At 41.5% G+C, this 288,358-nt stretch overlaps 1 protein-coding gene, 1 long non-coding RNA gene and 2 pseudogenes across 2 annotated transcripts; 1 reads left to right on the top strand and 3 right to left on the bottom strand.

Moving 5' to 3' along the window:
• Positions 1-15,290: 15,290 nt before the first annotated feature.
• On the bottom strand, positions 15,291-15,881 carry LOC131511570 (small ribosomal subunit protein eS8-like; annotated as a pseudogene).
• A 32,684-nt stretch (positions 15,882-48,565) lies between these two features.
• LOC131513030 (uncharacterized) lies at positions 48,566-189,940 on the top strand. Its single transcript, XM_058732362.1, has 4 exons — positions 48,566-48,577; positions 49,110-49,665; positions 83,683-83,832; positions 189,525-189,940. The coding sequence occupies exons 1-3, from the start codon at positions 48,566-48,568 to the stop codon at positions 83,787-83,789; spliced, it is 675 nt and encodes a 224-aa protein (XP_058588345.1). The 3' UTR covers positions 83,790-83,832; positions 189,525-189,940.
• Positions 189,941-198,132: 8,192 nt separating this feature from the next.
• Positions 198,133-215,414, bottom strand: LOC131511572 (uncharacterized). The gene is made up of 3 exons (XR_009261597.1): positions 214,766-215,414; positions 212,923-213,036; positions 198,133-198,216 (listed from the first exon to the last, which is right to left on the bottom strand). It is a non-coding gene; the product is annotated as an uncharacterized LOC131511572 (long non-coding RNA).
• Positions 215,415-235,623: 20,209 nt separating this feature from the next.
• On the bottom strand, positions 235,624-235,745 carry LOC131513368 (U4 spliceosomal RNA; annotated as a pseudogene).
• Between the last annotated feature and the right edge of the window lie 52,613 nt (positions 235,746-288,358).

The raw sequence follows: 288,358 nt of genomic DNA, 5'->3' as shown, positions 1-288,358 counted from the left end.
CTCTTTCCACAATTTGGCTATTGTTGAGAGTGCTGCTATAAACATTGGGGTACAGGTGCCCCTATGCATCAGCACTCCTGTATCTCTTGGGTCAATTCCTAGCAGTGCTATTTCTGGGTCATAGGGTAGGTCTATTTTTAATTTTTTGAGGAACCTCCACACTGTTTTCCGTAACCAATGGAATGGGAAAAGATATTTGCAAATGACATATCAGACAAAGGGCTAGTATCCAAAATCTATAAAGAGCTCACCAAACTCCACACCTGAAAAACAAATAACCCAGTGCAGAAATGGGCAGAAAACATGAATAGACACTTCTCTAAAGAAGACATCCGGATGGCCAACAGGCACATGAAAAGATGCTCAACGTCGCTCCTCATCAGGGAAATACAAATCAAAACCACACTCAGATATCTCACCTCACGCCCGTACTCGATCAGATTTAAGCCACCGGAGCAAAACCCATTCAGTCGCCCTCAGGATCCGCAGACTCTGCTGTCCCTCCTCTGTCCTCTTTAAGCTCCCTACGGACCTGCCACAGCCCCCCTACGAATCAGGTTAGTGCTGCGCTGGAGGTCAAATAGCATCACGGGTTGACCAAGGGCGGGGCTGAATTTCTGTAAGCATTCTCCTCAGCCAGGGCTGTTCCCCTGGCCTTCCTCTTGGCCTAGCCTTGCAAAAGGTCCATCTTTCCCTCTGTGCTGGCTTTTAAACCACTACTGCGCCTTCAGGCGTTAACTCCAAAGAGTATAATTTCCAAGAACAATCTTGGACTTCCTTCCCTTACAGGCCCCCTTATTCTTCCCCCCCCCCCCCCCCACCCATGTCCACACCTGGCCCCGTAGTCGATCGCGTGTGCACCGCCTGCTGAGTGAGGTGCTCCGATGGGGGGTCCGATGCCAGGCCGGTCCTGGCCTGCCTCACCCTCCCGGGCATGGGTCAGTCCAATGCTGTGCAGCCTCCGGCACCCCTGTTCCAGTTATCTCGGCTGGGGCTGCTCCTGCAGTGAGGAGGGGAGCACATCCGTGACCGCAAGGTTTCGGGGGAGGGCGGTTCTCCTGAGCAGGGACCCCTGTGCCCCTTAGCAACAGCGGTCACTCGCAGAAGTCTGGGGGTGGGTACAGCAGCCTGCCGCGGGGGGACCCGGGGGAGGGCGCCGCACTGGACATTTTCTGACCCTGCAGGAAGGCAGCCGTTGAATCATGCGAGTAGGTAGGCATAAAAGCACTTGAGCTCGCGGCCAGGCAAAGCCCGCGTGCTTTGTGTTTTCAGCACGGGGCGGCTGGGGGGCAGAGACAGTGTCCACCTCATGCGACTGGTCGGTCTGAGCCCTGGGAAGCCAGTTCTCCAGCCGCGCACACCTTCTGCCTTTCCCCCAACTGTAGGGATGCTCACTGATGTTCTCCACGGTTCTTCCTCTGAGGGTGCCGGCTGCAGGTCTGGCTTGAAGCACGTTTCCAGAGAGGAGCGCGGGCAGCTAGGTCACTGTTTACAAGAAGGGAGGGCTAAATCGAATGATCGGTCTGAAATGTGTCATTCTGCAGCCCGCTAGACCCAAAAGTGCTGTGGATAGGCTGCGGGAAGCGGGCGGGTGGGGGGGGGGGTGCTGGTCTGCTCCTCATTTTCCCACTGTGCTGTGGTCTGGACTGCAAACTGAATTGCAGGGTCCACTCCTCAGGTGTCCCCTGCCGCCCTCGCTGGGACCCCGAGAGAGCAATCTGACGTTTTTCGGAAGACTGCTTTGTGGTAGACGCTGGGCTCAATTCGTGAGTCTGACTTTATGGACGAGGAGATGCAGAATGGGGGTGTTCAAGCGGCATATTCGAGAACAGACCATGCTAAGAAACCCCGAGCCAAGGTTCACACCCCGGCCCAAAGCTGCGAGATTTCTGCTAACCCCTACTGCCCTCCATTGTGAGTTAAGGTAAAAAGCTAACTCAGCGTACTCCCCCAGATCTGTCCCCAGTGTGTGTTCAGTGGAATAACTGTACTTTCTCAGCCGGAACACGTTGGATGAAAAGCCTGAGCATAAGGCAGAGGTTGGCAAACTTTTTTGTAAAGGGCCAAATAGTAGATGTCTCAGGCTTTGCCAACCTTCCGCTCTCTGTCCCAGCTACTCAACTCCGCTGTTACACTGTGAAGGCAGCCATACGGCAGACAGTGAGGAAGCAAACAGGTGTGGCTTCACTCCGGTGAAACATTAGGACGCTGGTATTTGAATTTCGTATCATTTTCGCTTGTCACAACACACTTCTCCTTTCCCCTCGCAACCAGCAAAAAATGTAAAAACTACCCTCAACTCCCAGGCTGTACAAAAATAGGAGGATGGCACGATTTGAATTGGCCTGTGGACCACAGTTCACGCACACACACACGCACACACACACAGGATGTTTCATGGCACTTTGAGCACTGAAACTCCTTGAGTCTAGAGAGATTTTCCTCATGCCGATTTCTCAATCTTCAGGTATCACACAGTAGTGACATATCAGTATTTCAGACGATGTATAGGACATTTAAACATGACAGCCACAATAGGGAAAAAGCCAAGAAATGATGGACACGAATAAAACGTGCGATGGGCTGAGCTGCAGAACACAAGTTGTTATACGCAGGTAACGTGTATGTGATTTGTTGGAACAATACTAGGTTTATGTATAGGCCGACTTTAAAACCTAGTCTCAACTAGCACCTGTGTGTTTTATACAATTGATTTTTAGGGCGATTATTTGAAATAATCAAGCTTGAATAGGGGGATTCGTGTCAAATGAGTGTGAGAGAAACAGGCCTTTGAACGGATTCAATTATTTGCTCCTTGGATGTTTCGGAGTGGACTAGGTGGTTAAAAAAATAAAAGAAAAAGAAAGAAAAGGGTCTTATAAAAAAAAGTGTTATGAATGACTGAGTGACAAAGTATTGGCTGTGGCTGGGAAACCGTTGGGGCGTCTGGGAGGCTCAGTCGGTTGAGTGTCTGACTCTTGATTTCAGCTCAGGTCATGATCATGGTTCGTGAGTTTGAGCCCCGCATTGGGCACTGACAATGTGGAGCCTGCTTGGGATTCTCTCCCTCCCTCTCGCTTCCTCCCCCCCCCCCCCCTCAAAATAAATAAATAAACTTAAAAAAAAGAATTAATGATACTATCACTTAGTATTTGTGTAGTATTGTATTATTTACAAAAAAGCTTCTCCCTGTTGCGTTTTGCTTAATGTGCCTCCAGTCTTGCCATGGTAGGTGTCTCACTAATTTAATAATGAAATCCCAGAAATTCACAAGTAATACATTTAGTTGCGTATGTTTAGGACAAGAACTCAAATATTTTCTGATTCTTAGTCCGGTGTTCTTTTCCCTATACTTTGGGATGTTGCTGGAGAGTACATGAAAAGGCAAGTTCCAGAATTCAACTAGCTGAGAAATGTTGAGATAAACCGGTGTCTTTGCTTCAGGACGCCCCAGAACTTTTCATAGGCTGATGTGAAATGTAAATTGCCAAAAGGGGACCATAGGATGGGGTGTTTCCCAAATTTATTTGGTTCTAGAATCCTTTTTAGGAGCATAGGGGTCAAGAGCGTATGTTTCGCGTCGCCCTAGGTGAGGGTTAAGATTGGACAAAGTACCTAAACCTCTCTCAGCCCCTGAGCCCGCGTGCATAAAAAAGCATTATAATGTTGGCGTTTTCATGGAGTGGCTGGGAAGGGTCGGTGTGTGTGACACAGAATTGCTTAATTATATGTAATTGTTAAATTACATTGGTACCCGTTTCTGCTACCCAAAAGAAATCCAAAGAGGATCTTCCTTTTCGTGACAGATTTTATGTAGGTCTTTTGTGAAACTGAAGTGAACCTTCAGAAAGTAAGGGACACTCTGCTTTATGCTCTTTCAGTTTATGATTTAAGATTTCGTAAGAGTGCTCTACTTTCGGACAGCGGGGAAAACGTGTCGCTGTTTTACAGTCGCTCGCGTATCTAGCGCACACACCGTCAAATCCAACCTCTTTTTCAAAGATGAAGCAGTTCAGGGAAGTGAAATGATTTTCTCAAACTCATGCGACCAGCGAGAGACACAGCTGGAATGCAGCAGGCTTCAAGGGCAGAGCTTTGTTTGTCATTACGAGAAAACTGAAACCAGATAGCACTTTGATGTGGAAACTGGAAGCTGGTGGTCTTTGCCTCGATTTTTAAAAAAGATAAAACGAACAACTGAGTATTTGGCAGGAACGGGACGCCTGGCTGGTATTTTGCCCACCTTCTGTCCGAGGGATGTGTTGTCCTCTTTGGTGAGATTGATTTGCAACTCCCTGCATTGCTACACCACTGATCTCGATGTAACTATACAATTTGGGGAGAGTTGGAACCAGGCCATTTTGCCAGAAAATGATTAAGACCAACTCCAAGAATATTGTGAACTTTATGCGGAAAATCAATTCTTCTAACAAGGAAGTGAATTGCTATTGATTTTTTTCTTCTTCTCTAATTGGACTCGGAGCCCTGATAGCTTTTCATACGTGGTGACGGTTTGCTTTCAGCAAATGCATTTTTCACTTCGCAGTGGAGTGGAACAGGCTCTCAAAAGCCTGTGGCACTCTCTCTTTCTCTTTGTTGTCCTGCTCTCGAAGGTTAACATGGAAGCTTTTAGACCTCCGCTGTTTACAATGACATGATGTTCATTAGGCTTTTTGCTGTCCTTAATGGGCAATCTCTGCATTTCTGCAAGTAGATACATGGGGGTGAAGAAGGGTAGACTCCGGGCAGGTGATGCATCATGAGAAAACAGCCGAGAGGTAACTAACATGATGAGAAAACAGCCACGATGTAACTAACATGATTAGTGAAGCAGCAAAGCCACAGCTTGCAATACAGATGCTTACATCAACGCTCTGCATCGTTTACAAGCACAACAGAGTGGTAACAGTCCTGGTGGAAGGTGGGCATAGGACAGGTGGTTGCTGGCTGAGCTGCTGGAGAGGGGGGTGTCTCCGACCAGGGCGGTGCGCCTTGATGGATGCTAGAAGAACTTAGGACATTCCTGGGCGTGTGCCGTTGGAGAGAGGCGGAAGGAAGGAAGGGCGTGCCCCCGAATCTCCCTTGGCTTGCCTCCAACTGATTTCCCTCACTTCCTTCCCTTCTTTTGTTTCTCTGTATTGTTATTTCAATTCACAATCTTGGCATGATTTGATAGATTTAGTTTCTGAGATGTATGTTGAGTTTTTTGTTTTTTAGATTTATCACTTGATTCTTCTAGCTCTTGGGTTTTCCCATCTTTTTGCTTCTTTCCCATTTTCTTTTCTTCTTTTTTTCTACCCTACTGTGCTGGAAAGGGTTAACTCGGCAGGCCTGGCTTGCTCCAGCCTTGTACATTCCCAAGAAAGACCCAGTGGCTGGTTCCTGGGAGAATGAGCGCTGGGTCCTTGGGATATTCTGCCTGATGAGAGTGTTGTTGGGTGCCCCGGCTTCAGGACTCACAGGGTAGATAAGGTCAGTCACGCGGGGGCCACAGGCGGAGCCCCAGTGAAAATCGTAGACACCAAGGCTCCCGCAAGCTTCTCGGTTGGCAAACCTTTGCACGTGTCCTCAGACGTTGCTGGGAGAATTAAGCCCAACTACTAACTCCACTGGGAGAAGACAGCTGGAAGATTGCTTCTGGGTTTTCCCGGTCGCTACTCCCTGTACATTTCTCTTTGCTGATTTTATTCTGTGCTTTCACCATAATAAACCATAATCACGAGGCCCACAGCTTTTGAGCGCCATGAGTCACTCTAGTGAATCGTGAACCATGAACAAGGTTTTGGGGACCCTTGACGCACTTGGATTTTCATTTTCATTTAAAAAAATGTTAATTGTCCTCTGATTCTTAATCCTTAACTTTTCATTTTCTCTTCCTTAACTAGTATTCTGGCACCAGTTTTTATGCTCTATTGGTTTCGCATTCATATTATATGCTTTTATGCCTGCTCAGCTTTTTATCTTTTCTTCCTAAGGTTTTATATAAAGTACATCATTTTTTTGCTACTGGATTTATATGTTTGCTGTTTTTAAAATTCTCTTCTAATCATTTTAATTTCCTGTTTTGTTTCCAGTTTCCAGTTTTACTTCTTCTTAATCTCTCCACTCTGGTTATTGTTTCATTGTATTTGTTACAGCCTTTCATCTTACCTGTATTTTGTAATGCTTAAGACTCGTGGTTATACGGAACAGCAAGAAAGCCAGGCTGCAGACGTGGCTTGGAGAAAACTAGACAAAATCGCAGAGAGGGCACGGGACGCTCTCTTTCTCTTTGGTTGTCCCTGAAGCCACGCTTCCATCTCCCTATTTGGTATTCAACAACTCTTTTCAAAGCTGGCTTTCAAAATTCCTTCTTATGTCAAACTTGGGAGGTTGCTATTTTAATAAGTCCTTAAGAACATTCCAGATGGAATGTTCAGAGCAAATTGAGAAGGTAGGACCTCCATGAAATAAATCTAATTAGGGTGCTATGTAATCACAAAAGTTAAAAAGCAAATTCAGGGGCACCTGGCTGGCTTAGTCCGTTAAGCGACCGACTCTTGATTTCAGTTAAGGGGCGTGAAATAGAGCCCTGCGTTGGGCTCCAGGCTGGGATGGAGCCTGCTTAGGATTCTCTCTCTCTCTTTGTCTCTTTACCCCTCTCCCTTCTCCTGCTGGCACACTCTTTCTTTCTAAAAGAGACAGACAGAGAGAGAGAGAGGGAGAGAGAGAAATCGTTATTATTCAAGTTTGGGAAATATCTGAGAATAGAGCAAACCCACAAAAAGATGGATCATAGGAGATATTATTAATGTTATTTACATTTAAATATTATAAGGCTTGGAGGACAAATATACAAGATCTAGTATCTACGAAGACACACACAGAGGAGGAGAGAGCGGCAGGTGATGGATGGAAATACAAAGCAAGAAGAGCCAGGAGTCAGAGAAGGAGGAGGAGGAGTGGATATTGCTGTGAAGCTGAAGGAAGGCAGGTTTTTTCAGGTAAAGGAGCCCATCAAGTGCACGTGAGGACACCTGCCAAGGTCATGTTTATGATACTTTATGCATTCTCTAGAAAGTAATAAAAATGCAAGGTTGCTGAAAGGACTTGGTAAAGAAAAAAAGCAAACTAAAAAAATAGAAGAAATGAACAATTAAAAAGCACCAAATCAAGGAAGTAAAAGACACCAAATGGATCAAGAAAGCCAAATAGGTTTTTCTGGAAAGACTTAAAAATAAAATGTTGGCAGTCTAGGAAATTACAAAACAAATAGATAGCAACAATAAAAGGGGGGAAAAAAGAAGGGAAATACAGACCGAAGTAAATTAAAAAATTCGAATAGAATAATATGTACAACATATAGAAAGTTTTCAATTATATACGTGGTTTAGTCTTGTTGCCCATAATAGGATAGTGTCAAAGAAATAGTTGCTGTAGGGGCGCCTGGGTGGCTCAGTCGGTTGAGCGTCCGACTTCGGCTCAGGTCATGATCTCGTTGTTGGTGGGTTCAAGCCCTGCATCAGGCTCTGTGCTGACAGCTCAGAGCCTGGAGCCTACAGATTCTTTCTCCCTCTCTCTGCACCACCCCCCTTGGCTTGCATTCTGTATCTGTCTCTCTCAAAAATAAATAAACATTAAAAAAAATTAAAAAAAAGAAATAGTTGCTGTACCTAGAAACCACAAGGAGGATCAAAGGAAAAACATATATGTGAAAATTCTAGGACATGAAAGTCACATACAAATTATATTTTAATACCTTTATAAGAAATCTTTAGAGCTCTAGTTTAGAAGTTAAAAAACCAAATGTATTAAAATAATGATAGGTAGGGGCGCCTGGGGGGCTCAGTAGGTTAAGCGTCGGACTCTTGATTTCAGCGGAGTTCATGATCTCATGGTTCTAGAGTCTGAGCCCCATGTGGGACTATGTGCTGACAGTACTCACCTCTCTCTCTTTCCCTTTCTTTCTGCCCCTCCCCTGCTCTCTCTTTCTCTCAAAATAAATACATAAATGTTTAAAAATGAAATGAAATGAAATAAAATGAAATGAAATGAAATAAAAATAAAATAAAATAAAATAAAATAAAATAAAATAAAATAAAAAATAGCTATAACTTGTCAGTGGATACACATTGCCCTACTTTGCTTTGTTCTCTTTCTCTACGGCAGGCGAGCACTTTAAATCAATGTCATCCAACGGGGTGCTCCAGCCTTACCCCTAGGTCCTGGGATTTTTATAATGGTATTTTGTCTCTGGATACTTGCTAGTTGGTTTTCTTGGTGGGGGGGGGGAGGGTGGGGTGGCTGAAGATTCATTTTGATTACCTTTCCTGAAAATTTTCATTCTTTTTTCTTTTTCTATTTTATTGAATGACTTTGTCACTTATGAATACAGCCGTATTTTTTTTTTTCTCATTTGACTTATTGAGCCAATGACTTACATTAATAGACTATGTAATGTTTAGCCATCTTTTCATTAATGGGAGGAAAGTGCTATTGGGTTTAAGTGCTGCGGGGTTTTTTTGCTGATATTCTAATGGATATTTTGTACCAATAGTCACGAATTTGGTCGGGTTTCTATGTTGCTGTGTTTTAGTTTACCTTTTATAGGTTGGTATTCAAATAGGGTTGTTTAAAAAGTATTTTGGAAATGTTTCTTTCTTTTTGGATACTCTGGAAAAAATTTTGTTTGCATTGTGTTTTCCTTAAAGGGTCGAGTGGTTTCAAATTCCTAAATTCTCTGTACCTGGTGGATATTGGCCGTTGGTCTTTAACTTTTTTCATAATTTTTATAATGATACATATTTTAGATACTAAGATGAACAGCTATGTACTCATGACCCAGATTAAGAAATAGAATGTTATTGTACTTTAGAAACTTCATGTATGTCTTTAATTTTATTCCACTTCCCCCCCCCCCGCCCCGCCTTAAGTTAACAATTTCTTAAATGTTGTGTTAATCATCTCCTTGGTTTCTTTGTGGTTTCGACACGTTTTTGTCTCCTCAAGCTAAGTATTGCTCAGTTTTTGCCTGCTTGTTGTACTTTATATACAGGGAACGAAACCAAGTACATTCTTCTAGGATGTGCATTTTTCCTGTAAGTTCTTAGGTGCCATCTGTATTGATGCGTGTGGCTGTAGTCCATTCATTTTCATACGTGCCCCAATTTGCTAATCCATTTTGCGCTGGATAGATACTTGGATGATTTCCAGTTTTTTTCCTGCTTCGAACATTCTTGTACGTCTCACTCAATGAATGTTTTTAAGTTTAAAAAAAAATTTTTTTTAATGTTTATTTTTGAGGGAGAGAGAGAGGGAGAGAGGGACAGAGCATGAGTGGGGGAGGGTCAGAGAGAGAGAAGGAGACACAGAATCCCAAGCCGGCCGCAGGGTCTGACCTGTCAGCACAGAGCCCGATGCGGGGCTCGAACTCACGAGCCGTGAGATCATGACCTGAGCCGAAGTCGGACGCCCAACTGACTGAGCCACCCGGGCGCCCCAAGACTTTTAATAGTGTATGTAGCTGGCCATGCAGTTGTGTTTGTGGTTGTATATCAAAAATGTCAAGAGTGTTTTATAAGAGCACTTTAAATTTTTTTCCAGTGACATGGAGTGAAATTGTATCTTATTGTGCTTTTGATAAGAACAAATGAAGTTAAAACTTTTTTTTTTTTACCGTATGTTTGTTCGCCACTTGGATTTCCTCATCTGTTTTTATCTCTCACACATTTTTCCTTCCGAGTTGTCTAATTTTTTTCTTTGTTTTCTAATTATGATACTATTCCCCTATCAGTTTCTGCTTTTGCAAACATATTCTGCCTTTCTTACTATTGTTGGAGGTCAAGAACATGTGACCCCAGCTGACCCAGGAGCTGGACCCTGACATTCAGAGGCTGCTCACCTCATCCACTGTCCTTGGAATGAATGCTGCATCCACCTTTTCCACACCAGGAGCTGTTCCAAGGTCATAGCCTTAAGGGAGTAAGGTGTTTTGGGGACCATCTGGATGGAATATATGACTGGGTCCCACCAAGGCCTGTATGCAAACCTTTAGGATTGTAGCAGTGGGTGCCCTCCTGGCCTTGAAGTTCCCTTCTTGTTAAACTTGCCACCTCCCAACCTGCAGGTGACTGTCTCTTCAGTCTCTCCCTGCCGCATGTGTACGAGGGCCAGTTTGGAAACCAACACTTAGATAGAACACCTTATTTTTAATGCAGTTGATTTTATATGTCTTTTCATTGTGGTTTGCTCCTTTTTTATATCTTAAACCATATTCTACCCAGAGACCTATGTAAGTTTAAAATATTTTACTTTTGTTTTAACATATTTAAGCCACTTAGAGGTGTTTTTAAGTAAGTTACACGATTAGCACACATTTCCTTTCTCCCTCCCTTTCTTCTTTCTTTTTTCTTTCTTTCTTTCTTTCTTTCTCTCTCTCTCTCTCTCTCTCTCTCTCTCTTTCTTTCTTTCCTTCCTTCCTTCCTTCCTTCCTTCCTTCCTTCCTTCCTTCCCTTCTTCCTTCTCTTTTCTTTTCTTTTCTTTTCTTTCTTCTTTCTTTCGGAAAGGATCCATTTTCTAATCTTTTTAAAAAATTTTTCGTTAATGTTTATTTATTTTTGAGAGAGACAGAGACAGAATGTGAGTGGGTTGGGGCAGAGAGAGAGGGAGGCACAGAATCCGAAGCAGGCTCCAGGCTCCGAGCTGCCAGCACAGAGCCTGACGCGGGGCTCCAACTCACCAGCTGTGAGATCATGACCTGAGCCGAAGTCGGACGCCCAACCGACTGAGCCACCCAGGCGCCCCGTCCATTTTCTAATCTTTAAATAGATATCTAATTTTCCCAGGGCCATTAAGACATCAATCATTTTCCCATTGGTCAGAAACGCTTTTTGTGCAACACGGGAAGCTTCCACATATGTGAGAGTCTCTGTATGTCTGAAAATTCTCTCCTGTTGTTTATTTGCTATTCTGTGCTATTTGTCCATCTTGGTGTTTTTAGCATATTGTCTTAATTATTGTAGCTTTAAAATCCATCTTGATTTTTAATAGGGCAAGTCTTCCTCTTTGTTCTTCTGCAAAATGTCTTAGCTGTTCTGGCTCTTTGGTTTTCCTTGTAAATTTTATAGTACCTGGGGGTAGGGGCAGGGCTTTGGGATTTTGGTTAGAATTGTATCAACTCCATTAGACAGTTTGGGGTATTGACATCTTTACAGCATTGGTTTTTCTTATCCAGAAACAAAATACGCATCACTGTTTATTCAGTTCTTCTTTAATGACTTTCATTAAAGTTTTATACAGTTTTCTCTGAAAATTAACATTTTAATGGTATTTTTCTAAGTATATTATACTTTTGATGCTTTTGTAAATGTTTTAAAATTACATTTCAATTACATAAAATTACATGCAATTGTTCACTGCATATAAAATGTGACACTGTTTTCTTGCTAACCAGTCTTGCTAAAATCTCTCATCTCTTTTAATAACGTGTTTGGGTTTTTCAAATGTGCAGCTCTGATCATCTGCAAAAGCGTCAGCAGTGTGTCCTCTTTTCTGATCATTACCCACTTTGTTTCTTTCTTACGACATTGACTAGGACTTTGGATAAAATACAGAGTAAAGGAGTTGATGGAGGTTATCATTGCCTTGTTCCTAATCTGAGAGGGAATGCTTTGGACATTTCAACATAAAAGAATATATTTGTTCTATTTTGTTTTTTAACATACGGTGTGTTAGTTTGCTCGGGCTGCCATAACAAAATACCTACCATCCATTGGGCGGCTTAAACAACAGAAATTTATTTTGTCCCGGATCGGAAATCTGAGATCAAGGTGCCAGCAAGGTTGCTTTCTGCCGAGGGCTCTCGCCTCGGTTTACAGAGGGTTGCCTTCTCCCTGGGCTCACACGGCCCTTCCCTGTGCTCCCGCGTCTCCTTTTGTGTCCAAATTTGTGCCCAAATTTGGTATCTCCTTTTGTGTCCAAATTTCCTCTGTTACAAAGACACCGATCAGATCGGACGTAGCTTACCCTAACAGCCTCATTTGGATTCGATCACCCCTTTAAAGGCCCTTTCTTCAAATATTCACATTCTGCGGTACTGGGATTAGGACTTCAGTGTGAATTTGGGGGCACACCATCCAGCCGATAGCATGTGGTTTCTTTCTTTTATTCTTCTTTATCAAAAAAACAAACAAGTAAATATCATGAATATATGTTTAATTTCAGAAATGCTTTTCCTGCATCTGTTGAAATGGTCTATATTTTCTTTTTTAAAAAATACATTGTTAATTTCACTAGTAATTTCTAATTTTCATATTTTCTTTTTTTAAAGTTAGCTCTATGTCTATTCCACATTTTGATATGTAGTACTTGAATTATATTGTGCATCTAAATATTTTTCTAATTTTTATATTAATTTCGGCAAGTCATTATTTATTTAGAAACGTTTCTTAATTTCAGATAGATATGTATGTGTATATATGTATATATACTTTTTTTCATTACCCTTTTAAAAATTGTTTTCTAGTTTAATTGTTTGGTGATTGGAGAACACATTGTTTCCAATGCTACACATTTTTCACTGAGATTTGCCTTGGGGTATAAAGTATTCTATCATTGTAAATTGTGTGTATGAAAAAAATGTGTGGCACCTAATTTTCTATGTCTATTGATTAATCTTGTCAACATTGCTGTTCAAATTGCCTACTTAAAGTTCTGTTTGTTTTTTGGTTTGCTTAATCTGTTGTTTATTGAGAAACTGATGTTAAAATCTCCCATGACGATGGTGAATTTTTTAGTCTCTCCTAGCGGAGCTGTTAATTTGTACTTTATATATGTTGAGTCTCTGTCATCAGGTAAAGTTTACTTTGACTTGCTAAATAAAATATTATTTATTTTAGATATTATTTATATTTATTTATACAATTTATATTAATAATATAATAATATACTATTATTTATATTTATATTATGTATTTACATTTAAATGTGTAGAGATTTATTTTAGATATATTAATCTATAAAGTAAGGAGGACAAAAAAATGAAGTAAAATTACCTTTAACTATTTTCCATAAAAGTGTATTAAAACTAGGTTTCCCCTTTTAAATCTTAGTCAAATTAGAATCCTATTTTCAAAACTGTAACTTCATATATAGTTTCCAAAGATTCAAATCCATAATGATACTAAAATGGGATTAAGTGTACTATGTAAAATTACAATATATCAACATATCAAACGAAAGTCATCAGCATTAAAATGATAAATTAACAAAACCATTGCTGCCATTTTGACATTAGCACAAATCTCTATGACAGAAACACAAGACAAAACAAAACAAAAAAATCAAACAAAAAAAAAAAACAAAACAAACAAACCCCGATGAGGCTTATATAATTGTTTTAAAGAGGTAAACGCACACATAATAGAAACACAAAATTCTGCTGCCCACTTAAAAAAAAAATCTATAATCTCTTTTTCCAAGTGTTTTAGGACATTTATAAAAAATGCATTACGAACTGAAGAACAAGAAAAATCCCAATTAATTATAAAATCCAGAAATTATACGGTGGTGCCATCATGCAGATCTTACCACCATGTGCAAAGTATAGCAAAATCTAGGGAAATCTGAAGATCTAACATATATTTTCTATGAATTACGATAAAGGGGCTAAAACTAGGACATGTAAGCTATGCACTCACACATAATATTTTGTCCAATATATAATTAAACATTCAATGACACAATATTAAGAAAATGTGGTCATGTCCAAAGGGAAGAGCAAACCTAGAATGAAGTCAACGTTGTATTTCTATGATTCTGCCTATTTACTTATAGCCTCTAATGTTCAGGCACAAATAGTAGGGCTCATCCATCACTGCTTTTAGGCTTTCGGCCACATACTTACATACATTGATCTTGCTTTATCCTCTGTGTCATTTCAGTCTAATTTGTGTTGAACAGTAGCCAGATGTGATATGGGACTGTGGAGGTGAGGTGGCTGTGACCACAGTCGTTCTCCTTGGGATCCCAAGTTGGGATAACCGGGGTAAACCCTGGGAGTAGCTGAGAGTCAGCAAAGGACCCCAACACCTCTTCAGCAAAACCACCACCTAAATCCAAAATAAGTTAGCCAAAATATGTATGGCCACAGTTGAACGTTTGTTTGAAGACAAAATCGTTTCTTTTCGTGTCTTCAATCAGCCGAAGAATTTCATGTACGGCTTTATTATTTCAGATTTTTAGATTTAAATCTCTTGCTCACAACACCCTCTGTGACACTTGGACATCAGCTGTGTTGGCTTTGTCTGTGTTTACAGAGCAGATAAGTCACGTTCTCTTTGATTTAGCACAGCTGTGTGGCAGCAAACTCTTGCAGAGCCAAAGTAAGGAAAGAAAACTACCCATAAAACTAGAGAACAACAAAAATATTAAAGTTACAGAATCTTCTGTGGGTTGCTCATGGAGTGAGAGATCATTTAGTTACAGAGATAATGAGGGAAAAGTTGCTTTTCCAAGAAAGACCCACTTATCTGTACAGCATGAAAGCTAGAAAATCTGTTGCCTTATGCTTAGAAAAATGAAAACAGGCATAATTCAACAGAGAACATCTGAAACTGAAAAAGGCTTTGCGAGTCTACCATTTAAAAAATGTTTTATTGAACATACGTACATATATAGAAACGTATGTATTTATTCTAAGTGTCTGCATCATCAGATTTTCACGAAATGAACACAGGCACGCATCTGGCACCCAGATGGAGATATAGAATATTGCCAGCATGTGCTTCCTTCCAGGAGATACCCTCTACCTCCCAAGTGTAACACTCTCCTGGTTTCTAACAGTACAGATTAGCGTTGGCCGTGTTTCTACGCGCTGAACTGAACCACACGTACGTTATGCAAACGTACCTGGAGTCTGTTTCCCAACATTTGTTGGTAAGAATTATTAGTGTGATGCATATCATTGTAGACCCTCTGTTTTCATTGTTGTGTAATATTTCACTATCGTCGTGTAATATTTCACTATATCAATATATAACAACTAGTAACAGGTGATTGGCGTTTGGGTAGATACTCTCCTGTTCAATTTCCTGGAAGAGTTTGAGGAGAACTGGTACTAACTATTCCTTCATGAAATATTTTGTAGAAATATAAATGAAGCCATGGACCTAGGAGTTTGCTTTGTGGGAAGATTTTTAACTACAAATTCAGTTTCTTCGTTATTAGACTATTCACATGATCTTTTACATCTTTTCTTGTTGTTGAGCAATAAACACCTTTATTACAGGACCAAAGACAGGAGGGAGGGCGATTCACTTGCCTTTTCCGGCTCTGATTTTCCTCACACAGAACTCTAGCTCCTTGCCCTCCAGCTCGTAGCCGCGGCCACACTGGTCTTGACGAGATGCACGCAAGAAGCTTGCCCTGCTGGAACTGCCTCTCCAGAAGGTGCTGATTTTGGCATTCTTTTTCCTTTCATCAAATGTCTTCTGAACTTGCTTTTATCGTTTTTTGCTTGAAATCTCTTCCTCCTTGGGAGTCAGCTTGGCCCCCTTCTTGTGGCCCGGGGGCAGTGCTGGAGGGACCCACATTGCTGTGGGTAGCGTGTGCCGTCCTCCAGCACCTTGCAAGATCTTCACCAGGGGCTCCGTGCTCACCAGTTGGCTGCTGGATGCACTGTAAATAACAGGAACAACCTTTGTTTTGTGCACAACACCGGGAGCCCCAGGAGAAGTCCCCACATCCAGCCTCCAGGCGCGGGACTTCTTTCTGCCCCCCCCTCCCCAAAGCGTGGACTGTGTGTATGCTGGGGGGTCCCAGCGCATACCTCTGCTTCCTGTGGTGGGCTTTCTCTTGCCACCGGTCTTGTGGCATTTCTGCCACTTGTCCCCAGAGATGCCCATTGCTCTCGTGCTGGCTGCCGAAGTGTATCTGTTGCATCTTGGGTGAGTTTTGGTACTATGCGTCCTTAAGGAATTTGTTAATTTCATCTAAATTATTGAATTTATTGGCGTAAAATTGCAGAAAATATTCCATCATTATCCTTTTAATATCTTTAAAATATTCCATCGTTATCCTTTCAAAATCTTTAGTGTCTGTGGCGACAACACTTCTCTCATTCCTGAAATTGGTAACATGCGTCTTCTCATTTTTACTTCTGATCAGTCTGTTTAGATACTCATCAACTTTGCTGATCTCCAAGAGCCGGCTTTTGGTTTTACATTGTTTATCTCAGGTAAGATTCTTCTCTCTGTGTCAGCTTTGATATTAATATAGTCATCCTTTCTTTCGATTAGTGTTAAAATGACATACTTTTCATTGCAACTTTCACCCATTTGTGTCTTTATATTTAGTGTTGCTTGTAAACAGCATATCACTGCATCTTGATTTTATGTATTTATTTTGAGAGAGAGAGCACGCGTGTGTGGGGGTGGGGAGGGGCAGAGAGAGAGGAAGAGAGAATCCCAAGCGGGCTCTGCACTGTCAGCTTGGAGCCAGATGTGGGTCTTGACCCACAATTCATCAGATCACGACCTGAGCTGAAGTCAGACACTTAAACTGAGCCACCCAGGTGCCCGGCCTCTTGATTTTTTAAAATTATTTTTTAAATAACATGACATATAACATTATATGATATTATATGATATTATATGATATTACAACATTATATTAACTTCAGGTGTACAATATGATGTTTGTTACATAGAAAACAAAATGATCACCACAATAATTCTAGTCGACATCCATCACCATACAGAGTTACAGTTTTTTTCTTGTGATGAGAATTTTTAAGATCTACTCTCTTCACAGCTTGTAAATATACAATATAGTATCATTAACTAGATCTTGATTTTTAATCCAATCTGACAATCTCTGGCTTTTAATGGGGTATTGAGCTCATTTGCATATAATGTGACTATTGATATGATTAGGTGCAAAACTATCATCTTGCTTTTTTTGGTCTCATCTGCTCTTTGTTACCCCCTTTTTCCTTTTTCTTTTCTTTTTTTATTTTGCCTTCTTTTGGATCAGTCAAATACATTTTATGATTCCCTTTTATCTGAGTTGATTGGTTACTTATAACTTTTCGCTCTATATTGTTGATTGCTTTAGGGTTCTAATACACCTCTTAATATCACAGTCTATCTTCTTTTTTCAAGTTTTTATTTAAATTCCAGTTAGTTAACATACAGTGTAATATTAGTTTCAGGTGTAGAATTTCATGATTCCACACTTACATACATCACAATAAAATGCTTCTGCGCAGCAAAGGAAACAATCAATAAAACCAAAAGGCAAACTGCATCATGGGAGAAGATATTTGCAAATGACATATCTGATAAAGGGTTAGTATCCAAAATCTATGAAGAACTTATACAACTGTAGCCCCCCAAATCAAATAATCTAGTTAAAAAAATGGGCAGAAGACATAAATAGACGCTTTTCCAAAGAACACATATAGATGGCCAACAGGCACATGGAAGGAGGCTCCACATCACTCATCATCAGGGAAATACACACCAAAACCACAAGGAGATACCAACTCACGCCAGTCAGAATGGCTAATATTAACAACAGTAAAGAAACAATAGGTATTGGCGAGATGCCAATCTCCAAAGGGGAACCCTCTTACACTGTTGGTGGGAATGCAAACTGGTGCAGCCACTCTGGGAAAATCTTATGGAGGGTCCTCAAAAAAGTTAAAAATAGAACTATCCTATAATCCAGCAATTGCACTACTAGGTATTTACCCAAAGGGTACGAAGATACTAATTCAAAGGGATACAGGCACCCCAATGTTGATAGCAGGACTATCAACAATAGCCAAATTATGGAAAGAGCCCAAATGCCCATCAACTGACGAATGGCTAAAGAAGATAAGACACACACACACACACACACACACACACACACACAATGGAATTAGTCAGCCGTAAAAAGAATGAAATCTTGCCATTTGCAATGACGTGGATAGAGCTAGAGTGTATTACGCTAAGCAAAATAAGTCAATCAGAGAAAGACAAATACCATATGCTTTCACTTAATGTGGATTTCCCAGTCTACTTTCAAGTGACATTCTATAACTTCACACAGTGTATAAAAAGCTCACAGGAATTTACTTCCACTTCCCTCTCCTGGCTTTTCTGTTATCATTGCCATACATCTTACTTGAGCATGTTATATATACAATATTAAGCAACAGATAAATAATATGTTGTTGTTTTTGTTTCTGCAATCAATTTAACTTTATAGAGATTTAAATAATGGAAAAACATTCTCATAAAATTACTCAGGTAGTGATCTTCTCTGGTGCTCTTACTTCCTTTGGGCTGGCTCTCGTTTTCAATCAGAAGAACTTACTTTAACCCTTGCAACACAGGCCTGCTTGTGATGAAATCCTTTAGCTTTTGTATATCTGAAGTAGACCTTACCTTATCTCCATTTTTGAAACATTTTGTTGGGCATTGGATTATTCTGTGTTGATAGTGTTTTCTCCCCTTTAATTACTTTATTTTTTTATTTTATGTTTTTTAAAGTAGACTATACCTTTTGTCTTTATTTTATTTTGAGAGAGAGACAGAGTTGCGAGCAGGGGAGGGGCAGAGAGAGAGGGAGACACGGAATCTGAAGCGGGCTCCAGGCTCCGCGCTGTCAGCCCAGAGCCCGACGTGGGGCTCGAACCCACGGACCGTGAGATCGTGACCTGAACTGAAGTCGGACGCTTAACTCCCTGAGCCACCCAAGCGCCCCTCCCTTTAATTGCTTTAAATATAATGCTCCCCTCTCTTCTCCCTTGCATTCTTTCCATATTGGTTGCATACCATCGTTGTAACATACCATACCATAAAGTCCGGACTTGAGGCAACACAAACCCCTTGTTTTCCAGTTCGGTCAGTCATCAGTCCTGGGTGGGTTTCACGGAGCTGAAATCAAGGTGTCGGCGGATAGTGTTACTTTCTGGAGGCCCCAGGACAGAGTTTCCTGCCCTTTTGGCTCGTTTGTAGAATGAACTTCTTTTTGGCAGTGGGTGGCATCAGGCTTACTGTTTTCTTGCTGGCTCTGAACTCAGAGCTGTTCTCTGAGCTTCCAGAAGTCGCTGCCCTCCTTGGTTTGTGAGCAACTTCCTCCACCTTCACAGCTAGCTCGGGTCCCATCCCGAGTTAGAGCCAGGAAGATTTCTCTGGTTGTAACACGTGATTCGATTGGGCCCGCCCGGATAAACCAGGGTTCTCTCTCCATCTCCAGGTCCTAACCTTAATCACATCGGCACAGCCTCTTTTGTCGAGGTAAAGGGATATACTCATAGGTTTAGGAGTTAAGGGTACGGAAATCTTTGGGGCGCTATTATTCTTCAGACCGGTTCCAGTGAGAAATGTTTGTCATTTTTCTCTTTGTTCCTCTGTGTATAATGTGTGTGTGTGTGTGTGTGTGTGTGTGTGTGTGTGTGTGTGTTTTGTTGTTGTTGTTGTTCTTCTGGCTTTTTTTTTTTTGGTGGTTGTTGTTCTGGCTTCTTTTAAGGTTTTTCTCTGTATCACTGGTTCTCAGCAATTTGATTAGGGTTTCTTCATGTTTCTTGTGCTTGGAGTTTATCGAGTTTCTTGGGTCTTTACAGCTTTCATCACATTTGGAAAAATCAGTTCATATCATTTTCTTGTTTCCTCTGTCCTTTCCCTCAATATATATTGTAATGTTTTGGGGCCCCAGAACTCACTGAAGGTGTTTTCATTTTTTGATGGTTTCTGTCTGTATTTCCCTTTGGATAGTTTCTGTTGCTATGTCTTAGACTTCACTGATCTTTTTTCCTTTTTTTTTTTCTGGCAATATCTAATCTTCCATTAAACTCATTCAGGGTTTTTTAATTTTTTTCATCTAGGTCATCAGACTTTTCATCTCGAGACATTTGAACGGGATCTTTTTACCTTTTTGCACACCTGGAATTCAGTTTTAATAACTTTGATCTCCTTGTCTGCTATTTCTAATATCTTTATCAGTTCTATGTCAGTTGTGATTAATTTTGCTCCTCATTGGAGTCATCTTTTCCTGTTTGTTTGTTTGTTTGTTTGTTTGTTTTTGCAATGCTTGGTAATCTTAGAATTGATGTGAGCCATTCTGAATTTTACCTTGTTGGGTACTGGACATTTTTGCATTTCTGTAAATATTCCTAAGCTCTGTCCTGGGACAGTTATCTGACTTACAGTTTGATCCCTTTATGTCTTATTTCTATGATTTGTTAGGTGGGACTAGGACGGGAGCAGCATGTAGTCTGGGGCGAATTGTTCCCTACCACCAAGATGAGAACCTTCTGTGAATTCTGCTTATTGCTCTGTGAAATAGGAGCTTTTCTAGTCTGGCCGGTGGGAGATCGTCTCAGCTTTGGGTGGGAGAGCCTGGTTCCCCTCCAATCCTCTCTGATGGCTCTTCCCCGGCTTCTGGTAGTTTCCTCACATGCCATGGGATGATCTCTGCTGAACAGATAGATGGCGGGATCTTTGCAAGATATGCATGTTCTCTCTGTGCAGCTCTCTGTCCGTGACTCTGTTCTGCAAATTCTAGTTGCCTCGATCTCGCAAGAATATCCGGTCCATCCCCTCAATTTAGGGAGCCTGCTGGGCTCTGCTTGGATTCCCTCCTGTACCACATACTGGAAATGTTCTCTCTTTCTTTTTATTTATTTTGAGAGAGACAGAAAAAAACGCGAGCGGGGGAAGGGCAGAGAGAGAGGGAGGGACAGAACCCCAAGCAGGTTCGCACTGCCAGCGCAGAGCCCGATGCGGGGCTCAAACCCATGAAGCCGTGAGATCACGACTGGAGCTGAAACCAAGGGTTGGATGCTGAACTGACTGAGCCCCCCAGGCGCCCCTGGAAACTTTCTCCAGGTTGTAGACTAGGGCCGTTGTGGGGCTCAACTGATTTGTTTTCCCTCTTTGAAGGATCACTGTTTACGTCACCTGCAAGGTGTCTTGGAAACTGTTGTCTTACTTATTTTATCTGTGTATTTATTTTTAATTTTCAGTTGTTTCACAAAGCAGCGTACATCTGGTACGTTTACCCCGTCGTTCTCAGAGTCAGAAGTAATCCTACGAATTTCTAAAATAACCATCATCCACACCTTTCATTTATAGAGATCTTTGCTCTATTCCCCACCGGCGTATCTGTGCCTTCATCCATCTGTCTTTATGAAATGGGATAAAATTTTATGCTTTAGTTTGTAATTTTTATGCTTTTAAGTTTTATTTATTTAAGTAATCTCTACACCCAACGTGAGACGACCCTGAGATCAAGAGTCACATGCTCTTCTGGCTAAGCCAGCAAGGCACCCCGAAACTTTATGTTTTAAATGGAATGAAAGCACAGGTAAGTGTAAGCATAACGTAAGGATCGAGGTGAGAGTGACTTAAGTAGTCAGACAGACTGTCAGGGGTCGGATTATTTCAACGATGGGCAGAGTGTCACGGATCTTTCAGGAATTCTAATGGCGGAAGTCCACAGGAGGGTTTCCTATCACAGAAATAACATCTCTTTTGAGCATCATGGTTGTGACTCACATTGTTGTCTTTATTGGAATATCTCAGGTCCTAGCTGGCATTGACATCTTCTTCCCAGTAAATACACACGTTTCGGAGGAGTATAGAGTATATGTGGAAATATGCTCTGAGTTGCTCTAAATATCATACGAGGAAAATTATCTAGGTTCTTCTTACATTCTGTGAGCATGAGAATGTTTTTCCTCTCAATTCTTCCATACCACATTAAATTGTCCCCCAGTTTCTACCGATTCTTAAATCTGGAGACTCCTGTCTCTAACAGTCCTGATCCACAAATTGCTATTATCAACTGACACAATTACAGACACGAAGTCTTTTTTTTTTTTTAATTTTTATTTATTTTGAGAGAGAGAGAGAGAGAGAGGAGGGGAAGAGAGAGAGAAGGAGAGAGAGAGAAAGAGAGAGAATCCCAAGCAGGTTCCACACTGTCAGCACAGCACTGGATACGGGGCTCGAACTTCCGATCTGTGAGATCACGACCTGAGCCGAAACCACGAGTCCGATGCTTAACCGACTTGAGCCACCCAGGCGCCCCATCTCATTTTTTAACCTTTGATGAACTTCTGGTTTCAAAAAGATGATGTAAAGTTGGTATTGTCTGTCTATTTTTGTATTCGTAAAAACTAGGACAATAAGAAATAGAAAGACAGCCTCAGTCTTTGATGGAACTAAGATACACCTGAAAACTTGCACCGTAAATAGGCTAAACAACTCTAGTACGACAGAGGTGTGGGACGCTTCAGAGAGAGTGCTCACGAAAAGCCAAATCAGGGTACTTCCCTATGTGTGTGCCAGGACTTTAGTACAAAACTAACAATCCCTCGTTTGCCACAGCAGGTGCTGGGTGCCTGATCGGGCCGCAGGATCGTCCCTAGATTTTCAATGGTACCAAATCTGAAATACTTAGGCATTTATGCAGGAAACTGTGTGTTCATGAGGCAATTTTAAAAAGAGAGGCTCACAGTGGGAGTCACAGATGCCCATCTTGGTGGTCTGGGAAGAAGTTAAGGCCACAGATTTACATTCCCATCCACAAAACGCTGTTTCATGAGAGCTCCTAAAAGTCAGGAACATGATGGCCTTTTCAATCAGCTGCCTGCTTTTAGCCAGTCCAGGAAGAATTGATCTCATTCACTTGTGAGCAATTAATTAAAAGGACCCCAAACAGATCTTTCACAAAATGCTACCAGTGAAACAAAAACTACCACAACAGATGATTGAAGGAATGGGAGAAAATTACAAATAAAAAAGATTTATGTTACATTGGCAGACATGAAAACTGTCATCAAATCTATCTCCCCAAATTAAAAAAAAATCAATGAAGCAATTGTCTCTGTAAGCACAGACACAAAGGGATGAGGAACAGAGGATAACAGAAAAGGATAAAATGTAAGTTAGATAAATGTAGGAAATATAAATAAGAAAAAGACAACCTAATTAAAAATGGGCAAGGGGCACCTGGGTGGCTTAGTCGGTTAAACGTCTGACTTTGGCTCAGGTCATGATCTCAGGGTTCGTGAGTTTGAGCCCCGCCTTGGGCTCTGTGCTGACAGCTCAGAGCCTGGAGCCTGCTTCTGATTCTGTGTCTCCCTCTCTCTCTCTTCCTTTCCCCCCCACCTCAAAAATAAACAAACATTAAAATCTTTTTTTAAAAAAATTGGGCAAGTGATTTGAACAGGCACTTTAAAAAAACAGGGTATCCGAAGGGCTAATACTCATATGTAAAAAGATCCATGAAAAGGAAATTTAAAACAGATTGAATAACCGAAATGAAAAAGAGGGCAACAATACCAGTGTCGTTGAGGACACATAGAGCAAGACAGATTTCTCTCCAGTGCCGATGGGAACGTCCACTGACAAACTTTTTTTTGAAACATGCTGGCCATTACATAAAATTGAAGCTATGTCTAGTCCGATAGCCAATAAAGCTATTTACCAACAGTTTTAGTTTTTCTTTCTTTTGGACACTTGATGGAATTCTTTGTTTCCACCTCTCTTTAAGTTAGGTCTCATCATGTAATTTGCTTTTGCCAATGAAACGTGAGCAAGAGCAAAATGTGTCACTCCTTTTTGTGTGAACGCCTTAAGGTCGAATGCAATAATTTGCCATATTCCATTTTCCTTGCTACAGCAGTCATTTCTTACACGATGGAAACTCTAGCCTTCTACGTTGCTGAGTGAGATCCTTAGCTCCCTAAGATAGACACAGGGAGATGTAGAGTGGGTGAGAAATAAACCTTTGCTGTTTAAACCACTGAGATTTGGGGATCGTTTGTTACTAGAGCCTAGCCTAGTTCATCCCTGACTGATACATAAACTCCATTCTCCTCCCAGTTACATTCCCTGGAATACCAAACTATTTTTGTGACAGGTACCCTTTGGCAGTCTGATAAAGCCTAGGGATCCTTTTTCACAGTAACTCAAAAAAATTTCAAATACATAGTACACATAGAATTTACAAAGGAAAACAATTGTGTCAGAAAACCGCTGTCAAATATTAAAACAACAGATTTGTGCTATAGTAAAAATTGTCCATCCTTGTTAATATATTAACTAACAGCAGCTAGTAGGTTTAATAACTACCATGATTTCATTTTTTTTAATTTTTTTCATTTTTTTTAACGTTTATTTATTTTTGAGACAGAGAGAGACAGAGCATGAACGGGGGAAGGGCAGAGAGAGAGGGAGGCACAGAATCGGAAGCAGGCTCCGGGCTCCGAGCCATCAGCCCGGAGCCCGACGCGGGGCTCGAACCCGCGGACCGCAAGATCGTGACCTGAGCCAAAGTCAGACGCTCAACCAACTGAGCCCCCCGGGCGCCCCTCGACCATGATTTCAAAATAGTGATGAACACAAATGAACACACAGGTCTAGACACTGGCAACTATAACATGGCATAAAATATCTGTTATTTGTATTACGACAAAGTTATCTGTGACCAAGTTACAGGTATAGGCCTTGCTTTTCTTTTGTCTACATCTGTAATGGACGAACATGCCACATTTCAGATTGAAGTTAGTGAAAATAAAGATGCAATGTTTCCCCATTGAAGTTCAGGGATTCTCTGAATTCTATCCATGGACCCCAAGGGTTAAGGACATCTTTGTGGAGACACGCATTAGGGTTGAGGTAGAAGACCACATTTCACAAGATTGTTTGAATTGTAAAAAGTTAGGAAGATTACCCATCTCATTAAAAGATAAATAAATAAGCAAAAAAAAAAAAAAAAGGAAATTCGTACAATGGAATGTTATTTAGCAATAAGATTAACAGTCTTCAATTGCACATAGCTACGTGAAATAATCTAAGCATACACGCTGTGTCATTCCGTCCAAAAGGGGCAAAGCTGAATTATGGTTTTTAGGTTGCCAACATAGTTGCTAAAGTTATTCAGCAAAGCAAAGAATGATGACCGCAAAAGTCAGTGTGTTTAGCTCTAAGGGGGAGGAATAATGTTGAAATTGCAAGGGTCATGTCTGGGGGCTCTGGGTTTCTGGAAATGTTCAACTTCTTTTTTTAAAATTTTTTTTTCAACATTTTTTAATTTATTTTTGGGACAGTGAGAGACAGAGCATGAACGGGGGAGGGGCAGAGAGAGAGGGAGACACAGAATCGGAAACAGGCTCCAGGCTCCGAGCCATCAGCCCAGAGCCTGATGCGGGGCTCGAACTCACGGACCGCGAGATCGTGACCTGGCTGAAGTCAGACGCTTAACCGACTGTGCCACCCAGGCGCCCCGAAATGTTCAACTTCTTAAGTGATGGTTATACAAATTTTAACTGAATAATAATTCGTGAAGTTATACATTATTTCATTACCTTGAACCTTTAGGTATGAGTGTTATATTTTATAATACTGCATAAAAGTATCACATTAAATAGAAACATGGCAAAGCTAATATTTAAGTGCAAGATTTGATTCCTCTGGAAAAATACCAAAATTGACAATCATTAGCTAATTACAATTAAAGAAATGAGAGACAATGCACAAATATCCAAAATTAGCAGTAATAATGGGGAAGTCAACACAGATACATGGGAAATAAATTAAAAGAATGATTGGAGACAATTACACTCATATCTATTCAATAAATTTGAGAGCTCTGAAAGAAGATGATTGTCTAGGAAAATATAAATTACTACCACCAACCCTCATAGAAATAGAAATTTTGAGCAGGTTTGTTATTATTCTTTTAAACGTTTATTTATTTATTTATTTTTTTTGGGGGGGGGGGCAGAGGGAGAGGGAGAGAGAAAATCCCAAGCAGGCTTCATGCTAAGCATGGAGTCCCGTGTGGGGCTTGATCTCACGACCATGAGATCATGACCTGAGCTGAAATCAAGAATCAGACAGTTAACCGACTAAGCCACTCAGGCACCCCTGAACAAGTTTATTATGATAGAAAAATTTTAAAAAGGGGCAAAAGGCTGCCTCCCTATAAGGTATGGGTGGTTTCAGAGAATTTTACTATACTTTTTAAAATTTTTTATTAAAAAATTTTTTTTTAATCTTTATTTATTTTTGAGAGAGAGAGACAGCATGTGAGCAGGGGAGGAACAGAGAGAGAGGGAGACACAGAATCCGAAGCAGGCTCTAGACTCCGAGCTGTCAGCACAGAGCCCGACGTGGGGCTCCAACTCACGAGCTGTGAGATCATGACCTGAGCCGAAGTCAGACACTCAACCAACTGAGTCGCCCAGGCACCCCTACTATACTTTTAAGGAAGAAATCATTCCAATGATATTTCAATTATTTCATGAAACAAAAAAGGAATTTCCAAATTATTTTTGTAAAGTAGATATACATTGTTTAAAAAGCCCGCTAAAGATAGCTAAATAGAAGATAAACTACAGAACAAATTCAGTTACAAATTTAAATGTGAATGTCTTAAAGTAGCAACATTATTCTAGATATGTCTCCTAAGGCAAGGAAACCGAAAGCAAAAATAAACTATTGGGACTACATCAAAATAAAAAGCTTTTCCCCAGCAAAGGAAACCATCACAAAACAAAAAGACAACCTAAGGAAGAGCAGAAGATATTTGCAGATGATATATCCAATAAGGAGTTAATATCCAATATATATAAAGAACTCATACAACTTAACACCAGAAAATGGGCAGAGGACCTGGATAGACACTAAAAAAATTTTTTTAATGTTTATTTTTGAGAGAGAGAGAGAGAGAGAGAGAGAGAGAGAGAGAGAGAGAGAGGCAGAGTGCAAGCAGGGGAGGGGCAGAGAGAGAGGAAGACACAGAATCCAAAGCAGGCTCCAGGCTCTGAGCTGTCACCACAGAGCCCGATGCGGGGCTCGAACTCACAAGCTGTGAGATCATGACCTGAGCCGAAGTCGGCAGCTCAACCGACTGAACCACCCAGGCGATGAAGATATGGTGAACAAGGAAGGCACACATATACTGTCGGTGGGAATGTAAATTGGTAGAGCCACTGTGGAAAATAGTATGGGGGTTCCTCAAAAAATTAAAAATAGAAATATCGTATGACCCAATAATTCCACGACTGGGTATTTACCCAAAGAAAATGAAAAAAAATGAATTCAAAAAGACACATGTACCCCTATGTTTATTGCAGCATTATTTACAATAGCCAAGCTAGAGGCATGGATAAGGAGGATGTGGTGTATATACATATACACAAGTGCACAAACACAGAGGAATATTATGCAGTCATAAGAACGATGGGATTGTGCTATTCGAGACAATGGGATTGTGCTATTCGAGACAATGGGATTGTGCTATTCGAGACAATGGGATTGTGCTATTCGAGACAACATGGATAGACCTAGAGGGTATTATGCTACGTGAGAGAAGTCAGACTAAGGCAAATACCATATGGTTTTACTCATAAGAGGAATCTGAAAAGAAATGAATAAAGAAACGAAAAGCAGAATCAGACCTATAAATACCGAAAGCAGCCTGCTGGTTGCCAGAGGGGAGGAAGGTAGGGGATTTGGCAAAAATGGGTGAAGGGGAGTGGGAGTCCAGGATTCTAGTTATGGAATGAATAAGTCACAGAAATGGAAGGCACAGCATAAGAGTATAGTCAATGATTTATATAATATATAAGGAATACAGTCAATGAGGATATAATACGTATATAATATATAACGATAGTGATATAATGCGAAAGATGGTAACTAGGCTTGTGGCCAGCATAGCATACTGTATACACTTGTCAAATCACGATGCTGTGTACCTGAAATTAATGTAACATTGTGTGTCAACTACACACACACACACACACACACACAGTCTTAAAAGTGTAGCCAGTGCATTTCCGTTGGCTTCCTATGCTTGATGCTTCAGGAGACGCAGTGACTGACAAGCGGTAGCACCTGCCCTCAAGCAGCTTAAATCAAGAATCGGGGGTCAAGGTAGGAACATGACTTTCCTCCTAGCAGGGTAAGATAAGGACTCTGGCAGATAAACCGAGGCTCCGGGGAAGACACGTGGTATGTCTGGTCTGGGTATACGAATAACTCGGACGAGCTGCTCTTTGACTTGAGCGGTAAAGAATTATGGCTAAGAGCCTCGTTTTGGCCTTGCTTTGCCCCAGCCCAAATTCCAGCTCCGGGACTCAATTATCATAAGCTGTTTAATCGGCTCATCTTTGTATCTGGGCTTCGGTCCGGGTGCCGGAAGAACCCAGGCTCACATTAGGTTATTCCCGTTGGAACTGCTTTCCTTGTGTAAGTGGCCACACTCCTTTGTAGCTCCCACCATCGAGCAACAGAGTCACCGTTTCCTTACACCCTGAGTCTGGGCTGGCCTCGCGGCTTGCTCTGGCCAGCACGATGTGGTGGATGCGGCAGCACACGAGTTCCGTGCCTAGCCTCCAAGAGGCTTTTCAGTTTCCACCCCGTGTTCTGGGAGCCACGCACACAAGCCTGGACCGCCGCCATCCTGCTGGCGGATGACGGACCGAGTGGACAGAGGAGCCCCTCAGCCCAACCATCCCAGCCCGACCCCAGCCAGACAGGTCCGTCTAGGGAGCCAAGCCTGGCTCATGCCAGGAACTTCCAGACTTTCCACTCTTTTATGTGTGAGTAGCATCCGCATTTAACATTTATCCTCAGTTCTTCAAAGCATCTAACCGTGTGTCAGGCAAGGAGCCGATGGGCTTACGTGAGCCGTTCTCGTTAAGACTGCGATCCACGTGAAAGCAGTTCAAATGTGAGTCAGAAAACCCAGCTACCGCACTGCAGAACAGGAGGGTTTAGAGCCAGACATTTGGCGGCGAGGGCTTTAGCACCTCCCCATGAAGTGAGGCAGTAAAGCTGGGTCTCCGGGGTCCCATTGGATCTGATGTGCCCTGAGTCCCTGCCATGGTGAGTCACCTTCCAGGTCCGCTGGGCACTAGAGTCAGTAGACCTTCTCCGCCATAACAGAAAACCACTTCTATCTTCAAATTTATGTTATTTTCTTCTGCCGTAGTTATGCTAGTTTGTCACACACCGGCAATTTACCCGTATTCAGAAAACAGAATATTCGGGTAGGCAAAAATCATCATATTCCCGTGACTCAGATGTCAGAATGCCATCACGGTGAACAGTCCGTCCTTATTTTTAATCACACGAGTATCAAAACACAGGGCTGTACATACATTTCGTCCTCCCAATCGATGTTTCTGTTTCGGCGTATGCTCGGATCCGTAAGTTGAAAGGGCTGTCGCGGATCCTATGGATGAACCACCCACGGTCTATGGTTTCACCTCTAGGCTACTGTCAGCTGTCACTCTTGTCCACAGAGTTGTGGCGAACGGGACAGAATTCCCTCAACTTGGGAAATTAACCATCCGAAAAGCAGAGCAGTGCGGGGAGCTTCAGTGACGATGTTGTCCGCGCGCTGAAGAAGAAATCTGAATTTTTAATACGCTTTGTTTTGGAGTTGTGTGCTAACTGCAGTTTCCTAAACGCATGCCTGAAGAGGGACACCAAGAAACTCTACACACAAGTGTGTGCAAGTGTCTAGACCCCCCACTGAATCTAATTAAAGGAAGGGTCTCCGGGGCAATCTCTAGATGCACAGCTAACAAAAGTGTGCAGAGAGAGCGTTTCGTGAGTGTATCTGTTTATTGACCTCATTAGAAAAGGGCAAGAGAACAAGCCACTTTTAAAACCTTGTCCCCGTCAGCTATAGACGATGAGATGCCCCCAGACCCTGCAGCACATACTGAGAGCAATAAAAGGGAGATCTAGAGAAATAACCTCTTACTTCATTCCCAGACATGCGGAAGGAGTTCATTTTAACCACAGGGGAAGATTTAGAAGTCTGTGGGAAACCATGTGAGCACATCCCTGAGGAGAAACCGTCAGACACGAACATGCACAGGCGGACTTGTACATAGCCTCTCAGACCGCGGCAAGCACTGTCCTCCCGTATCCTGCGGACCATGTGCCTTCTATCAGTGTCTTCCTGACTCCAGAAAAATGGGACCCACCTGACACATACCAGGCCAGATACAGTTTTTAATGCCAGGAGTCACTCAGCAACTCTTGCCCGAGTGAGGCCCTTGTGTGTCAGTTTGCGTTGACTGCATCTGGCACACAGGAAAAATAATGGTCGTTACCGCTTGCCACAGATCGGGCACGGTGCCCCACGATTTGCCTATGTGGCAGGCAGGCTGATTAGTTGGGCTGTTTTCCTTCTTAGGGTTTCCTTTCTTTGTTGGTGGTCAAAGGACAGCCAGCTTTTGTGTTTCTCCGCCAAGAGGGGGTGTTCTGCGGCACGGAAGGCAGATGCTGTAGACAGGATTAGCTCCTTGTAACGATCAGGACGGGGGAGCTGGTGCTTGGTATCCTGGATGGGGGGGTGAGAGAGTAATTATGAGGGCAGGACAAGGTGGAGAGAGAGTTCCATCACGCTTCCCTGGTCCACACCACAGAAGAGGAGTCAAAGGTCCGAGATCCCTTAGCTGGACCCCACAAAAGTCCCTGGCAAGTGTGGACGGTTGGTCACCCTAGACGGGATGACCACGCCCTCGGCGAAGGTCGGGGTTTCCGTGGGAGAGCCTGCGATGTCCCAGAGCAGGAGGCGCACTGCAAACTGATGGAACAGAAGTCCTCATAGACCCCAGACACAACCATCGGAAGGAAGTAGATGAATGTCTCCACAGAGCAGAGTTGTGAATCCAAGGCTCCTACATGGATAGAGAGAGGCTGGAAAGTAAGATGAAAAAGACGGAAACCTTCCAACTCTGGCGTGAAAGAGGGATGAATGGACAGCTTTCCTATGGTACAGCAGCAGCTCTCCCTGGAGATGTACTTGGAGAGAAGGGGCAGGTATCTACAGGAAGGGACGGAGGGGGTCAGGCTAACCTGATGATATCCTGTCAACGGCATAATTCGGGCCACCGTGCCCGAGGGTCTTCGATGTTTCTTCCCCCCGAATTCCGGCAGCATCTGAACCCTCACTCACCACCCCTGTTTCCTTCCAAGTTTGCTCCAAAGAGGGTAGTTCTAGGTCTTACTTCCTGGCACCAATCAGAACTACTCTTCCTTGTTACGTTTTATGGATTGTAAGCCGTTTTAGCGACGTTCCAAGGAGGATGTTGGAAATCTGCTAAAACTGAAATCCACCACACTGGACGATGACTGGATAGTCCCTGGGGGCAGAAAGAGTTTCTGGCCACCATCCATACTTAGCCCAGAGCCCGTCCTGGGGAGCTCCAGGACCACCAGCAGAGGGGTGAATCGGACAGGCCTGGGAACCCTGAGCTCTGAGAGAAGCCAGCCAAAGGGAAAGACACAGGTTGGCATCAGCCCCTCTATGGACATCTGTCATGCTTCACAAAATGTTTCGTAAAGTAGAGCGCTGCTGTCCTCGGTCAGACAGCGAGATTCTTCATAAACAAGACTGCCACTTATAAATGCATTTCTTCTTCCTGAATTACCAGCCGAGATGGGCTTCCTGCTGGGCAGCCCTCGGGATCTGAGGGGGACCAACAGTTGTGTCAGGAGAGCTCTTCCTCCAATAATAAGCCACATTAATCACGTTATGTTTGCTTGAGAAAAATATGCCGAGACTCCCTGAACTGAATCACATAAAAACCCCTGCGGATCTCAGAACGGCGGCCCTTTTCTTCCCCCCTTTCCCTGAATTCTCTCTCAAACCCAAACGAATCCTCCATGCGTGTGTATAACAGTTTAGGGATACAAAAGTAAGAATACATAACCCAAACCCACCTGGACCAAACACCCCCCACCCCCCGACATGCCCTCTGAGTTCCTGTCGTTGTGGTCACACCTCCAAGATGTCCTTCTCACGTCGCAGGTGGTTGTTTGCTTGGCTTCGTTGCCCACAACGACCTGTGGGTTCCTCCAGGGCGAAGGCAGGGCGGCAATGTTTAATAACCACCGTGGAGATACGCAGTTTTCTACATTATCTCATTTAACGTAACGCGTTCAAGTGCCCCAAGAGGTCGGCGTTAACCTACAACCGTTCTGTTCTCCAGTTCAAAGTCATGAAGAAGGTGGGGTAAGGCGTGCAGCAGAGCAGACCTTGAGCCCGTGCCTCCCCCCACGGCAAGACCCCACCGCGGTCCACAGGCCCAGAGCCCCAAGTTACGTCCCCTTTACCCTCAGCGCCCAGCTCAGTGCTTGCCTCAGTTCGCAGGTTGACAGGGAGTTGAAGTGCTTTGTATTTGAGTTTCTAGAAGAAGTAGGTAGAGGGTGAGAAGGCAGGTGTTGAGGCAGGAGAGCCAACAGTGGAGGTGGTTCCAGGAGCTGCCACTGGGAAGGCGACGTGGAGTGGAGTGGAGGAAGGAATCGTGGGAAGGAGGGTCTCTATGTCTGGTTTTGGAGAATTGAGTTTGGAAACCATAGTCTGCATGAGCGTGTGGTTTTCTGTGGCATCCCTCTGCTGGGAGTAGACACTGAAATGGAGACAAGGGTTGTTTTGGGATACGTGACCCAAAGGCAGGGGCGAGGGAGTTACCGCCACGCGTAAGATTGTGTCCGAAGCGGTGGTGGCCGAGGTCTAACCTTGATACTGAGGCAAGTGATGGCAGAAAGGGCTTGAGAGAGAGGAGGAGAGCCGGAAAAATGATTCTTAGCGGAGTGTGTTTAAGAAACTCCGGAAGCCTTAGGGACTGAGTAATAGCGCTGAAAGGCTGAGGTGTCATTAGTCCAGGCCTAAAAGAAGAGGTCCAGACTGTGGCCAAGGGGACGTGAGGCTTAGGAGGAAGCGGAGGCGAGATCACTGGAGTGGGCTCATTCGAGGAACTGAGAAGCTGGACGCTGTCATGTGCCGTCCGGGTGGACACGGAAGTCGCCCAGGGTGCCGTCAGGACATGGAAGGTGACCTATTCGTCGACTGATGAAGAGGCTGACCGGAAGTTTATTCAGAACAGGAGGGATGGAGGTAAACTGCCTGAGTGCCTGCAAACAATGCGTCTGTTTCCATGTTTTACATGTAAGTGGCCTTGGAGAGCAAGATGACGCCGGTCAGACCTCTGAATTCAAGGCGAGAGGGGTATGAAATAGACAACGTCCCCTTGAGGGGGCTGAGCAGATACGGGAGCAGGTAAGAGGTGATAAAGGTTTGAACTCCGGGGGTGGGAATAGAAACGTGGAGGCGAGGACAAGCCTAAGAGACCACAAGGAGAGAGGGTCTGTGCCTGATTGAATGTGGGGGGACGTACAGGGCACGATGGGTGTGTAAACAGAAAGGGAATGTCGGTCGGGGCAGGAAAGACAGATGAGCAGGTTGCTATGTCCTTCTGGGTTTGGTCAGGCTCAGAGAGCCACTTCTCAGCATCACAGGAAGAAGGCCCTTCGTAGAGGACATGGAACGTCGCGAATCTGGCGGGTGTCCTCGAAGGTCTGGAAACAGGGGCGGTAAGACGAGAAAGCCATCCCGTCAGGCTGAGGCACCAGCACGTACGGACCAGAGTGTGCTGGGAAGTTTGAGCAGCAAGGACAAACCGGCCTTGCAGATCTCTCTGCGTGTGCTTATCGTCACGCCTGACCACCACGACCCTCTCAGAGTCTGCACCATTAGCCGGGGTGGGTCTGGAGCTTAGGCAAGAGATCCGCTCTAGCAAGACAGATGATAGGAATCTGTAAATTGCTCAAAGACGGGTCACGAGAGGGAGAAGAAGAGGAAGCTGAGAATCGTGTCTACACCGGTGGGAGGAACCGTGTCGCAGGGCGCAGCAGGGCCCCGGAGGGAGGGGGTGTCAGGAAGGAGTAGCATTCGGCACAGCCAGGCTCAGGGAGGTCTACTGAGCTGAGGGTCCCGCAGGTCTGAGAGAAACAATCAGCCAGGCCCCCGTCTGCCTGGGGCTAACGGACTCCTCGGACCGCTCCGCTTTGGGGTCTGGGATTCTCAGCAGATTGCTTCTGGAAACCATTATGCGGCATTACCTTGCTGAGAAAAGGCTGCAGGGTGGGATATTGGGTTCAGACTCCCCGAATTTCACTATAAACCTCTGATTCTGATGAGAAGGCATTTGAAAACGTGGTCTGATCTTTTCCTCTCTACGAAGGCTGCCTGTTGCTGCTTGCTATGCTAAAAGTCCTCATAAAAAGTCTCGGAACCACATTTCTGAGTGTAGCTAAATTAAATACACACACACACACACACACACACACACAAATGTAGAGAATATGATTTCTTCATACGCATAATATTCCTCTGCTTCCCTCTGCCATTAAGAACCTCTAGTTCTAAAATAAGAAAGCACTAAGTATCTATTTGAATGGTTTTCATAGACTTTGAAAATCTCATTTAGGGTATATTTTAAAATGCACTCAATCAGGTAACTGCATCCACAAGTTAACCTCTTTTTCCTGCTTGATTCCGATCTGAACTTTTGCGTTCCTATGTATGTTTGTCCATAATTTTTAGAAATCACATTTAGGGGCGCCTGGGTGGCTCAGTCGGTTAAGGGTCTGACCTCGGCTCAGGTCTGATCTCGAGGTTCGTGAGCTTGAGCCCCGCATTGGGCTCTGTGCGGACAGCTCGGAGCCCGGAGCCTGCTTCGGATCCTGTGTCGTCCTCTCTCTGCCCCTCCCCTGCTCATTCTCTGTCTCTCTGTCTCTCTCTCGAAAGTAAATAAACATTAAAAAAAAATTTTAAAAATCACATTTAGTCTTTGCAATTCAGTTTCGCTAGCTGTTTAAAAATCTTACGAATAGAAAACACCTTAAAATGAAAACCAAGTCAGGCTTCTGGTGTTCTCCAAACTGTTCTTCTGGGCTTTATCTCGAGAAATGGCAGAGATGTGTGCCTAAACCTTGGAGTTTCCCTCTCCAGAATTACACCTTTTGAAACATTATGCTCTCCCCTCCTCTGTCTTCTGCATCAGTACTCTCTGCTTTACTTCTGTGCAGGGAACTTCCTCTAACATGTGCCCAACACCTGGCCTAGTGCCAGGGACCGAGCAAATTCTTAGTGTGTGAGTTCCTCCGGGATAGGATGGCCCAACTCATTTGTCTCATGTATTCACATTGTTGGTCTATAGATCGTCTCACCTTCCTGCTTTAATTTGAATTTAATTTTTTTAAAGTTTATCTTAGAGAGAGAGAGAGAGAGAGAGAGAGAGAGAAAGCAAAAGCAGGGGAGGAACAGAGAGAGGGAGAGAGAGAATCCCAAGCAGGCTCTGCACACGGGGCTCAAACTCATGAACTGCGAGATCATGACCTGAGCCGAAATCAGGAGTTGGTGCTCCATCGACTGAGCCACCCAGGCGCCCCTCACCTTCCTACTTTAATCAAGAGAGATTTGGAGTGAAAATATGCACTTTTTTCTTTATAAACATTTATTAGTTGGAAAAAATTTAGTATAAAAATATACCTATACACTGTTCAGAATTCAAAAATCTGACTTTTTGTTACATTTTCATATTTTCAAATATAAGACATAAAACATGACTAATAAAAGGAAAGTCCTCTTTGCACCCCCTTGGCCCTATGCCTCTATATGATGTGCCAATCATATACCAAACTCCTGTAATGAGTTATTTTGCTTCCTACTTTGAATTTAAAAAATGTATTTCATTAGCTTGTGTGTGTGTGTGTGTGTGTGTGTGTGTGTGTGTGTGTTGATGTGTTGCTTGGAGAAAGATTCTCATCAAACATCAGTTTTTCTCGGGGCACCTGGGTGGCTCAGTCGGTTAAGTGTCCGCCTTCTGCTCAGGTCATGATCTCACTGTTCGTGAGTTCGAGCTCCGTGTCGGGCTCTGTGCTGACAGCTCAGAGCCTGGAGCCTGCTTCGGATTCTGTGTCTCCCTCTCTCTCTGCCCCTCCCCTGCTCAGGCTCAGTCTCTTCGTCTCTGAAAAATAAATAAACATTGAAAAAACAATAAAAAAACCCCACATCAGTTTCTTTCAAAAAAGACAATGGTCTAGTACGATGAGAGAAAGTCTAGCAGTAGAAACAACACGTGCTTCCTAAAAGCATTGCAATCTCTCTCCTAGGGCAAGAAAGGAGAAAGACCAGGATATTTAAAGGCTTGATGCATAATTTATGTGCCGGCTATTTTTACAGGCTGGTGTAATGGCAAAGGAGATGGGCCGGCACGAGCGAAAATCAAACAAAAGTAGAGCTTTGATTAATCTCAAAATAAGTCCCCAAGAAAGAAGCCCCCTGAATTTGCTGGCTTCTCCCTCCACAACCACGGAAGGTAGGGCTACGTAAAAGCCTTGCAGACTTGGTGAGAAAAAGAATCGCCATTCCCCCTTCGGATGAGGTCACTGTAAATGTCTGCACGCTCTCGCTCTCTCACATCAGTGATCTGCACTGTGGAGACGGGGCCCGTTGGAGCATGAATCTGGAGGGTTTTGCTGCAAAAGCTGAAGTGTGACCAGTGCTACAGACATATTAAGTGCACTGCCACGTATAATTTCTTGGCGATGAATAAAAAAGAAAAATCTTCGGCAAGGTTGAAAAAAATAGTCGACAAGTTTTGTTGCTCACGATGTAACGCACGAGTTACCGCCGGGCTCCGGAGCAAGAAATAGCTGGTGGGTGCCTGCTGTGTGCCAGGCAGTGTTTTGGGCCCTGGGCATTTGGCAGCGAATGGGGTTTCTGGGATAAGCAAGTAAACACCTCTGTGAGTAGCATAATCCTGGGAAGCGATAGGGTCTGTGAAGATAGGAAAATCAAGCAGTGGGGTAGAGATTGCCTCGGTGGAGGAAGGGGCCTCAGCCAGGGAAGACAGAGAAGGCTGCGGGGACACCTGGCTGATGCCTGCGTGACGATGAGAAGAGAGGTGGGCAGTGAGTTACCTTGTGCGGGAGAAACCAAGCGCAAAGACCCTCAGACCACCCGAAGCCTGGCATGTTCTGGGCACTGAGAGCAGACGAGTGCTGCTGGAGTGTGTGGGAGGGACGGGCAGGTGGTAGGAAGTAAGGGGAGGGAGGACTTGGAGACATGCATCTGGATTTTAAGGGGGAAGGATGGAGTTTATTTACCAGAGCCAGGAGGGGAGGGGGTGAGCATTTGAAAGACTTTATATAGAATTCCTTCAAAGAGTAGCGTCCCCTACCTAACGGCGGGGGGCGGCGGGGGGGAGCACAATTTGCTGTGTGTCTATTTGATACCAGTTTCTTGCTTGATTTTCCAAATCGCCTTTATTTTCCAGGATATGATATTAAGGCTCAACATGAGGCCAGGGCTGGGACGCACAGTCCCTCGCAGAGTGGCTACGGCACAGGGAGCCCCCTCCCCTGCACCCTGCTCACGGATGGTGAGCATTCCACCCTGCACGACTGCACAGCCCTTTCACGTTGTGTAAACAAAACCATCCTTAGGAAGGCAGGGATCCACGAGCAGTCCCCATGACATTGGCACAAACCTCCTCTTTCCAGTGCAATTTTTTCTTATGACAGGATCATTTCAAAATGATGAAAACCTGAACAACAGTAGTTGTCCAAACAAGTGATGCACCAAACACTGAGCCAAGGACAGAGAAGAAATGTCCTTTAAATACTCACTGAGCCTGGGTGACTCAGTTGGTTAAGCGTCCAACTTCGGCTCAGGTCATGATCTCACGGGTCATGGGTTCCAGCCCTGTGTCAGGCTCTACGCTGACAGCTTAGAGCCTGGAGCCTGCTTCGGATTCTCTCTCTCTCTCTCTCTCTCTCTCTCTCTCTGCCCCTCCCCTGCTCGTGCCCTTTCTCTCTCTCAAAAATAAATAAATAAAAAACATTAAAAAATATTCACTCATAAAAAAAAATAACCATTTGGTTATTTTTGACCCCACAAAGTTTGAGAGCATGAACGGTATTAGCAAGCAGTTGGACAATCCATCTGAGTAGTTCTAAAAATGTTCAGTCCTTTGACTCAGGAATTTTGCTTCTGGAAACCTAAAAACAATTTTGCTTAAACTATAAGAATGTTACTCACACATGAGTATATCATTTATGGTGCTGTTATAAAGCATGACAATAAAATAAAATTGAATATCCCCAAACACGGGCAAATGGGATATTGCCCACGGAACAGGCTCTTAATGAATTACTGTGCTGACATTTTTATCAGTCTTCGTAAAGATGACATAACTTCACGAACAACTGCCTACAGTGTAACATTTTACCGAATAACACAGAATAGAAGGACTACAAACGAACAAGAAAATGTTAAAACCGCTCATCTGTCCCTACGTCGCCATTATAGGAATTTTTTCTCTTTTTCTTTTTTTTTCCAATTAAATAAAACACATTCCAGCACATAATTTGTTTGGAGGCCTGCTTTCGTCTCGGATGTTGGAAACGGCGTCCTACCACTGTCTCCTGGTCATCCTGCTCCGGGCTGTGGGGACAGAGGAGAGGAGACAGCAGGGAAGGGCAGCGGGGGGACCGTGGGCAGGATCCCCTCCTGCTCAGCATCGTGGCTGGTGGCTGGTGGCAGAGAACTCGAACTCCTTCTGAACGTGTCTGGGGAAATATCCCTCCTGAGGCCGTCACGACAAAGGGTTGCAGATGCTTCCACGTGTGGCATTTGGAGAAATAAAACTCGAATGCCGGAAGAATTGTCAGAGCAGATTCACCGAGCCAACAGAAAGGCCATGGGAGAGGTTTGTTGCCTCAGCGCAGAAGCACCAAAAATAATTGCATTTCCTCTCTTTATCTGGCTCATGGTTATTAGCCCCAGAGGGATGGATGGGAAAACAGCAACAAATATTTCCTACAGCCCGGAAAGCCTCACTTGCAATCTTTAGCAGATTTGGCTCTCTAATGCTCTTCCCGTTGAAATATCCGTGAACACACACAGACACTCACACATGAAACGTTGCGATGGCACAGGTAAGAAAGGGCATCGCTCGGCAGTAGGCCACTTATCGTGAAAGCGTCCTAAAGCAAACTCCGGCATGTGGGAAGTCTGCCCCTTCCTAAACGTCTCTAACCGAGCAACGAGCACGTCAGGGCACGGGAGAGTGGGAAGGGCTCCCCCCCAGCTGTGTCCTTACGCTGGAGACTCAGGATCTGTGCTGCTGAGCGGACGTCCTGATGGAATGTCCTCAGACAGCCCTCAGGGATGCCAGGCCACTGCACGGGGTGGGGGAAAGGGGACAGTGACCGCCGCATCCGGAGAAGCAAGTCAGCAGCAGCGAGGAGGTGACTCGAGGCCACCCGCAAGGTTGCGGTGCCTCGTCCCGCTTCTGGCTCTCCCTCCCCTTCGTCCCCTTTGGACTTGATCGCCAGTGGGCACAACAGGCCATCAGCAGCTTCGCTGGCTTTCTGAGAGCCCCAGTCTGTACAAGGAGAAGGTGAGGAGGGCATTTTCGTTTCTTTAGACAGCAGCAAACCCTTTGGCCCGGCTGCTCCTTGCCTTAGACGGCTCCCACCAGCCTGTGACACGGCCTTGTGAGGGGGGACCCTACAGCTTCGTCTGAACTGGTGGACGCCTGGAGCCCAGGGCCCGCTCACTAAGTGGCTGCCGGAATAAGTCCACTGAATGGAACTCCGTGTAACAAGGGGGATAAACTCCACTCGCCGTTTTAATTTGCAGGCGCTGTTTCCCCGCCGCGAGTCTAACAAACACGATTTCTGTGTGTGCTCAGTGGTCTGGGTAGATGAAACCGAACTGTAAACAGTTGGTCAGCTCTAGAAAGTGGATTCGAGAGAAGAGAGAGGGGGAACTGTAACCCTCCCGTCATCTACTCCTGTAGAATCTGAACGGTTAGGATGAATTATTATTCAATTGTTATACAATTATTGTAATTATTACACAATTATTATATTATTATAATTACTATTATACAATTATTATAATACAGTGCCAGCTTACATAACAAAACAAAAAACAGAGACAAAATCCCCAAACAAAAATCAGTGCTTAACCTTCTGATCAATCGACCCAGAATTTCTGAACCGGAGTCTAGTTACCGAGGAAGAACTGATTCTTCATAGTGTATGTCACATCGGCAGGGTTATACAGAGTAGCGGGCTTCTGGTCTCACTCAAATATGTGTTTCAGGGTATTTTTTATTGGTTCTAAGGATATAATGTGGGTGACTTTGCCACTGCAGGGATTTCTCCAACATTCCTCAACGAGGCTTGCTGAGTGGCACTACTACGTCTCATGATTTAAAGTTTTATTACATGACATCATACATCACCCGCCTTAAGATTTCAGTAACTGACACTTATATTTCACTTTCTGGAAATTTACAAAGCCTGTCCCATTACAGCGTGATAGCTGAGATGGGAAAGCTATTTTTATTCCGTGTCTCTGCTTAATTGGTGGGTTTCACTTTTCCACATGGAAACTCCATTCTGTGTCAGGACTTGGGAATCAGAGGTTTTACCACTTCGAAACACAGTACTTCCTTTGGGAGTTGGGGGTCACTGCAGCAAAGCCAAGTAGGACACAGTTCCAGTTAGTTTCCAGAAAAACCAAAGCATATAAGAATGTGCTTTTCGGACTTTCAAAATTTTACTCCCGTGAAATCAATGTACGCGGCCACTTAGACCTTTCAGCATATCAGTTTTCTATAGGGGACAAATTGGACTGATTAAAAAGGCTGGAGAACACTTTTGAGATAATTTATTCTGAATTTTGCCTCGCCTCTACATTTGTTAAGACAAGCACGTCTGTCCCTACCGGTGGAACACGATGGGGAGCCATAATATCCCACGAGTAAAAATTTGGGCCCCAGGAAGGAGCATTCACGTGCACAAGATCATAAAACAACATTTTAAGAACATGTCTCATTTATTTCTTGGTAATTTAATGAGCATGTTAACAACTGTTGACCTAAAGGATATCGAGGCAGAAATGAGAGCTTCTCCCTGAGAAGCTTCGGATCTAATTGAAGTGACAAGACAGGGCTAGAGGAGCAGGACTTCTAAACCCAAAGACTACAGAGACCCCGTTGAGGGAAAACAATGTATTTCAGACCCCTCAGGTTGATTTAAGACGGTTTTATTATGATGCAAAAGGACACGGCCAAAGTATAAACGAGTAGAAACATTTAAAGTTTTAGATACTTCTTAACATTATGGCTTTGCTCCTGTAAAAAAAAAACAAGTTAAATTTGCAAGTAAAAAAATCCTACAGATTAAAATGAAATTAACATCACGGATCGAATGTGCTAGACCGCCTTGCTGTGGTTCTTTTTTTTTTTTATTCCCCCAGCTCAGCATTCTCTCATTCTTTTTTTTTTTTTTTATTAAAAAAATTTTTTTTTTAACGTTTATTTCTTTTTGAGACAGAGAGAGACAGAGCATGAACGGGGGAGGGTCAGAGAGAGAGGGAGACACAGAATCGGAAACAGGCTCCAGGCTCTGAGTGGTCAGCACAGAGCCCGGCGCGGGGCTTGAACTCCCGGACCGCGAGATCGTGACCTGAGCCGAAGTTGGACGCTTAACCGACTGAGCCACCCAGGCGCCCCAGCATTCTCTCATTCTTAATGGGCTGAGTGATGACTCAGTTGACAGAGATGACTGTCTCACACAGTACTGTGCAATGGTCGCCCCTGCCCACCCCCCACCCCCAACGCCCGTTTTCCATCTTACTATCTGCCTTCATGCACGTTGAAAGCATCCTTCACAAAATAAGTCCTGCCTCTACTCCTTTTTTGGGGGGTCATTATAAAGGTAGTATTCAAACAACAACTTAATATGTTTCTAGGACAAACAAATTTGTCCTATTTGTTAGCGTGTCACGTTTCATAATATTCTCCTATAATCCTTTGTATTTCTGTGATGTGGGTTATTATTTACCCTCCTTCATTTCTGATTTTATTTATGCGAGCCCTCTCTGTTTCTTGATGAATCAAACAAATGGAAAGATATGCCATGCTCATTGATTGGGTGAATTAATGTTGTTGAAATATCCACAGTACACAAAGTAAACTATAGATTCAATGCAATCCTTATCAAAACACCAATAGCATTCTTCATAGAACAAATAATCCTAAAATTTGTATGGAACAAAATAGCCTAAACAATCTTGAAAAAGAAGAACAAAGCTGGAGGTTCCACAATCCCAGGTTTCAAGATATACTAGAAAGCTGTAGTAATTAGAACAGTATGGTCCTGGCACAAAAACAGACATAGATCAGCAGAACAGGATAGAGAGCCGAGATGTAAATCCACACCAATATGGTTAATTAATCTGTGACAAAGGAGGCAAGAATATACATACACTGGGGGTAAGATGGTCTCTTCAATAAATGCTATTGGGAAAACTGGAGAGCAACATGAAAAAGAATAAAAGCTAGACCACTTTCTTACATCATACACAAAAATAAACTCAGGCTACGTTAAAGACCTAAATGTGACACCTGAAACCATCAAACTTCTAAAAGAAAACATACACAGCAACCTCGTTGATATTGGCCATAGCAACTCATTTTTGGATATGTCTCCTAACTCATTTTTGGATATGTCTCCTCAGGTGAGGGAAACAAAACCAAACATAAACTACCGGGACTCCATCAAAATAAAAAACTTTTGCGCAACAAAGGAAACAATCAACAAAACAAAAAAAGCAACCTAGGGAATAGAAGATATTTATAACTTATATTTCTGATAAAGGATTAATATCCAATGTATATGAAGAGCTTATACAACTCAACATCAGAAACACAAACAATCCAATTTTTAAAAATGGGCAGAGGACCCAAATAGACATTTTTCCAAAGAAGACATACAAATGGCCAACGGACACATGAAATGACGCTCAACATCACTCATCAGGGAAATGCAAATCAAAACCACAATGAGATATCACCCCGTGCCAGTCAGAATGGCTAGTATTAAAAAGACAAGAAACGACAAGTGTTCGCAAGGATGTGGAGAAGAAGGAACCCTCATGCACTGTTGGTGGGAATGCCAATTGGTGCAACCACTATGGAAAACAGTATGGAAGTTCCTCAAAAAATTAAAAGTAGAACCACCATATGATCCAGTAATCCCACTACTGGGTATTTGCCAAAAGAAAATTAAACTAATAATTTGATAAGATACATGCACCCCTATGTTTATAACAGTATTATTTACAATAGCCAAGATATAGAAACAACCTAAATGTTCATCGATAAATGAATGGATAAAGAAGATGTGATATATATAACCCGGTGATAAAAAAGAATGAGATTTTATCATTTTTGACAACATGGATGTTACCTAGAGGGTTTATGATAAGTGAAATAAGTCAGGCAGAGAAAGGCAAATACTATATGATTTCATGCATATGTGGAATCTAAAATGAAATAAAAATGGCTCAGTAGGTTAAGTGTCTGACTTCGGCTCAGGTCATGATCTTGCAGTTCACGAGTTCAAGCCCCGCATCGGGCTCCGTGCTGACAGCTCAGAGCCTGGAGCCTGCTTCTGATTATGTGTCTCCCTCTCTCTCTGCCCCTCCCCTGCTTGCATTCTCTCTGTCTCTCTCTCTCAAAAACAAATAAACACGGGGCGCCTGGGTGGCTTGGTCGGTTAAGCGTCCGACTTCAGCTCAGGTCATGATCTCATGGTCCGTGAGTTCGAGCCCCGCATCGGGCTCTGTGCTGACAGCTCAGAGCCTGGAGCCTGTTTCAGATTCTGTGTCTCCCTCTCTCTCTGCCCCTCCCCTGTTCATGCTCTGTCTCTCTCTGTCTCAAAAATAAATAAATGTTAAAAAAAAATTAAAAAAAAAACAAACAAATAAACACATTAAGTAAAAGAATTTAAAAATGAAACAAATAAACAAAAACCCAAATGGACTCTTAAATAGAGAACAAACTGGTGGTTGTCAGAGGGGAGGTGGGTGGGAGGAAGGTGATATAGATGAAAGGGATTAAGAGGTACAAACTTCCAGTTATAAAATACGTATGTTATGGACAGGAATAGTACCACATAGGGAATACAGTCAAGCATATTGTAATAATGTTATATTAGGACAGATGGTGACTATGCTTATCCTCGTGAACACTGAGTAATGTGTAGAATTGTTGAATCAATATGTTGTATTCCTGAAATGAACATAACATTGTATGTCAATTATAAAAATACCACTTCAGTAAAAAATACCGCTGAAATAGTCAAGCCCCGAGCATATACCCACCGTCTCCTGGTTAGGAAACTCACACCTATAGAACCTAAATGAAGCAAAATATAATAATATGACTCAATAAAAAAGGAATGAGAATGATATGGAAATGGTCTGTGGGCTTAGGAAACCAAAGACCTTCTGGGGGAACTGTTGGAAATGTTTTAAGAAGCATCTAATCACTAAATAGTTTTAAAACTTTATTGTCAAAGAGGGCTCTCAGGAGGCTTCAAAGAAGAAAAGAAAAATATTACAGTTTTTCCCCTGAATTCTATATGTTCTGAAATACCGTATCGTGAACACCACTCGACTCATAAATGGAAGCTCAGTGTGCTCCTCAGGGTCAAATTCCGGTTTGTAAGACTTTCATTTTTCTAACTCCTCACCAATAGGAGTGTCCATTAGGCCACAGCAGGTCTTTGAGGCCACAGGTCAAAACTCATTAAAGTTCTGGAACACAAGTGCTTCGTTTCTTGTTTTTTAATTGCCAATCTCCACTTCTTTATTGCCAGTTACCTGGAACCCGCATTTATTTCCAGAATGGTCCTTTGAGTCACCTGCTTTCTAAATACGGGGACATCCCTGAGCAAAAGATGCTACCCCAGAAAGAACAAGCAAGTATATTCGGACAAATGACTTGTGCAGCCTGGCATAAAAAATCTGCTGTGCCTAGCTGTGCTTTCTTGAACTAATTATGGCAACTGACAGGAACCTCAGCGCATGACCGAATGTACGTGGAGCTCACTCCGTGTACACAGTCATGTACCGGTGTCTGGATATGTATCTATAGGCATTTGCATGCACATGTTTATGTACACGTATCTATATGGCTATGAAACGCTGCTACCCACGTCAAGTTACCCTGCAAAACCAGTTGGGAAAATGAACTCCCGACATGATGTATGCTGAGTGGTTCACGTACTTCCAACTCATCACTAATTCACCCTTTCCTGCAAAACACAAATGAGAGGCAACCCTGAAGTGCGATGACTGGAGGAGACAGGGCATATGATAAAAATGCTCGGTGAAAAACTGAAACAAAATGGCAAATCATACTACACCACACCTTAAATAGTCAGTTAATGTACATTAATGTTAGCACAGGAAAGAAACAGGCCTCTGTGGATCGTTGATGGAGAGCCATGCATGGGAAATACTATGCCCTCTCGCCTGGTCCCCTGCTTCCTGTCCAATCTCCTGTCTCATCTCTTCCCCTTTTGCTCTTGGGGGCCCCAGGCACAGGGGGTCCCCTGCAGTTATTCAAATGCTGCGCATTCTTTCGCTCAGGGGTCCTTACAAACACCATTTCACTCCTTCCTGTGGGTGTGGCTTCATTTGAGTGATCTTTTACAGTTTAGACTAAGAGGAGCTTGTACATTGGTTTTAATTGTCACCTTATCACGTATGACAGTTCTTTGAAACGTTTACCAGTTTGTTGGGTCAAACCTACTGTAATAATAGCATTATCATTTTCATCTGTCTTGTATAAAATACTAGCTGATGATAACATTAGTGGGCTTAAATTTTTGAATTAGGCTTGCTTCTCGGAATAAATTGTACTTCAAATTGTAATGGGGGTTTTAGACTCTTAAGATATTGTTAGAATCATTTACCTAAATTAATTAGGATGTTTTAATCATGTCACATTTAATTATTTATTCTTGAGAGGGAGAAAGAGAGAGAGAGAGAGAGCTGATGTGGGGCTTGAACTCACTGTGAGATCGTGACCTGAGCCGAAATCAGGAGCCAGACGCCTAACTGACTGAGCCACCCAGGAGCCCCGTCACTTATTTTTTTTATTTAGAAAAGCATTATGTAAAATATGTGTCAGGTATTTATTTTATTTTTTAAAATTCCGCACACAGCGTTCTGTTAGATTCAGGTGTGTAACACAGTGATTCAACAATTGTATACGTGACTCAGTGCTCATCATAAGTGTACTCTTTACCTCCTTAGGAATTTTTTTTGAGTTTATTTATTAATTTTGAGAGAGACAGAGACAGCATGAGTGGGGGAGGGGCAGAGAGTGAAGGAGAGAGAGAGAATCCCAAGCAGGCCCTGCATGGGGCTCCAACTCCCAAAACCACGAGATCGTGACCTGAGCGGAAACCAGGAGCCTCGGGCTTAACTGACTGAGGCATCCCGGTGCCCCTCCCCTTAGGAAATTTCACATCAAAATTTGCAAGTAAATTGCGTGTGCGTTTTTTAACATCTTTGTCAAGTTTTCATATCAGTTTACATACGAGTTCCAAAGCTTTCCATCCCTGTCCACTTCCATTCAAATAGCTTTCATCCTTCCCCTTGCATAGTTTGAAGGATTCACAAATCATTGAGAACTGCTCTTTATGGGAGATAAATCTTTCAGTTCTTCCTACAGTAAATGGCCACTTTTATACTTTGCCACCAATTCTGATCGTGTATAGTGTCCTTGAGATGCACACATTTAACCAAAAATTCTGAATTATTTTACATAGCACATTATATAGTTTAAGCATTATTGCGTGTATGTGTATATATATACATACACAATTTATATTTATATATAAATATTAAAATATATATAAATATATAAAATATAGATATATGTATACATATGTGTGTATATATATATAATATACGTGTGTGTATATATATATGTGTGTGTGTGTGTGTATATATATATATATATATATATTTTTTTTTTTTTTTTCCTGGACAGATTTACCTGATGAAAAACCTGAGGCACAGACAGGTAGGTAAATGTTTGTCCCAGGTCACACACCTGGTAAGCGGCAGATACTGGATTCTGCTGTAGGCCAAGGGGTTGCAGACCACATTTTCACTGTTGTATTATGCTGCCTCTGAATGTGCATTCTCAGTGCCATTATTTTACCGTATGTCTATCTTTATACTTATTTGATATAGCATCAATCTAAGGAGCATGAGCTATCCTGCTGTTTTGGACGGTTTTCTCGGATTTCTAATAATTTTGCTTTATACGTTTCAAAGGCATGGTATTCGGTACATAAAACTTCATGACATTTATGTCTTTCTTAGACATTTGTACCTTTTTCCTTACAAAATAATTCTTTTTCCCCATCTAATAATTGTTGCTTTGAGTTATACTCGATCCCTACAAATGTTGTTACCTGTCGAAACGTATTTATCTTTGTCCGGTATCTATTTCTAACTTCTCTGCTCTTTTAAGTTACAAGTGACGGTTCTTGTTTTCATTATCTGAGATTCTTAGTCTCACAGCATCTTTAGAGTTTTTATTATTTAATTTTATGCCTTTTAGCTCTTTTTCCTCTGCTTTTACTTGTTCAGCGTTTCTAGCTCTATCTCCCCCAATTATCCGGGAATTTTATATGATAATTTTTCTGTTAAAAACATTTAGTATTCAGTCACGTTCCTAACACCAATGATACTAATGAAAAGAACACGGGCATCCTAGCCCCCGTCTCTTCTCTTCCATGGCCAACCTTGTGAGAAGTTATGTGTGTCCATCCAGTCCCTTTCCTGGCACTTTACTGATGTTTATGAACACATGTCTCTATTTTTTTCCTCGTAAACAGTATTAATTATGGCCATTTTTTTTGGGGGGGGCATACTTGGTTTATTTAGCAGTGTGGTTAAACACAGCTCATTCTTTTTAATGGAAATAAATAATTTGTGTGGACATTCATTCCAAAATTAAACATTTTCTTTTTGATGGGCATTCAAGATGTTTCCATTTTTTTTCTATTACACACAAGCCTACAGTGAACATCTCAGACTACGCAATTTTGTGCGTGTGGTAACCAGGATGCTTTCATAGACCTGAGATCTATGCCTTCGAAGAGGGCTTTGTGCTCAGAAGAGGTCCCTTTTTAGTTTAATGCTCTGCTGTCGCTAAATTGAAAAATTTTTTAAAGAATATTTATTTATTTTGAGAGAGAGAGAGAGAGAAGGTGCATGTGGGCCAGTAGGGGAGGGGCAGAGAGAGAGAGGCAGAGAGAGAATCCTAAACAGGCTCTGCACGGTCAGTGTGCAGCCCGAGGCGGGGTTCAATCCCATGAACTGCGAGATCATGACCTGAGCCAAAATCAAGAGTCACATGCCTAATCGACTAAGCCATCCAGGCACCCCGCCATGTTGAAGTTCTTAATCATATTTAAACAAGGTTCCTGAGTTTTCCTTTTGCACGGGGCCCTGAATTTAAGTAGCCAGTGATGTGGTAGTCTTTCTGCAAGACTGAAATAGAATTTCCAGGTCAAGGGGTGCGTTCTTCTACGATATTTTGTAGATCCTGTCCAACGGCCTTCTTCCATACAATGCCCACCAACACAAGGTGTTTCACAGTCCTCTATTCATATTAAATTTTTTTGCCAACCCAACGCACGCAAAACATCTGATAGTTACTACCTCATTCTTCACTACTATTCCATTGTCACTTAGTTTGTTCTCCCTGAAGAGTAGTGCAGGTGACATCTTAATACACTCGGGTGAATTGCCTTGGACCCTCCGTGTCTTTTAAAAGTTTTGATTGAGGTAGAGTTGACATCCAATGCTACCTTAGTCGACGATGTATAACACAGTGATTTGACAAGTCTCTACGTGAATGCTGTGCCCACAAGTGTGGCACCATCCAACGCTATTCCCATACCACTGGCTATATTCCCTGCGCTGTATTTTCATTCTCCTGACTTACTCATTTCCTAACTGGAAGCCTGTACCTCCCATTCCCCATGCACCCATTTTGCTTATGCCCCACCTCCCTTCCCCTCTGTCAGCCACCAGTTTGTTGTCTGTATTTATGTGATCCTCAGTGTCTTCTTTTTAATTTTGTTTTTTCATTATTTTAAGAGAGGGAGAGCAAGCAAGCAGGGGAGGTTCAGGGAGAGGGAGAGAGAGAGAGAACCCCAAGCAGACTCCAAGCGGGTAGCACAGAGCCCCACTTGGGGGCTGGAACCCAGGAATTGTGAGATCATGAACTGCGGGGAAGACAGGATTCGGATGCCTAACCGACAGGCGCCCCCTGACGCTCAGGGTCGTAATTATTTTTCTATGTATGTTGTATCTCTCACCTTTGTGATGCTCGGTGACAGGAAGAAGCTTGGTCCTACTAGGTGCCGAGTGCTCGTGCGCGGGTCTTGCAGGTCAGGGAAGAGAAGGATCTGGAACCAGCTGGGTGGCCGGAGACGGTGGAACACAGTGGCTGGATCTTGGGAGTGTCAGGCATCTGCTTCATTCCAAGCCCAAACTTAACAGGAAGGCGCGTATTCACCCCGAAGGCAGGGCCGGAGGCAAGCCTGGCTGACCAGCTGGGCTCTCCTCCCATAAGGGACACCTGGGAGCCTTGCAGGCCGGAGGAGCGGGGGACCCCGCCAGGCGTGTTGCCACCTTCAGGCTGCCAATCTCAGGACGGTTTACAGCTGTGGGAGCCGCGACCCAGCAGGCTGTGCAGACGTTTGGGGCGTGCCCTGGGCGCCAGAGGCCTGGCCTCTCCCCGCCCCCACCCGCCCCCGAAGGTTCAAGGACGGCCGGGTGGGGGTGCACTGCGCAGGCACGCGCTGCTCAGGTCGCAGAGCCGCGAGCTTGACCAGGGGAGGCGCCAGGAGAGGCCGGGTCACGGAAACCGGTCGGTGGGGTACCGGCTTCTACCTGATTCCAAGTCCAAGTCGGGTAAGTGCTCACGTGCTAAGTGCTCACGTGCTACCCGAAAGCTGGAGCCTCGAGGGGGGCTGTGGTCGGGGAGGGGGGAGCCCGGCGGCCCAGTGCGATAAGCGGTTAAGCATCGGACTTCAGCTCTGGGTCCTGATCTCACGGTCCGTGGGTTCGAGCCCCGCGTCGGGCTCTGCGCTGACCGCTTGGAGCCTGGAACCCGCTTCGGTTCTGTCTCTCTCTCAAAAATAACAAACCTTAAAAAAAAAAAAAAAAAAGAAAAGAAAGAAAGAAAGAAAGAAAGAGCTTTGGTTGCATGGGGTGGTGGGATGCCTCCACCCAGAAGGGTAGAGATGTGTTGGGGGACCCACCGCAGCTGCACAAACCCCCACGACCCCAGCGGCCCCGGGAGAGTCGACAGGGTGCATACTGCGCATGTGCGAGCCTGGGCTGCCCCGGGCGCCCAGAAACCGCCAAGCTTGCGGGTGTAGGGAGAGGCCTGGCCCCGGGTCTCCGAGGGGGTTGGGGGCCGTGGGCAGGGGGGTTCCAGGCGTCTACCCAATTCCCAGCCGTCTCTTGCTCTCATGCGCACATTGAACCTAAAGCAGACCTCGCAGCAGGTACACTTGCAGGTGAACTTCCTTGCCAGGGTGGGGCCTGGCTGACGGGCGCGGGGACCAGGAGACCCCTGGGAGCCTTGATGGCCGGGGAAGCTAGTCCAAATGGGGGCCGACTGGCCGACTTTAAAGCAGCCCCCTCAGAGGGACTTACGGGGCGGGCTCCCTCTGCCCTAGAATTCCTGCAGGGGTTTGTTGTAGTCGTTGTAACCTGGACGGGGTGACTTCATCTTTCATAGCCTCGGTTTACTTATCTGTCCAATGGGAATAATTGCAGTCCGGCACTCAGGGGGGCTGTTGTGAGGAGTAAACGAAATCTATATGGTGCTGACTTTTCCCAGCCACAGAATTTAGCAAGTTTTCTCTCCTCCCAGTTCCTAAAATGGCTTTTTTCCAAACCCTTTTTTTCCTGCTGTTGTAAAATACGGTGGAAAGCAAATATACATCCATCTTAGAAGTAACCAGAATGGGTGGCCCAATTTCGCTTTTACCTGGGAAGGCATGTTTCAATTGTAGAAAGCATATGCCCTCTAGATAAAGATGATAACCCAGAATTTCTAAGAAAAGCGGAAGGGGGTGGGGGTGCAGGGACCTGCATTTTGAAAACCGCTGGAAGAGATTCCAATATAGGTGGTTCACACACCACCCTTGAGAAGTGCTGTCTCGGGAGCCAAGTTTGACCTAATAGTTTCTGGTGATGTTTAAAGGACAATAACAAAACAGGTAACTGCTTTAGAGCTGCTTGAGTTTGCGTTTCCAGGTAAATTGGCAAATCCTCTTCCCTCTTCTTACCACCTGCCTTTCCACCAGTCTCTATATGATGTGTGTACTTTAGATATTCCAGACCTTACAGATTAGTACCGTTTGCTCATGCTGTTTTCTTTCCTGGAATGTCATGTCCTCTGTTTCTCCTTCAGGCAAGCTCCTACCCATGCTTCAAGGCCCTACCCAAAACCTCCATCCCCTCTGGGGGGTGTTTACTGCCATAATCAGGCAGGACCCAGTGTTTTTCTCTTGGTGTTTTTATAGCCCGCAGCACTTGTCCTGTGAATTAAAATCTTTGTTTATATGTATATAAAGCACAGGATTATGCATATATATGTCTCAGGATTAAGCTGTGGCCTGCTTGAGGGCACAGACCACAGCTTGTTCATCTTTTTATTTTTAGCATCTGATGTAGAAAATTGCCACCGATGCGTAGTCTTTACCTGTGCTGACGGACTGTGGTCATCCCTCTATTTTGCACTTCCATGTTAGGACTCATGCTCGAATTTTCTCCCTGTGCTTTAGTTACTTCTTTTCTACTCAGGGCTCTGATGCTAACAAGCTTGTTTCCAACGTAGAGGCCTTGCACCTGCTGTTCCCTCTGCCAGGAAAGTTGTGCTCGTGGGGCTTCTTGTGGCTTATTTCCTTCTCATTCAATTCAGTCTCTGCTCAAATAGCCCGTCCACGGACAGGGCTTTCCTGGCCACCCATTCTGAAGCGGTCACTGCCCTACAGATCACCCTCTAACCTTGGCCTGATTAATTTTCCTTATGGTACTCCTCATCTGAAATTCTCCTGTGTGTGTGTGTGTGTGTGTGTGTGTGTGTGTGTGTGTGTGTGCATACATATACATATCCTTTCTCCATAGAAAGGACAGCGGCTTGTTCATTTTTGTAGCCTTAGCATAAAACAAGGACCCGGTGCAGATAGGGACTTGTTGCATTTTGTTGAATCCGTAACGTTTGCTCTTTTGTAGACAGGAATCCAAGAACGATCCAGTCTCTGTAACAGTTACAGTAGATGCTTGGTGCCCAGGCAAACTTCCCTTAACCACAACCCACTCCCCCAGTTTCCACTGGCTGGTGAAGGCTCACAGCTGTCTCCCCTGAAGACTGGGAGTGCCCGGAACGGGAGATTATACATTTCTTCTCCTGGGGCTGACCATAGCCAATAGCTAACTGGTGTGGATGTGCAAAAGGCCAGCACCCCCACCCCCGACTTTAGGCGCGGGTGTTGCCGCAGTTTATTTATGTCTTACAGCCCCCTGTGGAACAGGTCACAGCTGGGATTTCCAGAGACCCCATCTGGATTCTTCGTTTCTTCCCTGCCCCTCCATTGTCCTCCTCCCTTCTCTTTCTCACAGATTTCTCTTGAGAGCTCTTGCCCAGTGAATCATTTGTATCTGAATCCCTGTCTCCGGTTCTGCTTCTAGAGAGCCTAACCCAAGACAGTGGTGTTCCTTGGCGGCATGTAAGACCAGAGTTGGTGTCTTTATTCGTAAGGGGGTTGCAAAGTAAAAACACAGCCACAGAGCTGTCAGGAAATCTACCATGGATGTTTTTCACGTCCTGGTGGCCAAATTCCCTGTCTCATGTGAGGTAAAGCAATTCCGATTCACACAGTTCTAACTTTGGCCTCCAGTATCAGCGGCCTGACTCGTGGGCTACTTCCTGATTTTCTAAGTGCTAAAGGCCTTGAGGTTATTATTTTCTTCCGTAAACACTACGTGCCTGGCACTGAGTTAGATGAAGGAGTTTCAGTGTGAATGAGATCGGCAGTCTGGAGGCGGAGTCCCGATGATCAAACCATCAGTGGTCGTTTGCTCGATCTCTGCTTGGGACAGTGTGGCTCTGAGTGAAGGCTCTGGGGCCAGAAAGCCTGGTTCTAAATCGAGGTTCAGGCTCTTCCCGGCAGTGCGGCTCTCCACGTGTGTTTGAACTTCACGAACCTCCTTTTTTCTCCCCCCGGGAAACACACCTGCTTTATCGGGCTGATCTGAAGACTCAACCACTCAGCCTGGCAGGTGATAAGAGCTGAGTAGGCGCTGGCAATTAGTGCTGGCACAAGAGTCTTTGTCTCTGAAGAACTGTGCTTCGTCTGGTAGTGTGGCCACCGTTGCGGATTCCCCACAAATCGAGAAATCGCCATTGGACCAGGGGATGGAACATCTGGGAGCTTTTGGAGGTAAAGCCTGGAATATCAGTGGATTAACATAACCGTATCTATAAATGTATTGAAAAGCAGGCACGCTAATTATAGCGTTTGTGGTATAGATGGCATTAAAAGACCATTTGTAACAGGAAAATAATCAAGAGTAAAAAAGGACTCTTCTGCAGATTTGAAAACAATGCTTCATTTTATTTTAGCAGCGGCCTCCAGAAAATAGTTGCAGGGGGAGGGTCATTTGTAAGCCTCTGGTCTAAAGTCTATCTCAGCCGTGAGCCTTGTTTCTGAAGGGGAAACTAAGGATGGAAATGACATCATTGTTCAGATAATCTTACTTTCCATACTAGCGAAAGCCATGCTGCTGTGCATCCGTGCCTTGCTCATCAATTGCTGTGTTAATTGGGTGAGAAAGCTAGTACTGAAAGACAAGAAAAATGTTTCGTTGAAGCCTGTATAAATAAATCAGAGTTCATTTTTGTTTCCAGTGAGAACAAACCATTTGCCACGCTTTTCGTCTTGACTTACAGCTCTTCACTTGTGCGTTATCTAAACGTGTGCCCGGGAGATGATCCAGTCTATCCAGATCCACAAATGGGGGAAAGCACTTTTCCAGAAGGCAGTTTGACCCCTAACCCTGGGCAGGCAAGATGGAGACCCTTCGGGTCTCGGCGTTTGTGCTGCATAAGACCCATGTGCTGCATCGGATGCCTTTGTTTTTTTTTTTTCCCTGCTGCAACACTCCAAAGAAATGTATGGTTTTCCTTAAGAGGAGGGGATTGCATCGGAGAGAATTCTGCTCTCAGAAAACAAAGCGCTCTGTTAAGACTCAACATCGCGTTCCTACTTGTCCTCATTTCCGGAGTCAAGAACTCGGTCCTAATTTGGAAGGCATAAGTTATTATTATCAGAGGCCTGCCCTCCATGCACCCTGCCTCCCTGGGGGCATCCTGTACTACTTAGCTTTGGACACAGTGGCTACTTTGTGGTCGCTAGGGTTATGTCTGCATCTTCAACATCTACGAAGTGGCTGACGGCAGGCTCCGTCCCTTCCCTGGAGAAGGGCAGCATTCTCTAGTCTCTGCTGTTACCTGATCTGTTTCTCTTTGAGGACTCCTGTCTGAGGCACCGGCTGCTCCTCTCGTCCTCCTGGGCTTTGCACACAAATTAAAAGCTGAGTAGCTATGGAACGAAGACTATGGCAATAGCTAGAGCTGGTGAGTTATTGAGCTCAGGAGGCCAACTGTAGTTCTTTGAGTTGGAATAAATACCTAAAACTTTTAATAGGTTCTGCTGCCTTTGGCCCTGCCTATTACAACATACTTGAAATTAAACACAGATTTGCATTTCATTTGGGGAAAGTTAGAGCCCTGAGGACCCCACTTGATGATTTCCTTTTCTCCCCCCCCTCCCTCTCTGGGAAGAAGCCTTTCCTGAGGTTAGGCTTGCGTTCCCGTGAATTAATTGCGAATCTGTGTTTTCACTGTGTCGCTGTGTGCAAAGATCTCTTCCGTATCTGTCTCTCATGCCTGCCCACTGAGGTTGTAACCTGAGGACAAGGGTCGGACCTGCCTTTTTGCTCGTCTCCCTCGATCTCTAAACCCTCGCAGGTGGTTTTGGATGAAACCGTCATTCTTTATTGCTGCATTGATTTACAAAAGAAGGAAGGTCAGTTTCTTAAAATTGAAATACAGGGGATGGATATCAGTTTTTTATTTTTAATTGAAATATAGGTGACAGACAACGTATTAGTTTAAGGTGTGCAACATAGTGATTGAAGAATTCTGTACCTTATGCAGCGTTCACCGTGGGCGTCACCACCACCTGTCACGTACAACATTGTTACAATATTATTGACTATATTCCCTATGCTGTACTTTTCATCCCTATGATTTATTTCTTTTCTAACTGGAAGTTTGTACTTCTTAATCCCCTCCGCCTATTTCACTCGTCCCTCTACCCTCCTCCCTCTGGCAACCACCCATTTGTTCTCTGTATTTATAAGTCTGTTTCTTTTGTTCATTTGTTTTTTCGATTCCACATACGGGGGAAATCCCATGGCCTTTCTCCGACTTAGCTCAGTTAGCCTAATACTCTCTAGATCCATCCACGTCACAAGTGGCAAGATTTTGTTCTCTTTTTATGGTTAAGTAATATTTGTGTGTGTGTATGTGTGTGTGAGAGAGAGAGAGAGAGAGAGAGAGTACCACATCTTCTTACTCCATTATCTATTGATGGATAGATCAATCAATAAACCAAGGTTGCTTCCATATCTTGGTTATTGTAAATAATGCTGCAGTAAACATAGGCATGCATGTGTCTTTTCAAATGGGTGTTTTCATTTTCTTTCAGTAAATACCCAGTAGTGAAATTACTGGGTCACGTGGTATTTCTACATTTATTTATTTATTTTTTGAGGAGCATCCATAGTGCCTTCCACTCTGGCTGCACCAATTTATAATCCCACCGACAGTACACAAGGGCTCCCTTTCTTCCGCATCCTTGCCAATCCTTCCCATCCTTGCCTCACTATTTCTTGTCTTTTTTATCGTAGTCCTTCTGACCGGTGTGAGGTAACATCTCATTGTGGTTTTGATTTGCATTTCCCTGATGATTAGTGATGTTGAACGTCCTTTCATGTGTCTGTTAATCATCTGTATTTCTTCTTTGGAAAAATGTTCGGGTCCTCTGCCCATCTTTAGATTGAATTGTTTGTTTTGTTTGGTGTTGAGTTGTATGAGTTATTTATATATTTTGTATGTGAACCCCTTGTCAGATGTATCATTTCCAAATATGTTCTCCCATTTGGTGGGTTCCTCTTCATTTTATTGATGGTTTTCTTCACTGTGTAAAACCTTTCTAATTTCATGGAGTTCCAGTAGTTTATTTTTGTTTTTGTTTCCCTTGCCTCAGGAGACAGATTCAGAAAAATACCGCCAAGACTGATGTCAAAGAGATAACAGGTCCGTGTTTTCTTTTATGAGTTTTCAGGTCTGACATTTAGGTCTTTAATCCAGTTAGTTTAAGAAAGGGTGTAAGAAAGTGGTCCAGTTTCACTGTTTTGCAGGTAGCTGTCCAGATGTCCCTAAACCATTTGTTGGAGAGACTTTTACCTGTTACGTATCCTTGCCTCCTTTGTCATAGGTTGATTAGCCATATAGGTATGGTTTATTTCTGGGGTCTCTGTTCTCTTCCATTGCTTTATATGTCTGTTTTCGTGCCGGTGCTGTGCTGTTTTAATTACTATAGTTGTTTAGTACAGTTTGAAATCTGGGATTATGATACCTTCATCTATGTTCTTTTTCAAGATTGCTTGAGAAAAAGGGTCTTTGTGGTTCCGTACAAATTTGGGGGGTCATGTGTTCTAGTTCTGTTGAAAATATTACCGGTATTTTGATAGGGATTTACTGAATCTGTATATTGATCTGTGTTGCATGGACATTTTAATGATATTAATCCTTTGAGTTCATGAGCATGATATAACTTCCCATTTATTTGCATTGTCTTCAGTTTTTTCCATCAGCCTTACAGTTGACAGAGTACAGGTCTTTTACCACCTTGGTTAAGTTTATTTCTAAGTATTTCATTCTTTTCAATATTATTATAAGTGGATTTTTTTTTTCTTTTTTGCTAGCTCATTATTTGTGCATAGAAATACGACAGATTTCTGCGTATTGATTTTTGTATCCTGCGACTTTACTGATGTCCCTAATTGGTTCTAATAGTTCTTTGGTGGAGTCTTTAGGCGTTTCTCTATTATCTGCAAATAGTTACAGTTTTACTTCTTTCCTTCCATTTTGGATGCCTTTTATTTCTAGTATAACTGCGGTGTCTAGGATTTTCAGTACTGTGTTGAATAGAAGTGGTGAGAGTAGACATCCTTGTCTTGTTTCTGATCTTAGAGGAAAAACTTTCATTTTTTTACCATTGGGTATGATAGCTGTGGGTTTGTCTTATACGGCTTTTATTGTGTGGAGGTATGTTCCCTCAGTATCCATTTTGTTAAGAGTTTTTTTTTTTTTTAATTTTTTTTTTTAATGTTTTTTATTTATTTTTGGGACAGACAGAGACAGAGCATGAACGGGGGAGGGGCAGAGAGAGAGGGAGACACAGAATCGGAAACAGGCTCCAGGCTCCGAGCCATCAGCCCAGAGCCCGACGCGGGGCTCGAACTCACGGACCGCGAGATCGTGACCTGGCTGAAGTCGGACGCTTAACCGACTGCGCCACCCAGGCGCCCCTTGTTAAGAGTTTTTATCATGAATGGATATTGAATTTTGTCAGATGCTTTTTCTGAATGTATTGAGATTATCATAGGAAATTTGTTTTTTGTTTTGTTAATGTGGTGTTTGTGGTTGATTGGTTTGTGGGTACTGAATGATCCTGGCATCCCTGGAATAAATTCCACCCACCATGGTGATTAATGTGTTTTAAAAGTCGGCTTGCTGGGGCGCCTGGGTGGCGCAGTCGGTTAAGCGTCCGACTTCAGCCAGGTCACGATCTCGCGGTCCGTGAGTTCGAGCCCCGCGTCAGGCTCTGGGCTGATGGCTCGGAGCCTGGAGCCTGTTTCCGATTCTGTGTCTCCCTCTCTCTCTGCCCCTCCCCCGTTCATGCTCTGTCTCTCTCTGTCCCAAAAATAAATAAAAAATGTTGAAAAAAAAATTAAAAAAAAAATAAAAGTCGGCTTGCTAATATCTTGTTGAGAGGTTTTGCATCTATGTTCATCAGGGATATTGGTCTGTAATTTTCTTTTTTTATAGTGTCTTTTTTTGGTTTTGGTATCAGGAGAAAGCTGGCCTCATGGAATTAATTTGGAAGCATTCCTTCCTTGTCTAGTTTTTGGAATAGTTTGAGAAGAATAGGTTTTAATTCTTTAAATGTTTGGTGGAATTCACCTGTGAAGTCCTATGGGCCTAGAATTTTGTTTGTTAGGCGTTTTTGATTTCTGATTCAGTTTTGCTAGTAGTAATCCATCTGTTCATGTTTTCCATTTCCTTCTGATTTTGTGTTGGAAGATTATTTGTTTCTAGGAATTTATCCATTACTTCCTGGTTGTCCAATTTGTTGGCATATAATTTTTGTAGTAGTCTCTTAACTACCTTGTGTTTCTGTGGTGTCAGTCTAACTTTTCTTTCATTTATTTTGAGTTCTCTCTCTTTTTTTCTTGGCTAATCTGGTTAAAGGTTTTATAAATTGTGTCTTTTCAGATAGCCAGCTTAGTTTCATTGATACTTTCTACTGTGTTTTAAGTTGCCATTTCATTTGTTTCTGCTCTACTCTTTATTATTTCCTTCCTACTGCTGGTTTTAGGGTTTTTTAATTTTTCTTTCTCTAGTTCTTTTAGGTATACATTTAGATTGTTTGATATTTTTCTTGTTTCTTGAGGCAGCCCTGTATTGCTATCATCTTCCCTCTCAGAACTGTTTTTTCTGTGTCCTAAGAAATTTTGAACCATTGTGTTTCCATTTTCATTTGTTGTCAGGCATTTTATTTCTTCTTTGATTTCTTCATGGACCCATTGGTTGCCTACTCGTATGTGGCTTTCTTGTTTCTTCTTACGAGATGATTTCTAGGTTCATAGTGTTGTGGTTGGAAAAGTTTCTTGATACGATTTATAATCTTCTTACGTTTATTGAGCCTATTTTTGTGGCCTAATGTGATCCATCCTGGAAAATGTCCTATGTGCTCTTGAAAAGAATGTGTATCCTTCTGTTTTTGGATGCCATGTTCTGTGTATATCTCTTAAGTCCATCTGGTCTAATGTATCATTCAAAGCTGCTGTTGGCTTGTTGATTTTCTGTTAAAGTCCCTTACTACTATTGTATTATTGGCAATTTCTCCTTTCATATTTGTTTCATATATTTACATGTTCTATGTTGGGTGCATAGATACTTACAATTGCTATAGCTTCTTCTTGGATTGAGCCCCTTTTCATTATGTAACGTCTCTTGTCTCTTTTTTTTTTTTTGTCTCTTGTTATAGGATTTGTTTTAAAGTCTATTTTGTCTGATGTAAGTGTTGATACTCCAACTTTTTGTCTGTATCCAATTGCACGGGATATCTTTTTCCATCCCTTTACTTTCGGTGTGTGTGTGTCCTTAGGTCTGAGTTGAGTCTTTCATAGGCAACTACAGTCACCTCTGTCTTCTTATTTTTTTAACCCATTCAGTCACCCTATGTCTTTTGATTAGAGTATTTATACCATTTACACTTAAAGTAATTATTGACAGGTATGGGGTTGTTGCCATTTTGTTAACTGTTTTCTGGTCATTTTTGTAGTTCCCTGTTCCCTTTTCCTTCTCTTGTTCTCTTCCTTTGTGGTTGGATGACTTTCTTTAGTATTGTGCTCAGATTTCTTTGGCTTTATTGTTTTGTGTACATATCACAGGTTTTCATGTCTTTTTCCCATTTCTTCACTGGATTACTTGGGTTTTTTTGGTGTTGAGTTTGGTAAGTTCTTTATAGCTTTTGGGTACTAACCCTTTATCTGATATGCCATTTGCAAATATCTTCTCTCATTCTGTCAGTTGCCTTTTAGTTTTGCTGATCATTTCCTTTGCTGTGTAGAAGCTTGTTTATCTTGATGAAGTCCCAGTAGCTCATTTTTGTTTGAATGTGGCCTCCTTTGTATGTCTTTAGTTATGGAGTCGGCCTTGTCAGCCTCAGGGTGTATTCAGAGTTAGGTGCGTAACATCTAGTTGATCTCTTCTGTGTCTGTGGGATGAGGTGAGCCCAGGATCCTCCTACTATGCCATCTTCTCTCTCCAGATGATCAGTTTTTGAGTAATGGCTACACGCATAGCTACGAAAATCACAAAACGAAGTCAAAATAAAAATAGCTTTATATATCATTATTGAAGACTCACTACATTTGTGGCCCGTGTTCTAAATTATTTACACCTAATGCATCCACTTACCCATGGAACTCTCTTTTGAAGAAGGTTCTATCATTATCCCCATTTTGCAGATGAGGAAACTGAGGTCTAGAGCCAGGATGTAAAAGAGTTGGGGTGAAAACTCTGGCCATTTGGTTCCAGAGCTCATGCTCTTAAATGTTACATAGTTTAGAATTTTAGTCTACATGCCTTTGCCTGATTTTCAAGAATTTTATTTTTGAGACAAGATTTATAAAAGAAGTTAAAGGATCATTCTGAGGTATCCAGTGAATCTCAATCAGGAAAGTGTAAGTAGATTGTTGGTACTGAAAAAGAAGCCATGGAAGCTGGTAGCTTCACAGAGTAGGGACAGGGGGATTTTGTGAGTAGGCAAAGCAGAAGAAAAGGGAAAAAATGATGATGATAATGGAAAAGAAACCATTCTGTCTACTTCCACAGAATGTGTTATTTCTGGGGAGGACTGGAGGGATGGGCACAAAAGGATGAATGAAGGGATGAATGGCAAGGCCAGGAACCAAAGAGTCAAATGGGAAAAGATCACCTCATCCTAAGGGGGCATGGCTGAATCTCCATTGGGCACCTGCTGTTGCCTGATCAAGTGAGACCTTTGCTTGCTGGGGCCTGGCTTCCGGGTACCCAGAGGCATTTTTCTGAGCAGGATGGTGGCAAGAAAGTTGGCTTCAGAGAGGCTGTGGGTTCCAGTTAACATGCTATGACTCTGCCATGTGAGGAATTGGGAGGGGATCACCGGACCACCAACCCAATACAAAACTGAGGCTCTAAAAAACAGGTACTGGGATAACCAGAAAATGGGCAGGCTGAGGATTCTGAGCTTGCCCCAGCTAGGGCACAGGCAGGGCACTAAGGCTGTGGCTTGGCTCTAGGACTGAGGAGTAGGAGACCCTGAACCAAGGCTTGACGAGAAAAAACATATTCTGAAACCCTTATTTGGTCAAGCGGGTAATGAGACCTCTCATCTAGGCTAATGTTTAGATAGTCAAAGGGATCTGAAAATAGAGAATTTGAAGCCAACATGAGTTCATAACCACGAGACAAATGAAATCATGATGTTACAAGTAAAGGTGGGAGAATAGGTGAGAACTGGGACACAGACGTACATTTGGAGACTTGAGTAGGATGTGGGACCTATGGCTAGAAATCATTTTACAGGGAATCTGAGGCACTTCCATGAGTGGTAAGGAAGATGTTAGGGCTGATTTGGGTATCATTGGCCAGAGTTTGGCAATGATACTATTTAAAAGGTCCAGATATATTGTGGGCTTTTTTGTAAATTTGTAAAATTTTATAATAAAATTTTTATTTGTGGAATTTATTATCAGTTTTCACGTGGAAATATTGTTATTTGTAAAATGTATATCTATACATGTCTTAAGATCGGCTCTCAGAAGGAAGATATTGATAAAGGTATTCATCTGCAAGTGATTAGTGGTTTCCAGAAGAAACCAGTAAGGGAGAAAGGGGTAGGGTGGAAGAAAGAACTAAGCAAGGTCTTGGTGAAAGACCAGCTCTGGACGGACTCTTAGGGACACCAAATTGCAACCCCGATCTGGCTTAACCTGAGATAAAGGAGCCTGACTTTTGTACCCCTGTGCCAGTTCGTCATTGGCCTGTGGCCGCCCAAGGCAGAAGGAAATGGGTAGAAGAACATACAACCCCGGAGAAAGCAATCCTGCCTGAGAAAAGGCACCTGGGAGCCACTCGCAGCCCACACTCACATGGCTGGCAGCGTGTGCCTAGGAAGGTGCCTGGACAGGGTGCCGCTCACACCCACTGTAGTACATGGGCAAGTGCATGTGTAGGTGCGGGAAGGGCACTGCCTCTATTTTCTGAAAAGCTCTTGGTGGAGATTGTACCGAGGAAAGGGCTGGAAAATAATGATCTGACTCCATGTGTTGGAGCGTGGCTGACCTTGGAGAAGCGACCTGCCCCTTGTTGCATGCTTTCCAGGGCCTGGTCCTGGCGGGCCTTGCAATATCCCTACTGTTCAGAGCATGCAGACGCCTCCCTTAGATTTGCTCACACCTCTACTATCTCCTACTGTAAGCCCATTTCCCCCCACCCGTTGGCCTCTAGCCACTGCCAGCGGTATTTGCTCATCCTCTCTCAGCTTGTTTGCTCCCTTGGATGAGCTATTAGATTCACCTTCAGCACTTCTGATTCGCGTTCAGTTGTTTTTCCTCACAGGCGACTTTAACACCCTTGCTGGAATCCCGTTTGCTGGAGTGTAGGGAATAGGCAAGTTGCTTCGATACCTGGCGAATCCAATACAGCTCCAGACACAGAGGGAACCGTTAACCGAAGTCTGTAGATGTATTTGTGATAGCCTTCTTGTCCTCAAAGACTGGATACGGATTTTCTGCATGTGCTCCGTAAGTTGAGAAAGCTGTGATGCAGCATTCATTTGGGAATGAAGTAGAGAAGAGAGGCTAAGGTGTGTCCCTATTTCGGACTAGCTCCACCCCGCTTCCCCATACAAAGTGGGTCAAAGATTGCTTGATGCGATAGACTATTCAATCAGACCAACAGAAAACCTTCCTGTTTAGCCAAATCGTACTGCTATGTTAATTCTGAAATAGCACCCGAAACCTTAATCAAAAGGAACAGTTCCTTAAAATAACTTGAAAACACTCTACTTAAACTTCTGCTTTCCACAAATTAAAAGGCAGGGATTGGATCTACCCCTCTTGCCTGAAACAACTGAAAGCTCAAACAGAATATACGAAGCTGTGTTTGTTGCTGAGTGGACGTCAGGCAGAGCAGGGCAGTGATTCCCGAGAGTCCAGGAGAATGGTGAAAAATTAGGGGAGCTCTTTGGCCGGCTTGGGCTTACCAGCTGGACAGTTTCTAGGCCACCAAGAGAGGAAACCCACATGGAGCCTAGGACTCCTTCTGATGGATGAGATGCAAAGATGCCCTCATCTGTCGTCTTCATTTGAAGTCCAGTGGGGCCAAAGTGTTTAGTTTGCAGAACAGAAAGACAAGCGCAAGGAAACAGTCACAGAGATCTACACAGGAACCCCTTTTAGTCTTCAACTGAGTTCTAATCAGTGCATGGATATGACGCAGCTGCCCAAAGTCAGGGAAAGAACCATTTGAAAAAAAGAAGAGATTCTCATGAGCTTACGCAGGTCCAGGCTAGAAGAATTCATAGTCCTACCCAGGAACCTCGTAATTCATGGGGTAGAGTACTCAGAAGGCTGTTGTCTCAGTATTGCTGAAAAAACCAGCCCCAGATCAGAGGCCATTCTGATGCTGGCTAAGAAAGCTTACAAATAAGTCTCGAAGGATCAAACTCTTTTCAGATAACTGCGTCCTTGAACAAAGATCAAGAATATCTACAGGATTTCACAAATGTCTAGTCCTCAACTATGTAAAATTTACATTGTCTGACATCAACAAAGAATTACCAAGCAAGACAAGAGCAGGAAAAAAAATGATTTATCATGAGGAGAAATTTAATCTATAGAAATAGATGCAGAAATGATACTGTTGATTGAAATAGTAGCTAAGTATATGAAAGCAATTATTATATTTAATCTGTTCAGGAAGGTAGAGAATTTATTGAGATTAGGTAGACACAAAGCAAATAGAAAAGAGAACTGTGTCAAATTTCTAGTGATAATAAATGCAATGCCTGTGAGGAAAAATGTACTAAATGGGGAAAACAGCTGATTAGACATTACAGAAGACAATGTTAATGAATGGAAGACAGCAAGACAAGCTCGCCAAAATGAAACAGCAAAAAGGCTGGAAAATGAACAGAGCCTAACGAGTGAGCCGTGGGACCACTTCAGCCTTACATGCATTAAATTAGAGTCCTGAAGGATGAGGGTAGGAGGAATGGAAAAACATTACTCAAAAATATACAATAGGCTATTAGTCATAAAAAAGGAAGTCTTGCCATTTGCAACATCATGGATTGATCTAGAGGATATCATGCTAAGTGAAAAAGTCCATCAGAGAAAGATAAATACCATATGATTTTACTCCTATGTGGGATTTAAGAAACAAAAAATGAATGGAGGAAAACAAAAAGGCAAACAGACTGTATAGAGAGCAAACTTGTGGTTGCCAGAGGGAAGGTGGGTGGAGGGATGGATGAAATAGAAGAAGGGGAATAAGAGTAAAGAATCGAATCATAATACTGTACACCTGAAACTGATGTAATACTGTATGTTGATAATACTTGAATTAGAAAGGAGAAATAAATGCCATTTTGTTTCCAAAATTTGATAGAAACCATAAGCCCACAGAACCTCAAATAACCCAATTATCAACATGAAGAGTCACACTAAGGTATCTCTTAATTTAATTTCTTAAAAAGCAGTATTAAAGTGAAAAGCTTAAAAACAGAAGGAAAATGACGTGTTCATACAGAGAAATACAGAGAAGATTGAAGGTAGACTCCTCATTAAAAACAAAGCAAGAAAATGGTGAAGCATGTTTTTAAGAAGAGAGAGAAAACATGTGAAAGGAAGCTGTTAATCTAAAATTCTATACCAAGTAAAAATATCTTTCAACAGTAAAGGTGAACCAGACTTTTTCAGACATAGAAATATAAATTTATTCTCTACAGACCTGCACTACACAAAATGTTAAGGGAAGTCCTTGAGACAGAAGGAAAAGGATACAGATAGAAATCCGAATCCACATAAAGGAATGAAGATAACCAGAATGGAAATAATGCATCATAAGTAGAAAGATAAAAAAAGATCTTTCTCATTTTTGAATTACTAGTAAAGATAATTGTTAAAAGTAAAAATAACAGCAATGTAATGTGGGGGATAATACCATAAGTAGTAGTAAAATGTATCACAGAAATATGGTATAGGCCGGGAGGGGAGAAATAGAAGTAAATTTTCTTCAGTTTCACACCATATGTGAAGTGGTATAATATTATTTGAAGATAGAAGGTGATAGGTTAAAGGCATATAGTATAAACCGATAGCAATATGGTAAAAAAGAGATATAGAAAATAAGCCAATAAAAGAAATAAAATCAAGTAATACAAACAATGAATACAAAACAAGAGAAAGAAGAACAAAAAAACAGACGGGGAAACAACGAAGTGGTTGATTTAAATTCAAATAAATATCAATAATAACACTAATATAAATGCTCTATACACAACAATTAAACGTTAGAAATGATCACATTGGATAAAATAGTAAGCCCCTACTGTAGGGTGCTAATAAGAAATTCACTTTAAATGTAATAAGAAAAAAATATGTGAAAATTAAAACATTGGGAAAACACAATGCTGATAGTAACCAAAAGAAGCTGGAGTGGCTATATTTAAATGATAAAAAATATATTTTTCAACAAAATATATTAGCACGGATAAAAAGAATCATTTCATAATGATTTCAAGAGAATATACTAATCCCAAACTTTTATGTACCTAATAAAAATTACAAAACGCATTAAGCAAAAACTGATATAAGTGAAAGGAGAAATATACAAATTGATAATTATTTTCAGAGATTTGTAACTCATTTTCTCAGAAATTATTAGTGAACGTAGACTGAAATCAGTAAGGATATGGAAGACTTGAACAACATGGTCAGCCGACGGGACCTCATTCACACTTGTAAGTACTCCAACAAGAAAAGGACACAGAGTTTTGAAGTACACATGGGATATTTACTAAGACAGCCACATTTTGTGTCATGAAGCAGATCTCGATGAGTTTACAAGTATTTGAAGCATACAGAGGGTCAAGTTAGAGACCAACAGCAGAAAGTTCCCTAGGAAATCCCTCAAATTTAGAAGCTAAAGAAGATATTTCTAAGTTATCTATGGGACAAACAAGCAAACAAAAACTCAAGGAGGAGACAAAAAACCATACATAAAAATATGTGATATGCAGTTAGAGCAGCATTTGGAGAGAGATTTATAGCATTAAATATTAGGAAAGAGGTTTCAACTCAGCCACCTCAGGATTCAGCTTAAGAAAGAAAGAAAATAAGAGAAACTGGACCCAAAGCAAGCAAAAAGAAAGACAAAAGGAAAATAAGAATGGAAAACAATGAAATATAAAACAAAAACAATAGAGAAATATCAGTGAAACAAAAATCTAGAGTTTTGAGATCATTAAAATTGATGTACTTGTACTCAGACTGATCAAGGGAGAAAAGATACATAAATTAGCAATGTCAGGAATGAAAAAGGCGACATCGCAATAGATTGTATAGATATTGAAAGAATAATGGGCAAATATTATGAACAACTTTATGGCATGAAATGGCAGATTCCTTGGAAGACAGACAGCCAAAACTCTCTCAAAAGGAATAGATAACTCCAGTGCCTCTGTTCTGTTAGAGAAATTGAGTTCCAGACACACATGGCTTCAGTGGTGAATTCTACTAAACATTGAAAGAAGGAAGTAATAATAATTCCAAAAACTTCTTTTTTAAAATTTAAGGGGAGAGACTACTTTGCAACTCATCCCATGAATCCGGCATTTTCCTGATAACAAAGCCAAGCAAACACATTATGTGGAGAGGAAGCTAAATACTTTAAACCTCATTAACACAAAGTACAAATTCTCAAAAACATTTCAGTCAATTAAACAATATATAAAAAGGAAATGGCATCCTAAGTGAGGTTTCTCCCAGGAATGCAAGGTTAATTGAACATTTGCAAACCAATCAATACAATTCACTGTATCAAGAGACTGAAGAAAACAAATGTGATCATCTCAACAGAGAACAAGTATTTGGCAAAATCCGTAATCCATTCTGGATAAAAACCCTCATCAAGCCAGGAGGAGAAGAAAATGTCCTTAACTTGAAAAAAGGGCATCTGCAAAATGCCTGTAGCTACCGTCCTATTAAATGGTGGGAGACTTAATGCTTCCCTTGCAGAATAAAGAACAAAGCAGGAATGTCTCCTTTTACCACTTTATCCAACGCTATACTGGAGATTCTACCTTGTGCAGTGTGCAATAAGAGTGAAATGAAATGCATCCAGATTGGAAAGGGACAAGTAACATTATTTGAAGACGTGATTGTATAGAATGAGTGTACCCTTACTTACAAGTTTCCAGGAGATGAGATGAATATTCAAAATTACCTAGATTCCTTTATCCTAGAAACAAGTGATTTAAGAGTGAAACTTAAAGATGCCCTTTACTATAGCATCAAAAACTTGAAATTATTGGGGAAAGTCTTGCAACAACTACCCTGTTTCTGAGTTAAGTACCCTGGACAGTGACCTGTTTTCGGCAATCTTCCCTCATTCGCAGTCCAGAGGGCTCAACATTCCTTTCCTGACCACTCCATCAATACTGTGCTTGTCCACATCACCAAAGCCTTCCGTGCTGACAAGGATATTTCCTCATTTAAAAAACATTGCCATTCTTTGTTAATCTCTTTATTACCTTTTGTTCATCTCTTTTGGTTCTTTTAATACCGTCAGACAAAAATTTTCATGAATTTCCTGGATTCCATTCCAGGTTCTCCATTGTTATGTTGTTTCCTGTTTCCTTTAACAAGCATTTGCAGATTTGGCCGTTGAATTATATGTGTTGCATTAAAAGCTGAACTCATCAGGTGCCTGGGTGGCTCAGTCAGTTAAGTGACTGGCTCTTGATTTCCGCTCAGGTCATGATCTTGCAGTTGGTGAGTTTGAGCCCCGCACTGGGTTCTGTGCTGACCGTGCGTAGCCTACGTAGGATTTTTTTTCTCTCTCCCTCTCTCTCTGCCCCTCCCATGCACTCTCTCTCTCTCTCTCAAAATAAATACATAAATAAACTTAAGAAAATGGACGCATATTGTAGGGAGGATGCAACAAGAAGAATTTATATTCTAAGGAAACATGGGAGTTCTCTATGAAAATGTGGTAGGGCAATGTGGAGCCAGGGTGGCATTGCACCCAGTGGGAAGAGCATGAACAAAATATGAATACATAAGGCAGCTATGTGAGTAAACTATTTGGCCTTTGGTTGAGGCCAAATATTGAGGTATTTGGCATCTAATTCGTAGACTTTCTGTCTAATGCTCTACCTGCCATGATGCTAGATGTCAAATGTTTGAATGACTCAAACTCTATCCTGAGTTCATATTTAATGAGCTCCTATAGCCACATTCTGAACCTCACAATCACTGAAATCTGTTCCTTTGCTTCTGAATCATAAATTTAGATGTTCCAGTTTCTGATCACAATTTCCAGTCATTTTAGGCTGCTCACCGAGTTTCCATCTTGCCCTCCACTCTTTGACCTCACCTTACCCCCTGGCTGCTCTAACTTCTCTCTTTTACGTCTCCTGTTTTTATTTGCTTACCTGTCCGTCCTGAAACCCTCAAGCCATGGCCTCGACCTTTCTTTTGCCTTTGACAGTGTTCTCAGTTTTCTCATCCCTCTGGCCTTTTGGTGCATCTCTGCATATGTGCTCTGGCTTCCAGTGTCTCAGAACTGACCTGACTTCTGCAGAAGTAAACACCAAGAAGGATACACCAAGTAAACTCACACACATACACAGGGCATGTGTCTATAAACTAGCAGGCCATCTTATTCTGTGTGTGGATGTGTGTGTGTGTGTGTGTGTGTGTGTGTGTGTGTGCACGCGCGTGTGTGTGTGATCCGTGTGCAGTGTTGGGGCTACTCATGTTCTCAATCCAACGGCTCTTTTCTCCTGGTGTGGAGACATCTGCGGTTTTGCGATTGGAGGATTGTGTGGTTAGTATGGTGTGCGAGCAAGAGTTTTGGTCTCTGGGACTGGAATATTTTGTGCCAGGCAGGCATTTTGTGGTCATTTCTCCAGGGCACCCACTTGCCTTAGAGGACTGGATGGACGCGGACAATATTTGTCTCCCTAACTTTCCTGTTTTCCCCACTGTTTCCTGGCCTAGCCAGTTGCTGCTTCTTGGACCATTCATGTTTAGATGTATTTCTACCTTCACTCGGGATGATGCCACATCTCGCAGGCCTTGGAATCGTTTTCTCTCTTTAAGGCAACTTTCCGTATTTCTGTTTTGAACCATTACGTGCCGATTTTTTTCTTTTGGTGCTTCTTTTCTAAATTCTCAGCATCCTTCATATGGCTGCTCTCAGGTACCGACTGTCGCATAACAAATATAAGCCCTTACACACACACATGCACACACAGAGAATATTCACCAATAGTTACGCAAACAAATATGTTCGGTGCAAAAAAGATGAGGGGTATCACCGGCTACATATTTTATGGCAGCACAGACACGGATGTCACCAACTTAAATGACACCGTGAGTCACAAGAAACTGGTGGTACTAAAGGAAATAGGGGATATTTCACACTGTTTGACAAGCTATGATTGCAGCTCATGCTCAAATGCAGGATAATGACAGTAATGTGCACCAACTAGAGGGAATGGATGCTCCCCTTTTCCCTCATGGTCTGGCCCCATATGCAGCTGTCACTGTCCCTCATGCAGCAAATTGGAAGCAAAAGTCTGTTGCAAACGAACATCGAAAGAACGTAGATAAAACTGGGGACAGGAAACTCTATCCCTTAGGACATTTAATGTAAAAAAAAAAAAAATCAGATACTCCCTGGACTCCTGGCTCATAAAACGTTTGGAGGACCGGTTCAAACCCACATCTGCTGAGAACCAAGTCGGCGGAAAGTGCTGTAGTGAATATTAAAGAGGAGGCTCGGATAAGTACGATTTGGTCTTTGATAGAAAAAATGCTCACAAAGACGTAGTTGATAAATAGATAATTTTAGGAAAAAAATCCATATCAGAAGTATACCGTGCACATACAATTTATCCTAGAGAAGCAGATCCACGTTTTGAGATTGGACTCTACTCATTTTTCTCAGGATTTGGTCCCCGGATCTCCTGCTGTATAACTAACAAGAGAAGAGAAACTTAAGTCGTCTCCCTGTGGGCTTCATAGATGTGATCTCACTTTAAGTCTTTTGGTGAATTTATACTACATGAGCTAATCCTCAATTACATAAGCTCGAGAAAAGAGCCTTTAGGTGGCAAGAGAAGTGATGAGCTCTGTCCTTCCCAAAGAAGCAATGAGACCATTTCTAATGTGCGTCCTATAACCACTTACAAAGGAATATAGATTGTTTTCCTTCAACCGCATAGCCCTGATTTAAGAGCCGTTTGAAAGTTCAAGGCGTGAATCATTCTTGTGAGAATAATAACACAGGACTGCCAAAGAGAATATAAGGTTCAAGTGCCCTTAAGCTTAGGACATTTGAATCCCTGTCAGAAATGGTCATATGAATTAAAGCACTGGTCTGTTCCTTATTGTATGAAATAAATCTCTATCTTCCTGTCACGTACCTGCCTACCTACTTACCTACTTACCTACCAACCATGTGTGAGAGGATGTTTCTGCATTGCTATAGAGGATGGAGTTTACTACAAATCATCTCTTCTCTCTGGAAAATTTAATCTTGACTTTTTTTTTTCCAATTCCTATTGAAGTCATCCGAAGAATATGGCTGAGAAGCATGATCTAAGAGGGAGTTCAATCTTACGCTCTTTTCTTTGGTCCCTCATTCACTCATTCACATGGGACCATTCGGGCTCAGGGGGCAATGATCCAAAGACCTAGTCTTTGCTCCTTAGTAGGTCCTAGAGTAGCAAGTTGGATGGATAAATGATACAGGTGCCATTATGCAGGTATTAGGCTGGGATGAGACTGGGAGTTTATCCAAGGTCATGTGACATAAGTGGATGTCATGTGCAAGGTCCTGTGACATAAATATCATGGATCGTTTAAGAAACAGCTAGTGTTTTAGAACTTTTGAAATATTAGAGGCCTAATGCTTCAGAGGAAAGGTAGGGATCAGATGATGGTTGTGTTTTGTGATCTGATAAAACTGAACAGAATCCGTGTTGAGGGTAACAGGAGCCTTGGTCTGATCAGAACTGCAGTTGGAATGATCCATCTGTCGGCCGGACGTTGAACTGATAGGAGAGTAAAGAGGGGGAGACAGAGACTGGTCAAGAAGCCATTACAATATCCAGGTGGGAAAGATGGAGGCCTGAATGCAGGCAGTGACTGTGGGGATGGGAAGGAAAGAACCTGAAGGACGTTGAAGAGCTGAAATCAACAGAATGAAATGACAGATGGAAATGGGAGGAAGGGGCATTTGTGGTGCTTTGACGGACAGGTGACCAGCATTCTGGTTTAGTGGCAGAAATGGTCTGGTTTCAGTTTTGATCCAATGCATGAGTCCTTATTACATTTAATTGGTGCTCAAAAATTTATGAAAAATGGGAGAATATTTGTGATGTACATGTCACCTGGGTACTCATGTAGTCCTTAAAAATAAATCTTTTTCAGGACTGTTGATGCTGTTATTATCCAGTGTTTCTGATGCAGAAGGTGAAGCTTAAGGTCATAAATAACCTTCTTAAGGTCACATAGAGCTCATAATGCTACACGTGTCACAAGCCAGTCATTCCCTTCCTGCATGAAGAAGCTTCAAATAACAACAGCAATATTAATAATAGAGAAAACATTGAGCAAAAGGCATGAGAAGTTTGTAAAAGAAATATAAATGGCAAATTAACATGAAAATAGCTTGAACTTCACAATTCAAGTAGTACAGATTCAAAATATTTTAGTGATGTAGTTCTCACAAAGTGCAAATTCAAAGAAAAGGATGTATAGCTCCTTTTTTGGTTTATCAGGTAGGCAGGAATTTTTTAGAAAATACATGCAACATTAAGCAAGTCTGGAAATGTTATATATATGGGGAGATAATACTCTTTTAGCATCAATTTTTTGAAGTATGATAAGTACAGTATATGAATCCTAGGTACATGGCTCTGTGTATTTTCATAAAGGGGATCCATTGTTTTAGCTACCGCTCGCATGTGCAAGAGCGTGTTGACAGCATTCCAGAAGGTACCCCACCCCCACCATCATCCTACCCAAGGTCACCTCTGTATTTACTTTGACATTATAAATTCATTTTACTGCTTATGGACTTTGCATAAATGGAGTCACATTGTCTTGAATGCCTATTTGCATTCAAGATTATGTTGATGAGGTTTCTCCATGTGCATGTGGCACTATTTTGTTTCACTGCCATTGCTATATAGTATGTGTTTGTGGGACTATGCCATTGTTTTATCATTCTGTTGATAACATTGGGATCATTTAACATGTTTGAGCCTATTTTCAATAACATCCTAGCATATGTTTTGGTGAATAAGGGTGATTTTCTATAAAAATAGAAATTGAATTCAGGATCTCGGGATAGCCGTATCTTTAGTAAATAGTGACAGTTTTCCAATGTGATTGTGCCATTTGCAGTCCGACCCGTACTGCGGTAATTAAGATACTGTGATGTCAGTACAAAGACAGGCATGGTCTGTATGCTGTAGTATTGTCAACCCTTGGAATTTTTGATGTAAATCAAATGGGTATCGAGTGGTATAAAATTGTAGTTTTAACTTTTTTTCATGTTTATTTTTGAGAGAGAAAGAGAGAGAGAGCATGAGTGGGGAGGGGCAGAGACAGAGGGAGACACAGAATCTGAAAGCAGGTTCCAGGCTCCGAGGGGTCAGCACAGAGCCCGATGTGGGGCTTGAACTCATGAACTCCGAGATCATGACCTGAGCCAAAGTTGGACACTTAACCAACTGAGCCACCCAGGTGCCCCTAAAATTGTAGTTTTGATTTGCATTTTCTTGTGACTAATTGATCACCATTTCATACGCTTCTTGGTAGTTTGGATATCCTCCTGTAAGTGTCAGTTCACGTCTTTTACCTTTTCTGGGTTGTGGACCTTTTATCTTCCCGATGGCAGCATATCTGTGAGTCCTTTTATGAATATGTCTAGTCTAAATATCTTCTTCCATTCTTTGGGTTGCCTTTCCAATCTCTTCATGGAATAGTTTACTGAACAAACCTTCTCAATTTTAATGTGACCTAATTTTCAATTTTTTCCCTTTTTGGTAAGTGCTGGTTGTTTCATGTTCAAGAAGACTTCATCTATCCCAAAGTCATGTATCTATTCTCAAAATTTTCTTCTGAAACCATTATTATTTTACTGTTCGTATACAGATCTCTCTGGCATTGATTTTTATGTCAATCAATGGTGTCAAAATTCATGTTTTTCATATGGATATGTAATTGACTCAGCACCATTTTTGGGGGTTTCTTTTGGGAAAAGACTACGTTTCCTTCACTGTTCTGCAGTAACTTCTTTTACTTACATCAAATGTTCATATATTTGCCGCTAGAATGTTCTGTTCCACCAATCTTTTTGTCTGTCTTTGTACTGATATCACAGTACCTTAATTACTGCATCTTTGGAGCAAGTCCTGATGTACGACTGTGTAAATCCTCTAACTTACTCTTAGGTCTTCCTCTTTAAGATTGTCATAGATACTTTGGGTAGTGTGCGTTTTTATATAATTATATTAGAATCAGCTTGTCAACTAAAATTCACCTGCTGAGATTTTGACCGGGACTTCTTAGAGACTCTAGATCAACTTGAGGATGATTGACATCTTTGTAACATGAGTCTTCGTATCCATGAATTTATATAGTCCTCTGTTTATTTAGATGGTCTTTAATCCCTCTAAGAAATGCTTGGTGGTGTTCAGTGTAATGATATTGTACATCTGTTATATCGGCGTCTGGGTATCTGATGTGTTTTTAATTATATTGGATTATATCATTTGTTGAATTTCATTTCCTCATTTCTTGTTTATGTATAAAATTGATTCGGTATGAGGCTCTTGTATCCAATGATTTTGCTAAATTCACCTGCCAATTCAACTAGTTGTAGATTTCTTTGGATTCTCGGAGTCTTTTGCTTTATAGTCGCTTTATCTGTTTCTCTGGGGACGTTTGGAAGTTGTAAAAAATGATTTTGCCATCCCTGCAGCTAATAGGTCCTACCCTTTTACTTTTAATGGTATTCCTTTGCCTAATCATCTCTATGTTGAATCCTTGCATTTCCTCTTTGAGATCTCATTGCATTGAGGCCGTGCTTTTTTTTTCTTTTAATTTAAACAGTATGATCTGTTTACCATCAAATTTCATAGTGCGCTGTTCTTGATATAAATAGTTCACTTGCCTTGAGCTCAGAGAAAGGCTTCCTGGCTTTTCATATGGTAAGCCCATAGGCCACAGGTATTTTTGAGTAGTGACACGGTGTTTATTTTTCGAAAGCACTTGTAGAACTGTTTGACGCCCACTGTTTCTGCTTTCCCACTTCTCTCCTTCCTTCCTTCACACATCAGTACATGGCACATGTCTCATATACCTACGTCATCTTTCTGCCTTGTCAATATGTAGTAGCAGGGAGGATCCCCCACCCCCACCCCCCGCCTCGGGAGTTTTGGGGAAGCTTTGCTTCCTTTGCCAAATCTAGTCTGCGCTTCTTCCTCTGGGCTTATACTTTCCCAGATCCAATGTTTATGGCATTATCAAGTCGTTCCTCATGGAAGAGTTCAGAGGAAGGGCTGAATTTTAGCTTATCAAAGACCTACTTTTATTTTCTGCCCTCTATTTTCCTGTTTCCTTGGTTTCAGGGAGGACAGGAAGACAGAGGCATCTCTACTGTTTCTAAATATAAGTTGATTATTTAATTTTGTATAAAATATTATACAGAAATTCCATCCTTTATGTGCAGTACAAAAGTCATTAAGACTGGAAATGATTTGGAAGATGGGAAGGGATAAAAATAGCACTTTGTAGGTTGGAGGCTTAAAATGACAAAATCTCCTTGAATTATCTGGAACTCTATTAAATATGTTTTTCACTGTTGCTTTATACTGTTCTGTGAGACACAAATGGAATGTTTCTGAGAGATTCGGAAAGACATTTTAAAGTTCATACTGCCCTGTTTTACTGACTGATCTCTTTTTATTTGTTCCCTGTGTGCAATTTCTGGTCACGTAAACATATCCATTTGATGCTGAAATTTGAGACAATCCCTTTTCCTTTAAATGCTTGTTGATCTATTATACAGGAAGATGGGTTTTATCTTTCCATGAACAAACAGATGGTGAACAATTCGATCTGGTTGAAACTATTATTCAACTCTTGCTTCAGCAAGAGCTACATGCCATTTGGAAAACTTACCATTCTTTTGATTTCTTGAGTCATTAAATCCATGGTGCAGATAGACTCCCAGGTTACTGGCATGGTTACCAGAGATTTTGGCTGCAAAGACTTAGCTTGTGTCTATAGTTTTTACTCACAGCAATGAACGCGTTTTGTCCATTCAAAAGAGCGATGCATACCAGTATTTATCCCGAATTTTTGAGTGAGGTTGACTTTTTTTTGTCCCAGCTATCCCTTTTGATTCTAGAAGTATATCGAAAGGAAAAGGCATGGCTACATGAAGGAATGAGTATAGCCTTTACTCTACACGGCCTCAGCATTGGGCTAAATATGGTATAGATTTTTATCACATTTTATCCTTACAACTTTCAAAATAAGATTCTTGGGTCCTTGTTTAAAGGTGAGAAAACTAAGGCGTACAGATACTAAATGCTTATTCAAGGTCAGACAGGCTATGAGTGGAAATTCTGGAATTTGAACTCAGGTTCGCCCGATATCCAAGTCCATGGCTGGCCTCCATGGAGAGCTCTCTCAAGTCACAGTCAGCTGCTGACTAGGTAATTCCTCACAGTCTGATTCCAGAAGCCGCTGTCTTAGCTGTTCTCTCCACTGCCTTTTTGGGGAGAGGAGTCATTTGTCCTCGTCAAGTATTGGCACGGTGCCTGGTGCGTGGTAGAGACTCGATGTATGTTTGTCTCAGAGTGAAAAATGGAAGACGCTGGCATTATTGATTTCTGTTTACCCAGTATGCTTTGCTCCTCAAACCAGAAAATAAGTAGGCAGATAGATATTCTAAGGTTGTTTACTCCTTTTATTTCCTTGTGTTTTCTATTTTGCTTTCTGTATAGTAAAAATCTAAAAGTCTATGTAAACAACAAAGGCAAAATGTTCAAAACGATGAAAAAAATCACCCACATAAAAGACTGCAAGGTGAAATAATGAGACTTCACTAAAAAAAAAGATTTCTTTTTATAGACTGATATGCCAAATTTAGTAGCGAAATGTAAACACTTCACACGTTTTGGAAGTGCCTGGGTTTAGAAAGGTGAGATGAAATAATCTGCAAATCCATTAAAGTCTAATTGCAATGCTTCCTAATCTGAAATAGCTTCATGGGATCTCAGCTTTGAAAGAGAGTCACCTGTTAGTCTTCATTGCCAAGTTTATTAATTCACGTAATACGAACTATACTCTTTTGGAAAGTGTTATAACCATGTCCTAGTGAACAGTATCTTCCTACATCTTAGACTGTGCTTGGCCCATAGTAGTTCCTCAATAAATGCTTGATGATTGAATATTAAGATAAAATTTTAAAGAAGAATGCTACATTCAACTTGGATTGCATGGGATCAGAATTATAGGGAACAGTCGGTAACACGTAGCTAATATTTATTACAAATACCAGTATCAGGTTAAAAGTGCTTTACAAGCACTTTTTAATTTATTCTTCATGACGTTTCTCTGAAGTTGTACTGATTTTACAGTCATCTTACAGAGGTGAAAATTATGACTTAGAGAAGGTAATTGTTCATGATCATACACTGTTGGTATGTAGATGAGCCCAAGATTCAAAGTCCATGGTAACCACTCAGTGTAAATCAAGCTTCTGTTTTTTATCTTGGAGATCTTTCTTCCCAGAAATTGACAATCATTACTGAGACCGAAAAGGTTAACGTGCCAGCAAATAAGGGCCAGAGGTTAGGATGGAGTTTGCAACGTAGCCAAAAGGGAAATATTAAAATAAAGCCCAGGACTTTATTATAGGGGGAGGGACACTGGGGTTTAAATATCAGTGTCTCTGTACAGCTCATCCTGAGGGGTTTTCATTGAGTATCACGTCAATCTGACCCTGCCAATGAAGTTCGTCAAATCGGTTACCAATATTCACTCCCATGGATGTGTTCATCCTGCAGACAAAATACTCCTGGTGTTTGTTTCAGGGGAAGGCTGCTTAGAAAATGTGTGCATTTTCTTTCTCCCTGTGTTTAATTACCAAATCAAAATGTTTGTCGTGCTTTAGATAGTCATTTATTTACTTACGTGATATTTATCCAGTGTTTTATGTATTCTAGATGCTGGATATACATTGCTGAGTGACATGGCCGTGGTTCCTATCATTACAACCTAGTGAGGAAAACAGATAATAAACTAGCAAACAAATATATAATTATGGATGCAGTGACTGTTGAGAAAGAAAGGATCCGAGTTCAGTGGTTTAAAGGAGGGCTTTAAAAGGAGGATTTTGGGGCGCCTGGGGGGCTCAGTCGGTTGAGCGTCTGACTTCAGCTCAGGTCACGATCTCACGGTCCATGAGTTCGGGCCCCACATCGGGCTCTGTGCTGACAACTCAGAGCCTGGAGCCTGCTTCAGATTCTGTGTCTCCCCCTCTCTCTGCCCCTCCCCTGCTCATGCTCCGTCTCTGTCTCAAAACTAAATAAAACATTAAAAAAAAAATTAGAAACTTAAGCACATAACGTGATTTCATTTTACGTTACGTTAGGGCCTCAACCCTTAGCAAGGTGTCACTAGGAATATACTCTCTTGTTTCTGGTCCAGGCCTCTCTGTTCTTTTGTTTCATCCTGGTCCCCCTTGTTGGGTCCTCCTGCCCCAAACAGTCCGCGTCCAGGGGTTCATGCTGGCCCAACGCTTGCTTCAGATAGTCTCATTGAATATTTCTTTGAAAGTAGGTGCATGTGGTTGCATAAAACCAAATCTTTGAACTACACAGCCTACCTGTAGCCATACTTAGGTAGTATTTGTTGATGGCTCTGAGCCATTTTGCACTCTCTTTCAACAGTTGTATCAGGTAGGTCCTCACAGCCCGCAGTTATAATGGGGACAGTATCTTGCCCAAGGGGCCAAGATGAAGACATCGAACATAGGTTATGCTGACTCTGTAGCTGATGTCTCTATGGCAGGGATGCTGCCTCCACTGTACATATATGGCCTCGTAAAGCAATTGCATTACCACCACGTGGAGGGATGTCTAGGATAAACAGAGGTGTTTCTTTGTATCAATAATAAACAGAAGCTCTCACAAATTATTGCCAACATATCATATCCTATAAATCTTCGGATATGAGATAACCAGTGCCTTGTCTGCACTCTAATTTACAGACTTTTTTCTTTTGCAAGGATGGGTAGCATTTGATGGTCCAAATATATCTGTGAAGAAAACATCAGACGTACAGTTCCCATGCATTTGTGCTCATCAGCTATTTTGGTTTGGGAAAGCACTTCAGAATCTTACGGCACTGTGGGTGATATCCGTCCTGGAAAAAAAGTAGTTTGGTCCTTCCGAAGTTATTTATTTTGCAAGTTATGTCCGTAGGAAGAGGAAGTCCGTTCCGGCTGTTCAACCGTGCTGCTCCCCCGGTTTCTCATCATTTCCGTAGAGGCGAGGCTGAGAGGCCGGAGCCCCCCGGAGGGTTTGCCCAAGAGAGGGGCTTGGCCAAGGAGGAGCATCGAAGGAAGAACCCAGAGAGCAGTGCATGGGGTCAGGTGTGATGAAGGCTGAGGCAAGCCCACTGAGAGAGCGGGAAGGTCCAAAGACAGGAACGTGTGAGGGGCAGGTCAGGGTAGGCAGTTCGGGGCTGATGTCACGAGCAAGGAAACATTGGCGCTGACTTGGACAGGGCGCACGCGGCAAAACCCAGTGCCGGGCCTGCTGGCTTGGATTTGTGTAGGCCCGGGAGTCCCTCCTGTCTGTACGATACTTCCCACTTCCCCTTCTGGAATATGTTCCCCAGAGATTGTGAGCTGAAAAAGAGATACCACATTCTCCCCGCAGTTTCCCGTAGATCGTGGGCGCGGTCTGCCGGAAGTCGATCATTGCCATTTTTGCAAAGGACCGAACAGAGGGACAAACCAAAAAGGAAACAGTTCCTTCCCATTAATATCGACTGCCTGTTTCGTGGGGACACCTATCCCACTCACACATCTCCCGGGGAACAGCCATAGTAGGTAGCGCTCAGCCCTTGGGGATTGCTGGAAAGACTAAAGAAGCACGTCTAACGTTTGGCAGAAATTGGGACTCTGGCTGCAGCCCAACTGGTTCGGTTGCCAGGAGCGCCCTATCTGTGGATGCACTCCCGAGGGACCTGTCCTAATCTCTTGTTCACTTGCCCCCTCCCTCAGCAGGTTCTGGGAGTAGGCCCTATTCACACGGCCTTGGGGGGCTGTGGACGTGCCCAGTAGCACTTGATGGATAAGTGAATGAATGACTTTGTAGGTTCAGCCAGAGAAGAATCACTCAGGACACCTGTAAGAGAAGTACAGAACAGGAAGTGAAGGTGACGAGGGGGAGGGCCTTCCTGCCTTTCATGCGATGTGTGGATGAATTTGGCTTTCTCTAAAAGATGGCTGACATTACGTGATTTCGATCCCAAAATGAACTGGCAAATCCTTCACCTTAGGAAGAGCTTTGCTGATGTTAGCTGTGCTTTTGTTCCGTACACATGTTTGTTCTGTGTTTCCCTAAAGCCCCAAACAAGTTGTTTCTCTGAACAGGTCGATACTGCTTGCTCTGATCCCCTGATTCCTTTTAAAGAGGGCCTATTTGCTGGTTTTGTGATCACAGACCATCACTTAGAGAACTGTTCTTTTTATTTTCTTTTAGGGACAAATGGACTTTTACTGTCTGAACTGTGGCATTGTTTTTATAACGAGAAGGTAGATCTTTTTCTTCTGTGAGGCTAGAAATACGTTTTGGTTACAATAAAAGCAATACTTGATGGGGTCTAGAACGTTGCTGTATTTCTGGTTTAATCCTAGGGTAGAAAAATGGCAGCGGGGGGGCATTTCGTCTGGTCTGATTGCTTTCGTCTGGTTCGGGGAGGCATTTGCGGATAGGAGTGTACCCGAGGGCACAGTATCGACACCTCCCATGACTGTGCTGCTTTGACGCTTACGTTATGTGTTTTGGATTTTGCACTCATCTTCCAGATCTTGTCCTCTCAGGCCCGTTCAGAGTTCCCGAAGCCACATGGGGGAGCTGCCCCAATCTTTCATGTGAGGTCCCCAAGTTACTTTTGCTGTGGTCCTTCCATCAGCAGCTTTTTGAGGCCCCGTCTTCTTAGGATCTCAGATCCTGATTCTCTCTGATGGAGGCCCTTCAATCCACTCTGCTTATTTGTCTCTTTCTTCCGTGCCATTCCAGTCGGCTCTGGTCACTGTTTGAAACCTCTTCACAGCTAGAACAGCTCCCTTTTCTCCTGATTCACTCTTCGAGAGTCGTTAACCTGGGCACATCTTTTCTGTATTGTTTCCATCTATCATGGCCTTTAATGTCTTAATTTTCCCCTTCAGATCTGTCTAGATTATAAAATTTTAAACTTTCTTTTATTTACCCTTCTAAAACCTGTCTTTTTTTTTCCTTCTAGGTTAATCGATCTTTCTTTCGTCATAAGACTAATTTTTGAAGGATTTGTTACTGCTTAATTTTTTGATGTTAGGGTTTCAAGCATGGCCTTTTAAAATCATTCAGGATCTTTTTTGCCTGCAAGAATTTCCTTAAAATGTTTCTTGCTCTTATCCCCAGAAGGTGCCACGTTGTCTTTATCATCACCCTCATTTATTTTTATTTGTTCTTTAAAATAAAACCGACCTTTCACTGGGTGAAATCTCAGCGTGGGTGGCTGAAGTCCAAAGGCATTCTTAGAACTAAGTAAAAGGCAAATTCGGAGTCACCTCGAATACACACGGTGGGCAGTTTCTTTGAACCCATGGGCAAGTCCCTTAAACTCCAGCCCTCGCCGTCTGTCGTCCTAAGTACAGGGTGCCTGGCAGCTTGAGAGCAGCTAATATTGTCAGGCTCGTAAATGTCTAAAATAATCTAATACCGCCTCCAACTCCTCTGTGACTCTGGTTCGAGTAGCAGCAGCTGCGTCCCGAGACCCTTCCCAGGCAGCCCTGTGGGAACTTGCTTATCACCTGAGTGGGTTGTGTTATACCCGAGTTCTGCTTTAACCGTTCTTCGCAGTACAAAGCAGTCATAAGCCGCAGTGACTGACCAAGGCCAGCACTTAAAGCAACTTCCAGCTTCTAACTAGACTGTTTGAGATAAACACCAGCCAGGTACAGTGCGAGCCCCTGCAAGCCATCAGGTTCGGAAACCCACAAGGCCGACTCTTAAGACCCACAAGGTCTTAATGTCGACTGTTCCTTCTCGAATGACACTCACGGAATCTTTCTTAAGATTCATGGTTCAATATTTAGATTATGAGGCTTGAGGGAAGCCACATAAATAACACCCAGTAGTAAACAGGAAGGAGTCAAGTATGCAGAGATGAAAATAACGTCACTTTTTTTGTGATTGGCCAATGCAGAATGTGGCTTCTGTGTGCAAGCGTTTGAGCTTCCAAATATAAACCCAAGAATTAGAGGTTGTGCCCAGTTATAGCCATTAGCGGGCAACCCAAGAATTTCCCCCTATGAAAGTTTGCTCTTGCCTCTGTGAAACTCTCCGTGGGGACATGAGCCAGAACTTTTACCTTTTACCTGTCTCTGTGTAGCCTGGCTCCCGTGAGAGAAGCAGAAATGGACTAAGCTCAAAGAGATTGCAATCCATTGAACAATACAGGAATATTGCTTTACTTGGCATTTATCCGTACCTGATGAGATTGAGTATCCCTTTCCACACAGCCGAGAACAAGTGAGAGAGTGCTTTGACCTGGGAGAATGCCCCTGGTTTTTTACCTGCCTATTCTTCTACTGGGGGCCACGAACATAATTCACAGAAGCAGCACGCTCCAAATTCCTTGAACGTGTCAGCAGCTTTAATTGATGGCAATTTTAGCATGGTAGCATCTGCATAATTGTGTATTATTCACAATCCTTTTGGAATCGGAGGGCTAACGAATAGTGGCAAGATCTTACCTTTATAAACAGCTGCATGATTTACAAATAACTGTTACACGTATTGCCTCATCCTTTGCAATGATCCCTAAGGTAGAAAATATTGCCCCCTGTTTGTTTGGGTTTTTTTTAATGTTTATTTTTGAGAGGGAGAGACAGAGCATGAGCAAGGGAGGGTCAAGGAGGGAGAGGGAGACCCAGAATCTGAAGCAGGCTCCAGGCTCTGAACTGTCAGCACAGAGCCCGACGCGGGGCTTGAACTCACGAACTGTGAGATCATGACCCGAGCTGAAGTAGGACGCTTAACCGACTGAGCCACCCAGGCGCCCCGCCCCCCTTCTTTTTTAAGTTGTTATTTTTTGTTTGGAGACAGAAAGGGGGGGAGGATAAGAGAGTGGGAGACAGAGAATCTCAAGCAGGCTCCATGCTGTCAGCACAGAACCCGACGTGGGGCTCGAACTCACATACCATGACATCGTGACCTGAGCTGAAGTCAGACACTTCACTGATTGAGCCACCCAGGCGCCCCTGCCCCCTGTTTTATAGGGAGGAGAAACATTTCAGAACAAACTGCCCTTCTGCCTAATGCCATAGCAGCTAGTGAAGTAGAGGTGTGAAGAATGGAATCAAGGTCTTTGGGCTGTAAGATCATTTCTATTTCCACCACGCCAGCCTCTTTTCTAAGAAACAAGCAGATGTAAAGGGCACGTGTTTGTTAGCAGGACGCGGTCACCACAAGGAGAAGGAAATTCAGAGGAGGGCCTCGGGTCCCGCCTCCTTCTGAAAGCGCGCTGACCTTAATTTATATATGCAAACCATTGCATAGCCTAGGTTGCTGGAAGGTCAGGTCATGGTGATTTATGGGGATGGTGGTCAGGACTCTTGTCCTCTTCTTAAATTCAGGTGATATTGGCACGGTTATTCAAGGCTGGTGAATATCCCACCCCATTGTTTACTGGACCGCAGAGCTACTCAGTAAACAAGTGACCTTTAGTGAGGTCCAGCATTCTGGATTACTTCCACTTGACATAATAAGAATACTATTACCTCAGCCCTTCAGAGACTGATTTAGTGATGCTTGGCCAAGGGTGAAGAATTCCTCCGAGTGTAGCCAAAATAATGGTTTGTTAGGACAGGAGACATCAAATTTTAAAGGCAGAGATCGATCTATTTACAGAGCTGCTGTCCGAGTGATTCAGGATGCCCAAAAGAGCCACATTAAGACTGCTCATAAATCAATAACCATCCTAATGAAAAGCAGAGAGAACAAAGATAACACCAAGTTTGTAAATTACTGAGGCGGAGGCGGGCGATCGGAGACGCTAAAAAGCGAAGCGTTGTTACATATTTGCTCCCTTTCCAGAAGAATTGGAGAACACGCACCAAAAGTTGTGTGCACACATTTTGAAACGAAAAAGAAGAAAAAGTAAAGGCTGAGGTTTAAACTCTTTCCCACGGCGTTTTGGTCCAGAGCCACCTTATGTGTTGTAATGCTTCCAGACACATATAACTTCCTACGATGCTCTAAATTTAATATTTAGTAACGCTTCTAGATGGTTTCACACTCCTGTGGCTTTCCTCAGAATATCCTGTCTTCCAGGAGTGAAAGAAAGCCTTTCTCTTTCTTCACAGTCCGGGTCAAGTATCACCTCCTCATGAAGACTTCTCTGATTCCCTTCTTTCAGATAGAGTCAATGTTTCAGACTTTGTCCTCCGGCATTCTAGAGGCATCTCTCCTGGGGCACTCATCGCCAGACTGGGTCACGGAGCATCCTTCCCTAGCTTCCTGTGAACTTCATGGACCACCCAGAGGGACTCGTATATAGATAGTTACGGTAAGTAACAATGGACTTTGATCCAGGAAACATTTATTGTTTTGATCCAATAAACATCTATATATTAATAAATATCTGTTATCTCTGAAATCATCTTTAAATGTGTCAGATCCCTATAAACTTTCCTGTGATAAAAACAATTCTGCTTGACCCTCTCTTATTTAGAAAGAAGTATAAGTTTTGAAGAATTTCCCCCATCTGCAAATTTCAGTTCGAACTGCCACAAAATACTGGCTCAGAAGTTATGGCAGTTTTTAAGAGCATGAATTGGAATTTTAAACCAATTATTTTTTTTTATTTGTACGCATTTCTACTGGAATATGAACTAAGGTAGATTTAAAAAAAAACGTACTTGGGGGCACGTTAGCATTCCACTGGATAAAACAATGTGACGAAACTGAGGCTATTTTAACAAGAGTCAGGGGCACCTGGCTGCTTGGGCTGTGGAGCATGCGACCCTTGATCTCAAGGTCATGAGTGTGAGCTCTATGACGCATATAGAGAGTACTAAAAAAAGATATTTTAAGAAGACTCAACTTTAACAATTTTACATTAAATATCTACACACTATCAAAAATATAACAGACCATGCCCAAATTCCATTCCTTGGGGCAGATTTTTAGGTAGTAAGGAATATGCCTTAATGACCTTAGTATTAGAAATTTCAGGGGCGCCTGGGTGGCTTAGTCGGTTAAGTGTCTGACTTCGGCTCAGGTCATGATCTTGCAGTTTGTGGGTTCGAGCCCCGCGTCGGGCTCTGTGCTGACAGCTCAGAGCCTGGAACCTGCTTCACATTCTGTGTCTCCCTCTCCTTCTGCTCCTCTCCTGCTTGTGCACGTGTGCTCTCTCTCTCTCAAAAATAAATAAACATTAAAAAAATTAAAAAGCATTTTGTTCTGACTCCATCTCAGATAGAAAACCGGGAAGACGATCACTTCAAAGATCTTTTCCCCTAAAAATTCTTACATGTTTTCAGTGAGAAGGTAATATCCCTTCCAGTTCACCGAGTGGAAAATAAACAGGCTGTCATGATTGTGTTGAAAACCTGTTCCAGTAATTTGCATCTTTTTTTCACCTTAACATGAGCAGAGGAGTTCTGTCTCCTGTACTTAAACCAGTTTTGCAAGTAGTTTGAACATTCTTGGCTGATGCCAAAGCGTGAATGCTATTCAGGAAAGGAAAACAAAATGTTTTCTCGGTCAGCTCTCAAAATCTGATTTTTTTTTTTTTTTTTTTTTTTTTTTTGCAGAGGTCAATTGTGTGTGCCAAGTTAGTGGTCTGTGGACCAGGGGGATTTTATGATTTTAGATTCTCGTTACTACTCCAGTGGTCGTAAGACCTTTTACGCTAATAATAACCGTACAGCTAAGCAATTCACTGATGCTTTTCCCTACCCCCTGATGCCCCTGTGGCCGGGAATACCCTCAGAGATTTCAACACCCCTTTCTTGCACCCCATCCAAGATATCCCCATAGTTCACCCCCTGTCCCAGTCTTCAAGAGACATTTCTTTAGCTGCATTTTTCCTGATGAGCCTCTGTGATGTGATTCCCTCCCAGTCTATACTGTTATTTCCATCGTCCTATTTAAAACAAATGCTGCCATAGTATCCCTGTCTGTTGCAACCACTGGGCTGTGAACATCAGGAAGGCCAAGACCCAGTTACCCCCGGCCACTGAAGTATCCCCAGCACCCAACACAGTATCAGACACATTCTGGCCAAGCTCTGCTGCATAGAAATTCAATATGAACCACGCCTGCAATTTAAAATTTTCCAGAAGCCACATTAAAAAAGTAAAGGCAAACAGGTGAACCTAATTTTGAGAATTTATTTTATTTATAATAATGTATTTAACATGTAATCAGGATAAAAAGATTATTAGATGTGGGGCCCTCTGTTTTTGTTTTTCCTGAGTCTTCAGAATCTTTCCTTATTTTACACTTACCAGCATATCTCTTTCTGGGGTAGCCACTTTTCAAATGATCAGTGGCCTCATGTGGCTAGTGGTTACGTGTTGGGCAGTCCAGTTCTAGACTATCAATAAATACCTGTTGAAAGCATGGAAGCTACAGTCTGTTGAAGGTAGGGGTGTGGTTGGTGTCTCATCTACCCATCCAGCTCCTCTCAGATCTTTTTCATATTCTCCGGGTACGTGGTCCCAGCTTTTGTGTGCTTTGCAGCCGTCCAGCCTGTGGATGATTGCCCTGGGTCGTGGGAGTCATTTTACTACACAGAGAACTGGAGGCGTCTAGGAGTTTATATCCCCTGAGCCCCCCCCACCCCCCCAGACCACAGGCACCCCATATAGCCTGCCAGTGACTGGAATGGAAGGGCAAAACCCAAGCTCTTTTGCCTCCACGGAAGGCACTCTGAGGTGTGGTTCACACTCCAGAGCTCACTGTTGATCAGGCTGAGTCTCAGAGTTTGTCTGCAGTCACCTCCTGGCTTGACTTATTCCTCTTCCCTACCTGACTCCCCTACTGTCTTGCTGAGTTCTCCGGGAGGCACTTTCTTAATAAAGCACTTGCTCCCAAATCCTTGGCTCAGAGTCTGCTTCTGGGAAAACTCAAAGTCCTCAAAGTATACGACATTCGTAAATGCACAGTTGTTGGTGTTGCAGTGGCTTAGGCACATTTGGATTCCACGTGTATCTGGGGTAACGATAATGTCCGCTGTGTCTCTCCTTGTCTCAGATACAGCACCCTCTTGAAAAAAATTCAAACCATATGAAAAAGGTGAAAAATCTAAGTGTTCTCTCCCCTCCTCCTCTTCTGTAGTAACTGCTGCAAATTTTTTTTGGTGTATCCTTGGATAAATTTCTTCTGCAAATCCAACAGATAGGCATAAATATGACATATTCACAAAACATATTTTTCCTTTTATAGATAGGGTCAGAAATATTCTTCCGCACATCGCTGAGTCCCTCCATATTTTCATAAACGACTTTTCACATTTTTTATGACTGCCTGTTCAACTTTATGAATGTGTTCAATTTACCCCTTTTCTTCTTTGTCTATTTTAACTCTTAATTTGCTTCTAGTCCCTGTTACAGAGTCAGTATTTTTAGGTCTCTGGTGTGATCGTCTATTTATACACTCCATTCTTGCCAGCTAATTTCTACCAGGAATATTCAAGTGAAAAGGGATTTCAGCTTCTGAGTCCAAACGTGCCTCTCTTCCTACGGGGCAAAGGTTCTAGATCTGGGCTTCCGTTAGGCTCTGATCTCAAATGCATGCTGTTATTGCGCACCTGCGTGTATTTCTGGAAAGAGGGATCAGAGATTGCATTAGAATCTCAAAGACATCTGTGGCATTCAGGTGTTGGAATTAGATGTGCAAATCCACACCGTGTGATATACTGTGTATAAATCTCTTGCAGGCCTGTCTTATCCACCCCCCCCCTCGTCAGATTAACATTTAATGAAGTAACAGCTTTTCATTTAGTCCTTGTAGCTCAGAGGCTGGCATCTAGCCTCACCACGTTCCCATCCCCCTGCTGCCTCGCTCGGTAGCACAGAGAATGCAGTCATTAATAGTTTCTGGGAAATTGACCATGTTTTCTCTCTCGTATTTATGCCTTCTCGGTGGAACACGTTCAGTTTTCTTCTGCTTGCGCCTCTTACCCTCTTTAATCCAGTGAAGTGAAGGACAGAAGATCCTTTTCTGTAGGGATGGCACATAAATCATTTTGGACCAATTGTACAAACTCAAAGGTGTTGAACAGGAGCCAGAGTGGACGTGAGCATCCCCTAATCCCATGTCCTTATTAGAGCATGGTTTCAGCCGCCTGGAGTTCTAGCATCATCACCCCTACTCAGAGCCAAGGATACTAGGCATGTGTCTGGTTTTTCCTGTCTCTTTGGTCATTGATATTCCCTTGTTTAGAATTCCAGATTAATTTGGAAGTTTTTTTTTTTTTTCTTAAACAGCGGGTAGCCAGACCATTTGCTATAGTCTGAATATTTGTGTTCCTTAAAAACCCGTATGTTGAAATCCTAATCCCTGGTGTGATGGTATTTCTACACTACCCAGATAAGGGTCTTCTGTCATAGCAGCCCAAACTGGCAAAGACACCATTTGGCTTTAGTCCGTGAACGCTTGTGTCTCCTTCAGTGTTGAGCTGCTTGGGGACGTGAGAGTCCCCTACCTTCTGCACCGTCTGGGAGACTCTGGGGCGCATCTTGTGATGGGTGACATGCTAACGGCAGGGTCCGCCGACGATGCTAGATGATCACGTCAGTGAAGAGTGCGCTCTGTCAAGTTCGGTCACCAAAGCGCCACCGCAAGGTGTTGAAAGTGGCGGGGGAGGCCTCGCCGAGCAAGAACGCAGACAGAGAGCAGAAGGAAGGACCATGCCACGCGTTGGAACACTCCCCAGCCTATTCCCCTAGTTCACACATTTTCCCATTTCAACATAGATATTGTGGAAGACACAAGGTGATAGCACATGTTAACATTAAGCTGGAGCTTGTTTGGCCAAATGCATCACACCTTATTCTCTCTTCACGTGAATTCTGTAAGCTTAATGAAAGTCGTAGCCGTACGGCCTTGCGCAAACTCTCTCCCTTCCTCCGGATCTGAGCTACTTAATCTTTAAAATAGAAGTTGGTCTGGCTCGTTGTTTCTTAAATATTGAGACATGAATCCAGGATGTTTTGTCACATGTAAGGTGTGCTTTGCACGTAATACGTATTTGGAGGTTAATTGTAAAACCGGTAATGGTAATAACACTAAAACACTAATAATAGTGATAAGCCTATAAAAGAGCCTTTGTACTACCTATCAACTCGTTTCATATACAACTCCCATTTTACAGATAAGGAAACTGAAATACACACAATTAGTAAGTGAAGTAATGCATTAAATTGAGACAAGTGATGAGACCCCTGGATGGCTTAGTCCGTTAAGCGTCTGACTTTGGCTCAGGTCATGATCTAGGGGTTGGTGAGTTCGAGCCCCGCCACGGGCCCTGTGCTGACAGCTCAGAGCCTGGAGCCTGCTTTGGATTCTGTGTCTCCCTCTCTCTCTGCCTCTCCCTCACTTGCACTCTGTCTCTCAAAAATAAATAAACATTAAAAAAAACTTTTAAAAATAGGGACAAGTGATGGTTGAGGCACTTGGGGTACATGCCCTTAATGGCATTGTATTGGGGGGAGCAGATTATATTATATTATATTATATTATATTATATTATATTATATTATATTTTATTATATTATATCACAAAGGAGACCCTATGGTCTTTCTGATTACAGCAAGGCGAATATCTGGTAGTCTTGAGCATCCAGGTAACAATGGGCTCGTCTCTTTTTCTTTAAAGAAAGAGAAATTGGTCCTCAGGTTCAAAACCTTTTGTAGGTGGCTGGACTCAGACTTTAATAACATTGTTTTACTTTTTCTTGTGATTGGTTTTCCCATTGTACATAGGGGATGGGATGCTGGTTTTTCGTTTAGATTAATAATATAGTTATTTTCTTTTTAAATCAATTGATTCAAGAATTAATCAATTTAAAGACAATTATGGCATACATAATAGTGACATGGCTAAGGCAAAAATAATGAAGGAGGCCTACAAGGCCCTGAAGTTTGGACATTTCCTCTCACCTGAATCTTTCGGGGTTCTAGAATATTCTGTGATGGGAGTGTAACAACAGAAGACCATGAAGTTGCTAGAGAGCCTGATCCTCGCTGTTGGAAATAAATTGTTTGCCAGAAAAAAAGAAATAATTGTCGTCACTAGGATATGTTGCTCAGAGAAAATCAAGGTGGTTCTGCCGCATCTTGGATGATGATCTCGCCTACTGCGTGCAAAGCTAAACCATGATGGCACCGTGATCTTGGACTTCCAGCCTCCAGAAGTGTGAGGAAACACGTTTCAGTTATTTAAGCCACCCAATGTGTGGCATTCTATTGTGGCAGACTGAGCCGGTGAGCACCGTGGAGGACTGAGAAAGTAATTCAGAGCTTCTCCAGCAGCTTGTGGGAGTGTCTCAAGATGGAGGTACTGAGGATCTAAGAAGAGGGTTGTGTCGGATCTGGAGGGCGGTGACCAAGGGGGAAGAACAGGAAAGTTAATGAACCCAGGTTGTCAGGGAACAGAGTAAGATGTAGATAGAAAAGCTTTGCATCAGGAAAGTGAATGGAGTCAGGAACATAGAAGGAATAATATGAATCAAAGCGTAAAAACGAGTGACATATTAGAAGGAAGAACTCAGGCTAAGAAAGATTTGATGAAATATGTTAGAACAGTGCCTGACTCTTACCACTGTAGTATGAGGAAGAGGAGTTCAAGACAAACCCATCAATAAGAAGTGATCATCAGAAATTTCCAGCATAACACAGTGATTCTCCAGTGGCCTTACCCTCCAGGGCATTAGGTTCTGCCCCATTGTTATCTCAATTTGGAACATTTAGTAGAGAAGAGTGCTGCTGACTGCTGGCTAAGAGAAGTTCCTTTCCTTTTCTTGGGACAGCTATCTTCTCAAACTCCAGAATAATGTAAAGAATCATCATCCCAATGGAAGCCTTTCAGAGTTCAAGGTTGAGGCTAAGATTGGAGCTCCTGGGGTTGCCTGCCAGAGAAAAGGCCCAGCAACACCCCTTTTTCCCTTCTGTCTCTACTTTTGCTCACCATTGTGTCGGTGGAGCTCATCCATTTGTATGGACATATTTTTAATGCTACTTTCTGCCTGCCTCGCCTGCCTTCCTTTTCCCATGAGCCCAGGGCCATCCTTAGCAATGCATAAGCATGTTAATGGGCATGCGTTCTTGCCCTCCCTGATTGTCCCCTTCCAGGTATAATTATCCCATTATGCCCACAGGCATCCTGAGATGGGGAGCCATGAGTTGTCCATGAGAGCAATCTCCCTGTGAAAAAGTAAGCAGGTTTTTTTTTCATGCAGTGAAATATACACTGAGAAAGTGATTTAACTCGTGGTAAGTTATCATATTACAGTGATGCTCAAGGAAACCCCTAACCTTTTAGGCACCATATCCCTTTTCTAATGTGGATGTGTCTAATCACTTGAAGAGAAAGGAGAGAACGCGTAAAGGGAGAACATCCTTTTCTTCCTATGTCCTTTAGACTCAGTTATTTAACGTCTTTCATTTTGCCCCTTCCTTCCTTCTTTGGTCTGTGATATTTTGATGACAAGGGTAGCACCTTATTAGGTTTTAGTTAATGTAAAAAGTTTTAGGCCATCGCTGTAGGAATGGCTCACTGTTTCAACACTAGAATTCAGGAGATTAGGCAGTGGCAGCCCTTAAGGAGCTCAGGTGAACATCGGAAACTGTATGTCTTGTAATCGGTTGCTCCCAACAGCTCAAGCGGTGGGTTGTGGGGCCACAGGAGAGGAAAAGATTAATCCAGTTTCCATCTGTGGAAGGTTTAGAGAAAGGCGATGCCTGCACAAGTAGTCATTACATCCACAAGGAAGTTCTGCTTAGCTGAATGTCACATAGCTTTGAGATGCCCTTCCTCTTTGCCTCGTCACTGCTTCTCTGGGTGGCCTTGGTCAAGTATTGCTTTTTGAATCTCCTTTTTCTCACGTCTGATGGGAACGATTGCTCCTCTAAGCCCTCCATTTCATAACTTCGCTGTCGCAGGGCACAAGTGTTTGTGAAAATTAAAGTGTTACAATTCTTTGGGAATCCAGCCCCTTGGCAGGACAATGAAATCTTTTCCTTTCTTTTCCTGAATGTCTTGGGAACGTTAAAGGGAAGTAATAAGAAAATTCAAGTATCTTATTATGAATATAGAGCAGTAGATTGACGGGTAGTAAATCAGTGTCCCAAGAACAAATTTCAAATAGCAGAGTCAATAACACACCTCCAATACTAATAACATTTGGTGAAAAGCTCAGCATCCCTAATGAGGAAGAGCCCGCTGCTTGCATGGAGATTAGCGTGACCGTCTAAGGCCCATTACTTCTCCTATTAAAAGAGAAGAGCCCAAGCTGTGGATTAGGAACCTCTCTTGTGTCTTCTGGCTTACCAGATCCCTGCAGCAGCTTGGAAATAACCTTGATTTGCAACTTAACCTGTCTAGTTGGGAAGGTCAATGCCAGGGGACACTGGACTTATCCTATTCCATGTCAAGAAGGTAATAGGTGACAATCCAAGTATGGAGGAAGTGGGGTGCCTTTGGTTAGATTCCCTAGAAGCAGAACCCAAGAAAGGATGCATATATAAGTGATTCATGAAGGAAGTGCTTCTAGAGGAAACCAGTAAGGTAGTCGGGGCGAGGAGTGAAGGAAAGCAAGTAAAGTCTTACTTACAGAGGGTGGTTCTTACCCTGATCCCATGGAGTAATTCTGGAGTGTAAGCTAGACCACAAAGAAGTCATACCACAAGGAAACCATACCCCAAGGAATGGCAGATCAGGTTGACCGGAAGGCTGCCCAGGATAGGGGGAATAGAAATTCCTAGGCACTCTGGCTCTTCTCGGTGTGGGCATTTGGGGCTACAAAATCTTGAGGACAGGCCTTCATGAGATGGGTATCAGCTGTTGGAAGCAAAAGGACGCTAAAGGGAGTATGGGTGCAAAAATGGTAAAAGGGACCCAAACAGACCTAGATGGAGCAAACTTACTGTGTACTAAAAGACTAGCACCCAAAGCGTGTGGCAAAGCATCTTGGCTAATAACCCAAATCAGGGCATGGGGATTACAGAAGAAGGCAACATGACGTCCAGGTTGGCAACTGAAAAGTGGACACGTGGAGCAGGGAGATAGGCACTACCCGTCGGCTTCCAGACAGGACTCGGTCCTTAGTGGGACTGCCGAGCATAAGTCCACGTGTCTCACTTAGGGTCCCATGAGTGTCTGCCATGGTCAAGGCCGGGATACAATGTCCACTGTAGATACGGCGTACATCCCGGGCGGAGGGGAGGCTGGCTGCGTCACCCGAAGATAGGATCGGGCTTCTGAGGTTTGTTCCCAGGTTAGGCTTGTCCCTGAGCCTGGCCAGAGGCCGGGAAAGGAGGGGACACTAGAATACGTGCTCTTCCAACTGCTAGTAGCCTCCCTAGACCTGGAAACAGGCAAGATGCTCGGAAGTTGTGGTAGAATTAGGTGTTTCCTTGCTGCTGTGTGCAGCAAATGACTGCACGGTTCAGGTTTTTGTGTTCACGTTCCAAACTCATTTTCACTGTCTTCCTTTTATGTGACTTTTTATTTCTATCTTGTACCTACTTTTTTTAATGTTTATTTTTGAGAGAGAGAGGGAGGGAGAGAGAGAGAGAGGGAGAGACAGAGGATCCGAAGCAGTCTCTGCACGGAGCACAGACCCCGACGCGGGGCTCAAACTCGCGAACCGTGAGATGGTGACCTGAGCTGAAGGTGCACACTTAAACTCCTGAGCCGCCCGGTCGCCCCAATTTTGTATCTACTTCCAATATGCTATTTTGCTAAACGTCCTTCTAAGTGACTTTGCCAGCGCAGAGACATTCCTGTACTGAAGCAAGCTTAGGCAAGGGAGCGACACAGGTCCCTGAGCTACATAATAGGCTCTCCGAGCCGTTTTTCATCTGTATAATGGGGACAAAACCACCTACTTCACAAAGTGACTGTTAGAGAGCAGATGTTCGGGGGAAAAGTAATCTCAGACGGCTAAAAAATAAAAGAGGCAATAAGCGTGTATTTTTCATTGAAGTGTCATTTCCTCAAATGAGAAGAGAAGGAAGTGATGCACCAGGTAGGGTTTTTAAGCTTTCCTGGGTTGCAGTTCAGTAGAAAACACCATTGTGCCGAGGGTGGCTGAGTCTGCTCTGCATCTCACAGGTGACAAACTGCAGAGCTCTGGCAGAGTAAGTGAGGGTTGCACATGTGGACAAATAATATGATTCATGATGACTGAGTCACAGGTTGGATGGCGAGGTAGTAAACAGCCAGATCCCCTCGTAACTAGAATAATTTGTTCCCGTAGTTCTTATTTATCTCAGACTCTGTCTTGCTGCCCCAGGGTGCTTGTTTCTTACTCTGTAATATACAGATAGGGTTGTCATTTAATGTGAATTTTAATTTCCTATCGATGAATTATTATGATTTCATTTAATCTGAAAATGACGAAATAAAACGTTATTTCTGTGACCGAAAATGCAACGAAATGTACCGATGTGTTGTAGCAGAATATGTGACTCTCGTCTTCGCGGGGTTCTGGCTTTCCTAATTCAGTCCACAATGCACCGTCCTGACAGCTGCTGGGGAAACACACCTCCCTAGCCCTCAGATGGCCCTGGGTGTACATTCAGGGAAATTGTTCAGTCAGGTCGTTTTCCACTGAGGAATGGAATCAGTGATAACAGGGAGTGCTCGATAAATTCCACCTCCTCTGAGACCATAGAGGGAAAATACTTCTGTTCCAATGAGGAGCGAAGCAGAATATAGAGTGGCTGTGACTATATGTATTGATTTATTGTGAGCATTTAGTACCTATCAGGTAATATTGCAAGAGAGTAAAGGGAGGTGGGCGGTCAGAGCCCTCTGCTCTCAGAAAGCTTCTGTTCTGAAGTAGGTAGGGCAGGGTTAAAAGAAAAAGGTCTTAAGAAGGGGACACTTGGAGCATCACACTTAAGGGTGCAAGTGATTATTTGCAGCCAGAGGGGATCAGTGGAAGTCTCTATGGGGGTGGCATTTCGGTACGGCATGTAGAATTCGTCTATGCAACTATGAGAAGAGAGGAAGAGAATATTTAATAGAAGTGGACACACTTCTGTTAGTAGAGGCATCGATTTATGCAAATGAATTGCATGTATAAGAGAGTAATTCTATGTGAAGGGGGCTAGTGGATCAAAAAAAGGTTGAGTTTACATTGTATGAGTCTTAAATTCCGCGGTAAGGAGTTTGCTCTTTTTCTCTAGGCGGTTGGCAATCACTGAGGCTTTGAGAGGGAATACAAAATCTGTTCGTCATGTGCCACGAAGATGAATCTCGTGGCATTGGGTGGGATAATGTGGAAAGTTGGAAGAAAAGGTTAGTAGCTGGCCTGATCACTGAGGACTGGTCTTCATTCAAATACATGTTCCAGACTGACTAGACTGGAAAACCCCTCCGTGTAATTGAAGAAACAGAACCTAGAGCTGGCAGGATGCGATCCTGAGGGTGTCAGCATCGAATCCTGGCGCAGGTGTCCTGCATTCTGGGAACACCAGGTCACTGCACAGAATGTCACCTTTTGCCAACAGCTGGATTAGGAGTTGACAAAGATGGATTGTTTCACTTGGAAGAATCACTTTGGAATTTTCAGATCAGTCTTACCTTCCCTCATGGGAAGAAAAGATTAAAAACTTAGAACTATGATGTTCCTCGCCTGTGTAAAATAAATACTTACTTGGCTAAGTTATATGTAGGGAACATCAGGGATGTCAAAGAGCACTTTTCCCCTTCGTCTGTTTCACTCATCCTCCCGACCAACCCTCCCTCCCCCCATCCCTGGCAACCACAAGTTTAGTTTGTTCTCTGTCTTTAAGAGTCTGTTGGGTTTTTTTTGTCTCCCTTTTCCTGTGTTGTTTCTTAAATTTCACATAGAAGTGAAATCATATGGTATTTGTCTTCCTCTGACTTATTTCACTTAGCATGATACCTTCTAGGCTCATCCATGTTGTTGCAAATGGCAAGATTCCATTCTTTTTATGGCTAAGAGTCAACACACACACACTGTGTGTGTGAATATATATATATGTATATCTATGTGTGTGTATATTAACACACACACACACCACATCTTTATCCAGTCACCTGTCGATGGACATTTGGTTGCTATCATATCTTGACTATTACAAATAATTCTGCAAAAACAGAGAGAGTGTATATCTTTTTGAATTAGTGTTTTTCTTTGGGTAAATACCCAAGAGTGAAATTACTGGATCATATGATCTTTCTGCTTTCAACTGTTTGAGGAACCTCCATACCGTTTTCCACGGTGGCCATACCAACTTGTCTTCACACCAATAGTGTGCACAAGTGTTCTTTTTTCTTTAAATCCTCACCAATACCTTTTGTTACTTGTGCTTTTTTATTTTAGCCATTATGGCAGGTGTAAGATGGTATCTCATTGTAGTTTAAAAGTTTAAAAGTTTTTTTTAATGTTTATTTATTTTTGAGAGAGAGCGAGACACAGTGTGAGCAGGGGAGGGGCAGAGAGAGGGGGAGACACAGAATCTGAAGCAGGCTCCAGGCTCTGAGCTGTCAGCACACAGTCCAGCATGGGGCTTGAACTCACAAACAGTGAGATCGTGACCTGAGCCAAAGTCAGACACTTTATTGAGCCACCCAGCCATCCCTCATTGTAGTTTTCATATGTATTTCCCTGATGATGATTGATGTCGAACATCTTTCCATGTGTCTCTTGGTCATCTGTATGTCTTCTTTGGAAAAATGTCTATTCAGATCCTCTGCTCTTTAAAAAGATTTTTTTTTAAGAGCAAACATGAGTGGAGGAGAGGGCGAGAGGGAGAGAATCCCAAGCAGGCTCCGCACTCAGCGTGGGCTCTGATGTGGGGCTTGATCCCACAATCTTGGGATCATGACCTGAGCCAAAATCAAGAGTAAGAAGCTCGACCAACGTAGCTAACCAGGTGCCCCCTGCTCATTTTTTAATCAGATTTACAACCGTCTTCTCCTATTCAGTAGCTTGCCTCATCTTTTTGTCGATAGTTTCCTTCACTGTGCAAAGGATTTTATTTCGGTGTAGTCCCAGTAGTTTAATTTTGCTTTTGTTTCTCTTGCCTGAGGAGACACGTCTAGAAAAATACTTCTAAGGCTGATGCCAAAGAGATTACTGCCTATCATTTCTTTCAGCAGTTTTATGGTTTCAGCTCTCACATTTAGGTCTATTTTTGAGTTTATTTTTGTGTATGGTGTAAGGAAGTGTTTCCGTTTCATTCTTTTGGATGTAGCTTACCAGTTTTTCTAGCACTATTTGTTAAAGAGACTGTGTTTTTTTTTTTTCTCCATTGTGTATTCTTGCTCCTTGGTAAAAGATTAACTGGCTATATAAGTGTGGGTTAATTTCTGGGCTCTCTCTCCTGTTCTGTGATCTGTCTGGTACCATGTTGCTGATTACTTCAGCTTGGTAGTGTATCTTGAAATCTGGGGTTGTGATTCCATTATCTTTGTTTTTCTATCTCAAGATTGCGTTGGCTGTGTGGGGTCTTTTGTAGTTCCATTCAGATTTTAGGGTTATTTGTTCTAGTCCTGTGAAAAACGGTATTTTGATAGGGATTGCTTTAAATCTGTAGATTGCTTTGGGTAATATGGACATTTTAACAAAACAAATTCTTCCAATCCATGAGCATGCAATGTCTTGCCATTTCTTTGTGTCATCTTGAATTTCTTTTATAAATGTTTTATAGTTTTTGGAGTACAGGTTTTTCACTTCCTTGGTTAAGTTTATTTCTAGGTTTTTCTTTCTTTTTTTTTTTTGGTGCAGCTATAAAAGGGATTGTTACTCTTAATTTCTCTTTCTGCTACTTTATTATTAGTGTTCAGAAATGCAACAGATTTCTGTATTATAATTTTGAATCCTACGACTTTATTGAATTCATTATCAGTTTAAGTAGTTTTTTTTTAAATTTTTATTTATTTTTGACAGAGAGACAGAGGATGAGTGGGGGAGGGGCAGAGAGAGAGGGAGACACAGAATCCGAAGCAGGCTCCAGGCTCCGAGCTGTCAGCACAGAGCCTGACGCGGGGCTCGAACTCACGAACTGTGAGATCATGACCTGAGCCGAAGTTGGATGCTCAGCCGACTGAGCCACCCAGGCGCCCCCAGTTTAAGTAGTTTTTGATGGAGTCTTTAGGATTTGCTGTTTCTACAGTATCATGTCTTCAAATAGTGACAGTGTTACTGCTTCTTTACCAGTTTGTATGTCTTTTATTTCTTTTTCTTGTCTAATTGCTGTGGCTGGGACTTCTAGTACTGTGCGGGGATCAAAGTGGTGAGAGGGCGCATCCTTGTCTTGTTCCTGATTTTAGAGGAAAGCTCTTAGTTTTTCACTATTATGATGTTAGCTGAGGGCTTGTCATATATGGCCTTTATTATGTTGAGGTATATTCCCTTTAAACCTACTTTGTTGAGGTTTTGTCATGAATGGGTGTTGTACTTTGTCAGATGCTTTTTTTGCACCTATTGAGATGATCATATGGTTTTTATCCTTTCTCTTGTTAATGTGTTACATCATGTTGATTGATTTGCAAATATGGAACCACCCTTATATCCCTTCAATACATCACACTTGTCATGGTGAATGATTTTTTTAAATATATTGTTGGATTCAGTTTGCTAATATTTTGTTGAGGATGTTTGCATGCATGTATGTTCATCAGAGATATTGGCTGTAGTTCTTTCTTTCTTTCTTTCTTTCCTTCCTTCCTTCCTTCCTTCCTTCCTTCCTTCCTTCCTTCTTTCTTTCTCTCTTTGTAGTGTCTTTCTCTGGTTTTGGCATCAGGGTAAAGCTGGCTTCATAGAATGACATTGGAAATTTTTTTTCCTTTTCTATGTTTTGGAATAGTTTGAGAAGAATAGGTATTAGCTCTTCTTTAAATGTTTGGTAGAATTCACCTGTGAAGACTTTTGGTCCTGGAATTTTGTTTGTTGGGAGTTTTGTTTTGTTTTGTTTTACTGATTCAATTTCATTGCTAGTAATCAGTTTGTTTCAATTTTTTATTTCTTCCTGATTGAGTTTTGGGAAATTATATATTTCTAGGAATTTATTCATTTCTTCTAGGTTGTCTAATTTGTTGGCATATAATTTTTCATAACGTCCTCATATAATCCTTTGTATTTCTGTGATATCAGTAAAGAGAATTTTAGCTTGATTGTTTTGTTGAGGTTCTTTTGACCTGGGAGACATTCTTGACTTGGCCATCTAAGAATGTGTCAGGATGGTGATATCAAAATGAAGTCATTACATGTAAAATTTTTAATTTCCAAGTATCATTTGCATTAGCCGAGTTGTGGCTGTACTACGTCTAGGGCCCTGGGTGATTTTCAGAGCCTCAGCCTTTGTCAAACGTGATGTTGATACCCACCCTGGCTTTCCCACCAATTTGTTGCGAGGATCAAAAAGGCAGTTAGGAGAATTTGCTCCGTACCCTATAAAGAGCCATATAGTGAGGGATTACTGTTACGCAGCTTTTTCTCTATTGTCAACTATTTACTGAGTAGCGCCATTACAGCAGTAAATGAGAATCTCTAAAGAAGAGAGATGGTGAATGGGACACATTAAATGGAGGAGCTGCTCAAGAGGCAGCCTGTCCCTTCTCCTGAGCTTCCTGGGCATTCATGTATTGGTTGGTCAAGAATGGGGAAAGGATGTTGTTCATGTCTCTGTCACAGTGCCTCATTCAATGATGATACACGAGAACAATAAATACTGATGAGTGAGTGAGGTAATGAGTGAAATAGTTGCCTGACTTTCTAGGTATGGATCTTTCTGAGAATTAGAAAACAGCTTCCCTTACTCTGGTCCAATTCAGCCCTGAGTTTGGGTGTCTTGATTAGTAGGCAAGTACAGGATGGATATTAATCCCATTTGTCCCCTTGGTTAGAGAACCATGTGCGAGGTGCAACTTGTGTAATAGGATGTAAAATTATGATAATCAGAAGAGGGAGGACGTTCTTCCGTTGTTTTCACTGAGTGTAGACACGTGGGGCATATGTGCTACTACCCTGTATCATTGGCTAAGAGTGTCTACTCTCTGCAACTTTGGCTTAGGGCCCTGAACTTACCGGAGGCTCCGTATCTTTTTGTTGTCAATACTCCACAACTACTCAATGTAGGTGCCTTTGGGCCTGCATTTTTATGTGATCTTGCCAAAATAGATACTGTCAAGGTTCTTTTGAGCTATGCCCTCTTTATCTCTTTTTGCTTCTCATCAACATTAAAGGCAATTCATGCCAAGATTCAGTATTAATTTGGACGGCTAGACTTAGGCATGCTCTGCTAGTTTTGATAAAGACGCCCTAGGACGTTATTCAGGTGAAGCCGCCATTTGCAGATCGGGATTGTTGTCTGGCTTGACCATGGCGAGGCTGGTAGGCAGAACTTTGGGTCCCAATACAAATACCTGTTAGCACATCTGGAAATCACCTTAAAGAGGAAATCTCTCTGTTTCCAGCTAATGACTGAGCTGGAGCACAGAGCAGGTACAGCATTCCATGCTGAACAAGAGGATTTAATTCACAAATAGACAAGAGACGGAGCAGTGGACAGGCCAGAGAACATCTATTTTTGGCCAGAAGAAAGGCCGGTAGGTGGAGATTTGTTTCTCCTTCTCTATGTGACACCTGCCGAACAGAGTGCCGTGGACGCTGTTCTTTGTAGGCCCCAGCAGAATAATACGTAACCTCAACACAGTGGCTGAGAACCTAGAGGATGACTTTCATTCATGTTTATCTCTCCATGAAACAATAATGATGTAGTAATTTCCATTTAGGGGTTTCCAATTATGATGCGGGCTTTCAAAACGATTTGTCTTTAACATAGCATGAACCTAAAAGAGTAGATTCTATGATCTCCACTTAAAGAATGAGTCAACCGAGTCTCAAAAACTTCTCTGGATTCAAACCTGGGTCTGTAAGGCCCCCAAATATTATGTTCCCTTCACCACGCCATGCTGCCTCTTACTATGCTAGAGGCCATTCTGGATTCCATAAAGGCACTTTCCTGTCTGTACTGGATCATTGTTTTAATCACCTTTTCAGTAACTTAGCAGTTCTCAGACAAAGGTACAGGCGTAACTCCCACCTTCTTTAAGTGTATGTTATACACAATGACCTTCTTCTAAAGAGTACAGTGTGAGGGGCGCCTGGGTGGCGCAGTCGGTTAAGCGTCCGACTTCAGCCAGGTCACGATCTCGCGGTCCGTGAGTTCGAGCCCCGCGTCGGGCTCTGGGCTGATGGCTCGGAGCCTGGAGCCTGTTTCCGATTCTGTGTCTCCCTCTCTCTCTGCCCCTCCCCCGTTCATGCTCTGTCTCTGTCTGTCCCAAAAATAAATAAAAAACATTAAAAAAAAAAAAATAATTAAAAAAAAAAAAAAAAAAATAAAGAGTACAGTGTGGAAAGTGGGTAAAAAGAGCAAATTTATAGTGGAGAAGCCTGACGAACACTACCACAGCCGGCTCATCAAGGTGAACATCAACAGAGATTACTCTGTGCCCTTGGTAACATGGGATGAGAAAGACACTTCACCTCCGTGGTCTTCCTTCAAGACCTCGTAGCCCCAGTCCAGTCACGAGGAAAACATCAGATTCCAGATGAAGACCATGCTACAAAATAGCTGTCTCATATTCCTCAAAACTGTCCAGCTCATCAAAAACAAGAAAAGTCAGAAACTGTCATAACCAAGGGAAGTCTGAGACGTGACAACGCAATGTGATCGGATATGCTTTCTGGATGGGATCCCAGAACAGAAAAAGGACATTAGGTGGAACATAAATAAATACGAATGCAGTTTGGACTTGAATTAATAATACTATATCAATATTGGTTCAGTGATTGTGAAAAAATGTTCCCTGTGAATGTAAGATGCTAGCGATAGAAGAAAGTGCTTATTAGTTTGATGGACACTCACCATATTAATCTTCACACGTTTTCTGTAAATAATTTTAAAAAGGGTATAGTTTTATTTAAACATTTTTTAATGTTTATTTATTTTTGAGAGACAGAGAGAGTCAGAGCGCAAGTGGGATAGGGGCAGAGAGAGAGCGAGACACAGAATCTGAAGCAGGCTCCAGGCTCTGAGCTGTCAGCACAGAGCCCGACGCGGGGCTCGAACTCACGGACCGCGAGATCGTGACCTGAGCCTAAGTTGGAGGGTTAACCGACTGAGCCACCCAGGTGCCCCATAAAAATTTATTTTAACTATAAAAGCTCATAATTTAAAATCTACCATAATATAAGCAAAAGGAATTGGCAACTCAGGAATGGTGCCTTGTAGCTGACTATCTATACGGAGGAAAAGAGGATAAAACTTGAAATCTACCTAACACTGTACCCCAAAAAAAAAGAAAAGAAAAGAAAAAAAAATCTAGATGAATTAAAGACCTACATGTGGGAAAGGAAAGCAATGAAAAAGTTTTGAAAATAAAAAAATCTTTTTGGAATGATCCCATGGAAGTGTGGTCCCCAGACCAGCAGTATCAGTTAGCATGCTTGGGGAATCTATTAGAAATGCAAATTCTTGGGCTCCATCCAGAGTAACTCTGAGGTAGCATCTACCTGTCTTTGTTGTAAAATGAGGACCACTGCAATAGAGCTAACTTCATAAACAAGATAGGAAAGTCAAGCTAAAAAGTGAAAGTTTGATAAAAATGGCTATCGTAATATTTAAAATGTGAAATATTTATTACACCATTGTCTTAGAAAAAAATAGCTGACCACAGATTAACATACGAAATATTCAGCACAGATAAATCTAGGGCAGTACTTTTCAACGAGGGGTGATTTTGTCCCCTGGGGAATTTACAGTGTCTGGAGACATTTAGGTCATCAAAACTTCAGGAAGGCGGTCATTTAGTTGACCAAGGACAGCGGGGTTGCTGCTAAACATTCTATAATGCACAAATAGTCCCACCCAACAACGAATTACCTGGCTCAACATGCATATAGTGCCGAGTTTGAGAAACTGTGGTGTAGAGAATTTCTTCAAACCATTAAGAAAATGATAATCAGCAAAATAGTTTGGGCAATTCACAGAGGGGAAAAAACCCAGATGACCAATATGCATATGAAAAGTGGCTCCAACTGACTAGTAGGTGGGTAAATGCAAACCATCACACCCCTTAGTTTGGCAAAAAACAAAACACTGAGTCTTGTAACTTCCTGTGTATTAGTTGCTTATTGTTGCTATAACAGATTACCAAAAACTCAAACTCAGTGGCTTAAAACAACAAATGTATTACCTTACGGTTCAGGAGGTCAGAAGCTCAAAGGCAGTCTCACTGGGTGGAAGGGAAGGTATCAGCAGGACTGGTTGCTTCTGGAAGCTCCAGCGGAGAATCTACTTCCTTGCCTTTTCCAGCTTCTAGAGGACACCTCCTTGCATCGTGGCCCCTTCCTCTGGGTCAGCAGCATCTTCAAGTCTCTGACTCTCTGACCTCTGCCTCCGTCCTCACGTCTCCTTCTCTGTCCCTCCCAACTATTTATGAAGGGCTCTTGTGATGATGTTGCGCCCACGTGGAGAGCTCAGGGTTATCTCCCGGTCTCAAATCTCCATTTGCAAAGCACCTTTGGCAATGATCAGGCAACCTGTTCCCAGGTTCCAGGGACCTGAACGTGGACATCTTCGGAGGGCCGTTATTCAGCCTACTTACTATGCTGTGAGGAGACCATGGGGGAAATGGGACACTTTTGCTTTGGAACTGTCAAACTGTTCTGGAGGGCAGCCGGGCTTATTTAGTAATGTTGATGAACATCTTTCAACTCGACAACAGCATTTCTTAGTGGCTGTGTCTGAAGAACTCGTACACACAAGCCCAAGAAGAAATGCGCCCCAGAAGACAAGTACAAGGACTTTAATTGCAGCAGGGACAGTACAAAACTGGGAAATAACCCCAGTTACCTCTTAGTTGTCAGGTCAACTCAAATCGAGATATCAACGAACTAGGTGTTTTTGTATCAACACGTATGAGTCTATAAACTTAAAGTCGAGGGGGGAAAAGGAAAGGATACCCGTATTAGAATACCACTTATGTAAACTGTCATTCCTGTGGATTTATACATACACAGGAGAGATATGAAACATGCCTACGCATGACTTACTTATACTAACTTGACAATGGAATGTCAGCCCATTCCATTCCGTTCCACAGTGGAAGCCCGAGGAGTGAAGGCTGAAGAAGAGATAGGAATGTGGCTTTATGTATTTGTTTAACTGTTCATTTTTAGAATTAAACACACACACACACACACACACACACACACACACACACACACAGAAACCCAAAGCCAATATGACAAAATGGTAACGTTTTAAAAATTTCAGTAGTGAGTATATAGATGTGTGATAGTATTTCAAAATGAATGTTTCTAACTCTCAGAACACCCTGGGCCCAGAGGAATTCATTTTCCTATGGTGATATCTTCTGGAGAGTTCTGGTTATTATGGCACAGCCCGCAATTTTTTTTCTTTTACTTTTTTTGTCCTGAAAAGCCATTTACTACGATTTTGATTCGTGAGAATCCTTCCCTTAGAGCTCCATCACCCTGAAAGGAGAAGCTAATCTAATTTCTGCTATAAGGTGGCTAACTTCTATACTTCGTTTATTTGCTTTGCCTTCTTTGCCATCAACCACTCAAACATCCATCAGGAGACCTCTGCTCCAGCTTCCACTCCCTGTGATTTTATGTAAGCCACTGAACTGTTCTGAGATTCACCTAGGACACGATGGCACTAGACCAAGAGCATCTTGAAGGGCCTTCAAGTTTTAAAATTCTGGTCCTCTGTAGTTACTTTGATTTTTTATCTATGAGCATTCTCGCTAACTATGTTGTTGTCATTCTCTAGTATTATCTACTAGACCTGAAGGAATTGCTTTGGAGAACACAGACCTCTTAATCTGTTGTTAGAGGAACGGTCAAAAAAATTAAGATCCTTAAAGACTTATAACAGCCCAAATAGTACTCAACCACCACCGGAGTTGTATTGATAGGGCACTTCCAAGATCTAATTTTAAGAAACGAGGCGAAAGACAGGGCCCCACTCTCTTTTCTAATAGTTCAGCATTTTAGTGTTAAAAGGTACGTTTATCACTTGCTGTCTTGGTCTGTTAATTTGAATATTGGAATGGTTGGTATCATAGCAACGTGACACATTTGACAACTTCTCATCTTTTCCCGTGCGATACTGTCAAATTTGTGGTCGTCCTCTGTTGTACACGAACTCATTTCTCTTCTGCCTGGGGCATCAAATATTGGGGGTTCTATAGCACATCGTAGTTTATCAACATTCCCGTCTTTCTTAGGAACATGCATACATCGTATGCAAAGAGTGTGGCTGGTTTAATAGATGGGAACATCCCACCAAAGACAGAGGACAAGATAAGTCTCAACCATATTCTCAAAGAATTTACATTGCTTATTTCAATTCACCCTCGAAACAACTTAATTCAGTTCTAAATTATTATTATTTTTTTTTTTTAAATTTTTTTTTTTTTCAACGTTTTTTATTTATTTTTGGGACAGAGAGAGACAGAGCATGAACGGGGGAGGGGCAGAGAGAGAGGGAGACACAGAATCGGAAACAGGCTCCAGGCTCCGAGCCATCAGCCCAGAGCCTGACGCGGGGCTCGAACTCACGGACCGCAAGATCGTGACCTGGCTGAAGTCGGACGCTTAACCGACTGCGCCACCCAGGCGCCCCTCAGTTCTAAATTATTATGCTCATTTTGCTGCTGAGAAAACTGGGGCTATCATGAGAAGCTGGTTCTATTACCAGGGTTTTGTAATCGGAAGAGCCAAGATTTAAATTCCAAATTCACATATTTCTCTACTCAGTTGAAATGCCTCTCTTGTCCGTGAATACGAAAAGTAATGGCAAGGTAAATCTTGATGAGTTAAAGGAATTACAAATTGGAGCAAACCTGAAATTTGTTATTGAAGCAAATTTCCTGTTTGGAGCTTTTTTAGGGATGTTGGGAGAAAAACACCATGCTAAGTAACTAACTAAAATGTGTTTATTGGAAGTCGGCAGCTTTACTTAATTTATTAAAAATGGACAGACAGTATGATTCTGTGTGTTTGGTGCGGTGTAAAAATTCTTCAGACACACTTAAAACGTTATTTTACATGCTGTTTGGTTATTTGCGTGGAGACTGTTTACTTACAGCTGAGGAAGTCAGTTGTAGGTTAAATAAGAAACAAAGTGAAAAAACCAGGGTTGATAAGACAGAAAGGAGAGAGAGGGGGCGAAAAGGCAGTCAGTGTACGATGAATTTTATTTGTACTTTTTTTTTTTTTGGCTGTGGTGAAACTGATTAATGGGCAGGCGCGGAGAGGGCACACTGGGTATTCTGCCTTTGAGCCGATTTGTGGGTCAAAAAAGCAATCGGGGTTGTTTTATGGCCTCATTTTATGGCCTCCCACTTTGAAATTTCAGCTGAGACAGATACTACAAGCAGGCAGCCTCCCCCAAGTGGCCTCCCCCAGAGCCTGGGGGGCACCCACGCCTTGGTGAGGACACCCCCCTGCGTGGTTCCCCCTCTTGTGTAATTCTCAGTACTGCCTGTACTCTGCACACTCAGGTGAGGGGAGGGGTGGGGGTGGGTTCCTGGATGACTTTCCACTTAGGTCAATTTGAAGTGATCTTAAAAGACCAACAGAAAAGGGAAGAATGGCGCAGTAGACTGGGTCACCGTTTGAGGGATGCGAGGAACCTGACTGGCCAGGAGAGTGCCTCTGGGACAGGTGAGGGGACACACAGATAGTTTGGTGCTTTGGAGTCCTGGGGACTGCACACGCCCCAGGGATCCAACTGGGGATAGCCCTGCAGACCTCACCCCGGGGCAGAGTGTGGCCATCCGTGATTTCTTTTCTTTTGTTTTAAATTTAAATTCAAGTTCGTTGACCTACAGTCTAGGATTGGCTTCAGGAGGAGAACCCAGGGATTCATCTCTTACGTAGGACGCCCGGTGCTCATCCCAGCCAGTGCCTTCCTTAACGCCCATCTCCCATTTAACTCATCAGCCACCCACCTCCCCTCCAGCAGCCCTCCATGTGTTCTCCATATTTAACAGGCCATCAGTGATTTTTTAAGCCGGGTTTGGCACGCAGTTCAGGAAGTCTCTGCCTGCAGGGAGGGCAGGGAGCCTGCAGCCTGCAACTGAGCTGCTGCCAGAGCTCAGGAGCAGGACGTTTTTTTTGTCCGCATCAGGGACCGTCCGGTGGCATCTCCTGTCACCTTCAACTTTAACCAAGCACCATAAGTCATTTTAAAAGTCATAGCCTCCATCGGTAGCAAGCAAAGTCTTGCGAGGACAGAGTATTCTCAACCGCCTAATATCTTGTAAAAATGAATCCAGATATTTCCACGGTGCTAGAATTTTGAGTTCAGTCTTTGAAGATTCAGTTCGGTGTTTTGGAGACAGTTATTCCTGAACGCCTCAGAATTACCTTAGAACACTTTGCCACTTTGCACGTCCAGGGGCTGCCTTCTGTCTACAAGTGACAGGTGCCTTCCTGTCTTTTCAGGGCAGATTCTCTCTCCAGTGTATCACTTACAACATCTTTGCATCGGTCTTCCTGTCTAAAGTCCTGGCCCACCTTCAAATATCTGAACTCCCCAATATTGCCTACACGGTTTTTAAAGATAAGAGTCCGGGGTGGTTCTCCTTCCTCATCCTTTGTTGTAAAAACCGCTTACGTTTGGTCTCCCCATCCTTACCTCCCAACCTCTGACAAGACAGCACGTGACATTTTGTCTCTAGGCATTTCCAAATGCTCTTCCCTCAGCCCTGAACTATCTTTCCTTAAAACTATTTTCTCCCTGCTCTTTATTAACAGGCAGGCTAAGGCTTCTCTGTTAATTGAGTTGTAGGCCCACTTACAACGGGACGCAGGAAACTCTTCCATTAGGTAGCCTATCTCATTAGCATTGAGCAGAACCCCAAAGAAGGAGGTTGTGACCTTGAATGATGACACAGTAGGTCACAGTAGAGCCTTCGATATGTTTGGGCTGGGGAAAAACCTCCTGGCAGGGCAAATATCTGACTTTCGCAACGTGTCCTGAAGGAAGCCAAGGAAAAACAAAATTTGCAACGCCCATTCATGTGAAACATTTGAAGCGTCCTTGCCCAAACACTGTGTCACTGTGCACATCCTGATAAGAAATGATGAGATATCATATCAGCCAAGCTGGCTGGTGCGACAGGCAGGTGAACCCTTTAGTTTCCCGTGATTAAGTCCCAGAGTTCATTTTGGGGGATTCAAAATGAGGCGGTGGCATTGACACTGAGAAGAGAATAAATACAGGAAAATGAGAACTTGAGATGTCATGGCGTTCTCAATGCAATTTCATTCCCAGCAACCTGTGCCCCTCATCATGATTCTTGTACCACTAGGTAGTACCTGCTAAGTTGGCCTCTGTTTCTTTATTAATTAATGAGATTAATGACATTTATACCATCAGGATACTGTGAGGAATAATTTAGGTTATGCTAATACAACAGTGGCACAGTCCTGGACCTAATAAATTATCACAAAATTTTATTTCTTTCTCTTACTACCATATCTTTACAGGACTTTGTATTGTCCCAGTATCTAAGGCAGGTGGATAGTACCTGATCGTTAGAAGCAAAAAGATTCTTTTCTCTCATTCTTTTCTTACTGTCCTTTGACATATACATCAAAAGGCAAGTGCTGCCTCATCTATGAAGCTTCTTCTGATCCTATTAGCACAACTTACCATTTTCTCTTTCGTGGGCTCGTGTAAACCCATATATAATTAAGTCAGTCTCCACCTAGTACGATGTAAGGCACTTCAAGGCAGGGCTTATGTCTTATTTTGTTGCTTTATTTCCATCTTAACATATTGTATCTTGGCATATAGTGTTTAGTATATGTGTCCAGAGTAAGTGAAGAATGAATGAGTGAGTTTGCAAGTTAACAGCTAACAATGCATTTAGAGAAAGGACATATGCACTCCTAGACAGAAGAGCATTTATCTGCTACGCTCAGGGTGACAGGTGCCCACAGCAGGGTCCAAGGGTTCTCTCTCTGTGCCCACAGTGCTGTAACCCCCACAGCCAGGACCACAGACCGTGTCTCATCATTGACAGGCTTTGCCCATCCTAAGCTCATACAGGTCATGGCTTCCAGAAGACTGAAGGAGAAGGTTAGACATCATAGATTCATAGGACATCAAGCTGGCACTTTCCTTGGTGTGCCTCGATTTGGAGCTTCATAAGCTAAAGCGTTTGGTTCCTCCACTTGTGTGACCAAGCTCTCTCCGTATCCCTCTGTGGAGTGGATGCTGTGATAGACCTTCTAGATCTCCCTGCAGGATGAAAAGACTTATTTCTCCGGCTCCTAGGAGTCCCGCCAGCAGATCATACCTTAGTGAAAGAGAACAGTCTTTCCCAAAGTCACACCCTCTTCCCAGGGCAGTTGACGTGCAAGAAGGACTTCTGTCTCAGCGTCTCTTGAGATAGAAGGACCATCTCAATTTCAGATCTCCCTTGACATCCGCAGAAGCCTTTGTTAACATCGCGTCACAGCCAAGCTCTTCCTCTGCTCAGTCCTGCCTCTCGCCCTTGCCCTCTCCTCCCTTGTAAACCCTCTGTGCGATCTTCTTGATCTCAGTCTGCTTTTCTGGGAACATACCCTGTGATGGTGGGTGCCAGGGATGGTGTAAGAAAGAAGATGCCGAGGCGAGATCTGGGATTCGGGTCCCTCTCCACCCGGCTGGCAGCGAAGCCCCCATCTAGATCACAGACAGTCGCTGGCATAGAGCTGGGTGTTTGTTGAAACTTCACCCTTGGTGAACTGGATAGTATCGCAGTGGCAGGAAATGCAGGAGCAGGGGCTCTCCGTTCGCAAAATGTGATGGGAAAGAGCATAGGGTATGTGCCATGTACTGTATCCTATATACTATGAGGACAGTGAAATTGGATAGCTGTTGCTAAATATTGATACTTAGAAAAAGTGAGAGAAGTCTGAAAAGCTGGTTAGTCAGCAATTGTAAGCTTAACCTGGGATGTAGAAGGTTGGGGGGGAGGGGAGCACTCCAGGAGTCTCTCCCTTCCTGTCGCTAGGGGGCAAATAAAGCTGTGGACCAAACCCAGGTCTGACGCAGAAGAGTAACAGAGCTCCCAGAAGCTCTGTTGGAAATTTCAACCCAGGCAAGTGTGCTATGACAAAATTGTTGCCTCTTTGGGGAAAGAATGGGACGCTGACGTGAGGGATGGGACGTCCGAGTTGACGAATCTAAAGATCTTGGATATTTAGGTTCCCGTGACCCCTTTGTGCCTGCCAAAGTGGTTCATACTTCCTTGTTAAGGGGCAGTACTCCTTGCTTGAAGATGATACAGGCTTCTCTGCACTTGGGGACAACCTGTGATGACTCCTCAGGATCTGCCTCTAATTCCCCTTCGGGTCAGAAGGTCAATGACCAGGATTCGGTCACAACAGAATGTGGCTGGAGTCCTGCTAAGCCTGCGAAGGGAGGAGAGACAACATATTCCAAAGGAGTTAAGAACCTAGCCGATGGCCACTGGTAGCAGCCAGACTGGATTTTGAGTGTGCTCGATACGAGGGCAAGACTGGCAGAAACTTTCATACGGTGCCATGTCTCCGAAAGGTAGAACACATGGGTCTGAGAACCAAGAGGCAGAAGCCCAAGCGTACCACTCGTTGTGAAACCAAGTGATTCCCTTGGGAGAATATGTACTTCCCATGTGCAAAATGATGGATTCTGAGGGTTTAGACACATTAGTTGTCAAAAGTGAAACACTTTCTTGGGGCGCCTGGGTGGCCCAGTCGGTCGGGTGACCAACTTCAGCTCAGGTCACGATCTCACGGTTCGTGGGTTCGAGCCCCGCGTCGGGCTCTGTGCTGAACACTTGCTCAGAGCCTGGAGCCTGCTTCGGATTCTGTGTCTCCTTCTCTATGCCCCTCCCCTGCTTGTGCTCTGTCTCACTCGGTCTTTAAAAAATAAATAAATGTAAAAAAAAATTTTTTAAAGTAACACTTCCAACCAGAGAGGTCTAGCAAGATTCTCACGAAACTATAGGCTGTGGCTACTACCTGGGCACCGTAAATTCCTCTTGCCCAGGGAAGAACAGGAAACAGGAAGTCACCTTCTTGGAAGGGATGATCAGTGATCATCAGGCGGAGAAGGGGATACTGTTATATGGGGGCAGGGAAGAATATGTTTGGCGAGCGAGTACGCTCTTGGGCGCCTTTGGTATACCTTTGCCCAATGTTCATGGCAAAGAGACAAAGCAGCAGCCTTGGCCCAAAAATTGTGGTTGTGATCAGGGACTCGGGTTCTTCAGGAATGCAAGTGTCAATAATGTGACAAGATAAGTCACTGAGAAAAGCAGAGGTGTTGGCTGAGGATGAAGGAAATCCAGAATCGACAGTAAAGGGGGCAGATAATCAGTATCTGTTGTGACCTCAAGACCAGGTGTCCCGGGAGGGGCCATATTTTTCCTTTTCCAAGCTTCCTTTAGGAAGAGAGGCCGCCTGGGATCCTTCAGTATCTTCTCCCAGAATTAATTAATTAAGAACTACTTTTAAATTCAAGTACAGTTTAACAATGTTATGTTAGTTTCAGGTGTGCGATGTAATGATTCAACAATTCTATGCGTTACTCAGTGCTCGTGATGAAGGTGCTCTTAATCCCCTTCTCGTTTCACCCATCCCCCCACCTGCCTCCCCTTTGGTAACCATCAGTTTGTTCTCTACGCCCGTGGTCTGTTTTTGTTTGTTTGTATCTTTTTGTCTTTGTTCATTTGTTTTGTTTTCTTAAATTCCACATATGAGTGAAATCACATGGTATTTCTCTTTCTCTCACTGATTGATTTCACTTCGCGTTATACCGCTTAGATCCATCCATGTTGTTGCAAATGGCAAGATTTCATTCTTTTTTATGGCTGCGTAATATTCTATATTGTATGTATATACCACGTCTTCTTTGTCCATTCATATTTTCGTGGACATTTGGGTTGCTTCCATAATTTGGCTACTGTAAATAATGCTGCAATAAACATAGGGGTACATATATCTTTTTGAGTTAGTATTTTTGTTTTCTTTGGGTAGTTACTCGGTAGTGGAATTATTGGCAATTCTGTTTTTAATTTTTGGAGGAACCTCCTGTGTCCACGGTGGCTACGCCAGTTTGCATTCTCCCCAATAGTGGGTGAGGGTTCCTTTTTCTCTGCATCCTCACCAGCACCTGTCGTTACTCGTGTTTTTGTTCTTAGCCATTCTGACAGGTGTGAGGTGATGTCTCCTAGTGGCTTTTATTTGCATGTCCCTGATGATGAGTGATGCTTTCATGTGTCTGTTGGCCATAGGTACATCTTCTTTGGAAAAATTTCGATTCATATCGTCTGCCCATTTTTGAATGAATTATTTGTTTTCTTAGTGTTGAGTTGTATAACTTCTTTGTATATTTTGGATATTAACCCCTTATTCGATGAGTTATTTGCAAATATCTTCTCCTATTCAGTAAGTTGTCTTTTTTTGTTGATGGTTTCCTTTGTTGTGCAAAAGCTCTTTATTTTGGTGTGGTCCTAATAGGATAATTTTGCTTTTGTTTCCCTTGCCAAAGGAGACCTATCTAGGAAAATGTTTCTATGGCTGATGTCAGAGATCACTGCCTATGTTTTCTTCTAGGAGTTTTATGGTTTCAGATTTCACATTTTGATCTTTAATCCATTTCAAGTTTATTTTTGTGTGCGGTTGTTCAATTTCGTTCTTTTTCATGTAGCTTTCCGGTTTTCCCAACACCATTTATTGAAGAGACTGTCTTTTCTCCATTGTATGTTCTTGCCTCCTGTGTCACAGATTAATTGACCATGTAAGCAAGGGTGAATTTCTGGGCTCTCTATCCTGTTCTGTTGACCTGTGTGTCTGTTTTTGTCCCAGTACCATACTGTTTTGATTACTACAGTTTCGTAGCATATCTTAAATTCTGGGATTGCGATACCTCCCAGGCTTTATTTAAAGAGTTGGACTTCAGTACTGCAAGGGGGTGGGGGGGCGGAGGGACTCCCGTGGACACCAGACTGTCTGTCAGGACCGAAGGTCTTGTTTTCCCAGATGCTGGGAGTGCTCCCAGCAGACAGCTCTCAGCTGTTACAGCCTTCTTTGGGAAGTGCCTAAACGGAAAGAGTTGCTTGGTCCAAGGCTATTCCTATTATGGGCCAGCCCGTGTCTAATGATGGGTTGAAGCAAGGCTCTAAAGGCTCCCACTTGAAACACTGCCGAAGAGCGAACCTATCTTTAGGATTCCTCGTAATCTCAGCTGAGGACTTTTTTGACACTGCATCCCAGTCCAGCCTCTCCCTCTGCTTAATTCTTCCTCTTTCCTTTCTTTCCCTTCCACAGACCTTGTTCCCAGGAATATTCCTGATATGTTTTTTCTTAGTATAGTTAACACACCGTGTTACATTAGTTTCAGGTATACAGCTTAGTGATTTGACAAGTTTATGTATCATGCTGTGCTCACCACCAGTATAGCTACCATCTGTTACATCGCTGTTATAATATCACTGATTATATTCCTTATGCTCCGCTCTTCATTGCTGTGACTTACTCATTCCATCGCTGGAGGCCTGCATCTCCCTCTCCCCGTCACCCATGTTGCCCAGGCCCCCACTCTTCTCCCCTCTGGCAGCCATCAGTCTGTTGTCGGTGTTTATAATTCTGATTCTGCTTTTTGTTTGTTCGTTTTTGTAGATTCCATTTGTTAGTGGAATCACTTGGTATTTATTTCCTCATTCTGCCTTGTTCCACTTAGCATAATACCCTCTAGGTCCGTCCATGGTCTCAGCACAATCTCATCCTTTTTGATGGCCGTGTACTATTCTGTCGTGTATATACAACACTTTTTCCTTATCCGTTTGTCTATCAATGGACGCCTGATAAAATTTTTATATGCTGATCTTCATGACTACCTCCGAATGAAACCGTCCTCCAATACCAAATCAATGTAATGACCGGACCATTATATTATTTCTTTGGATCTTTGTCCTTAGCCGGTAACGTGGCTAGCCTTTCAGCTTCCTGAAAAGTTGGGAATCCGTATTTCTCTGGTCAGCTCCAATGGCGAAGACCTTGTTTCGTGTTTGACCACAGCTCCCTGAACTTGGATTTGTACCTTGGTCAACAGCACATACGCTCCCACCATGCTCCATCATCCTTGAGGAGTGTTGCCCAACCTCTTTAGCTGATCTCTGATCCTCCCAAAGTAGGACTCCACCTACTCATTCGCTTCTGGGATCTTCTTTTGTGATTCAGCCTGCTTCATCTATCTTCTGTTTCTAGAGTCTCAGGCTTGGGTGTAAGTAGAGTGAAGACTGAATTCTGTTCTCTCAAAGGCCATATGGATTCTGGTGTCTAGGATGAGGCTAGGGAAGCATTACCACATGGAAGTAAAGACATGTCTCCTGAAGAAGGTAGGCATCTGCAGGAACTTCCACAGAAATAGCCTTTATTATGTGGTGATTTGCAGACTGACAGTGTTAAGGAACTAGGAAACAACCATTTAAGCTGTAATCCTCACAAAACAAGCTATGATTTTGGAAACTGACACATGGAAAAGTGTTACATGCTAACAATTACAATCAGGAAACCAGTGGTCAGAATGGAATGAAAGCAAAGTGGAATGCCTTTAAAGAAAAGTCTCTTTAGACATGATTTGGTCCCTGCAGAAAATCGCATGGCTGACACATCTAGCCGGAAGAAGCTCATTATCAGTGTGTAACTTGTTATTATTATTTTTAATGCCAGCATCTGTCCCCTGGTCTCCTTTGTGATCATACCCTGAAGAGAAAGTGTCCTGTTCACGGCACCAGTCTTAGACATATATGAGATACTGTGAATATATTACAACTTTATGAAGCTGAAGTTGACTTCAGAGTACAGATTTTATGTACTAAACTAGCAAGTAAATTTTCTTTCTTTGGACTTCCTAAAAAATGTGTAATCCCCATGCTCTGTCTGCAGAACCTAGAAAGTGCCTGTTGCATAGTAAGAACTTAACAATTTTACTGGTATTAGAATCCCTTCTGAAATCCACGATTTCTATGAGAAACTCACTTTAAACACTTTAAAAAGTTACGAATAGGTTACAAATAAAAAGATAGAAAAGATAGGCCATGTATATACTAGTAGTAAAAACAGAATGGCTGGAGTAGCTATGTTAATGTCAGACAATGTCAACTTTAGAGCTTAGGAAATTAACAAACATAAAGCAATACATTACATAGTGACAAAAGGGTCAATTCGCCAAAAAAAGACATACCGTTTCTAAATGTGTATACCCCTTATAAGAGTGTTTCAAAATACGTAAAGTGAAAGCGGATGGAATTGAAAGGTGAAATGGACACATCGGATTCACAGAGTTGAGGACTTTCATCCCGTTTTCGAAGTAAATAGAATGAGTAGAGACAAAATCAGTAAAGAGGTAAGAAAGTTGGATCTAACTGAGATTTATAGACCTCTCCACCCAACAAAAGCAGAATACACATTCATTTCAAGTTCAAATGAAGACTTACCAAGAGTTACCATGTCCCGCATCATAGAACAAACTGTAAACGTTTTTGAAGAATTGAAATCTTAGACATTTGTTGTCTAATCCCTTTGGCTTGTAGGGGGTCATGTTTGTGTTCATGTGGCATTTTCCCTGTATGCATGTGTATCCAAATTTCTCCTTCTTATAAGGGCACCATCATATTGGATTAGGGACCCACACTAACTACAGAATGATCTCATTCTAATTTAACTAGTTACGTTCTTAGAGACTTTATTTCCAAATGAAGTCACATTCTCAGGTAGTGGGGGTTAGAACTTCAGTATATGAAATTGGGGGAGGGGACCCAATTCAATCCATGACAACTTACATTATAAAAGATGAACTCACTTCTTCTATAAGAAAGAAGTCAACAACCTAATTTTCTACCTTAAGAAAATCGAAAAAGAAAAAAGGGAAAGGAAGGCAATAAGGTAATATAGGTAAAAGTAGAAGTCAGAATAAAAACAGAGTAATAATACAGAAAATCAATGAAACCCAAAGCTTATTTTTAAAATGGTCAATGGAATCGTTATACCTCTAGTCAGACTCACAAAGCAAAAGAGAATATGCAAATTACCATGATCAAGAATGAGAAGGGATATCTTTACAGACCTCACAGGCATTAAAAGGATAATAAGAAAGTGTTAAAATATTCATAAGAACATAGTAATAAGAAAATATCACAAATGTTACAACGTATTAGAGTTCCAAACACGCGCAGTTGATGATTTCAATGAAATCCAGTCATTCCTTGAAAGCCACACACTGTCCATAGTCACCAAGAATAGGTAACCTGAAAAGAACTGTATCTGTTGAAGAAATTGTACAGTAAAATAGTCAAGTAAGTCCTCCGAAAGGAAACTTCAGACTCAGATGGTGTCACAGGCAGAGAAGAAAAGGCGAAGTCTGCAAGATTGGTAAGGAGGTCCCCTAGGTAGGAGACTTTCTTTATCAATTGGTCTGCCCCCGTGGTTTACCAAGGTAGGCTCTATGACACCGGAGTCACTGGAGAAGTCCCGAAGTTGTGACCCCTGGTGGGGAAGAATCTAAAGAGGATCTATTTATCCGGAGAACTAACTCCCCTTTGTAGACCATTCTAGATAGGAGGGACCTCAGAATTCTTTTCTCGGGTGATCCTGAACTTCCTTCTAAGGGTCTACGTGGGCCTTTTTCTTTTTTTTTTTTTTTTTTAATTTTTTTTCAACGTTTTTTATTCATTTTTGGGACAGAGAGAGACAGAGCATGAACGGGGGAGGGGCAGAGAGAGAGGGAGACACAGACTCGGAAACAGGCTCCAGGCTCCGAGCCGTCAGCCCAGAGCCCGACGCGGGGCTCGAACTCACGGACCGCGAGATCGTGACCTGGCTGAAGTCGGACGCTTAACCGACTGCGCCACCCAGGCGCCCCAGCGTGGGCCTTTTTCTGAGTGCACCTCTATGCTCCAGAGTTGTTTTCAGAAAGCATAGACTTAATTGGACAGTCTTAGAAGATTCCTAGAGGAGTGCACACTGTGCAGGAAGACCTTTGCAGGGCAGAAAGGAGGAGGGGTGAGAAGAGACGAAGGGCTGGCTTTTGGTGGGAGCCAGAGGCTGGGGGCCTGGCTCTCCTCTTTGCACTGCCATTTTCTAACAGGGATTTCCAAAGGGTTTGAGCATCCTAAATTTGAACATGAATACCATAAAGTCATGTGTTTTTTAGGGGTGGGCACGATATTCAGGCATTTGTTAGCTTGCCGTAGAAGCTTGACGTTGAATACCTAGACACATGGTAAATGGGATCTGTTTGTGCTGTTATTCTGAGCCCCTCAGAGTGAGCGCTGGGGTGGGGGTGGGGACCTTATCTGCTGCCATATCCTGAACACCCAGAACAATGCTTGGCACAAAGCACGCAGTCAATAATAATTTCAAATTAATGACTGTGTAGATGAATGAATGAGTTTAGTCCTCACAACATACCTGGAAAGATCCTAGCTGAGAAGAAAGTGGCAATGGTAAAGCATTGACACAATGGTGGATAGTTAGATCATGATCTGAGAAGAAAAAATTCTTTAGGAGATTAGACATAAGCAGTGTGTTATTACCTGCTCTGCTGGCCTGTGTAGAAGTCAAGTCTATGAACACATCTCAGATGAGCATCCTGATCCCCCGTGGGCTGCCACATGCTATGTTTCAAAACTAGTAGCTTAGGGGCACCGGGGTGGCTCCGTGGGCTTAAGCGTCTGACTTCCACTCAGGTCACGATCTCATGGTTCATGAGTTTAAGCCCTGCACTGGGTTCTCTGCTGTCGGCACGGAGCCCGCTTCGGATCCTATGTCTCCTTCTCTCTCTGCCCCTCCCCTGCTTGTGCTCTCTCTGTCTCTCTCAGAAGAAGTAAATAAACTTTAAAAAAGAAAAAAAAAAAAGAATACTAGCTTAGCCCTTTCTTTGGAACTCATGACATTTCCACCGTGGGTCCCAACTATGAGATGATGTAGCAGTGACTCAGATGGCTTCCCCGCCCTCCAGGACCTTACTCAGCATTTGTCATGTTAACGAAGGACATGTTGATTCTCAGGAAGAACTTTGATTCCAGAATGATTTCTGAACTTTTAGGAATCTCAGCTCTGAAATAACTGATGGTATTCTTGGAAGAACATTAATTGGAGAACAAAGCAAGAGATCTGGGAGTGATAGAACATGAAAATTCTCCATCTACTATTTGAATTTAAATGAAGCAGCTTTAAAAAGTTTTCCAAGCTCCTTATGTTCCTGTAACACAAAGTCACAATTATCATTCAACTTCAAGATGAATTGTTTTCAGCCGTTCTTTGTATCAGGGGGAGGATACACCAAACAAGCAGTTTAATTATTTAAAAGAACTTTGGAGCAATTAAACTTTTCCTACAAATACCACACGAGTAAAGCAGACGGACAGAAAGTAATGTATTAACTCTTTGCCATTCAAATGGCTCATTGAGTCTCCAACGATCATATGCTACAAAGAGGATATTTATATCACATGCAAATTTAGAGGCTGGAAAAGCATCCGTGGTAAACTTTCACATGGCTCACTGGCTTATGGTCTTTAATGATTAAGCCACAAGGGAATAATTACTTCACCAATACCTCATTTATCCTCTCTGTGACTTCCTCCTTAATTCTGTCAATTCTATTCTTAAATAAATGGCAATGCCCACCATTTCTTTTAAAACGCAACTAACTGCTAAATCGAGAACGGGAAGGTAAAATCAAATATACTTATAAATAGATGCGTAATTGTTTACATTGCTTTTGAGTTGAAAATCACGTCTCTAAAATAAGACAAGCAGACGTAAGGTATTGAATCCTGAAGAGCATCATAGTTAGCGTATATTTAAGCTAATTTACACAGTACCGAGCTATAGAACTGTTACTATTTGATTAAAGCCTTTTGCCTTGACTAGACATGTTTGTAACAGGAAACTGAAAAACCCATTTCGATTTCAAATGCATTCCTATAACCATCCTACCGTCAACATGGAACTGTTAAGAATACAATGTACAAAGTGCTAAATACACGAGTGCCCTGATACACAAGTACATTTGTACTAAAGGTCCTTGGCGTAAAAGACAAATTCATATAGAATTGGCTTCTAAATTTATATGTGGTCCGTGGCATAATTAGTGAGTGAGTTGATAATTTTCCTGATTCTTACCCAGGGCTTGGTCTTCAGTTCACTGTGTGCCCTCTGTGTGTGTGTGTCCGGATGTGTGTTGTTTATAGCTAGAGTATTGCATGAGTATACTCATTACTATATTCTTAACAGAGATATTAGACACACTTAAAACTTTCTCTCCTAAGCTGTTAATCCATTTTTCTTTATGTTCTTCCTTATCTTTAAATGTGCCTACTGAATTTTTAATTTATGTTGTCATTTTTATTTTTTAGAATTTATTTATGTTAAATACGGTATAGTATTCATTCCTGGAGTTGAGTCCCGTGATCCATCACTTACATATATATAACAACACCCAGGGCTCGTCCCAACCAGTGCCCTCCTTAATGCCCATCACCCATTTAGCCCATCCCCCGACCCACCTCTCCTCCAGCAACTCTCAGTTTATCCTGTCTTTCAGAGTCTCTTATGGTTTGCATTCCTCTCTATTTTTATCTCACTTTTCCTTCCAGTCCTCTGTGTTCATCTGTGTTGTTCTTAAATTCCGTATATGAGTGAAATCATATGATATTTGTCTTTCTCTGAGTTATTTTGCTTAGCATAATACACTCTAGGAATAAACCTAACCCTCCCCCAGGCCCTGTGGCACTTGGGTTGTGAGAAAGTAGCCATCACTCAGAGGGCCCCTAAAGAAACAGTCTCCTTAGAGTGACTCAAGTTTTAGAGGTGAAGGAAATCCAATGGAAGAGATCGAGGAAGTAGGGAGTTTTGTTGATGACAGATGGAGTATTCCAGAGAACATGAGGGAAAGGTTTGAGAGCTTGGCAGGAGTGAAAATTTGTGTCCAGTTATGGAGCCCTCGTAGAGCCCTAGGAGCAAAATGTCCTAATGTCAGTGGTGGCATGGGTGGCTCGGACAACTAGTGGTCCCTGAGATACTGAGGAGTGTAGGAATCCAAGGGCCTGTTCTGGCGGCCTAAAGGAAATGTGAGTAGGCAGTTCTAAGTTCAGTATCCTTCTCACACCTGGCCTTTCGTGTCACTGTGATTGGTGGGGCAGGCGATGTTTGGCTACAAGGACTAAACCAAGACTGGCATCGCTCTGGGGGCTCCCTTGCATCAGGTCCCTGTTGGCCTTTTTTATGAACTGAAGTAAGTGGTGTGGTTTCTCCAAGTTCACCAGACACTCTGAAGCCTCCACCCACTCGGCTGTGGCCTGGATCTGCCATTAATGGTATGTGTGGGCCTCATTTCCGTCATATACAAAAGGAGGACATTGGCCTACTTTGGTGCTTCTCCAACTTTTCCACCACACGTGTCCTAGAGAAGCCTGCGGAGGTGGCCCGAATAAACTTAGCGTTGATCACATTTTAACTTCACATTTGATAGGAAGTTTTGGTGGGAAATAATATTAGCTCATATAGTGCGACCCTGCCTTGACAGATTAGTTGGGCTTTGCATTTTCTGCTGCAGAGAACCATGACAGATTAGAGCTATGGTGGCATTCCCTGTATTTTCCCTCTTCTGTTTCAGAGAAGTGGCTAGATCCTTAATTTTCCTACCTAATGGGTTTTTTTTTCCCCCAGAGTATAAGACACAAACTGATGAATGTTAATCACTCTACCTGTCTGTGAATATCAGCACTCATGGTGCAGTCTATTCTAGGTGTGGGATGGGATAAGGTAGGGGGATAGACACATGGGCCACGAGAGAGGACAGAATTTGGGCCCTGTGCATAGTACAGACTTGGGCCCCATGCCTGGCTGCACACAGAAGTGTATGTGGTGCACAGCACAGGCTTCACCCTTGGTCTGGGGGCTCCAGCATCAGGGAGATGCCCATGTCCGAGTTTAGCTCTCTTGTGGCATATTTGATAGATTTAAGAGATCCAAGATCATTGAACAAATAGGGTATTGGTTGTGACTGGGATAGAATAAGATAAGATAAGACAGTCCTTCTCCCACTCGGAGAACCTCGTGGAAGTCTCCAGATTCTTGAATGATCTCAGAGGGAACCCTACCAGCTGTCATTTATATTCACTTTTGTGCTCGCCTCGCAGGTACTCCTGGGTCACATGTGGCTCCCTGATCTTGGTAAATTCTCCTGGTCTCCTTCTCCTCCTTGGAGAAATGAGAAGGGAGGTATGAATGATTTTCGTAGGCACATGCAGCTTTAAAATAAAATGTGATCAGACGGGCGAGCCTACCCTGAAGACTCTTCCTCGGTGTCCTCTCTGCCACCCATGAAACCAAGGCCATGCTCTGGAGGAGTATGACCAGCTTCACTAGGCCACTGCATTCGGAACAAGAGAGAAGCATGCCTTTTTTGGCCAGCTTCTTTTCATGTTTCTCTGCATAGGAGCATTAGAGAGTTCATAGCGAGCATTCAAATTAGGAAACATTGAGTAATTTCTTTGTTCTCCCTCCTCGCAGAGCCAACTTCAAAAGCACAACAAAATTATCAAGAAATACGATGTAAAGAACAAACATTATTTAAATCGATGGAACTCAGCAGCATTTTTAAAAATGAAGAAAAACTGGGCCTTGAAAAAGATGCAAGAAATTAAAATTAGTAAATTTTAGTAAACAGTAGATTATATATATATATATATATATTTTTTTTTTTTTCTCCAGGAAATACCCTAAAAGGAAATTTTCACTCCTTTGTGTACTTCAAAGTAAATAGTTGCCCGACCCTTAACACTAAATGCATTTACACCTTCAAAGAGAGTAAAAGGGGACCGAGGGTTGGCACACCCCCATATTTCCTCCAGCTTGCTCTTCTGCCTTTCCCCTTACAAATCTGACATACAGCAGTCACTGACCCAGAGCACTAAAAATTCGTGCATCCTGAAGTACGTGGAAATACCTAAAATTATGAGTGTCCTCTGTTTACACTAGTGTGTGGTAAAGTTAGGACTTGAACCACCATCTTGACATCAGCATCATAAACCTACTGTTTTGCTAGGTTAACAATGGCTTTTAGTCAAGATTACATAGACTGAGGGTGGAGGTTTTGGCTTCAGAAATCTCAGTTCACATTTCAGCTTCGTCACATAGCAAAAGAGGAAGCTTATATCATGGAGCCTCCATGGAGACCTAGGTCATGCTTTACCCCCAAACCACACAGTTGAATCCAATTCATCTTGGCCAGATTCTCAAGCTTTACACCAGTGCTCCAGTGTGCTGGGCGCCTTGGAGGTCTGGAGAGGGGTGGGAGTTTCTGAATTTCGTTTGGGTCTCAGGTGAGATGGATGCTGCTGGTCCAGACACTACTCTTTGACCAGCAAGTAGCATGTCATATGTACCCATATTAACTTTTCAGTTGTGTGTTAAAAATGAAATGCTTCTCCCAAACGATTTCCATGGAAATATCCATTTACTTCTTAGAATTAAAAAAAAAAAAAATTTTTTTTAATGTTTGTTTATTTATGAGAAAGAGAAAGACAGAGTGTAAGCGGGAGAGGGAGACACAGAATCCGAAGCAGTCTCCAGGCTCCGAGCTGCCAGCACAGAGCCCGACGCGGGGCTCGGACCTACCAACCATGAGATCATGACCTGAGCCAACGTTGGATGGTTAACCAACTGAGCCACCCAGGCGCATCTCCTGCCCCTTTTGAAAACTTCCTATAATTTGTGAAGTGAATAATTCTGTGCTAAATCAGAAGTCTAAATATTTTGAAGGTTTTAAGGCAAGAAAGATCATACCTCATCTAGAATATGGGATCAAGAGAGCATGACTGAAAAGCGGCAGTGTGCACGGAAGGGTGAGAGGACTTGGATGGGTACAAATGGAGGTGCCATGACGGCAGCTGATACAATGACAATTATAGCAGCAGCAAGAAACGTCTCTATGGCCCTTAGTGTCTGCCAGGCGGTGTTCTCAGTCTTCTACACATATCGACTCTTTGTACCTTCCCAACAACTCTGAGCGAAGTGCTTTTATCACATCATTTGAAGGATGTAAGTGACGTCACCGGGGCACAGGGAGGTTAAATGACCGTACTTTCTCAAGGTCACAAAGCTGGGAAGAAAAGAGCTGCAGTCCGAATGTGGGCAAGCAGGCTTCTGAGTCTGTGTGCTAGAGCACCCCACTGTACCCCTCCATCGTGTGGAAAATGCGGAACAGGTTAATCCACCCAAGAGAGCAGGAAGGGTGCGTGAAATACAGAGTCCAGGTGGGAGAGAAGCCGCAGAGCGTTCGGGAGGTTGGTGCAAACAAGCTGAGAAGTTTGGACTGCATTCAGTAGGGAAAAAAGCCAGGGGTGCTAGGCTCTGACATTGACTGACTTGTTCAGATCTACCAGAACTCCCTGGTGATAAAGAATATTTTGAGCACATTGGTGGTCTCAGGATTTTTTTCAATGTTTATTTATTCATTTTGAGAAAGAGCGAGCGAGTGAGAGAGAGCGTGTGTGAGCAGGGGAGGAGGCGAGGCGGGGGGGGGGGGGGAGAGAGAGAATCCCAAGCAGGTTCCGTGCCATCAGTGCAGAGCACGATGTGAGGCTCGAACCCACCAAACCATGAGATCGTGACCTGAGCTGAGATCAAGAGCCGGACACTTCAATGACTGCCACCCAGACGCCCCTAAAGATTTTCAATATGCAATCAATGCAGACATTAATTTCAACAGACCTGGGTCCATTTCCTTACTCTCCCCCCGAAGTGGTTGTCAGCCATTAAATAAATGGAACTTTGAGGCGGCCATTAAATGGTCTTAACATTTTTATCTTTTTATGGTCTGATGACTTTTGCAACACACACACACACACACACACACACAAAATACAGATTTCCACATCTGGTGGATAGGGCATGAGATAAATTATTACCTATCACTTTGAAGACAATGCCATGGGGACTTCCCAGTGGCACTAAGTGGCCCTCTGGCTGACACACAGGACGTCGTGACGGAGACGGAAAGGCAGTGCCTGACGTTGACAAAGCAATGTTTAGTGTTAATGTTAAATGACTGGCTATTTGAGCAAAGAGTGGCAAATGGGGGGGCTGTTGCCACTGTTGGCATGGACCTATTGCAGCTGGGGAGGACTGGGATGGCTCCTCTCACTCTGTCCCTTGTCTTTGTGTCCCTGACCTTAAGGGAAATGAAAGAGCAGAGAGTTTTATCTCCGGCGTTCTACCCCAAGTTCTTTTCCTTGGCCTCTCAAAGTGACATCTGGCCATTCCAGCCCTCGCGTTAAGAAGCATGAGTAGAGACTTGAATCAAGTAGAATATTTTAGAGGCTCTGGGTCCATTGACTCAGGCGTCTTTCCCCTTTGATCTCACACTTGGTGCACCCGGGATGCACCCAGGATGGGGGAGGAGTATTCGTCCTCCCTGCGAGTACAAGGAGTGCACACAACGATGGGATTCCAACCCTCTCCCAGCCACAGCAGCTGTTTAGAACCGCACACTGAACCTTGTCCTCGCTCCAGTCTTGCAAACGCTGTTCTCTGATTTTTCCTCCCAATGTATCAGACCCTCGTAATGTCACCGAACACTATCCAGGTGTAGAGTTGACAGTGCTTCAGCTGTGACGTCTTTTTTCTCTTCTTTTCCTTCCTTCCTTCCTTTCTATGTTTATTCATTTTTGAGAGAGGGAGAGACAGAGCATGAGCGGAGGAGGGTCAGAGAGAGAGGGAGACGCAGAATCCAAAGCGGACTCCAGGCTCTGAGCTGTCAGCACAAGAGCCCGACGTGGGGCTTGAACCCACGGACGGCGAGATCATGACCTGAGCTGAAGCCGGATGCTCAACCGACTGAGCCACCCAGGTGCCCCTGTTTTTCTTTCTGATTGCAATCTCAGACAGTTGCCTGGGCTTCAGGGTGCCAACACTTCCGGATCCCAGGACACCGTTCCTGGTTAGACCTGTGTAACCTCAACCTCTGCCCCCGACTCCACCATCATAGAGTGCCAGCTTCTACAGGGAATCCTTTCACAGTAACACTACTCGGCTGAGTGCTGTGCTAACAGCTTTAACGTCATTATCCTACTTAAGTCTTCAAATAAAATAACTATTATTACCTCTATTTTGCAGATAAGAAAATTTAAGCACATTGGTAAAGAAGGGCTTCATGAGGGTTGTTTAATACTAGTATGCTTACACAAATACAAAATGACTTTATAACTGTGATGCTATTTGGGCAAATATATGAAAGAAATTGCATTCCAGTGTGAAATTCACACACCCATGTATAGATAAAAGTGCTTGAGAAAGGGCTGTGTTGGGAATGTACAGGAGATGGCATGATTATGTCACAGAAGAGGGTCTAATTCAAGCGGCAGGTTCTTCAAACAGAGCATGTGCGGTGGGGGAGGCGTGGGAGCTTCAGGAACATTTGGGAAAGTCTGGGGGCTGCTTGTGTCTCTAGCCTGGGAGAAATATTTGCATTCAGTGGGTGGGGCCAGGGGATGCTACATTCCCATAGTGTCAGGGCGGTATCTCACAACAATGAGTTGTCTTACCCAAAATGCCCCGTCATTAAAATGTACTATATTGTTAATGATCTTTAATTTTTTTTTGTTTTGCTTTTTCTTTAAAAAAAAATTTTTTTTAACGTTTATTTATTTTTGAGACAGAGAGAGACAGAGCATGAACGGGGGAGGGTCAGAGAGAGGGAGACACAGAATCTGAAACAGGCTCCAGGCTCTGAGCTGTCAGCACAGAGCCCGACGCGGGGCTCGAACTCACGGACCGTGAGATCATGACCTGAGCCAAAGTCGGCCGCCTAACCGACTGAGCCACCCAGGCGCCCCTGTTTTGCCTTTTCTACGTCTGAAAGAATCTCCCAATGTGACTGTGTTTACCTATTTCTTTTTGTCCTTCTATTTTTTTCCCCTTTCTCTTTATGTTGAGATACGTTATTAGATGAACACAAATTTAGAATTGTTACTTTTTTTTTTTCTGGTGAATTGAGTCATTATAGTATGTTCCTTGTGATCTCTGGTAATGCTTTTCCTTCAAGTCTCCTTTACGTACATTAAAATAACCCCCAAAGCTTTTTGTTCTTGGTTGATGTTTGAGGGGGTACGCGTGCTTCTTTTTGTGTGTTGTGCATTTCAAGGTTTTCAAAGATAAAATTTTAATGTTAGAACAGTTTTATAGTTAGAGAAAAATTACAGAGATAGTACAGAGAGCCTCTCTATAGCCCATAACCAGTTTCTTCTATGATTAGCACCTTAGTATGCCACAGTTTTTAGAATTAATGAGCCAATATTGAGTATGATTAACTAAAGCCCATACTTTATTGAGCTGTCCTTAGTTTCCACCTCATGACCCTTTTCTGTTCCAGGATGCCTTGCAGGACGCCATATGACACTTAGTTACCGTGTCTCTTTTGGCTTCTCGTGGCTGTGACAACTTTTCAGACTTTTCTCTTTTCTTTTTAATGACCTTGACAGTTTTGGGGAGAACTTGTTAGGTATCTTGGAGAATGTCTGTCAATAGAGATTTGTCTGATGGTTTCGTTTGTCATTGGATTGAGGTTATGAGTTTTGGGTGGGGGGGAAGGTCACAGAGATAAAGTGTCATTTTCATTATATCATTTTAAGGGTACGTACTCTGTTGATGTTGACCTTGATCACTTGACTCAGGTAGTGTTCGTCGGGTCTCCCTTTGCCGCTGGAAAATTGCTTGTCTCCCTCCCTCCCCCCACTTTCCACACTGTGCTCTTTGGAGGAGGTTACTATGCGCAGCCCAAGCTTAATGAGTGGGGGTTGTGCCCACCTTCTCACAGGCAGAATATCTACATAAATTACTTGTAACCGTCTGTCTTCTCTTTCTCATTTATTCAATCGTTTGTGTCAGTGCGGATTTGTGGATATTCGTCGAAGACTTTGGGCTAGAATCCAATACTACTCTTCTGTTGCTCAAATTGTGCCAACCGTGGACACTGTAAGCGCCTCCTGTGTCCCCTTGACCCAGTGCTGTCATTGTGGTTTCTTTTATAAAACAACTTCGTTACTTCCTTTCCCTATAAGATGCTCCAGGCTGACTTTGTGTATTTCCTATCCCATTTCCAGAACCAGTCACTTCTCCACGGAGCACCCGTTCATTTTGTTGGAGATCTGGGCCCTAGATGTGCTTGTTGCTACTATGGTATTATTCCTGCCTCCAATTCCTCTCTGCAGGCAGAAGGATTTCTGTGTGTGTATGCTAACCTGTGGATAAACTCCTAGCTAGAAACATTGGTCCGTGTAACCATATGTAGTCACACATGAGTTTATACTGTCTCCAACTCCAGCTCATTACTATAAATTCGTTCTAGCCTCTTCCCCTGGCTTCTCTATAAACTCCTTGTCCAACAGAAAGCAACCTGATCCCACCATCCACCATCCAGTTCCTTAATCACTTAATTCCAGTATTAAAACATAACGGCATTAGATGGGGCACCTGGGCAGCTCAGTTGGTTAAGCGTCTGACTCTTGATTTTAGCTCAGGTCATGATCTCATGGTTTGTGGGATTGAGCCCCATGGGAGGCTCTGTGCTGCTGACAGAGTGGGGCCTGCTGGGGATTTTCTCTCTCCCTCTCTTCCCCTCCCCTGTGCATGGGTGCACTCTCTCCCTCTCAAAATACATAAATAAACATTAAAAAAAAATAAAACATAGCAGCATTAGAATTGTTCACTCATACTTCCTTATTTCCATTTACCTTATCAACAAAAGCACAGTGTTTATATACAGTTAATTTTGCCCTTCGTGTTAGAGACTCCACTCATTTTCTTTCTTTTTTAAGTTTGTGTATTTATCTTGAGAGAGAGAAAGAATGAGCAGGGAAGGGGCAGAGAGAGAGGGAGAGAGGGAATCCCAAGCAGGTTCCTTGTCATCAGCCCAGAGCCCCACAGAGGAGTTGATCTCACGAACCACGAGATCATGCCCTGAGCCAAAATCAGGACTTGGATGTTGAACCAACAGAACCACCCAGGCACCCCAGAGACTCCACTCATTTTCAAAGTTACTTAGGTCAGTGACTTTTCCTCTACCTCCTTCAGCAATAATGTTTTTTAGAACAGTGAGATTCTTTGGTCATACCCTGCATTCCATCAAGGAATCTCCTGACCCGCTAAATTTCCTTAAAAAATTTGTGATTCACTCTTCGTGTTATAAAGTTCTGTGAGTTTTGATCAATGCGTAGTGTTGTGTAGCCATAATTACTTTGTCACATGGAATAGTTTCATTGCTTGAAAAGATACTCTGTGCTTCAGCTACTCAACCCTACCACCCTTCCCCAAATCCTAGCAATGCTGATCTTTTTACCATCGCTAGAGTTTTGCCTTTTCCACAAGGTTGTATAATTAGAAGCATACAGTATATAACCTTTCAACTGGGTTATTTCATTTACCAATTTGCATTTAAGTTTCATCCACGTCTTTTTGTGACTTGATTTGCTGTTGTCAATCATACTTCATTTTTTAAAAAAAATTATGGTTGCCCTAGTGTTTGTCATATACATTTTTTAGTAATCCAAGTTTGTTTCAAGTAACACTTTCAATATATTTATTCTCTCCCATCCTGTATGGCATCCTTGTCCTTCATTTATCTCAAGATAAATGCTATAGGGGCGCCTGGGTGGCGCAGTCGGTTAGGCGTCCGACTTCAGCCAGGTCACGATCTCGCGGTCCGTGAGTTCGAGCCCCGCGTCAGGCTCTGGGCTGATGGCTCGGAGCCTGGAGCCTGTTTCTGATTCTGTGTCTCCCTCTCTCTCTGCCCCTCCCCCGTTCATGCTCTGTCTCTCTCTGTCCCAAAAATAAATAAAAAATGTTGAAAAAAAAAATTAAAAAAAAAAAAAAGATAAATGCTATAATTATCCAATATATTGTTGCTATTTATTACCTAAAACAATTACTTTTAGATAAATTAAGAATAAAAATATTTTATCTTTATGTGTTTCTTTTCTGAAACTCTTCGTCACATAGAGTCAAATTTCTGAAACAATTTTCCTTCTCTGTGAAGAATTTCTTTTAAGATTTCTTTAAGGGCAAATCTATTGGTGATGAATTCCCTCAATTTTTATTGTATGAGAAAGATATCACTGCATGTAGAATTCTAGGTTGGTGGGATTTTTACTCAATACTTTAAGTGTTTCACTTAACTGTCTTCGACTTTGCTCAGTTTCTGATGAGAAGTCTCTTAATTCTTATCCTTGTTCTTCTATAAGTAACACTATTTCCCTCTGGCTTTGAAGATTTATTCTTTGTCTTTTGTTCTCCACAGTTGGACTATAATATGCCTTAAGTGTGTGTGTGTGTGTGTGTGTGTGCGTGTGCGTGTGAGTGAAAATATATAGTTGGTATTTGCCCTGTTTGGTATACTTTGAGCTTCTTGCAATGGCATTTGGTATCATCATTACTGTTGAAAAGTTTTCAGTCATCATTACTTCAAATATTTTTCTGTCTCATACTTTCTTCTGGTATTTCAATTGTTCATATGTTACAACTTTTGAAATCATCCCATAGTTCATCAATGTACTTATTTTTATTATTTTTTAATGTTTATTTTTAAGAGAGGGAGAGAGAGAGAGAGAGAGAGAGAGAGAGAGAGAGAGAGAGAGACAGCACAAGCAGGGAGGGGCAGAGAGAGAGGGAGACACAGAATCTGAAGCAGGTGCCAGTCTCTGAGTTGTCAGTGCAGAGCCCAACGCAGGGCTTGAACTCACAAACCATGAGATGACCTGAGCCAAGTTTGGATGGTTAACCTACTGAGTCCCCCAGGCACCCCTGTTCTTGTATTTTTTTCCATTCTTTTCCTGTCTTTGAATCTGAATTTGGGAAGTTTCTATAGACCTGTCTTCAAGCCCACTGATTCTTTCCTCAGCCTTGTTTAGACTATTGATGACCCCATAAAAGGCATTCATTTCTCTTATAATGTTTTTGATTTCTAGTATTCATTTCCTTTTTATTGTTAGTGTTTCAGTCTCTCTGCTTATATTACCTACCTGTTCTTTCATGTTCCTATCAGTTTATGGCTCCAGCAGCTTCTTGGCTGTGACTGTCTGAATTTACCAATCTTTCCAGATCTTAAAGTAGAAGCTGGCCCTGTGACTCCTTTCTCCAATGAGCCCAAGAATAGGCATTGATTTTCACATCAGCCCTTTCTTGTTGCAAGAACAGGAGTGAATGTGTTTAATTTCCGCAGTTTCCCATTTCTCTAATGTTTTAGAAGTTTCTTTTCTAAACTTCATATACTTTTGGGGCGCCTGGGTGGCTCAGTCGGTTAAGCGTCCGGCTTCGGCTCAGGTCGTGATCTCGTGGTCCGTGGGTTCGAGCCCCGCGTCGGGCGCTGTGCTGACAGCTCAGAGCCTGGAGCCTGTTTCGGATTCTGTGTCTCCCTCTTTCTCTGACCCTCCCCTATTCATGCTCTCTCTCTGTCTCAAAAATAAATAAATGTTAAAAAAAAAATTAAAAAAAATAATAAACTTCATATACTTTTAATCATCTAGTATTTAATATATGTTGTATATATTATAATATTGAATACAATTATGACATGTTTGCACTTAAAACTATGATTTTAGTATGCAGTGTTATTTACTCTTACCCTTTCTAGGTTCTTTTTGCTCTCCTGTCTTTTCTTTGAAGTATTATGCTTTTAATCCATTACTGGATAAATATGGCAATACTTTTCCTAAGGAGTTTGTGTTTTATGTTCATGAATAATAATTGTTTTTTCCCAGTTTAGATTTGTCAGATTTTAGTATCAAGTCTGAGCCGTCCTAATAAAATTTGTTGGTAAATGTTTCATCTTCCTTTATTTCTTAAGAGTTGAAGATTGGTTTTTTTTCCCTAAATAATTAATGGAACTCACCTGTGAAGCATCTGGGCTAAAGGTTTGCTTATTCGACCATATAATCTCACTCCTGTGTGGAATTTAAGAAAAAAAACAAGCAAAGGGAAAAAATGAGAGCGAGAGCGAGAGCGAGAGAGAGAGAGAGAGAGAGAGAGATGCAAACCGAGAAACAGACTCTTAACTATAGAGAACAAACTGATGGTCCCCAGAGGGGAGGGAGTGGCAAATGGGGGAAATAGGTGAGATGGGGGTTAAGGAGGGCACTTGTGATGAGCACAGGGTGTTGTATGGAAGTGATGAATCACTATGTTGTACACCTGAAACTAATATTACACTGTATGTTGACTAACTGGAATTAAAATAAAAACTTAAAAGGTTTTCTTATTTGGAAAGTTTAACATTGCAAGTTCAATGTTTTCCGTAAGACAAAGGGTTATTATGATTTCCTATTACTTCTTTCAATAGTTCTTAGTGTGCTTTTCAAATAATTATCAACTACTTGTAATAACTTTTATCATACTTGCAAATCTCCGTAGGATATATAGTGATGGAAACACAAATCTGTAAGGATTCCACTGAGTTTTCTACGTATAGGATCATGTCTTCTCTGAATGGCAACCAGTTCTTCCTTTTTAATATTTATGACATTAGTTTTCTTGCCTTATTTCATGGCTATGACTTCTAGGACAATATTTTAATCTGTTTTTTTTTTCTGTCTATTACACAGAGCATCTTTCCTCCTAATTTTTCTGTGATCTCGAGTCGTTTGTTGAACTTTTCTATTTATGTTTAAAAGCTAACTTTAAAAATTAAAAGCCAAGTTTTAAAATGTCAGCATGAGAAACTATTTTAAGAACAAAGCATGTTTGAAAAAGAACTGAAGAGAAAGTCTAGAAAAAGAACTGTAATAATTGAACTTCGTAAATAAATAATACAAAGGAGAATCTAATTAAATATAGATTAGAAACAAAATGTTCAAGTATACAAGGAGCAAGGTAATATATCAGAAACTACATTCTAGAAGGAGAACAGAGAGAGAACAAAGAGAATATTTAAAGAGCTAAAAGCTGCGAATTTTCCAGATGAAAGGTATCAAGCCAAAGATCCCAGAAACATAAATTCCAAACAGGAGAAGCAAAAAGATGCCCAAACCCAAACACGCCTTAGAAAAGAGATAGAATACTAAATGTGTAAAGACAAAACTTCCAAACTCTGACGGACCACTGCGACAGCTGTGACAGCTGACTTCTTGCAATTAAAAAGCAAGTCACTAGATAGTAGGATGTTACAATCAGTGTTCTAAAAGACGATACCTGTCCACTGATAATTCTATATTCAGAAGATGTATCTTTCACAGATAAGTGAAAAATAAAGACAAAAATGATAGTGTTCATCACTGGGATACGCTCCATAATTAAACATGTGAAGTTATTGTTGGAGCAACAAACGAAGGAAATTAAAAGTGTTTGTTGTTGGGCGTAGGAGGAACCAAAGAGCAACAAAAGTGGTAGAGACATGAACAGTGAGCTAGGACTGTACAAAACCAATGTATTCATACATTACCTTGTTAATACGTATAACCAGACTTGGGGAGGGGGTGGCAATGAAGTTAAGTCGATCTAAGGTTCTTGCATTATCTAGAAAAAGTAATCCATTGGTATTCAATTGACATGAGACTTTGATAAGTCAAATATGCATGTTATTGTTTCTAGGCTTTATTTGCTAGAAATAACACGTGCGCGCGCGCTCGCGCGCACACACACACACACACACGCTTATATATACTTTTATCTATACCTATCGATATCTGCTGCTTTCTACTAGTTTCTTCTTTTTCCGGTGCCTTCTTGCATTGGGATTTGGTATCATCCCAATGTCTTTATTTGTCTGGAGGTTTTTTTTTTCCCCTCTCTAATAACTTCTTTAAGAAATTCTCTTGCCAACAATAGTCCCTCAATTCTTGCATCAACAAAAATTTTTGTAACCTTTATTCCTAAAAGAAAGCATGGCTGGGTATGAAACACTTTGTGCTCACTTTCTTTCCTTGAGGACACTGGACACTTTGACTCCTCCGGGATCTGTTGGTAGTGTTGCTGTGGTGATAGCTGTCTTGGTATCTTGTGTTTGTCCTTCCAGATCCTCAGGTTGGTGTGGACAAAATAAGAAATAGTTCAAGGCACCAGAATTGAGAGATTAGGAACAGACTCATATAATCTAGTGTAAATATGATACATGAAATTAATAAGGTAAATCATTACATAAATGATATTGGAAAAGTTAAAAATGCCATTTAGAAAAAAAAATCTGCATCCTTAATATACTTCTTGCACACCCAAACAAATTTCAAAGTGATTACTTATTTAAGTGTAAAAAAGAAGAGGCTTCAAATATCCGAAGAAAATATCAGTGAATGAAAAAATTCTTCTTGATCATGATACAAAATCTAGAAACGAAGACAAGTTCTAAATATTTTTTATGTATAAAAAAATTACAACTCAAACTACTAGATAAGAAAATATGATTGAAATCAGCCAATGTGTTTTATACATAAATCTTTTTTTTTTAATTTAAATTTAAGTTAGTTAGCATACAGTGTAGGATTGGCTTCAGGAGTAGAACCCAGTGATTCATCTCTTACATGTGACACCCAGTGCTCATCCCGACAAGTGCCCTCCTTAATGCCCATCACCCATTTAGCCCATCCCCCATCCCCCTCCCCTCCAGCAATGCTCAGGTTGTTCTCTGAGTTAAGGGTCTCTTATGGTTTGTCTCCCTCTCTGTTTTATCTTATTTTTCCTTCCCTTCCCTTATGTTCATCTGTTTTGTTTCTTAAATTCCACATGGGGTAAAATCCTATGATATCTATCTTTCTCTGACTGACTTATTTCACTTAGCGTAATACACTGTGGTTCCATCCACATTGTTGCAAATGGCAAGATTTCATTCTTTTTTTAAAATTGTTTAATGTTTACTTATTTTTGGGAGAGAGACAGAGACAGAGTGTGAGCCGGGGAGGGGAAGAGAGAGAGGGAGACACAGAATCTGAAGCAGGCTCCAGGCTCTGAGCTGTCAGCACAGAGCCTGATGTAGGGCTTGAACCCACAAACCGCGAGATCATGATCTGAGCCAAAGTTGGATGCTTAACCAACTGAGCTACCCAGTGCCCCTTTCTTTTTGATCGCCGAGTAGTAGTCCATTGTATGTATATACCAAATCTTATTTGTCCATTCATCAGTGGATGGACATCTGGGCTCTTTCCATACTTTGGCTATTGTCGATAGTGCTGCTATAAACATTGGGGTGCATGTGCCCCTTTGAATCAGCATTTTGGTATCCTTTGGATAAATTCCTGGTAGTGCAATTGCTGGGTCCTAAGGTAGTTGTATTTTTAATTTTTTGAGGAACCTCCATACTGTTTTCCAGAGTGGCTGCACCAGCTTGCATTCCCAACAGCAGTGCAAAAGGGTTCCCTTTCTCCTCATCCTCGCCAACATCTGTGGTTTCCTGAGTTGTTAATTTTCGCCCTTCTGACAGGTGGGAGGTGGTATCTCATTGTGGTTTCGGTTTGTATTTCCCTGATGATGAGTGAGGTTGAGCCTGCTTTCGTGTGACTTTTAGCCATCTGGTTATTTTATCCGGAAATCTTAAAATTTATTTGAAAAATTTAAATAATCAAAACTAAAATTGGGCACATGGTAGGAATGAACAGTTGCGCCCAGAAGGAGCAAACACACGGTTAGCAAGTATGGAAGATAAACATTCAATCTTATGCATAATTAAAGAGATACTGTTCAGAAATGAATGCTTCGATAATGGATTCGTAATCTCGTATGTGCAATTGTGGAGTACGAAAAGGTCTGAAACTCAACGTTGCTTTTATAAACTTGGCACCAAATGTTGTTTGTCAGCAAAACCTTGTCTGAGCTGACAACAGGTGTTGGCTCTCTGTCAGCACTCCTACCAGTCGCCCAGACTGTTGCGTTTTGGTTTTATTATTTTGTTAGTTGCTTTGTTGTTGTTGTTGTTGTTACTTTACTGTTTCAGTTTTAATTGCACTGCGAGACTGTCGAAAGGCATGAGGGATATTTCATGGGTAACAACAATGTTGGGGGGATAACCTGGTACAAAATGTACGGATGGAAGTTTAGCCAGTAGGTGCCAGACGTAAGCACACACGCGCGCCATCGTATCCTGTCACCGCAGCGACACTTCCTGAACTGCGTCTTCCACGCGGAGTTGTTTGTGCCAAGGGAATGCTCCGCAGCGGTGTTTGCAATCACACAAGGTAATCTGATGTTAATCATTAATTACGTGACAAATTGTATCAGTTACGATTCTGCCATGCGACGGAGAGGCAAGGCAGCAACTTTTAAGAGAAATAGCCCTCCATGTGCAATTTCCATCCTCTTTCCATATTCATAAACTAGTCTATTAATATTAAAAGGATGACAGATTTGTTCTGTAAAGAATATCATTTCCTAACTCTAAATTTTCTAATTCAATGAAGATTATGGTTACAGCCATCCTCCATACTTAGGCGATAGTTAGAAAGTGACACAGTAGATTGCGACAAGTTAATGGAAAAAGATCTTCAAGTCCTGTTATCAAGTGACAACGGAAGAAATTATTCTCTGGATGGAATTTCCCTTCTGTCGGCCTTGAACTTTAGACAGCTTCAAAATAATAGTCATGTCCCATGAAGAACGAGGCAAGGGCCTGCTCCACGCATGCGTATTCACGTAGGGACCCTTCCTGTGAGCACGGAAGCAGTTGGCATCAGTATCTCCAGTAAAAATAGCGGTGCCCCCTGAGACCAGGAGCATTCTCCCAAGTGTCCTTGGAGGCAAAGAACAGAAATATGTTGGAAAGTGAAAAGGAGTTGTAAATAAGTTCAACTTATTTGTTGTAAATAAGTTGTAAAAAAGTTCATTGAAAATAAAAAGGAGTTGTAAAACTGCACAGGAGAACAGGAGCTCTGAGGTATGACTGATCTACATTTGATTTATATCGCATACGTTCTATACGCACACACAAACCTATACGTGTGCATATAAATATATTTTGCAGAGATGTGTATGCTTAGATGGTTATATGTTAAATGCCTCTGTGCATATCACTTCTGAAGATACAACCGAGCTTTGCGATGGCTGGATAGATTCTAATTGACTCGCAGCTGTTAAACTAATTTCATATAAGTTAACATCAAATATAAATGAGTTATTAAAATATCGTCGTGCCTGAATTCTTTCCATGCTCATAAAGTGGTCCATTAATATTAAAAGAATGGCAAATTTGTTTTGTAAAGAATATCATTTCCGAACTTTAAATTTCTCAATTAACCAAGTATAAAGATGACAATATAGATAGGAGTCTTTCAGAATAAATCACAAGCTTGAGTCCTATTGTTGTGTAATCTCTTTTCTTTCTCTAAAGTTCTAGTTCTTAGTGGGCAGAGTATGCGAGGGTCTTCCCCTTTATTTTAAGACATTGTGGGCAAGGAAAAAAATGTTTAAGGGTATTAACACAGTGATGTGCCACCCCAGAAGTTCATTCATCCCTCCTGTGCTTAACTTTTGACAATTGTTAAAAAATTTTTTTTCAAAATTGTCCTTGACAGCCACCGAAAGTCTACATACTGCATTGGTCAGGACTCAGTTTTGCAGGTTTTATCAGGCTGCCCTGTGAGTCACTACAAAATCCTTCGTCCTTACCTTTTACTCACATGAGCCTGACGGGTAACCCCAGGTGCACTCAGGCCTCACCTCTGCTGATGTGCGTGCTCATTCCTAGCCCCGAAGCTCCTGTGACTCTAGGCTGTAGGACGCCCACGTCTACACTCTCGCACATGCATCTGGAAGTCCAGACGAGTTAATGCCCAGTGGGACCACCCCTTGACCAACGGAGAATGGAAAAAGTGGATCATAACAACTTTTTTTTTAATTCAGTGGTGGAAAGTTTAGAGAAACGCTTAATCAGGTGGGACCTCAGAAGGGCCCAACTGAGCTAAGTGATGGCTGTCGATTGCCAGTTCCATTATGCACCTTGGTGTCACCCTCTCTCTCCTTCCCTGCTCCATTTTCTGTCCTGTGCTCCTCCGTGGGATTTTTTCCCAACGAAACCAGTTTGGAGCCCTTGTCTCACACCCTGCTTTCAGAAATATCCAAGCAAAGGAACCAGTAAAACAGTCAATTGTTGGCTCCTTCAACCTGATGTTGGAAGGTTGCAGATGGCCTCAGGGAGGATCTGATCTTTGCCGGTTCCGGGCTGGAAGGCGGCCCACTGTTCCTTCTCTTTTTCTCTCTTTCATTTCTGTTCTTCACTCTGTGAGAGCCACATTTGCTTTTACAGTAGAAATGTCTTCTGAGAGAAGCAGGAAGTAAGCTTCTGATGGTCTTGGCCTCATTATTCCTAAAGCCCCCTCTGCCCCTTCCCAACAGAACCACATCGGAGACTTAGACTAACCAGAGCCTGGGACTGGGGAGGTGGTAAGAACTGCTCTTGGAAGGTTGACTATGCCATGAAAAAAAGTATCGTGAGTTTTGTGCTTTTATAGTATAGACCTTGAGAAATACAAGCTTTCACTATCCTTAAGGTCACGAATTAATTTTTCTAGCTTTATTGAGATATAATTGACACGGAATATCATGTAAATGTCAAATGTACGTGTCGATTTGATACACTTCTACATTGCAAAATGATGACCACCACAGCGTTAGCAAACGCCTCCATCGCATCATACAGGTAGCATTTTTTTGTGTGTCGATCTGTTATTTAAGATATCTACTATTTAAGATCCACTTTCTTAGCAACTTTCACGTATGTGATAGCATTTAACCATAACATGTAGTACACCATAGCACTAGAAATTATTCATTTTATAACTGGAAATTTGTACCCTTGGTTCAACATCTCCCCATTTCCCAGCTTCCTCGCAGCTCCTGCTGACCACGATGGTACTTTCTAATCTCTATGCGTTTGGCTTTTTTTTAGGCTTCGCGGTATTTGTCGTTCTCTGTCTGACTTATTTCACTTAACATCATGCCCTCAAGGTGCCTCCGTGTTGTCACGGATGTCCGGATTTCTTTCCTGCTCATGGCCGAACGACAGCCTTAATTTTTAGGCCGACGTCTGCTATGTGTTCTGCATGTTCTCTGTAATTCGGCAGGCCTGTACCCTAGAGATGCAAGCCAAAACAAACAGAGAAGAAAATAATCCATACGTGGCCTCAGCTCGGTCACAGCTTCTGTCCTCAACTATCTGGTCAGTCCATCTTAAACTCAGCTCTTGGGCTTACTCCTTACACATTTCCTAGTTCCTGAACTCCCTCACAGTTTGATCCTGAGGTTTCCTCCTGCTTTTATCCTTCTGGCTCCCGCTCGCCGCCTCACCTATGACGAACGTGTACTGATTTGCCGTTTTAAACCACTCTAGGTAAATACAATCCCGTGAGTCCTCCTGGACCCCTCGCTGCAGACAGGTCTGTGTAATGCTGTGACTGGCTCTGTGGTCTGTGGGTTAGTCCTCTGTCTTCCATGCAAAGCCCAGCAGAATATCAGCTGTCCCCGAAACCTTAGAATTAGAGTGGACCTCTGAGAACCAACGTGATAAAATCCAAACGTAAGTGACAAAACACGTCACTTCTGGAAATATCCAAGATGTTATCCAAAACATCCTATGTGTGTGGAGGGGAAATATTTTCACATTTGGGAGTACCCGATCTCTACTTTGACAACCTGGGTATAACTTTAGGAAACAGGACTGGATTATGATGGTAATACTATGACAAGTGTATCAACTATATTGTGACTTGTGGGAAAATTAAAGTCCCTGCTAATGGAAAATGGTCCGCGTGGTAGATACTACAGAGGAAGACTTAGGCTTTAATCGGAACTGCCCAAGGTTGAGAAGTTGGGGACTATTTAGATCTCAAGGACGGTCCAGGAATGCTCCAACTTGCTCATCATCAATTGAATAATCTCTCAAGACTATCCATGTCGCTGAGCTCCAAGTGTATGCTCCACAGGGCACGAAAGATTCTGCTCGAAAGCGATTTCATCAAAAGGGGCGGGCCTGCCTGAGATGCGCGGAAAGCCTATTCCAGGGCTCCTATTACCGTGTGCCAAGAAAACCTCCTTTACGACAGTGCAACTTACCACCCCCTGGGCAGCCATGGGCATGGGCCTACCACTACCCGCTTTGGGATTCAGTCCATTGTGTGGCAACTTAGCTCTTGGAAGAAATACTGTTTTACGATCCGAAGTGTATCACGGTGAGCCTTTGACTCAGGATTTAAACACGACTATTGCACACGGGGGTCTCACCTTAATTAAAACTAGCTCATTCCGGGATTCCAGCTCCATGGGCAGCACTGGCTGCCCACCATAGACAGTCTATGACTGATGGAGCTCACTGCTCAGTGAGACTTTGCGCAAGTTCTTCTGAGGTTTCTTTGGAATGCACACCCACACCCACACTCTCTCTCTCTCACACACACTCACACCTTCTCGCACATGTGGAAATCATGGGCAGCTACGACCCCAAAGTGGTTCTTGCCATATAGTAACGCCATTTACCTTTCCGTCAGGAAAGATGAGGGTTTTCGTATTTCTTGGAGTTACTCATTAAGGGCGATTTTTCACAGTAAATCCTCAGAAGGCATCTGTTGTTTGGGAGAATTTTCCAAAAGATTGTTGTTTTGGAGAGTTTTCCTGTATCTGCTGTCATATGTAGTCTTTTCCCTTTTTCATCATAAATTATTTCTCACAGGGTTATTTGAGTTGGCATGTGTTTTATTGCTTTTGATGGGAAAAAAAATGTTCTCTCATTTTGAAGAATCGACACTCCGCTTGGCCTTTCCCTTGACTGCGATTGCTAAGTCAATTTTATTCACGGTGCAGACAACATTCTCTGAGCTGGCGGCTCCCGGAGTTCAGATCTGACACTGGATCACTCATAATAGAGGCCACCATAATAGTCCAAATGCAAAGACTGTGGTGACCGAGGCTTGCTGGAGAGCTGTTCTCTGCCCATTTCTCCCCACAGATACTCAGATTGCTCAGTCATACTGAGCCATGTTCCTCCTGCTCAGACGGAACGGACCTTTGGGGTCCTGGCATTTCCTGTTCCCTCTGCCTCTGCACATGCCTGGCTCGTTCTCATCGTGTTGTTCTCAGCTCACATATCACATCATCAGAGACGTCAGCTACCCCCCTCTGCCCCACCTCCTTCATCAGTACCCTAAGGTCTACAATGATCAAAAACCTAAGAGCGAAAATATGTGCTCATAACACAGGGTCAACAAAACAGAGAAAGGTTATAATACATGAAAGATCCCAAAACCTATTTAAAAAAATTGTATGACCAAAAAAATGGTGTAAAAACAAAAGACAAAGGACCAACTTTTCTGGGTATTTGAAAAAAAAAATACATTTGGATAAAGGTATTTTTTGCATTTTGGTATTACTTATTGAAATTAATAAGTTAGCGATGAATAACCCAATAAAACATAAGCAAAAGTTATAAAACAGAGAAAGACAATGAATCAAGATATGGACTATTCAAGCATACTAAAAATAAAAAACATTCAGATTAGCATAAATTAATTAAGCTTAAAATAAACCCCTAATCAGATTCAGCAAAAATTTAGTTTGATAAATTAAAATGGGTGTGGAGAAACAGGCACAATAAAAATTTCAAGGGCAATTTGAAGAATCTGTAAAAAAAAAAAAAAAAAAATTATGTGTATTTATTTTTGAGAGAGAGAGAAATCCCGAGCAGGCTCTGTGCTGTCATAGGGCTCGAACCCACAAACCGTGAGATCACCATCTGAGCCGAAACCAAGAGTCAGACACCTAACAGACTGAGCCACCCAGGTGCCCCTGGAGGATCTTTTAAAACTTGACACGGTAATTTGAAAGGTAGAATTATTTTATCCCATAAATGTGTTGGAATGGATATATAGCAACTTAGCAGTGGTTATTATTGAGTACTTACAATGTGCCAGAGCCTGTTTTGAGCACCAAAAATCCCCTTTCATCCAGTCCCAAACTTGACGAGCGCGGCACTATCCGTCTTACAGTATCGTACATGTGGAAAGTGAGGCAGCGGAGGGGAGGGGATGTGCCCCGGGTACTTAGCCGGTGGGCAGCACCTGCAGAATTGGAACGGGGCCGTCTGGACGGATGCAAGGCCTGCACACTGCACTTCAACCCTCAGCTGCACGGGCCCCTGGTAGCACTTTCAGTAGCAATGCCAACCCAGAAACAATAAAAATGTTCATTCATCGGAAACTAAATGCAGAACAAAGTGTGGCCGTATAAACAATGGACTCGTGTAGTAGCTGAAGGAATGGGGGAGATTTACATGTACAGACACGGACAGGCATCCGAGACACGTTAAGGAAAAAAAGTGAATATATTTAGTGTAATCAACTGTATATACACACACACACACAAACATGCATGTGTGTATATATGTACTATATATGTATGCATGTATGATAAAATATACATGTGCTTATGCATAGATAAGTTTGGGCTCAGGATGTAGGATTCTGTTTTTCTGGTATGGCCATGAGCGGTTGTTATTGCTTCAAATTGACCCAAGAAATGGACTATATTTAAATATTAAAATTAATATTAATTTAATATTAATTAATATTAAAATATTAAATAAAATGGACTATAATTATATGTCAGTGAGAAAACAATAGATCAGTGTTTCCCAACTGCTTTCTCATTTCATAGAATCTATAGAAGAAGAAGAATAGAAACATCGTTTTTTCTGAGTCTGGGTGGCTCAGTCTGTTAAATATCCGACTCTTGGTTTTGGCTCCGGTCATAATCTCACAGTTCATGAGTTCAAGCCCTGCATCAGGCTCTGTGCTGTCAGCACAGAGCCCGCTTGGGGTTCTCTCTCTCCTGCTCTCACTGTCACTCCCCTGCTCGCTCTCTCTCTCTCTTTCTCTCTCTCTCTCTCTCTTTCTCTCTCTCTCTCTCAATATAAATAAATAAACTTTGAAAATAACATGTGTAAGGCACACTGAGAAGGAGCTGCTTGAGACTGAAGGCTGAGAACCCACGGCCCCGCAGCTGAAGGAGGTTGCCTCCAGTGCACATCTAGAGCCCAGTCTCTGCCTGTACAGATTCACAGCTACGGGGGTAGGATGGTTATGGGGGGGAAGGGGGCGGGGGCAGAGACTGTTTCTGGACCTTGGGCATCGTGGTGCTACCTCCATGCATTAAGAAGAATGGGGGATCAGGGGCGCCTGGGTGGCTCAGTCGGTTGAGCGTCTGATTTCGGCTCAGGTCTTGATCTCGCAGCTCGTGAGTTCGAGCCCCGCGTCGGGCTCTGTGCTGACAGCTTGCGGCCTGGAGCCTGCTTTGGATTCTGTGTCTCCCTCTCTCTCCGCCCCGAACCCACTCGCATTCTGTCTCTGTCTCTCTCAAAAATAAGTAAATAAACATTAAAAAAAGACGAATGGGAGATCAGCCAACGTGCATGGCCTGTGTTCGCCATATCCCCATTTGGAAAGTGGGAGCCAGCTTCAGTCGTGGTCATTTTTCATGGCATTTTATAGGCTCAGATTCCAGGATCAACACGAAAAAGGCACTGGTTGCAACCAAAGAGGACTCTGCTCTGCACATGGTGACGTTTTAACTATTTAGATGCTCGTTCTGCGGTCACTCTTCGCGTGTAAATCGCCCTCAAGAGAGTCCTTCAGCTTGTAATGAAGTTAAGAGCAAGCAACGATGTGCCCCAGCCTTTCTAGGCAGATTGCCAAGTCGAGGCAGGATCACGGCAGGGTGAGTGTGGCCGTGCACACACCGGCAGACAGGACCTACCTGCCCCTGGCTTCATGACTACGTTTTCACTCGTGAGAAGTTATACGGAGAAAAGGAAACGTCTAAAAACATGTAGGGTGCCTGCTTTTCCACGCTCTCGCAAATGTTTCCTTATGTAATGCTCACAGATCATTTCGTTTTGGAACGAAATACTGCCAACAGTTTCCAAACCACCCAAACAATAAACGAAAGTGTTGCCTCAAACTTCTTCCTCGGGCAGGTGTGGAAATTGTGATGCATTAAACCGGACGACAGATGCTCTGCAGCCTGTCTCCTCAAGGGTTTTGAGTCTACTTTCCATTCTTTGAATCCGGGCCGGCCTCGTGATTTGTTCTGACAAGCAGAATCCGGGGTAAGTGATACCGTGGGAGTCCCAAGGCCAAGCCCCAAGAGCCTTGGAGCACCTCATTTCCCCCTCTTGGAACCCAGGAGCTATATAAAGAAGCTTGAGCGGACAGCACCTGTGAGGTTGAAAGGGCACATGCGGAGAGAGGGTCAGCACCAGCCATCAGACATGGCAGCGAGACCCTCTGGACCTGTCCCGCCCCGTGTGGGCCGCCAGATGGCTGTAACCACCACCAGGGTAATCCCAGTGGAGACAGCAGAGGAACCGCTCAGCTGAGCCCGGACCAAGTAGACAACCCATTGCAAAAAAAATAAATGTTGTCTCAAGACACTAAGTTTTGGCATAACTTGCCTCCCGGGACTACAAAAACCTGAAACGGACAGATAGGGTCGTATTAATCAATGAGGTTTTGTAGATTGTCATCCTGTTTACTTACTCTGAACGCCTCGGCAGGTGATTAACCTCATGTTAACTTTCTTTTCTGTATTACTTTGACGACATCATCATCCACTGCAAAGGGCGAGAATTAAATGACAACACAGATCTGAAGTTTGCAGTGTCTGACACATAAAACAGTAAAGAGTTCCAGTGATTTTTTTTCAATATATGAAGTTTATTGTCAAATTGGTTTCCCTACAACACCCAGTGCTCCTCCCAAAAGGTGCCCTCCTCAATACCCATCACCCACCCTCCCCTCCCTCCCACCCCCCACCAACCCTCAGTTTGTTCTCAGTTTTTAAGAGTCTCTTATGCTTTGACTCTCTCCCACTCTAACCTTTTTTTTTTCCTTCCCCTCCCCCATGGGTTTCTGTTAAGTTTCTCAGGATCCACATAAGAGTGAAAACATATGGTATCTTTCTCTCTCTGACTTAATTCACTTAGCATCACACTCTCCAGTTCCATCCACGTTGCTACAAAAGGCCATATTCTTTCTCATTGCCACGTAGTACTCCATTGTGTATATAAACCACAATTTCTTTATTCATTCATCAGTTGATGGACATTTAGGTTCTTTCCATAATTTGGCTATTGTTGAGAGTGCTGCTATAAACATTGGGGTACAAGTGCCCCTATGCATCAGTACTCCTGTATCCCTTGGGTAAATTCCTAGCAGTGCTATTGCTGGGTCATAGGGTAGGTCTATTTTTAATTTTCTGAGGAACCTCCACACCGTTTTCCAGAGTGGCTGCACCAGTTTGCATTCCCACCAACAGTGCAAGAGGGTTCCCGTCTCTCCACATCCTCTCCAGCATCTATAGTCTCCTGATTTGTTCATTTTGGCCACTCTGGCGTGAGGCGATATCTGAGTGTGGTTTTGATTTGTATTTCCCTGATGAGGAGCGACATTGAGCATCTTTTCATGTGCCTGTTGGCCATCCGGATGTCTTTCTTAGAGAAGTGTCTATTCATGTTTTCTGCCCATTTCTTCACTGGGTTATTTGTTTTTCGGCTGTGGAGTTTGGTGAGTTCTTTATAGATTTTGGATACTAGCCCTTTGTCCGATAGGTCATTTGCAAATATCTTTTCCCATTCCGTTGGTTGCCTTTTAGTATTGTTGGTTGTTTCCTTTGCTGTGCAGAAGCTTTTTATCTTCATAAGGTCCCAGTAGTTCATTTTTGCTTTTAATTCCCTTGACTTTGGGGATGTGTCAAGTAAGAAATTGCTACGGCCGAGGTCAGAGAGGTTTTTTTCCTGCTTTCTCCTCTAGGGTTTTGATGATTTCCTGTCTCACATTCACCAGTGATTTTAGACAAAACACATGTTGAATTTTACCTTGAATGTTGAATTTTATCTAACATGGCATCTTTACGTGTTTACGTGTTCACATGCAAATGCCATTTGCAAAGTAATACTAGAAGGGCAAGATCATCATTTTTGTCAAAGATTAAGTAAAGGGTCTTACGGATTGGAAATGCTACTTTCTCAATTCAGTTTCATAATTTAATGGAAACCCCCTAAATATCAGGTGCCAAAACACAAAGCTAGAGAAGACATGGCTTTATTGTTATTGCAACTCCTATCACATAGCCAATGCTGAAACCAACATAATATAGTTAAAAATGCCTCATATCACATAGTCGTCTGTAAGAACGAGCTTTTTAATTCTTCTAATACCCATCCTCCTGATTCCTCAGCCTACGGAAACATTAGGTCACCTAACAATAAGGGTCCTAACCTGCTGTGTTTCTAAGATTTCAAACCCGGAAGCTCAAACTACTGCTCCCATCGTCTTCCATTCCCTTATCTTGTTGAATCTCACCTTCTCACTCTTGGCCCTCCTTCCTTTCCCAGACTATGGGGCTCCTCTGCTTCGTGTTAGGTCTTCCGGGGCCTGGCCCCAGTACCCAGCTTCTCTCTCCTTCCATGTTTCTGGTTCTTAACTGGGGACAGAGAAAGCGTACTTGAAAGCAAGTCCGTTTGCCTGATGCCCAGCAAAGCCAACCACGGAGACATGGGCAAGCCTTAAATCTGCCTCCTAAGAATGGGGAGAGAACAAGTTTGGTGGGTTTTTTTTTGTTTGTTTGTTTGTTTGTTTTATAATCGTAGGAGTTGAGATGACATATATTGATGTAAAAGGGTAGGGAAACATGATTATTCAGGAGGAAGGATGAAGCACGCACACTGAGCAAACATATGTAAATATGTCGCATGTTCGCTTTGGGGTGGAGACTCAACCTCGTGAGGCAAAACTCACCCCCTGATATCAGGAGGGTATCTTAGGACAAAGAGAAGGGGCTACGGGCATGCTCTGAGCGCCAGTATGACCTGGATAGGGTCTTGGGCTCATTATCTTGGATAAGGAAGGCGAGGCCTTGCTTGTTCATAGGCTAGAACCATTTCAGTTGACCTGGAGTCTAGGCTTCTGCAGAGACAGCTAACGAATTTGTTAGTGGGGTCTAAAAAGACACAATAGCTAGTTTGGGAGAAATAATTCTCTGAAAGCCTTGCTTTACATTTTCTGGTAGTTTCAACCTCATTAACGTTACGGCAGGCAGTTTCAAAAGCTCAGGAGCTGGCCCAGGTGGGATAAAGGACAAATGTCTGGTCTTAGGCATTGGATTCTGCAGAATCAGAATCGGCAACGTAACTAAATGGGCTGCTAAGGTACTGAAAGGACAAACACTGGGTTCAAATCTACTCACACCTTCTTCCGTGACTGTTCGAGAAGGATGGGAGCTCCAACAAGTTAACGGTTGTACCCCCAGTGTGCTCCAGACTGAGCCCTGTGGGCACCTAGTAGGTACCAGAGCTGTGTCTGTGATATGAACAGCCAGCTGTGTAATTTGGTGAAAGCTTCTTCTCCTCTTTTCAACTTAGTTTCTTCATTGGTAGAACAGGGAAGTGGTAGTCTTCCAAGGAGGTCGCTATCAATTCTTCCCGCCCCCCCATGAACATACCTGCTCTCTATCCAAGAAGGAACAAGTTCTGTGCCCCTTTTCCCCTTCTCTAGAATCTGTGCTGGCCTTGTGACTTCTTTTGACCAGGACCAGAACCATAATTTGTGGGGCCCAGTGCGAAATGAAAATGTTGGGTGCCTTCTACAAAAGTTATTAAAATTTTCAATATAGCGATAACAGAACACTAAACCAGGCTCAGAGCCTGTCTCTAAGCATGGAGCCCTACGTAACCGCAGAGGTCGTAGGCCTTTGACCAGTAGAATTAATTGAAAGTGGCAATGCATTGGCTCTAGGCCTTGCCTTTAAAAGAACCAAGCACTAGCATTGACTGTATAAATGGCTTTCATATGAGGTTATTTTACATACTAAGTGTTGTTCTATGTTCTAGGTGTAGGTAAAAAACATTTTGTGGATGTGGAGGGCATTCAAATGAGTTCCACTGCCATTTTACTTAACTGCACTGAAAGCTGAAGTCAAAAAGGCAGGGAAAACTGGAATGCCTAACAGGAGAGACAGACCCTGCTGCAATATGACCATTAGGAAAAAAGCCACAGGAAGGGGCTTGTGTGTGAGCTGCAGCCTTTAAAATCTTCCACTGGAGTTAGTGGTAAGGAGATAAAGAGGACTCCCAGAATTCGATCCAAGGTCATGCTTCAGGTCTCCGGAATGTGCTAATTATGCTACTCTGATAATCATGCCATACCACAAATTATCTAGTATGAAAGATTTATGGTTTTAGAAATAAATGGAATTTAACAATTTTATTATTGTGATTAATTATAGATGAGCCTAAATTGTGTAAAAGGATTTATGGAACCAGTTCAGGCTAGAGTTTAAGTGGCTTGGTTCAACACTACAAACCATCACCCTGGAAAATTTGAGTCAGGCATCAGAGTGGAGACTTCATTTTGGAAGATTTATGTGCAGATGGACGAATAGGTCAAGAGACAAGTAGAATGTGCTAGTTCAATTATGCAAATTCTCTGTCTTGAAGGTCCTCCAGGTGTAGACAGCTGTGCTTGGAACTGAGCAGACTGGAGACAGAAATGGGATATAGACAGACGACCTTCATTTGACCTTCCAGGAGAATGCTGTCCAAATTACAGTTTAATAAATCCAGGCCAAGAAGAGTGTACTTAAGAGGCATCGTCCCAGTGATTGAAAAAGGCCACACAAAGGAGTATTCAAGAAAATGTTTAAGAGGATTCCTGGAAGAGAAAATCATCACGTGGGCTTTAGAAATTCACTGTGGAAATTTGCTACTGACTTGTCTTAACTGGCTTTAGGTGACATTAGGTAATTCTGGAGTCTGGATATGAGGAAAGACATAATGTGATGCTAAGGAACAAGTAGATGATGACACCCAGAAAGATATATGGAAAACTCTGGCATGAAAGCCAATAGAAAGAACCCCAGTAGTCCCCGGGGCTCAGAAAAATTACCTAAGTTACTCGAACACCTTAAGGAAGATCCAAGTTGAAAAACAACTCCGGAAGAAGTGAAATGCCGAGAATTCCAGACAGAAACACTCACTTTTTCCGTTCCTTACCCCCAGAGTACTTCCTGGACACCCGCCATAAAGATAGAGGTAGGATTGGAGGACTAAAGGAGAGTGGGGCACGATTCTTGACTGTGAAAACCTCATAGCCTAATGAGCGGAGAGGCAGAGGGTTGTAGGTTCTAAATATAGCAGCACAAAGGGTGTGTGGGATGTATGAATGGAGTATGTGGGAGTTCAGAGAAGAGAGTGAATGCCTCCCATGGATTCACAGAAAATGTGGCAATGCAGATCACCGTGGAGTTATGAATCAGAGTTTGCCAGATGGAGGAAGAGAGCTTAGGCCGTGAGCACAGGGGAGAATGATGACAAGTGATGATGAAATCAGCGTTTCATAATCAGCAGGAATTTGTGTCACCTATTCTGAAAGTTAAAGTCTCAACTAAACCAACAGGTCTTCAATGCACACCTTCCCTTAGGTCTTCTGTGACTCCTTTTCTTTTCAAAGGTGTGTGTGGTTCTCCTTCCAGACACATCTTCCCTTACTCACTGTGATGCCTCCTGCTTCCAAAACGTACGCTCGGCTCTCTTTTCCAACATCTATTAGCCAGAGAACATCTTATCCACGCCCCCCAAACTCCTAGGAAGATACAGAAGGGGGGGAGTGGCGTCCATCTTGGTTTGTGGTCATTGGCACAGGGAGCAGATAATACTCCTGAAATGTTAGAAGTTCAGGAGATGCAGTAGGATGGCCTCTGGCCGCTGCTGTTTTTTTCTCCTTCAGAACTGGAGTGAATGAAAACCAACAACAGCATGTTCCAGAATATCCAGGTCTTTGGTCTAACTTGCATGCCAATTTAGTGTTGTTTCGGCAGGATCTGGAGCAACAGGGACTCTTAGTCCTTAGAGGGAAAAGTACACCTTGACGCTAAGACCTCCCTGAGATGTTTCAGTGAGTCAGGTTTTTGCCCTTAATCCTAAGGCATGTTAGACTGATCCTATATGTCCATTTAACTTCTGTATTACCACTTTCCACAGCTTCTATTGTGGACAAACCCATGAAAGGATTTTTCATCCCTCTACTAGATTGATGTAGATAACCCCCAGAAAAAGACTGAAAAAAGAGAGACACCCCTCTGTTTAATTTATGTCAAACCATCCCAGAAGCCATCGTTTACGCTGATTACATGACATGGTATTTTCATTTTACACGTGAGGAGATAGTGATCCCTTCGGTGATAGTATTTGCCAGTATCCATGGCTAATTTTGTGAGAGAGCCAGCATTTAAATCCCTGTTCAGGTCCCTCGAAAGCACATGCTCTTTTGGAAGATACATACTTCAGAGCATCTATGTAGACAAGGAGACTAGGAGATACACTGAGAAAGATGGGGATCCCTCTTCACCCCTAGTTCAGCGACAGCTCCTTTGAAGACTTGTTGCGATTTCTGGAATCTTTGTAACTTCCCCGATGTTTGTTGCATTCGTATGTCCTTTCCTGCTCAGTAATGACTCCAGTAAACATCTTACCATGCTGCTGTTGTGTCCGAATCAACAAAATGTGGGACAGTTTCCTGGACACCGTAGCCTGTGCTGGAGAGAAAGGAAACCCAGAGTGGGCAAATGGCAACTGAAATGAAGAAAGCTTGTGGGGAAAATCCTGGTATGACATACATGCCCCGGTCAATGGATGTTATGTTGTTTAAATAGAATTATTGTGAACAGAGAACAAAAAAGAGAAGTTGGTTTTGTCTCCTCTGAATGGAGAGGTCTTGCCAGGATAATTGTGTTCTAATCTGGGCACCGGTTCTTTCACAGCATGTTGTCAAATTGTGGGCAAACAAAAGATGAAAAGTTTTGATTGTGAGAGTCTGGGAGACCATCAGGCCAGTGAATCAATATTAAAATGAAAAGAACTGGAGAATGGTCATCCTGGACAGGGGAGCCAGGAGCCACAACTTTCTTCCAATTGGTAAAAGTTTATCCCGTGGGAAAGAGAACCAACTTTTGTCTGAGATTCATGAGGGTGGAACGCAGCCCGAGAGACAGATTTTGGCCAGATAAAGGCAGTATTTGCTACCTGAGATGTTCAAATATTAGAGGTTGTGAATTCCTTTCCCTCAAAGAGTCAGGTGTTGAATGAGGTAGTAGGCATAGGATTGGGCCAACAAGTTACTGAGGTTTCATAACCCTTGCTTCTGGGCAATTGGAAAAATTTTGGCGGTCAAGGTGTCCAGCCGTTTTCAGACTACTTACAGAGGTACCTCAGTGGTTGCCTGGGAAGGAATTGGGGAACCAAAGGTGTTTGGACAAAACTCCGGGATTTCCATCCTTCTTCCCCCCAAGCCAGGTGTTCCTAGGCTTTTCATATTTTATTGTTATGCAAGAATGTATTTATATAAGAGATTCCATGACTCTAAAAATTATAAAAACATGTGTCTATAACAATTCCTACAATTTGGTTGCATGTCAGTCTGTTGCATTGCTCTATGTCCTAGTGCGTAAGAATCCCCACCAGGGTAGCCAAGCATTCGTTGGCTCATCCATCCAGGAAGTATTTGTTGAACATCTGCTGTGTTCTAAACACTCTTTGTAGAGCCTGGACCTACAGGTTTTGAAAAAAAGTAGACAGAATCCTTGCTTTCCAGAAACATACATTCTAATGGGAAGAGTAAAAACAAAGCAGCTAGATAGTTTTAGACAGTGGTAAGTGAAAGAAAAGAAATGAAACTATTATTTGAAGCCAGCACGAATGTATAGGCAATATTTAGGTCCCTGAGCTCATGGTCAATTCATTTTCCCTTCTGAATAATAAATGACAAAGCTAATTGAGGCCATACTCTAATTACTTCTATGATCTGAACAATGATATAATTTCAGAGCCAGATGAACCTGTGCTGACCTCACTCCTTCTGGATGAACAGACTCTGGCCCAGAGAGGCTCAGAGATATGCTCAAGGTTCCCTGGCAAATGGTGGTTGAGCTGAGCTAAATGCTTGCCTTCTGGTTTTCTACTGTTGGAAAATCTGTCTGTCAAAAAATGGGGAATTAGGGCAAAGGCCCAATGAGAACAATGATAGAAAAACCAAGAAAAATGTTTGATTTAGGATTAGCCTCAGTAATCCCTATTAGAATACCCTCAGATTACATAAACTCTGAGATACTTGGTCTTTAGAGAAAAACATGAATAGCATAATGGGTCATTCAGTATGCTGATATATCAGAAACTCCCAGTGAGCTCAATTTTATGTTGCATGCTGATGATTTGACGTTCCAAGAATGTCTGGACTTACGGACTTACGACTGCATTTTCTGCCTTACTTTTCCCTCACCATCCATTTTCAACATGGCCCCAGGGTGAACTTCTCATAGGAGAAATCAGGTATCACTCTTCCACCTAAAATCCTCCAGATGCTTTTTAGCATGTTCAGAAGTTGGTCCAGATCTTCTTGCCAGGGTCTAGAGGTTCCTACACGATCCGGCTCCATCAAATTGCCTATCTTTTGCCACGCTCCTTCTCATGACAGGAGAATGCTTGTGAGTGATCCTCTTGATGCTTCTGGAGCATGCTAAACCTGTTCCCACCCCCATATCTTTACATGGTCAAGTATCTAATATAGTTCAGCACCTAACCCAAAGATACCTTTCCCTAGGAGCTTCCCACCAGTCACGGTATCTGAAGTGGCCCTCTTCTTTGGCTAAGAAGCCAGACTTAACCACTGTCTAAAATAAAAGTATTTCTTTGTTGAATGCATTATTGCCTTTATCTCTATTAGAATGTGAGCTCCACGGGGGCAGGATACTCTGCTATATCTTTAGCCCCAGAGTAAGTGCCCGACACAAAGAAATGACTCAGTCACATGTGCCGAATGAATATCAATCAGGCAGCATGAAAAATGGACTCCTCAGGAGTAGATTTGTCCTGGGTCCCAGGTCCCCAACGAGGTGTGTGCAGAGGAGCGCTCTGCTGTGTTTTTGCTCACCCTCAATGTGTATTTCCCAAAAGAAGTTATCTCACTGGCATATCTGAGCACCATCCGATAGGGAGTATTGCTATGACAAGAATTTGCACCAATGGCCTCAGAAATCACGGGTGCTCTCTTGTGTGTAGTTCATATTTAGCCGCCTCCACTCCTTTCAAGTCCCTGGCAAAATAATTTTAAAGTGAAATGAAATGAATAGTTTTCGTTTTCTAGTTTCGTTTTCTAGTTTTCTAGTTTTCGTTTTCCTCTACAGAAAGTGGCTCAATGGCCACCAGGGGGCTTCTTTCCTCAGAAGATGGCTGCCGGGCATTAAGAGCTGGAATTCTCAATGGGCCTGCATAGGTACACTTTGGGGAGCACGAAAACTCATGCAATGGGACTATGCCACAAGGTAATGGCCAGTGACTGAGCATGCTTCGATGTATTACTTAAAACTCACAGGTGCAAGTCAATTTCGATGATATGCTGCCTCAGCGCTTTCCTGGCTGAATCAACGTTTTTAAAAGATGTTTATTTGCTTATTTTTGAGAGAGCGCGCACGCACGCACATATTTGCACGCGCGCATGGGGGAGAAACAGAGAGGGAGAGAGGGAGGATCCCAAGTGGGCTGTGTCCTGACAGCAAGCAGCCTTGATGCGGGGCTGGAGCCCACGAACTGCCAGATCCTAGGCTAGGGAGTGATGTGGAGGGAGGGAGGGAGGTGGAAAGGATGGAAACTGAATACACTGTCTTCACTGGCAATGAAATTTCTGCATCCATTGAAGATTTTCCCGAAGTCTCACACGCTAAATTATAACCTCTGCTGTTTATTCACCTTGGACTATGGACAATACTGGCCTTCAGGGATGTAGACTAGCTTAAGTGAGTTCAGCATGCCAGGGCCAGGAGCAGGGGAACCTTCACGGACAGGTTGGGGACAGGTTATTTGTGTCCATTAGGCATTGTCTTCTGGGAATCCGCCCCTCGGTGGTGGGGGGCGCTATCTTGCTCAGGTCTGTGGCTCTTGGTGGCAGCCTGCACATCTCTCCCTGAGATCCTATTGGCTTAAAAACTAACCCTGGTCCCCAGCGCTCCTGGGCTTCGACTGTAACCGCTTCCCATCTGAAATGCTTCCCCGGTGCCGTTCTATGCAGGGAAACCATTTCGTTCTCTTAGCCGGACTGTCTGGCCCAGACCCCAAGGCTTATGCCTTCCCCGAACAGGACTTCCTATCATTATTACCTCTCCATGGTGCTTAGTCTGGGCAAGATTAGATGATTCGGAAGTCGGTGTCCGGGTTCAAAAGCGGGCTCACCCGTGTAATCCAGTGCCGGCTCTTGGTTATCTCTAGAACTCAGTGTGCAAACCTGTAAAATGGCATTTGTAATTATTGAGTTTATCGAGTTAATAAGTGAAACCCACACATGTAAATCCCTTTACGTCATGTCTGGCCCATGACAAATGCTCCGAGTAAATTCACCAAACAAAGGAAAGGCTGTGTTTGAATTGACACGTGAATTTGTAAATTTCATCGGCTAGCCTATAAATATATAAGCCATTACAGGCTGGCACAGATTATTATGAACAATATAATGGGCTACTCAGCATGCTGAGTGCAGGGAAACTCCCAGTGACCCCAATTTAATCCTGCTCTTGCTGATTGCTTGACATTTCCAAGAATAGCTTTAATTAACCTTACCCTAGTGGGTAACTTTAATGCTGCTCTGCATATCTCTGTAGAATTTCTGCTGTGTTTCACATTAGTCCTAGCCAATGTTGAGCTAGTTCACCAGTGTTTAGTTGCTTACTCTTCGGGCAACATCTGTATACGCACATGTATGGATAGGAAATATACATATATATGTTTATATATATGATGCACATGCATGTCTTGAGTCCTCACTTAAACCCATGTGTACTGTGAAGATATTTGACAGAAGCAATAGGACTCTTCTATGAAGCTAAATTGATATTCTCTGATGAGCAGCAAAACTTAATCCAAAACCAAAGGATACATATGCTTGGATTTTCCTGTATGTGTGTGTGTGTGTGTGTGTGTGTGTGTGTGTGTGTGTGTGTGTGCATTTTTTTCTATGTCTCTCTGTCTCACACACACAGACACACTCATGCACACACATCTATGCTGTTGTATTTTTTGTATTTATGTATAGATATCGTTTTCTCACATAGGCTAAGGCAACATTGTAAAAAGGAATACAGGAAAAAGATAAAGTATAAATTAAACTCCTATTTCGGCAACGTATAAACAGAGAGGCTTATACAATAACACTCCATTTGTATATGATAGGGATAATTGTGGATAATTCACAAAGACTTGCTGAGTAATTATGCATCAAGAATTATGCTTGGGTCACTGTGACCATTAAATAAATCAGAAGAATATGTACGAGTGTGTTCAATGGACTGGAAAGTAATATATGAATATTGAGTATTATTTTTATTATAAGCATGTATAAGCAGTTGTATGGGTAAATAAGCTGGATTTATTTTCTTTTTAAAAAATATTTATTTAGAGAGAGAGAGAGAGATCAGGGGAAGGGCAGAGAGACAGAGAGACAGAGAGAGAGAGAGAGAGGGAGGGAGAGAGAATCCTAAGCAGGTTCTGCCCTGTTAGCTCAAAGCCCGACTTGGGGCTCGATCTCATGAACAGTGACATCATGACCTGAGATGAAACCAAAAGCTGGACACTTACCTGGTTGAGCCACCTAGACACCCCTCGATTTATTTTCTGAAGCAAAAATGAGTACGAGATCAGATTTATGGTAGTAACAGAAAGGAAAAGTACAAATAAAAAGTACCACTTACTGAACATGTGCTATGATCCAGGCATTGTGCAATGTATTGTCATGTTTTACCTTGTATTTCTGAGAGTATGACCTCAAGAAGTAGATTGTCCGGGTTTTAATACACTTAATTACACTTGAGCTTCTACTTGAGCAGTCCATTGAAGAAAACCTCAGAGTTTCCCCAGGTGGTCTGCCCCAATTATGAAAAATTCCACTCCTTTCTAAAGCAGAATTCCATCTCTCTGTAACTCAGTTGTCCTAATTCGGGGCAAAAGTAGCTTTTCTGACTTCCCTGTGCGAGCCCTCAATGGTTCCAACGTCACGTGTCTTGGCTGAGCACCTTCATTTCCTGTTCCCCACGTGACCTGAATTCTATTCTGGAAAATCTCTTTTTGGTGACCTCTCTTTCTTTCAATGTCCCACTTAAGTCATCACACCCAGAATTAAATACAACCAAGTGTACCGAGGGCTTGTGGATTCATCCTCTATATGGCTGGGGATGCTGTGTTTCAGATACCTCCTTTCTGCTATATATGACTATGATCTGTCTATTCCTATGTTTGTATGTATGTATGTATGTATCTATCTATCTATCTACATAGTGACTTGAGGTTTAATTTCCATGTGGCAAAAATAGAAAGGCATCACTCTGAATCTTACCCACTTTGTTTCTTCAAATAATATGCAATGATATAATGGCTTTCATGGCTGTAGTCCTTTTTTACTGATTATAGAGTGTAAGGAGTAGATAGCTCTATAGAAAGGTGACTTTGCCTGAAAAAGCCTTTATATTGTGATTATTTCTTTGCTGAGAGAAGAGTATTTGTTACTGTCTTTTTCAAATTAAGTTCCATAAATCAATTCAATAAACAGTTATTTCTCTAGGCCAAAAGAACTAAAAATATTCCCCAGTTGGTTTCCTCATGAAATGCTTTTGATTTTAATGAACTCAGACAGTAGGATTCAAGGAAAAAAAAGCTATTATACATTTCATCATCAGAGTTTTGCTGGCAGTTAACAGCCATTCTTGGACTAAATATCTGCCATCTGGTGGTTCTTAGGAGAACTGTTAGGTATTACTGGAGCCACTAGGGTGTTCAACATTCATTCATTCATTCATTCATTCATTCAACAAATATACAAAAGTTCACACACTTGAGTGGAATAGCTGAATCATTAAAGAATTCTTTTGGAATAAAGCATTTCTATAACGAAATTGGCTATAAGGAAGGATCTCCATAGGCAGTGACTACAATGTGATTTCGGGAACAGATCCTTGTGCTAGATATCAAGTCATATTAAATGACCAACTTTTGTAGAATTGTTTTATATCTCAGTATTTTTGGTCATTAAGTTTCATCTGCCTGGATAGTTCTCTGCTGCCCATTATTCTTCCTGGTGACACCCTTTTGTTTTTAGAAGTTGGGCTTATTTGACCTTCCCCTCATTTGTGCTTGTTCCCTACTGGTTATATATATTTTTTCCTTATAGATCTCATTGCAGTGATTTATGAAGTTTTCTTACTCTTGTAGACTCTAAGCTTCTTTCAGAGAGTATCACATTGTTTTCCTTGCATCTCTGAGCCCTTAACCCCTAACTTAGTTTAAGATGATTAGTATGCCCTCAAGAACGCTCAATAACTAAAACCCCAACTATAGGTAAATGTATAGAAACGTTTTTGCTAAAACATACAGGGCAAAGGAGCTCCTTACATGAAGGAGAGTTCAGGAGATCTGTGAATTAAGATAGGAAAAAAATACATCTTTATTTTCAGTATAATTCTAACTAAAATTTGTGATTTCTCTCATTTATGAATATGTGTAACAAATGATAGTGGTATTAACAGTACCTGTGACCTTGTCACCAATGGAAATGACAGATATTTACATATACTATTATAGTTGTGAAGAATGTGTCAAAGTATTGCTTATGTTTGGCATCATTTGTTATTATTTATGAGATCTGCCATTACAGCTTATTATTTTACTCATCAATAAATAGCAGCTATGTTACTTCTTAATCAATTTTTTTAGTATTCTGATAATTATATTTCAGTGTAATTGTTTTCCTTGGTAATCCAATGTATTTTATTTTATATATTTAAAAACTTCATTCTGAGAAAGAGGTCAATAGGTTTAAATACAGTAAAAAATGTTCTGTGGGCACCAAAAATGTTAAGGACATCTATCTGTACTTATTTAATGAATGTCTAATGAGAAAGGAAATCATGGTGTTAATAAAAATTAACTTTAATATCTCTATTCTCTCTTTTCTGTATTTTTAATATCTACTCTTTTATCTTCCTTGAGATGCCTTGTATTCATGCTTGTCCCCAGAGAATGGGGAAGAGTCTGATCTCAATCATTTATCCTCAGTGTCATGTTGGTTATTATTTAATGAATATGAATTCCAATGTTACTCTTCCCTGGAAATGCTTTGCCTTTTTGTTATAGAGTGAAAGACGCTGAACGCTGGCACGATTTACAATAATTTTTTTTTTGAAAGCCCAATGGTTTCATGGTTAGGGAATTTTCTTTCTTTTTTAGTAAGGCTGAATATGAAATGAAATCCCACCTCTCACCTGTCAGAATGGCTAACATTAATGACTCAGGCAACAACAGATGTTGGCGAGGATGTGGAGAAAGGGGACTTTCCTTTGCACTGTCGGTGGGAATGCAAACTGGTGCAGCCGCTCTGGAAAACAGTGCGGAGGTTCCTCAACAAATTAAAACTAGACCTACCCTATGACCCAGCAATTGTACTACTAGGTATTTACCCAAAGGATACAAAAATGCTGATTCAAAGGGGCACACGCACCCCAATGTGTATAGCAGCACTCTCAACAATAGCCAAATTATGGAAAGAGCCCAAATGTCCATTGACTGATGAACGGATAAGGAAGATGTGGTACATATACACGATGGAATATTACTTGGCGATGAAAAAGAATGAATTCTTGCCATTTGCAACAACGTGGATGGAAGTAGAGTGTATTACGCTAAAGCGAAATGAGTCGGAGAAAGACAAATATCGTATGATTTCATTCTTATGTGGAATTTAAGAAACAAAACAGATGAACATGGGGGAAGGGAAGGAAAAATCAGATAAAAAACAGAGAGGGAGGCAAACCATAAGAGACTCTTAAATACAGAGAACAAACTGAGGTTTCTGGGAGGAGGGGATGGGCAAGATGGGTGATGGGTGCTAAGGAGGGCACTTGTTGGGATGAGCACTGGGTTATATGTAAGCAATGAACCACTGGATTCTATTCCTGAGGCCAATCCTACACTGTGTTGACTAAGGGGGATTTAAATAAATTAATTTGAAAACACAAATTTCAAGAATTCAGGATCTACCCAGTAATATTCAAACTGAGAATTATTCTTTTATTTCTAAAATTAAAAAAAAAGTTTAAGGCTGAGACAACTGTTTTTACTACCACGGTACAGGAGGACATTTTGTGGTGACCACTGAGAGCACACCGATGAAAGCGATTCTTCTAGGGTATCTTCACTGTCTAATTCTGTGGAACTGCAACTAGGAACAAAGGGTTACAATAGCATTTTGGAGGAAAGTATTTTACGATAAAGATCAAATTGATGAATTCAGATATAAAAACTCACAGCTAATTGTGACAATCAGCTATGACACAGGAAAGTGAAATTTCAACATGGATAAGCCTGAGATAAAGACAACATGTACCACACAGGGATGCAGAATAATATCCTGGCATAGGAAAGACCGGAATGGGAAAGACGGGAATGGCCAATAAATACTGGAAGACATCCTAAAGGGAATTTCTTGCCAAGTCTGAAATGAACACAGACCATCAGCGAAGGCACCGTCGATGTGAGGGGCTTTGGTTAGACCGTGCTCTTGGAGTGAAATGCAACTTTATTTAGAACCTGAATGATGGAAGATAATCAAGTAGAAAAAGAAAGATTCAAATTGTTAGTGACGTTACTTGGAGTTCATCGAAACATAATTCTTAAAAGATACTTCTGGGGGCGCCTGGGTGGCTCGGTCGGTTGAGCGGCCGACTTCGGCTCGGGTCGTGATCTCGCGGTCCGTGAGTTCGAGCCCCGCATCGGGCTCTGTGCTGACCACTCAGAGCCTGGAGCCTGTTTCAGATTCTGTGTCTCCCTCTCTCTGACCCTCCCCTGTTCATGCTCTGTCTCTCCCTGTCTCAAAATTAAATAAAAGGTTAAAAAAAAATTTAAAAAAAAAAAAAAAAAAAAAAAAAAAAAAAAAAAAAGATACTTCTGGGGCACCTGGGGGGCTCAGTTGGTTAAAAGTCCAGCTCTTGGCTTCAGCTCAGGTCACGATCTCACGGTTTGTGAGTTCGAGCCCCACATCAGGCTCTGCGCTGACAGTGCGGACCTTGCTTGGGATTCTCTCTCTCTCTCTCTCTCTCTCTCTCTCTCTCTCTCTCTCTCTCTCCCCCCCCCCTTCCCATGCACTCTCCTTCTCTTTCTCTCAAAATAGATAAATAAGCTTCAAAAAATAAAAGAAGTACTTTGCTGCCTATTTACTCACTCTGGGCACCAGACTCTTGACTTTCGGGTCCAGTTAGGAACCCCGTAGCCAAGAACGCCAAATACGATAATAACTTTAACATGAGAACTTATGGAAGGCAACAATAAGACGTGTTAACAGTAGTTGTCTCTTTTAGTGGTGAGCACATTGATTTTGCTATGCATACGTAGAAACCATTAAGGTTATCGTAGTAGGTTAATTGCCTGTTACTCGCTACTTACACCGAGTGTAAATACTACGTGTTCTCTTGAAGAGCATAATGATTGCATCATTCTAGACTGAATCTTAGCCTAGATTAAGCTTAGACTAGATCTTGCCAGAGCTTGGGGATCTAGGGTTGTCCCCTGGGCAGCAGCCACAAAAACTGGGTCATGCTTGATGGGTACACAAGCTCCTTCAGGCACAGTGAGAGCATGAGAGCAGGAGGATGATGCCTATGGGCATCCATGATCTTTGGAGAACATTTCAGTCAGCCCCAGTATGTATTGAATTAGCTGTCTGCTCCTCAGGCAGAAACTTTTAAGATAAGCCAACCAGCCTCTGTCCCAGAAAGACCCGGTGCCTCTCAGTTAGCTGCCCCTGTGTTGGGCCCTGGGGTGTAGCCAGATGAGTCTGCACAAGCCCTTTGAGAGTCATTTCTCAGTTCACTGTACCCTGTGGGTCTCATGGATGCAAGCCCCACTGGCTTTCAATCCCAGATGTCTTAAGGACCTGTGCCTTAGGGGTAGGTCTTAAAGTTGGGGTGCCACATGTGGGGTTCAAACTCAGAAGTGCTGAGTTGCAAGTTCTCTCTTGAGTGTGGGTCAGCACACGAAGGGTAGGGTTTGTAGTGAGATTGTGGTATTTTTGATGTGGGATTTTTCTCATCCCTACGTGTAGGAGTCACTCAGCTAGTTTCTGGATCTCTTTCTGAGGAAACTGTTCTATGTGTAGCCGTAGATTCAGTCTCCATGTGGGGAGGTGAGTTCAGGAGCCTTCTCCGTTGCCAACTTGAAGTGAAACCTCTTGGCCTGGAGCTTCTAAGCACTTTCCTGTCCTGGACATCTGTTCTTGCTTATAGGCTTGCACAACGTCCAGGTTTTCTGTATCAGTGGAAAGGAACCTTCAAGAGTTAAATGGCTGCCCGTGTGAATAGCGATCTCTAAAGTTTTCTCCTCAAGGTCTAAATGCCCAGGACAATTTCTTTTTTGGCTACCCAAAGACAACAGTAGTCCATTCATTCCCCCACTGAATGCCTTGGAACACATTTGTTTGTTTGTTTGTTTGTTTGTTTGTTTTGTTTCTATCCAGCCCTTCTTACGATCCAGACTCTAGCTGGATCTAGCCAAAATGGAGACCTCTACAGGGTCTCTACAGGTGAGCAGGGTTCCAGGATTGAGAGGCGGGAGGTGAGAGATACCATGCCTTGTTGTGTTGGGGACAAAGAACCTGAGCCTGGGACATACACTCCAAAGCTCTGCTGGCAAAAGTTCTGAAAGAAGTTACGCCTGGAGTGTGTGCTGTGGAAGTGTTTGCTGGTCCGCTATTCCAGGAGCAGGAATTGGTTGAAAAATGGGTATGGGTACCCAAGGTGGAAAGGAGGGAGGCTGTCAGAATTGGAAAGGGCAGGAAAAGCCTCATCCTTCCCCCCCCAGGAAATGCCAAAATCGGTTGGGTATGGACATTTCACGTCAGCATTGGCTTCTACCTGTTTTAAAAATAACAACTTAAGGCACTCAGGTGGGTCAGTCAGTTGAGTGTCCAACTCTTGGTTTCAACTCAGGTCATGATCTCATGGTTCTGGGTTCGAGCCTGGCATCCATCTCTGTGCTGACAGCATGGAGTCTGCTTGGGATTCTCTCCCTCTCTCACCCCCTCTCAAAATAAATAAATAAATAAACTTAAAAAAATTAAAATAACTCTGTTGAGGTCTAATTGACATACAGTAAACTATATATATTGAAAACGAAGTATTTGATAAGTTTTGAAATATACATATACTTGTAAAACCATCAGCAACCCCCCCCCCCAAATATCCTCCTGACCCCTTGTAAACCTCTTTCTCCTGACTCTAGCTGCCACCGCACTGTGGTTCCAGGCAATCACTAATCTGTTTTCTGTCACTATAGTTACTTTGCATTTTCTAGAATTTTCTATAAATGGAATCATAATATGCTCACTGTTTGGGCTGGGTGTTTTTGCTTTCACTCAAAATAGTTATTCTAAGATTCATATAACTTTTTGCATACATCAATAGTTCATTTTTGAATTGAACACTATCCCATTGCAGGGCTATATTATAATTTGTTTATCCATTCAGGGTTTGATGGATATTTGGTTTGTTTCCAGTTCTTGTTTGTTACACACAAGGTTGCTGTGAACATTTGTGTACAGGTCTTTGTGTGGATAGACTCTTTCGTTTCTCTTGGGTAAATGCCCAGGAGAGTATAAATCATAGAGTTACTGGTTTTATTTTTAAAGCAGTTCTCAAGTTGTTTTCCAAAGTGCTTACATGAGGGCTTTCATTTTTCTGCATCCTCACCAACACCTGATATGCCAAGCCTTTAATTTTAACCATTCTGCTTGGGGTGTTGGTTTCTTACTGTGCTTTTAATTCACATTTCTCTGATTAGCGTTGGCTCAGTTTTGATGTGCTTACTTGTGATCTGCGTAGCTTTGGTGGCAAAGTTTCTGTTCAGGTTTTTGGCCTATGCTTATTGGTGTTTAGTTTTAATTTGTTTTGTTTGTCTTCTCATTATCGAGATTTGAGAATTATTTATAGGTTCTGGATACAAATCCTTTATGGAGATACATAATTTTCAGTATTTTCTTCTGGTCTGTGGCTTATCTTTTTATTCTCTCTCCAGATCTCCCTGTGCTCCATTCTGCAAACCAGGGCGGCGTGTTAACCTCAAAATCTCAGAATCTTGGCTCCAGAAGCCCACCATGCTGCACCAGGGCAGAGAAATTCTTTCAAAGCAGTAAGCTAGGAAATAGTAGGGCCTATATCAGTTGTTTTTCCATTTCTCAGGGGTTACTGTCCTTCGTTGCCTGATGTCCAATGTCTTGAAAACTATCGTCTCATATATTTTCCCAAGGTTTTGGATTTTTTTCAGGGAAGAGGATAAATCTGGACCCTGTTATTTCATATTAGCCAGAATCAGAAGCCTCATGTGGCATCTGTTCCCCCTGGGATTGGATACTGGAGGCTGTCTTTTTGCAGCTTTTTGGTAGCCTTTTTCCCCCTTGTTATTAAATGGGAATCATTTTTGAAGCCTTTTTTTTTTTTTTTAACCTGAGTCGAAATCAAGAGTCAGACACTTACTCGACTGAGCCACTCAAGTGTCCCAAAGCTCAGAAATTTCATTTTATTTATTATATTTATTTATTTGCTGAAAGTATTTGGTTATTTATTTATTTATTTATTTATTTTATTAAATCCAAGTTAATTAACATATAGTGTGATAATGGTTTCAGGAGTAGAATTTAGTGATTCATCGCTTGCACGTAAACACCCCGTGCTCATCCCAGCAAGTGCCCTCCTTTTTTTTTTTTTTTTTTTTTTTAAATTTTTTTTTTCAACGTTTTTTATTTATTTTTGGGACAGAGAGAGACAGAGCATGAATGGGGGAGGGGTAGAGAGAGAGGGAGACACAGAATCGGAAACAGGCTCCAGGCTCCGAGCCATCAGCCCAGAGCCTGACGCGGGGCTCGAACTCACGGACCGCGAGATCGTGACCTGGCTGAAGTCGGACGCTTAACCGACTGCGCCACCCAGGCGCCCCGCAAGTGCCCTCCTTAATGCCCATCCCCCAGTTAGCCCATCCCCCGACCCACCTCCCCTCCAGCAACTCTCAGTTTGTTCTCTGTATTTAAGATTTTCTTCTGGTTTGCCTCCCTTTCTCTTTTTACCTTATTTTATTTGTCCTTCCCTTCCCCTATGTTCATCAGTTGTGTTTCTTAAATTCCACACAGGAGCGAAATCATACGATATTTGTCCTTCTCTTGCTGACTTATTTCGCTTAGCATAATACACTCTAGTTTCAACCACGTTGTTGCAAATGGCAAGATTTCATTCTTTCTCATCACTGAATAATATTCCATTGTGTATCTGTACCACACTAGCCTGTGAAGTCTGTCTATACCAGCAGTTGAAACTGAAAAGTGATTCACTTCTTGTACTACCCAGCAAAGTTGTTTGCATAACACAGAGTTGCCTATAAAAGCGATTCATGTCTTCACTGTATGGTTTGCTGTATCGCAAAAACAGTAGCCGATGAATTACAGCCGGGAAGTGTGGGAATGGGGAAGGATATGAGACACCTAATAGGAGAGACTTTTCTTTCCTAAGCGGTTTGAAGATTTATAAACTGATCGATTTTATTTGGAATCTTGGAAATTTTTGTGTATGGAGAATAGGCAGCCACAGAAAACAATAATGGCATCCGTACAAGTACAGGAAATCTCAGACAAAAAGATAAATTCAATCCCAAGAGTCACTAAAGGAGTTGAGGATATCAAGTCCATGAAGAATATCTATTCATACTAGACAGAGGACATTATTCTTCAATGAGCAGAAATAATATAGCAAAAATAAGATGTAAAATATAGTTACATCCTTGGAGTGATTGAAAGAGAATAAATCATCCACAAATAATAATAACCCAATAAAATCTTAAACATAAAAATATGATTAAATTAAAATGAGTTCAGTAGATGGCAGATCTTCTGACTCCAAGGTGATTCTCTTTCTTGCTATGTGATCATTATGCTTCTCCCCTAAGTTTGGTGATCAGGTTGAATGAGACATATAGAAGAACCAAGAGAGTTTGACATACTGGGTCGTATACAAATCATTTAGAAAAGATTTAGAAAAGAAAATCATTAGAAAAGATAAGGAACTCAAAACAGAAAAGAAAAAAAAAGGACTATAATTTATCCTGGGTGAAATATTGGCCAAGTGTGCTGACAGCTAGCTGCCTTGAAGTGTTTAAACACATCCCAAACACCTGTCAGCCTCTCTCTCTAGAAATCTCTCCTCCCCTCCCCAAGAAAACGAGTATTTCCTTAAGAATTGACAGTGCAAATTACACAAATGCCCCAACTTTCTCGCATGGATTGTAGAGTTTTCGCATCTCTGGTTTCCTCCCTTTATCCCCGCCCCCCCTCATAGAAAGTTGGGGGATTCTTTTTGTCTAGAAGAAAAACAAAAGCACCCTTCATTGCTTTGTACTATGTTCCAAGGTCACAAGTTTAGCAAAAGAACGTTCAGCAAATCTCCTCAATCCCAGTCCAATATTCTTATCCTTTTTTTAACTGGGATTCGAAATGAAGTGGGATTTCAGAATGTTTTGTTAGCTTCATATTATGGACTATGGTGTAATGTCTGTTTATCAGCAGTAACTTAGGATACTTTGCCTATATAAGTGCAAGGTAGAACTTCCCATAACATGGTACATTGGGCAAAACAGGAAGAGCCTCCTCAGCTCCCAAACTGAAAGCATGGTTGCACTAACCCATTAGTCTTCAGGATCATTGCAGGGTTTTCCAAATTAGATCACTTTTATGATTGGAGAGTGCAGGAGAGGGGGGCGCCTTCTGGCACCGGGTGGCTGAGCAGGTGTAGGGAGTGTTCTTCGATAACTCTTCCATTTCTTCTATTGCATTTGTATACACTGAAGGGTTTGTTTTTTAAATCTCTTCCAAGGTTAGTTAAAAACCATATTATGCAAAGTGTCAAGCATATGTACAAACAGAACAATAAATTACTAGTTACTCACCATCCAGATTCATCAGTTGTCAAGTTCATTCACACTTGTGTCACGTATCCTTTCTATGTCCTCTTTTGCTTCTTTGCAGAAGTATTTGGGAAGAAAGTCCCAGACGTTCTGCCGCTTTACTCTGTGTCATCCCATGTGCACCTCGACAAATTATTGACAGTTAGGAACATAATCGTAATGTTACCAAGTCTACCAAAATGACAGTCTAATACCCAATCCCTGCCCAAATTTCCCTGATTTTCTCAAAAGGTCGATGATACTTTTATGGGTCACCTTGTCTCAGCTGTGTCTCTTGATTACAATGTAGAATTGGGATTTTGTTTCTTATTTTTATTTATGGGAGACAGAGAGATGAAAGAAGGAGAGAGACAAGGACAAGGACAAGGACAAAAAAAAGGGGTGGGTGCTGCAGGTTGGGTGTGTGTTGATCTGACCAGAAGAGCATCAAAGTCACTGTTGCGTATGGGTTTTACCCAGTGTGCCTTGGAGAATTTGGTAGTCTTGAAAACATCATAATGGCACTTAAAAGAAGAAGATATTATGCTCTATGACTTTGACTATTTCAAGATCTCTTTCTTTTCAGTTAAATACATGTTCCAAGGATGTGTATTAAAAATAGCTGTAAAATTTTCATGCATTTTAATATGAAATCCGAAATTCATAACATTCAGCATTTCTTACCCCCACTCTGTTTTCTCCTCGTGGGGCTCTCCCTCAAAGAAGATGAATTTTTGGATAATGGTTGGGGAATGGAAAGGAATTTTCATTCCTTTCACCTTATATTTATATGCATTTTAGAATATTCTGACATTAGCTACTATCCCTTTTTTATTTTCAGGGTTTTTTTTTTTTAAGTTTATTTATTTGGCGGAGGGAAGTGCACAAGAGAGAATGGAGGGGTGGCAGAGAGAGAGAGAGAATGAGAATTCCAAGCAGGCTCTGTGCTGTCCACACAGAGCCTGACACAGGCTAGATCTCATGAACCGTGAGATCATGATCTGAGCCAAAATCAAGTAGGTGCTTAACAGACTGAGCCACCCAGGTGCTCCTAGCTACTATCCCCCCACCCTTTTTAAATATTTATTTATTTATGAGAGAAAAGCAGAGCACCAGTGGACGAAGGGCAGAGAGAGAGGGAGACACAGACTCAGAAGCAGGCTCCAGGTTCTGAGCTGTCAGCACAGAGCCCCATGTGGGGCTCGAACCCACGAACTGTGAGATCTTGACCTGAGCCGAAGTCGGACGCTCAACCAACCGAGCCACCCAGGCGCCCCATTCCTATCCTTTTTTAATACCTCCTCTATTACTGTAAATATGCTTACAACAAGGAGAGGGTTTGGGGTGACTTGACTAATAATACAGGAGGCTTCTCTTTGCCTGGAGGTTATTCTCTTCAGAATAATGCACCACAGGAAGTAGTGAGATGGATAAAAGGGAGACATTTTTTTTGTAAAGTGGAAGGAAGGTAGGTTCTCAGGCAGATCAGTTTTAGGGAAAAGACGTGGATGTTGAAGAGCTGGAAATTGATTCCTTTAGATTCTTCTTGCTCCGCTAATCCTTGGGACGATTTCATGTGTTCCCATTGGTATCCACAAGCGAAGAAAGCTGCTATTTCCAAGGCAAAGATAGAGCAATGGAAATTAGCATAGTGTAAATACATTCTCGCTCTTCTTGGGTCAATATTCATGAGACTCAAAGTCTGGAGCTCTGAAGTGGAAGCTGAGAAATCAGGCTCTACCCTTCCCTAGCAGTGGGATCTTCAGCCAAACACTGTTCCTTGAGTCTCCATTTCCAACTATGAAATAGCAGTACTTGAATCTCTTCTAGCTCAGTGCTCAGTGGCTCTGGGTTGATCGGTGGCAGGCAGTTCAAGATTGGGAGGTGACATCTGGGTAGGTCATGGATGATCGTTGCAGGGCAGAGAAAGGGTCTAGGCTTCTGATGGGAATCGTTGTCAGTGATCCAGAATGGTGAGAAGGTATACAAGGCTCAAAAGCAGTAGAAGGGATTTGAAGATTCAGGTCAGTTGCTGTTATGTAGGCTTTGGTTCTATCCATTAATGTGAATCATTGGAATAAGGTAATAATGATGACTCTCTTTGCCTTGGGGGTCTATATTATCTAATATTTATTCAAAAATCCTACAGAAAAGTGAGTCAAAGGTCACACAGTAACTAAATGGAAAATTAGGACTCAAACTTCGGGGTGTGTCTCACCCTAAAACTCTTCACATTTATAACTATTGCTTCGATTTTTCCATGTTCCATGAATTTGAACAGGTCCTTTTTATTAAATTCCGTTAAGTCTCCTTTCAGCTTTAGATTTTATGCTTTAGGTTTTAACCCAGTGTCATTATAAATAAGGTCTGGAAAAGGTGCCTGCTGTAAGCTCCAGGAAGGAAAATGAATGGAAATAACTCTGGGAAGTCGCCCACACGCAAAACACAGACTAAGGGGAGAGTTAGAATAAATACAGGGATGGTTATGTACCAAGTTATCATCAGTCTTTTTCTCTTCTGTAAGAGACAATACAAACAGCTCGTATTTGACAATCTTGCACCGAACTTTAAGCATTCACAAGCAGATTTCTTATTTTACTGTTTCCATGACAACACATGACATTTCACATATGTTTTTCAAGGAAGGAAAGGTGAAAATTACTCTCAGTGTTAAATTGAATTTTTCTCCTTCTCTTCACCTATTTTATTCATAGAGACTTAGAAGGTACAACAATTTCATGTTCCTTTCAAAATTTCAGTGCCATTTGTCTACATTAGATGCAAAATTAAATCAATTCAACTTTGGCTCCATTTTCCAAGTCCAGCCCTTTTACAGAGAAGAAAGTTTCCTTGAGGTCGCTTTATTCAACAAGCAATATTCATTACAATAGGGACCGTTCCACAAAATTATATTCATTTTGTGGAGCTTTTAAATTTGTCATCTGTCAATATTTTAGACTCTCACCATTGCTAAATTTGGGTGTGGCCCTCCATTGGCTTTACCCAGAGACTCTCTTCCATTATGTTGGCTAGTAGGTAGTTGAATGAGGAGTCAATAAATATTTGAGAAGGAGTGAATAATTAAATACAGAAATGTTTTCAAAATAATTTTTATTTGGAAAGGAAAAAGATTCTTTTCGAGTGAAATATGATGTTTCAAGAATATTTCATTTGGGGATAAAAAAAAACCCTTGGTATTTATTGAGCATTAGTAAGTGTATTAGGGTTCTCCTTAGAGAGAGAATTAATAGGATGTGTATGTATATAGAGAGAGGTTTACTTTTTTTAAAAGTTTTTATTTAAATTCCAGTTAGTTAACATACAGTGTAATATTAGTTTCAGGTTTAGGATTTAAATCCTTTATGTACAACACCTGGTGCCCTCCTGATTCCCCATCACCTATCTCACCGTGCCCCCATCCGCCTCCCCTCTAGTAGCCATCAGATTGTTCTCTGTAGTTAAGAGTCTGTTTCTGGGTTGGCCAAGACAGGTTTATTTTTAAGGGATTGGCTCCTGTGATTGCCGAGGCTTGATAAGCCCCAAACCAGCAGGGTAGCCTAGCAGGCTGGAGAGCCAGGAAGAGTTGCAGCGTACTTCCAAAGGCAATGGCTGGCAGAATTCCTTCCTGCTCAAGGGAGGCCAGTCTTTGTTCCTTTAAAGCCTTCAAGTGATTGGGTGAGGTCCACCCACTTCATGGAAGGTAATCTGCTTTACTCAGAGTCTGTTGATTTAAATGTTAATCTCGTCCACAAAACACCTTCACAGAAACATCTAGAATAACATTTGGCCAAATATCGAGGCACTGGGGCCCAGCCAAGGCGACGCATAAAATCAACCATCACAGACACTGCGCTGGGGGCTGGTGCTTTTTAAAAGAGTTCAAGAATCCAATACAATATGCTAGATTCTTTTGCCTTCCACTTGCCATCATGTATCCGGGCATACTTCTTATTTCTTGAATGCCCAGGATATGCCAGACGTGGTTCTTGCCTATGCAGGTTAACCTCATGGAGAATTATTATATTCTCGGGAACTACCGTGAATTGTTTTAGATTTGTAGAGGTTGAGCCTTTGCTCAACATCAAGTGACTCATCAACAACAGAGAAAATATTGCTTTGCAAACAAGCCTTTATATGCAAAAATGTCATAGTATCCCAAGCACTTTCATGTCTATTGTGTGAAAGAGGTATCAGGGCAATCCCATTTCATCCTCGTTCGACAAAAGGGATGCACGAGACAATATCCTCCTGAGGAAAGAGCGACGTCCCAGTCGCTCACTTCTCGGCACTGACCAAAGTTCTTGAAGTGGGCGCCATTTCCCCAGGGCCATGACGGTTCTGAGTGAAGAAACTGAGGCTTGGATTTATTTCTGTCAAACTCTAGAGTTTGTGTTCTGTCAGCTCCTCTCTGTTATTTTCACCGTGTGTGTGTGTGTGTGTGTGTGTGTAAGAAGACTGAGGTGGCTGAAGAAACAAAACCAGAGCAGAACGTTTACTTACGCTTCTGGTCCTTTCCACGGCCCAGTTTTAGCCCCGCTAGTGCCCACACACCGGGCACTGATTTGACCTGATCCTGTCTCCAGAACTGGCACATCTTCATGCAGAGGCAGGGCAATGTGGCGGAGAGAGCTGACCATCCTGCAGTTAGGTAGACTGCCATCTATTGTATGTGTGACTGTTGGAAAGTCACCCAGCCACTCAGGACCTTGGTTTCTTTATCTGTAAAAAAGGTTGAAAATAATTAGTTCCCAGCAGTCCTGGGTGGATTAAGTTAAGCGATGCCTTTCTGGGTGCTTACGGCAAGTACCAAGTACCTCAGCGGTCTTAGCCTCCTTTCCCTTAACAAGAAAAATACAGCAAGTCATTATAAAACATCAGACCCCAGAGAAGGAAGAGAAACATTCTGGAATCAGGGCTTTATTTGTGGAAGGGGCCTGTGGACTGTCCTTCCCATCACGCCGCCTCACTGACCTACTTTGGGACTCATTCGAACCCATCAGCCGTGCCAGATGAGTGCACCCATCCACCCAAGGCAAAGATAAGGTGTCCCCAGTTATGACTGCCACAGACTGTTTTGGGTTTATCTAGCATTTATCTCAATGGAAATACCGAGCCCCAGGAACTCTGACAAACCTGATCGAAACAGCCGCTTTGAAAGGACTTCCGGTTTTCTTATGAAGTTGCAAATTTGAAAACTCAGTTCTCACGTTTCAGAGTAGGGTTTTAAGTCACCTTTTTGGTCACAGCTACTCTGCAAAGGGTGATGTTATTGTGGTAATAAAGAAATCTTGCTCTCTACCTTTCCTGTTACCACGTTCTTCCCATTTCAAAACCATTTATTTTTTTCTTCTTTCACAGGGAACCATCCCCTTTCAAGTGGGGGAAGTATTTTCTTTGTTTGTGATAGTTTCAAAGCTACAGAAAAATTGAGAGACCGTATAAGGAAACCATATGTTCTTTATGCAACTTCAGAAATTGTTTCCATTCTCTGTATTTCCCTGTCTCTTCAGTTTTCAGAGACATTTGAAATTGAGTTTGTGTACATGGACCTTGTTTATGCCTCAAGATTTCAGGGTGCCTTCTCTAATCACAAGGACATTGTCTTATCAACTTATGTGTTCTCTTATATAGCACCATGATCTAGATCAAGAAATTTATGGGACATCTGGGTGGCTCAGTCATTTGAGCATCAGACTCTTAATTCTGGCTCAGGTCATGATCCCAGGGTTGTGGAATTGAGCCCTGCCTTGGGCTCTGTACTGACAGCGTGGAACCTGCTTGGGATTCTCTTTCTCTCTCCCTCTGCCCCTCTCCCCCACTTGTGCCCTCGCTCTAAAATTTAAAAAAAAATTAAATTAAAAATTCAGGAAATTTAACATTGATACAATATGAGCATTTAATCCATGTCTATAATCAAATTTCATCAATGCTATCAATATATCATTTACAGATTTGTTTTTTTTCCTGGACCAGGACCAAGTTCAGGATCATGCAGTTCTTGAAATACTCAAGTCTCTTTCACATTCTTTAATTCGGAGATTCCTTAGCCTTCCTTTGTCTTTCTTGACCTCGATGTCTTTGCCTGCCCCCTCGTGTTTGGGTTTAAACTATGCCTTTTTGGCAGGAATATCCCAGATGTGAAATTCTCACTTCTCGATGCATCACATCAAAAGGTGCATCATTTCATCCGTATTTGATAGCTAACAAACAGTCCACTGAAAAGAAGTGTCCCTTCCTATCTATGTATCTATGTATCTATCTACCATCTATTTGTCCAGTCAGTATGGACTTATGGGCTCTTATGGGTTATAATCCATTACTATATTTACCTATTTTGATGCTCAAGTTTTCCCAGATTTGGCTCATAGGAAACCCTTCTTTCTAGCTCCTGCGACTTTTTGGTATGTATCCGTTATTTTTGAGCAGGCACTGGCCCAAGAATATGTCTCAGCCTCATCTTTGACTTTCCCTACTGCAGCCTTGGAATCAGATTTTTGCCCAAGGCACCCTGGCACCAGGTACACTCATTGTCATTGGTGCAACATTACGCTAGACCCACTCAGCCACAGGGCTGGTGCATATCAATATCAATTATAAACCTTGTGTTCACGCTGATGACTTTGATCCCATGAGATACATGCCAGCCCCTCCCCTCTCCTTATCTGTGACTCCCTTCACCACCATTGGAGAGACCTGGCTCTCTCCACCCCAAATACATTTACTCATTTCCTCGAGCCTGAAGAGACAGAAGGTGGCGGGAAGGGCAGGAACCACTTGGGCGTCTGGAACGTCTTCCATATTTGCTGGATATGGCTGCCCCCTTGAGTAAATTGTTGAAAGCCAAGAAGAAAACGATATCTAAATCTCTCTTCTAGCCTGTTCCTCCTCTCCAACAGAGACCACGGGCTCTGAAATGCCGGGGACCTCAGTTTGACGGTCCCTGTTTCTGCTTCACCACCGACTGGTCATCTCTAGGGCTAGACATACCAAGAGTAGACGTGGCCTTTATCACATTTCCAGCCAGACATACACACTTGAGTGACCCTCTTAGAGTGAGAAGGAGAAACCTTACCCTTAGCTACACTGGCAAAAACTTCAAGAACGTTTGGATGGGGATCATCAGAAGCTCAACAGAGTCCGATGCCATGCATTTGAATGAAAATCTTCTTAGGTACCAGACCATATTTCAAGAAAGGATGTGTGATAGCAGAATCTATTTCTCTATCAGTCTGGAGCTTATCCAAGGGGTCAACCTCGTAAGACAGCCTTCTTTCCCACCACAGAGCTTCGCTGAGACTGACGGTCCCAGTGGCTGTGCTAGAATCGGTGGGGTGTGTACCCCAAGTAAACAGGGAAATTTGAATCACAGTAAGAACCTCGTAGAGGAGGTTAAAAAAATCACGTTAAGGTTCTGGTTTGAAAGGGGAGGCAAAGTCAGGAACGGGAAGACAAGAAGTGACGTCAGACACAAGACTGCAGAGGAAACTCCTGAACTTCAGGGAGGCAGAGAAAGGGCAGACCACAAGGGAACAGCATGGGGGGTCAGCTTTGGGGAGTGTAGGCTGTGTGACACAGTCTTAAAGAACTGGGCGTTTCACATCTACTGTAATCACATCGCTTCCCCCCCCCCCCCCCCGAGTTGTAGATACTACAGATCGACTACTTTTACTGAAGCACTTCTTTTTCTAGTCATTCTGGGCGAAGGTTTCAGGAAAAGTACATGTGGAGGGGCTCCTGGGTGGCTCAGTTGGTTAAGTGTCAGACTCTCAGTTTTGCTCAGGTCATGATCTCACGGTTTGTGAGTTCGAGCCCCACATCAGGCTCTGTGCTGGCAGCACAGAACCTGCTTGGGATTCTCTCTCTCTCTCTCTCTCTCTCTCTCTGTCTGCCCCTTCCTGGTGCACTTTCTCTCTCCCAAAATAAATAAATGAACTTAAAAAAAAAGTGTATGTGGGAAACCTGCGGTAAATCCCTTTGCAGTGGGGGAGTCATGGCCATTCTGCCTCCTCTTGTTGCCTTGTTTTATGTAAATCACTGATCACATAGAGTATTAAATAAAAAAAAAAATTAAGAAAAGCAATTGCTGTAAAAACACGTCGCTTTGGAGCCTGAAAGCTTTGTTTGAATATCTGCATACTTGCTGGGTTATTTTCTGTGTGTGTGTGTGTGTGTGTGTGTGTGTGTGTGTCTTACCTAACCTCACTGTGCCTCAGTTTTCTTATCTGTAAGATGGGGTTGACACAACAGTACAGTTTTGAATATGATAAAACACTATGCCATAATAAAGGCTTTATCATAACTAGATATTATGTTAGTTTGGTTGTCACTGTTTTTATACTTTGCATAAACATTATATTCTTTCCCAACATATCCCAACATGCTTATGAGACTGTTAAGTAGATTATTAATACAAATTTATATTAACAGTCTGAGGATTGGGAAAAATAAAATTTCTCCAGAACGTGCGACTGGGTGAGTGGTGAAGATGGAACCGTCCAGGCTGTGAGTTCCAGAGCTAAAGTGCATTAGCTGAGACCATCAGGCGTCCACACTGCCTTCCCATGGCCCCACTGTGCTGTTGTGTCAAAATCCTCTTTGTGGGCTGGGCCAAACAGTTTGCTCTTGGGGCTGGAGGAAGTGGAATAATCTTCTTGACTTGGAAGGGTCTGGTCCAGAAGGAAATACCCACATGTTAACCACTTCCTGTGCCTCCCTTTTTATTCCAGCCATTGCTGCTGTGACCAGCTGTCTGGAGGTGAGAACTGACAGAAGCTTGGCTCACACACATAGGTACTTCTGGCTTTCTGTTTGAGGGCTTCTCTGAGTATCCACTTTTGGAAACGATATTTTGGAATTTTGGAATGTTGATGGTGTCTACATCCCACAAAGTAAACCTTGACTTGACAAAAGGCGATGAGAGCATATGGATCGGTACTTCCTCTTCCAACCCTTGGTGGACTATTGGGAAGTGTATTCAGTGGGTTCCTCAAGAGTGCGGGCAGGTTGGACTCCAACTGCCCACTCAAGAGGCAAGACCAATTCAAGAGTTTTCCGTTCCCTCTGTCACTCTCCTCGGTCTCCCATTCCACTTCCTTGAGATCACTTTCCAATATCAAGTACCTTCATGTGAGTCCTTATTATAGGCTCTGCTTTCCAGGGGGAGCCGGGATCCAGCATGCGTACCCCAACCCGTGTAAGGACGATCTTCCCTCATTGAGAACTAGACTGCTCTTTTCAGCTGGAGGGGTGGAGGCATTCTAATCCATTATTCGTATTAGCTTTCCTGCTGCTCCAACAGTTGTGTTGATCCTGAGGTTTGGTGTGGAGTTTCTGCCTTGTGGCAGCCATTGGTTCAGCCATTCAGTAATGTCTATCATGCTATATCTCTGTGGGTTTGACCTGGGGATTGAGAGGAGGTGCAATTGTCTGTTCAGGCAGACTAGAGGAAGGAGTGAAGGGATATATGTGCAGATAAATTGTTTTCTAAAATCAGAAATCACATATTCACCCATATGTCTTCTTGTGTGATTGTGGAAGGATTTTCTTCCTCCAACTGAGGTCCTCAAGGACCACCACAGGTGGTCTCGCCACAGGTCTTCAGGTAACTATCTGTACCTCTAAGACAGTGGTTCTCCAGAATCACCTGGAGGGCTTGTTGGACTAGACTCCCTGGTGTACCCTCAGAATTTCTGATTCAGTAGGTGTGGGTTAGGGCCCATGGATTTTCACTTTCAACAAGTTCCCTGGTGATGCCAATACTGCTGTTCTGGGACCATACTTTGGGAACCAACCTGAGATGGAAGGGCCATTGACTGCTCTTGTCTCAAAGCATCTGAGAGGAGTTCTTACATCAGTGTTGTATTTAGAATCCTGAAAAGACTGAGGGGGGGGGTCATAAAATTTATTCTGCTGCTGCTCACAAGGGAACACTCTTGAGACTCACGAATTTTACCACCTTGAGGTCTTTGCTTAAAACTCTTTCTCCTCCTTACAGCTAGAGATTGTGTTCCTCATTGTCACATTTACCTGGAAAAATCCCATTCACAATGACGATCAACACATCAGATATTCAATAAAGCCTTTCTCATAATTCTTCCAACTGTAGGCCAATTTAAGTACATAATCTCTATGACCACCAGCTTCTCATAGGCCTCAACTCTGTCAGGAAATTATTTGAGGAAAACTCGGAAATGGGCAAGAACACATCACCGTGTGTCCTGTCTAGCTTATCCATCAGTTATCTCCCTCTTTCATTATTTTGGAGCTATTTTACAACTCCGGAAAATGCACAAGAGTGATAATAATCCAAATGGTTCTTGTCCATAGAAATGCAAATTCATTGTATATGGTAGAATACACTTGATTATTGCCCTCCGGATAGACCTATTATGTATTTGCAAATTTCTGTCTATCTGTCAATCAATCTATCTATATATCTTTGAATTCTCCTTTGAATCTTCTGTAAGATCTTGCTGGTTCTCTTGTTAATTGATGACTTAAATGTAATTTTTAACCTTTGACACATGTTCTTTTGCTATCTGTATGAACGTCATGATTATAACTTCTTTTAAAAACAATCCTTTGGGGTGCCTGGCTGGCTCAGTCAGTTGAGCATCTTACTCTTGACTCTGGCTCAGGTCATGATCCCAGTTTTATGGGTTCGAGCCCTGGGTCAGGCTTTGCGCTGAGCATGGAAGCTGCTTAGGATTTTTCTCTTTCTCTCTCCCTCTGCCCTTCTCCCCTGCTTATGCTCTCTCTCTCTCTCTCTTGCTGTCTAAAAAAAAATTTAAAAATAATTAAAAAAATTCTTTTTTGAAGTTTATTTGTTTTGAAAGAGAGAGAGAGAGAGAGAGAGAGAGAGAGAGAGAGAATGCCAAGAAGGCTCTTCACTGTCACTGCAGAGCCTGATGTGGGGCTCAAGTTCATAAATCATGAGTCCATGACCTGAGCCAAAACTAAGAGTCTGACACTTAACCAATGGAGCCACCCAGGCGCCCCTTAAAAAAGAATTCTTTAACAACAAAACCAGCCACTACACTGAATGGCTTATTTAGTGGCCTGTGTCTGCACACTCCTCCCCCACCACCTTGCCACGAATTCCCAGAATTCAGAGGCTTTACTTGTTTATCTTTATATCAGATTCTAACACAGTGCTTATCGTGGGTGCTCAATAAATATGTTTTGAGTAAATAAAAAACATGTGGTTTTAGGACAGAACCTATATTGCTGTGCAGAAAAGGAGGTAAAGGGTTTGCCAGCCAGATGGAGGAAATAACAAAAAGACCCCCAAACACGAAATAGTGCTAGAATGAAAAGGTGATGGCAGAAAATGAGAAAGGCAGGAAGAATCCATTTTTTTTTCAAGTGAAAAACATGATGGTTTATTCAGCTTATTTAAAAATTATACCGATAGTGGTCCCCGCTATCATTTTCCTGTAGTATATTTTTTTCTGATATGAAATTTATTGTCAAATTGGTTTCCACACGACACCCAGTGCTCATCCCAACAGGTGCCCTCCTCCATGCCCATCACCCACCCTTCCCTCCCTCCCACCCCCATCAACCCTCAGTTTATTCTCAATTTTTAAGAGTCTCTAATGGCGAGGGAGAATCAAGTTCTTAAAGGTCTGTTTAAAACATGTTCCCGAGGGACCACTGACAGCTCTCAGATGATCAAATTTGCATTTGAAATTGATCCCCCCTTAGATTTGAAGCATAGAAGCCTGGAGATGGGTAGAGCCACTGAGGGACATCATCTCCAAGCTGCAGGAACCCAGTTATCATTCTGAATTGTTTTCTCGTGTATCTCTTGGTCGCCCAGGATGGAGTAATTCAGGGCACTAAAATCCTGGTTCCATGGCTGTGTGACTGCCCTCAAATATCTGTAGATGGGAGCCTCCTGCCTGCGTCTTTGCGGGTGGCTTCTTCATTCTGGGCTAGATTGTCTATTGTGAGAATATCCTGGCATTACAGTTGGACCCCGTGGAGGTCACTGATGGCCTGGGCACACATCGGCCGCTCATCACGTCATTTTCTGATCACTTTGACCTGCTTCTGTAGCTGGCTTTATGTCCTCAGCATCGGTCCCATCGTTCGGCTCAAGTTTAGACCCGGGCCCTTCCGTTCAGGTTAGTTCTGCATCACCTTATCTGATATCTGACCAAATCCGCATTTGAAGAAGTCTCCTTTTCAAAATGTGATGAACGGTGTTGCACCAGCTTCCCATAGGGATGTGGTGTGGGCCAAATGAAATAACTAGATATCAAATTGTACTGGGTCTGTCAAATCCTGTCCCAAGTTTAAGGTCCTCTTGTTAAGAACAATGTGCAAAAATCAGATGTAGTGGCCGTAATTAACGCGGTGCTTAGTACATGGACTGAAAGTGTGCGTCTGAAAGAGAAAATGAAGCAGGTTGGAAAGTTACTGTTTTTCCTTCTGAAAGAGAAAAAAAATAACACACTGAATTAGACTGGCTGCTGAACATCGTCTTAGCAAGCTTTACTCCTATTCTGGTTGTATCTTCTCAGAAAGTGGAATTCTATTTCTTTGCGATTATGAGCAAAGATGGCCAACTCAGAGCAAAACATATCCAAATGCATTTCAACCTTAGAAGTTTTCTTTTCTAACGTTTATTTATTTTTGAGACAGAGAGAGACAGAGCGTGAACGGGGGAGGGGCAGAGAGAGAGGGAGACACAGAATCGGAAGCAGGCTCCAGGCTCTGAGCCGTCAGCCCAGAGCCCGACGCGGGGCTCGAACTCACCGACCGCGAGATCGTGACCTGAGCTGAAGTCGGACGCCCAACCGACTGAGCCACCCAGGCGCCCCAGAAGTTTTCTTTTCTAACGTACTTCTCCCTCAATATGTCTCATCATGCTTAAACGTTAAGACCTGAAAATTAATATTCAATGACACACGCTCGTGCTTTATATGGTCACTACTCCACACATTTCGTAGTCACGTAAAAGGTACAAAATAATCATCTGCTTGCATGTACCGTATCAGTGCATTCCTCCTTAAAATAAGGCTTTCCTTATCTTCTTGTAGTTTTCATTCCTGAAATGCAGTTTTCTGAAGCATGAGTTACACTCTTAAAATGGGTACATAATACTTCAAAAAAGGTGATACAGAAAAGAAAAAAAAATAAGATTTTTTTTTTTAGGTTGGTAAAACAGTAAGATATCTCCCAGGAAATATTTTTTAAACCTTCGGTTAGTCTTACTCGATTACTGAAATCGATGAAACTACATTTCTGAATTCATATTTCATGATGTTCAGGTAGCACAACTACAGTTTTTTTGGTTGACTTCAATAAAAAAGGCACCCCAAGTCAACCCCATCGGCAGAAAGTTTATTGAGGAGAGAAAAGAGAGGAGGGCAAGCTGGTAACTAATAAAGACTCTGCCGATAAAAGAGAGGAGACAGGGGTGGGGAAGAAAGAGAGAGAAAAAGAGAAATATAAATTTTACCTGAGCTACGATAATAATTGGCAAATTTCCATTTAATGTGAATGGAGAAATCAACATAAATTTACATGTTTCATGTAATCAGTGAAAACAGAGAGCGTAAACTGTAGACAGGAATATTAAAAGCACAGGAATATTAAAAGCAAAGAAGCAGCCTTGTCTGGATCAGATCTGCCATGGTTCAAAACGAATATTATTCTTGGGAAGCTAGCAGTTTCTCTTATAACTTCTAAGTTCTCTTATAACTTCTACCTATTTTCTCATACTTCACTACTGTTGATGTGAATTTAAAGTCTCCACGTTACCAGATAAGAACCAAGCACCGAGGAGATACAATAAAATCGGTTTCTGTTTTGAGAGTTTGAATTTAGGCGTGCTAAATTGTTCCTGTCCTGATTCAGATTTGCCTAGGCTCTGAAGAAGTTAGTCAGCTTAGGTATTATTTTGTTCACTCTCTGTCAAACAGAAAACAATACGTAAGGTCTCGATACACATCTGGAATAATGGAGATGAAAGTCTTCAAGTTCATGTACCTTGTTGCATTCAGTCATCTGTTATAGTTGAAAATCCCATATCATATGTAAAGGATAGAAGATCTGCCAAAGGAGAACATTTTATCGCTTACCCCCGGCCCCGCTGAAGATAACTACAAGTCCTGAAATGAATCAAAATACGCGAGTGGTGATCCACAGTGCCCTTCCATTTTTAGCAACTCTGCTTTAGTAGGTGTTACCAAAATTTTCAATGGAAATAATTTTGTATTCTCTTAAAGTGACTGATAGTCACAGAAAAGAGGTTCCCAGCCAGTGATCTGCAAGCAGGAAGAGAAACGTCACCACAACTCAACCAGAACTCAACTAGTTGGGTTGCCGACATTTTGCAGAAGAGGGATCTCACATTTAGAGTCCAAAAAATACTTGCCAGAACTATATTTAAATCTATTACCAAATCTTTTAGTGCCGAATGTATATGAGTAAGTGTCCACCTCTGCTCTTTTAATATATTAAATCGTACTTCTTGGACTTTGGAAGAAGACATATTTATGGTACTTCCTATAGACACAGAACACCATTTCTTTAATGGAAAAAAAAAAGATCTCTACTCATATTTAAGTACGATTGTTTTCCCTTGGAAGTTATAAAATGCAGCCCGTCATGTAGTAAAAGGGCCCATCCCTGATAAGTGTATATTTTAAAATGGGCCTTGCAGAAGGACATAAGGTCTGATTATATTGAAGGAAATAGTGCGGGATCATATAGCATTCATAAAAATTTTCTAAAAATAAATAGTATACTTGTATGCTTTGTGCCAAAGGCAGTAAATTTTGAAGAAAAAAAATTTCACATTCCCACACACTGAATATTTAAATGACTTCCATATTTATCACATGTTCTTTTCTTTATAAAATATTTTATTCAGCACCTAATTGAAGTAGATGGATATACTAGAGAATTTACCAGTATCCAAAGAGAAGTAAAGAGTCAAAATGCTTTCCTTCTGAGAGTTTACAAACTAAGAAAAGTAATGCAATGAAATAAATGCTAATCAACCATACTGTTCATTAATCACAAGACTCTCTGAGAGGCATGAGTGACTGAAAAAATTTAAAAAGATGCAGGATTGAGTGAATCGTTTCTTTCCTTGGTCCACTATGCCGATTTCTGTCATCGCACAAGATTGAAATGGCCTGTTGGCCTTGTTGTCTTAGTTCCGCTTGCTGCATCGTAACTGCAATAGACTAGGTGATTGATTATAAATGGCAGAAATTGGTTTCTCCCGGTTTTGGAGACTGGTAGCCCAAGATCAGCGTGCCAGCATGGTTGAGTTCTGGCGAGGGCCCTGTGCCAGGTTGCACAACAGCCTGCTTCCTGCCTGGTCCCCACACAGAAGAAGGGGTGAGAGGAGAGGGCTCTCTGCAGTATCTCTTATGAGGGCCCTAATCCCCCCAAGGTGCTCTCTCCCCTCATGACCTAATCACCACCCAAGGCCCCACTTCCTGGTATCATCACCTTGGGAGTTGGGATGTCAGCATATGACTTTTGGGAGCACACAAATATTCAGGGTATAGTCACAAGGTTAAATGCTCAAGTGACTTACCTATGTTATCCAATGAAAAACATGGCCAGCTGTAGAAAGAATAAAGCAAGAAAGCAGCATAAATACATGACATTCTTCTCTAGAGCAACCTGAACTCATCACATAGCTTCTATAAAGTGTTTCTTTCCCTGGATCAAAATTTGGCTTTGCAGGAGCATTAACAGTATGTATAAAACATTGTTCTCGGGATCTGTCTGAGATTGGGACCTCTCAGTATTTATTGTGTCTGAGTCACACACAGAGAAAACATCTGCCAGATTACTTCCTATTCTCCATCTGAGTGCAGCCCACAACTCTATAAATCCCAAGTTTATTTATCCTAAGAAATCCGGATGCCCAAGTAAATACTACTAGAAACATTTTAAAGATACGTTGCCGTGTTACTGATCCCAATTAGAGGAATAGACTGCTTATGGGAGGTCTGGTTGGGGTCAAACGTTACAAGCGCTGTAAACCATTTCCTTCCCAGGAGGTATTATGATTGATTTTTTAAAAAAAGAAGGTCCTCTGTAAATAGACATTGATTCTTCTTTGACTTCTCCTTTAATTTTTTTTTCTTGCTATTTCTGCTATGTTTCTTTGCAAAAGTCTCAATGTCTCCATTTTCTCCTAGATACTTTGTGGAACAGAAACATTAATGCTTACTTTCCTTGCTTTACTTTAGAGCCAATTTTACTTAAGATCGGAGTTAAGGATAAAGAGGTTCCTCTGCTGTTTGTAATGGTCCGTGAATTCCTTATACGGCATCACAACATCCCCCAGATCTTAGTGGCTTCCAGAACTTTCTTTCTTGCTCATGTTGCCTGACAGTTGATGGTCAGCTGGGACTCTGAGGTGTTCGGGGGGTTTGATCAGTTTGCTGGATGGTACTTTGCATTTTGGAGTCTGACTTGTCACTCTCTGGGACGTGCGGTCCTCCTGGTAGAAAGTTAATACAAGAGGTCCCCAGCCAAGCCACACCATGCATCTAAACATTCTACTTGGATATGGCAAATGTCATGTCTCCTCATATCTGCGTGGATAAGACCAAAGTCGGTCGGCAAAGAAGTAGGTGAAGGAGAGGAGAGTGAACAAATAATTATAAATAATTATGTTCCGATACATATTAGGGTTTCCAACACTTAGGATCTCTCATAGAACCTAAATTTGTTCATTTCATTTCACATGGCAGTTTATCTTTATAGCCCTGGGCCTAAACACTGAGCCCTACTTTTGAATATATAATATTCAAATTATCAGTGGCAGAGGCTTTGAATTATCTTCTTGCAGAGAAGACAGTAGGATAGAGATACATTTTTACCTCTCTTAGGAGGTATAAAGAATTACAGTTTTGGTTTGGATGAATATTTTCTTTCCTCTGTCGCTTTAATTCCATCGATGTGTAATTGTAAAATTTCAGTGTTAAAAATAGCAAGCACACAGAAACGTACAACTCAGTGGAATTTTACGCATTGATCCCAACCGTACTGTCACACTGTAGACCAAGAAATGGAGCATTAGCAGCCTGCCAGACCTCGCGCCCTCCCTGGGCTCCACGAAACATCCTCCTCCCGACGGCCAGCTCCCCAGAATAGCTCTCCTCACTTCCAATTTTGTATAAATGGAATCACACCAGACACGGTTACACAGTGGCTTCTCTCAATGTCAGGTTGTGAGGTCCATCTAAATTGATGTATGTAGTTCATTCATCCTCACTGCTGACTGGTTGTGCAGTGTTTGAACACACTACAACTTACTTATCCCTTCTGTTGTTGATGAGCATTTGTCTTCAAGTTCTTCCATATGGGTGCACCCATGAAAGCCCCACCACAATGGAGTCAACATTTCCGTCACCCCCCACAATGTTATCTCTCCTTTAAAGCCCCATCATTCCTTCCCCTCCTTCTTCTCCACCCCTCTCCCCCACACTCACTGCCCCATCTTCAGCTGCAACTTCCGTGCCTCCCTTGGGCCTAAAATATCTTCTTGGTATGACTTTTGCTTCCTGGTCCTTGGGTATCCTCACTCCTAGTTCTGGTTTCTTCAGCCTATTTCTGTTCACAGTTCAGAATGTCCATATTAATTTTTTAGTGTATATTTTTTTTTGAGAAAAGGGGGGGGTGGAGAGAGAGAGAGAGAGAGAGAGAGAGAGAGAGAGAGAGAGAGAGAGAGAAAATCCCAAGCAGACTCTGTGCTGTCAGCACAGAGCCCAATATGGGGCTTGATCTCACACACTGTGAGATCATGACCTGAGCCAAAATCAAGAGTGAGACACTCAACAGACTGAGCCGCCCAAGTGCCCCAAGAATGTCCATATTAATTTAATGTGAATGTGGAGAAACGGTAGCTACAACTCAGGTGGGGTCAGATCAGAAATTGGGTTAACCGACTAAACAGACTTGCAATAATTTCACTTTCTTGGGCGGTTCTGCATGACCGGATCTGGCAACACCCTGGGGTGTGTTATCTGATACTTTTAGTTCAAAAGTACCCAAAGTGGTGCCATTCAGTTCCTTGCATCCATTGAGGTCTAGCCATGTCGCAGCTTCCTTGAAGGGCAAGTCTGTCCCTGAAACCCTGGGGAGTAATCACAGCTCATATTAAATATAGGTTTTCAATAACACAGTCAGAGATTGTTATTTCAGGCAAGTTACGTAACATCTGAGGATCATGACAGCTTTAACACCCTCACAGAGTGGTTATCAAGCATAGAGTAAGCAGAAAATCCTTATAAAATGGAACGTTTTTATCACCTCACTCTACTTTGAAAGTATACATTCTTGGGGCATCTGGCTGGCTCACTTGGTTGAGTCTGACTCTTGATTTCGGCTCAGGTCATGATCTCATGGTTCACTTTGGGAGATGGAGACCCGCATAGAGTTCTGTGCTGTTAGCGCAGAACCTGCTTGGGATTGTTTCTCTCCCTATCTCTCTGTCCCTCCCTTGCTCGCTCGCTCTCTCTCAAAATACGTTAATAAACTTAAAAAAAACACACACGAGAAAGTATACATTCTTTACTGTATCCACCATATAAATTATCCTGAATGGGAATATAGTTGAACCTTGTTATTATTTTAGTCCTTTTAATATATATTTTTTAATTCTTTTGAAACACATTTGCTTTCTGAACACATCTCCCATTGGTTTGTGTAGTATTAATTTTCTGAATTAAAATCTTAAATTTATGATCAGGTTTTAAGGGGATGGGATATTCTTTTACAGGTAATCATAAAGATTGTTCCTCATGGAGATTACCACAACCCTTTGCACATGCTGCCCATTGGTTACATAAAGTAATGGAAAACAATCCTGTTTCTCTGATAAAAAGTGTAGGAGATACTTTGTAATTAGCTTAAGAGATATGCTAGGTCTGTATATAATTAGGTTGCTTATGAATCCATACAGATATCTGGAAGTCATATGTATTGTCTAGCTTTGACTTCAAAACATCCATGGATGGATACTTGGGTTGGCACAAAAGAATGACAATACCACTTAACTATTATTTTAAAATTCTGAAAATAATACTCAGTCATCCATTCATGTATGTTAAGTATAATTCTTAAATAAAAGGTTAGTAGAGAAAAAAAAATTCATACTTTATGAGGATTAAATGAAATAATATAGGAGCACCTGGGTGGCTCAGTGACTAAAACCTCTTGGTTTCGACTCAGGTCATGATCTCGGAGTTCGTGAGTTCAAGCCCTGCAGTGTGGAACCCGCTTGGGATTCTGTCTCTCTCTCTCTCTCTCCCTCCCTCTCTCTCTCTCTGCCCCTCCTCTGCTCATCTCTCTCTCTCTCAAAATAAATAAATAAACTTAAAAAATGAAATAATATATACAAAGCCCAATGCCTTGCACATAGTAAGTGTGCAATAAATATTGATTTTGTACTTGAGAATAACTATATATAATTATCAAATTTCTCATGTCGGCTAAGATGGCCTTTCTTCTGAAAATTGGGTAATTGTTTTTAACCTCATTACACATATCATGAGAGTCAATCCAGTCTCTTTAGTGGCAGGACAGTTTATCATATGATGGCTGTAATTGTGAAAGGAAGCAAAACCACACTTTTCCAGAATGTACTGTGATGCCCTGTGTGATACCTATTGGACTAAGGAGCTTTATGGTCCCACTTCAAGTTAGATGAGTACCCTTTATGGGTAAATACTTACTTGCCTACCTAACTATGCAAAATGTGTGGTTATTTGGTTATATATTCATTCCACATCTCAAGGCAGGTAGAGTAAAAACCGATCACTGCAGACATGTTGGAGTATGGATCTGGGGACATCGTGGCATAGCACACTGTGATTATTAGGTGACAAAGTCTTATGTGAGGTGGCACTCATACTTTTTTAATTGCATTTTTTATATTTATTACAGTTGTGATTGTTTACATTGGTTCAGAATAAGAAAACTGTTGAGTTTTGTTTCAGAACTCATGGCTGGCATGGCATACTTTTTTCCTTTTCTTTTCCCCAGACTGAGAACATTTCCAACGGTTTCGTGTTTTCTCACTGGAATATCAAGATATTAAATAGGGATGTTGTAAAGGGGGCCCTTCTATATCTCCTTAAAATTGGTTATCCCGATTTCTACTTTATTGCTGATTTCATAGAGCACTTAATCCTTTGTGGGAGATGGGTAGGTCTTGGAAGACATAAAAAGAATAAGGTCAGTATATTAGTTTGCCACACCAAGTTCCACAAACCGCATGACTTAAACAGTAGAAACGCATTGTCTTGTAGTTCTGGGATGGCATATCCGAGTGACACCAACGTCAAGATGTGATTGGGTCAGCTTTGCCGGAGGACTATGAGAGACGGTCCACTCTGTGTCTCTTGCCTATCTTCTGGTGGTTCACTGGCCATCTTTGGCATTTCTTAGCTTGTAGAATTATCACCTCAATCCCTGTCCTCATCTCCATATGTGCATGTCTGCCTCCAAATCTTCCCTTTTTGTAAGGACAGTCATATTGGACAAGAGCCCGCCCTCTTGCCTTATTGTAACTTGATGACACGAGTTTGGAGAAGTTCAATCGCAACTAGTCACATAGTTGAGATTTTCAAAGCACAGTTCATAATTATAGTCCAGCACGAAAAGGCAAATAGACTCTCTCCTTGTCCGGGTGTGTAGGAGTGGGGATGGAAAGAGCTCGTTAAGCAATTAGAATCCCAGGATGTTTAAGCGTGATCTATATTGAGATTACAGGAAGCTAACTTGCTGTTTATTAAATAATAGAAATGATATATCTCCATCCAACGGTGCCAGAAAAATGCTGACATAATTTAGGTACCGAAGGAGATGTCATCCTCTGTTGACTTTTATTTTTGCCAGTCCTTAACATTTTTTTTTAATTCTCTTTTCCTTTCCCTCTTCTGTCACCTTTTTGTTTTTCTGTCTCTCTTGATTGTCTAAAATCGTTACAACAGTGTGGCCAGTATCAATGTAAGCATACTGACTTCCTCACTTGAAATTACTTTGTGGAATAATAAGCAAATGGAAATTAGAGATAAAATGTCATTTGTGGAGAAATTTGGAGGTACTTAAAAAAAAAAACCAAATACACAAAACAAAACAAAGCAAAAAATTCCAGCAAACGACCTAAGCCCCTTCTACCCACGTTGCATCTGTGAAAAATCTCACCATCCTCCTTGGTGGGTGTGTGAGAAGCGGGAAGAAAAGGAGGAAGGGGAGAGGACATCTGTGTTTGTGTCTTTCTAGGTGTTTTCTGTGAGTTTGTGACTCATTGCCTCATGCTTGCTTAGCAGAGGCCATTTCACACTTTTCTGGATGGATTTCCACCGAGCTGTGAGGTTAGTTATAATAGCACTCCCTTGTTTGTGCCAAGAATTACCTTAACAAGCAGTCCAATCAGAATTATTATTCTCTGAAACAAACAAAAAGTTTACTCAGAGGAATAATCTCTGATGTTCGTTCTATCCATTTGAGAAAGACAGATGCCAACTTTTCCGTGAATTACAGGACACACACTTCCTTCCTCCTTGCCATCTTATCCAGAGTGAATGCGTAGGCCTAGCATCGAATGCAACCTCAGGATGCACTTTAGGTTCTGTCCCTAGTAATGAAGCAGAAATACTTTTAATAACCATGATAACCGAGATGAACCTGCCTCTGCCATTGTAGTCATTTGGCCATTTCACTTGTGTGTTCAGATGAGCCCGGGGTCTTGGGTGCTCTAGCACAGGGGAGAATTGCCTGGCGTGGATGGAGGTCTCGTATCCTATGATAATGTGGGCTGTAGGATACAGTCAAGGATACATGCCTGGAGGAAGGAGACTCCTCCCATTAGAGGTGCTTTGTACTGTCAGGTGTTTGAACAGAAAGAAAGAGAAACAGAGATAGAGACAGATTGCTATGAAGAGAATGAGCGAATATCTCATAGAGGCTCTTAGAAATAATTTCATTGGCATAATAGGAGATACAGCTACATCCGTTCTGAAATTTGGAAAGTATAGCTGAGTTTTGCTATACTGAGATAGATAGATAGATGATAGATACATAGGTAAGTAGGTAGGTAGATAGATAGATAGATAGATAGATAGATGATAGATAGATACTCTCATGTATTTCAGAATATGTATAAAAATAAGAGTGTTTAATGAAATGTAAAATATTTTTCCAAACTTACAAAAACAATCTGATAACCCTGGTTAGGAGAGCAAGGGGGAGCTATCCACCTAGGATTGGAAATTAACTTATAAATAAGTTACCCCGGGGAACCATTATAGAGGCTCCAGGGGCCCTTTCTTAACTGTGAAATCAGCAGCCAAGCAGGCTGTTTTAGGGTAGATGTCAATGGACTGGGATTTCTGCCTATAATGTGAACCTTTTTTTAATTAAAAATCTATTTACAGAGCAGTAATTCTTGTTATATAGAAATACAACTAATGAACAATCAAATGTATAAAAATCTAAAGGAATCCAGTAGAACAGGGTTTCTTAATTTTGATAAGAATACTTCAGGGGCCAACAGAGATGTTTAGAGTCTACAAAACTTCTGGAATTGCCTGAAATGTGATGTTAATGTATACCTACCACCACCTCCAATACAAAAAAACATGTAGCCAACAAAAAAATGTTGGCAAGGATATGGAAGAGAAGGAACACTTGTGCACCCTTAGGGGGAATACAAACTGGTACGGCCACTGTGGAAAACAATATGGAGGTGCCTCAAAAAGTTAAAAATAGAACTACTCTATGATCCAGCAATCTCTCTACTGGGTATTTACAGTAGAATACAAAAGTATTAATTCAAAGGGATATGTGCACTCCAGTGTTTAAGTAGCGTTATTAACAATAGCCAAACTGTGGAGAGAGTGAGAGTGTCCGTCGACTGATGAATGGACACAGACGTGTGTACATGAACACAAGGGAATATTACTTAGTCATAAAAAAGAATGAAACCTTGCCATTTGTAATAACATGGATGGAGTTAGAGAGTCCAATGCTAAGCAAAATAAGTCAGTGCAAGACAAATACCATATGATTCCACTCATATGTGGAACTTAAGAAACAGAACAAATGAGAGAGAGAGAGAAATGAAGACATACTTTTAATTGTAGAGAACAAACTGTCAGTGACCAGAGGGGAGTTGGGGAGGTAGATGAGTTAAACAAGTGATGGGGATTAGCACGTGTACTTGTGAGCAGCAGGCAACGTATGGAATTTTTGAATGACTATATCGTACACTTAAAACTAGATTTAAAAAAGACTCAAAAAGCCAAAATTCTACATTAAAAAAACACAAAAAACAAAAAACAAATGCACAACCATGTAGCCAAAATTGGGAAGAAGTTTAGCACTTAGTTTGAGAAAACCATACGTTGAGGTCTAGCCTTTAGGGTAATATAACTGTACTTAAACCAAAGCATATTGTGAATGAATGAAGAGAAATGCTTTGTAAGAAACCCATTTATACAGAGATGTTTCCAAGAGGAGAAAAACCTTTGGCTACTTCCATTCTTCCCTTGTTCAGTACAAAAAAATAATAATAATAAGGATTAGGTTTTATAGGGTTTCTCTTCCTGACTCAACACACGTGGGTTTGTCAGTCTACTCTTCAAGGGGTGTAATGAGAGGCTTTTAATCCCACATCGTTTCTTTTTATATATGCCGTAGTCTAAGGAGGTTATGGGTAGTTTTTCAGAAGCACTTTGGAAACGTTCCAAGTGGGAGCTAAATGCCACTCAGAGGATTGCTCAAAAAGGAAACTCAGGTGTTACCCCTCGATCATCCCATCACCGGCGTATTATGCTGTAGACACTTCGGCCACTGACTGAATTTCATCTGATTTCTTCACACCCCTGAGCTTGTCCCAGTGGGGACCTTTAGGGCGTCTGACTCTATCTCAGCTTAGGCAAGAATTCCGGTTTTCTTGCCCGCTATTTACTTCCTGACCTTTTGGTCCCATCAGCTGTTTCCTGAACCCCAAAAAAGGGTCCATATCAGGCGGATCATTCTGGGGTGTTAAGCAATTCTGTTTTACTGGAAGTTCTTGTTCTCTGAGAAACGATGGCTTGGAATGGGGACCAAGGTCCCTGCTAATGAAGCCCCAGTGACGATAATTCTGCTCTCTAGTAGTCAACTGACCCCTGCAAAGGTATGTGCTTGAAGGTACCACCTTGTCCTCCTTCCATTGATTTCGTAGTAAGTTGGCTTCATGGGAAAATAGATAAATTTCATCTCTCACTTCCCTTCCTTTCGAACCGAAGTAAATAGTCTCGCTTAAAAATAGTTAAAATATTTTCTCCTATGTGCGAAAATGATTTGCTCTCTGGGATTGCTGGCAGCTGTAAGAACTGGGATGTGCAAGAAACCAACCCTTCACTGGCAGATCGCTGGTCCGTCATTTTCAATCCAGCTCTTTGGAACATTAAGCATCTGTCTCATCTCTTCTTGTAGAACATATATTCCTTGAGTAGAGATCCCAGATGTCAATCCCACTTATACTGTCCCACCTCTGGGGCGTAGTGGGTACCTTAGGTATATAGGATGCGTCTGTTAAGGGAGGGGTTCCACGTGAAGCCGGAAGTGGTTGTAATTTGCATGTCCGTCCCATCTCCTGCCTGCCCAGCCCTTTCCCAGTTCTCCATGATGATCGTCTGTCATCTCCCAGACCTCTCCCAGTGCTTGAATAAATAATTAAAAACAAACAAACAAACCCATGTGTGTCACATGGCCTCGTACAGTACTGAGCACGGAGTGATCCAAAGGTGGTTATTTCAGTGTGGCTGTCTGAAACTTCACCTAGCAAAAGGGGTAATGGGATCCGCATATTTGTACTTATCTAATATCTGGGTTTTTTGTTTTCTTTTTCTTCAGACTCCAAGCGCAAAAAGACTCTTCCCACCAAATGCACTTTAAAACATCATCTCATTGGTCAATGAGCCTCAGGACACTGACTGACTTAGGCCAGAGAGATGACAGCCCGTAAGAGTCTGAAGATTGTGGGGGTGGTTCCAGAAGGTCATCGGCATGTAATCCTGAAACAGGCAAGGGCTGAGAAATCTCTGTTCTACGTCATTAGAGCATGAAGCCAGATTCAGATAACACTGGCGTGAGCCAGAAAGAACAGGGGCAAACACTCTCGAGTCGGTGCCGCCCTTCCAGAAGAAAGACTGTTCTCTGAGCCCTCAGTGTAGAGCGAGGAACAGTTCCTGAGTGAGAGCCAGCCACTGTAGAACCTGTCACACGGCTCATGTCCTCCGATGTCACCGCGCATGTTAAATTCTATGCTTTTCCTCCAAAGGGAGGGCTCAGATGCTCTGAATAAATCCTGCATCAGTTAAATCTCAAATGATAACCACACACCCTCAGTGGCTTTCTGAAACAGACAGTCCTTCCCTGACAGTTGAAATCAAGCATTTATACTCACAGGAGGCAACACCGTGTAAGCTGCCCTCAGATATTAAGGACATTTATTCTGGCTCTGTATTTCATTTGGCACATTTCCCTAATGCCCGTGTCCAGACCTAGCTGTGCCTTCCCCTATGTGGTCTTTCGAACACACACGGTCCTGGGCAAATCTACCGGATGAGGCCCAAGCATTATTGTTACTATTTTTAAAAACTACAAACAGCAGCACAAACCCTTCCCAGAAAAAAAGGGGGGGGGGATGATATTCATATGCCTTGTGCACAAACCACTATATATCATTAGTATTTGTGCCATTTCTAATAATAGTGACTTCCTGATACTTTGACATTTGCCGGGTAACCATCTCAAATTTTCCTCCCCCAAACGGTTGAACAGGATCTCAAAATCCAGGTGTTCTAAAGGGTGAATTGCAGATTTTTGGATCACGATTCCCAATAAGATATTAATCTTACACGGTAATTCACGATACCTATTTTTATCGAAAGTTGTTGCAGGAAGTGTTAGGAAGCAGTACTTTTCGCATTTGATAGCTGCTTATTTTATTCGTTTCTCTTTTGCACTCCGTTCCATTCCGTTCCACTTCATTCATTCCAAAAGGGTTTTTTTTTTTTTTTTTTGAAAAATCACTAACGTTAGGGGGGTGACTTGTAATTTCAAAGTCATTGGCCTCTTTCTTCTCCCAGTATGGTCTTCACTTCTATACACATATTAAGCTGTACTAAGTGAAGGAATAAGGGAGAGCAAGACGCAAATAGAAACTCAAGCCTGGCCAGTAATACCGGGTCTGGACTTACAAATGTGTTGGTGAGCTGAACGCTTCCTTCTAACACTCCAGTAGATTTTAGATTTCCCTTTGGGCTGTCATGACCAGACAGTAATAAACTCTATGGTAAATGTGAATGGTCGTGATCTCCCCAGCTGGGCAGGAGAATACATCTGGCTACTCTTTGAGGATATAATATTTAAAATGTAGGATTATCATTCTGATTTATGGGCACCAGTTGAGCATGATGGGGTATGAGAGCCTAAACAGGGAGATGACGGATTGTCTTATCTGCTCAAGGACATGGTAAAAGCGATCCTCTTAATGCTTTGATTCAGGCTGTTACGTGGGTCCCTTGTGTCTGTCTGCCTCAGATGTGTTTTGCAGAATGTTCTCACGTCAGTAAAGAGAGAAGTGTAGTAAACCGAACTAGGTAGGAGAAAGCATCACTCTATTGAGTTCTAACTGTTCCTCATCAATAATGTGGAGGAAGCCGGAAAAGAGATTTCCTATCGGGCCACCCCTTAATCCTTCTGTTTAGCCTATGGATCACGATGTTCTATTCATTTTATATCTGATAATCCTCACAAAATCATTCTAACACTGCTTAGAATCTTTTTGGGGGCTGACATCAGGGAAGATGACAGGGCGGGAAGCACGAGGAATCTGGCTCTACACCTACAAAACAATTGTTCTGGGGGAAAGTGTCTGAAGTAATGATTATGGAATATCTGGAGTCTATTTGGATGCCTGCATCTTGCAGGAGAAAGCTTGACTAGGACGTTGCAGTTGGTTACAGTCAGTTTCAACCTTTGGGGGGGTAGCAGTGGTACCCAGCGCCCAGCCCCTAGCCTCATGGCGGGCAGCCAAGCCGTTCCTGGGGTGGCCTGCTGGACCCAAGATGGGCGATAAGCACCTTATCCTCCCAACATCAAGGTTCTGTGTTCTGAATGCTGCTTGCTGCTTTGACCGCTCAGGTTTGGGCACACAGGCTGGCTGGCATTGTCTCAGTGCCTGCTGGCTGAGCTGCCCTCCAGCTCAGAGTACCTCTGAGTACCTCTTTTTTTTTTGTTTTTAATTTATCCTTTTTTCACCTTTTGGGAGTCAGACACTTTAAGGATTTTAGGACCTTTCAAAGCAGCCACATATATGAGGTCACGTAGGAAGCTACTATTCATGTCCGTGGAAGGAAGCAGAAAAGACCTGGAAAGGTCTTAGGCGTTCCCCTCAGGCTAATCCCCAGCACGGAGACACCCTTCAACTATCAAAAAGACAGCAAACCTGGAGAAGCTGATTTCCAGAGTTAGCACATTAGAAGATTAAAATGCCTCATTTTCAGTACAAAGAAAAATCACAAGGCACACACAGAAACAGGAACCTCTGACCCATCCAAAGGAACAAAGGGACAGAAAACTTCTCTGAGGAAGTCCAGATGTTGGGCTTAAAGGACAAAGGCTTTGAAACAACTATTTTAAAGATGCAGCAAAAAGCTAAATGAAGATCTGGACAAAGGGAAATGATGCTTCGGGCTCATCCTGCATATTTTTTGTCCCAGACCTAGAATCAGTGGTTTCTCCAAGGAGCATTAGTCCTTTAGGGAATAACGTTAGAAATAAAATTCTTTGTGCTCTGTGTGCTATTTGCTGCTGGGTTGTTGATTTGGGTTTTGTTTTGTTTTGTTTAGGTCAACTTGGTTGGCAGAACAAAAACTAGATGTGTTTATACTAACTTGTGTATATTCCTACCAGCTAAACATGAGTTGGTACAGATGTCTCCAACTTTTTTTTTTTTTTAAACAAATTTTTAATGTTTATTTTTGAAAGAAAGAGAAATAGAGTGTGAGTGGGCAAGGGTAGAGGGAGAGGGAGACACAGAAGCCGAAGCAGGCTCCAGGCTCCGAGGTGTCAGCACAGAGCCAGATGCGGGGCTCAAACTCACCAACAGCGAGATCATGACCTGAGCCAAAGTCGGACACTTAACCGACTGAGCCACCCAGGTGCCCCCAGAAGTCTCCAACTGTAATTAATTACCGAATAGATGATCCTATACTCTTCCCCTTTGCTTAGCTGTAAACTCCCATGACAATAGTAAGAAATCTGGCCCCTACTTTTTGCCATCCATCCACTTGGCTGTTCCATTCTAGAATGTGTGAAAAGCAGAATCAGAATGGTTAGTCTGCACCCGCCCTGGCAAACAACCACGTCAACTGGAGTATAGTACTAATGTGTGGTTCCTTTTGCCTTTATTTAGTCTCACAGACTCCATTCATTTCCAAAGTGACTTAGGCCGGGGGCGCCTGGGTGGCTCAGTCGGTTAAGCGTCCAACTTCGGCTCAGGTCATGATCTCATGGTCTGTGAGTTTGAGCCCCACGTCGGGCTCTGGGCTGACAGCTCAGAGCCTGGATCCTGCTTCGGATTCTGTGTCTCCCTCTCTCTCTGCCCCTCCCCTGCTCATGCTCTGTCTCCCTCTGTCTCAAAAATAAATAAAACATTTAAAAAAAAAACCCAAAGTGACTTAGGCTGGCACGTTTCCTGCAGTTCCCTTTCAGCAAGTTTATTGCATCCTTTTTGTGACACAGATTCTTTCCCATCACAGTGTGCATTTTTTTCCTGGGATCTCCCAACCTCCAGAATTATAATTTTTTATTAGCATACGTCAAGGTTTGTTCTTTGTGCTGTCAAGTTCCATGGATTTTGTCAAATGTCTGTCTTGTGCCTACCCCTGCAATAGTATGAAGAATAACTTTATTGCCCTAAAAACTCCTCTATACTTCGCTTATATACCTCTGCCTTCCCCTGAATTCTTGGAAACCACTTACCATTTTGATGGGTCTACAGTTTTACCATTTCTAGAATGTCATATAATTGGAATCATATAATTTGCAGTGCCTTCAATGGCTTCTGTCACTTAGCAGTGTGCATCCGTGTCTTTTCATGGTATGATAGCTCATTTCTTTTTGTTGCAGAATAATATTCCGTTGCACGGAGGGTTCACCATTTATGTAGTCGTGAATCTGTTGAAGGACACCTCGTTGCCTCTAGTTTTTGGTGAGTATGGAGAATGCTGCCGTAAACGTTCGTGTGTCAGGTTTTGTGTCGACGTGAATTTTCAAGCTGATTGTGTAAACACCGAGGAGCGTGCTTGCCGGATCATATGGTAAAACCATATTTAGCTTTGTAGAACCTTCCAAACTGTCTTCCAGTGTGGCTGTCCCGTTTGCATTTGCAACATCGATGACTTAGAGTTCCTGCTATTGCCAATTTTGTTTTATTCTTATTTTTTCTAATTTAAGCCATTCTAATCCTTGTGTGGTATTACTTGAGTTTGCAATTTCCTGGTGATAAATGACAATGAAGGTCTTTCCATGTGCTTACATATGCCACCTGCGTATCTTCTTCACTGCTGTATTCGTTCATGTATTGTACCCATTTAAGAATTTTGTTTTATGTTCTCGTTGAAATTTAAGATCATTTATTATATTTTGAATTCAAGTTCTTTTTTTAGATATATGTTTTTCAAATATTTTCTCCTTGCCTAAGGCTTTTTTTCATAATCTTAAAAATGTATTTCATGGAGAAACTTTTTGCCTTTATTTTCTTTTAATAAAATCCACCTTAGGGGCACCTGGGTGGCTCGGTTAAATGTCCGACTTCGGCTCAGGTCATGATCTCGCAGTTTGTAGGTTCGAGCCCCACGTCGGGCTCTGTGCTGGCAGCTCGGAGCCTGGAGCCCTGGAGCCTGCTTTGGATTCTGTGTCTTCCCTTCTCTCTGTCCCTCCCATGCTCATGGTCTGTCTCTCTTTGTCTCTCAATAATAAACAAATGTTAGAAAAATTTTTAATAAAGTCCACCTTATCAATTTTTTTCTTTCCTGGGTCATGCTCGTGCCTTTGGTAGTCTGTCTAAAAACTCATTGCCAAACCTAAGGTCAGCTTGATTTTCTTCTATATTTTCTTCTAAGTTTTATAGTTTTGCATTTAGCATTTACATCTAAGATCTATTTTGAGTTGATTTTTGTAGTCTCTGTCTCTGTCTCTCTCTGTCATATATATATGTGTGTGTATATATATGTGTATATATGTGTGTGTGTGTATGTGTGTATATATATATATATATATATATATATATATATGTTTTATTTTTTGCAGAGGGATGTCCAATTGTTCCAGCAACATTTATTACAAAGGCTCTTCTTTCTCCATTGAATTGGCTTTGCTTCTTTATCAAAGATCAGTTGACTATATCTGTGTGGTCTATTTTCTGGAATATCTGTTTTCTTCCATTGTTTGATGTGTCTGTTCTTTTGCCAATATCATGCTGTTTTGATTTGTATTAAGTCTTGAAGTCAGGTAGCATTATCCTCCTCTGACTGTGTTCTTCAATATTGGCTATTCTGGGACTTTCGTCTTTTCCAATAAATGTTTGTATCAGTTGGTTGACATTCACAAAGTAGTTTGCCAGGATTTTGATTGGGATTGCATTGACCTTATAGATCAAATTGGTAAGAATTGACATCTTAATATTATTGAATCTTCCATACCATGATTATGGGATATCTCTTCATTTATATGATTTTCTCATTAGTTTTTAATTGTATGCATACAGGTCCTATAGTTATTTGTTAGATTGATACTGGATAGGGTTATCTTTGGTAAAACCCATGAAACTGTTTAAGTGGGTAAGTGCTTAAGCAGTAACGTGTGGGAGTAGGAGAAGCATTGTGTAATCCTGTGATTAAGTCTCCGCATTTTATTTAGTTTGAATCCCTAGGCTGTGGCCTTCACAAGTGCTTCTCAGTTATCCCCACTTTCCTCCTTTAGGTGAAATAAAAAAGCTAGAAGCGGTTGATATTGGGTAATTTCCCTTCTCCTACATCAGCTAAGACTCTTGTAAAGTCCGATATTTCCATTGGAGCGCTGGTCCTTTTTATGAAGGATGCTCTGGGCATATTTTTAAATGGTTACTTTTCCCCTCCCCCTGCTAGAAAAACAAGAGTTTTTCTTCCCTTTTCTATATGAGAACCTGTAGGTAAAACCCATGAGCATGTGGTTTGAACATTTTGAACATGAACATGTAGACTGTGGTTTCTGAGAGTTTCTACCTTTACATTTGTCTGATCTCAGTCTCCAGCCACGTGTCAATACTGTTTTAGGGTTCTTACCAATTTATGAGTCCGCTGACTTCTGCATCCAGTCGGCTGATAGTAGCTTTGGTTCTGTCTCTGTCTGTCTCTTCAGATTTGGGGGGTGGTGGTTTGCCCTGTGACCTCAGTTCTGCAATAATTACAAGAACAGTCATTTATACTGTTTGCTCAGCTTTTGAACTTAAGAGTAGGAATGACAATTTCTAAACCCTTTACACGCGGTAGATAAAACCAGAAGAGTAGTTCTATTTTTAAGAAGGTATTAATGTCAAATTCGATTTGTTTAATGAAGATATTGTTATGTAGATTATATATATATATATATATATATATATATATATATATATATATCACATTATGTCAATTTTGATAAAAATTTTTAATGAATTGGGCATTTCATGTAAGTTATGAAATTTGATGGCCTAAGGTTTTCATATCTGCTATTGCCTTCATTATGTCTGCAGCATCTGCGGTAATGTTCCTTCTTTTATTCCACATGCTGATAATTTCTATTTTTGATTTTTGTTTCCTTAAACACCGGTTTGTCAGTATAATTAACCTTTTAAAGCATTTGGTTCTTTCTTTGTTCAGTTCAATCATTTGCTCCATCTTTTGCCTTAAGTCTTTGGTCATATTTGGATGGTCATTTGGAAGCCCTGATATGCTGATTATAATCTCTCTGTCACCCCTACATCTTCTATTTACTATTATTTCTCCTTCTGGCTGTGGGTCACATTATCCAACTCTTCCTATGTGCAGTAGTTACTGATCACACACTTGACATTGTCTATGCTATGTTGTTCCAAGTCTCACTTTGTTCATTTCCCTTAAAGAATATTGAATTTTAGTCTGGAGGACAGTTTGCTTTCCTGGTGACCTACCTTGATCTTGTTGAGGCTTGGTTTTAGGTTATGCAGAGTAAGTCAAGAGTATTCCTTATCCTGATTCTTGGGCCAGTATCGCTCTTCTGTTAAAGAGTGGACTTTCTGGGATCTTAAGTAAATGCTCATTTAGAGCTCTCCCCTATACTGGGTCGTAACTTCAAAGTATATGGCCTTATGTGCTTTGGGAATTTCTGCTTACCTCTCCTGCAGAAGACCTTCTTTGCTAAGCTTCATAGAACCCTGCTCTGCACACATATAAATATTTGGTCAAAATCTCAAGACTATCCCTATCAGATTTATGAGGCTCTTTCACTGTATTTCCTCATTATCTTATATCCTGTCCCAGAAATTCTAGCCACCACTTCAGCCCCTATGTCTGGCCTCTGTTTTTTTTACACCAGCAAGATAGAAAATATGCCTTCAAACGGTTACATTACACATTTTATACATTTTACAATGGCTTATAGTCTGAGGGGGAACTGTATAATTCACAATGACCAGAACCAGAAGAAAAAATTAGTATTTAATTAAAAAAATTTTTTAATGTTTTTATTTATTTTTGAGAGAGAGACACAGCAAATGGGAGAGGGGCAGAGAGAGAGAGGGAGACACAGAATCTGAAGTAGGTTCCAGGTCTGAGCTGTCAGCACAGAGCCAGATGCGGGGCTCGAACTCATAAGCCATGAGATCGTGACCTGAGCTGAAGTCTGATGCTCAACCGACTGAGCCACCCCGGTGCCCCAATTGATATTTAATCTTTAAAGAAACCTTTTTAAAATAATTTAATCCTAATCTAATCTCTTACATATATTTTTATTTAAAATGATATAGATTTTACTATTACCATTTAGATATTTACTTTTATGTATGATGTGAACTGAGATATAATTTCATATTTTGCCGTATAAATAGTTACCTCTGTATCATGAATTCGGTATCTGTCTTTTATCCATTATTTTCCATCCTTTACAAAGTCACTGTACATCTAGGTGAGAAGGAGGCAGATTCAAGCTTTCCAAATAAAGATATTAAGAAAGGAAAACTTTGGTCCCCAAAACACCAAATACCACTAATATATTACTCTTGCAGCTTTAACAAGAAGGATAGCTAAAAATGAGTGGAAAATGAGAATGTTTATTTCCTGCAATTTAATAAACTGGAGGCATGATCCGAAGAATGTCACACTTAGCATTTAATTTCCTCTGGGCTTTTAAAATGATGTTTAATTGCAGATGGTGACCTTCTGGATAAGACACTGTTTGCAAGTGTTAAATTTCAAGTAGGTGGTTTTCATGGTTTTTCCATAATGTCTCTCTAGGGAGTAGTGTATAAAATGCAGGCAGAGATCTGTAAATCAAGGGGAAAAAAAAAACAACAAAAAACCAGATACTTCTGTGTTACCTGATTGCTCACCTACCTAGTCCCAAGGTTACAACCAGATTTGAAATTCAAACTATTTCAGAATAAAATTTTTATTCTCAGTTAATGGTGTCTGATATTACTTTATTTTATATTTAGAGGTAATAGGTAGGAATACAGCACTTTGGTCTCCTAATAAATGTGAGGTTTTTGAATTGCTATTCATACAAGAATACCAATTTGAATACTTTATGACCTTAACAGAAATGAGTGGCTGGCCTAATGTGACTCCTTGGGATTCTGCATTCAGCTCTCTTGCCTTGTCTCATGGAAGGATGGTTTATATACCTGTCCACAGTCTGTTGCATAAATGGCCGGCATGTGTCCAGAGCATGTTAGATTTTACCTACAAAGGGATACTTTTCTGTGTTGGAAATTACGATAATGGCTGCAGGAAGGGTGATATGGAAGGGGCCCTTACCCACTTTGTAATAGTCAGTGTCCATGCCTCTAGAACGTTCTCCGGAATATCGACAATCGTGTGTTACCTCTAGCTATTCCTTTCTGTCCACAGCCATTCTGAGCGTGTCAGTAGATTACAAAAAGATTCGAGGGAGAGATAGATAGAAGTGTCTATCTGGAGATACCCAGAGACGAGTCCTTTTCTTAAATATCATGGCTGCTTTTGGTCCTGCTGCAGATGCCCTTCTAGCAAGGATAGCGGAAATGTTAGGGGAAGGAGGTAAGGTTGCAGAAATGGGCCAGGGGCCTGCAGTGATAAGTTCTTTAACTGATTCTCCCCTGCTCACTACCAGCCTGCCCGTTGCTACTCATGCCTGCACACAGCGGGCCCTACGTTCTCAAGGTTCTGCAGCAAGACCAGAGGAACCCACAAGGAGACTCTGACTTTCTCATTAGGAGTTTCTGTTTTCATAGGGGAGGCGAACCTGCAGGACTCTGTGACTGTATGTGCACCTTCAGTTTGGTCCATCGTTTGTGATTGAATTTCATGTGGCCCTCCGTGAAAAAGCCAAGGTTAAATTCACGGTGCCTACCGAGACCGCACGTGTTTTCATCTTTTCAGACCCTAGGCTTACGTAAGTGAACATTTTTATGGTTTTCAATAGTTACATGGAACTCTAGTTAAAAAAAAAAAAAGAGTTTATTGCACCACGTACACCTACAAAGCTTAATACAATAACCCTTGAGAGAAAGAGTGGATTTACTGGGGAGGTTGTAGACTCTGCCATTACAAAGGGGCTTGAGAAAATGAAACAAAAGCCAGAAGCTGAACATCTGCCTGTTGCTAATAAGACTGTGCAGTCCTACCAAGCTTTTGTCGATCGATCGATCTATCTATGTATCTGTGTATCTATGTATCTATCTATCTATCTCTCTAATCTATCAACAACCCATCCATCCCAGTGGCCTCTTACTGTATTCAAAGGCAAAGACAGTAAGTTCCTTGTTTTCCCAAGACATGATCAAGAGAAATGCACTCAATGAAACAATACCAATGAGGTACTTTGTAGCTAGTTAAAAACCACAGTGAAATGTATGGATATAGCCTTTTACCTGCCTGAGGTAAATGACATCTTGGGAAACAAATCATTTTCTTTAATTTGTTAAATTTTAATTCCTTATTAGTTTCAGGTTTGCAATGTAATGATTTGGCAATTCTATACATTATTCAGTGCTCATCCATGACAAGTGTACTCTTAATCCCTATCATTTATTTCACCCGCTTCTTTACTGACCTCCCCTCTGGTAACCATCAGTTTGTTCTCCATAGTTAAGAGTCTTTTTGTTTGTTTGTTTTTGGTTTATCTCTTTTTTACTTCGTTTGTTCTGTTTCTTAAGTTCCATATGAGTGAAATCATGGCGTTTGTCTTCTCTGGCTTATTTCGCTTACCATTGTACTCTGTAGATTTATGCATGTTGTTGCATATGGCAAGATTTCATTCTTTTTTATGGCTGAATAATATTCCAGTGTGTGTGTGTGTGTGTGTGTGTGTGTGTGTGTGTGTGTGTGTGAGTGATGGACACTTGGGTTGCCTCCATAATTTGGAGACATAATTTGTAAATAATGTTGCAAAAACCATAGGGGTACACATATCTTTTTGAATTAGCATTTTTTGTTTTCTTTATGTAAATACCCAGTAGTGGAATTATTGGATTGTATAGCAATTCTGTTTTTACTTTTTTTGAGGCACGTCCATACTGTTTTTCACAGTGGCTGTACCAATTTGCATTCCCACCGAGCATGCACAAGAGTTTCTTTTTCTCCACATCCTCACCAACATTTGTTGTTTCTTATGTTGTTGATTTTAGCAACTCTGATACATGTGAGGTGATATCTCATTGTAGTTTTGGTTTACATTTCTCTGATGATGAATGATGTTGAGCATCTTTTCACGTGTCTGTTGGCCATCTAGATTGTCTTCTTTGGAGGGGCACCTGGGTGGCTCAGTCGGTTGGGCACCCGACTTCGGCTCAGGTCAAGATCTCGCGGTCTGTGGGTTGGAGCCCCACGTTGGGCTCTGTGCTGAGAGCTCAGAGCCTGGAGCCTGCTTCACATTCTCTGTCTCCCTCTCTCTTCCCCTCCCCTGCTCATGCTCTGTCTCTCTCTCTCTCTCTCTCTGTCAAAAATAAATAAACATCAACAAAATTTTTTTTTAGATTGTCTTCTTTGGAGAAGTGTCTGTTCATGTCTTCTGCCCATTTTTTAATTGGATTATTTGTTTTTTGGATGTTGAGTGGTATGAGTTCCTTATGTATTTTTGGTACTAACCCTTTATCAGATATGTCATTCGCAAATAGCTTTTCACATTCAGAAGGTTGTCTTTTAGTTTTGTTGGTTGTTTCTTTTGCTATGCAGAAGCTTGTATTTTGATATAGTCCCAGCAGTTTGTTTTTGGTCTTGTTTGCTTTGCGTCAGGAGACATACCTAGAAAAATGTTGCTATGGCCAGTGTCAGATCTATAACTGCCTAGGGTCTCTTTTGGAATTTTTATGGTTTCAGGTCTTACATTTAGGTCCTTCATATACACTTTGAGTTTTTTTGTTGTGTATGGTATAGGAAAGTGATTCAGTTGCGTTCCTTTACATTCTTTAAGTTTCTTGATGAAAGTAAACACTTGGGTATAAAACAAAATGGTTACTAATAGACTGTAGAAATTAATTAATATTCTTTCTTCTCATCAGATAAAGGCGAAAAGTGGTCTGAGTTACTCTGGTTTGGTCCTTTCAATATAGAAACCGTAAAGATCACAGATACAGAATACTGTATTGATCCAAAAAACTTAAAATTCTTATAAAGCTCATTATTAGCAAAACAAAAACAAAAACAATAAACATGCCATTTTAAGCATCTAGCAAGATGATGTAAGACATGGTAATAGTTTTCTGAACATGTGAGAAAATCTGTTAAATTTCCGTGAAAATAACATGGCAGCAAGCATTTGGGAAAAATATATAATTGAAATGTCTGAACTATAAATATGGTGAAAATGCAGATTTGGGGATAACAGCCTTACTGAAATGTAATTCATGCACCATACAATTCAAGCATTTTAAGTATACAATTCAGTGGGTTTTAGTATATTTATGGATATATGTAATCATCACTACAGTCAATTGTAAAAAACAGACTCCAAACACTTTACCTATCATCTCTCAGCTCCCACTTTCTCTCCCTGCCCCAGTCCTACAAAAGCACTAATCTGCTTTTAGTCTCTATACTTTTCTCTATTCTGGACATTTCGTATGAATGGAATCCTATGATACATGGTCTTTTGTGACTGGCTTCTTTCACTTAGCATAAAGTTTTCATGGTTCATTCATGTTGTGACATATATCAGGACTTCAGTCCTTTTTGTGGATGAGTAATATTCTGTTGCATGGATGTACCAAATTTGCTTATCCAGCCTTCATTTGATAGACATTTGGGTGGTTTCCACCTTTGAGCTATTATGAATAATGCTGCTGTGAACATTTATGCGCAGGTTTTTACGTTTTCATAGGTCTCCATTCTAGGAGTATAATTACTGGGTCAAATGATAATTCTGTTTAACTTTGTAAAGAACTTACAGATTATTTTCCACGGTGTGTGTATGATTTTGCATTCCTATTGCAATGAGTGTGAGGATTTGTCCTAATGTATAATATGAGGGGTCGGTTCTACTTTGTTTTTCAGTAGTGCTATTCAGTTATCCTGACGATACTTATAGAAAGTCCATCATGTCAGCCTATGAGGGTTCTAGATCCTGTGCATCCTCATCAACACTTGCTATTGCCTAACTCTTTGATTATAGCCATCCTAGTGGGTGTGAAGTGTTGCCTTATTCTGGTTTCGTTTCTCTGACGACAAATGATGTTGAGTATCCTTTCATGGGCTATTCACCATTTGTGTATCTTCTTCAGAAAAAATACCTACTGAAAACTTAGGCCCAATTGTGTAATTGGGTTGTCTTTTGTTGAGTTTTGAAAGTTCTTTATATATTTTAGAGAAAAGTCCTTTACCAGATATATGATTTTCCCATACTTTCTTCCATTCTGTCTTCTCAGAGTTTTATATTTTGAGCTCTTACATTTTGGTATTTGCTTCATATATAGTTAATTTTTGTATACGATGTGAGTTGGGGATTCAACTTCATTCATTTTTTGTGTGACATCTAATCATCCCAGCACCATTGTTGAAAACACTATTCTTTCTTCATTGAATTTTCCTGACACCCTTGTCAAAAATAAATTGACTATAGATGCATGGGCTTCTGTCCTAGAGTGCACACTATTTCAAATCGAAATAGATTCACATTGGAATTCTGATAGTTCTTTAAAAATCAAATAATCTTATTGTTTCTTAAACTACTCCAAAATATAGTAATAGAAGGAATACTTGCAAACTTATTTTATAAATTGAAGATAAAACTAATTAAATTATGTACCAATATAGTTAACTACAGTGCAATCTAATTCTTGAATTTCCATGCAGAAGTCTTAAATGAAATGTTAGAGACTTAATTTAACAACACCTCCAAAATAATGCATGAACTCAGTGGAGTTTATTCCAGAAATGAAGAGTTGTTTTTAATAGTTAGCCATACACTAAGAGTACTAGGAGAAAAATTATATAATCGACTCCAAAAACGCAGCAAATTATTTACAACCCAGCATGCATTTACGTCAAGCACACGCACACAAAATAGGAATAATGAATACTTATTAACATAATCATACATTTATGATTATATATGATATAAATATACATCCTCTTTATCTAAAAACTAAATGTTTTGCTGCTAACTGGGAGGATGTGTTATATGCATAAGAATCGGAGGGCAAAGAATGAAAGTATTTCTATTTGCAGATAATATGATTGTATACATGGAAAATCTTAAAGAATTCATTTACAAAACTAAAAAAAGTAAGAGAATTTTAGAGGTGCCTGGGTGGCTCAGTTGGTCAAGTGTCCGACTTCGGTTCAGGTCATGATCTTGTGGTGTGTGAGTTCGAGCCCAGCGCTGGGCTCTGTGCTGACAGCTCGGAGCCTGGAGCCTGCTTCAGATTCTGTGTCTCCCTCTCTCTCTGCCCCTCCCCCACTTGTGCTCTGTCTCTCTCTCAACAATAAATAAACATTTAAAAAAAATAAAATAACACATTTTTCAATTCACGTACAACAAATTGCCATAATATATAAAAGCAAACAAAAATCACATAGAAGATAAAATGGAATAGAAGAGGCAAGTTATACTAGGAAAATTGCCAAAGTGTAAAGTTAATAAGAAATTTACATGGAAAAACCTAAGGAAAACTGTAAAATACTTCTGAATAGCATAAAATTAAACTTGAGTATATGGAAAAGAAAGCATACTCTAAAATAAAAAGATTCAGTACTATCACATGCCAGTTCTTTATATTTGAATTTAGATATATAATACAACACCAAAAAAAATCATCAAACTTTTGTTTCCTGAAGCTAGATAGCTTGACTTTAAAGTTCATTTGGAAGAAAAAGTCAGCATGAAAAACCGGAAAAAGCCTGAAAAAGAAAAATGGTAAGGGGAATGAGGTATTATCCTATCATATATTAAAATATTTTTTTAAATTTCTGTATGTAAAGTAAACACTGGCCCATGAATGGAATACAATGGATCGACTAGAAGAATGGATGAATGGAATACAATGGATAGACATAGATCTTGTGTCATAGAGAAATTTTGTACCAGTTAAAAGTGATATTCTCAATCTGGGGGTGAAATGATGGACTTTTTATAAGTGTTGTTAGGATAACTGGTTAACAATATGGAAAAGCAAAGCGGAACTGGTTCCTCACATCACGCATACATCAGGACAAACTCTAATTTAATCAGAAATTTAAATGTTGAAAAAAATAAGTTATGCAAAGTACTAGACATACATCTCAGTAAATTCCTGTATAACTTTGTTAATTATGACACAAAATTCAGAAGCATTAGGTGAAAAGATTGATAAAATCTCATTAGATAAACCTTCAAATTTTGCATTACCAGCAAATTAAAAAGCAAATTAAAAAGAGAAATAACAAACTGAGAAAAATATTTGTGACTGTTAAAGAAAAAAATATTTATGACGCTTGTTGAAGGTGGGAAGGCAGACTTAATTCAAAGGGGTTGGCACAGCAGTAGGGTAGGTACCATTGCAATGGGGTCTTGCAGTGGGGGAGAGAGATTAAACTCAACTTTGAATACAGCACTGGGAAGTGAGGATATATAGCCAAGGAGGAGGGTGGAGGTGAGTGGATAGAAAGTTACTAAAAGGGAACATTGAACGTTACTAAAAGGTAAGAAGATTCTGGTTCCACCGACCTAATAGGATTCTTGCTGAAGGCAAGTTAGGGTGATCAGACATCACCGGGGGGATGGTGGAGATTGAGGAATTCTGTGAGAACCCTATCAGATATCAAGGGTACGATATGAAGGATGAGGTTTCTGGTTAAACTGACTTACCAAGATTCTTGCTAACATTGGACAATGCAGAGAGGAACACAGAAGTGGGCCTAATGAAAAGTTCAGGGGGATCAGGAGAATTTGGTCAAAGAGAGCCTCCTTGCCATTATATTGCAGAAGAACTGTTGCTACTTTTAACGTAAAAATGTTAAAGTAGGTAGCAAAGAAGTTTAAAAGTAGAGCTTCATGAAATAAAGACGAAAATATGTATAACCTTGTAGAAAGATGGGCTGGAGTCGTGAAAAGACAATCCATACACACAAGGAACCACGCACTCTGAACTATACGAAAAGATGTTCCATCTTTCAATAAATAGAAATTAAATAGTATCTGTTTTGAGGTACTATTTCTTACGTATCAGGTTAGAAAAGTCCAAAAATTTGACAACACACTCTCTTGGGGAGACAAAGGAAAAATACACACTTTCATGGATTGCTAGTGAGAAAGCAAGACGGTACAATGATTGTGCAGGATATTTGACCGTATCTAGCAAAACCACATATGCATTTACCCTATGACAAATCAAATATCATTTTCAGGGGTCTAAGCTAGATGTAAATTCGGAAAAAAAAATGCAAAAAGTTTCGTGCACAAGGTTATTCTTTACATCATTGGTTTTAATATAGTAACAGGGGAGACACAACTTAAGTCTCAGTCGTTGGAGAACCAGTTGAATGACTGGTATACAGTGTAATACTAAGAATGTATTAAATGGAATGAAGAGAGACTCTTGAGACTGCAGGAAAGCAAAATTTGCCACCCCAAAATCTATCTCTTTGGCATAATGATTATTTTAGGCTGATTGTATTTAAGAAACCACAAACACAAGAGAGGTTCTGGAAAGGAGAACTTGTTCTTTTGTAAGAGACATTCCCATTTATAAGGGAAATCTCTATTTGTAAGCGTGTCTTTCTCAGTACCAGGAAAAGGGAGATGCTGTAAATCTCTGGAAACTGTTATCAGTGGAAAAGGCATGGACTTCACTCTACACAACAACTTTATGCTTGTTTATTGTGCTTTTCCTGGTACCTCCCGTCGTGGGCCTCTCTGCCCTCAACATCTTTTGTCTTTAGCTAAAGCTGGTGTGTAAGGTGATGACTTTGGCCATTTTGGGGAGTTACTCTGTTTTCCTGGGTCTTTTCCATGTACACGGGAGGAATGCACGTTATTAAACTTCTGTTTGATTTTCTCCTGTGAATCTATCTCATGTCCATTTAATGTTTAGACCAGCCCGAAGAATCTTAAAGGATAGATGAAAATTTTCCTCCCCGACAGCACCCACCCAGGACTTCAGAATGAGTATCAAGATTATTTCATAGTGAAAGTATTTGAGACAAAGAAGATGCAGAAAGAAATCTTATATGAACTTTCTTTATCTGAGAAAAGCAGGGCCTCCAAAGAGCTGCCCTTGATCTCCATCTGAGGGAGTTTCCTGGGAATTCTGCCATGGAGATAGAGTGCCCATTTCCATTAGCATCAAGAAACCCAGTAGAACCTTCCATACCTTCCACTGAAACCTTAAACCAACGTCTTTCCCGTTTGTTAAGTTTGGTATATGAGGACTCTTAGGTCTACACTTAAAGCAACATTGTCTTGAGGCGCCTGGGTGGCTCAGTCAGTTAGGCGTCCAACTTCGGCTCAGGCCGTGATCTCCTGGTTCGTGAGTCTGAACCCCATGTGGGGCTCTGCTGACAGCTCAGAGCCTGGAGCCCACTTCAGATTCTGTGACTCTCTCTGTCTATGCGCCTCCCCTGCAAATGCTCTTTCTCTCTCAAAAATAAATAAACATTAAAAAAAAAAAAAGGCAACATTGCCTTTTCTCCTCTCAATCTGTCTATTCATCAGTTAACTTGTAGGCTCCAAACCACTGAGACCAAGTTGGGAGAAGAAAAGTTTTCCTCTTATTCTCTGTATAACGTGGTGGGAATTCTATGATATACTGCGATAACATAAAGATGGAGAAAAATGTGTACTTTGCTATTGATGTTCCAAGAAAAAGAATGTAACTCTGCATTCGCATTTTCCTGTATAAAATGGAAAAAGATAAAGCCTAAAGCTGAAAAGATGTGAAGGCTTTCTATGGGGGAGAAAATGGGTTGAATGGGACAGGGAAAGAAGCAAAATTTCTTTGCATATAAGTCACTGTACCGTTAAACTGTTGGCATAACCATAAGCACAATGAAAAAATCAATCTTTAGCGTATTAAGGGTACTCTACCTCTAGGAAACCAAATAGTTAATGAGAGTAAGTTCTCTTTCTAGAGGTATCAGGGAGGAACATTTTTCCTAAACCCCCTTGGTATCCCTGGCTGAGTCTGAAAATTACACTGACAGGGACAGGTTAACAGGAGAAAAGCACACACATTTCTTTAGCTTAAGTTTTAAGTGACAGGAGCCCTCCTAAGGAAATAAAGATCCGAAGAAACAGGTATATCTGAGTATTTTTACGCTAGGTTTGGTAAGAGGGGACAGTCCTGTAGAAATACACCAGGTTATATGAAGTTAAATGTAGGAAACTGAGGAAAACTTCAGCAATGCCTGTTTGTTGTCATTTTTCTGGGCATCCTTTTTTCTTTAGATATAAGGATGCTCCTTTTCCCTAGGTATAGAGAGGGTACCTCTTACCCGAGGATTCTCTGACCTGTTTTAGGAGAGAATGGTGGGTGAAGGGTCGGAGTGACCTTTCTACTTCAGCCCGTTTTCTTTTTTTCTTTTCTAACAAACATTTATTTATTTATTTTGAGAGAGAGAGACAGTGAGCATGTGCACACTTGAGCAGGGGAGAGGCAGAGAGAATTGGTGGGGGGGTGGGGGAGAGAGAATCCCAAGCAGGCTCCTCACTGTCAGTGCAGAGCCCGACACGGGGCTCCAACTCACAGACTGAGATCATGACCTGAATCAAAATCAAGAGTCAGATGCTTAACCGACCGAGCCACCCAGGTGCCCCTCTGCCATTTTTCTTAAACGCGAATTATGTCAAGGTGCCATATTCAATGCATCAAGGTGCCATATTTTGGAGTTGTCAGGTGTGATCCAGCTCCTAAATGAAGAGAGGCACTTCAATGATACTCTATCAATGATAGAGTAGCCACATTAGCAGTCTATAAGGCATAAGGGGTCCTAGCAAAAAGACTGCGAAAACCTCCTAATGAAAACACATAATACCATCAATAAAGCAGTTTTTTCAACGGTTAAATATAATTCTAGTGAAAATTCTAAATCGAAGCCCCTGTTTACATGTAAGGTGCATGTGATACCACCACGATGCAATCTGCAAAATCCTGACTGTGGTAGGTTCTGTAGGACATCAAGCTGTTTTCTTCAGTGAATACATTGAAAGAAGAAAAGGGGGGGAATGATGGAAGAGGAAACTGTAGATTTAAGAAGACATTAGAAACATATCAAGCAATCAAAGTGCATGTCCTGATTCAGGCAAGCAAACTGTTATTAATTAGTCAATTAGACAAGTATGGAAACTTAAACATGGGCTGGATATTTGATTATATTGAGAACTTTCTGTGAGATATGATTTGAGAACTGGGACGTGAAAGACAAAACTGATTTGCTGTTACTCAAGATGAGTATAGCACCCGGGGTATGGAATCAGGAGTTGGGGGCCTCTGTTCCACTGCAACAGGTTTTAGACTCACTCTCTACCTCGTCTTAAATAACGGGCTTTCTGTTTTAGTTTCTGTTTCCTATTTTGCATGTATCTTTACATATGATCGTTGTTAAATCGACTGTATTATTGTAACAGTCCTTTGCAAGGTGAACTTCTTTCCTTCCTTCCTTCCTTCCTTCCTTCCTTCCTTCCTTCCTTCCTTCCTTCCTTTCTCTCTCTCTCTCTCTTCCTTCCTTCCTTCCTTCCTTCCTTCCTTCCTTCCTTCCTTCCTTCCTTCCTTCCTTCCTTCCTTTCTCTCTCTCTCTCTTCCTTCCTTCTTTCCTCCCTTTCTTTCTTTTCTTTTCTTTTCTTTTCTTTTCTTTTCTTTTCTTTTCTTTTCTTTTCTTTTCTTTTCTTTTCTTTTCTTTTCTTTTCTTTTCTTTTCTTTTCTTTTCTTTTCTTTTCTTTCTTTTCTTTCTTTCTTTCACTTACTTTGAGGGGGGGTGGGGAGAGAGAATCCAAAGCAGGCTTCCTGCTCTCAGCACAGAGCCCGACCCAATTTGGGGCTTGATCTCACAAATCAGGTGCGAGACCGTGACCTGAGCCGAAACCAAGAGCCCAACACTTAACTGACTGAGCCACCTAGGCGCCCCACAAAGGGGACTGTCTCAAAAGTAACAAAACCCTTTCACTTAGGAAAAGGCGGCACCTTTCTTTCTCTGACTCTGTCCCCCAGGTTAAATTGTTTGCCTTGTCTTTTACCTCCTCTTACAGCTTGCTGTGGAAATCTAGGTCAACATCTTTATAGAGGAGAAAAATAAGTGAGAAAACACTTTCTTTTGGGGCACAATTTTAACTAAAATAAATACAGCATGGGTTGTTTTCAAATACTATAGAAAGCGGTTAAGGGAGGATTCGCTGTGAACCAGAACTGAGAATAACAGGGTAGATGAGCTTAATGATGTTAATGTATTCTCCCTGTCTGCTTGGGTTTCTATAAATAACACACACAGGCACAAGGCACATCCTTCATGATTAGCTTCTCCCTCTTGACTTCGTTCATCAATTGGTGCCATCAGGCTCTTTTGAAAGTCATTGCTCCTGATTAAGAGAGATGAGCTAGCTCTCTCTCAGGGGCTCACAGAGCTGGAACAAGGTGGGAGGGGCTGACTTTGCCAAGTTCCTGAGTGTCTGCAGAGCAGGTGGGGTGTCCCTTATGAGACAGAGGCCCAGAGTCCCCAATGCATAGTGGAGTCACAGCTGTCATCTGAGGCCTGGAATGGGGCTTCTGGAAAAGGAAGTTAGCCATCCTGAAGCCGCGCTGCTCTCTGGTCCCCTGGGGGTGTGTGTGTGTGCATGTGAGTGCACGCACAGGCCTGTGCACAGACTCTCTGTATGAGTAAGTGACACTTGCTCACGTTCCTACGTCAGTTGACAATCTGCTACCCCGGGATGTTGCTTAGCTTCCCACGTGCCTCCAGTGCGCGTGCAAACGTGCGTTCGAAAGCAGCCAGGGCCGTGCCAAGGGAGGCTGAGGGCTAGTGCTTAAAAGCCTCCAATCAGAGTAGGGAGATGAAGAAGGAGAAAGTCTGGTACCTGAAGTTGAGATTCGTGGGCCGTGTTATTCAGACGACAGGTCAGGAATGCTTCAACTGAATTGGGACTCGTCTTTGAAACAGGCCGAGAACCATCCTATTCCCCACTGTGTTCCAAATTCAGGTGGAACCAACAATTCCAAGAAATAACAGCGCGGAAAATGAAATGAGAGCATGGGCAGCAGTGTGTTATAAAAGAGAGGGTCCACCCTCCCTACTTTGCGGTGGTTCAGGGGGAAATTTAATCGTGCTTCGTCTGGCATAGTTGCAAGGTAATATTTTTATCCTAGACGCCTTGGAGCATAACTTCCACTAGAAAACATCTGCTATTTGACATAATTTCAATTCAGTGATACTTAACGTTTTAATTTTTCTAAGTTTATTTGTTTTGAGAGAGAGACAGAGAGAGAGCGAGCACAAGCAGGGGAGGGGCAGAGAGAGAGAGGGGGGGAGAGAGGATCCCAAGCAAGCTCTGAGTTGAAGTCGGGGCTCGAACTCACAAACCGTGAGATTGTGACCTGGGCCAAAATCAAGAGTTGGACACTTTAAGTGACTGAATCACACAGGCGCTCCTCCTTATAGAATTTTTTGAAAGCTGTGTCTGGTCTGCATCCCACCTCCTATGGCAGGCATGGTCTCTGCATATGGAATTGAATTATTAATAAGAATTTCACACTTCTAATGAGCACCCAATGTCTCCTTTGGGTCAGTACATTTTTATCGTTTTTAAAAGAACATTAATCACATTTGCCAAATTACTGTGTGGTTTGATATGCAGCTTAAGCCTTTGGAAGTAATATTTGGAACTAATATTTGCAATTAATTTTAGACTTACAGAGAAGCTGCGGGAAATCGTGTTCCCATATAGCTTTCACACAGCTTCCCCTCATGTTAACATCTTGCCTACCTAGAGTACACTGATCAAAATCAGAAAATTACCTTTCAGACAATACTATTAACTAATTGACACGGCTTTTTCAAACCAACAAAACTGGAAATGATAAAAAAAAAAAAAGTATCTCAAATTTTTACAAAATGATGTAAATAGCAATAGATTGGTCCTAGCAGGTAAGATGTAGTAAACCAGAAGGGAGACCGTAAGAAATCATGCACACCCTATCATGGAAAAAGCAAAAGGTAAAAATACAGATAAGAGGGTAAGAAGTAAGCATTCCATGACTGCATGTAAAAGACATTGCATTGGGGCCCCAAATATAGATGGAAAAGAGAAAAGGCAACATTTGCAGAAAGAGTAGCTGAGAATTTTCCAAATGTGTTGAAAGACAACAAAGCCTAAATATAATAAAAAGGAAATCCGTACCTCGTTAAATGTTATTGAATTAGCAAAACAAAACAACACAAAGACAAAGAGAATATGTTGACAACAGCCAGAGAAATAACCCCACCTTGAGGACTGGCTGAATGACTTCTTAATAGTGACTACATAAATTGGAAAACAAAAGAAGGCTCTCTTCAAAATGCCGGAACAAAGTAAGCGAAACCTGAAATCCTATGCAGAGAAGATAAACTGCATGAATGGAAGTCAGATGTAAACATTTACAGTAAATGGATTAAAAGGATTTGTCACTTGCAGATTCTCAGGAAATGAAATCCTAAAGGATGCATCTCAAGCGGAAGAAAATGAATGCAGACTGCAGAGGTAAGGTCTGGAAAGCCAAAACATGGGAGAAAATGAAAATGAACATAAAATATAAACAATATTTTTTTTACACTTTAGACAAATGTCTATTCATGTCTTCTGCCTATTTCTTAGCTGGGTTATTTTTCGGGTGTTGGGTTTTCTAGTTCTGTATAAATTTTGGGTATTAACCCTTTATTGGATATGTCATTTGCAAATATCTTCTCCCGTTCCATAGGTTGCCTTTTAGTTTTGATTATTTCCTTTGCTGTGCAGAAGCTTTTTATTTTGATGTAGTCCAAATAGTTCATTTTTGCTTTTGTTTCCCTTGCCTCCAGAGACGTGTTGAGTAAGAAGTTGCTGCGGCTGGGGTCAAAGTGGTTTTTGCCTGTTTTCTCCTCTAGGATTTTGATGGCTTCCTGTCTTACATTGAGGTCTTTCATCCATTTTGAGTTTATTTTTGTGTATGCTGTAACAAAGTGGTCCAGGTTCATTCCTCTGCGTGTCGCTGTCCAGTTTTCCCAGCACCCCTTGCTGAAGAGACTGTCTTTATTCCATTGGCTATTCTTTCCTGCTTTGTCAAAGATTAGTTGGCCATACGTTTGTGGGTCCGTTTCTGGGTTCTCTATTCTGTTCCATTGGTCTGATTGTTCTTGTGCCTGTACCATACCAGGTGTTGTATATAAGTGATGAATCACTAAATTCTATACCTGAAACTAATATAACACTGCATGTTAACCAGAACTTAAATAAACACTTGGAAATAAAAATAGTAATACTAATGTCTAGTGGGGATCGCAAATCAAAAAGTACAATAGACTTACCTTCCAGGAAAAAATGACATATGGGTTGAGAGGTGAGAAATGGTATTTACCTTGTAATATCTGGCAGGATGATAACTGTTTCGATTCTCTTCTGAGATGGGACTCCCCATTCCACTCCACAAGAAAACGAATCCCAGGTTCATGAAAGAGTTGTATCTCGAAGGCTTTTGTAAAAGAATACAGAAGAAATTCTTTGTGGCATTGAGATATAGTAGGATTTTTTTTAAAACAAGACACTGAAAGCTGTAATCATGAATGAGATATGATATTATTCGACTTACATACTCATTGTCTACAATTTTCAGTCTCTTTTCCCTTTTTCAAAAAATGAGATAAAGAAAGTATTTTAACAATCTGAAATTAGATATAGTATGATTCATAAATATTTGGACCACAACCCAAGGAAGAAGATTCAGAGAGGAACAGGGTTGGCTATGTGTGAAATGTAGAAGTTTTGCCGAGTTTTGTTTTCATAGATACAATTATATGAAATGTATTTTATGCTTTGTGAATAAATGAGTGAAGCATAAAAAATAAGTGAGTTTTACTTTACCCAAAGTCATTCACAATTTTCTTTTTCCATAATGGAAATTTCATTGTCTAGTGGAGGGAATAACAGCACTGATTTTAAATCTTGGGAGCGGAGGGACTTAAAGCTCTCTACAGACTCTGTAGGAGTGAGTATGCAAGCAAGTAACTTAACTAACTGGAGCCAGTTTTTTTCTTTCTGAAATTCAGATAACATAATTTATCTCAAGTGCAAGTTTTGCGGATTAAGAAAGTTTGCATTTGAAGTGGTGGCTTCCGGTTGACATCTAATAATGATAACTATAACAGTGTGATAATATTTCTATTTCTAGTTGGTGGCAGATATGATAAAGAGCTGTCAGTCTTAGGAAAACTCTCCAAAGAAATCGTCACGGAAATGGAAATAGTGGGGTAGGGGCGCCTACATTGCCGCATTGTAGGGAGAATTAAATGAGATCCAGGCTAGATGATACTTCAAAGCGATGTAACCAAACCCCAGATCTGGGCTGGTGTGCCCAATGCACAGCGAGCCAATCTTTGAGTCACCAGGTTTGAAGCAGAGAAAGGTTTTATAATCAGAAGGGCAGCCCAATAGAAAGCAGGGGATTGGCCCCCAAATCTGCCTTGCCCTGCTGAGCCTCAGAAGAGTTTGTATATGATTAGCACAGTATGTGGGGGTTAGGGCAGGAACTGGATGAGTCTGGAAGCTTCCAGGGGGTCTTGCAACGTCTCGAGGTGATGCAACGTCCTTCGCCTCATGGAGCCGTCGGGGTCCTGCTTCCTTACATGTTAACTTCATGTCTGATACTGGTTCTGTGAAACAGACATATCAACGGGCATCCCACCCCTGGTCCCTGTAATTAAGTTCAGAAAAAAGCACAAAGGACAAGGTTGATCCCTTCTTGTGAGGCAGTGGAGGAATGTGCCTAGTAAAGTTTAAGTGAATAACAAAACACGTACCCGGGCACATTGAGAAGAAGAATCTCATAAGGAACCTGCAAAAGTGTCAACAGTGAAGAGAAATCGGAAGTTAGAGAATCTTGGGGCCGGAAAGTGCTGGGCGGTGAGGCAACAGTTGCAGGAAAGAACGTGACCTCTGCCTGAGACGCCCACCAGCTCACAGTTGCCCTGCCAGGAGGGAGTGGGGTAAAACAATACCCTGGTCTCATTTTCCTCTCCCCTTTCACTGTCCGACTTATTCTGAAGTCAACAGCGAGGGGAGTCTGTAGGAGCACAGAGTGGGGGAAAATGGAGAGTGACCAGAAAGCAGTCATAAACTCACCAGTACGGTAGGGTCTTGTCTGTTCAGGGCTTGCTATGTCATAAACACTCAAAAACAAAACAAAACAAAAGCCCAGTACCTACTATTCTCTGATGACATCTGCCCTTTCCACTGTCATTGTGTATCGTTGTACAGAAAGAAAAAGAATGGTAAATTATGATCCTATGACGCTTTTCCCATCCCCCGGTCTGTCTGGAGAATTTCCACTTTATTGGAGACTGTGTTGAAGTAATAACTTCTCTGGGAACTCTTTTGTTGTCATCGAGGCAGGATGAGGAGTACGTCTTCTATGGTTCCCTAGCACGTATCGAGTGGAACCCCTGGGCACAATGCGTTGTAATTACATTTTCAGTATATGCCTCCCCTGCGAATCTGTGACTTCTGAAGGTCAGGCGGGTCATCATCACTTTTTAGGGTAGAGAAAATCCCCTTGTCTGTCCAAGTGCCAGCACTCCTGAGGGCGGTGGACCTCTTCAACCACTAGCAGAGGCCCAGGACAGCAATTACGATGTCAGCGGTAGGCAAGGTGGGGGAGGCTTAAGGCAGGGTAGAGAAGGGTCGTTGTCACTACCCACAGTGAGAAATACCAGCACTTTGTGTGCATGGCACGTGAGGGAGTGGGGAATGGCAATGAATGTACACTTTGGAAAACCTCTTCCTGCGTGATTGAAGTCTGTCTCTCTAAGGGACAGTGTGGTCCATTGTCCGTGTTGGAATGGTTGCCGTAGTGATTAATGCACTATCATTGTTCTTTATGGAATGAAGTCCCCGCTCTATGTAATTTCTTGGTACATCCTCCGTACTTGTGGTTTTTCCAAATGTAGAAAGGTATCTTGTTTTAAGTTTTTGGTACATCCCTGCTTCCTTCTCTTGTTCTGCAACACACAGTGTTTTTAATCCTTTAATTTAAACTTACAAAATTGACATGAATTTTCCCTTTACTGTCAAACTTCAGAGCTGGAAATAATTCAGTCATGACCCCCTCATTACTGAAATTTTGGCTGCTTCTATGCAGCTGTTTTTAAAGGATTTAGAGAAAGAAACACACTGAAAATGAGGCTAGCCGTACAAAGATACAATTTATTGAAAAGAGAAAGTGCATCTTCCTTTTTTATAAATCTATGTATTTATTTTCATACATATAAAGTCTGTAAGTGTACTCAAAATACATGCTAATGTGTAAATGGTGGTTACTTTTATCCAGTTCCTATCATTTACATTTTTTCTTTTACTTAACATATGTTTTGTAAGAGGAAAAAAACACAATACAATTCCACTGTTAACTGGCGATTGGCTTCTAATGTCTGTTATAGCATTTCTGGATATCTGAAGAGAGGGGCGCCTGGATGGCTCAGTCTGTCGAGTGTCCAGCTCTTGATTTCAGCTCAGGTAATGATCCCAGGGTCATGGGATCAAGCCCTGCGTCAGGCTCGGTACTGAGCGTGGAGCCTGCTTAAGGTTCTCTCTCTCCCCCATGCCCCTCTCCCCAGCTCACATGTTCTCTCTCTCTCTCTCTCTCTCTCTAAAAAAAAAAAAAAAGGAACCAAAATACTCCACCAGAAACTGATTGTCAACACAGGCCTAGAATGTTGAGGAAAAGTACCAATTGGTATTAAATGATCTTCCCTTAAGAATATAGGAAAGGTACATCAAGACTCATCTTTGTTTAGGGGTTGGCACGAATCAGAAAACTGAGGAAACCTCACTCCATCACAAGGGAATCTATTTTTGGAGTTAGCCACAACACTGTTCCTCTTTCCCTTTCCTCGCGTGTGCCTTTTTCTCTCTTCATTCCTCATTCATTGTGCCACAGTCAAGAAACAAGACATAAAATAGTGTGCACAGAGGATGATAATTTCTCATGCTTTTCATTGGCTCACGTGTCAGAGAAACAAACTGGCGGGTTGAAGAAGGTCCCTCGGCCCCACCAAGCAGAACGGCTGCGTGTGAGATGCTGTGAGCATCAGCTTGTCCCTTAGTTCTGGCATGCTGTGCATTCTGAACCAACAGGCAGGGAATCGATCCAGTGGTAGAGGACGTCGCTTCCATGTTGCTAATGTTAAACCTGAAGAAAATCAGTCCTCCTGTAAGTATTAATTTTTAAAACACTCCACATATGTCTAAAAGATACTGCAGAACAATGGATGGGACTCATGATTCTGGAGATACAGATATTTTAGTTAAAATGATAAACTCTGACAGTCAGGATACAGTTTTAGAGAATGTGAAAGTTGAGTACTATTATGCTGAAATCAGCCTCTGTGGTTGGACTGGCTCAATGTCTCCCTTCCTCTTTTCTTCCTATACTCGGTTGCTCTGAGCAAGTTACCTTACACACGGTGTCTCAGGTTCCTAATGGGTAAAATGTGGACAAGTACAGTACCTTCCTTTTACCCTTATAGTGGTGATGGTTATGTAAGTTAATAAAGACCTCAGCATATGGTTAGCATGCAGTGGATTATTATTGTTATTGTCAACAGATGGCAAACAGACAGCGTTCTGCAAGGAAAGATCCGTCTGAAATACAAATGGAACTAAATAATATAAAGGAAAATATTTAAAACCAAAAATGCAAGAGCTTTCATCTAAACTTGATTTTGACTTCACAGAGAACCAAATGGACACCAGCTAAAAGTGAATGAATGGGATGCAAGTCAAAACTGGCGATTTTTGCAGAATACAGAAAAAAAGGGACAAAGAGAATCAATGACAGAAAAGAACACCAATAATAAATAGAGAACAGATATCCAACCGATAGAAAACTAGAGTCACTGAAGTGATTTTATATGGAAGGATAACAAAATTATTTTCTATTTTGTATGGAAAGATAACAAAATTATTCAAAACTGAATTGAGGAAAAATTCTCGTGGGAAGAAAAATGCATGAAGAATGAAATAAATGACCAAACACTAGAAAAATTACTGAAACAGAGGCACATCTAGAATAAAGCACGTTAACCTTGATTTATAAAAGCTAAAAAGAATCATTCTACATTCATCCAGACCATTGGAAAAAGATTTAAAGTGACTTAAGCTTCTGCTCTGTAACACGACTTGTGAAAAATATGGAAACTGTATAAAGAGTTTTTTTGCAGGTGTAAGTACTGGTGAAGGAATAATTTTAAATTCAGTCAAGTTATCTATTTTATTTCTATTGCAAGAGCAATAGAAAACATTTACAAACGTGTAAGATTGCCCAAAATATTTTACTAATTAATCATATTAAAATATTTTAATGCCAATGAGCTGAGAGATGAAAAAAATAAATTATGAGTAGCTGTGAAAGAAAAGGATTAGTGGGTAAGTGTCAAAACCACCTTTGAAAGATTCAGGTCCAGAAAACTGGTGAAAATATGATCATTGCAATCAACCATTAATTATTGAGAACTTTTTTATAGTAACCGTTGTTAAAAATATAGATGCAACAGGGAACAAAACCGAAAACAGTGTAAATATGAAACATGAATTAAATGTCATAAAATATTAAATAAAATAGCTAATATTTGAAAGTCCAGATTAACTCACAAAGATTTAGAGCAGTATGAGAGGTATTTTAACATATGGATGACTAGTAAGGAAAGTTTCTCTGTGATATTGCTAATTAAAGAACCATCAGGAAGATAAACAATTTCAAACAAATTTAACCACTGATAGAATTACAAATACAGTCAATTTCTTTCAAACCTTTAGAAAACAATTGTAAATAGGCTAGAGGCCATATTAAAATAACAAAGCGGTAAACACTACAAAAACATAAATGCAAGACTTAAAAATTGGAATAATAAACAAAAATTATGAATTAGTACAATAAATAGAAATGTCTTTAAATTTCCTACTGAATTAAAAAAATAACTGTAAGATTTTAAAGGAGAAACAATTAAATGCAATGTTGAATCTACATGGCATCATGGAAGTGGCATTAATAGAAAAACCAGTGAAATTCAAATAAGGTTTGATGTTTAGTTAAAAGACTTGTGCTGCTGATTTTTTTTTTTTTTGGTTTTGATAGCTGTACTGTTCTATGTTCCATGGTTTTATAAGATATTAACACTAGGGGGAGCTGAATGAAGGAGACTCTGCTATTTTTGCAACCTTTCTATACTCTAAAGTTATTTAAAAACAGCAAAAAAAAAAAAAGTTTAAAAAGTGAAATGAAACCCAAGGCTTTCAGTTTAACAATGGTTGTTGGGTCATAACCTTCAATACAACTTGTTTAAATCATTTTTAAAAGAGGAAAAAAGTGAACATTTATAAGAAATCTAAAAAAAGAAGACTCATGACCAGTTTAGATGTTGGCTTCCACGAATATAAATTGTAATGGAAAAAATTATGGAAGTAGAAATTTTACACTGAAAGAAATAGAGAAGACATAGCAAAGATTAAACAAAAATATTAAAAAGTGCTGCAAATGACAAGAAATGCAAAGAATTACTAATCAAAAGGAAGCTGTTGATAAAAGCCTTTAAGGTAGAATTTTTTTTTTTTTAATTTTTTTTCAACATTTTTTATTTATTTTTGGGACAGAGAGAGACAGAGCATGAACGGGGGAGGGGCAGAGAGAGAGGGAGACACAGAATCGGAAACAGGCTCCAGGCTCCGAGCCATCGGCCCAGAGCCCGACGCGGGGCTCGAACTCACGGACCGCGAGATCGTGACCTGGCTGAAGTCGGACGCTTAACCGACTGCGCCACCCAGGCGCCCCTAAGGTAGAATTTTTAAGGATGAGAGAGTATCTAATCATAAGAAAAACTCACCAATTTTCAAAATTGCAATTTTGAAATTATAATTTGGAATCCATATGTACCTAACACTATAAAATCAAGATATGTAAAAGTTAATAGAATTAATCGATAATTAAAATGATAAGAGCATTTGAGTGGCTATTATTAGAGTTACAAACAGGAAACATACCTTCTAAAACAGTAGCTATGGTAAAAGCAAAGTAAATCTCCACTAAAGGAGCCAGAATTCAGGGGATCCTTCAAGGGAACAAGATGACAGTAAAATGTATCTATTATATAATACGTGTAATTGTAATGTAAATAGCTTCATCTTTCTTATTAAAAAATGTTTAATGTTTATTTATTTTTGTGAGAGAGCGAGTGAGCATGGGAGGGGCTAAAGAGAGAGAAAGACACAAAATCCAAAGCAGGCTCCAGGCGTGGAGCTGTCAGCACAGAGCCCGATGCGGGGCTCGAACCCACATGAATCTCAAGCCATGAGATCATGACCTGAGCCGAAGTCGGACGTTTAGCCAACTGAACCACCCAGGTACCCTCATTGTTCTTATTAAACAGAAGACACTTTTAATGGGTCAAACACAAGACTGGATTATTTCCTGAGCATTATAAATAGGCCTAAGAGTGTAACAGTATGTAAAAACATTAAAGGAGAGGTATGTCACCAAATGTAAAAATAGCATTATATTGCAATATTATCAGGTAGACTCCAAGGCAAAATGTTGTAATTCCTGGGCTACTGATGTGTTTAATGACTTTGCGTGAAATTATTTTCAGAAACGTAATCAAATTGGGAAATTTTAGTAGACCCCGTTGTGTTGACAGATGCTGTAAGAAAAGGTCCACAACATAGGGATCAAGAATATAAATTAATTACGACATATGTGTGTATGTATATACATATACACCTCCGTTCATGTGTGCCGAAGTCAGAATAATCTGCAGTCAGTGAAGTGGGCTTTTGTTAAAGACTAGGTAGCCTCAATGGGATGACTGAGCGCACAAGTGAGCCGACGTGCCAATTTAGGCGGAGCGTTTTCCCATAGGACTGACATAATAACCATAGATTTCAGCAATAGAGCAGATTCCAGAGCTGGTGATGCTCCATTAACGCCTCTTCAACTTTTGAGAGAGGTTACATCCGTACTGGGGCAAGGATCATTCCAAAAAAGCGCTTCATGACTGAATCAGTTTTGCCCTCCGTGGGATATTTGTCAATGTCTGGAGACATTTGGGGATTTCGCAACAGGATGAGGGGGTGATTGTTGCTGGCATCTGGTAAGTAGAGGCCGTAGGTACTGCTAAACATCCTACTATGCACAGGATAGCCCACCACGGCAAGGAATTATCAGCCCCAAATATCAATAGTATTTGATCTAAACCAATGTACTTAAAAGTCCTGGCACAGACTGGAATCTAATAGAGGCAAATGGAAAGAATTTTGTATAAGGTCGCGGTGCTGAGAGAGAGGTTTACTGTGCGTTTTCATTTACTTCAGGCACTTTTGAGAGAGCGAATATCAAGCAACCTCTTCATGAAAAATGAATTTCCTCTTTGAAGACTACTCAGTATATTCTATTTGCCTATTTTAGCCAAGTGTGAAAGAATTTAAGAGGGTTTTGATCAAAGAGTATGAACCTTCAAAATTGAATTTCAGTCAGGTGGAGAGGAAAGTCTTCATAACATCTACTAGAAGTTCCCACTTACAAATACACTTTTAGAAACCATTGGTTCATTTATCTATTCAGTATTTATGTTTCACATTTCTTCTGTGTGCACCGTCACATCTTTTGACGATAGAGATGATTAAGCTGAGACCTTTTCCCTCAGCTAAGTGAGAATTGGGAGAAATAAGGATGTAAATGTGGGCTGGGTCACTAGGCTAATATAAAAAACTTTTTAAACTCGCAATAAACCTGATTGATACGAAGCTGAATTGAACACACCAATAAGGACCCAACCAGCTTGGATAGCCACATATTAAGAATTTAAACATGGGACAGAAAATCATGGAAATTAAGCATTTTCTTTAATATTATCTACCATAGAAAGTCTCTAATTTAAGCTTTGCAGTAGCTCAATGATATAACTGTTGTTAATTCATTTACAAATGAGGCACCTGAGACTCAAGGGCTTTGCATCACCTGTCTTTGTTCACAGAATTTGGGACCAAGCCTTAGTATTTCCTTTATAATCTCTTTTTGTCCCATGGGTTATTCAGAAGTTTTAAAATTCCGATATTTCTTAACATTTCATCTGTTAGTTATCAACTTCTAATTCGATTCTCTTACTGCCAGAAAATGTGATTTGTATGATATGTTCTTTAAAATGTGTTGTGGATTGGGACGCCTCGGTGACTCAGTCGGTTGAGTGTCCAACTCTTGATTTGGGCTCAGTCATGATGCCAGGGTCGTGGGATCGAGCCCCATGTTGGGCTTGACACTGAGCATAGAGATTGCTTGAAATTCTCTTTCTCCCTCTGCCCTTCTCCCCTGCTCATGCCCTCTTTCTCTCTCTGTCTTCTAAAATAAAAAAATAAAATATGTTACGGATTGATTTATGAACTAGCATATGACCAATTGTTATAAATATTACATGTATGCTTCAGAATAATCTGTAGACCTCATTGGTGGGTATATATGTCCGCTATGTGATTGGTTTTGTGTGTGTGTGTATGTGTAATTCACCTATCAACAATTAAAAGTGTGGTGAAACCTACATGGTAGAGATATCTTTCTCTAGTTCAGTGATTTTTTTTCTTTATCTGTTATGAGGGATACTTCATACAAGTTTTTAGAATTGTGTGTGTTTAGTGAATTGAACATTTTAATCGTCATAGAGTGTGGCAGCCATTAAAATGGTCCTCAGTTTTCTAGCTGCAGGGAGTATCATTGACCTATCACCCCAGCTGCTATATCCTGAAATGCAGCACGGTGTCCATATGGAAGTCTCTCATTTCATGGACTGCTCTCAGCCAAAGACTGAGCATAGCAGGGATACAGAAGCAGCTCTGTTCTTGGAAAAAGTGGGGCTCCTAGAACAGGTGACTTTGGCTCAAGGACTCCCCATCAGATTTGCCATACTTTTCTGGGAAACAAACCAAACTCTAAGACTTTTCCTTCAGTTTTCTGCATTCTGAATGGAATATGCCTATATGTGGATTTTTTTTTCTTCATATTTTTCCTGCTTGGTGTTCTGTGAGTTTCCTGGATCTATGGGTTTGGTATCTGTCATTGATTTTGGAAAGTTGATGGACATTATTATTCGAGATATATTTTCTCTGTTCTTTGTTTTCCTTCTGGTATTCTAATTATGCATACATGACACCTCTTGATATTGTCCTATCATGCTTGGATATTTTGGGTTGGATTTTTTGTTTGCTTGCTTGTTTCATTTTGTTTGTATTGCTGTTTACTTTTTTTCTCTGTGCGTTCCAGTTCGGGAATTTTCTATTGATATTTCTTTTTTTTTTTTTTTTTTTTTTTTAATTTTTTTTTTTTAACGTTTATTTATTTTTGAGACAGAGAGAGACAGAGCATGAATGGGGGAGGGTCAGAGAGAGAGGGAGACACAGAATCGGAAGCAGGCTCCAGGCTCTGAGCTGTCAGCACAGAGCCCGACGTGGGGCTCGAACTCACGGACCGTGAGATCATGACCTGAGCCGAAGTCGGACGCTTAACCGACCAAGCCACCCAGGCGCCCCTATTGATATTTCTTAAAGATCCTTGATTCTTGCCGTGGTTGTATCCAGTCCACTAATGAGCCCATCAAAGGCATTCTTAGTTTCTGTTACAATGTTTTTGCATCTTTAGCACTTCTTATGACTCTTTCTTAGAGTTTCCATCTCTACTAAATTACCCATCTGTTCTTGCGTATTGTATCCTTATTCCATTAGGGTTCTTACCATATTAATCACAGTGATTATAAATTTTCTACATGATAATGCCCAAATCTGTGTAATACCTGAGTCTGGTTCTGATACTTGTTTTATTTCTTCAGACTCTGCTTTTTTTTCTTGCCTCTTAACATTTTTTGTTGCTGCTGAAAGCTGAGCATGATTAGGATCCTGGGATTTATAATAAGAAATACATATTTTGGTCTTCAACCTTGTTCCTGGCCAGAGCTGCCAAAACCGTTGTAATATCCCAAGCAATAGTGTCTAGGGGCATCTTTTGTTCTAATATTTGGTTTTTGAGCCCAGTTCCTGACACAGAGCTCCTAAATCTGCTGGAATTTCCTAAGTGATACAGGTCTTTTTCTAATGAGGAAATTCTTACTGGACTCTCGGATAGCTTCAGAATGGGAGGTGAATATGAGGCTTGGAACTCCTAGCCCCAGTCTCCATTCTTAAGCTGAGGAGAGGGGCTGGAGATTGGGTTAACAATTAATCATATGTATGTGATGAAACCTTTATAAAAGTCCCTGAACTATGAGTCTTGGAGAGCTTCTGGGTTGATGGACCCATTGACATACTAGAAGGCAGCATGCCCACAGAAGGCATGGAAGTTTTTGCACCCCTTTCTGTATACCTTACTTATGCATCTGGCTGTTCCTGAATTATATCTTTTTATAATAAGCCAATAAAACTGTTTCTCTGAGTTCTGTGAGCCATTCTAGCAAATGATCAAACCCAAGTAGAGGGTCAAGGGAACCCTGATTTATAACTAATCAGTTGGAAGCCCACAGGTGACAACCTGGGACTTATTATTAGCATCTGAAGTGGGGACATTGTCACAGAGCTGAGTCCAAATGCTATGGAATCTGACACGAATTCCGGCTAGAGTGTGTCAGAACTGAATTGAATTGCAAGGCTCCTGGCTGGTGTTAGAGAGTCAGTCACTATGGAAACAAAAACAAAAACAAAAACAAACAAATAAAACAAACCCACATTTGGTGGCCAGAAGTACTGAGAGTAGAGTAGAAGAAGAGGTGAGGTTTGTTTTTTCCTTTTGAGGCAGTATTGGGTAACAGGAAGGGAGGAACATAGATTGTATGCTAATCTAGCTAGGGATTGGCTGTGTTTAACTGAAGCCGGAAGCTTCATCCTTTAGTCTTGTTGTTTTGTTTTGTTTTGTTTTGTTTTCCTGCCATTATCTTTGGGTTTCCCTAACAACTCCTTGGATGATTCTGTGATTTTAAGCTGTTAATCACTGTTATTTTACTCAATCCCTTTGATGTGTTGGTAAGGTATAGGGAGGGGAAGCATTCTATAATCTTACAGTTAAAACTCAGTCTTTTTTTGTGGGTCTGTGTCCCAGGACTGTGACCTTCGTAAGTGTGTCTTAGCTTTTTTAGGTAAGAAAAGAAGGCTCCCGGGCCCTAGAGTTGGATAATAGCTCTTTCCCCAGGTCACATAAGGATGTGGTAAAGTCTCATGGAGAATGCTGTCCACAGGATTTCAAATGGTAACTTTTCTCCTTCCTCTGCCAGAGACACCAGGAGATTTTTCTCCAATCTTTATAACGAGAACTTGGTGTCGCTCCTGAAAGAAAACGTGGGGTCTCCCTTAAGACTAGGTACCCCGGAGATTGCACTTTTAAGCTCCTCTGCATTCAACCTCCAGCAATTTGTCTCAGAATGACTATTTAAGCTTTCCTACCAGTTTATAGCTCCAGAGATCTCTGATCCATGTGAGCTGAAATTTGGCTGGGAGTCTCCATTTCAGCTGAGGCTTTCTGGGTTTGCCTGTCTTTCCAGATTTCAGGGTGGTGCTTTGTCCTGTGACTTTGATTCTCTGATGGATCTGAGGACAGTTGTTTGTTTTCAGTTTGTTGAACCTTTTTCTTGTTCAAGGGATAAGAGCAGTCCTTTCTAAGCTCTCACACGTTAGATCTGAAACCTGAAGCTGCCTCTTACATTTGAAGTGTTTTTTTTTTTTTTTACTTGAGAAGAACTAAAAAAAAGCATATGTATATTCACTCTTGGCTTCCTCATTGGTTTGGTTCAAATCATATTATTTTGATTGATACAATTAATAAATTGCGGTCTTTGTTAAAATGTGAACTTTTGTCTTTTGTATCAATGCAATAGGAACTGTTTTAAATATATAATATATATATTTATATATATATATAATATATATTATAATATATATAATTTTAGAGAAAGAACATTACAGCAGTCCATTTACTTTGAAAGGAAAATAAAAGAAAGAAAAAATAAAGCACGGAGCAGTGTTTTAATAACAGGAAAGAGGTTTGATTATCCAGGGAATTTGTTAGTTGTAGTTGAGTACAGCAGAGACAATTTTAGAAGCATCATTTGTTCACTCTTTGAGTCCAATAATGTGTGATGGAACACTTACTTTCTTTGTGGCAGATGAGTGCTCTGAAATACCTTAAGAAGTACATCCATCTTGATGTTCAGAATGTTCCCTGAGCATAATTTATGAGCTTGGAAAACGTTGGATAAGTTGCTATTTTTGCAGCATTTTTTTGTGCTTTCCTTTTTAGTGTATTTCCAATCATATATCATAAAATGTTAAGTCTGGAAAGAATCTCACGGCTTAATTTCCCAAACCTCATCATCGTGTAGGGACCAATGGAAGCTACCTGATTGCTGCTGCTTCCCAAACAGAGTAGGGATGGGAACCCAGGTTTCTTCTCCCAGCTGGACGGTACGGCCCCTCTATGCAAAAAGATCTTGGGGGCTCACTGAGAACCTTTCTTTCTTATCACGAGCCAGTAATCATAGAGTTTGCCTGTGAAACAAAACCAGAAAGAGGTGGTGAGATGTCTCAGTTTTATGCTTGCTTGTTTGTTTATTTTGTCTTTTGTAAATTTGGTCAAAATTCGGTTGTTGTTTTTTTTTTTTTTTAATGGGTTTTCAATGGTTGAAACAGTAAAGAACACTCTGACTATTGGGATAAAATCTCTTTAGACAGAACTTTACAAAGGGCAAATAAATATTCTGTTCAGGGTTCATACATTTTAATAAGCATCTTTCAAATAACAAATACTAATTACTGAACCTAGTCTAGCATATTTTTAATTCAACAAAGAGGAGAAAAAATTACATAGATTAAGCAAAAATTGACTTAAATGGAGCCCATCGGGAACTGAACCACCGAAGTTAACTACATATATACTGCTTCACAATTGGGCTATTTATGGGCTAGTTGGTTGCCTCAAACTTTATAAAACTTAAATAATAGAGCATGTATTCATAATGGGCTTATCTTATTTATCATTAAATTGAAGCTGGATTTTATTTAAGTGCATTATGTCATGGCAAGTAACGTAGGGCATTCTTTTAGAGCTCCTGGGTTTCTAGGTTATCTGGAGTCAGGACATAGGCCAGGGCCAAGGGCATGAAGGTTAAAAAGAATAATGATTAAAGGATGACAGTTTCAGAAACTGAGGGAGAAGAAGGAGGAGCAAGGTAGCAATATTCAAATGTAATTCCTTTGGGATCCCAGGGGAGCTGTATAACATTGTCAACACAACCTGGTTCCAATGAAGAAGGGCCAGTTCACTATGAATCAGGGTAGGAGGGAAAGTAGGACTTGTCAATAGAGAAGGTACCTGGGGCTTTGAATATATATGTCTCACGTAAATTGCCTACCTGCTTTCACTTTCACCAGACTCCTAATTATTTCCTGGGTATAGAGCCATTGTACTGCCCATATAATTTTTACACATTATTCACCCACCCATGAATTGACTTAATTGCTGATTCTGAAATTCTGTCTTTAGAGATTCATTTATTTGGCTTTATGCAAATCCCACGATCAGTTATTCATACATTAGTGTGAATAATTATAGCATCTTGATTAAGACTGATTAAACTTTCCTTCCGTCAAAGAGAAATGCAGATACTCTGGATATTTTACTTCACCTTCCAAATATTAACTCTAGAAAGCTAACTAATTCAATGATGTTTTTCTCAGAGCCCAACAGCTAGATTGTTGGTAAGGTTAGGGAGAGAACAAAGAAAATAAAGGCTCTGTTGGCTAGGAAGATCTATTTGTTTGTTAGATAATTTAGTGAATCCTCAACATTTTTATTGTGTTTATTCTCAAGATTTTAAAGCAGTATAGTTACCCACAGAAATATTCCATAATTCCAGGTTTTGTTAAGTGTAAGCTCTTAAGAGAACTTTAATGGTTGGGTTCCATTTGCAAAGTACGTGTAGGTCCCAAGTATCTGCACCTTTCTATTATTTGCTACCTCTCATCTTTTATGTAGCCTTCTCCTCAGGTATCTTTTAAGACTCTTGATTTACATGGTCACAGGGTTGATTGAGTGTTGGATTGAACTAGAGTCGTGGTTTTACCATGAGAGTAAGATGGAGAGAAACGGATCAAGGGACTTGGGGGGCATATATTGTCAGTGAGGTTAAACCAGAAAAGCAGAACTAGTATGATGCGTATCATCATATGTATGTATGATATAATACATCACACATATTTGTGACATGATACACGTGTGTGTGTGTGCATGTAAATCACGTATATTAAATAAGTCTATGTAATATAATTATATATAATATATTTCATTATTTATATATATAAAATGAAGGATGGAGAGATAGATATAGATATAGATATATAGATATAGATATAAATATATATGACAAGGAATGAGCTTATGTGATAGTGAGGTCTGGCTAAGCAAGTTCAAAATCCACAGGGCAGGCAATCTGGAAGGGAAGATTCTGGGCAGGTTGGACTCCCTGACACAAGCTGAAGCTGTTGTCCATAGACAAAAAGGTAAGATTCCAAATAGGCATGGTCCATAGCTGCTATCCATGGAAGGAATTCCTTCTATACCTTGGAGAAGTATCAGCCTGGCTCTGAAGGCCTTCTGGTTGCTTCAGCCAGGCCCACTCATATTATCCAGGATACTGTACCTTAGTTAGGGACGTTAATTACATATGCACGATTTTCCACAGCAACACCTCGCTTAGTGTTTGATCAAATAACTGGGGACCATAGCCCAGCCAAACTGATGTATCACAAAAGTCATCACGGCACGTAGAAGGGAGAGGCCATGGTGATGGACCATAGGAACCTACATGGGTGAACCCTCAAGACATGACAGTTTCTTTCCAACACCTTCAACTCTTCTTCTGGACTTTTTCCCTGTTGACATTTTATTATTATTAAATCTCTTAATTAAAACTACACACCTCTCTTGCTTCACACTCGAACACTGTAGGTGTTCAAGGTGCCAACCCCATGGGGTTGGAAATCTGCATATAACTTCTGACTCCTCAAAAACTTAACTACTAATAGCCTACTCTTGACCAGAAGCCTTACTGATAACTAAACAGGTGATTAACACATATTTTATATGTTATATGTATTATATACTGTATTCTTACAAGTAAGCTAGAGAAAAGAAAATGTTATTAAGAAAATCGTAAGGGAGGGAAAATATGTTTATAGTATTCTATTTATCAAAAAAAAAAATCCACATATAAGTTGACCTGTGTCATTCAAGCCCATGTTGTTCAGAGGTCAACTGTACTCTTATATTCTTCCTAATTTTTCCCTTTATTTCACATGAAATCCTCTATTTTTTTAATGTTTATTTATTCTTGACAGAGACAGAGACAGAGCATGAGTGAGGAAGGGGCAGAGAGAGAGGGAGACACAGAATCAGAAGCAGGCTCCAGGCTCTGAGCTGTCAGCACAGAGTCTGACATGGGGCTTGAACCCACAAAACGTGAGATCATGACTTGAGCCGAAGTCAGACGCTTAACCGACTGAGCCACCCAGGCACCCCATCACATGAAATCCTCTTTGTTAAATTACCTACCTAATATTAATTATTATACGAGCCAGTGCAGCCTTTGAAATACTCTCCCTCATCATCACAGATGCTGTCTTGCCTTAACACAACTGATTATCAACTCCTGTCACCAGAAAACAAACACATAACATCACTTGGCCAATTCAGTGACCTGAGAGTCATTGTAACATCTCGTTTCTCCCTGACACCCCTCCTCGCATCTAATCAGTCATCAAATTCTCTTGAACTTACTCATGTCCCTGTTTTTATTTCCCTATTGTTTATTCATCAGTAAATCATGCTGTGAAAAAACAAATTAAGATTTTTAATCCTCAAAACAATTTATGCATTATATAGAGAACAAAAAAGACAGATGTGCAATTCAAAAAGTATAATAATGGAAGAAATAGAACAAAGGATTTATCTAAGTGCTAAAGTAGAATGATTGCATTAACATCAAAGTACCCTAGAAAGAAAGCATATAAAAACATATCCATACATCATCTTGTAAATAACTCTATAATACACGTTTTCTGCCACCATTATTTGAACTTGTTAAATACGAGCACTTTTCAGTACATGGCATCCTTTATGTGAACTTGTTGAAAATATGCTTTCATATTTTTGATAATGGCGAAAATATCATAGATAAACATAGGTCGAACCCTTGAATTCAGCAGTTTACGTGCCCTTAGAACTTGCTGTTGATAAGCTTTTATGTACTGTTTAGATTTACTTTCTAAAAATGTTTTTAATGACAAATAGTGGGTCATATGAAAACCTCAAATTTCTGCCCATATTTCCTCATAGAACATTTGTTCTTAAATATGTGCTCTATAAAAGATCCCCTCTAAGTTAATGATGGATGAAAGGAAATAATAACTACTCAAGGCTAGGAAATGCATAAGAGAGGAGGTATTTAACATTTGTGAAACATCTTTTATGTACCAAGACTCAGGTTATGTAGACAATGGCATTTAATTTTTACAAGGTCTTGGGGCGCCTGGGTGGCTCACTCAGTTAAGTGTCTGACTTTGGCTCAGGTCATGATCTTGCAGTTTGTGGGTTCAAGCCCCATTTCAGGCTCTGAGCCTGCTTCGGATTCTGTGTCTCCCTCCCTCTCTGCCCCACCCCCGCTCACTCTCCTCTCTCTCTCTCTCTCTCTCTCTCTCTCTCAAAAATAAGTAAACACTAAAAAATTGAATTTTTACAAAGCCTTGTGAAATAGACATGCCCAATTTACAAGTGAGGAAAATGAGTCATGAGAATTGGATTAGTTGGTTCTATGCCCGTTTTCTCAGTTACTGTTGCAGATTATGCGACTACTCCGAACTTTGAACAAGGATAACTTTATATGATCTCCCTCTGGGCGAGCATGGCATGATCACAGAGAAAAGAAAAAGAGTAGATTGAATAACAGATCCACTTGACCTGGAGAGTTTATACACGGGTGGTAGAACAAGGAAGGTGGGGAGAAACGTGAGAATGGAAACCCTGTTTGGATTTCCTCAAGGTTAGAGGAAATCGTGGGAAGCTAGTAAGCATGGTGGTTACGGGATGACAGCTGTGTTTTCGAAAGACAACACCAAAGGCAATATTTGTGGAAGCCTGGAAGAGCAAAATGAGCGGGAAGAGAAACATGTAGGGAGTTGTTGCCCAAACTGAAGGAAGAGGGAGGCACAACAGAGATGTTTGCATCAGTAACTGTTGAAAATGACATGTAAGTACAAACTACACGAAACAGTGAGGACTCTGATTTAATCCAAACATAAGATGATATCATGTGTTAGTTAAGCAGTGGATTTCTAGGTTACAAGGCAAGTATAAGGGAAAACTGAGACCCTGATACCCGGATGGGTTCTCATGTGCATGTGGTTGCCCGAACATATCGCCTGAAGACACTAGAGGTTGATGAAGAATATTTCATGATAAGCTCATCTTCTGATTTTCGAGATTTACACCTGTCTTCGTGCAATGAGACCATCTTTCTTTCTGAGCTTTTGGCACATGATTCACCTAAAGGGTTAATGTATAAACCTCATTTGGGGATATATACTGATGGAAGTGATCCCATCCCAAGCCCAAGATTTTCCAACTTTAGTAATGTAAGACTTCTAACGTCTATGCGTGTCTGTTTTATTGCTCTTTTGATTGCGTGGACAATTTTATGTTTCAGCCCTTCTTGCCTTTCTGTGGGATCTTGTGAAAGTTCTGGCCAGTGAGTCAAGGGCAGATGTGGGGTAGTGTTACTTGTGGCATGGATTATTTAGTTGCCGGTGAAAGATTCACCAATGCTTTTTTTCCTCCTATCCCAGTGATTAACAACATTCATCAGTAAATTATTAGCAAAGTTACCAGTAAATTATTAATTATTATCAACTATTACTAATTTATTATCAGTAAATTATTAGCAACATAGAATTTCCTTTAGCTTGGTGCCCTGAATAAGAATATCCTGGACTTGAGCCCCTGACCAGCCCATGGTGAATTTCTAGCAGAAGCAAGAAACAAAACCTGGTGTTGGAAGGCTGCAAGATTTTGAGTTTCTGTTAACTGTTGCATAATCTAGCCTCTTCTGATTGACTCCCTGTATATCAATTCTGACATTGATAGAGCAATACATAAAGCAAGAGATTAATAACCTGTATCAAGATTCCTAGACTTTCATAAAATGTACATTTTATGAGAATAGGCATTTCTGGATAATTCCAGGTACAAACTAAGGTTTCCTCCCACTTCATAAGGGAGAAGTACTCTAAATGTGTCATTAGAAATGTTAATTGTCTATATGGTATGTCTATAGAACCTGTCAATTCACATATCCACTGGATTGTGACCCCTTTTCCAAAAGCTCTCACATTTCTCGAAGTAATTGTGTGTGTGTGTGTGTGTGTGTGTGTGTGTGTGTGTGTGTTTAAATTCGACATTGTTCTAGTGGAGATATAGAGGAAGAAATGGATGAAAAAGTTCTTTCAGAGATAAAGTCAACATGTATTGGCAGAAGGAACGTAAATGAGTAAATAATGGATGATAAAGTATACAAGAGACTTAAATAAAGGCATAGCTAACAACATGAACTATACCAGTAGATGAATACATTTTGAGAAGAAAGATGTGATGTTATTTTACTTGGATATAATAATAATATATAACACTTATTGAGTGTGCTGGTTCTGAATGTTTTACATGTATGAACTCACATAATTGTTCCAACACAACGATGTGGGTATTTGTATTAGCCGCAACTCATATGTGAGAAAACTATGGTAAAAAGAGCCATATTCTAGTTTGAATCCAGGTTTATACAGTGGTGCTGGGAAGCATATACAAAGAAATCAATCCCCTGACTTAGGCACCTTTGCTGTTTTCCCAGTTATTTGCCTTCCTGTAGCATCTGAAGGATCATAGTATTATGATTCAGAAATGTGGGTTCCATACTGGAATCTCAGTTTACTCAACTGAGAAATAGGGTAAGATCCTTCTCCTCCCTACTTCCTTGGGGCTGTTAACAAAGTCCAATAAATTGGGCCCAGTTGACAAAATGAAAAGTGAAGCACAAAGAATGATAAAAAGAATCAAGATGATATCTATACACAATGCAGTTGTGCACAATTCCCAGGACCAGAGAAAGGGGTGAGAGTGGGGGAGTGATTCAGCTGGAGGGAGAAAGAGAATCAATAAAGGTTAATAAGTTAAACGATAAATTGCAGCCATTTATGCCTGGTCTTGGCTGGCAGAATGTTATCAACTGCAGAAAAGTCGAAGAAAGTGGTGAAGGAAAGGGTACCAGGCATGTGGACGGTTAAGAGGGGACCGGCATCCCTGGATCAGCATTTTTGTAAGAAGACAGCATGGGTCAGGAATTCATGCTTACAAGATAGTCTGAGCAAGCCGGGGACAAGAAACATGAGCTGTTCCAAAGGAAAACCCAAAGCAAGTGTCTGTCTCCCAAATGCTAAGGAGACAGCTGCCACTGACACAGCCAATGCCAGGCAACTGTAGTTCACCAGAGAATTTGTGTTGACTTTGAAAATTGTGCCAAAAGGAAAAAAAAAAAAAAGGCTCTTCTAGGAATTACATTGTGGATTCAAGAAGCTAGATCGCATTCTGTCTCTATTCACTCCCTTGTAGAACTAGGTTGTCGATATAAGGGAAAAAATGATAACCTGGAAAAAAAAACCCAAAGAAACCTTGAGACATGTAAACAATCCCGGTGAAATTGGCTACCTGACTCACTTTGAATGAGTGAATGTAAGCATGAAATGAAATCTAGGATCCTGGCTGATGGAGGGCAGGCTTAACCAAATACTCTGTGCTTTTCATTTAGAAAATGAGAAGAGATTTATTTTGTAGAGGGAAGAAATCAAACTGTTGTGGATTTTTTTTTACCGGTGGTTGCTAGCATAACAGTGTTCGAAATATGGAGGACGAAGACCTTTATACATCTTCTGTAGGACTGGATTGAAAGTTTTGGAATACAGAGATATGTCTATATTCAGTGAAGAAAAAAGAGAGACCGCAAGTCTCTGAATCAGCTGAAGGAACACAGAGTGAGGGAGTAGATGGAAACAACTGAACCAATATTATTCAATAGAATTTATCCAAGATGTTCAGGGGAGGCGAGTAGGGTATTTCAAGTAGGGTGTTAGGTATGCGAATAACTGGGTATTTCAGAAAGACTGAGAATTTACAGCAACAACAAAAAGACATTCAGATGGCGTTCAGATGGTGATAGAGAAGACAACAGAGAAAAACAGGCATCTGGGAAATACACGAGAAACTCCGTTTAGAACCACTTGGGAAGCGTTGACGGCCTCTTCTCAGGAGAGCAGGGTTAACCTCAACTGTCTTGCGGGACTCACGGCTTAAAGAGAGCTTCACGCTCTAGTCTGCAGGGGACAACACATTTCCATGAAGCATCTGATTGTTTATTTGGAAAAATGGGCAGAGTCCATTTTGGATACCATTCACAGAGGCACGCCATTTCAGAATACGAGTGTGCACAAAGTTCTTCGGGAGGTCTGCGGGGAGAAACATCAAGTCTGCTTGCCATTCATGAAGAGGGGGTGAATGACAGAGCTGGGCTTTGACGGGGGACAAGGCTGTTTGCCATGGAGGGCACGGCATGAGAAAATTTGAGAAAGCCGAGAAGGTTTTGTGTCCATTGTCATCTTTTCACGTTTAGTAGACCATGTACAGTTAGTTGTCTCTTATTGGGGCGGAAAAAGGCTACCATTTCCAAAGAATGAGGGGAATGTGAAAGAGGAAGAGTAGCGCAAAGGCCTTGTGAATAAAAACTACGTCCAAGAGAAAACAACAGTAGCTTCTGAATATTCTGTTCCCTAGCGCGTGGGCCTGGGTTTGAATCCTGGGCTCTTTGGTTTATTAGCCATGTGATCTCTCATAAATAAAGTAAATAAATTACTTTATTGTTAATTTACTTTATGTGAGCTGCGGTTTTATATCCAATAAGTTGGAATTAAAGATACATATGTCATTGTGATAGAGAATAAATTGTGATGCAGAATAAATGAGATAATACACATAAGGAACTTAGTATAGCTTCTAGCAAATGCAAAGTGATCAGTCGTAGGAGCTGGTAACTCTCCAGTGAATTGAATTGACCAGTTGGGGTAAAGAGATATCTCAGGCTCATATTCTATTTTTCTTGCCTCAGTTTCAGAATCGGTCATTTCTCTAATATCTGTCTTTCTATGCATACACATATATCTAAATATGAGCAGTCTAAGAGTACCCAGTGTTTAATTAATTACTTCTCATTAACTTGGTGGCCAAAGTTAATTACACAGAAATAGGTAATAAATATGATAGAGGGGACTCCACAGAAATAAACACATGGGTTACTTAAAACTGAGTAAAGAAATAAAGGAATAAATTATACAAGGATAGAAAGGTAAAATCTATACTGTCATCATCCCAAATGTTACAGTTTTTCATCTGAAAAGGCCCGTGACTCTAGAGACAAATAAATAGAATTACTCTAGATCTTGGCAAAATTTATCAAGATAAAATGGCAACCCCCAAATTGATTGCATTTATATAATCCAGCAGCAAGTATTTTGAAAATATAATGTTTTAAATGACAGCCTTTACTAAAACATCCAAGAAAGAAAATACTAAAGAAGAAATTTAACAAGTAAAGTGCAAGATCTTTATAGAGGTTGTACAATTATGTTAAAAGAAATGTTAAATAAATGGAGAGATAAGTTATGTAAGTGGATAAAAATACGAATTATATAAGCATGTCCATTATCCTTGAATTAAATATATAAATAGATGCTATCCAACTTGAATCCCGACAGGAATTTTTGTGGTTTGGGGTTCTTACCACTATAGGATCAGAAATACCTTATTTTAAGATTAGGGGAAGCAAGTTGTTAATTAACTGAGGATTTGTATTGATTCGTTGGCATTTGGTGGGGGAGGGTTAGGGAGTGATTTGATAGACCTATTGATATACAAAAGTATTACCTTGAACTGTATGAAATTGCCATTTTTGGTTTTTCAATTAGCAATAATCGCGCCTCGGATAAACCTCATTGGCTACGATACTGCCACTGCGCAAAGCTGCCATTTTTGGTTTTTAACAAGGTCTCCTTTTGGCAATTTTGTATGCTTTCCATCTAATACATAGTTTGTTAAAGTTTACTGGGAATCAACAAAATATATGCTTTTAAAAATCAATAACGGCTCCACAAAGTAGGTATAGAGGGATCTTATCTCAGTACAATAAAGGCAATCTATGAAAAGCCCACAACTTACTTTATAATCAATGGGGACAAAGTGTAAGCTTCCACTCTAAGGTCTGATACAGGCATGGATACTCACCCTCACCACTTCTTTGCAAAATATTGCTGGCAGGCCGAGCCAGAGCACTTAAACAAGAAAACGAAATAAAATGCATTCAAATCAGAAAGGAAGCAAAATTATCTGGTTGCAGAAAGTATGATCATATATGTGGAAAACCCTAAAGACTCAACAAAAATCTGTTAGAACTAATAAATTCAGTAACATTGCAGGATACGAAGTCAAGACATAAGTCAATTATGTTTCCTTAAACAGACAATGAACTATCCAAAAAATGGAATTGAGAAAGCAATCCCATTCAAAACAGCGACAAAATAATGAAATACTTCGGAACAAACTTAACCAAAGAGATGTAAGGCTTGCACTGTAAAGATTATAAAACATTGACGAAGGAAACCAGAGAAGACACAGGTGAACGGAAAAACATCCTGTGTTCATGGATTGGCAGGATTAATATTGTTAGCATGTCCATACTACTCAAAGTAATGAAAAGATTCAGTGTAATCCTTATCAAAACCCCGAGTAGTCAAAGTGACCTTAAACAAGAAGAACAAAGCTGGAGGTATCACACTTCCTGATTTCAAAATAATACAATTCTACAGCAATCCAAACAGCCTAGTGCTGGTATACAAATAGACATATAAGCCAGTGGAACAGAACAGAGAGCCCAGCAATCAATCCACACATATCCAGTTAACTGATCTTAAGCAAAGCTGCCAAAAAGCACAAAATGGAGAAATGGTGTTAAAACTGGATATCCACACGCAGAAGAATAAAATTGGACCCTATCTCATACCACATACAAAAATCAATTCAAAATGGATTAAAGACTTAAATGAAGGACCCAAAGCCACAAAACTACTGGAAGAAGGTAGGCAAAATGTTTCTTGACGTTGATCTGGGCAATTATTTTTTGCTTATGGTACCAAATCACAGGCAACCAAAGCAAAAGTGAACAAATCAGACTGTATCCAACTAAAAAGCTTCGACACAGCCAAGGAAACAATCAATAGAGTGAAAAGGCAATCTCTGGAATGGGAGAAAATATTTTCAAACCATATATATGATAAGGGGTTAGTATCCAAAATATGTAAGAACTCATTCAACTCAATAGCAAAAAAACCAAATAACCTAATTTTAAAAAATGGACAAAGAATCCGGATAGACATTTCTCTAATGGAAACATACAAATGAACAAAAGCTATATTAAAAGATGCTCAGCTTCACTTTATTAGGGAAATGCAAAGCAGAACCATGAGGAGGCATCACTTCCCACCTGTTAGAATAGCTATTATCCAAAAAACAAAACGTAACAAGTATTGGCGAAGATGTGGAGAAAAGGGAAGACTTGTCCACTGTTGGTGGGACGTAAATTGGTACTGCCACTGTGAAAAACAGCATGGCTATTCAAAAAATTAAGAATAGAACTACTTTATAGGCCTGCAATCCCTCATTGGGTTATATATCCAAAGAAAATGAAATGAAGATCTTGGAGAGATATCTGCACCTCCCAAGGTCATTGCAACGTTATTCATGATAGCTAAGATATGAAACAACCTAAGTGTCGGACAATATGTGAATAGATAAAGAAAATGCCAGATAAAGTCGTTCTGCGGATCTAATGTACCAATGTGACTATAATTAGCAACATATGAAGGTGTACTTGAACTTTGCTGAGAGGGTAGATCTTCGGTCTTCTCACCACACACACATTAGTTAGACACGTTAGAGGACATGTTAGTGGACATGTTAGCTTGGTTGTAGCGATTATTTCACAACGTTTGTGTGGCTCATCAAATTGTCCCCCTTAATATATACAGTTTTTAATTGTCAAGTATTCTTCCATAATAAAAAAAAAAATTGTTTTCGTGTTCTATGAATGTGAAGCCGTGCAAAACGACCCACAAAATCGGGTAAAACGTGGAAACTTTTAATGTCACATCTTCATGCTTAATCCACAGGGTTACTGTGTCAAGTGATGAGAGCAGTTAAGTGATTAAAACCTCCTCCACCCAGAGATACACATTTCTCTTCCCAACTCTTTTCTTCCCCGTTAACTTTCTGTAATTTCTCTTAGAAAGGAGAAACAAATATGGAGTACTAAACAGCGTCCCCTGGTGGCCGCCTACGTTGCACAACAAACCAGTCGTCAGTGGGCGTCTTCTCTTTGTAAGTGGGGGAGAATACACGCAAGAACTTCATCCATTACTTTTGAGCATACAGCCTATTTTTTTTTTCGACATTCCCTGTAAGTTTATGACATGAAGATGTGTACGTTTATGTAAGAACGATTCCCAAATGTCCACCTAATATACATATCGAAGTCCATTTGTAAAAAACCTGATTATGCGCTGAGACTTCTGGAGAAATTATTAACAACGTTTAGATTATTCCCTTCATATATTGTCTCCTAAGAAATGTTGTAATTATTAAGAAGAAACTACAGTAAATTTGAGACCTCCTCCAACAAATTATTTTACTAATATATCTTTTTTTTTTTTTCTAGGGGAAAAATGTAGCTATGGTATGAGAGTTTATTTTTAAAAAATCTCAAGATAGGGCACCTGGGCGGCTCAGCCAGTTGAGCGACCGATTTCAGCTCCGGTCATGATCTCACAGTTTGTGAGTTCGAGTCCCGCATCGGGCTCTGTGCTGACAGCTCAGAGTCTGGAGCCTGCTTCTGATTCTGTGTGTATCTCTCTCTCTCTGCCCCTTGCCCACTCATGCTCTCTCCCTCTTCCTCACTCTCTCTCAAAAATAGGCATTTTAAAAAATTAAAAATTTCTAGACATGTCATAGACCTTCCCCAATTCCCTTTCTTCCCACTCCATTTTACCTCTTCTAAACTGAGGCAGTTGCTTAATCCTCTTTTTAATTTTTTTTCCACTATCCTGTCTATGCAGTTCAGACATACATCCATTCATGGTTTCTTATGCCTTAATCTAGAAGTGTTATCTTTTAAAATGGCTTTAGTTAGACATATTTATTCATGCTTTCTCCCCCCCAAGATGCGGCAATGAAATTTGCCTATGATATAAATAAGACAAAAAGTCTTGTCTTTTTACATTCATTTTAAGCACAGAACTTCAAGCAGTTTGTGTGATTTACAAACTTTGGATCAGCCTCAGTGAGTTTTCTGTCTTGTGGTTCAGATTTAAGAGCCATTACATCAACCACTAGGTTGAGTCTCCTGGATTCCTGAAATATGAAACCATAGACATTTCTTAAAGAAAGAATATGTTCATTGCATGGTTTGTGCAATAAATATTGTTGAAGAATACTGAACATAACCAAAATTTAACCCATGAAATTCAGGACAAAGCAATATTGTGGAAAGATCTCTGGGAACTTTAAAAAAAAAAAAAAACACACATTCCTCAAAAAGTGTATTGACTTCCTAGCAAGGTGATTTGGAAACACTTCATTTCTCTGCATTTTGGTTTCACCATCAGGAAATGGAGATAGTAATATCCACTTTGCTTTTCATAAGGTTATTGTGCGGCACATAATTTTTTTAAATAGAAATGCTTTATTTTATTTTATTTTAAAGTTGGGTTTTTTTTTTCAATATATGAAGTTTATCGTCAAATTGGTTTCCATACAACACCCAGTGCTCATCCCAAAAGGTGCCCTCCTCAATACCCATCACCCACCCTCCCCTCCCTCCCACCCCCCATCAGCCCTCAGTTTGTTCTCAGTTTTTAAGAGTCTCTTATGCTTTGGCTCTCTCCCACTCTAACCTCTTTTTTTTTTTTCCTTCCCCTCCCCCATGGGTTTCTGTTAAGTTTCTCAGGATCCACATAAGAGTGAAAACATATGGTATCTGTCTTTCTCTGTATGGCTTATTTCACTTAGCATCACACTCTCCAGTTCCATCCACGTTGCTACAAAAGGCCATATTCTTTCTCATTGCCACGCAGTACTCCATTGTGTATATAAACCACAATTTCTTTATCCATTCATCAGTTGATGAACATTTAGGCTCTTTCCATCATTTGGCTACTGTTGAGAGTGCTGCTATAAACATTGGGGTACAAGTGCCCCTATGCATCAGCACTCCTGTATCCCTTGGGTCAATTCCTAGCAGTGCTATTGCTGGGTCATAGGGTAGGTCTATTTTTAATTTTTTGAGGAACCTCCACGCTGTTTTCCAGAGCGTCTGCACCAGTTTGCATTCCCACCAACAGTGCAAGAGGGTTCCCGTTTCTCCACATCCTCGCCAGCATCTAGAGTCTCCTGATTTGTTCATTTTGGCCACTCTGACTGGCGTGAGGTGATATCTGAGTGTGGTTTTGATTTGTATTTCCCTGATGAGTGACGTTGAGCATCTTTTTATGTGCCTGTTGGCCATCTGGATGTCTTCTTTAGAGAAGTGTCTATTCATGTTTTCTGCCCATTTCTTCACTGGATTATTTGTTTTTCGGGTGTGGAGTTTGGTGTGCAGCTCATAATTTTTAAAGTCATGGGGTGCCTGGGTGGCTCAGTCAGTTGAGCGTCTGACTCTTGGTTTCAGCTCAGGTCATGATCTCATGGTTTGTGGCTTTGAGCCCCACCTCAAGCTCTGTGCTGACAGTGTGGAGCCTGCTTGGGGTTCTCTCTCTCTCTTCCTCTCTGTCTGCCCCACTTCCCCTCTCAAAATAAATAAACTTAAAAAAATTAGAGCTATCATCCTATAAATACAACAGTACTACATGGATTTAAAAACGGAACACTTCAAAGGCAGGGAGCCAATTTCAGAAGTTAATTGGCCTTTGTTTGGCAGGGCCATAGTCCTCTATGTATTTACTAGGATAATTAATTAAAAAAAATTTTTTTTAACGTTTATTCATTTTTAAGGCAGAGAGAGAGACAGAGCGTGAGCGGGGGAGGGGCAGAGAGAGAGAGGGAGACACAGAAGCCGAAGCCGGCTCCGGGCTCTGAGCCATCAGCACAGAGCCCGATGCGGGGCTCGAACTCACGCGAGATCACGCGAGATCGTGACCTGAGCCGAAGTCGGCCGCCCAACCGACGGAGCCACCCAGGCGCCCCATAGGATCATTATTTTGTTTAAATGTTAGGATTTGTAAGAGTTGGACCAACTGTAAACTTAAAAACAGAAGATAAGGTAGAAGTGCTCAACTCTGAGTACGTTTCTGTTCACATGGAAATGACATATGCAGCAAGAAAATAGAGGGCAGTTTGGTGTTAGCTGAGCAATAAAGAGAATATTCTGAAACGGTTGCTCTCCGAATAGATGACAGAAAATGAGGAGAGGATCAAGTGTGATTTCAAATGCTTGGGAGTGGCACAATAAAGCTTGCTAGAAAGAGGCCAGACCTAAGTTAGAGAACGAGTCTTACACCGAATGCAATAGACGAATTTGCCTGTATGTCACTTGAGTGAAATTAGAATTTGCTTTCCATTTAGAGAATGAGGTTTTATTAATGATGTTCTAAAAGCAGGAAAACCTCTAAACTCAGAAAAGAGAATAGAAACTGGCAGTGCTCTAATGTAATTACACACAACTCTGTGTTCACGTGGCTTGTCCGATTAGCAGTCTCGTTTCTAGAAACCGATGTTAGTGGATGCTATTGGATTCCATATATCAGCTTATTGTATTCGTCTTCCAGTTACTCTGGGTTGTAGCTACTAAAGGCTCACAGCTACTCCTTTCTCTAATCTCACAATTGCCTTCTGTCATATAGAAGCTCCCAGTCCAAAGACCCTGCCTCACCTTGGCCAATGACTTGCTTGTGTGGGTGTTTAAACAAAGACTGGTGCCCTTGCTTCCAAGTGGGCTCATTTCTGTGGTGCAATTCATGTTCCAGAACTCCTTCCCTACCGTGCCTTAGCTGCTTTCTTCACGTTCTTTCTCCCGAGTAGACTTCTCACTAAAACACTTGAACGAGAGTTCCTGGTCTCAGGTCTTGTTTCTGAGGAATCTGACCTAAGATAACCGTATCAAGGGTGACCATGTGCTATGTAGCATCCTAAACTTTCCTACCATCAGGTTGAGGAGTGTCTGGCTTCAACCCACTCTGGTAAAATTTTCCGTCACAGAGGCAAATATCCATTAAAAACCGATGGATATTTGCTGAGGAATTTCCTACTACACTGCAGGTCTCACATAATTAAACAAAACCTTTTGCAAAGCTGCCTTTCAAGAGATAAATGACGTCACTTTTTTATGGATGGTAACTTTTCTAGAAAAAAAGGACATTATCCTGAACAATACATTGAGTACCATGTCGTCACCAAAGATGTATTTAACGGGTGTTTTGTACTATGGTTTTATCATGACGTTTATAATATGTCTAAGTATTTTCCAAATTGAAAAAGCATGACTTGTCCTCTTTTTATACTCTCTCATAAAGAATAAGATATAATAAATCCTTAGCAGTAACATTTTCCACACCATTTTTCTTAAATGGTAGGATGACTTTGTGATTGGCGACTAGTGGTATAAAAGTTGTGTTTCAGGCACATCTCTTCCTTTAACTTTCTAAATTGCTACTGCTAAAAGTCACTTCAACGTTTCAGGGTCTCAAGTTCCTTATTGAACAACACTTCTTGGTTTCCATTTTGTATCATATTGTATGTTTATATTAGTTATGTATTAATTATTCCATACATTTTCATCAAACACACACACGATTTTTAAAAAAACAAATAGTGGGGTGCCTGTGTGGCTCAGTTGGTTAATCCTCTGACTCCTGATTTCAGCTCAGGTCATGATCTCATGGTCATGGCATGGGGCCCCACGTTGGGCTCCACGCTGGGTGTGGCGCCTGCTTAGTATTTTCTTTCTGTCTGTTTATCTGTCTCTCTCTCTCTCTGTCTCTCTTTCCCTCTCACCCTCTCCCCCTCGCCCAGTCACACATACTCCCTCTCTCTTAACAAAAACAAGAACAAAACAAAAACCAATAATGACATATAAGGAAATCAATATTTCTCCTTCTCTTTGCCTTGCCCTTTCTCTTCTGACCAGTAGTATCATTCCTAACAGACCACCATTTTTAAAAATCGTAGCTTATCATTCAGCAAATTATCTCAACACATTTACATAATATAGTCTTTTTTCCCCATAATTCTGCTTCCAGAAATTACATGTACGAAAGTATAGCAAAGTTTGGTCATGGGATAATAATGGTTATGTGGTAACAATTATTAACACTAGGCTATAGGTATCTTCTATCCTGTGTCTTCTAATTTGGGTTACTGGTACTATTGTACTCCCCCCACCCCCATAACTACTTGGAATCCCATCCACTAAATAGATAGTCCTCTAATGTCCTGGGAAACACCTTCTTGGGTCCCCAGGCTCACCGCTTCAATATTAGTCTACTTTTCTTTGGCTTGTGGTACAACGGTCATTCTGAGGCTTCCCTTCATTGTTTTTCTGATCGAATCTAACCCGAAACTCCATATCTTTATTTTTTTTTCTTTTGCTGTGTTTTACCTGTGTACCTTATTAAGCAGCTTCCCAAGAAAATGTCTGCTATCTTCCTGTTTCATTGAGAATTCATCTATATTTGGGGATAAAATATTTTCTGCCAGAATTGTGAATGGCATTGTCAGTCTGTGTGTAATGCCTCCAATAAGCTGAGCCCTTGGTGCAGTTTGTTGATAACATTTTCTCTTGTCTAAATATTTAAACTAATTTTTATTGTCTTCATGTTCTGAAGTATTGAAATAGTGCACCAAAGTACTGGTATAATTTTCAACTATTGTGCTTGTCACTCCTTGTCATCTCCTTCAACCAGGAGATATGTGTGTCCTTCAGATATGGAGAATTATCCTTCTTTAAAAGTTTAAAATTTTCTTTAATATTTTCTCTGTCTTTCCTTGGAATGCCTGTTTATTGGATAATGGACCTTCCGGACTGGCCCAGACTCACATGTTGCAGCTGGATTAGTTCTCATCTTTGAGGGTTGTGTTTGACTTAGACTTCCAGTCCCTCAGCCCAATTTGATTTTCAACAGTGATGTTTTTAATTTTCTTTCTCTTTTTTTGAGTTTATTTATTTATTTTTGAGAGAGAAAGAGTGGGGGACGGTCAGAGAGAGAGGAAGAGAGGGAATCCCAAGTTATCCCAGGCACAGAGCCTGACACGAGGCTCAAACTCACGAACGTGAGGCCATGACCTGAATCAAAATCAAGAGTTAGATGCTCAATCGACTGAGCCAACCAGGTGCCCCAACATTTACATTTTTGATTTTGAAAATCAAAATTCTTTCTTTTTCCTTTTTCATGGCATCATTTTGTGTGTGTGTGTGTGTGTGTGTGTGTGTGTGTGTGAATTCAAACAAATATCTTCTTACAGTAAATAGGTTTTCATAACCGTTGTTTTCTGTTCCCTAAATTATCTCCTCATTCAGGCTTATGTTTTCTGTTTGTTTATCTGGTGCTGTTCACATAGTCAGTGATTTTAACTGTTGGCTAAGCTTTGAGAGTAAGGAAACCAGCTGAGTTCAGGGCTCTGTGTACATGAACGGGAGCTTTGTTTGACTGGACACTTTAGCCATGGTCAATTATGTTGAGGCTCCTAACTTTCTGAATTTTGAAGTCTTTTCTCGGAGGCCATTCATTTCATCTAGAAACAAATGCTTTGCTCTTTTTTCCTATGATTTTGGGTGTAGATACCTGCTTGCTGGGAATTCTGCCTCTGTGGAGGAGATAGTGTTGGCCTGTGATTTCATCTTTGGTTTTTCAAAGACCCTCTCTGATTTCAGGTACCTTTCCACTTCTTTTTTTTTTTTTTTTTTTAATTTTTTTTTTCAACGTTTTTTTATTTATTTTTTTGGGACAGAGAGAGACAGAGCATGAACGGGGGAGGGGCAGAGAGAGAGGGAGACACAGAATCGGAAACAGGCTCCAGGCTCCGAGCCATCAGAGCCCCAGAGCCTGACGCGGGGCTCGAACTCACGGACCGTGAGATCGTGACCTGGCTGAAGTCGGACGCTTAACCGACTGCGCCATCCAGGCGCCCCAGGTACCTTTCCACTTCTAACCACTGTCAAAATAAGTGTTTCCAAGTGTCAAGCCTCTCTGGGAGTCTGGGGGTCATGGATCCTCTGGCCCTCCCACTCCGTGCTTGCTCTAGCCTCTGGGTCTCCTGCTCTGGTCCCGGCACTTGGTATCGTTTTCCTTCTTGCATAAGTTTCATGGTCCCTCTTGCCTGCTAATGTCTGTTCTCCCGGGCTTAAGCACTTAAAGTTTATCATTTTAATTTCATTTTTGCAAGTTCTCAGCTCTGTGAAAGAACAGCAAGTATTATCCATTCGTTATCTTGAATGCAATAAGACATTTTCTAAGAACCTTTCAAACTCAGAAGAACAAAACGGAGAGTTTAACTCTATAAACACCATCGATACTCCAGGCCTTCATAGGTCTAGGTACTAAATTTAAATTATATTTTGATGCTTCTGAGAACCTGGTGTTTTAGAAGGGACATGAGAGCCAAACAGGACAGTGTTTGGATCCCACTCTTCCAGTCACCTGTTTGAACTTAAAGGAAATATATAGCCTCCTTGATTATACTGACCTTGTAGCGCTTTTTTGAGGAGATTGAGGAATCGAACACCAGAAACCGTGCCCACAACGTAAATTCTCATTCCCTTGCTTAATATCTTTTCGCACAACGGGCAGCAATCAGGATGCACCTATTTGCTTTTCCAGGTAACAAACCACCCCCAAATTCAGCAGATTAAACAACTGTTTATTTAGCTCAGAGATCTGTGAATTGACAAATCGGGCTGGGCTCCGTGGGTTGGTTCTGTGGACCTGAGCCAGCCTTCTCAGATCTCAGTGGGACTTGCTGACCTTAGTCAGTTGCTGGTTTGACTGGGGAGTGGCGAGTCCCCCGCATGTCTATTAGGATGGTTCGTTCCTTTGCCGTGAGGTATCTCAGCTTCCACAAACTTTACAGAGATGCTCCCGTGATGGCCCATTCCGTGCATCAGGGCAGAAGGGGGCAAACACCAGACTCAGGTTGCATAATGTGGCTTTTGCTACATTCTTTTGGCGAACGTAAGTCACAGGGCCATCTTGCACGGGCAAGAATACAATCCTCCTTTCATCTCCATCTGGAGGAGAAGCTGTGAAGAACTGTGGCCTTTTAACAGTCTGTGTCAGAGTCAAGGTGTTTATTATGATGGTCTCTTGAGGATGTGCCCAGGTAACAATGCGATGAAACCAGGTACCTGAGGGATACCTGGTTGAGAACCAGGGCAAGGTTCTTACTTGGCAGAACCCCTGATTTTCCGCCCCCCCCCCATCGCTTTGCATGACAGGGATGGGGAAAGCATGACCTGCTAGCTAGTTCCTCAAGGTAAGGATGGTTTTTAGACTTGTAAATGGCTGCAAAAGTATCAAAAGAAGAATATTTTATGACATGTGAAAAACCTATGGCGTTCACATGTTAGTGTTCGTGAATAAAGTGCTATTGTCAAACGGCCACACCTACACATTTACGCATCATCTACGACTGCTTCGAGGCTGAAATTGGCACATTTGACGAGTCGCACAAGGGACTGTATGCGGCCCACCAAGTCCAAAATCGTTGCTCTCTGATCCTTTACGGGGCAGTTTTGCCAACCACCTGATTTATCACATATGCCATGTATTTCCAGATAAGTGCGCCATCCATGCAAAGCCACAGGGAAAAAATAAACTCACCAAATAACTACAAGAAATGGAATTTAACACAGGAAAGCCAGTACTTACAACGTGTCCTCTGAAACATTAAAATCTAATACCCCTAATTATCTAACAATAATCTTGGTAAAGGAAATTGGTTTCCTGGGGTTTTTTTTTTTTATTAGGCATAAATAGGAAGCACTAACAGATTTATCATGTAATACAAAATACACAGCAGGAACGGTTGATTTTGTTTTTCTCGTGTCGATCAGAATAAATGGCTTCCTAAAGCCATGTTTAATCTTTTCAAAATGGAAGGCCCCAAATGCCTTGACTTTCTAACCAAACTTCAGTGGAATATTGTTTCCAAATCCTGGGGAGTGGCAGTGGAAGGAAATTGGGAAGATGACCGAAAGGACAGGGGGCAGCACAGAAAATGAGAAGTTGACAGCGAGTAATAAAACTTGACTTTTTCCCCATGAATTAAAAACGAGAGCAGAATTCAGAAGAAGCAATAATCCTGAGAGCTTAAACGGCTTCAAGCTAGGTCCTCCGGCTCCTGAAAATTAAAAGCATGGCATTTTTAGAACTCTGCATATTTTTTTCCTTTTCCTTTTCTGCCTTGTAGCCTTTAAACGCCTCTATCGTTTCCTTTCATCTATTTTTCAGTAAGCGAATTCTTGATTATTTTTAAAAAAGCATATTCTATGTAGAAAAAATTGGAACATGCAGAAAAAATTGGAAGTACATTTTTTTATTAAAAATTATTTTTTAATTTTTTTTTACATTTATTTATTTTTTGAGAGACATAGAGAGACAGAGCACAAGTTGGGGAGGGGCAGAGAGAGGAGACACAGAATCTTAAGCAGGCTCCAGGCTCCGAGCTGTCAGCACAGAGCCCGACTCGGGGCTCAAACCCACAAACCATGAGATCATGACCTGAGCCGAAGTCGGATGCCCAACCCACTGAGCCACCCAGGCACCCCAGGAAGTAAATTTTTTCATCCTCATTACACAGAGGTACAATATCAATGATTTTGTCTTCTTTTGTTGTCTGCTTTTTAACGATGAATATTCGCATTTCCCAATATTAGACAAATCTTCATGTCTGCCTCAAGTTCCATCAAGTTGCCATGTTTTAGAAATACTTTCTTTGTCCTTTTTTTTTCTTGTTAAATTTTCAATATCATAATAGCTTTGAGAATTTGACATCGTTTTCTTCTGAATTTTTTTTATTATTCTTTAGGAAAGATGAGAGATTATCAAGTCAGCACGGATGTATATTTGAAGGGGCAGGGTTTATGTTGCCAGATAACTTTCTAAAATTCATTTCTAAATAAGGACTAAGATACCTCTTCATGGAACAAAATGACTCTGAAGATGATTGGATCCCCTACATTCCATTTTAATTTTGTAATGCACAGTTGGGTAGACTGGACAGGGCTTGGTAGGCGTGGCCTTTCTTAGCAAGACCTAATGCGATGAACGGAGAGGCGGCTGAATATTATGTAGCTGCAGAACAGCAGATTCTCACGAGTGAAGAAATTGAGCTCTACTTTTATTATTCCAGGTCTGTGGCGGTCTCAGTGTAAATCGTGATGTGATTTTGACCAGAGCTAACCAAAGCTACATGAATCCTTTAGTTTGTATTATATCAGAATTCCCAAATGCTTGGTCGGTGACTTATGGTCGTTGAAAACAAGACCCCAAACAAGCAACCAAACAAAAACCAACATTCCAAAGCGTTCCAGTCCTTCTCGGCTATGGGCTCTCTGGGTGATACAGGGACGGTCATTTAATCTCTTAGTTCTTTAATTTTCTCTTCATTTCTTCTTACGCAGAAATTATTAGACCTGATAAATTTCAAGACCCTCCAAACTATTTTTTTATTTCTATTTTTTACTATTTTTATTTTTAAGCAGTAGGGTCCAAGTCTGGTGTGGAGCCCAACACGGAGCTTGAACTCATGACCCTGAGATCAAGACCCGAGTTGAGATCAAGAGTCAGACATTTAACTGACTGAGCCCCCCAGGTACCCCCTCAAACTATGTTTTAAAAGGTACTATTCTTGGGGCACCTGGGTGGCTCAGTCAGTTAAGCGTCTCACTTCTGCTCAGGTCATGATCTCTCCATCTGTGAGTTCAAGCCCCGCGTCGGACTCTGTGCTGACAGCTCAGAGCCTGGAGCCTGCTTTGGATTCTGTGTCTCCCTCTCTCTCTCTGCCCCTCCCCTGCTCATGCTCTGTCTCTCTCTGTCTCAAAAATAAATGTAAAAAGACATTAAAAAAATTAAATAAAAAAGGTACTATTCTTATTACGTATTTAAAGTGTATAATATTAGTATTTTCTCTCCCAGAAAGCTCTTGAAATTCATCTGCACTCTTACTTGGATTCAGATTTGGCTGTAAGGGCAGCCACAATGAAAACCTAAAAAAGTTTCCTAATGGCCTTCTATCCTCCTTTTTAAGTCTCTTCTCCAGCAAGGGATGCCTACTAGCCCTACATTTGTGTAACTGGGGGACACCACTGGAACGATTCTTCATGGGCCCATGATTGTGGGTTTCACAGTAACTTTCAGATCATATTTGTATTAGAAGCAGTTGTCAGTATCACTCCCTATAAAAGAAGAAAAATACTATCTTGAACTCAGTTTTAACAGAAGATCATAGTAATATTGTTGACATTTAAATACAACTACAAAAAGAGTAATAATGGAATATAAATATATGGAACACTGAGCTAATATAGACATTGAGATTAATAATAAGTATTTTTCGCAGCAGTGTAAAAGGAAATAATTATAGATTGCCTTATTATATAAGATGGAACACATATGTTTTCAGAAGAGATAGCTAATTTTCTTTTATTATGCTCTAAATGAGCCACATAACGTAAACGTTATTTTCACCACCGATTAAACGAAAAAATACCTCGTATCTCTATAGAGTTCAAGAGCACAGTGTTAAAATGTACTCCATTGAACATGTTCTGAAGCTTCTTTTTAGGGTCACAGTTTAGTTTTTTCACAGAAATGAAATGAAATGCAACAACAAAAAAATCTTATTTGCCTTGGTCTGGTAGAACCAAGAAATGCCATTAACTTGAACTTAACTGGTCAGATCTCCACTTTGGGAGCTTCCTTATCGACAGGCCTGACAGGGCATCACGTGTGAATTGTTACCAATGGACTCGTTTGGGGGCACAGGATTTGTTATGCACATCTAGAAAGGGCCCTCTGCATGATCAGTTTCCAAAAAGCATCCTGTAATTCAGTGTAAGAAACTCTGATTTTGGCTTGTCACAAATCAAGTATATCACAACATTTACAATATCTGATGCAACAGAATTTCTTTCCGCTAACAATTTCATCATAATTAGAAAACATGCAAAACACTCTTCTGAAAATGTATGGCCCAATAGCCCCCAGTTCCCCTTTAAAACTCCAACCTAGGGGCATCTGAGTGGCTCATCAGTTGAGCGTCCGACTTCGGCTCAGGTCATGATCTCACTGTTCGTGGGTTTGAGCCCCATGTCAGGCTCTGTCCTGACAGCTCGGAGCCTGAAGCCTGCTTCGGATTCTGTGTCTCCCTCTCTGTCTGCCCCTCCCCTGCTCACGCTCTGTCTCTCAGAAATAAACATTAAAAAAATTAAAACAAAGCTCCAACCTGAATGTTATCCTCATCACTCCAAGGATCTTGGAGACCCAGAGAGGCACCAAGACACTACTGTCCTCTGAAATTTTGGGGAATAAGTCTGCAAACCATTCATGAGGTCCCTGTGGGTCACAGGGCTAGGGCTGAGCACTAGGTGGCGAAAGCAAGCCCTCCGACACTCTCCCCTTCCACGTCCCCAACTTGAGCATTTCATACTCCACCAACACCAAACGCCTTCTAGCTCCTTCCTTCCTGCCTCTGTGCCCTCTCACTCTCTGCTGCCTTTGCCTGAGACAAGTCCCCCACCTCTGGCTGCTTGCCATTTCTCCTTTCATTCCCGTCAGCCTGCGGGTCTCCCATCCACCCTTCAAAATCCAAGTTTCTGGAAGTCCTCTCTGACCAATGCTGACATAGCGTTAACACTCCTTCCTTGCCTGGCCCCTCTGTGCCTTGTCACACTTCGCACGCACTTTGCGTCACCTCTGCTTGTGTGTCACCTCTGTTCCCCTGCAGACTTTTGGCCCTGTTCTGCATCGTGTGATTTGTAGGGCAAGACAATCTCCTAGGTAATTTTATGAAAACACATGTGCCGCATCTAGTGTCGTGGGTTCCGTGCAATGTGTCTTCATTAAAAGAAATCGCCCCCACCTTATGGCCTCTTAGTGATTATAAATAGAGAAGCTATCAAGCCATTTCCCCCTAGTGTTATTGTTTCAGCAGGACACAGAGAAACCCTCGGGGGCCTCTCCTGACCCGGAAGAAAAGCCAGATATCCACTGTGAACCCTAATGGCTTCAGCGAAGATGTCATGGGTTCTTCTCTTACAGAGGATTGTGCTTCGATATAGGGGTGATTAATTTTCACAACCCCTGCTGGACTAAATGAAGGGACAAAAGCTCAGCCCACTCGTTCAGAAGTATAAAAGAATTTTGTCTCTTTAGTATTTTGCCAGAACGAGTCATGATTAGGAAAGGACATGGAAGAAGGTCTTGCTAGAACAAGGTTGAAAAAGCAAAAGAGAAATCCACAGTGAAGGAAAAGAGCATATTTCGGAGGGGGTAGGCAGGGGCAGAGGGCATATATGGTTATCCTCAAAAGCCAGCAAACGAAACGAACAGACCTCAGTGGCTTCCGTTATTTCTACGCAGAAGGATTTGGGTGGACCGGAGGAAAAAATCTGGCTGGAAGAAAGGGCTTAAAGTTTCACTTCCTTGAGATTAGTAACTAACAATTGTCCGTGTAAAAGAGGACCAGGGTCTGTCTTTGCCACAGATACATGCGTGCACGCACACACACACACACACACACACACGCACAGTAGGTCCGTTATCTCCAGACAACACTGCCCACAGAATACCCTATTGCAGGGGATTTGCTTCTGTGCATCTCACAGTCCCAGGGGACCCGGGGTTTCCTCTCCAAGTTCTCACTGTTTTGAAGAAATAGATCGTGAGTCTGGAAGGGCTTCGATTCCCCACACTGGATGCTTTCCCACAGAGGTAACTGAGAATCGGGGTGAACGGAGGCAGGCCTGATTTCTGGGAGCCCGGATCTGGCAGACCAAAAGGAAAGGAGATGAATCCAAAAACAGACAGGAGGCACCTGGAGTTCGTGTTAGTGAAGAGCTCCACCTCCTGTTCCGCGTGGGGATCTTCTCAAAGTGACGTCCACCGGCCAGAGGCTGCCGTTCACACGGGAGGAATCAGAGACAATCAGCCAGCCTGTAACCCTTTTGCAAAGCAGATCCTTCTGTTCATTTACTGTCCCTAAAAGTGAATGTTTTTCGCATTCTGGCGCGTGCCGGTAATGGGCAGAGGGAAATACAGAATGGGATACGCTTTTACGTGTGTAACCTACACGAAAGAAAAAGGCTGCCAGGAAATTTAGAGGTTCTCTTGTATTAATTTTACCCGTTCACTTAGAGAATTCAACTTCGGACCTCAGGAAAAGCAGCAAGAAACCTTTTTCCTCAGCTCTGCAAGACACATGAGGCAGGAGAGCTTCAGTACAGATCCGGTTCAAGAAACATCTTTCCTGGCTCATAAACCGAACCAGGTTTGATCTCTTCGGCTCTATAAAAACTCTTTCTATGTTGATTTTAACCTTAGTCTCCCTCAATGCTCTGCCTTTTATTACCAAAAGGAGCTTAAAGGAGAGGAAAATGAAAGGGAAGGTATTTATTAGAAGACAAAAATGCTAAGGGCCCAATAAATGTGATCTATAGGCTCAAAACTGGAGGCTGCCAGACAATATTACATTTTCCTCTTGTCGTCGTTCTGTTGTGAGAATGACCTTGTTCGCAGCAATTCCGTGGTGGTTTTTGTTTGCTTGCTTTCCCCTATTTTATTAGAAAAACAATGCATCCATACAATTAAGCAACTTTTTTCCTCCGCAGTTATAATGGGAGCCTATCTAATTTGGAGTGCAATGCATTGGGCTGTAAATCAAAACAGCTTAATTCTCTTTCTATGTCTGAAACCAACTGATACTCACAGGCTCTGTGGACTTCAGTTTATTCCCTGTGGAAGGAAAGGTTGCCTTCAATCCTTTCTTTTCACGTCTGAAGATGTTTACTAGTATTGGGTCATGGGTCACCCACCGACAGCATGCCAAGCCTTGGAAACACATTTCCTAGTATGCTTATAAAAAGGGTGATTTTGAATCCATATACCTAAGTCATTTCTGTATAGAAAAAAATTTTTTTTCAATGGAAGTCCATGATCCTGTGGCATTCTTAATTGGCTAACTTAGGAAAAGACTAAGTTAAGCTTACAGTTTTTCTGCACCAATTGGCCTAATGTTAACCCTCGCTAATAATAACATTGCTAACGTGCCTTTTGTATCATAGTTCCCGGATGACCGAAACACCACGAAAGCTACCCTATTAACGTTAGCCCTTCGTGTTACTGCGTAAAATCGTACCCAAAATCCTGAGACGCTCAATTATAATTGGTATATGAATAAATATTTAATATCCAGCAGGCAATTAGTGTGAAATACTAAAGTGAGAAAATTGCTTATTCCATACTAATACGAATATACTGAGTCAAATTATTTATTTTTTAGAAATCACCATCATGGATCACAAAGACAGGTTTGTATCCACTTGAATATTAAAATAATTTAGCCACGTAATCAGCGAGCGTTCATTTTTCTGTTAGGACCCCAAAGTCCATATATAAGGCAGTATTAAAAGAAACTAGCTTTGTGTCTGCTATTTTTGATTTTTTACAGTGCGTTTTGAAGAAAAAGTTTTGAAAGTAAATAAATATTTGATATAAGGGCAAGAGCATTTCTGATATCTTCCAAATAATTTACAAAGTAATGGCCAAAAGAGAAGTCATTACAATTCGTTTTTCCAAGGTCGGTTCTTCTCTTTAAATCCTGATTTCATGTCTTTTGGATGTATACCCAGAAGTGGGATGGCTGCATCATAAAGCAATTCTATTTTTAATTGTTTGAGGAACCTCCATACTGTTTTCCATGATGGCTCTACTGACTTCTCTTCCCTTCAGCAGTATACCCTCCTTGCCTTTGTTCCACAGCCACGTCAACACGTGTTGTCTTTTGACTTTTTGAAAACAGTCATCCTAACAAATGTGAGGTGATATCTCACTGTGGTGTCCACTGCCTTTCTCTAATGATTAGTGATGTTGAGCATCTTTTCTGTTTGTTTTTTTTTTTTAATTTTTCTTTATTTTGAGAGAGACAGAGAGAGAGAATGAATTGGGGAGGGGCAGAGAGAGAGGGAGAGAGAGAATCCCAGGCAGGCTCTGCGCTGTCAGCACACAGAGCCTTGATGCAGGACTCGAACTCACAAACCATGAGATCATGACCTGAGCCGAAACCAAGAGACAGACGCTTAACTGACTGAGCCATCCAGGCGCCCCATCTTCTCATATACTGTTGGTCATTTGTACGTTTTCTTTTGAGAAGTGGCCACTCGGGTCTGTTGCCCATTTTTCAAAACTTGAATTATATGTTCTTTTGCTATCAAGTTCTGTGAGTTTCTTACATATTTTGGACATTCCATGATCAGACACATGATTCGTAAATAGTTTCTCATTCCATTGGTTGTGTTTTCACTTTGTGGATTGCTTTCCTTGCTGTTAGAAACTTTGCAGCTCGATGCAGGCCCACTTGTTTATTTTTGCTTTAACCTGTGCTTTTGTTGTCAAATCCAAAAATTCACTGCCAAGACCAGTGTCAAGAAGACTTTCCCCTCTGGTTTCTTCTAGGAGTTTTAAGGTTTCACGTCTTATATTTAAGTCTTTCATCCATTTTGAGTGGACTTTTGTGTATGGTATAAGGTAAGGGTCCAGTTGTCATTCTTTTGCATGTGGAGTACAGTGTTTCCAAGACTTCATTTAAGAGACCATCCTTTCCCCATGGTGTGTGCTTGGGGCCTTTGCCAAACGCTCGCTGCCTGTACACGTGTGGGGTTACTTCTAAACTCACCATTTTGTTCTGTTGGTCTATATATCTGTTTTTACGCCAGCACCTTGTTATTTTGATTATCATAGCCTTGTGATATATATTAAAATGAGGAAGCATCATCCCTTTAGTTTACTCTTCTTGCTCAAGATCACATTAGCTACTTGGGGTCTTTTCTGGTTCCATATGAATATTAGAATATTTTTTTTTCTCTTTCTGTGAAAAAAAAGCCATTGGACTTTTGATAGGGATTCCGCGGACTCAGTAGACCACTCTGGGTATTATTCATTAGGAACAACATGCTATCTTTTTATGGGGTCACGAACAGTTCTGAGATTTCTGAATCATCTCCCAAAGTGTTTTCTAGCCCACCAAGGTCTGTTTTAATTGTATGGTGCTTGTAAAAGTTACTGGATTCGGTTTAAATTTCTAAGCATAGATAATTAGAATGTTCAAGCAAGTCTAGCTTTTTTTCTTATTAACTTCCTGAGTATCCAAAGACCCTAGCCCACCACAGAAAGCTTTAATCAATTTTGAAGTTTGACATCTTAAATGAAAACAAAAGCTATTTTGTAGTTACCACACCATCAAGAATAGCCTCTTTTTTAGGCAGGGAAGCTTTTAAAATATTCTGATATTTTGTCATTTCCTCAACTAATTACCTAAAAAGGAAAGTTCCTTGAAAATCCTGTGCCATCTTGGTACACACAAGTCATGATTTCAGTTTGCTTTCTTGAATATCCTACTGGGAGGAAGAATAAGGAGAAAATGAAAGAGGTTCGAAGATGCCAAAGTAAAGAAAATAACATATCCTCATATATCTGATACTTTTTCTAAGGTATTTCCATTCCTACTGACAAATGGTAGACAAGCAGAAAATATAAACGTTTGAAATTATTAATGTTAACAATAAATGGGCACCTCGCTTCGCGAAGGTACTTTCATGTGTAAAACCTACTCAACCATGCAGGTCAGCTCTCTGAGGTCAGTAGGACAGGAAAATCTCAGAAAAATGGGTTTCAGCTTTTCTGTTCACTTTCCTTCCACCAAGCTACTAAATGTGTTCAGGCATTTAGTATTTAGTATCAGTTGTGAAAACCACTGCTGTCTTGCTTCTTTTGACTGAGACAATCTTCACTGGACATCCGTCAGTGCATGATGAGTCTAAATAAACGTTACTGCAGGGCGCCTGGGTGGCTCAGTCGGTTAAGTGTCCGACTTCGGCTCAGGTCATGATCTCGCAGCTCTTGAGTTCGAGCCCCGCGTCGGGTTCTGTGCTGGCAGCTCGGAGCCTGGAGCCCATTTCGCATTCTGTGTCTCCCTCTCTCTCTGCCCCTCCCCCGCTCATGCTCTGTCTCTGTCTGTCTGTCTGTCTCTCTCTCTCAAAAATATTCAAAAAAAAATTTTTTAATAAAAAAAATTTTAAAAAGTTATTGCCAAATCAATTAAAGATAGAAAAACCTCTGAGAATTTCCAAATATAAGCTCTTGCTCAATGAGCATAATGGGAGCCTAGAGCTGGTTGAAAGCAGGAGGCACTTTTGGGGGTACTCCAGAAGAAGCACAAAAACACCAAAGCTATGAGTGTAGGTTTCCAATTAGTATTCTTACATAACTAGTGAAATGTAATCTGGACTTGGTCCTGCTGAAGTGAACGGAATTCTAGAGTGTGAATGAAAAAGGAAAGTCCGCGCCAGCAATGGCCAGATTCTGGCCATCAGGATGGCCCCACCAACCACAAGCGGGCCCTTACCTGTCCCTTGAGTTCAGTGCTCATGATTCACTGAAGCGCTCAAACCACACGGCTTCCCACATGCTCTGGTGAGATTTTCGGGGGAAAAAACAATTTATGGTAACATGTAAATTTTAATATTGTTCACTGGATTTCCGAGGTGATGCCTGGTCGGGCAAGTCACGAGAAGAGGGGACGAACAGGGTCCTCAGAGCCCCAGTTTCCAGTATGTAAGCCAGAAAGAAACTTTAAAACACAATGTGAACATGATTTTAATAATTATATTTATGTGTGTTAAACGTATTCTGTCTGATTGGGAATCACGTCGTCCAAACACAAATGGTGGAAACAATTGAAGTGGAAGACCAACGGACGACACGTACAAATGTTAGAAAACGGCTTATATCCAACACATGTAAAAACATTTTGTTTCTGATACAAAGGAAGAGTATCCAATTTCTCGTTAATATAAAAGCAGAATCCTAATACACCTTCCCAGAAGTGCTAAATGAATATCCCAAGAATATTGTACGTATGGGGTGTAAATGATAAACTTGCGTGGACCGCCCTCATTGTCATCAGGGCCATCTACTAAGATCCACTTTGTCCTAGTTCAGTGTAGCAGGCTTCCTATCACCGGAGAAAATCTGTGATGGAACACATCATCCAGAAAATAGCATCGCATACAATCACTGTATTGAATCTCACTGAAGTTCAACATAAGCATGGCCCAAGGCTTATGGGGATGATAGATAATGGAGCTAAGAAGAGAACCTTCAACGGTAGAAAGTTTCTGTAAGATCAGTTTTCTGATTGATTTTCATAGCCGCTTATTTAAAACGTGAAAGGTAACCCTTTCATTGCTAGCTGAAACAACATTGTGAATCCCCCCCCTTCCCCACCCCCAGGGAATGTTCCTTCGCTTAGGCCCTGGATTTTCTCTTGGGAATAGCTTCCTTGTCCAGTGTTCTTTGTGATCCTTGGTTCCACTCTGTGGGGTTCTTCCTTCACCTCTTTCTTCCTTGGCCATCTCTGAAGTGGATGTTGGGGAACCAACCCTTCTTACATGTAGCACAGTGGTCTCAGCCCACCTTCTTCTCATGATGGCTGAGTCTGAGACTCAGCCACAGGACTTTTAAATACAGCCATGCGATTTATTTGACGATATGGTGTTCATAAAACATAATAGATTTCATACCTATTTCATCCTAGCAAGTTTCATATACCAGAGATCTGTTTGAAAATATGATTTCCACGTTAAGTTAGGCTTCTCTTTTTGGTCCTAAAAGCTCTCTAAGCTTTCAGTTAGGTCATCTTGGAGCTGGTGGGCTATTTTGGAAACACTGTGTTCTTATTTTTGCTTTGAGGCATCTTAATTCACTTAGATATTTTAATACCAGAGGTAAAGACTATATCCTTAATTTGGTCTATTCCAACCGATTAAATTGTAATGGGTCTTAAGGCTTTCTCAGTTTTATCTTTTATGTTTTCAGTTCAAAAGAAATTAGCTCTTCTCACTCCACATTGTCTCAAATTTCTGACATTTATTATCTCTTTTCGTTTCCACTTTCAACTTAGCCCATTATTGTAACTAGCTCCTTTCTTTTAATTCCTTGCCAAATGCACTCAATTGCTTTTCCTTCAGGACTTAGATGGTCTACCCACCAAGTTACTATGTATGCAGGTTACTATTTATAAAATATTCTCCACGGTTACGCGGGTTTGCATTTTCCTCGCCCCTAATATCAGCTTCCTTGCCACTCCGAGCCAACCGCTCAGCCGATGCCACATGTTTTATATTGTTATGGTCCTTCTACCGCTACCACTATATAAGTCAGGCCAGGCTGGGTGAGGCTGTGCCTCCATTTCAGGGCCAAGATGAGCTGCAAATTATAGGGACTTGGATCAGATATGTCGGCGTTTTCACCCCAGGGAATATTTCACAGCTTTTTTGGTAGGGTTCAGGGTTTGTGGGTTGGGTTGTGTCCATTTCCTCATTTCTTTAACATGTTGCTCAATATTTAAATTATTCAGTGAATATAAGGAAGATTTGGGCAAAAATAATTTTACTTAGTCGTATTGAATCAGGTCTCTGAGTAATAAAAATGTAAAGGCATACCGAGTGTGTATAATGTCTCTTCCACTAATTAGTGGAAAAGGAAACTCCTTCTACTCAGACCATGATTTTTACCTTAATTTAAATAGAATTATTAAAATTTACATAGCACATCTCTCCAAAGACCCCTGTAAACATTAGTGATAGAATAGGAATATAAAATAGAATAAAAATGTATACATAAAAAGTACATACTACAGATAAAGTATGTAAGTATATATATATACTTTTTCATTTTTTTAATGTTTATTTTTGAGACAGACAGAGAAGAGCAGGGGAGGGGCAGAGAGAGAGGGGGAGACACAGAATCCGAAGCAGGTTCCGGGAGCTGAGCTGTCGGCACAGAGCCTGACGCGGGACTCGAACTCAGGAGCCATGAGATCATGACCTGAGCCGAAGTCAGACGCGTAAGTGATTGAGCCACCCAGGCGCCCTATAAATATATAATTTTGTATCAGTATATAAAATATATAAATATTTTAAAAATAAAAATATATAAATTTTATATAAAAATTAAAATGTGTAATTAAAATTGTTTTTAATGTTTATTTATGTCTGAGACAGAGACAGAGCATGAGCAGGGGAGGGGCAGAGAGACAGGGAGACACAGAATCCGAAGCAGGCTCCAGGCTCCGAGCTGTCCGCACAGAGCCCAATGCGGGGCTCGAACTCACAAACCGTGAGATCATGACCTGAGCCGAAGTCGGTCGCTCAACCGGTGCCCCCAAAATGTGTGATTCTAATGTAAATATAAGATACGTTTACAATAATTTTACATCAGTATATAAGTAGGGAGGACAGGGGTAGCAGGCAATGCAACACAGTGGATTGGAGATTCCAGTGGGGAGACAGGATGCACGTAGGAGTCGAACTGAGAAAGCTAGAGTGGAAAGCTAAGTGCCTAAGGAGGAAGACCTTCCTAGTGAGAATAGAACCCGAGAAGCCCAACAGAGTTCCAAAATTTAGAGGCACTCGGTGCTATGCAATTTGGAGGTGGTGCATGGGCTGGACACAGGGAGGTAGCTTTGTAACTCACCTATGGACTGCTTATACCCACAAGAGTCCTACCCGCTCTGCACGCCCAATTGATTTGTACCTTCCCTGCCTCCCACCAAAGCAGGAGAATGAGACAGTGAATGAAGAGACTCTTCTGACTGAAGGGACCCAAAGAATGGTGGAAAGGGGGTGAGACGCAAGGCTGCAAATGGCAGTAGGTGAAAGCCTCACCTTTTCCGCTCTCTTCCCAGACTGTTTCCAGCAACAGACAAGAGGCTTCTCTCCTAGAGATGAGCAGCCCTCTGTGAAAAAAAGGCCGACAGAAGTTGATATTTTCTTTCAAAGCCCAGTTGCTCTACAGGAAATTGTACCAGTAGATAAACCTCTTCCTGGCATGCCGAGTTTTTATTTCATTTGATTTTTCAAGTCTATTTATTTATTTTGAGAGAGAGAGAGAGAGAGAGAGGGCACAAGTGGGGGAGGAGCAAAGAGAGAGGGAAAGACAGAATCCCAAGCAGGATGTGCACCCAGCGCAGAGCCCAAAGTGGGGCTGGATCCCATGAACCTGGGATCATGCCCTGAGCCAAAATCAAGAGTCAGAGGCTTACCTGCTTGAGCCACCCAGGTGCCCCCATGTAGAGTTTTAAAAGCACCTGTTTAATATCTCACTTTTAAATACACATGGACATACAGGGACACTAGGGTCACATGACGTTTGAGAAAAGCTTCGAATTCGAAAAACAGAATCTAAACAAAGAAACAAAGAAACAAACAAAAAACCGAGAAAGAACCCAGAGGAACCAGAGACCATGAATGGGACAGAGGAAAAGACAATGATGATGACAAAAATACTGCCACTATCTCTAATCCTCTCAAAGGATTAAGAGAGGACATTGCATCCATACACAAAAATACAATAAGATTTTTATAGGAGCATCAGAGGAGAAAAATGAGCTATTGGGTTGCTGAATTTTGACACTAAAAAGTAATTGAAATTGCTGAAATAAAACTGAGGCGATCCCTGAAATGTGAACCAAAGGCCAAAGGATTATAAAAACAATTATAAAATTATAAAAACAATTATAAATTATAAAAACAACTCAGGAGATTAAAAACAAGTAGAGTGGAACTTAGAGAATAGGGTGAACATGGAGTAGGAATTAAAGAAATAACAAAATACTTCAAGATTCCAGAGAGCCCAGTTTCTGCCTATCACACGAACAGAAACAAAGCCCCTCGAGGCACGTTAGTGACAATTTCGAACATTAGGAACAAAATTTAAAAAAAAAATTAAGACTTTATAGATGCACAATAGATAAAATTCAAAAGATCAGAAATGAATTTTTTTTTTTTTTGGTGTTTTGGCAAAATTGTATTGCAGTATTGGAAAGTAAAAGACAGCGAAATGCATCGGAGATTTTGAAGATAAGTAATTTGCATCCTAGTATTCTATACCCAGCCAAACCACTCAGATTTAAAGCTAAAATAAGTAGAATGGTACACTTAAAGAGTCTATTTATCTTCTAAGCATCTTCTTAGGAAACTTCTGGAGGATTAAAATGTAGGAATAAACCCCAGGTACCCAGTGGGTTAAGCGTCAGACTCTTGATTTTGGCTCAGGTCAAGGTCTCATAGTTTGTGGACTCAAGTCCTGCATTGGGCACTGCGCTGACAGCACAGAGCCTGCTTGGAATTCTCTCTCTCCCCCCCTCTCTCTCTCCCTCTCCCTTCCCTGTTCCTGCTCTCCCTCTCAAAATAAATGAATAGACTTTTGAAAAACAGCTGTAGGAATAAATCAAGACATGGGAACACCGGAGCCTGGAAACAGTGGATTGACATTAGGTAATATGGGACTCTTTGGGGACGTTGTAAGCTCAGAAGCCTAAAGAACAACCAGTCTGGATTAGAGAGAGAAGGCAACGTGGGCTTCAAAAGGACAATTTCCAGGAAAAGTAAAATACACTGATGAAATTGTCCGATGTGTGTGATCAGGGAGAAAGTGAAAGCATTCTGGAAAATGTATAATAAGCCCATAGAATAGAAAGCAAAATAGTTTTGCAATATACAAAGCATAACCATATTTCAGTAATTGTTACTGACTACTCAAGGGTGTGTTTTAATGAGGTCAGTTATTTATAGCCGTAAACATAAACATTGAGTATCGATTTAATGAGAGTGCATGAAATAATAATATTTGCAATATGGAGGAGAGATGGTGGGAGGGGCGCGTTCTCTGGCTCAAGCATAATCCACCACCGTAATAAATCAATAGCTAGCATCTGAATGGCAAAGCCCACAAACAGCAATAGAAACATAGTATTTAGAAATATCAGTTATAAATACCTCGGCACATAGCTCACAGAGGTGAACATTTTGGCTTCCGGCCAGTGGGACCCAGGTAAGAAAGGACAGCGAATAGACTGGTATCTTCTCTACTTTCAGCCATTTAGAAAAATTTAATTTTCGAAGCACATGATTTTTTTTTTTTTTTTTTTAAATAGAACACCTAAGGTAAGCACAGAAAATACGAAATCCACCAGGTTTGGGTATCTCTTTTTTCTTTCTTTTTCTTGCTTCACTTGGTAAAATAGCCACTTCATCTAGTTCCACTTCTGCCCTAGGATTTTGTCAGAAGTACTGGAAATGTTTGAGCGCTTGTACTAAAACTGCCATTTATAATTTCAAGCGCAAAGGCACGGAGACTCGTTGTGGCAAGAATGAATCTAGTTTTGATGAGCTTAAGCACGTTGTTAATTCGGGCCAGGAGCAACAGCACGGCCCCTGCCAATACATAAATAAATATGAATGTCCTGAGAGACCAGACGGCAGCCTCAGAACGAACATCACTGGGAGCAGCGAGAAATACCGCCGATAATATAAGCAGAGAGATATGCCCCAGAGAACGGGAGGCAAAGGGTCTTATATGGCGGCGGGGGGTGCTGACTTTGATCACTAGCAAACCAACATTATCGTAGGAGGTTGGACGTCCATTTGAGAAACTCTCTTGACGTTCTTGAATGTACACCAATCCTCTTAGAGAGTCATGCTGCATTTCAGAGACAGAACAGAAATCAACGTTCCCTGTCTTATTTTTCTAAGCTCTAAGCCCTAAACACTAAGGCCAACCTTTATCTTCTCCTTCCTGAAGGTCTGTCTCTCTTGCATATGACACACCCTTTGAATTGTCTCCGTTTCAAGGGATCATCTGCCATTAGCCTGCTCTTCGTCCGCGTCCTTGCTTTGTGGCTGACAACAGGTCGACCACCTTAGGAGGCAAAGTTGCTAACATCCATATGTTAAACGTAAACATACAGACTTATGGGGGAATCGCGTTGCCATGAAGCACATAATGTGTAAAACCATCTTCTTGTTTGGATGCAGCTGTACACAGCTCCCTAACCCTCCCTTAGTCCCTGCTTTCAAGGAAAGGATAGAATCATTGGCCAAAAGGAATTTTATCACTATTAGCCTTGCTATCAGAGAGGGGATGTGGGCCCTCTGGGAAGATTTTGGGGTCTAGCCTGATATAGGCTTCTAAAATCACAAAGTGTCCTGGAACTTGTGTCTTATCTTTCAAAACTGTGGACATTTCGTTGCATTACGTCTACCTCAAGGCATCCGGTTTTTAGTTGACTTTAAAATCACGTACACCGTTTAGCAGCAAAATTGTATACCCAACTTTTTCTTAAGACTTTCTAGAAATCTTGACAGCTCTATGGTTATCCCCCAGCGGACGCTACAGGTGGCATCTGGGGGGCGGGGACGCACAGGTGAGCAACGCTCATGCCGCTCCTAGCCAAGACCTGAAGTCCTTAAACTGTGGACGTGGCAAAAACACAGGTTTGAAAGTCAAAAATGTCATGTCCTAACCCAGCCGTGCATTAGACATGTGATGCTGAAATGTGGCTCACATCTCTGGTCCTTGACAACCTCAACTGCAGGACTAAAGGGTTTTAAGAAGATAATGCACTTGGAGGTCCACCATAAACCAGGCCAGCGTTGGTGTTCAGGGAAGGCCTCTTCATGTGTGGGGCCCCTTCTCCACTCCTGATTTCCCCCTCTCCAGGGGGTTTCCCTAGTCTTGTGTGGTTTCAAGCTACACACTCATCCTCCAGAGGCCGAGCCACATCCTCAGAAACCTTGCCTCATCCATCTTCCCAATTTCCTGGAAGAGAGAAGTTTCTCAGCAATCGGGAAATGATCTTCTTTAATCCTATATCCCAATGAAACTGAATGAGATTGTCTTTTTTAACCCAATCCATTATTGGCCATGATAGTATACGAAGGATAACGACCGTCATATTTTGTTTCATAGGATTTTCTCCACAGATCTGTTGTTGTCTACTCCTCATGTGTATGCCACGTATGTGTGAGGGTGCCTGGGGGCACGGAACATAGATTCCCACCCAGTGGGAAGGGCAACTGGATAGCTTCCCATAGAAGAGTAAAGTTGGACTAAGCAGAGAAACCAGAACAGTCAGGAGGAAAAACTCTTTCTCAGGATTAAGAGTGTGATAGAATAAAAGAAAAACCATCACACTTGTGTGTATAATTCTAGACGTTCATCAATGTCTCTATTTCTTTAGATAGTAATCAAAGTGCCACAAATTCTCCTTAGCTAATGGTCATATTCAGAAAATGGAATGAGGTGGATGGGGGGCTCAGTTGGTTAAGCGTCTCACTCTTGGTTTCGGCCCACGTCATGGTCCCAGGGTCGTGGGATCAAGCCCCATGTCGGGTTCCGTGCTGAGCACGGAGGCTGCTTAAGCCTCTCTCTCTCTCTCTTTCTCTCTGCCTCTCTCCACCCACTCTCTCTCTTTCTCTAAAATTAAAACAAGAAAATGAAATGAAAAAGCTTTGAAAGAAGGTGTGTTTCAAAGGATAAAAAGAGACATTAAGGCAAGAGGTCCCGCCATGTGCTATGGTTCAACACAGTTGCAAGGGAAGAAAGTTCTGGCATTGGAAAGCTCAGGGATCTCAGTGCTGGAAGCCCAGACACTGGGACACACAGGCAACGAAATGGCACCTGCAGATCTCAACAGGGGCACAGGCTGAAGGTATGACAAATGATTCCACTTTTGTGTTTAGCCCAGGAACTGGAGTGGCATCCCATTCAAGAGCCAGCTATAGAGAGATGAGAGAGAGAGAGAGAAAAAAAGGCAGAGGAAATGAAGGTCCGAAAATAAAAATAGCAAATGCCATCTCCTGATGACCTAAGTTCCCACTGGCAAAACTGCAATCCTTTGAAATCAAATGACCAGAGAAAAGTTAGCGTACTAGTCAGAAAGGAAGCAAAAATCTGCTCAGTATTGTTCCCCACACCAAATGGAACTCGTACTGTTAATTATGAGTTCAATGGAGAAAAAATGACCTAAGTTAAAATTTTGGACCTGAGTATATGTGGTTTAACTTCCCGAGGAGAACTCACATCATGATACAAAATTTGATTCTGGCCTGTGTGTGGTTAGCATACAATCTTTTGGCCTTTCTCTCTGCCCCAGACTAAATTTTGCGAAGTCTCCTCCATTTAAAATGCACCCCCAAAATGGGGCCCCATCTGATAACTTTATTTTAGTAAAGGGGCTGAAATCCTATCCTTGTTGTTCATTTGTTTCTTATATATATTCTTTGTGTCTACTTTTCCTCCATAATTCTTTAGTGCTTGTATTTCTGTTCTTAAGCATATGTGATAATGATAAATATATAAATGTATACATATATCAAATCATCATAGTGGACACCTTAAACTTTCACAGTGTTTTATGTCAATTATATCTCAAGAAAGCTGGGGAAAATATATCCTGCTGATTGTCAATTACCACATAATTTTTCCAAATTTATTTTCTGTATTTATTGTATTATTATAAGCATCACATTCTGTGCCTCAAGTGTTTATACCAAAATTTACTTAAACATTCCCAATTGTCAAGCACAGGAGCTGTTTCTAATTTGCCACCAATGTAAATAATCTGTGATAAAGTACAGACATTTTCAAGTTTTATGTTATTTCTTTAATATATATTTCCAGAAATAGACTTAAAGTTTTAAAAATGTAGATGATTTTGTGGTTCTTAGGGCTGATGGCCAGTCACCCACAAAAAAGATTGTGTTAACTTACACTACATTTCGTGAGTGTACCTAATTCACCGGACCTTCTAGAAGTCATTGTTCTTTTTCTTGTTAATTTATGAGTGTTGGGGAAATTTTATTGTAAATCCCATGAGGAAATAAGTCGAACGATTCTACACAATGGAATACTCCTTCTCCTCCAGCCCAGTGGAAGCTACCCCTCTCTTTGAAAGCCAAGTCAGATTCCAACTGTTCAGTGAAGGCTCCAAGCACAGCCTTGCCACTTTTGAGAGCCGTCGGCCATCTTTGAAGTGCTCTGCTCTCTCAGTTGGCACTCTTGGGGCTCTTCTTTTCAAGCAGACGTGCCTTGGCCCCCAATAAGAACACACTCACGCATTGCTTTCATTGCTCACAATGCAGTGCAGTGTCTTGAGGCACACGCTAAAGGCACAACAAGCCTTTTTAGTGGATGGGAAAGAAATTGAGCTCCTGCAAGTAAGGAACTTTATGGCAGACTTTCTTCCCAGAATCTCCGAATCTCATTGAACCACTCCCGTTGTTTTGACAACAGAGTTGACAAGCACTTGCCACTCTACCCCTGAATTTTTCTGGATTCCGTGATGGGGTGAACTGACCATGACTCTCTTCTCAATGCCTCCCTTATCCACAGTGGAAAAGTGACGTAAGCTTCAGAGGGTGTCTTTTTAGGATGGTTTCTTTTGTCAGACTAGATCATAAGGAGCCTTTCTCACACAGTATGTAGACCTTTTGAAATGAAGACCAATTCAGGAATGAAATGAATGTTCTTTTCAGTATAGTTAGCCAAGGTTATTATGAGAAGGGTGAAAGTCATGTTAATGTCAGATTAGACCCTATGCCGTTCGGAAAAAATTAATGCTTGTTGTGGTGAGATGTATTTAGTTAATTCAAGAGGAATGACCTACAGGCAATGTGAATATGGAGAAATAACCTGAAATCTTAAAATGCACCCTTTGCTCACCTTTTCTTCCACATCATGGCCCTCTCTGTCACCAACCAACGGGTACCAGAGGCCATGACCATCCTCTAGTGAGACAACTAAAAATGGGCAGAGGAAAGGTCCAGTGATGTTTGGCTGAAGTCTGAGTCCGCCAAAATTTGCAAGATACAAGGAGTAAAGGCTGACACTTCAGTGTGAGGGGTTGCAGTGCACTGGGGGAAGCAGGAGAAGAAGGGGTATCAGATGGACAGAGCTTAAAGAAGTGTCAGGCAAAGGGTTGAGTTGGAGAGGTTTAAAGAGACAAAGGGCATCTTTCTGTACTATCCTCTGAAGGCCTAAATGAGCTAGAGTTCCCTCTCCTGCATCCCCATGTAATACAAGGCGAAGAGATAGCTAGGGAAAATTACAACTCCCACCTGCCAAATCTATCCCCAAATGGGGTCTGTCACAGAGCTGTTTAAGTGTCTATTGGAGTCGAGCGTGTGTTTAGTCCCAAGATGTTGGGTGAGAAACAGGGCTCCCAACATGGCTGATGCATGGTCTTTGAGAGAGCGCAAGCAGAGGAGGGGAAGAGAGAGGGGGACAGAGGATCTGAAGTGGTGTCTGTGCTGACAGGCTGACAGCAGTGAGCCCGATGTGGGGCTCGAACTCACAAACTGCGAGATCATGACTTGAGCTGAAGTCAGACGCTCAACCAACGGAGCCATCCAGGTGCCCCTGGCCATCCTCATTTAATTGATTGAAACACCGTTTCGCTAATCTTTTCCCCAACATTACCCAAGGATTACAAAGAAAAAAAAAAGCTGTGTGGTACTGAAACATGGACTGTTATTCATAGGTTAGAATATTGCTTTTTGTTTTTTTTATTTTTTCTATTATTCATAGGTTAGAATACTGCTTTTTATTTTTCACAATTTCATACTTAACCATTTTCACTGTTGAAAAACGCAGAGAGTACGGGATATTTAGAACACAGTGAAAATATTTCTCATCACCTACATCCTATATCCTGTATCCGCTCCCTATCTAAGAGTTAACACTGAAAATTTCGTATGAATAATTGCAGTATTAGCCATATATATGCCATTATAAATATTAATAAATTTATTATATGTTATAAATATGGTTTATGGTTATGTTTTTAAAGATTTAATACATCTCACATAAAGCTTTTAAAGATTTACTACATCTCACATAAAAATGATATCATGGAAATTGTTCTACCTAGTCCTTTATAAAGACTGCATAGTATCCCCCAATAGAGGTAGTAGAAAATTGTTCACTGGATTTTGTTCATTGCGTTACTGTTCTTTTCTACTTCTGGATATATGAACTCTTGCTATTCCACTGAACTTAAACATGGCAATATGACAAGTTACAATTAATTAATTTTGAGTGGAAGCGACATGTGTCACGGTGGGCTGAAGCATTTAATTGCCAGTGCTTGACTGTTCTGCATTCGTTCTTTGGGTATGCATTCACGGAAGCTTACGTTAATATGGGGGAGCCATAAGAGCAAAGCAGCCCCCCCAGCTGAGCAAAGACTTGAAGGAATGCTTACCAGGAGGGTCCCCTGGATCTGTAGCAGATTATATGTGCACGCACATGTGTGTGTATGTTTGTATGTGTACATGTGCAGTATCGTAATAGAAACATTGGTTTGATACAAGATGGATTGTGAAAAAAACTGATATTACAGGCTGGAAAGATGTAAACCATGCAGTGCAGAGACAAAACGTACAGTAAAACTTTGACCTGAAAGGAAGATATACCTAATGAGCCTACAGCTCTAGGGGAAATTAAACTGAACTAATATGGTGTTTGGCCAGAGTAGACGATGTTTCCACTCTATTATAATCAGTATAACGATGATAAATGGTGAACAAAGTATTGGTATTACTTATTTTATAATAGCACAAAGATGTCTCAGGTTGCATTGCAGAACTTTGGTAGACAATTTTGTTGAATGGCCCCAACTGATCGTGACCCCAGTATCCATACCCCTGTGTCGTTCCCTTCCATCTTGGCTCTGGACTTGTCCATGTGGCTACCGAGCATTAGTGAGTATCGAGTAAGCAGAGGCTGGATAAGTGTTTGCACAGTAAGGCTTATCCTTTTGGAAGGCTCCCTCTTGGAATCCAGTTGCCATAGTGGTAAGTAGTCTAGGTCAGACTACTGAATGATTGAAAGTCATGCGGGAAAAGGCCCTGGAGAATGAGAGCTCATATGGGATGGTCCAGCCCCAGCTGAGCCAATGGCAGCGTGAACCCCCTGAGGACAAAGAACCATAGAGCAGAGTTCAGTCAACCTACAGCAATGTGCAAAATAACGTATCATTGTTTTAAGCCCTAAGTTTTGGGGTGGATTCCAGTAGATAGCAGAAATAAGAATTGATGTTTCTATTCTACAGATTAAATTACGTGCACATTTAAACATTCATGCGGGTTTCATTCTCATCAGAAAACTAAGTGTCAGATACATTCAGTGTGACAAGAAAATAATACCCGTAAAAAACATATATAGTGATTTTAGCATAAATAAATTTCTCTTTCGATACATTTTAAGAGTAAAGGCAAGTATAAGAAATAAAATAAAATCACATGTTAATTGTCAAATGAAGGGAAATAGTCCTTCGTTAGGTTATTTGCCCAGTAAATCCAGAAAAAAAATACCACATTCTATAGTCATAGATGACATTTAATCAAAATGTTATCTTGGATTTCATTATAAAATCTTTCTAGTACTGGACTGCAGCATAAATATCTTAACCTCCTACCAGTCATTGGTTTTGTCTGGCTTGTAAATTACAGGCACATAACAAAAATATGCATATTTTGATCCCAAGTATGTGGACCCCAATTTTTTTTTTTTGAGAGAGAGGAAGACAGATATCTCCCATTACTGAGTCTGAGTCTTAGTTTCCTGAGCTGAAGCTCTGCTCTTCTGCAGGAGAGGTTCCCTACATCCATCACCTTCGTGATGAAAAAGTTTCTTTATTCGCAATTTCCCGTTCTTTGGAGTTCTTTAAAACAATGAATCCTTATAGCAAAAATAGCTCTCATGCTCATGAACGATCCAAGTAAGAAATAAAATAGTTTCTTTTCTTTCCTGCTGGGTTAGACCAGGGTTTAATGACTACAGCTAGAGACGAATTTAGAACAAGAAGACCCTCGGAAGGTAAACTAGGGAAAGAGGCTCTGATCGTTTCAAGATGCGTGGGACAATGAAGCCAGGTTTTATTTGTATATTTTACAGAGAAGTGATGAAGCTTCTAGTGGTGTATCGGCTGCTGCTAATGTATGTTCCAGTCACTGGCTGAATTATCTGGAGTTTAGCCCTTCCCTTTGCATGTTCTGGATTGTTGCAAACACCTGCAGAAATTGAGTGTTTGACTATCAGGCTAAAGTGTATCCTGCATGCTTCTTTTCCTCTGCAGGGAAATTAATCCAATAAGCCAATTGATTAATGCTTTGCTATTAGTTCTTAATCTGACTTCTGGGACCATTGCTTCCACGAAGGAGCTAAAAGGCACCTCATTGAATTCAGTGGACATCTTCCCGTCCTTTTCATATTCGGGTGGTCAGGAGCATTCATTACCACTGACCATAACTTCCATTTGGAAACCTTCTCTTTGGCTTATATGACAACACGCTTTCCCTTTTATTTTGTAAACTTTTCCCCTCTAGTACGTCTGTCTGTATCTCCTGAATTTATAATTTTCTGAATTTTATTTTTTTTTTAATTTTTTTAACGTTTATTTATTTTTGAGACAGAGAGAGAGCATGAACGGGGGAGGGTCAGAGAGAGAGGGAGACACAGAATCGGAAGCAGGCTCCAGGCTCTGAGCTGTCAGCACAGAGCCCGACGCGGGGCTCGAACTCACGGACCGCGAGATCACGACCTGAGCCGAAGTCGGATGCTTAACCGACTGAGCCACCCAGGCGCCCCTATAATTTTCTGAATTTTAAAGGATAGGGACCCTCAAGCTCAGTCCTAGGCCATACTCTTGGTTCATGCTGTCCATCCAAGCAATGGCGTGCTCAGTCCTTGATGGTATAATTACTCTGTAGTGACAAGTTCCAACTTTCCATTCCTAATCCGACTCTCTGGATGATTCGATCCCGCGGCATATAAATAAGATTTATTTGTACATCTCAAGGACATCTCACAAACCAGTGTTTCTACATCTGAACAGCGTCTCGTTGCTCCCGCAATGTTAGCCCCTTGTAACAATTCCCATAGTGCTGTGAAGAGAGCTGTCCTCCATTTCGTGGGGGAAGCTAGAATTCTCAGAGATGATCTTATGCCCAGCTTCTTCCTTATGCCTGTTTCCAATCCCTAGACCCTGCTAATTTACTTTAAAAATGTCTCTTCAGCATAGCCACTTTTATCTAGCTTGGCAGCCATGACCTTGGCCCATACCATTCCTCTCTCTCCTGTATTACAATTTCCTCCTAATTGTTCACCTTGCACGCAACCTTGCTCTCCCCAATCTATTCTCCAGAAAGCAGCCAAAATGCTCTTTAAACAATACAAATACGATTATGTCACTTTGCCAATTAAATTTTCATGGCTTTTCGGATAAGAATTTAAAAATCTATACCATGTCAGAATAAGGCGGTGGTTAAGAGTAGGGGGTTTGTACCCAGACAAAGCCTTCGGTCAATACTGAGCTCATTCCTCACATGTTGTGCTCCCAGAGTTAGTTACTGAGGCTTGATGTCCTAACCTGATCTCTCTACATCTTGGGTTTTTATGAGGACTAATTAAGATAATGTGTGAGAAGCACTTAGCAAAGTCTCTAGCACATAGCAAGTGCTCTGTCAATGTTAACTATAGTTATTTTTAGCCATTATAGATTATAAATTTGATAAATTTATATGGAATTATAAACGCCCTTCTGACTCTAGCCTACCAGTCAACGCTCACTTGCACCATTATTTTTCTTGCTGCCATAATACTCTTCAGGCAGTTCTTGTAATCTCTAACCTTTTTTAGCCTTAGAACCTTCATAGAGGATTGTCCCTCTGCCTAGAAATCACCTCCTTTTCCAACTGACTCCCCCTCAGACTTAAGACTAGCCTCCATCTTTCTTTCTTTGCACAAAGCTCTCCCGAGACCTGACAGAAATCGTTGATCCTCTTATCAGGCTGTGCATCCGTCCTGCGGCCGCTGTGAGGGATAACTGTGAAAAGTTCAGCCTCCTTCTCCAGAGAACTGACCCAGACTGGTGGTTCTCGAATCATATTCTGAATCAGAATCACCTGGAGGATTTATTGGCCCTCAGATTTCTAGACCCCCTTTCCAGAGTTTCTGATTCCGTGGGCCTGGGGAGATCCCTGAGAATGGGCAGTTCCAACAAATTCCCAGGCGACGGTGATGCTGCGAACCCATGGATGACCCATTGGGAGCCATGCTCCTGGACCAAGTTCCATCCTCGTCTGAGGATTACCACAAACCTTGCCCACCCCTCCTCCACACCGAGGACTCTGCCTGCCTGACTCCCTTACCACAAGGTGAGACCAACCCTGTGACCCAACTCAGCCTCCCGAGTCCCCTGGGGTCAGGCCGAGGTGGCTCCATTCCGTGCCCTCCTCTGCTTCCCCTCGACCTCTCCTTCAAAAAGCCACTTGCACAGGAATCCCTGTCTCAGCTTCTGTTTCCAAGGTACCCAACCAAAGACACAGATATGTAAATCCGATGTGGAAAAACATAGGAAAAGTACAAAGAGCAAAGAGATCAACGTCGCCTAGATAGGAAGACAGGTTCGCTCAGGATGGGATGTGCAGGAGTTTTCTGGGATGAAGACATCTTCGTTTCCCTCGAAGGCTGGAGCATAGAAAAAGATGCATCCCATAAAAATCTTAAAAGTGTGGCAGGATCATTTTTAACAAGCCTCAGAAGCCCAGTGGTACCTGAGGCCCGTGACTACTTGGAATTGCCCCCTCTCTGAGGTGCTATGTTGTCATTTCCTATAATGAGACAATCTGTACTTTCCAGGACCTTACGCCGTGAGACTCTATAAATTCTGCATCGGGCAGAGTGTGGAGGCATCTCTTAATGGCCCCAACAACTACCATTTCACTGGCTGGGATCTGCCACTATGAGATAATGTTGATAAAGTGCACAGCTTTCTGGCAGCAATAAAACTAGGGAGCAAACAGAGTTTAAAGGCTGCAGCTAACTTTCTGTTAGAGGCAAGGCCAGAGGACACGGAACTGGATAAATGAGGAGGCCTCAGTGGCCTGTTTCTAGAAATGGGCTGTGGGGTCCCACATGGCCAACCCTCTTGATTCCGTGTCATCTTTGTAAATCAGAATTAATGGCCTTAGCTCCCTTCCCCGAGCAGGTGGCCGTGCCCTCCTTCACGGGCTGGCATGCCTGGTGTAGAGGCTGGAGCCATCTGGACTGCTGTCAGGAAATCACATTGATGCTGAGTCTGGACCACAGGGCAATGAGCAGGGCTTTCCACAGCAGCTTTGTATATGCTGGAGCCCTCCTTGTCAGTCCCTGCCTCGTGCCCGATGTGACAATATCCACTTGGCTACAATAACAATGAAGGGATGGGACCGACCAGGCCATCTGGCGTGGTGGTGAAAATGACAACGAGAAGCTGTCGGCATAGGTGACTGCCCCATCAGAAGGAGAGTGAGAAGGACCGGATGGATGCCTCCTCTCGTGGAATGTATTTCCAGCGTTATACATGTTTACCGGTAGGGGGCGTTAGGTCTCTATGTTGTCTGCGGTTTTTATTTTGTTTGTGAAAACCCTGATCCTTCCCCTGGTTTCATCAGGTAGTTTCTATAAGCAAAATTTGCATGTGGGTGCTGTTACCAATGCCTTTTATAGTCCTTGAGTAAGTGAAATAGACAGAAATTGCCAGAGATTTCATGGAAATTATGGTTCCCACAACACCGAGAGAGCAAGGTCATGCTGGAGGATCCCAGTTCATCCTTCAACAGAGATCCTGTGCAAGGCTACAGCAAGGAACGGAAATACCCACAGTTCCTTCCCAATTCCACCCCTTTCTGGAAAGAAGAAAATCTTGTATCTTTTGCATGACAATGAGAAGAAGGGATTTCGCCTGAAAGTTGGTATCACCCAAGTTTTTCACTGTGGCCTTTCCTCTCAGAGGTATTTGTCCAGAGGGATTTTCTGCTCCTTATCTTCCAAGTACAGCCTCTGTAGCAGCAAACACTCCTAATTATGTTAATCTTACATCCACACTGGGCAAGAGAAAAATAATTCCAGACAATGAAAACCTGTTATCACTGGGTAAGAAGTGTCGAGTGGAACACAGTTATAGCATGAAGTCCTGGAGACATTTTTACTTATACTTGAATATTGAATTCGGAAAATCCTTGGGGAATAAGGCAAGAAGGCGCAAGAGACCCATCTTGAAGGACGTTCTACATGAATTGCATCTCTTATTTGAACATGTTAGTAATGCATGTGGCATATGGTCTTGGGGAAAGATCGATAACGTGCAAAGCACAGTCGCCCATCGTCTTTCACGTTATTATGTAAACGCCTGATAATTTTTTCAAGAATGAAAAATTTAATACCATGGAATCGGACTCTAATTAGGGCCCCATCAGGGAGGAAGCATTCGTTTACCGGCTTCCCACGAAAAACAAGGAAAGAAAAAAATCAACTGAAGTCTTTTGTAAAAGAGAGTTTTGCCCTAGGGCTATTTAGTGACCAAGAGGAGAAACAGAACCGTCTCTTCTTAAAATGGAGTGTTTTTTCTTTCCCCACCTCCCTCTTCAAAATCAAACCCCCTCCGGATGTTACCAGAGGATTGCCGTCAGAAACAACTCTTGACCTGCTCCTCCCCCCCACGCTTTTCTACTCTCTGGACCCTTCTATTCAAGTGTTTTAACTTATTATAGGTAATTTTCTCTCAGGGCACTCTTTTGGTGCCCCGGTTATGATTACAATGTTTATCTCCGTAATTTTCTGATCATAATTTTAGGCAGTTTATGGAGGTTGACTTGTGTTTTATCTATAGTATAAACGTTATATACTTGCTATAAGCCCAACAAACTACATTCTAATTTAAAATTTTTACGCACAGCCATCCAGAATGATCAACAATAATTCCCGTCCCCTGAACAGGTGGAGCCATTCTAAAAAGTCTTACCTGAAAAAAAGAGGAGAAGCTTCTGGAGGCTCAACGATCTTCTCTACCTACCCTCTCTGAAACCAAGTTATGGTCATACCTGCCATGTTCAACATGATGCAGTTTGCTTTGGGGAGGCCATTTTGGTGATTTCTCTCTAAGTAATTTTTTTCATGCTATTTTTATCATCAAGAAGTGCTTTGCAGAAATGGCTCTTTGTTGAAGGGGAAGCACTTTCCTTCTCATCTCTGTTCATGGAAGATCTTGACGTCAGCCTGGAAACAGCCCGACGTGTGGCGATTTGTGCAGGGCAGGGTAAATGTTCCTCGTCCACATCCCTTCCCCACCTCTGAGGGGGGCCATTGTTTGCAACATCTGCAAGGAGCCCTTTATTGGAAAATAGAGAGCTGGTAGGATTTGTGTTGGGGGCGATTCTTCTTTCTTGAGAGGATGATAGCGTGCCTAAAATTATGGAAGCATAAAAGCTGCAGGTTTTCTATAATGGCCACTGCTCAGTATTATTAATAACTGTGCACAAGGCACTTTTATGTTGGCAAGTGGCTTCAATCATTTTTATCACGTAATAGCGGCAGAGGTGCAGTGAGCTCTTTAATCTCTCTCACAAGATTGGGTTCCGGTAACACGTAGAGTTTTAAGGCTGGGAGCAAATGCCCAAGGCTCATTCAAGCAACGGTACTGAACTACCAATTCAAGGAACACTTCATACATAGGCACACATGCGCACACACGTATGTACCAGTGAGATAAACACAGCCCCTGCCCTGTCTCATTTAATTCTTCCAATAACCCTAGGAGAAAGATGCCCATTGGCAGATGAGGAAATGAGTTTTCCAGAAGTTAAGGAATTGATCCCAAAGATACTAAGTGGCAGAGGCCGGACTCAAATCGAGGAGTCTGATTTCAAAACTCACATTCTGATTGGTCTGGTGAAAGACCACACGTAATAAGCAAGAGGATGCTCCGTGCCCTCTCACGCAACCCCTCTCCCGTGTGATCCTAGATCCGGTGGCCCAGAGTCTATACCGGGGACGGCAGCAGAAACGCCCTCAAGCAAACAGTGGCTGCAAAGGAGGACCCGTGTCTCCCCTCTCCAGCCCCCTCACCCCACCACAATGCGTCCTCAGCCAGGCGGAGGCCATGCATTCCAGAAAATAAAATAAACAAAAGCAGACAAAGAAATCAATAGAGATAGAAAGTGATTAATTGGGAAGCTGAAAGAAGAAATCCAGAAGTTTAAGTGTTGAATTCGAGAGCTAATTTCGGGAAACATTGGGACAAATCTGACAATGTTGAAGAACAAAACATTATTAGGAGAGAGAAATGACATGTAGCCATGGAGTCAGAGAGGATTAAGCAGCTAATTATTTTTTTTAAAAAAGCTATGTATAACTCGCTGGTGCATATTTAAAACCTCACTGAAAGAGATGATATCCGGGCTAATACAAATTAAATATTAAAAAAAAAAAAGACAGAAGAGGCAGAGAGCCTTGAAAGGCAAACACATATAGAAAAAAAGAGGAAAAAGATTTCCAAAAATGAAGAGTTCGAGAGGCATTAGGTTGTTACTAATGGCAAATTTTATTAAGCTTATCGCATGCAATACATTCTTAATTATTGTGGTTCTTTGAGTGCGTGGATGTGTGTGTTTTACACAGCTACTGATTTGTTGGCACAAATGCTGGTAAATACTTCCTGTGAACCATCCTACTTAACAGTGCCAATCTGATGAGGTCGGTAACATTATTTCCCTTTTCTTACAGATGGGGAACAATAAATAATTGAATTGGATTGCTTCCCCGCATTTGTCAGACTTGAGAGACTAGACTCTAAAAATGTTGAAGATATAATTGAGATACAACATTGCGTTGGTTATAGGTATCCAACATGACGAGTTGAAACATGTATATATTGTGAAAGGGTCACCAGAATAAATGAACATCCCTTTCCATCAAGACAAAGTTACAATTTTTTTTTTTTTCCTCAGTAATGAGAATTTTCAAGATCCACTCTATCAGCACGTTTTTCTTTTTTTCATTTGAAGATCTAATCGGCTGTGTTAAATGATTCATGGATCGGGCAGCGTCGCACCTCGCAAGAGGAGAGGCACTCCCAGGAATGGTACAGAATGGAAGGTTTCTCTAGGAAGAAGGGCGGAGCCAGGAGGTTGTAAAGGAAAGAAAAGAAAGGGGTGTCGAAGGCAAGCTCCCTTTCTTCAGGGGCAAGGGCAGGGGGTCTCACGCAGATTACCTTATCTTCCTTTGGGGGATGGGGATGGCCAATGACGGACTCGTTGGTGCTCCTTAGAAAATTCCCGACTGGTGAAGACTTCTTTTCTGGGGGAGGTTGAAACTATAGATTAGGTGTTATGCCTGGTTTACTGACTTGGGGTCTTCACCTAAGTGATGCCATTTTGGGCCTGCGGTTTTCTTTTTAACAATTCCTCCTTTCTATCAGACTCTCAGCTTAACTGAGTGATGAGATAAAAACCTTAAGACGTTAGCATCACCCTCAGTTCCTGCTCCGTAGCTCTTGTAGGTTTTGTTGGTCCTTTGTGTGGTGTCCACAGGTCCCCCCATTTTTTTCTTTTCTGCTGAATCTCTGTGATATCCAACAGGTTACAACTTGAGGCTAGCAGTTTTTAGGTTGACCATCCTCTCTGTTCCTGTTTTGACATTCCAGTCATAGGGAAGTTATTTGCGTGGTGGTTAGCGGCTGGGAGAATGTAACGCACCAGGAAGGTTATTCTGGTTACTGTAAATGGGATCATTTTCAATGTCTGGAGCACACTTTGGAGCCATGGTCCCCAAGACCCAAAACAATCAAAATCAGATAAGTCAAAGAAAGGCCCCACCGAGCGAGACATCTTCTTAGGTCAGATGGCTTGCTCAGTGATCTTATGTAATCAAGTTTCAACCTCTCTAGAAGAATTAATCCAGGTACGGCCAGTGGTGTTGGCTACAACACAGACCCCTCCTTGCTCAACTGAAAGATAACCGGGAGCTATCTTATTACCAAGAACGAGCTTGGCCAGACAGTCTAAAGATCTTTGTTGGGCAGCCATTGTGTTTAGCAGGAGATGGTACAATAATTTTAAGAATCAAGGAGAAGGTTTTGATTGTAGCCTCATTTACATTCATCCCTCATCAGAGAAATAGGGGCCTAGCCAAAAGAGTGAATCCTGAACGTCAATACAGTAGCGAATAACAATAGAGTATTGTTAACTATAGTCATCATGCTATACATCACATGTGACATCCTCAGGACTTACCTATATGGAAGTTTGTACCCTTTGACCATCGTTGCCCATTTCACCCCCACTTCCCCTCACCTCTGGCTACCACCGATCCATTCTCTGAATCTATGAATTCAGAGATTTTTTTTTTAGATTCCTCATATAAGTGAGATCAGACAGCATTTTTCTTTCTTTGACTTATTTAACTTACCATAATGCCTTTAAGGTCCGTCCCCATTGCTGTACATGGTAGGATTTCTTTCTTTTTTGTGGCTGAACAATATTCGCATTTTCTTTATCCACTAATCTGTTGGTGGACATTTAGGCTGTTTCCATGTCTTGGCTGTTTCAAAATAATGCTGTAATATGAACATGGGGGGTGCAAATATCATTTCAAGGTAATGATTTTGTTTAAGACAAATACAGGAAGGGGGGTTGCCTGATCATATGGTAGTTCTATTTTTAACTTTTTGAGGCACCTCCATACTGTTTTCATTGGCTGCACCAATTTACATTCCCACCATTAGTGCACAGGGGTTGCCCTTTCTCCAGACCCTCTCCAACACTTGTCATGTCTTGTCTTTTTGATGATAGCCATTTTAGCGGGTATGCGGCGATATATCGTTGTGGTTTCGATTGTATCTCCCTGATGATTAGCTATGCTGAGCACATTTTCATGTACCTCTTGGCCATTCTGTATGACTCCTTTGGGGGAAAAATTGTCTATTCGGATCCTCTGCCCATTTTTTAATCAGATTTTTTGTTTTTTGTTTTGCTGTCGAGTTGTATGAACTCTTTATATATTAACCCCTTATCAGATATATGACTTGCAAATATCTTCTCTCATTCCATAGGTGGTAATTTTGTTGTTGGTTTCCTTTTCTGTGCAGAAGTGTTTTAATCTCATCTGGTCTCCCTTGTTTATTTTTGCTTTTATTACCTCTGCTCTTTGTGTCAAACCCACAAATCATTGCCAAAACCATGTTAAGGAACTGACCCCTATGTTTACTTCTAGGAGTTTTATGTTTTAAGGTCCTACATTCCTTTAATTTATTTTGAGTTTATTTTTGTGTATGGTGTAAGGCAAAGGTCCAATTTCATTCTTTTGCATATCGATATCCAGTTTTTCCAAACCCTTCCCTTTCTATCTTTTCTCCGTTGTATATTCTTGCCTCCTTTGTTATAAATTAACTAACCATATATGTACAGGTTTATTTCTGGGTTCTCTGTTACATTCCATTAATCTGTGTCTGTTTTTATGCTGATATCATACTTTTGATTTTTGAGAGCCTAGATTTTAACCAATGCCTTAAGTTGCTTCCAGGACATAAATAGCAACAAAATACAGAATTTCATAAAACATTCATAGTATCAACACAATATTCTTACCAAATAACTATCTCTAAGGAAAATAAAATATTTGAGTCATTCTCATTTTTAAACATTGAAACAAAAATTTTAAATAAAATATTGATATATCCATTAAAGCAACATCAATATTATATCATTATCAAATCTTTATTAGCAATATTAGGAAACATATTAATCATATTAATAAGTCAAAGGTGAAAAAATCATATGAATCATATCAATTAATATCATAAAAGCCTATTTATAAAATTTAATTTTTATTCTGATTTAAAAAGTCACTCTTAATGTAATCTCTGACTCTCAATGGTAAAATATTAAAAGAATTTACATTAATGGTAAGAACAGAAAAAGCATGTACACTCTCTCCTCATTATTTATATTGTTTTAGAAGTTCTAGTCAATGCAATAAGATAAGAAAAAAGATATTTGGAAGTTGCAGTAGAATTTGTCACAATTACCTACAGGTTTCCCATGTGAAAATCCAAGTGATTCAAGGTATCAATGATGAGAAATTAAAAAAAAAATTCAGTAAGCAGACTGAATGAAAAGGACTATTAAAACAATTCAGTACCTGCCTGGGTTTATTACCCAAAGTTATGTCAGGGTCATGTTTATCATTGATTTAATAGCACTCTTTAAATATTAGTTTTAGGGGTGCCTGGGTGGCTCAGTGGGTTAAATGTCTGATTCTTGATTTTGGCTCAGGTCATGATCTCATGATTGTAAGATCAAACCCCGTGTTGAGCTCCACACTGAGCGTGGAACCTGCTTGGAATTCTCTCTCTCCCTCTCTCTCTGCCCCTCCCCCACGCTCTCCCTCTGAAAATAAACATTTAAAAATAAATGAATATTAATTTTAGCTTCACAAGCTGCCTTCATACTGCATTTTTTATATTGCATTTTTGGGCCATTCTTTAAGCATATTGGTTTGTATTCCCCCTTGTTTTGCATTTTGATTAAATTCTCCTATACTAGAAACACTTCTCAAGGTCCTGGGTATTCTAAGTGGATTTAGGTAGAAATAACCATTCACCCCACTGCCATTTCCTTCTTCTGGGCAAATGGCAGATGCTACTAAGTAGCAGAAGCATCACTTCCTCAGCCCAAATGTGGTCTCCAAATCATTCTCAGTACAGCTATTACTAACTTTGGCACTGGTTTATGCAATATAAATAAGCTTTCCTCTCTAGTCTAGGAAATTTGCAGCGATCCACGCAATGGATTTCTATTTGGGGAAGAACAATCTTCTGTTAATCTGTCCAACCTCTAACTTGCTGCAAATTCAACTTTATCAAGTACTCTCAGAGAGGCCAAGAGCTACAATATGTAATCTGTTAGAAAGTAAAGTAAGCCCTTTTAGAAATGGGATTGGCAGAGGTTGTGACAGATTGAATCAAAGGGAACACCAAACTTCATTCCTGAATTTCCTGTTACCTGTAGCCTTAGAATAAATAGCTTGACAGTTTTTTTACACGTGGACTGTCGCAGTGGTCATTGCACCAAACATCCGTCCGTACTTTGCAATCATTTCTAGCTGGCAACAATATCAAGAACCCAAGTCAACCATTCGGTTAAATCAAGTTCAAACTGGATTTAAATAAATATCACCTGGGGTTGGGGCGGGGGGGGGGGGGAAGGTGCAGAATTTCACACATAGTCTCCAGTGAGAGTTGGTGTAAGGATATGAGAAAAGAGCATGGTTATGATGACAGATCATGTATGTTCCAGAAGATAGGACAGTAACTCATTCTGTCTCAGGAAATAAGTATTCAGTAATATCCTCAAAGAATTATATTAGGTACTTGGAGATAAAAATACAATAAAGACAGAATAGGCATGCCTAGATGTATCAACCCACAGTGTTTACCTTCTAGAAGAATAAAAAAACATCTGAAATTGGATCACAGCAATCACAAGTTAAATCTGTTGAGAGATTTCCATGTGCATTTAAAGGAGATGAGAACTCTTAGTACTACAGAAGGTTGAATGATCTGACCTTGCTTTCCTTTTCACACCGATACCATTCTGCTTTTCTACTCCGTTGGTTCACTCAAGGCATTTTGAGTTCTGGCCACCACTGCAAAACCCTACGGGGCTCTGTTCACACAGACAATTTACATAGCTCTATACCGTATGCTTGAATGATCTTCCTTTAATTCTTGGAAAACAGTATTTCTCTGCTTTAAAACCTTTGCCAATGATTTTCCTTCTGCTTAGAATGCTGTTCCTCCACACTTCCATTCTTTACTTGACTAATTTCATCTTGATTTCTCGGCTGACATTTTACTTCCTCACCAAGGCCAACTCTGAACAGTCTCCATATGCATTATGATCTTTATTAACTCATTTTACTCTATGCTTTTGCCTCATAGCACTTAAAATGTATGACTATATATTTATTTTGAGTTTACCTCGTGTTCATTTCCATGACGACATTGTATGCTTTTTGAGAGCAAGGATCATGTTTATTTTATGTAACAAATGGCTAACAAAGTCCTTGTCATTCAGTAGGCCCAAAGCTAATAAAATATCGAATGAGTAAATAAAAGAAGACTTATTACCTAAATAAATTAGAGGTAACATAATCAATGGTGTGCTAGAGACATAAAGTCAGATTTGTAAGAACTCAGAAGGTGTGAAAACTCACTTCTAACTGGGACGTTGGAAAAGATTTCATGAATTTGGTGGCATCTAAGATTAACACAAATACCATTTGGACCATGAAATGTACTGAGGTTGAAAGCACAAGAACTCTGGAGTCTGACAGAACTCTACATTTAAGTTGTGTGAATTTGGACAAGTCACTTAAGTCCACTGCAGTGGTTTCCCATGTGAAATAAAGGTTGTGATGGTTAAAAGTAAGTGAGATACCCTTTGGGAGCACTAATTCCGTTCTTGGCACAAAGCAGATGGTTAACACAAGACAGCTGTTACCATTGTGTGGGTGCGGTGGGGCTTTCTAGACCAATGAGACACAAGGAATCAAGGAATGAGGGGGAAGAGTGAAGGGTGTAGACAGGGAGCTGAATATTTGCATTTGACTGGAACTGGAATCCTGTGGAGGAGGAAAAAGCACGGTTTGCAAAAACTTGGATTTTTTCCCCCCTGGGCTTAGAGAAGAGTCTAGAAAGGCTTCTGGTTCAGAGGAGGAAGCTGATCTGGAGGTTGCGTTGGGGAGACGTGAAGGGAAGAACCACTTTGAGCTGCCATGGCCATAGCAAAGGAAAGCTTTTACGGGTGGCACCAATCTGTGGGAATTCCGAAGCAAGCAAGGGAAGCATTCGAAAAGAGTTTACTGGAACGTTATTTACTAAGCGAAGTTTTGCAAATAAAACGGAGCTGAGAATTTTAGGATCTGGTGGCCGACTGCACGATTTCCTCTGGAGCCGGATCATACGGGAACAATTTGACAGTATCAGTGAAAGCGTATGAAAAACTTAAGAATTTCTTCTTTTGTCTCTATCTTGTGAAATATGTGCAAAAACATTCATTAGATAACCAGCAGTGATATTCTGATGTTTACATATATTTTAGATAAATAGGAAAGGTATACTTACTACTGAAAGCAAGAATCTGGAAGGAAGAGGACTGTGAGGCATGCATGCATCATAATGCTCCCTCCCTCTCCCAGACTTATGTCTATATATCTGTATGTCTCTATCTATAACTGTATCTATATCTGTATTGTATCTAGATACGTTTTTCTAGATATTTCTGCAATCGCTATGGGAATCTAATTACTATCAGCTAGAGTACAAACTGGGACAGTGCTTTTGGAAATCAATTTATCTATCTCTATATAGAGAGAGACATATTTATATATCTATCCAGAGTCTTAAAGATCTGACAGCACACTCTCTAAGGCAGGATCCGTGGCTAAATACCATTAGATTCCAACCACAGCACCAAGCCCGGGACAGATGCCCGGATAAAAGTGAGTAAGTATCTGCTGAACACATAAATCAATCAGTCAATAAACTTCCGTTCCTTTCATTTCAGTTCTTAGATTTTATTGTGAATAAGTTATCCAAAATATGGGGCAGAAAACTTTAGAATTTAAAAATGTTAGGGGCAATAAATAAATAAATAAATAAATAAATAAATAAATAAATCAGTCAGTCAGTCAGTCAGGGGGCACCTAGGTGGCTGACTCAGTTGAATGTTCGACTCTTGATTTTGGCTCAGGTCCTGGTCCCGGGTCATCGGATGGAGCTCCATGTCTGGCTCTGTGCTGAACATGGAACCTACTTAAGATTCTCTCTCTCTCTGTCCTCTCTCGCTGTCTCTCCTCTCTCGCTCTCTCTCCTGTCTCTCTCTCCTCTCTCTTTCTCTTTCCCTCTGCCCCTCTCCCCCACTCATGGACTCTCTCTCTCTCTCTCTCTCTGTAAAATAAATTTACAAAATGAGGGGTGCCTGGGTGGCTCAGTCAGTTAAGCGTCTGACTTTGGCTCAGGTCATGATCTCACAGTTCACGAGTTCGAGCCCAGCGTCAGGCTCTGTGCTGACAGCTCGGAGCCCGGAGCCTCCTTCAGATTCTGGGTCTCCCTCTCTCTCGGCCCCTCCCCTGCTCTCTCTCTTCCTCCAAATAAATAAATACTAAAAAGAAATTTAAAATAAATTTTAAAAATGAAAACTTTTTTTGAATGTTAGAATGTTAGTGAACTTTGGTTTACCTTTTTATTTCCTTGAGTTATTTATTTCATATCTGAAAGTTTTTAAAAGTTTTTCTATTTTATTTATTTTGAGAGAGGGCAGGATGGAGACCGAGAGAGTGGGAGACAGAGAATCCCAAGCAGGCTCCACACTGTCAGTGCAGAGCCTGATTCAGGGCTTGAACCCACCAACTGCAAGATCGTGAGCTGAGCCCAAGTTGGACGTTTAACCAGCTGAGCCACCCAGGCATCCCTGAAAGTTTAGACATCTTAATCCATAATTTTAGGAGACTTTAATACTAGTTTAGAAGAATCATAATTAGGTAAAAGCATAAGGGCATTACCCCAAATTAATGATTAGGTAAATGATGGTATGGCACCCCAACTGAAAACAGTGTCATATTTTACAAACAATGTCTATAAAGAGTTTATATTAACTGGTTAAAATGCTAAGTGGAAAGATACAAGATTTTATATTACAGAATGAGTATACGTAAACATCCTAATAAAAAATTAAGTGGTAGGAAAAATAAAGAAGGTGACCTGCCTCATGTTAACACTTTTTTTTGGTGGGTGGGGGGGCGGAGATAAGCCTTAAAACAATTAACTGTTATTTTTATATTCCCAACTTTCTAAAATTTCAGTAATAACTACAAACTCCTTTGTTATTAAAAAAAAAAACCATATACCTTATTTTAAAATTCAACATCACCCACTAAACCAACCAATTGGTGAAAGATGCATCACCAGCAAGGAAGGGCTTGTATTGGGGTACCAACACTGTTTTAATTTCTATAGAATATTCACATCACAGTTTGGGGGCACCGTGTGCAAGAAGCTGTCCTTGGTAAACACATGGGGAAATGTCGCGTTAAATAAAACTTGGGAGCGTTCTTTTGTGCAGGACTTTTCAGAGCCTTCATCATGCTCCTGCGTATTTTACGAACTTACTTGACTATAACCACTATGGAAGGCGTTTCCAAATCATTCCTAGCCTGCCGCCCCTCTCCTACGTAATAACTAAAATCCAAACCATTATTGACTCCTTGCCGCACTACATGTCAGGTGTAATAAGGGTGAGGATATTTACGCGCATAATCACGTTTAATACTCGCAACAATTTTGGTATTCAGGCACCATTTCCATCCCCATGAGAGAAGTGAGAAAATGGGTTATGAATTTCCCCAAACCCACATAGCAAGTAGCAGAGACAGATCATGAATCCAGCACCAGATCCTGCTTCTGAGATTACAGAAAAATGATTTTGCTCTATTCAAGACATACCGATACGAGGGAAAATTTCTAAACTGTCTTTCCCTTTTCTGTAGACCCATATTGCCACCATCCCCCAAAGAACAGAATTTGTACGATTTTTTCGCTAACAGTAGCGCCGAGTCCTATCTTTAATGTTCAAAACAAATGTTTAAGCCACAGAGTGTTTCTGACAATTTAATTTATTATCTGTGTTTGAGGTGGGAAAGGGATTTGAGTAGCTTTGGAGATAATTTGGTTTGTGCTTTGGATAGCAAATTCAGTATCAATCATTTACACATTTGCCTATAGCTCTTTTCTAGATATTTGTTGCCAGGATGGAATGAATAAACAAAAGGGCAATTTGAATATAATAGCTTTTATACCACGGTGATAGACGTACGGTCATATGTGGGAGAGAAAGACATAGTTTTACCTTTCCAAAACAGCTGAAAAAAATCTGCAAGCGCTAAACGTTTGTCATTTCTGACGTTTCACTTTATGAGTGTGTATGTTCTTAATTGTCACCTTTGTAGTTTATAGCAGAGTATCATGGCAAGTTAGAAAGAGAAAAAGTCGGGGCGCCTGGGTGGCTCAGTCGGTTAACCGTCCGACTTCAGCTCAGGTCATGATCTCATGGGTCGTGGATTCGAGCCCCACGTCGGGCTCTGGGCTGACAGCTCGGAGCCTTGAGCCTGCTTCAGATTCTGTGTCTCCCTCCCTCTCTGTCCCTCCCCTGATCATGCTGTCTCTCTCTGTCTCTCAAAAAGAAATAAATGTAAAAAGAAAAAGTCTTCCATTTAAATGAGGGTTCGGGGTGCCTGGGTGGCTCAGTCAATTAAGTGTCCAACTCTTAATTTCGGCTCAGATCGTGATCTCATGGCCTTGAGATTGAGCCCCGTGTCCACTCTCAGTGCAGAGCCTGCTTAAGATTCTCTCTCTCCTTCCCTCTGCCCCTCCCTGGCTTGCATAAGCTCTCTCTCTCTCTCCATCTCTGTCTCTCTCTCTCTCTCTCTCTCTCTCTCTCTCTCTCCCTCTCAGAAAGAAAAAAGAAGAATTTAAATGAGGGTTCATTTGCACTCCCATAAACAGCTTCTATTCAATATACACATGCCTACAAAGAAAAAGGCACAGTTTGAGCCTTCAGACTCTAGTGAAAAGAATATATCCTGAAACCAAAAGGAAATGGTGAAGTCTACCCTTCGGAAGACTGGAATCTTGCCACAGTTCAGCCCGAATAATAGCTCAAGTTTTCTGGAAATAGTCCCTGCATGGAATACCAACCTGAGGTATGTAATCTAGTTCAGTCAGAATTTACTTGTGATGACCACGTGCCTAGAGGCAGTGAGTTAAGGGGTGAGGGAAACAGCTTTGCACAGGCTTCGAACTAGGCAGGCCTGGGTCATCCCTGGTCCATGGCCTTAAACAGTTCTCGAAGCTTCTGTTTCTTTATCCAGTTCGTAATTCCATGTAGGAATTATGGCATCTAGATCTATTATGTGTCTTAAGTGGATGGCACAATGTTTGATACACTGAATAATAAATCTTGGTGCCTCCTCGCGAATGCTTTAAGTCCTCCACACTGGGGGACAGGTTCTGTGAGTGACGTAGAGAAATTGACAGATGTTATTGTGATATTAATTCTTCTGGAATAATGCTCAGCATTCTATTTAATTTTGATTACTTTTTTTTTGAGAGAGAGAAAGAGTGTGTAAATGGGGGAGAAGGGCAGAGGAAAAGAGAGAGAGAGAGAGAGAGAGAGAGAGAGAGAGAGAATCTTAAGCAGACTCAGCATGGAGCCAACGTGGGGTGTGGTCCCACAAGCCTGGGATCATGACCTGAGCCCAAATGAAGAATTGGACGCTCAACCGACTGAGCCACCCAGAAGCCCCATTCTTGATTACTCTTAAGGCACAGCGAGACTTCTTAGCCCTTAATCAGACTTACCCACTAGGGGCAATGGGCACGCTTAGCAGGTTTATAGATAGGGAAAAGGAAAAGGAAGTGAAATAATGTGGTAAGGGGATGATAAAGAGCAAAGAAAAAGAAGGAGAAAGGGAAATGGGGGGTACAGGAAGAAGGGAGGAATATGACAAAGGAGGCAGAGGAGAAAAAGCCAAGGAAAAAGAGGTGTCCAAAAAAGAAAAAAAGAGCTACCATCAGAAGTAACTGTCTACTGTGGCTCGTCCCGTGTTGGACATTCATAACCTGTGTTGTTCTAGCCTCACTCTTGGTAATTAATGACCGTTGATTGTTCGTGATTGGTAACAAACATTAATGGACATTTTCAGCCCAAAGTTCAGGGAATTTTTTTTTTTTCCTTCTCGCCAGGTCCCCAGTAAATACATCCGTTTTATAATGTCCAGAGTAGTAAGTTCAGAAATTCAAGAGGCAGAAATCATTCAGAAAATATTTTCAAAATCCATTGATTTTCTACTCAATGGAAAACTTTTGGTAATGATCGGTACCCTCCTCCAGGTCTTTCTAGCCTTTTGTTGGTTAGCGCATAATCCTTCAGGTCTTTCAAAAGTAGGAGTCAAACTGGTGGCTCCACCCTGCTGTTGGAAGAGTGGACCCTACACAAAAGGGTTTATCCAAGTGCAAGCTCCCCCGACAAGAGCTCTCATGCTGGTTCTCCTTCCCAGGGCGATCAGTCTCCCTGTTTTTAAACATAAAGATAATTGGCAGCGATGATATCCCAAAAAATTCTTTTCTTTTTGTTTTGAAAGTTTATTTATTTTGAGAAAGCAAGCGTGCGAGTGGGGCAAAAGAAGACAGGAGAGAGAGAATCCCACGCTGCCAGCATGGAGCTGGATATAGGCCTTGGACCCACAAACCACGTGATCATGACCCGAGTCGAGGTCGAGAACCCGACACTTAACCAACTGAGCCACCCAGGTGCCCCTTATTTTTCGCTTATTTGAGTTACTGAAAGTGGGTTTTCTCTATCCTACATCAGAGAGATTACGAAGTAATAAACACAAAAACGGCTCATGACATTTCGCTAAATACAAAGACGGAGAAATGTGTTCTCTTTCCTTTCTAAACGCACACATTTCCTGGGCATGGAACTGACCGGCCATCCCGTACCCTGGTCTTCTAGTGACAGCATTAACACGTCTGCGTTCGCAGA

Source organism: Neofelis nebulosa, chromosome 5 (genome assembly GCF_028018385.1).
Source record: "Neofelis nebulosa isolate mNeoNeb1 chromosome 5, mNeoNeb1.pri, whole genome shotgun sequence".
Classification (NCBI taxonomy): Eukaryota; Metazoa; Chordata; class Mammalia; order Carnivora; family Felidae; genus Neofelis; species Neofelis nebulosa.
Note: the sequence above shows the minus strand (reverse complement) of the source record. Positions and strands in the feature narration are given on the sequence as shown.

What these genes read in the sequence shown, in the direction of transcription:
- LOC131513030 (XM_058732362.1), top strand. An exon ending in TGATTCCAAGTCCAAGTCGG is followed by an intron (nt 49,666 to 83,682) that starts GTAAGTGCTCAC and finishes CCCTTCTTTCAG; the next exon opens with ATAGAGTCAATGTTTCAGAC.